At 41.1% G+C, this 288358-nt stretch overlaps 4 protein-coding genes across 4 annotated transcripts; 3 read left to right on the forward strand and 1 right to left on the reverse strand.

Annotated features, from left to right (window-relative positions):
* The first annotated feature begins 876 nt into the window (after positions 1-876).
* Positions 877-29282, forward strand: KBTBD12 (kelch repeat and BTB domain containing 12). The gene is made up of 6 exons (XM_035546574.1): positions 877-903; positions 2246-3380; positions 4323-4593; positions 7549-7699; positions 16186-16383; positions 28082-29282. Exons 2-6 carry the CDS (start codon positions 2311-2313, stop codon positions 28249-28251), a joined length of 1860 nt encoding a protein of 619 aa, XP_035402467.1. The 5' UTR covers positions 877-903; positions 2246-2310; the 3' UTR covers positions 28252-29282.
* A 14728-nt stretch (positions 29283-44010) lies between these two features.
* Positions 44011-55816, forward strand: SEC61A1 (SEC61 translocon subunit alpha 1). Its single transcript, XM_035546880.1, has 12 exons — positions 44011-44169; positions 45843-45910; positions 46548-46613; positions 46716-46794; positions 47650-47781; positions 48581-48690; positions 48784-48937; positions 49387-49547; positions 50184-50381; positions 50783-50974; positions 52567-52643; positions 53472-55816. The coding sequence occupies exons 1-12, from the start codon at positions 44163-44165 to the stop codon at positions 53656-53658; spliced, it is 1431 nt and encodes a 476-aa protein (XP_035402773.1). The 5' UTR covers positions 44011-44162; the 3' UTR covers positions 53659-55816.
* Positions 55817-75737: 19921 nt separating this feature from the next.
* RUVBL1 (RuvB like AAA ATPase 1) lies at positions 75738-92827 on the reverse strand. Its single transcript, XM_035546878.2, has 11 exons — positions 92613-92827; positions 91875-91961; positions 91136-91268; positions 87072-87223; positions 85672-85761; positions 84672-84821; positions 83347-83410; positions 81921-82119; positions 79881-79983; positions 76645-76736; positions 75738-76316 (listed from the first exon to the last, which is right to left on the reverse strand). The coding sequence occupies exons 1-11, from the start codon at positions 92751-92753 to the stop codon at positions 76157-76159; spliced, it is 1371 nt and encodes a 456-aa protein (XP_035402771.1). The 5' UTR covers positions 92754-92827; the 3' UTR covers positions 75738-76156.
* Positions 92828-98297: 5470 nt separating this feature from the next.
* On the forward strand, positions 98298-223093 carry EEFSEC (eukaryotic elongation factor, selenocysteine-tRNA specific). The gene is made up of 8 exons (XM_035546846.2): positions 98298-98325; positions 99044-99517; positions 132500-132707; positions 136531-136627; positions 139314-139478; positions 167926-168564; positions 181995-182151; positions 222254-223093. The coding sequence occupies exons 1-8, from the start codon at positions 98298-98300 to the stop codon at positions 222436-222438; spliced, it is 1953 nt and encodes a 650-aa protein (XP_035402739.2). The 3' UTR covers positions 222439-223093.
* Positions 223094-288358: the final 65265 nt, after the last annotated feature.

A 288358-nucleotide genomic window follows, 5' to 3' on the forward strand; every position in this document is an offset into this window, starting at 1 on the left:
ATGTGATCGGAGTCTTGTCTGTAGTTAACTCTTCCGTTGAGTTGTAGAATTAACAGCCTGGTTAAAACACTACAGCTCATCAGCTTGAGATATGTGTGCTCATGACATATGATATTTGAGATATGGTGTAGTTCCTTTATCAAAATACAGTGAAAATCAAACACTGCAAAATAATAAAACAGGAAGAGGGGAAAACAACAATTTGGTCATCTGATTACCACAAAGGATTAAAAATAGAACAGTTTCTGTTTCAAAAAAGGCTTCTATTGACTGTTTAAAGAAAAATAAATCTACGTTTTGGAGATACCATCACTCTATTTTTGTACTAAACTTACTGTCTTTGATTGATTTTAAAGAGTACCATAAGAAAAGCTCAGAGTTTGGCCCATATTCAAACTATAAAGTTAGTATTTTGTCTTCCAAAACCATTTTTTAAGTCTGGTAATAACCCAGATTCATTTCTCAGATGTGTTGCTTCTAGTTCCAGATTTGGAATATGGAAAGAAAAGATAAAATCAAGGAAATGCGAGTCGTCAAGCATGCTTGGCTTTTAATTTAACATTCAAAGTGAGGAATCTATTTAATTTGATAAAACGGAATGATCACTACTTCCAAAAACAACTGAACATCTAAAAGACTAGGTCTGAGATTGATAATATAGCTGCAGATTTCCTTTTCACCTGGGAAATAACTATAATATTTTAAAAAAATTCAGCCTACCTAGGTCTGTAGAAAAAAACGGGACTGCTTGAGAGGTAGATTTCAAAGAATTTTATATAATTACTTTTTTATGTTGATGCATGTATCTTTAATAAAACTAAGACTAATCTTTGTGCTTTCAGGATTTGAGAAAGCCAGTTCAACCTGTCGTATGCGATCCTGATCCTGCAAACATTTAAGCTGGTGAGGAATGTTACTTGTTTGAGTGGTCCCATTAAGCGATTCATACCATGTTACAAATGTGTTTCAAACATGGTTATACCATGGCTTTAGGATATGTCTGTTGGGCAGTGATTCATGACATGATTCCTTAATGCATTTCTGCCACAGAACTGTCTCATTACCACATTAGAGACAAAAACTGCTAAGGACTGCTATCCCTGAAGTGATGGGTAAGCATTATTCTCCCATTGACAGCTTTACCACTGTATTCTGCAGCCAGCTAATCTGAAACCTCATGAGGTTCACTAAAGGGCCCCAAATCCCCGACAGAAATGGGACTGTGAACTTCTTTCTGTTTTCCCCAGTAAATAAAAATAGAGCGAGTATGTAAATGATTACAGTTCAATTAAAATCCCATTTACAGTATGTGAAACACAAACTCAGTGAAAGCGCAGCACTTCAGCATCCCACTGAAAGGCAGGAGAACAGCTGGAAAGCTGGTCCCTGTTTTACTGATCCTTTATTTATCCCAAAGCAAGCCAGTAGCAACTCTGTAGAAACCAGTGACCTACACCTCGAGGTGAAAGAGTAACGAACCTGGCCACTTATTTAGACCAAATAGCTTCCTGCCTATTATTCTCCCATATTTCAGGTGTGGAAGCTCTCTGCCCACAACACCTTCTTGACCAAGATTCTTTCTTGCCTTTAAGCCTGGGGAGAAAGCTACCGGTAAAGCAGGGAGTGACAAGGCAGCTTTGCAAGGATGTAAGCGCAGGGCATTTGAATCAAAACCATTCTGCCCCTGTAAAATGCCACTGAACTGGGTTGCACTATAGTGGCTTTATTTCCCACCTGCTTTGCAGCAGTATAGACCACTGTAAAAAGTAGTGAGAAAAGTCTAAAGTTCTGGCTTCTTAGTCTTGTAAAAGCCTTTCTTAAAGTCTCAGTTCAGGCAAAACTCCTGATTTGAGAAGAGCTAAACAGAAAAAACACTGCTCCATTCTCCTGTTGAACCTGAAGGGGGATGTTGAAAATGTACGGTACTTTCAGCATCTAATCAGTGGGCTAATTTCTGTCAGGTGCATGTGAGAATACATGAAAACTTGAATATCCGAGAGAGTAAGGGGTGGGGGGCGGGGGGGAGAAGGGGTTGGAATACTGAATATTAAAGATAATTTGGAGTACTGATTTTTATTTTTTGTCTTGGAGATCTTGAGCATGAATTCTTACCATAATGTAACATGCTTTTTGTGTATTACTGATTTATGTCACACACTACAGAACAATTTATCTTTATATATGAACAGCAATATTCCTTTGCCCAAGAATTTGTTGAATAACAGTGTTATTCTTCTAACTCCAGAAACATTCCCAATGAAGGTCCTGGATTCCAAGGAGATTTAAAAAGGGAGAGTTTTGAGATCAACCATGGATCATAAAACTGAGGAGAAACGAAAGCAGCACCATAGCTTGACTTTGTTGGAACAAGTAAAGAGAATGAAGGAATCAACAGAGATAGTTGATGTTGTGCTAGTTGCAGAAGGTGAGAAATTCCCCTGCCATAAGGTGGTGCTGGCTGCCTTCAGTCCTTATTTCAAAGCCATGTTTACCTGTGGCTTGGCTGAGTGCACCCAAAGAGAAGTGGTGCTGTATGACATCTCGGCAGAGAGCGTGTCCGTAATACTCCACTACATGTACAGCGCGGATTTGCACCTCACTAACCAGAATGTGCAGACTGTTGCCCTGGCTGCGTATTTCATGCAGATGGAAGAGGTTTGCAGTGTGTGTCAGAAGTACATGACGGACCATATGGATGCTTCCAACTGCGTGGGCATTTACTACTTTGCAAATCACATTGGGGCGGAAGATTTATGTGATCAAGCGAAGAAATACCTGTATCAGCACTTTGCTGAGGTGAGCTTACAGGAAGAAATATTAGAGATTGAAGTCCAGCAGCTGTTGTCTCTCATAAAATCAGATGACCTGAATGTTTCCAGGGAGGAGAGCATTCTGGACCTTGTCATTAGATGGGTAAACCACAGCAGAAAGTCACGGGTAGAGTACCTTATTGAGCTCCTGAAGCAAGTGAGACTGGTGCTTGTCAGCCCATCCTTTCTCATGGAAGCCCGCAAAAGGAACACCATGATCCTGTGCAATTCAGAATGCAATGATATGTTTGAGGAAGCGTTGAAAACCATCAAGCTAGTCAGCCACCCTTCTCTCAGCCTGCGATATGGCATGGAGACGACTGATCTCTTACTCTGCATCGGCAACAATTCCCTTGGCATTAGGTCAAGGCATGGGAGCTATGCAGATGCCAGTTTTTGTTATGCTCCTGCAACAAAAAAGACTTACTTCATTTCCTCTCCAAAGTACGGAGAGGGCTTAGGAAGTGTTTGCACTGGTGTTGTCACTGAGAATAATGATATCATTGTGGCAGGAGAGGCCAGCGCTGCCAAAATGTCTAGACAAAAAAACAGGAACATCGAAATTTATAGGTGTGTACCCTCTGTCAAAAAATTTCCCTAAGATTTAAAAATTTTAAATCAAGTTGATGTTTCTGGGATCAAGGAAAGACCATTAGACAAAATGTTCATTACCTGAAAGTTTTCCCAGAGATTTTGGCTACTTTAAGCAATTTGTCACAATTGATCTTCACGGTACGAGGAATTATATGTATACAACCAAGTCTTCGTGCTTTTTCTCCTGGAAGTAGGAGGGTTTACTGTAATGGCATCTCTGTGTAAATAAGCTTGATTAGCTGCTTCTTCAATGTACATGGATTTTATATACTCCCAACTTAAATCTCAACATTTTCCTAGGATTTTCTTTTCATGGTCTTTAGTGGGGGTAAATGAGTCAAGCAAAAGTCCTGAGGAGTCCAGTAAGCCAGAGATAACACTCTTCTCTAAAAATGCCTTATCTATGAAAGCTCAGAGACAAAAAGATAATGATCAGTAATTTAAAGTTCATTCTATTTTACGTCTTTTTCAGGTGAGCCCATTTTAAAGAAAACCAGAGCTTTTCTGGATTAAAGACAAAACTAAAAAATAACATTTTTCAAACATAGGTATCTAAATTTAAGGAAATAAATCCCTACCAAGACAAAGTTGCCTTATTTTCAGCAGTGTTGAACTCTCACTCTTCCCATCAACTTCAGTAGAAATGGTGATTGAACAGCACATGCAGGAATAAGGGACTCCTTACCTTAATTAGGGTCAAATATCTTTCAAAATATGTGTAAAATTAGGATCCCTAATACTAAAGATGCTTGATCTTGCAAATATTGGGCTCAGTTCTACAACATGTCTGTGAAGGAGAAAGCTCCTCTTGTCATCATATCACTGAATAAACATTGGAGGTTGAAGGGGATGACATTTGAAACAAGCTGATGGGACATCGATGAGCCAGGGCATTTACAGCTTTGAATTTCCCTACAGATACCACCAGCGAGGAAACCAGTTTTGGCACAGCCTGTGCACCGCTCAGCTCCGTGAACTCTATGCATTGGGTACTGTCCATAATGATCTCTATGTAATCGGAGGGCAAATGAAAATGAAAAATCAATACCAGGTCACCAACTGTGTGGAGAAGTATTCCATGGAGCAAGGTACCTGGAGAAGCACAGCACCTCTGCCAGTACCACTAGCCTGCCATGTGGTGGTGACAATGAAGAATAAGCTGTACGTGCTGGGTGGCTGGACACCACAGGTTAAGAAAAGTGCCAGTTATGTTGCTTTCTTTATGTATTAACAAGCAGAACTATGTTTCCTTTATATGATGTGTAATTTTATGGTGCTTCTTGCATGGGAGAAGAAAAAAATTGCTTGCATTCTTTCCATATCTTTTGTAGGAAAACCAAACAGGTTAAAGGGGAACAATATCCATATTGAGCCATCCTCACTGTAAATAACCACTTCAGGAAGGGCAGTTCTTTCATGGAGGTGTGCACAGTGAGCAAGTTTAAAATATATCTTCTGTGTCAACATGAGTTCTAGTTTAAATAGCTAATGGGCTAAAAACACCTTATTTTTGTGAAAACTTAAAATAATTAGGATGATATTTATTTGGCATATTTTGTCATCACAGGCTTTGAAAAATGGATTAATTTCAGCCTTTCTTCTCCTTATATACTGTCCTCTAAATTTTAAAAGTATCAGTAAATAATGGTGTTTAAATAACACAGAGACTCTTAACTGAGTTCCATCTTTAAAAAACATATACGCAGGTAAATTTTGGAGCCAGATTTATATCTGAAATTTAAAGTTCACCTCAATCTCTCAGGAAACCTTCTTGATTAATGCTCATTCATTTAATTTTTATTACATTTTAAATGAAAAGGTGAAGCATTCTCTGGAAAAGAGATTCCTGTAATCAGTCCATTTTTTAGTTTCAGTTGTGTTGCTTGGCCATGTGAAATTTTAATGGAAATTTTCAACAAGACCACAACTACTATTTTCAGTAGTACAGTGAATATACAGAATTATGCCATGAGGCAGATGGATGTCAGAAACAGTGCTCACTCTCTCTACTTGCTCCCAGTGTGAAAAGATCTTTTTTAAGACTGTAGCCTATTCTTATTTACTGCTCAGTGCAGTTTAATTTTGGGTATTCAAGAAAGAGCCCCACATTTACTTGACAATGATGTAGAACAGCTGTAATCATTACTGCCAGCTACAATATTTTCAGTCTGTCATCACATCTCGTTAGTTTGTGATCCCTTGGAATACTTTGCTGGTAGAAGTACTTGAACAAGATGTATTCAGCAAAGAGAATTTCCACCTCTTTGGATAATATGAGTGCAGAAGTCCCCAAAGAAGGCAACAGAAAGATGAGAGAGCATTTCTGATGCTAAAAAAGCTGAGCAAGGATACCTTGCTATTTAAAGAAATGAATTGTGAGAACATACTTGATGTAGAAACAATCTGTCCATAGAAAACAAACAAACTAACTAAAAAATTGCAACTGTAAGATATAACAAAATAAATGTAGAAGCCAAACAACCAGCTTTGTCCTTCTTCAGTGCTGCAGAGGGTGCTCATCCCTATGGTATCCATCATCTTCTTGCTCTCACCTGCCAGGCGGGTGGTGGTGGATGGGACCGCCCCAGCTGCGCTGCGGGCAAGGAGCCGCCTTTGTGCTCGGGCAGCACTGAATGTTCTGTCAGTCCCTAACAAACACTAACCACACAGCACTGATAGAGTGCTGTAAATGCATGTGTCCGTTATGGGACACAGATAAATACATGTTCCCTTCCCACTCAGGCTTTGCAAGGGGAACAATGCAAGACAAAGTCAAGCCAGGACATGAAGGGAAAGCTTGGGAAGACAAGAGCTTGATTCGCTGCAGCATCGCTCCATTTCAACATGGGTCTGTCCTCACTGAAATGCAAGGGGATCAAGCTGGGGTAGCTGGGGGCCCTTAAATTGGAAGCAAGCACTGGTGGAAGTCTGAGAGGAAGGATTCAGTCCCATGGGACAGAGAGAAGGGGCACTGGATGTTATGTTTCCTGTGCATGAAGAGCACAGCATGTGCTCTGAGGTGGTTCATGTGCACACCACCACAAAAAAAAAAAAAAGAGGATGTGAATTTAGTGCATGTCAGATGGTGTCTGCTCTTAAGTGTATGCTTATTCTGTATTGCAAATACGCAGTTACCCCCTCTCTCAGTGAATAAATCAGTATTTCACACCTATCATGGAAAAAAAGCATTCTCCCGGGCACTTGAATGCAGTAACCAAGGGATTATATATCTGTCTACATTTAATTTGTTTTCTAATATTTTGTCCATTATATCAGTGCTGGAAAGGTCTTTTTGGAAAGTAAAATAGCAAGCAAAGCAAGAACACGTATACCAACTTTATAAGTAAGGAAAGTATCTCTCTCCTTCTCCTCTCCAAGTGAAACCTTTCATCCTGAAATATTTCAGAATCCTCTCCATACAGCCTACAGCTTACATTCAAAGTGCAGTACCCATAAAACATAATCTGAGCTTCCTGTGTTATACTAGAGAGGGAGAGAAGGGAGAAGAAGATTAGGAAGAACAAGATGAGTAGGAGTGAGTATAAAAAGAATATTGTGGCAGCAAAAGTATAGCAGGGTGTTAGGAGTTGTCATTAAAAGTATTGAAGGAGAAGTTACCACAGTTGAACAACTTTACTCTGGCTAGGCTGACTAAATAAATGTACGTATGACTTGAGGCTAAGCTATGTATATAAATAGGCCTGAGCACGGCCAGCTAAGTACCTCACTGGGACTCGTGGTATAGTCTGAATAACAGTGGAAGCAGAAATTCAACCTTTAGCAGGGAGGAAAAATATCTTATAGCAAGGCTTTCCTTTCTATTATCATTAGGACTTCACAGCAGCCCCGTAAAAGAGGTTCATTCTGCCAGAACTGGGCCCATGAATGTACTGTTATTACACAAATCCTCATCTTTACTGCTACAGAATATAAATGCACTCTTATTCATTTGCCTTCTACAACGCACTCCCAGCCGCAAGTCATGGATGCTGTTAAGCTGTAGTGTGTGTGCATCACTTCGCAGCTATAATTGATGTGTTTATGTTATTTATCTGCTCAGCTGTCTGCTGTGATTAATTGCATGCAGGCATGTGCGGAGGGCTCCAAATGTTGTATTATTATATGGCTGTCATATTTCATACAGATGGATCTGCCTGACGATGAGCCGGATCGATTAAGTAACAGAATGTTTCAGTACGACCCAGGCCAAGACAAATGGACAGAGCGTGCACCAATGAAGTACTCCAAATACCGCTTCAGCGCTGCCGTGGCCAACAGTGAGATTTATGTCCTGGGTAAGAGGAAACAGATTTTTAACAGATAGCACCATGACTTTGTCTTTTTTCCAGCAATTTGCTTCTGTGAAGTGAAATATCTCACCCTTTGCTAGGTACTGTAGGACAACGTATGTTGGACTGAATGGATAGTATTTTTCAGGGTCTATTTTTTCCCCACGTAATTTCTTCCTTCCTTAATTCATGTAGATTAAATTAAGTGAATGTTTAGTGCTCTGGATTAACTTAACAAAGATGCTTTGCTTTTTAAACTGTTTTTCTTTGGACTACTGGTGTGTGCGATAAATAATAATGAGTTTTAAAAGATGGGTAGAGAAACCTTGTTAGCATCATTTCACAGGTGACCAGTGGGATGCTAAGTAACATGCCCAGTGCCATGAAGGAAAGGCGAAGGGAGAAAGAGAATATGGATGTCCTGGACAAAACCAACATTATTTGTGGATTCTGATGAAATTCAGTAAATCAGGCTCTTCCACCGAACACAATGCAGTGCATTTTTTGGAAAGCCTGTATCTTTCACTTCGTCATTTTTTAAATTAAACTTTTAATTTTTTGCTTTCAAAACAGTAGTTTGACCAAAAGTTTTAAGAGCTGTGTGGAAGAGTTCAGTAATCTCCTCCCCCCGAATCTGTTGTCCCAAAACAATCCCTGTCCGTATCCCTAGTTCTGCAGTTCATGCATGGGACACTCAGTGAAGGGACAACTCAGAAGCGTGCTCCATAACAGTGCTTGGATTCCCACAAGCATCACCCACTTTTGATATAAAACTTGTTCCTTAAGTAGAGCATCATCTCCATGGGCTTCCTGTATTCTGCTCCCATCTGCTGAGGGCAGAGGAAGGAGGAGAAGGGAGGCAAGCTGGAAACAGGGAAATGCAAGATGCCACCTTGCAAGGACCAAGCCTTGCTTCCAAGAAGTAAAAAAAAAAAAAAAAAAAAGAAAGTAACAAAAAAAAAAAAGTAATATAACTTTAGCTGGGTAAATAAATATAACTTTAGCTGGGTAATGCTGCATGTAGATATGATTTATTTCAAGCAACTCTTGGCGCATATTTTTAAACTAAGTAAGTTTGTCAGCTCTTTCAGGCAGGATCTCTGTCTTCCTGTACAATTTGTACAGGTCTCAGCACATTCAGGATTAGGTGGGACTAGAGCATAAATGAAAAATCACTGCACAAAATGTAAATCCTCTCTAAAGTCTCTGATGTATGAATCCAATTTCTACCATAAATATGAAGCAAAAATCATAGATGGAACACTATCTTTGAATGACACACAGTGACAGCCTCCTTGGTATACGAGCATAATGCTAGCTCTCATCCATGTAGGTGTAAATCTGTAGTAAGTATTCTGCTGATTTCAATTGTGTTGTGTCAGACTCATTTTTTCCCAACCCAGATCAGATTGTGATGCTTAGCCTTTGAAGTGTTAATTTTTGGAAAGTCCTGTTGGCACAGAACATAGAGTACACAGTCACTGTCCAAAAACCCTTCCCAGCCTAATTGCCAGCTCCAGCATGTAAAACCCTAATGACTTAAATGGAATTATTCTAGAGCCACACTGATGGAAGGAAAATGAGAAATAGATTAGAGTTTTTTTGTCTGAGTAATAGCATTGTTCAGGAATCTGTATCACGTGTCTTAATCAGCAACCCTGCAATATAATTCTGTTTGTTGTGTAATGTTCCTAGAGAATCTTATGCTATTTATATCATGTACATAAACCTTAAAAGTAAATGAACAGCATCTCCTAAGGCTCAAAATCCTTTCTCCTATTCATCCCATTTGACTGGTCTTAGCTCTTTCTCTCCATATTTTCCCAGGAACATAACTATATTCATTGGGAAGCCCAAGAAAGAGCAGTATTGTGTTCTTAATGACAGAGGCAATTGAGATACTTTTGGAAGAAAACCAAATGGGAGGGCTCTATTTAAGGTCATGCATTTTAATCTCTTGCTTAAAAAAATATCCTTTGCTGCTAAGACTCTGAAAACTCATTGCAGCCAATGTATAAATTAGGAAGATTTATCCAAATTAATTCATTTGAATTCCATGTTCATTAGCTTATAATAAAATGTACTCAGTAGAACTACTGTCTCTGAAATACAGGTCACTGGTAAAAAAATATTGTATCACCATGACGGCTTTAACCATGTGTTGCTTTTATGTTATGTAATTCCTGCTTTATAAATAAGAAATATAGAAGGACTTAAATGAGAAATCCTATTAGCGAAGATTTAGGAATCAAAGAATTTTTGTTTATCTTCTGTAGCCTGGCACCCCATCTCCTTAAAACATTTTTTTTCTTTTAAGTTCTTGCCGAGAGCTTCTTTTAAATGTTTTAAGCAATTAAATGAGGTTCAATTAAATACTGTAGGTCTTAATCACAAAATACTGATTTGAATATGTACTTTGGGGTCTCCCTGGAAAGGAAAGCTTGTGTAGGAGTGACTGGGAGGAGATGTTTTAGCTTTCATGCTTGAGTATTAACCATGCACTTGAATAACACCTTCTTCTAAAATAAACATGTCTATTTATAAATATGCTTTGGACTTCTGACAAGCAGCAGATTATGGGCCTGATTCTGCTCTGTTGTACCTGTGCCACAATCTCTGAAGTGCCTGGAGGCAGGGAGGAAAGCAAAAAGCAAAATTTGTTCTGATGTATGAGACGAGAAATGCTCCCTACTCACTTAAGAATTATCAAAGGAAATGAGAATAAGGCATTAAAGGAGCTGAAACTGAAGTGTTGACCATGTTTAGGAAGACAATTGTCTGTTTTTTTTTTCAGCCCTGCTTCTAATCCATCTTCTTTCCTTGTGTCTTCTACAAACTGCATTACATCATCTGCTTTGCTCTGTGTTAGTACAGAATGACAGTGCTTCTCATCTTTGGAAGTGCCTGCCAGGGCTAGCTTTATTGCTCCCTTACTTCTCCACGAAACCAGCTATGCAGCCCTGCTTTTCAGAGTGAGAAAGCAGCATAAGTGCTAAGACTCTCAGCTTGAGTGCTGTTAAAGAGTAATGAAGGGAAATGTTACATAAGAGATTAGAGCTATTAAATCCATTGTGCTTTTCAGAGATCAATTTAATAGTGAATTATTTTACAGGAGGTAAAGGAGAGTGGGAGCTTAGATTTGATTTGCTTGTTGGAGAATTACTGCTTTTTTCACCCATTTCCCACGTTCCTTTGATAAAAATTCACAGAGATGCTAGTAAGAATAAATATTACTCAATATAGTCATCTGAGGACTTAATTGTATGGCAAAGAACTCCAGTGGCAGTGCCCTGAGGTCTTCATCACCCTGACCAGCCTCACCTGGGGCCTCCATCTCACCCTCTCTGCCCATAGGTCCACGAGCATCATTTAAGCCCAGAGATGGGGTTTTAGCCCCTTCTCATCATCTTCTCCTTGCCTGTTGACTGCTGGGCTGTTGGTGGGACCCTCTGCAACTGCCTGCTTCTGGGGTCGTGGAGCTGTTCCCTGCTGGTGAGCTTATTGTCTGGGACACCTTCCCCTTGGGAATAGCCCTGCTCTTGTTGCTCTGATAAGCTGATGTGGTTGAGGAATTGTAGGTTGTGTCTAATTTAAGCCCCCCCCTAAGTAGGGGAGCCAAATTAAATAGTGTGAACTCCAACATTCAGAGGTCCCCAGCTCCCTCTCAATGAATGTATGTAAGCTCTTTTCAGTCCTACCTAGACCACCAACCCCTGTGCAGGTGCCACTTAAGTAAGCTGTCCTGCCTGTGCACCGAACAATCTAGGTTTGGATCTGGGCAGCTATCCTGGGAAAGAAAACTTGTCTAGGTTGGAGTCAGGCAAATTCAGCTGCATAGGAGCTCAGTGGGGGTCCCTGCTCTTACATGTGCCAATTCTAGTGCCACAGGTGAAATCACTGGGTACTGTAGGCAGGAGTGTTCCCTCTTTCTGGGAACTTAACCACGTGTCAGTCCTGCTCTTATAGATATATGTAGATGTATATAAGGTATTTATTTCCTTTGCATCCACAGAGCTAATTATTACTAGTGACTCTGCACTATCTCACAGCCCTTACAGCCATTCCCCCTCATGCACTGGGAGGGTGTTCTGTTATTAGAAGTGATGTGATTCAAATTGCATGCAGCCATCTCAGATGAGAATGGGACAAGAGGGAGGCAGCTGACCTTAAGAGAGGCAAAATGCTTTGCCTTCAGCCAGCTACGAACAGTGTATGGGTACAGCAAGGCACAAAACTGCACCTCATTGAAATTCTAGGGATGTGCTAATCACATCACCTACCCCTGCTTTGCCTTCTTCATCAAAGGCTTGTCTTTTCTGTCATGATTTCTTAATAAAGATCATGTATTTTATTTGTATATTTATTTTACTAATGGTGCTTCATGTTAAATTTAAAGTCCATTATAACCACTGTTTACAGAGTGCCCTTGAAAGTATGTTTGATTGCAGAATCATCCAAGCGTGATATGGAAAGCTCTCAAGCATTAATGGGTTTGGGAACACAAAGGTGGCTTCACTGGCTTTTTTTAGTCCTTCAGTGGCATCTAAAATATCTCCTAGGGAAAGTGAATAATGTAAAAAGCCTAACATGTTGAAAGGGTGTAATTGTAAGGAGTGGGTGGGGGAGGACTGAGTTCTGGGATTAAATCCTCTTGTGTGATGAATGTGAAAATGACAGAAATGTTCAAATCTCCTGGTGAGATATCCATCTCTCCCTGCACAAAGGACGTGTAATTGGGCTTTATGCAGGGAACTAAGCCAGGTAGTGTTGAATTCACCTGCTCTGTGGTGAGAGGTGAGTATGGGTTACTGACCCACCCTCCCCGGCATCCATCCCAGTCCGCAGACATGGAAGTAGCACTTGCTGCCCTTTGGTACACCTGTTGGGACTTCTGGGAGGCTGTGACCACAGCATGGGCTGGTTTAAGGTACAATCACATGTACAGAATTCCAAATACACAGAAATGGCCCCCGCTGTCCCCACGCTGCTGCCAGTCCTCTTGTCACAAAACCTCCCCCAAGCGACTTACAGCCCTCTGCCCCTACTGCTGCTTGCCCTTACCCTCTTTAAGGGTACCTCCACCTCATGTAGAGGCCCCTGTAGGAACCAAACATAAACTCATTTGTTCAGTTCAGCCTTCCTGATCTTAACTGCAATTCCATATGTCTCCACTTGCGCTCCTAATAGTTTCATAAATCTGAATGAAGAAGGCAGCAGGATGGGACGATCTGGGGTTGAGTGACTGAGCATAAGGCAGCATGAATTGCCTGATGCAACAAATTTATCTTTTTCTGCCCATTTGAAGTCTTGCATGGAATACACATTGTAGGTGATGGATATCTTGGTTAACATGAGTTGCCTCCACTTGTTCGCAGATGTGGTTTGATTTCACTTTGAGGAATTTTCTTGCTGATTTGTGCGTTCAGTTATTTGGGAAGAGGCCTGAGACATCAGTGTCTGCAGAGGAAAGACTGCTGTCTCACAGGAGTATTGCTGAACTACCACATCTGGGAAAGGCAAAGCAGTGCTGGTGGAATCTAATATCCTCACATTCCTTTGTTAGCAATATTTCAGAATTAACATTGCTTCAAGAGAAGGTTGTAATTCTTCTGAGTTTGGTTTCTTGTTGTGTTGTGTTTTTTTTTTAAGCTTGAAAATTAAACTTTATTTTTCTCTGATTTTCCTTCTCATTTTCTATTTGCTGAGAACTTAGCTTTGTCATTGCTGTAAACTGAACGTGAAATTGGATCTAACTGAAATGGCTAAGGATGTAAATTGGAGATATCTTGTACCTTCAGGACTGTGTCGGGTTATGAGAGGATTAAAGAAGGTCAAATTTAAGTTGCCTAAATGGCCTAATGAAGGTTTTTTAAATGCTTAAAAATGTGGTACCTCTTAAAATTTTGAAAAGATGCTCTAATAGGCCACTAAATATTACCTCTCTAATAACTATACAGGGAAAATTCTTGGAGGCTGATGACCCGAGTTGGCAGCTGAATGTCTTCATTAACTGGTGGTGGTCATGACTTTTTGTGAAAGTCCCTGACTGTGCTATACCTCATTACTTCTGTTATTTCTAAAGTTACCATGCCCCACAGTTACTGAATTTGGTAGTGAAAATAACAATGCACTAAGAAATAAGCAAACAGCAATTATGTTTCTAGAAATGTTCTAGGGCACTTGGGGCACTGGCCCCCAAGAAATGTTGAGGCAATCAAAAATGCTATTCAGTTATTTGAGCCTGATATGCCACATGCATGACCTAACTGGTATCAGTCATTCCTCTGAACAAGATTCTCTTTCATTCCTCAGATGAAGACTTTTCCTGTGGGTTGAGTGTCCGTTCTTCAGTGTAGTACCAGTACCACCTGTGCAATTTTAAAACTAGCTTGGAAACCAGCAGCAGTCTTTGGCATCATGAAACTGCCTCTTGAACAGATCAGATTAGTCTGTGGGGACTTTTAATATTATTGGGTCCCAGTGAAAATTGCCTTGGGCATCTTTGTGTTACGTGCACTCCATAGACTGTACATATCCTGTTAGCAGATTGTCTTGCATGCTGTAGTCTGTGATTCTACCAAAGAATGCTATAGAGTCAGAAAGACTGGTAAGCTATCAACTGAATAGCCTTATGTGAAAACCTTGTCTGATTAGCCCTTGAAACTTTCCTTGATTAAATTTAGGGGAATGGTGTCCTGGCCTTACTGTGGAACATCTCTTAAAAGCCATTAAGGAGCAGTGAAGCATACTGCACAGATGAGGACAATGCTCCTGACATTAGGAACAATATGATAAGTGAACGTTTGAATTTTGAAACTTGTTTGAAACTCTCTTGTTTCCAGATAGTCCTTAGGAATAGCCCAAACTGAACTATGAGAGTGGCTCAGCATGATGATGTATACAAGTCCCTTTTTGGAACTGGTTAGCCAAATCACTCTCCTGCTCTCTTGGGTTCCTCCTCTGAGGCTTGATTCACTTAGACCTTAGTTGTTAGCTTTTCACTGATAGTTAAATAAAGCTGTCATCTTCCAAATGGAGTTGCTGACAGTGGATGTTGAAGTAAGCACAATATGTACACATCAGTGCCTGAAAATTTCAAATATTGGATTGAATCAAGCACTGCAAGTTCAGCTGGAGGGAAACTTGCAGCTGATAGTAAAGGATGCTGAATTTGATTCTCATTTTGTTGCTCTGATGCAGGCATAAATTATCTTGACTCTGAAATGCTGATCAGGAATATATCGGGTACAAATTTGGAGAATTATGGTCCCCACTTGTGTTCTCTTGGAAATATCTTTGGAGAGTGTTCAAAATGTTGGAAAATATAGCACAGTCCATATGAAGAGGTAGATGGAAAATCATATGCAAGTAAAACTTTGAGGACTAGGGGCTCATTTCTTCAACAGACAATCTTAGCACTGGCAGGGCAATACATTTCAAGGCAGCTTCACCAACCTTGCACAGGTTGTACTTGCAGTCATTCCCCTTTGCAATTATGCAAGGGCATAATTACATGCCATGCCATCCATTTTGGATGTGCACAATTAATCCTGTAAGAGTATCTGGAAAGCTAGCCCTTCATGTGGAAATTGCATGCATATTGCAGCCATTTTGTATTTAAAAGTGGTCACACACACCACATGCACAAAAGAACTGCTTTAGCATGCCATCAGTGCTCATTACAGGGTATTGTGTCCATTGGCACAGATGGAAAACCTGTGAGGGTACGTCAGCATATTAATACTGGAGAACCGAAGGCTGTGAATTCAAAATCTGGATTTGATCACTGGAAAAGATTTGAGAAGGCGGTGTTTACTCTGTGCATTCAGTGTACAGTGTTTGCGCTGTGCACCGAGATCTTGCGTGTCCCTGTAGCTTGTTGCAGTGTGTTCCAGCAAAAGAAAACTGGGATCTGTTTCAATCCCGCACACTGACTTCAGGCATCGTAATTAACCCCTCAACACTCAGGTTTGTCACAAATGACCCCATTAGTACCATTGGTACTCCTGCATATTGAATGGTTATGTTTTTTGAAGTTTACTTCCATTAAAAAATGAGTATAAACTTTCTCTTACTGAGAGACAAATCTAAATGATTGTTGATTATCAAGTGAGTGTCAAATACACTAAGAGAAAAATAATTTTTGATCCACTGTGATTTAATGATAGTGATTTGCCCAGCACACAAACCAAGTAATTATGACCATTTCTACTACATATGCAGAAAACAAAATACCTTTGCCTTTTGAAGACATGTTTCTTGTCCTTCTTTTGTTACCAGCACTCAGAAAGGATCTTGCTTGGATGTCCGTAGATGATGTGTGGTGGCTTCTGCCTTGAGTTTACTTTCTAATGAACTTTTGGAGCTGCAAAAGAGAAAGGAATAAAGAGAGGGATATGAGGACATGTAAACAAAAGATGATGCAACCAGCCATGTATTTTTCAGCAGAACCTGGGACTGCTATATTTGACCTATGTATTCTTTTTCTGCAGGAGGAATTGGATGCCTTGGTCGTGACAGGGGGCAGACACGGAACTGTCTTGATGCAGTGGAGATTTATAACCCTGATGGAGACTTCTGGAGGGATGGACCTCCTATGCCTTCTCCCCTCCTCTCCTTACGAACAAACTCTACCTGTGCAGGCTCAGTGGAAGGGAAGCTGTACCTCTGTGGAGGATTTCATGGAGCAGGTACTCAAATGAGTGTAAAATTCTTTGCGTATTTGAAATCGGTTTCGCTGTATGCAGCCTGACTTGACTGAATAACTCTGTGAGGTGGCACTGGCACGCTCTGGAACAACAGAGCTGATCCAGCCCTTTGGACTGCTGACTCCTAATGTCAATATGAATGGTGTTCTGTTTGTTCTTTTTTTTTTCCTTAAAGCATGAAAAATTAAGGATGTTTCTGATCTGCACTGAACTGGTCCAAACCTATGCAGAATTCTCCTTGATATACATAGAGAGCTACCGAGATCAGGATCTTAATGTATGTTATGTACATTAAAGAACTTGATTGTATTTGTTGAAGATTAAGGTGCTATTGATCCATCTGTAGCTGTGGCAGCTAGCTCTGTTTACTTACATGCTTTTCATTTTCAGTATTGAAAAACCTTGTGTATTTAATGAGTACTCTGGTTAGGGAGCTGAGGTGCAAAGACTAAAATTCCAGATCTCGTGATTTGAAATAATCCTAGTCCCATGGCCACCTTTCTCCTTTTAAGTCTTCCTTCTTCCAGCTGTACTTGACTATCTAAATCTCCAGTATTGCTACTCATTTTTAATTATAAATGCAGAGTCTCTCAAAACATGCACACTTCTCCTGCTATAGAGCAGCTGCTACCCCAATCTCTTTTCTAGGAGAAAGCAGCAGTACAGATGCACTACTCACTGCTACTAAATGTCATGTCGGGCTCACTGTTGCCCAGGAATGTCTGTGTGGTATCACTGGGTCATGTCCTTCATGTTACACTGATAATGGCTGCATTGGCTTTTACTTGTATAATGAACTCTAAACTTAGAGCTGCTCTGTTTTAGAATGATTTTCATCCTTTAGTTCACAACTCACCTTCCCTTCACTTGCTGCTGTCTGAAGAACCTGCTTCCTGAAAACTCTTGTATGGCAGCTCTAACAGGTGTGTTCTTGTGCCACACCTGATGGAAGCTGTGACTTCAGAATGATTTTGGTTATGATTCATCACTGTTTCCATACAGTTCCATACATATGTTTTCGATAGGAAACATTGTGCCATCATTTTTGTCCTCAGCAGTGTAAAGAAAGCCTAAAGTTAGTGGGTACAAGCCTCAAAAGGCTGATCATCTGCACTGGCACATGAAGCAGTTACATTCAAGATGGCCAACAGATTGGCATGAAACCTTCTGAATAAGGTAGCTAAAGAGCCATAAAAACTTTGTAGAATACCCCCGCATTCTGTCACTGAGTCACATTAGGAGTGGCAGCACTGGGAAAGGTTGAAAGTTCCCCTGTGGATTTCAAGCTGGCCATCTTTTGTATGCTTGTATAATGCCAGCTCAATGGGGTCCTGACTCCTGACTGTATTATTGCAATCTAGATAATTATGTATAGAATTCTCCTACGCTAAGTGTTGTTTAGATGGGGAAACAAGGAGTTGGAGTTAGAAAATGCCAGTATTGCAGTTACCTGTGCAACCTGGATTTTGATGCCCTCCATGTGTGCACTTTGTATACCAGAGAAATACTATGCGATTGTGTTGTTAGCGTAATGTCTATTAACAAGGGAGCCAAAATAAGATTCTCAGTCAACTTTAAATCTGATATATCCAAATGTCTGAGGAGTTGAGAGGAAGCTGTGTCTTAAGATAGACTTATTAATGACTTTAAAGCTATTAATGGGAAAGGGTTTTTTAAATCTTCATAATAACTTCCAGCTACCACCATCAAGGAATAGATGGCTTGAGTCCGTTTGCAGAACCTGGAGGTTATGTCATTGGTTTTTCTCCATGTCCCTGTCTTCTCTGCATGCTGGGAAGAGTGCTGCTCTTTGGGGTGAAGGCTGGAGTATGGGACAGAGGGTTATTACTGTCTTGTGGGAACTTGGAGAGAGTGGCTTGACTTTGCTCTTTCACAATTACAGCTGCTCAGCAGATTCAGGATATTCACAGAACAGCATGTGCTGCTGCTGCTTTAGTAGCAGATAGGGTTATTTTAGAATGTGCTTGTTTGGCTTTAGTCTTTTGGGTTTCTTGGCATGCCACTTCAGTTTTTGTGAGGGATGCAACCAAGAGAGGATATTCCAATTTTACAAAACATTGTAATTTAGTTTCAACTGAGTGGAGTTTTTGGAAAAAGCTGGAGGCACAGCTGTAGTCTCTGGGTTTTCTGCCTGCTGAACTCTAAAAGGCTGCTGTGAACACTCAAGTACAAGTGCTTCTCAAAAAAAAAAAAAAAGCCAAACTCATTGCTGCTCTGGAGAGCCTTAGCCAATGTATATAAGCAGCTGTATATAGGGACAAGTCTACAGTATATAGGGAGTCCCTGACTCCTAGTCTCAACTAGTCTTTGAATTCACTTAAATTCTTGATCCAGCAGTGGGAAAGCTGGCCTACTAAGGATATTTTTGCATCTTAATTTTACTTGTGTACGCACCATGCTCTGTGTGCCTTTCTATGCAAGCATAGACCTAAGTGGTTAATCAGAGGCCAGAGATGCTGTACACAAAGCTGAGAAACAGCTGTTAAGTGCCCAAACGGCCTTAATTTTGGATCAAAAGACATTGCCCTTTCAACTGCCATCACTTCTGCGTCCTTTATTACACTCCTTGAAATTTCCTGATAACAGGATTCCCATCTCATATGTACTGCCTCTAAACCTTTGCTTGGAGAAGGACAAGGGCAAGTGGAGTAGCACTTAACAGCATTCCCAGGAGCAGAGGAAGAGAAATTGCAGCAACTTGGTTTCCAGAAGGAAGTCCGCTTGGCCAGCTGGGAGTATCGCTTGAGCAAATTCGCTTGAGAGTAAAGCCTCTCTAAAGGATGAGCGTACTCCAAAGTGTCCAAACTTCATCAAGAGACAGCTTCTTCTGTACCGCAGGGAATGCTGTTTCATGTTGAGCTGTTGGTGTACACTGCTTGTAAGACTTTTCCTGCTGAGGCTTCCTCAAGTTAAAAGCTTGTTCAGCGACAGGCTATGAGAGGGGATTAATTCAGCAGAAGTTTAGACTTAGCTGAGGGGTCTACATTGAGACCTTAGTGACCCTAGACTCCATGCAGCACACAGAGGAGCACAGACTTCCAGGGAGACATTCAGGTCCTTGGTGCTTGAAATTTTCTCTGACAGACCAGAAGGCAATTCAGAACCCTGAGAACCTCTTGTCTGTTGATGCTCCGTGTTTCTATCAGGATATGAGCAATCCTAACTTGGCTTACTGAACGCAAGTCTGTCAGGAGCCTGGTGGTTAGATGGTAGAAACCACTCTGAGACCTCTTATCACTTGGCAACAAATGATGTATCTTATGATCATGAGTACCCAAAAAATTATTTCTACTTGCTTTGAATTCCAGTTCCCTGCTTTAGAATGACTTGACAGACTTCATCTGCTAGCCTATAGTTTATCCAAATTAGTTCATTTTCTGCTAAAACTATTATTGCAAATAAGAACCATTAATCTGCCCATCTGACACCCAGCTCCAGCTCTCATAGCCTAGTGCCATGAGTGTTGCCTGCCATTTGCCAGCAATGTTATAGCATTCGGCAAGATATTTAGAAATGTTTAAAATCCTTGGTTTTATCCATTATTTTGTAGTTCTGCACAGAGTGAAAATGCCAGTCATAGTATGAATATTCAGAAGGACCCGGTGTGCAGAAGCCAACCAGCTTTCTACTAACTGCTCGAATGTTGCCGCATTTAGTGCTGTAGCTACAGATACTAAAGCAGCCTTTGTGGATCAAGTGTACAATGTTCTTGTTGACACATCTTATTTCCTTTGCCTAGCACTAAAACCTGACACCTGTGCAGGTTGACAGCTATTAATGTTAGCCTGGGCATGGCAGGAGCAGGCTCATTAGGGCGCCTTGCTCAAGGAGGGGTGAGCAACCCTTCAGGTATGCAGCAGTACACAATTATGAATGCCTGCCAGACTGGGCTCCCTGTCTCATTTCCAGTGAAAATAATGCTATGAAGCAGTCAAAGATATTCTATAATAAAGGCAAGCGTGCATGCCTGTTTGCTGGGACTTCCCAGCCTCGTGGAGGCACAGATTCATTGACTGTGCTTAGTTGCTTCGAACAAATCTTGCAGCACGTCCCTGGGGGCTGGTGCTGTGGGAACAGTCAGTGGGGGACTGTTCTCCTGATCTGTAGCTGCATTTTTAGATTATAGGTGTTGGTCGAACTGTCTGCCTCAGATTTGAATTAATTCAAATTCAGATTTGATTTTTTTAACTTGATTATAATTAGAATGCCGTCATTATTGTACACCCATGTGACGTCAGCTGATGTGCAAAGTAATGGGACAACCACCTCAATTCAAATAAGATACTTAATAGGTCTCCTACTAGCAGCACATCACTTAAAATATTGTATGATTTTTATCAGCTATTGCACTTGATGTTGAACTGTCGTTCTCTGAATTGGCAGTTGTGCCATCTTTCTCCAGCACAGTTTACAGCAGAGAAGATAAATTTGCTGCTTTCCTACTAAATATATGAAAAAAATCTAATATTTAGCATCATGTATGATATCTGAGCTATTCAACCCAGATCTGCTTACTTATCATTGATATCAAATAGAAATTCATTTTTGCTCAAGGGGCACTACAGGCAGTGGGAGAGTCAGAGGAAGGAAGAAGGGAAGAAATGCCTCTGGACTTGGAGCAGGCAAATCTAAATTTTGTTTGTAGCTGTTAGCCAACATAGGTGATACAGTAACATTCAGTCCACTAACTGTGTAACTGCTTCTACAGGAAAAAAAAAATGCATACTTACCCCAGGTGCATTTTCTGGATGCTTCTTCCTCATTTACATAAATTGTAATCCATACATTGGAATAGCAGCAGCACTGCTTGCGGCAGTGCAGAGCCGTGTAGTAATTACTGTATTCCAACTGAGCTAATGAGTTTGTATCTCCACGCCACCCTCTCCTGACAGCGGACTAGCTTAATAGTTATTTATTTTGACTAATCTCCCATAAATGCTGTTCCCCTCAGCCTCATCCATTATGTGATTTAGATGGGGAATCGTTGTAATGCTTGTTTTTTATTATAGTGGTTATGGTACATTACTGGAATCAAATTAAATTTAGATGTATTAAGGAGTCTGGCACAGTAAATACTACACTTGTGAAGTTTGGGGGATGAGGGATCGGAACGAAAGCTGTTTCTCCAGCACCTTCCCATGTTCTCAGCTAAATAAAGCAGAGGGGCAAACCCCGGGCTGCCTATCTGCAGCACTGCTTGTTTCCCTTGGTTAGAATTTACCAGGCAGTGATGAATAATTGAAGTTCTCCTGCCCACAGTTGTTATCATTTGAATAAATATCCCCACCCATGAAATGGATTCAGGGTCCCTGTCTTGCTCAGCGTAGCAGTCTGCCCGTGGCTGCCTGATGTGCCACAGATGCTGCCACATCTCTCCAGCCTGCATGCCAGGTCCACCCCGAAAAATGCTGCTCGACTTTTTGCCTGTTCCCTGAGAAGCTGCTCTTGGAGACACCTCGCTGGTGTGCTCCCTTCCTAAGGAGAGCTGCCCACCTGCCCTGTGCTCATTAGCTAGAAACTCACTGCTGTAAATAAGGCCAATGTAGGTCAGGGAATCGCTGGTGAGCAGCACCTGCTTGTTTCAGATCTAAATTCAACCTGGTGTCTGACTGTATTAATAATCTGGTCATGCCTCTGACTAAGGTTCATTTATAGTTTATAAAGGGTTAATAAATGATTAATAGATATTTTAATGCATTTTAATTAATTGCTAAAGAGGTCAATAGGTTGTTTAGAACCATGGCTTAGAGCCATGTATGACATTTTCTATTGTGTTCATAACTGCCTGTCACACATACAGTCTAAACATGCTTTATATCATCTATTAATAATGTATTAACCCAGTGCAAAGCATTTAGAAACAGTATCTTAGCATGGTCTGAGACCAGTAATTCTCATCTTGCTCTTCCAGCTTTTATTCCCATGCATGGTGCATTGACTTCAAGAGCACTGATCCTGCTGCTGCTGCAATTTGTGATCCTGCTATCACCTGCAGCACAAGCAGGATCAGTGCTTGTAAGACTGAAAGAGGCCTTGCCTATAAACAATAGACAACTGGAAAGAGTTAAAATGCTGAAGCAGCTAGATCAATCCCAAGAAAATCAGTTGAAATAACTGAATCAGAAGTTCCTTCCTGTAGACCATTCTTCATATATATATATTTTTAATTTTAATACACATTGATCTGTGAGGGAATGGGTGGATCATAAAGTTATGGTTCTGAAGAATTACACAGCAGAGTGGGAGGATAGAAGTCTTGTCTATGAGAGCGAATAGCTTACCTTACTCCATGCAGGTGCTCTGAAAACAATAAGCTGCCACAGCTGTAAACTGAAGCCCCAACCTGTCTCCCAGCTTTCACTGCGTCTGGTGGGAAGCACTGCCTTGGTACTTAACATCCTGAAGGCTGGCCAGCATGTTAAGCAGCCAAGCCAAGTTCTGTCTCCTGTGTATTCTGCTTCTGCCCACAGGCACAGATGATGGATGTGATTGACCCCACAAGGGGTATTGGCTGCGTTGTCCTAGCAAGGCTGGTGGAGTTAGGGGCAGCTCACATATGCAAATGGGATTGAAGGCCAGAGACTTGATGAACTTATTCTGTTTCCTACTGCACATCAGGAACCAGTACATCTGGTGATAATGATCTAAATGCACTTCTATCCCATTGCAACACAAATGTGAATTCCCAAGTCACTGAACTCTACATCATGTAATTATGAAAGCAGCTATTAGTGGTGAGGAAGATAAGTAGCAGAGGCTAATCCCTTATGTTTAAAGTCATTGTCTGCTCTCCGGTGCGGATAATGGCATGCAAAACCAGTTACAAACTAGCACTGGAGGCTGAGCTGCCTCAAGACAGCTCTGAGGTGGCTGTTAGGTGACAAGAACGTGAGAAGCTTGAGAAAGAACCCCCCCTGTGTAATGAGTTTTGGGGACTGGCAAGCACCTTGTGATGTTTAAGCGCTTTTTCTGTGGAAAGAACAGGCAGTTAACAGTACAACCACTAGAGGTTTGGTGGCTTTTTTTTTTTTTTTTTATAAATTGATTAATGGCCAGAGAAGATGGAGCATGTTAGGGAACTGTGCCAACAGGAAAGAAAAAGGTGCTGTGACAACCTGAGAAGTGCCAGGGCTGGTATCAGCAGGAGCTTAGGAAAGTATGGGTGAGAATGTCCCAGGGCAGGTGTGACACTGAGGCCATTCCCCCCTACTGCTCAATGAGGTTCTGTGCTGAGGCACCTGGCCCTGCTCTGAATGAGCCTGCTTGGGTACTGCTGGCCATATAACAGTGTGCCGATGTGGCTGTGGCACAGATAAGATGCTGGTGAGCTTATCCAAAGCTACTTTGGAAATCTCTGCACTGATGTAGGCAGAGACATCACAGCTTATGGAGATACTGAGAGCACATACCATGATGCAGCTTTCTTCCTCCATAAGATGGAGGCAAACAAACTGGCTGATGTCAATGGGCTTCTGTAGGAAATTAAATTCTTGACCACATTTCAGCAAACTTCCATAGGTTTGACTCCAATGAGCTAAAATTCGGCTTTTTTTTTTTTTTGGGGGGGGTGGAGGGGGCGTCAGTGCTCTGGACTCCAAGCCATGGAGTGAATTTCTTGGTATCATCTTTAGCAACATAATAGCTGTATGGTTAGTAGTCCTGTATTGAGCTATAGATTTTTTACCTGTTAAGCATATTGCTCAATTCTTCTGTGTCTGCAACCCTTTAACACCTTCCCCCATCCCCCAAATAATAATGTGGGAATGCTCGGTTCCAAATAGGAAAGACAAAGCAAAACCAAAAAAGACCAAAAGTGCTATAAATACTACGCTTACAAGGGAAGGTGCTCTTCCTCCTAATCCCAAATTACAAGTGGAATGCAAGTTTTTTTATTTAAAAAAAAAAAAAAAAAAAAAAAAAGCAGATGAAATATTTATAATATTGCCTGTAGTCATACTGTGGGTCTTTCCAAGTATGGTCCGTCCTGATTTACGGTCTCTCCTCATTCAAGTGACATGAGAAAGCATACAATATAAAATGAAATCTGGCCATATATGGGGAGTGGAGCATATCTGAAAATAAGCCCATTGTAGAGAAAACATGATTGTGTCTATGGGGTGCAAGCAATCACTGAAAAACTAATATTTTTGTGGGTTTTATCTGCACATGTAAAGAAAAACTTCATTTCAAAATTTTGTGGACAGTTTGTTTACAGATGAATGCAAAAACTTATTTTGCTTTCAGCCTACTGTAATTGAAATATGATTCTAACAAACATTTTTGGGTATAAATCAAGTTCTTTATTACTGGAAAAATACACATTTGTAGGTTCAGTGTTAGCCTTCAGCCTGCATTTGAATGACAAAAAAAACCATAACTGTACCAAGAGTTCTGACTTTCTTCTGAAGTACTATAACTTCTAGTGTGGATAAACTTATGCTGGAGTGAATGTTCCTTATGCTGGTTTAGCCCTTTCCTAGATAAGACGAAAAACATACTGCAGTAAACACTGTACTGCTTTAAAAGTATCTGCATTAGGGTTAAGTTTATATTACCTGAATGGTTCTATTACAAAGGGGTTTAAGGCCCATGTACAAACATAAAAAGCAAGCTTCTTAAGTCGTCTTCTCATGGTTAAACAATGATGTGCAGAATAATACTGCCTCATTTTGTAGGGAAAAAAGCATTTAGAAGGGAGTGAAATCCTTTCATTAGGTGAGGTGGCTGTCTGGTAAATGATGCAGAATAATGCTATGTGCGACAGGGAATTCTGTGCATTGGCTTTTTAAAAGGATTATCTGGGTAATACAACCTATTTCTTTCTGTAGATGTCTTTATTCTATTTTAAGCAAAATTGGCTGCTAAGGTATTGCCTTAAAAAAAAAAAAAAAGAGAAACCAATGAAGTAGAATCTGGAATTATTTGCACCAAGGTAAATGGTAGGCTTTAAATGGTTTTTTGGGATTAAAGCCCAAATGAATATTAGAGTTTGGAATCAAAAGCGACAAATTTCCAGAATTTTTGACAAACGTTACCTTTTCTATTGTCCATACCAAGGGGTGGGTGTGTGTGTGTTTCTTCAGAGTTGAGGTGTTTTAACTCATTTCTCATTTCAAAACAAAGGGAATGTCATTTTTTGAAGCATAACTACATTGTGAGCAGTGCTTTTCCTCATATGAACTTTCTCATCCAAAGCGTGCTGCTTCCTTTCATATTAAATAAGACAAGACTGCAGAAGTGATTGCTTCCTTTATTCCAACAACAAACCTTTTTTTATCTCCCAAGGGTTAAGAGTTAACCAACAGTCCGCATGCTGGAAAGCAGAATTTGTGGAGTGGAACAAAACCAGCTACATCATCCCGCAAAAAGGGAAACAAGGGACACTGAAGGTTGTGAGTCACCAGGGTCAGGATAAAACACAGCAAGGCTGGCGAGAAAGGGTGGCTGAATCTGCCTTTGATGTTTTAATTATGATTTTTTCTGAAGTGTTGCAATCACCCACAGAACATTTCAGACAGTCCCAGTGTTTGATTTTTTCCTCTGATTGTCTCATTTTTGTCATGATCTATGCCAAAGAAAATCCAGGCATAAAAATTTATTGCATAAAAGAGATGATCTAATAATAAATCCAGGGACTGGAGCCTCCCATGTCACAGCTCAGGTCTGTTTGTCTTCATATTTGTATCTTAGGGAAAACCTGCTCGCTCTTGCAGGGTCATACAAAAGTGAACTCTTTGGTACTGGCATGTGCTACTTGTTCACAGGTTCAGTTGTGCCTTCTCTTCACAGGTCACTGGGTATTTTAGCAGTTTGCTGTCTTGTCTCATAGATGTCTGTTGCTTGCCTACCTATTATTCTCCTGTACTTAATGAACTACCTAAGTCCAATAAACAAGCCATCAAAACTATCGTTCCATTTTCCGAGAACAGAGGAAAGGAATAGAACAAGAACTATGCAGATGAGGCCAAATCCTGAAATCTTAATTTCGCTCATGCTTGCAGAGATGCGTGAAGCTCCCAGAATCCAGGGCTTGGACCAAGAAAAATGTTTCTGGTACAGCTGAGGGGAAAATGGCTGTGGGGTGGAAACATTGTGCTGTTCTCTGGTGAGAGAGGGGTCAGAGATGGTGAATAGTTGGTGAGCTGTTTTCTTAAGTAAATACTTGACAAAAACATGAAAATATTTCCATAAAGCTGAGACATCCACAATGTGCAGGACCTGCAGTAATGTAGAAGTGGCTCTAAATAGTGCAGTGAGGAAATTGATCCCAAGGGTGGAAGAAGTCTCTTTTCATGTGACCTCCTTGCATGCTGAAGCTATTTGTAGAGGAGCCCCAGGGACATTTAAATCCCATGGCACTACATCATTGTAACATGGACACCAACTTTCCTCAGTGCCTAAATGACAATAACACTGTCTGGAGGGTAGTAAAACCCCAAAGTTGCTGTTTTCTGGAGGAATTTGTGGTCTGTTTCCAATGCAAGAAAATATATGCCTCCAGATGCTCTTCTGTATTTCACTCTTTCCCTTTTTTTCAGTTCTTTGCTGTTGGTTGCACAGAAGGGCAGCGTCCAAACATGAGACGCAGTTGCTAGACATGAAGGATTGTTTCTGAGGTGACATTAAAAAATAAAATATTATAGAAGGGCTGAATGGGAACCTCAGTCCAGACCCTGTAAAGTTTATTGTGTCACAAGTCTTTCAAGACTCAGAATAGCTAAAAGTACTTGGTGTTTCTTGCTGTGATGGCTCTTACCTTCATACCTGTGAAGTGTCTGTGCTTGGCAGCTTTTGAGACCTGACTCTTAACAAATCTACCCGGAGATTCATCAGAAAGAAGGGAAGGAAGCTGACAGCAAAGCACATACACATCCTCATCTCAAAGTAAGAGTTTAGACTAAGGTTACTGTGGGAAAGCAACTTTAACATGAAAGAGTGAGCAAAAATGAAAGATACTTTTTATTTTTAGGAAATAGCTTGGCTTTAAGTAACAAAATTGCTGGAGAGTTCAGGCCTTTTGTTAGCAAAGAAAGGCTTTACCTTTTCACAAGAAGTTTAATTCAGCACTGCTGGTTGACAATTGCAGTTCTCTGCTGTGTGGTGATTCTTTCATTATTTTTTGTTAGTCTCAGTAAAAAGCTGTTTGTCTTCAGATTGGCTGTGATTTATTGGCTTTCTTCTGACCCGACTGTTCAAGACATTCCTCTGTATAAAGTATATTTCAAGCCCTGGAGGTTTCTCTATCTTTATTTGCTATAGAATTGGAGTGCTTCCAGGAGCCTAAGAACTACAGTTTAGTCGGGGGGGGAAAGAAAAGACAAGGCAGTGCATGTAGGCCTGCTCATTAGCTCTGTCTCAAAGTGAGCATTTGACATTTGATCGTGTGATGAAATGCCACCTGCATGCTTGTACCAAGGTGGAGTGCTTCATGCTTTTATCTCTGCTGTTCAGAGGGTGAGGACTGAATGTCCTGTATAGGTCTTCATCTGCACCAGTTAGTTGGCTGTATGTTGACAAACTTGCATGGTCCTCAACATAGCTGTTGGTACCACAGAAAGGAGCTTTTCATTGCTACATTACAGCAGATTAGTAACAATACCTTTGCATTTTGATCCTGTTTGGCTTCACTTCTGGTTCTTACGTTGCTTCTGTTTTTCAGCTCGTCATGAAGTCATCACCAAGGAGATCCTCGAGCTCGACACGTGGGAGAACCAGTGGAACGTGGTGGCCATCAATGTCCTTATGCATGACAGCTATGATGTCTGCCTTGTTGCGAGGCTGAACCCACGGGATCTTATCCCTCCTCCCCCTGATTTAGTGGACCAATAGAAGCTCAGTGACTCTCTGCTTCCAGATTCTGCAGAAATGGAAGAATTTGGAGAAATAAATTCTGTGTTGGCTCTGGATGACAGCTGAGCACCATGGAGAGAAGCCTGCAACACATGCTTAAGGACAGAGATGCCTTTGAACTGAGCTTCTTGGACAATGCTTAATTTGCTAGTACTGGTACTTTTTTGATCGAAAGCTGAGGTTGCCATCCTCTGTGTGTCGCTCAGGCACACTGTCTCTTGGTCTTCCATTTGGATGTGCAAGCTCCAGTGTTTGGTGCAGCCTGGGCTTCTGGGACCTCTGCCTCGCAGGCAAGGGGGCAGCCCAGGGCTCACGTCACAGCAGAGCACCCCATAGGAAGGAAAGCTCTAGCCAGGGAAAACCCTCTTTTGTTGTTCAGCCCACTGAGTTCTTCTAAGCTACCGAGGGGATTAAGAAATATCTGAAGTCAGCTGGTGAAAACCAGTCCAGCTGTACCACAGTGACAGGCTATTTGGCTGATGTAGGAGTGGGGGGGAAGACAGAGAAGGGCATTTGTTTATTTAAACAAAAAAGCATTAGTCAAGGTTTGTTAACCAAGTACATCAGCTACTGCAAACATTATCTAACCCACAGCCAGGACAGTCAAGTAATCCTTTCTTTGTCAGCAGAGCTGAGCCTGTGCTGGCAGAAAACTGGTCTTCTGGCAACAAGTCACAACTGAGTCTTCCAAAAGAGATGGCTACCTTCTGTACCAAAGAGAAGAAGAATCCTAAATTTTCGCATAGATTCTACCTGTCATGAGGCAGGACCACCTGGTCTTGTGTGACCAGAACCTTAAAGCTACAAAACCCTAGCTTTAGCAAATGCTAAAAGAGTGAATGATAAAATTACACAAGAATGATCACTGTCAGCAAGAAGTTGCTTTTAAGGTTGTAAAAGCAGTGACAAAACTGGATGGAAATAATTGGCAAAGAAATGAAGGAATCCATCAGGTACTTCATCTGTAGTTACTAGCCTGTTTTGCAATTCAGAGCACCTCCATTTTCTTTTTCAATCACTTATTAGGCTGGAAAAAAAAAAAACAAACATTTTTGGTGGTGGCTTTTTGGGTTTTGTTTTGTTTCATGTTTTGCTTGTAATGCATATGGCAGAGAGGGATGGAGAGGACAGCCCCAAAGCCCTTCCTCAGTTCTGACTTTTCTGATTCCTGACTTGTTCTCTAGAATATCCAGTGGGAATATTAAACTGCTGTATAAAAACAATTAGCAGGAAGGTCACTGAAGTTTACTTGATAACTGTAGTCCCTTGCTGAGGATCCCTCACACAATAAGGGAGGTGGTGGTGGGGGGACTAAGGAAAACATGCAGAAAAGGAGTAATCTGTGAGCTGAAAAACTGATCTCTTCTCTCCCTGTTTCACAGGCAAAATGAGTGTCACAGCCTAAATGCATACTCTTGTGTTCATATCAGTTCTGTATTGTCCAGGGATTTGGTTTTTTTCTTCCTTTGGTATGTGGGTTGTCATCTGTCTAGTGGAGAGTTGTGAAAGCAAGAACTCAGTGGTGCTCATCAGTGACCATTTCTTAATCTTAACCTCTCTGGTCACAAAACAGTATTGTAGGTGTAAGACTAAAGAAGTTACAAATTTCTGCTTTAATACGTTTTTAAACAAAACCAGTAGATTGTTTTCCAATTAACTGTGCAACATCAGAAACTTTTTTTAACTTTAGCTGTTACTGTGAACTAAAGGTAATCCTGTAATTTCTCTGCAGAGCTCTCAAATCAGCAGGAAGCAATGCTCTTGAGAGGCCGCTCTCAGCCAAACCACTGTTTCCTTCTGATTACTTCAAATTCTGCAATGTATCTACTGATTTTTCTATCACCGTTTTTGTTTTAAGGGAGAATGCTTTAAGGGGTGGGTGTTTTTTTGTCTTTGGTCTCTGCTCTGTGTCTATGCCTGATGATTCAAATCCTCTGTTGTGTAAAGCCTGAGTTAATCTGCTGGATTTCACACTCTTGGTGGTTCAAGTGGGGAAGGAGGCTTTTGCAGACTTTCATTTGACATATTTGAATGTGTATGTGGAACACAGCTGAGACTCCTCTGTTAAACTGTTATTCCAGTAGCGAGCTGGCTGTTTCCCTCATGCTTCGTATACTTTCTTTTTAGGGACAATTAGTGAGCAGAGTGAAAAGCATATTCCTTGAGGTCGTCTCTCTTGATCACCAAGGAAAGTAATTGCATATGTTTATATGTGGGCATTGCAATCAGATATCTTGAGCCATAGTGGACAATTAAGAGATTTTTCTTCACGTGCCACTGGAAAGCTATCTGCTCTCGCTTTCATGGAGCATTGCTTTTCTTCTGCCCATGTGGTCTGGCTCTTAGCAGGGACTCTGGTGTGTCCCTCTGTTTCTGTCCATGTCCAGTAGACAGCAGGGCATTGTTTTCTTCTGGATTAAACATCTAGAACAGGGGGCAAAGGCAAACTAATTTAGGTTCCAACTTTAAAATTTTGTGGGGGCCCCATTTAGTTCATCGTTTGTCCCTGGGGTGACTACAGTTTCTAAGCTAATACTTGGAAATGAAAGCTTGAGGAAAGGAAGGAAGAAGTAGAAAGCATGCTTATTGAGAGGTACAGATCTGAGCCAAAATCCTTCCAAGAGTATGTGAATGTGTCAGCATGTCTGATATGTTCATGGGTAATCTCACATAGCTGGGAAAGTCCTTAAGAGCTTTAATTTCTTCTATTACAAATCCTGATGCAAGTAAATTACAGAATATGCATTCTCCAAGCTTGTGAGCTTTACTGAAATAATAGTTTACTTCAGCCACTTTCTGACTGAGCCATAGTTAGCTGAGTGTTTAATCAAGGCTGCCTTGACATCGTCCATAATTCTAAAATGTGAACAAAGCAGCACTGGCAAGCTATGGACTATTTAAATGAATGGGGGGATTATTAAGCAAAGGCATGCACTTCAGTTTCACTTGAAACACTGAAGTACATCACTAGTTGCCAAATATGAAGAAAAATGTTGGAGAGGTAACTGGTCATGTGGCCCACAGGGAATAAAAAAAATGAAATGCTCTGAAAAGCTAATTGAGGCTCTCCGTTTTTATCCCCAGTTAGTGTTTTATTTTGAAATTGTCCATGCATAACTGATTTCACAATGATCCCTGTGGATATCTAATCTGTTTTCATCCATGTGGTCATAGGAACTGCTCACATGTATAAACCATCAGGCACTTGACTACCCATTCTACTCTACTACGGTGGCTTGTGGCTCAGTCCCTGCCCATGCCTGGCAAACACACACGCGATTTCCATGTGTGCAATACTGAAATGCATGGGGCAGGTGCTGGATTGTGTTCCAGCTGAATTCTGCCATTTGGGATGCCTTGACTTGCCAGCAGGAAATCTCCTTGGTGCATATAAAGCTGTCGGACAGCTTCCCCCACCAACACTCCCAGGTATGCTCCAGGCAAGAGGCTGAGGTAGCATCAAAACTGAGATACCGGCGACAAAGCTTAGAGCTGTTCCCAGAATGTTACAATGCACAGAGGAGTCTAGTGGAGCGGAAGGGAGTCTAGTGGAGCAGAATGATGCTCACATCTCTTCCTAGAGTAAGTTTAATATGTAAAAGGATAGCATCCTAGATGTTAATCTTAGTTTTCCTCTACTGCAAGGGTGTATTGATATCCTTGATCACCTGAAAAGCAACAAAAACAAATGCTAGTGTATATGTATATAATTTTAAAATATATTTATGAAGATCTGTATTGTTTTTTCTGCTGATCTGGAAAATGACATTAATTTAATATGGATTTACCTAGTGAATGCTATCTTAGCTATAGGGATGGTCTTTCTCATAGGCTGTTCTCCTAATGGATTATGTAGTACCTCTGAAAATTTGTTTCATGAATCTTAATGCTTTGAATCACCAGGTCAGAATTTCAGCTGCTCTATTGCACATTTCTGTGACTCTTCCTACAGCTTTTCAAGTGGACTCTAGCTGTAGCTTCAAAGCAATGCTATTTCACCCCCAGTTGTGCTCAGCTGGAACTAGTACATTTGCAATTTACAATCATTTGACATGTTGAGGTTGAAAGCAAAGGAAATATTGGAAAACGGAGAAAATATACACAGGGCCTACACAGAGTACACTTTCCTTCTTTTTCCCTGTGTTTAGTGCCAGGCTTGGGTGTCTAATGGAATGATTTAATAACAACCCATGATTGCAGCCATGGCAAAGGCCACGCTGCGACTACGTTTGTGCTGCTGGAGCAGAGAACCAGCACGGAGCAGAGATGTGGCTCCTGGCAGACTTGCCTGCCTCGCTAGGAGAAATTACCTTCAAACAAAAATGCATTTAAGTGTTCCAGGATGTATGGTTGTATGTGTTTTATATACATATGTATAACATTATTTTTAGAAGTTCTTTACTGACAGCAGCAGGATCCATTTTTAATACATACCTGGCAACTCTGTCTTCTGCATATCTCATCAAAGTATTTCAAATAAAGTGTTGTTCTTTAAATATATGGAACTGTTCCAGCCTTCAATTCAAAACTAAGCTTAAGTTCCTTGCTGAGCTAAGGAACAACTGGGGAAATCTTTTTGACCTGGCCTACGCCTCCTTCCTTCTCCAAGTCTTTCACTGGCTGTAGCTCTCCCCTCAGCAGCTCAGAGTCCTCTTGAAGTTTGCACAGGTTTGTTCTGTTTCTCTTTCCCTACTCCTGCCTCAGTCCACTTGTCTAATCAGCACGTTCACTCCTTCGTCTCCCCTTTGCCTCCCCAGAAGATGGGAACAGCTACTCGAGGTGTTCACCAGGCTCCAGACTGCTCAGGTGCCTGTTGCTCCAGGAAGGAATCGGCTTTGAAGGACAGAGGACAGCCATACCAGCTTCCTGGGTTTGAGGACGTCTTTGAGCAGGTTCAGGTCCCAGACCAAATTATGCCTTTTCTGCCGTGTCACTGGCCTCTTGGCTATGAGCGGGGAGGGAAGGCAAGTAACCTGTGCTCTTCTTACTCTTGCCGCTGTCTCGCTGCATGATGCTGTTAAGTTTGATGCTAAATGCCTTGCATACTGTGTGTGCCATAGCTGTAATGATTGCAGGCAGAAGCCATTATCATTATCTCTGACTCTTGAACACTAGTTGCTACAGAAGCTGTCTGAAACACAGAGGGAGGCATCTTCATTATTGCATTATAGATCACATCTTCAAGCTAGATTTTGTCCTGAAGTTTCACTCAGGGCCAGGTTTCCCTAGAGAACCTAGACTCTAATTTATCATATTGAGTATTGTTTTGTTGTGTTATTTTTCTTCTTCATTTTATCCTTTTCTAATCATTCTTTACAAGAATGCAAGTGACTTCACCAGCTTTTCTATGAAATGCATTATCCAAACCAGCCTCCTGAGGCTGCTGGCTTTTCATCACCAGGGTCGAAGTACAGTCACTGAAATGACAGTCATCTGCACTACTTTATTTTCTCATTCAGCAACTTCATAGTAGAGAAAATGTATTTCATCCATACATACGGTAATGTGAGAGGAAACCACTTCCCACATACACAAATCCCTGACTCATTCTTTTCAAACGTGGCTGAAACAACTGCAAAATCCTAACATAAAAAGCTATGATACCCATTCAGTAGGCTCTCAGGCTTTCCAGCATCAGGAGGAGGAGCACAGGGAGGCGTTGGTTTGTAACTAGAGCACAGATCTGAAATCTGAACCTCTGGGCTTTGTTTCTAGTTCAGTCATTAGACTTGGGCATCTGGTCTCTGTGCCTAGGCTCATCAATGTAAAATACTTACACCAATACATCCCTACGCATTTTGTGGGGCTGCTTTATTGTGTTTTTAGAGGGGGTGATGTCTGTAATGTTATGCTGAGATCCGGAGATCACAATGTTATACAGTGGTAGAATAATAGCGTTATTGCACCTCTGCCATCTCCCCGGTTTTGGTAACATGGTTGTACACACCAATCAAAGCCTTCCTGGGAAAGGAGAGGCTGGGTGTCTGCAGCTAATAATGGTATTTCATTTACTCCTTCCCAGGAAAACAAAGAGGGATGTTAAACAGTGTAATACATTTAGTAGCAGAAATCTAAGTCTGAGTGCATGTGCCTTCATAGCCAGTCGCACTTCTACATAGGCAGAACTAATCTCAGAAAATTAAGAGGTCACTAATTGAGGCTGGATTTGAACAGTAGTAATTAGAAGAATGAGTGAACTGTATGTTTCTTAAAGCAGACCTGATTTAATAAGTTATGCAGTTTAGATGGACACAATTGCTATCAAGCAAAAAAGGTGGTTTACAGAAGTGTATCAGATTTACTGGGTAACTGAGACCTGAATTACCTGAATTGATACGAAAGCAGCTGCCTTTAGTCCCCGGGGGTTTCCATAACGAATCTGTAATGCGTTTAACTGGCCACTAAAAGGTACTGTTGAATGTAAGAAATTGCCTACAGAATATGCACAAGAGGGTTTTAGGATATTGTGAATGTGTAAACAATGTGGCATCTACTTGCTGGCTTACAGAATTATTACTCGGGCTTATGCTGCCTTCCCCACCGGTGTGCACAAGTGAATAATCTTAGCTGAATTGACAGGTAATTTATAATACATGAGACCTAAGATTCCAAAAATCTTTCACGTTAAGACAAGTTCTGCAGGGTACAGAACATTTGTTACTAACATTGTTACTAACAAACCAGGAGATTCACTGGCATTTCCCTGTAGTTAAAAAGCCCCAACAAAGCAAATAGATAAATGCAGTTATTTTCTAGGACAAGACTGATCTGAAAGCTGCCTAACTGCTTTGTTTTCTTTTAATATGTCAGACTGGAAGCCCATGCATAATCTGGGTCTCAAATGTCATATCGGATATTTGTATCTGTCACTTGTCTGTATTTTTCCAAATTCCTCCAGAATGACAGGCTAGATGCTCAGACTGATATATCTGTAAGGTAAGCTCTCTCTGAGGTAAGATATTCGACTTCTACTCTTGATTACAATGATAGTCACCCACAACAGGACAGCACCTATCTAACCATGCCCCCCAGAATACATACCCTTTGCATTTCCTAGAAGGCAAACCAATGGAAGGACTGATTTTGCTATTATGTGCAGAGATGGCTACCACTATTCTAATATATACAAAAAGAATATCTCTAGTCCTCTTAAATAGCTGAGATTAAAATTGCAGCGGTGACTATTGTACTCTGTGACAGTTGGTGGCATGGCCTCTGTCTCCCTTTTCTTCTTTTAAGAAGGATCATAGTCAATGTCTCTACATGGATCATGTCCCAGGGAGTCATACTAAATGGTGTGCTGTTCATAGGATAGGTCTTTCCAGATCGCAGTTAAGTATTAAATTCCAGCTAATAGAATATACAAAGGTTTAAGGATTATTAACTTCCTTATTCCTTCCAGCATCCCTCAGTAACAATGCTTTAAGGACACATCTTCACCTACTGGAATCAATGGCAAAATTCCCATTGACCACAGTATAACTCATTTTTGTATTCGAGATGTCTGTAATGTTTGCGTAACAATTACCTTGAGCTGTGAGATGTGACTTTAAGCTTAAATAGATAATGCGCACAAGCCAGATGCAATGATTTGCAGTGAAGACTGAATGTCGACCCTAGCAGTTGTGTGACCTCGGGCTGGCTAGAGCAGCCCAGGCTGTGGCATGCTCACTGCTCTCATTGCTTAGCAGTCTCAACCAAAGCTAAGATATTTACTTGTGGTGCAATTAGAACTCCTAAACATGTATGAAAGAAGCTAAATCTGTAGTTCAGCTGCAGAACTTGAAAAAGTCTTTTGCAGCCAGATCATTTCATAGTCCATGTTGCCATGAAGCTACAAAATTGCCTATACTGGCACAGCACAAAGAGGCATAGAGACGGGAACAAGTGCCTGCTAATGGGTGTTTGGTATGGCAGCTGCTTGTGCCAGCACCACCGCCACTTGAAAATTCACTTATCAAACTGTGCCTTAATGCACCAGCATTCACCTCAGCCCTGGAGCTGGCCCTCTGTAAAGCCTGCTCTTCAGAGTGCTTTAAGGGGACAAATAGCCAAAGACCATACAAAGATTGATAATTGCTGCAGAGCCTTGTCATGACGCAGACATTAATAGCTTACTGCTTGATGCCTCATGCTCTTATACAAAGAGGCCAAACAGCATATGAACAAAACCAGGGGACAGGAGGCTCACTCCTTTTCAAGTATTTGTAGATGACAAAACCTTCCTAAAGGTTTTCGCTCAAGTACATTTCAAAACGAATTAAGAATCCACCCCTGCTCAGCACTGCAGCTTGGAGCAGCCATCTGATGCAGAATATAATAGTTATCTTGCCAGGAAATTTGCTGTACTGATGCTGCTGTCCTAAGCAGCTCAATCTTTAATCTGATTTATTTGTGCCTTGTTTCAGGTAAGCCACTGTAACAGCAAGGTTCAGTAAAAACTGCTAAGCCACTAGGCAAGTCTATAACACTGGCGTGTTAACTGTTCTCTTTTTCTTTGCAGTTGGCCAGGGTCCTGCTCACTTGCATTTAAGGAGGACTTTAATGTGCTTGTACTAACACTATTGCACCAATCAGCTTGTAGTTACTGCTTTATTTTCTTAGCTGAGCTAGATAAATCTTGATAAAGACTTATACGAGTTATTTTTATAAGGAAAGTAAATCTTTATAAGCACAAATTCAAAGTGAAGCTGCAGCTTGCTTTTTTTGGAACCATCTGTGCACTGTGTATTTAAATCATATTTCTGTTGTTATTGGATTTACTGGGTACATTTTATAAAGTGCATTAGGACATCCACAGGGATGTGATCCACTCAGAGGATGTGACCCAGCAGGATTTTTGGCCCGTGATTGTAATAGAGCAGGATCAAACCGACGCTGACATCCTGTTAACACTTACAAAAGGTTTCTCTGAGATCAAGAAAAACAGTAATCAAAAGGCAATTAGAAAAAGTGATATGGAATGAGTAATTTATATCGTTTGGTTCCAAACTGCAATGTTTTAAAAGGAAAGATAATATAAAGAAAACACTTTGTACAGCCAGTTACGAACCTGAAATTATCCAGCTGCTGAAAGTCACAGTTGTTCCACTGAAAATTAAAGGTGGCTCAATTCTAGAGGAGGAACCAGCTACTGGGAATGACATTAAATTCACTGTTGAATCATCCACAAAAAAAAAAAAAACAACACCTGTCTTATTTAAATTATAGTGGTTTTTGGAGGGGCATTTTTAACAAAAATCTTATAGCAAATTTGATGTCAATAAAGCAGTCGAGACAGAACTGAAGCCAAAGAACAGTGGAAATACAGTTGCCTGAAGAGTGCCTACAGTCAGAATGCAGAAGTGCTGGTCACTGGGTTAATGACAGTGAATCCCGTTTGTGGTACAGGGAAAGAAAGCCATTAGAAAAACCTACAGAGACATCTAGCTCTATTACCTAACATCTGCAGTTGCCTGCCATACAGTGGTATATTACGGAGATAAGCAAGCATGATAAAATTGTTATAATAACCTTTGAAAATGGAAGACTGGAGATAGAATGCTGGTTTTAATTGCAAAGTGTTTCTCGTGCAAGTGTCCCTGGGAGATGTTTTATAATAAAGTTTGAATGAAATACAATAAAAATCAAATCAAAGCTCATTCATTGTATACCAAATAAAAGAGCTCAGATTTCAGCTTTGGTTTTAAAGCCAGGAAGAGAACTCACTTGATAAATTTCTGCTGCTACTCAGAATTTCAAAAATAAAAAAATAAATCTGAAAAGGTAACTTACAGTTTGGATTTAAAAGCTGTTGTTATCAAGAGAGCAAAGCTGAAAGATTCAAAGAATTATTCAGCAAAATGCAAATATCCATAAAATAAAGAGAATTCAGTCCCGTTCTAGGATAAAAACTGTAATCTTAAATGTACAGAGTTTGCTTTTCACGTATGCATGTAGGAAATACTGCATGCAAAAATATTCACGTATTACGTTTCCTTTGCATGAAAAAGTTAGGAAATAGAAGCAAAGCACAGTTACCACTTTGATGCTCAATAACAGTACACATTCATGTACATATTAAGAGCATAGCTCTCATTGTGTGCATGAGGTTCTTCAAATTCAATGTGCAATCATTAATTTGAAAAACAACAGACCATGCAGATGCAGAAGGTCAATGTCCATGTTGTTAGATTTTTTTTTACTACTGTCAGAACATACAAGCTGGAGTAAAGGGAGGGATCTAGTATAGCTTAAGGTTTGACTTGAAAACCAGACAGCCTTCTCTTATGGGTATTCTTCAGTCCCAAATATAGGTCCAATGTGTTTTCAGCATGAAAGGTGTTTTTGCTCATGCCTCACAATATTCTAGGGAAAATTCATGCTCTGTGCCAAAAGTTGTATCTTGCAAAGGTGTAAAGGGTCTCTCAGAGGGTTAATTGTGATGATTTCTAGTCCTGGCCAACTTGCTTATGGTGACTGTTACAATCAAGCTGGCAGTGCTTTTATGTAAATGAGTCAATTATCAGAACTATATGTATCCGGTTATTAGGCTATAGGCACTTGGGGGAAATTGGCATCAATATTTGCAAGACAAGCACTTTTTTTCTTAATGTTCCAAACATTTCTTTTCTCTTTTTTTTTTTTTTTTCCCCTCTCTAAATAATGATTCTAGGTCAACAGTTTGATGATTAAAAAACAGGTCATATAAATGAAAGCTCATTCTTAATCCCTAGAAATATGAACATGTTTGGGGTGATCAGCTGTATTATAATTTTTACAGAATCCAGTTAGAGAAGCCACAGTAAAACCAGTAGAACATGAAAAATAACCTTACTCTGTGTGTGTGTTTTTTTTTAAACATTAAAAAATATGGTGGAGACTTCAAAAACCTTAGAAAAGACAGGAAAAGAAGATGTGGGAAGCACGTAGATGTTAAAAAGAGACTTTAACCTTGTATGAAGTAGCTCATTGAAATAATTGTGTTTGTACTATGCTGCGGGTCTTCCAATCTTGCTGAAATATCCACCTCCTGGTTCACCATCAACTGGCACAGTTTGGAGGCTGTCAGTGGAGAACCAGCCACTATCCGTCCAGTCTGGAGTTCTATGGCCAGCAATCCCAATGCATGTCCCAATGTCACATCCCTCAGTAAGGATGTTAAACTGCTTCTCGCATATGTGTAAACTGCCCTTGCTGCATGTACTGACAGTGGAAAGAATCTGCCTGACCTTGTTTGCTGATCTGCACATTTTTAGCATAATTTATCATAATTTGATTCCTTCGTGGCATGTTTTAGCAAATAGACAGTAGCTCTATTACAGAACTTTTTCTGAATTAATAGCACTGCTATCACTACAAAGCTGCATGTTATGTTTTGTATCTACTTGAAATATAGAGGCTTCACTTGGAGATGGGATGAAATGCTTGTCCCACTGAAGTTTTGTTATTGTTCTTTGACAAGATCAGGGTTTAGCCATTGTTTTTTTGTATTACACAAAGTGCATGTTATATAGAAGGTCTGGCTTGCCACAGCCAGAAATCAGGGTCCTGGTTATTGGGAAAGCATGGCTGTAATACTGCTAGCTAGGAGCGCAGGTGATTAAAGTTCCAGTATTATAAAGTATTTTAGATACCTGATTAAGTGTTGCCATAAAGGCAGGGAGTAAAGTGATGTTCTAAGAGTGCCTGGGTGAACAAATTGGAGAAATAAGGTTGTGAGTCATAACAGGAGTTGAGGCTTCAAAACATTTCAAGAAAGGAGTGCAAAGACATGCGAGTTAACCTCTCATGTCCTGATAATGATGTTGGAAATTATTTTGTGCATTGTGATATTGGACTTATGCCTGACGGGGAAGTATACTTGTACTTCTTTTGATGTATCTAGGGCAACTCTAAACAGTGGTTTGGGTATCATATTTTTGATATCTAAATTGGATTTTTTTTTTCTAATAACCACAATTCTATGATCTTCAGGATAGGATCAGATTTTGCATTTCTTATCTTTCTACATTCAGGAGAGAATCTGAATTTCATCCCTTATAGAAATGCAGGTTTTATCTTTTAGAATGCATTTCTTTAACTGGAAATCAGCTGGGCTAGAAGGAGTTTACATTTTTATAGCCTTTTTTTTAAGGAAGCAGAAGGTTTTATTGGATAGAAAAAAAATTAGTTTACTAATTTCTTTGCTTCAGTTAGGCAGAAAGATCTCCTCGCACAGCATCCTCCGTTGCCCTGTAACAAAGTGCAAGCTCGAATTTGTGTAAGAAAATACTACTCCACTATTCTTCAACCAGAAAAGTGGCTCTCAGCATCCAACCAAAGAAGATTCCTGTCCACCTTTTGGCATGCTGCTTCACAGGCAAGCTTGGGAAAAAAATCTGCTGAGTGAAGACTCCAAGGGAAACTGTTCTGTTGAAATGAATGGAGTTTGGCAGTTGGCCTTAAAGGAGCAAACAATTAACTCTCCTTTCAGTCAGTAGGATAGTAAACAATTTGTTTTAGAAGTGTTGTCTGCTCATGGTTCCCTGAAGGTCTCCCTTACATCCACACTCACCTGCCACTCAGACCACGAATGCCACGTATGACCTGAATTGTTTCATGCATGCTACAGCCTCTGCAACCTGTAATGTATCTATTAAATAATGATAATAAAACTTGCCTACAAAGTTGTATGTACTTCATGCAAGCTGAGGTGGCATCATAAGTAAAGCAGTTCTTCCACCTTGTGGTTAAATAGACTACTACTGGCAGCATTTGTACATCAAAAATCAGGGACTGCATATGTATATGGCTGTTAAGCAGACCCGTGCACAAAGCTCTACTATTATCACAGGATCCCTGTTGCAGGCTAACGCTACAGATGTTAACTAGCCCTATTTTGTAAGGTGCACGTCCATATACATGTGTGTGTATGCATATATATACATAAACACACACGAACAAATAGATTTGATTGCCCTCTAGTGATCTCAGCTCACAGACGTTCTGAAAGCTGGTGTAACAACAGATAGAGTGTCTCTTTTAGTTTGCTGGGTTAAAAAAATAAAAAATAAAGAGCATATTCAATGTAACATGCAAGCTTTGTCACATTGATAACAAGTACTGACATGGGAACAGAGGGCGAGCATGTCACAGATATAAAAAATTGGATCTCTTCAAATAGAGTTTGTGGCCAGTTTCTGTGAGCAATGTTGCTAGAACTAAAAGGAACTGTTTGGAGACAGTGGAAAATTCATCTATGCTTCTTTCCTTATTTCTGCTTTCCACACCTATTTTCTGCTTTTTACCTCTGCCTACTGAAGCAATCATGTAGTCTTTGTTGTTTGCATCAGGGTACAATTCAGCGTGATTGGGTCCAGCGTCCATAGTCAGTCAGCACAGAGTGCACACTGATTTCAAAAGCAGTAATTAAATGTCAATTTTGTACTAATGCAATAGAGATATATTGAGATATATAATTTTGCAGTAAATGCTGAAGATTTGCACTGTGTGAAACAGTGGAACACACTGGCTAACAAACTTCAAAGCCAGTAAGTGAATATTAATGTTTTTAATGGTCCTAAATCACACTATTTCCAAAGCAGGATTAGCTTGGTTATATAAGAGCGACTGATTTGGTTCAAAAAGGAATTGCAAGGCATGAAAAGAACAAACTGTTTAATATCTACGTCTGCTTCTCATATACTGCTGTTCTCTGAAGAGCTATTTATTAATTATATGCCATCCTCCTCCTCCTCGTTCCAGTTGTGCCAGCTGGCGCAATTCTAAACTGAGCTCTCTGTAGTAGTAGGTGCATTTCCAAAAGTGTAAAAATCAACCCTAGTGTACCAGATTTAAATTTTGTCACTCAGTCTGTGATTGGCTGCCAAAATAGTTACCAAGGTAAACTGTCAAAGTCATATCAGGCTGAAATTTGACCCAGTGTCCCACATGGCGTCACAGTAATCATTCTGCAACAACTGTATCTTCAGTTTCTTTGGTTCTTCTGTTCTGCAGAATGACAGCTGATTATACAAAGAAGCTGACCTTATGTTCTCTCTACACGTTTTTTGTTGTTATTTGTTTTTGCTTCAGTTGGCAAAAAAAGGGGCTTTTCACCGTAGATTTCTAAGAAAACTACTTTCCATAAACTATTATACCCAGAATTGAACTGCAGTGGCCAATTTCAGCTGTAGGACTGTATCCTCATATCCCCAATGTGAAGTTGTTCAGATACAGAATGGACAAAATACAGAGAGGTAAGCAAAAACTACTGAGTTTTCAGCTTCCACGTTCAAGTAGACAATTCTATATCTAATTACAAGGTTCATTTTCTTACAGTAGCAAACCAAATTACATTATTGACTAAAATTATTTTAAAAAATGTCAGGAAATCCAGATGCCTGACTGACGGCCCATGCAAATAATCACATCTTTAAAAAAAATAAAATAAAATAAAATAACTATTTTTATGTTACAGATTTAAAAAAAAAAAGGCATAAAGAAGAGGTGTGACTTTGTATCCTGAGAAGCCAATTTTTAAGTACAGACTTAACACCGTGGAGGGGAAATAGACTGAGACCCTAGAGTCTGACATTATCTATTTGTCAAAAGAGCAATTACAATAGAAGCAGTAGACTGACAAGCTTCCCCTCAGATTCTTTCAAAAATGCCCAAGCTTGATTCAGAGATAACACCTTTGAGAAGACATCTTACACAGATATGTAAGATAAGTGGAGTCAACATTTCTCCAAAAGTGCTCATCAGCATCTCTGTTGAGCATGGAGCCGAGACAACTACCCAGACACCTGACTTCTAAATGGCTAAAAGCAGATGAGCTGTTTAGATAAGGATAGAGCCATGTTATCCTTTCTAATTTAACAGTGATCTGGCATGGTGATGCTATCAGCACCTCTCACAAGTTACCCTTATTTTAATAAATTCGGCAAAACTCTGGCATTTCACTGCTTGCTTCTACCATCAATGCACTGGATCCCTCTTGCTGATTCATTGCTCAGACTTCCACAAAATTACTGCTAATTCTTCCTTCTCTTCCAGCAGACTTTGGCGAATCACGTCTCATTAAATCAACTCTACATAGAATCATACAATCATTTAGGTTGGAAAAGACCTCTAAGCTGATAGAGTCCAACCATTAACAGCAAAAACAATTGCTTTCTCATTAATTGGAAATTGGTGTGTTAACACTAGCTTTTCACTTGTTGGCAGTCCTGCATGGCATGAAGGTGTGCTAATGTGCCAGGACTTCTTGGACACATGGCATGGTGTTGCACATTTTTACCAGTGTTTTTATATTTTATTAGAGGCCCAGGTTGGCCTGGCTGTGTTAAATCCAACCTCATCCACCCAGCAACTGTGTGACACCACTGGCTGCCATTTTGTACGGGGGTGTGTGGGGAGTTTCTTAATGCAGAGAAAGGTCTAAAAAATTATTTTCTGAAGATGTAAAAGCACAGAATGCATGAAAAGAGTTTATTCATGTATTTATTTATCTCTTGGAATCCCTGAAACCAAAGCCAGGATTCCTGGCTGCTGAAACATGCTCTCTTCAACGCGACCTACAACCCCACCGCCTCGCCTCCTATGTGCCACTCTCACGCCTCATTAAGATGGCGGCCCGCAGACGCGAGACTACAACTCCCATCCAGCCGCGCGCCCCCCTCCACCACCCGATTGGTTGCATTGACTTGAAAGGACCCAATAAGCACCCGCGTTGGCTGGCGGGCGTGCTTCACCCCGTGAGCGGTGCAGGCTGGGACTTGTAGTCTGCTTGCCGCAGGGTGTGCGGCGGCGCCGTGGGACGCGGCGCGTGGCAGGAAGCGGAAGGGGCAGGGGGCGGCCGGGCTCAGTCCTGACGTGTCCCTGCCGGGTCGCCGCCGCCGCGCTCCTCGCTCCCGTCCGGGGCCGCCATGGGCAGTGAGTGCCGGGGGTGGGGGCTGAGGGGGTGGGGGCTGAGGGATGAGGGGATGGGGGCTCGGGGGATGGGGGCTGAGGGGGTGCAGCTCTGCCCCCGCCAGCCCCCGGGCCGCTGAGCCCAAAGCCAGGCCTCTTTGCCCCGCTCGGGGGGTGCCCTCCCTCTGGCTTGGCTGTTTTCCTCTCGGGGGGAAATCCCATTTTCCTCGTCCTCCGGAATGCCCTGTGCTGCCCAGCCCGGGCTGTGGCCGGCCCAAAGAGACAGGGATGGGCTGTCAGGTGGGGGGCTGGTCCTAGTGCTGCGGCCAAGGAGCGCTGCTGTTGTCAGTACGCAGTCTGGAAGTAACCCCAGTGAATTAATCTCTCCACCTCTCCTACGAAGAGAGGCTGAGAGATCTGGGGCTGTTCAGCCGATAGAAGGGAAGGCTCCAGGGGGACCTCGTTGTGGCCTTTCAGTACCTGAATGGGGCTCATAAAACAGATGGAGAGCGACTCTTTGCTTAATTGGATAATAACATGATGCAGGAGAATGGTTTTAAACTAAAAAAAGGGGAGATTTAGATTAGAGATAGGAGGAAATTCTTCACTCAGAGAGGAGTGAGGCGCTGGAACAGGTTGCTCAAGAGGTTGTGGATGCCCCATCCTTGGAGGTGTTCAAGACCAGGCTGGATGAGGCCCTGGGCAGCCTGATGTAGTGGGAGGTGTCCCTGCCTACGGTGGGGGTTGGAACTGGGTGATCTTTGAGGTGCCTTCCAACCCAGGCCATTCTATGAAAGTCTTTGCAGGTTTCCTGCCGTGAGAAGGAACATGCTAACCTCTTGAAAAGCATCTTAGGCAATCTGAATATTATCTGAGGTGTAGGAGAGGCTCACAGCATGGTTAAGGTTTAAAACCACAATCTGGTGTACGTTTTTCAGGCCAGTAATACTTTGAATTAAGAAATACTAAACTTGCCTTCCACAAAGAATTAGAAGGTTATTGGTAGTTTAGTTCTTCTGCGTTGTCTTAAGCATTTCAATTCAGTCCAAAATGTATGTGCAGTCTTAGGTTTGCCTTGAGAAGCTTAGCATTAACTCTGTTCCAAATCAGATCTGATTGCTTGAAGGTGAATTTGTGACACTGCAGATACTGTTCTTTTGTGGTTTTTTCCCAAGACTGAGACAGACAGCTTTGACTCTTCTGATACAGGAATACGTCCTTTTAACTAGGAGGAGGTCAGTGCATGAGAACTTCTGGAAAGTAACTTGAACTGTTGCACATGAACAGTATGTGGGAATTCTTCAGCTGTATGCCCCAAAAGTAACCCCTGATTTGTAACTATCGAGGGTATTGTATTTCTCAAATACCAGGGTAGTTGAGAAGCTAGTATGAAATGAAAGTTCAAGGGTATTGATAAACTTGTGCGAAATGGTAGCAGGTTTAATGTGCTGTCATGTCAGCCTACTCAACAAAAGGAGAAAACTTCTTTTTTCCTGTTTCCAATCCACATTGTACTTATACAGAGGCACAGCTAGTAAGGTATACATATAAAGAGATCACTTAAAAAAAAAAAAAAAAGCTTTGTCCTTAAGTGCAAGTTCTAACACGTAAAGAATCCAAATTCAATTTTATTTGAGCTTTTCCTGATGTTCTTTTATGTGTGTATTTATTTTGTCTTTTAACTAATTTCTTTACAGTAAAATTTCTGGAAGTAATCAAGCCCTTCTGTGTTATCCTCCCTGAAATCCAAAAGCCAGAACGGAAGGTAAGTTGGTAAAATTCTACTCATAGGTTTATATTTCTGTCATATGAAATGTTTACAGCTTAGTTTGCCTTTTTTTTTTTTTTTTTTTACCTGTAGGAAGAACAGCAATTGTGTAGGCACAGTTATTCTTAGTGGAGTGCTTGTGCTTGTCATCCTGTACCATGGACGCTTTTGCACAGATTTGGTTTTGTCATAGCAGTGAGATGTTGAAAGCAGTGTGTATTGGAGTGTAAGCTAAAGTCACTTAAAATAATAACCTGAAAATCTTTACTACTTAAGTTCTAATCTAAGATTATTTGTTAGGATAAGTTTCTCTATATTGATGTGTTCCCCACCCCAGCCCCTCACTAGAAGCTCTTTCTTGTGAAAATGTAAGACTTGTTTCTCTGGAAGTACTAGAATTACCTTTCATTTGTATAAGCTTGTTTATTTGGATTAAAGCTTTAGTGAAGCTTTGGCTCTCTGTAGCATTAAAGGGATGAAGAATGAGTTATTTTGTTCAGAATGCCCTATACTTTGTCCCTTCACAAGAAAATCAAATGCACTTGAGTATATTGGTATGAAAGTTTACCGATCAACTAGATCTTGTTATATCAACAGCTTTATCATCTTTGTTTTTTTCTTTTTTTTCCTTTAGATTCAATTTAAGGAAAAGGTACTATGGACAGCTATCACACTCTTCATCTTCTTAGTATGCTGTCAGGTATGCTTCTTTCCACTGTTTTTAAAAAAGAGCCGAAATGTTTAATGGATGTTATGAAGTCTCTAATTTAATCCTATTTTCTTCTGTTGGCTGGTTATTCAGATTCCTTTATTTGGCATCATGTCATCAGACTCAGCAGATCCCTTCTACTGGATGAGAGTGATTTTGGCTTCAAATAGAGGTATGGCCAGTCTTTCTGGAGGGCATTTTTGTAATGTGAACCAAAATGTTTTTGGACTTTTTCTTAATTTGTGGTCTGTTTTAATGAAGATGAAAAATGAAACAAAGAGGAAAAAGTTCTTCTGTGTATTATTATACAAGATTATAAATCACTGTGGCATTGCACAAAGTTGTGCCTTTCCACAAAATGGGTTTATGGCTGGCTATATGCAATCTATTAAGTGCAAAAACTAAGGACCATTTTGTGGGGAGAAGGGATTAGCAGAGAGACAGTTCCTAATTGCCTGCGTTGCTGCTGGTAATGTCTTCCATGTATCTTCCAAGCTTTTTGAATCATATTTCAACCTGTATTTGCTTGTGCTGTGGTTTTCTGGGTGACATCTTTGGGTCTGTCTCACAGAAGATTAAAATTCTTATCACTTCAGTTTATTGTAGAGGCCTTTTAATGTAGCTGTTAATGAAGCATCATAATGAAATGGGTGTATGAGTATGTAACTAGGAGCACTCCTGAAAAAAAAATCTTTTGTGTTTAAAGTTATAAATAATAAAGTGACGGATCGTCAAAGACAGAAAACAAATTCCTACCTTCTCCTATATACAGGAAAGCTGTTCCTGACAGCACAAGTCTTTTTCAGTGAATATAGTTCTTAAGGTACTGAGAAGGACTGCATTACTTACCAATCTGACATTTAACGTGGTTCTGTTATCATTGAAACCTCTTATATTTATGGAGATTTGGGGTTTTATATTATCTCCGTCATGATGCAAGGGGTGGAAAGTCAAACTTTAAAGGAAATATTGGGGTGCGCCATCTCCAGGCATCTCTGAAGTTCCTTGTGCTTCCTGTGTCTGGCAGGGACGTTGATGGAGCTGGGCATTTCACCTATTGTCACTTCTGGGCTCATCATGCAGCTCTTGGCAGGTGCCAAGATAATTGAAGTTGGTGACACTCCAAAGGACAGAGCTCTCTTCAACGGAGCACAGAAACGTAAGTAACAGCTGGTAGGCCAAGGCAGAACGTTTTAGAGTATCTAACCGTAACAACAGATACTGCAAACCTACCCTGTGGTGAGCGTTGGAGTCAGATGTATGGGCTGCTGTCATGCTGTGTGTTCACATTGTGCTACCAATTTCTTTATTTCAGCAGTCTCTTATTGGCTGCTGTCTGGCTCGCTAGCTGTTAAGCCTCAAATAGGTTTGTAAAGGAAATGTATCTGAGATTACAGTATCAATGTCAGTTGCACATCGGGTAAACTAAACAATATATAGACTGTGTGGACCTAAACTTTGAATCGTGTTGGTCAACATTAATAGATACCTAACTTTTTTAGATTAAGTTACTAGCTGTAGTTGTTGTTACCTTGCAGTTTCAAGCATGGCTCTTCTTTAACAATAAGAGAGAGATGGCTTTTAGATAAACATGAATATTCTCTAGCTATTTTGTGTGGCACCACATCTCCTACTGAGTGAGCTGTTTACTGGAAAAAAGAATCATACATAGCTACAGTAATGTCTTAACGTTCTCAGAGTTTTCGATATCTAAAGACACCTTCAGCAACCTAAAATATTTGCTTCTAAATGTATTTGCTTTTGAACTCTTTGCATATATGTGTTTTCAAATATATAGATTTCAGACAAGAAACTTAATTTGCCCTTGAATTTAAATATGTCCCATGACTTATGTATTCCTTCCCAACTTCCACTACTGATTGATTTTATATTTCTCTAATTGCCCAGGGACATAAATCTCCAGGACAAATGCATACTTTCTTTTTTGTGTTCTGCAGTGTTTGGAATGATCATTACCATCGGTCAGTCTATTGTCTATGTAATGACTGGAATGTATGGAGACCCATCTGAGATGGGTGCTGGTATCTGCTTGCTTATCACAATTCAGGTAATTTCTAGTCCTCTTCCTCTAGTTCTTAGTTTTTTAACAAACAAAAAGGGAATGTGAGTAATGCTGGTTTGTCGTTTTGTTTTACTGTAGCTTTTTGTTGCTGGATTGATAGTTCTGCTCTTGGATGAGCTCCTGCAGAAAGGATATGGTCTCGGTTCTGGCATTTCCCTCTTCATTGCTACCAATATCTGTGAGACTATTGTGTGGAAGGCATTCAGCCCCACCACAGTGAACACAGGACGAGGTAATATGGCATAGTCTTTTCTTTATTTGCATTAGATTTGAATTATTTTATTATATAAAACATAATAAACCAAGTTACCTGCCCCCTCTAGTCTTCTAAAATTCCAACTCTATACATTCTTACATAGAATAGTACAGTGAAAAAAAACTTTTTTTTGAAAGAACTTCATAAATGTCAATGTTTTTAGAGAGCTGTAAAGTTACCCCATTTGGTCTTTGGATAGCGATTAGTTTCTAGGCTGCTAGTGGGGGATTTCCAAAAATTCTTGGAAAGAATACAACTGATGTGAAGAATGACAGTTGCAAAACTCTGTGCCCTCAAGGTGAAAAAGCTTGGGGAAATCCCCGTATGAATCCTGTATTTTGGAAGGATGCCTAATGGGACAAAGCACCGAAGTCTGGAGATAAACGAAGCATGCTTAACTTGACTTACTTCTTTTTCTTTCCAAGGCATGGAATTTGAGGGTGCCATCATTGCTCTGTTCCATCTTCTGGCTACTCGTACAGACAAAGTCAGAGCTCTCCGCGAGGCCTTTTACCGTCAGAATCTCCCCAACCTTATGAATCTGATTGCCACCATCTTTGTGTTTGCTATTGTAATTTACTTCCAGGTCAGTTGGAATAAAGAGGACTGTAAAACTATTTGTATGGAAAAAGATCTGTAATCTGCTTCTTCTTACAAGAAGTTATATTTTCACTTTCAGAAGATTCATTTTTATGCCTGCAACATCTACATGTTTATTTAATAGTAGCTTATTTTAATCAGTTTCCATGATTACTGTAGTCATTCAAAAGATTTGAGAGCTGCTGGGGAGGGTGGTAAATGTGTGTGTGTAATGTAGCCTAACAAAAGTGCAGTTGCATTTTTGCTGGAAAATACTTTGAAGTCTTTAAGTCTGTGTATCACTTACTTGTTGGTTGCAGGGAGCTACTGGAGAACATCAGAAGTTTTGAGTAGTTATATGTTTATTTTCCTGGACACAATGTTCAGTCTTCTTGCAACTTTAGATGTCTTCTCACATCAAAGTGTTTCGTATCTTTTATGAATTGACAATCCTGCAGGCTTTCAGGCCCCTTGTAAAAGTGTTTTCACAGATAGTCCTGTGGATAGACTATGTGTACTTGCAAAAATTAATTGCATGTTGTTTTCTGTTGCTGTCAAAGCTTTGCACTTGCAATTCATCACCCGCGGAACAGGTTCATGTCATCAAGGTATAATGTGGGACTTTCCTTTGGAAACTTTTCAGGGCTTCAGAGTGGATCTTCCTATCAAATCTGCTCGCTACCGTGGCCAGTACAACACCTACCCTATCAAGTTGTTCTATACGTCCAACATTCCCATTATTCTTCAGTCTGCTCTGGTGTCAAACTTGTACGTCATCTCCCAGATGCTTTCTGCACGCTTCAGTGGCAACTTACTGGTTAGCATGCTGGGCACTTGGTCTGTGAGTATTATTCCTTTTAATCTTGCATACAGCTCTGTAAGAGTGCCGTTAACATGCGTAATTGAAGAGATGGTCTCTGTAAACATAAAGGCACGTTTCTACAGGTGGTCATGTACGCTGAAGCTCCTAGATTAGTAATTTGTTTAAATTGGTGGAGTATGAGACTTGCTGTGACGAGTGTAGATGTTAAGTCTCCATTTAACTAGGGCGGGTATTTTTACTGTTCCTTACTGTTTTCTGTTTCCACATTAGAAACTGCTTATGATAGTAAAGTTTTATCTTTGTGTGCTGCTGTAAAGACAGTGATATACAGTGACATAAAGGTGATATGTAACTCCAGTCTTAGCTTAATGGCTAAGAAATAGTGAGAAAATTGTTGACTGCTTGCTTCCTTCTTCTAGGACACGTCAGCTGGCGGCCCTGCTCGTGCTTATCCTGTTGGTGGACTTTGTTATTATTTGTCACCTCCAGAGTCCTTTTCTTCAGTGTTAGAAGACCCCGTCCATGCAGTTGTTTATATTGTATTTATGTTGGGCTCCTGTGCTTTCTTCTCCAAAACATGGATCGAAGTCTCTGGCTCCTCTGCCAAAGATGTAAGTTTAAAATGACAAATGATGTAAGCTTACGTGATGAAAACAGAGAGGCTGTTTTAAAATAAATGCTTTCTCCTGAAATAGTTGTTAGGCTGGTAATCACCTTAGTAATATTTGTCATTTATATATATAGTGATTTTGATTCTGGATCAGAAGGGACTTTTTTTTAAGTGGGGAGGATGAAGGTAGAATGCAGGTATTTTTTGCCCTGTTTTCTTTACTGATTTTTTTTTCAAAAGCAACAACAACAATAGACAAATAGTTGCTTTTATTGGCATTAGGAAACTTGTGACATTGCTACAAGAATCTGATCAGTGCGAGGGCAGGCCAGGTAACACACACACTGAAAACTCTTCAGTGCCAAATGACAGCTACGCTGTGTGCAAGGCAGCTGCCACTTACGGATATTTAAGTTTTACCTGCAAGATCCTTTCTGGCATAAAAAGTTTTTCGTTTGTGTTGGGGAAGGTTAACTACAAGTTGTTCTTTTTAACTAGAGAGACCTGATAACTGACAATGTAGTGCAGTGTAGTAATGTACCTGTGACTAGCTTTTTTAATTTCCATTTGCTACAAGATATTCGATACCCAGCAACTATATCATTCTGAAATTGAAATTGGAAAACAAGATGGGAATAGTTGTCATTGTGGTATGCTTGTATTACGTGGTTTGGGGTAGGAAATCAAGTTTGACAGCCAGATAGAACGGTTTAATCTGTTCTTTAATAAATATGTGATAGTTGAATAGTTAGCAGCACGAGCACTCTCTCAGCCTTGCATCCAGCTGCTTGTTATCAGATGTGCAGGGAGGCACTCACAGCTAAGTATAGCTAGATTTTCTTTCAGTTTAAACCAACATGCAGCTTGTAACACTTCAGTATACTTTCTGGATACTGGAGAAAAGTTATAAACAAGGTCAAAAATAAAAATAGATAAAATCATTACTTAAACGTTCACAATATAGTGGAAAACTGGTAGCTTAATGATCAGAAAGTGTTTTCCCAGTACGTTTGACCGAGTGACAGGCAACTTCCTCTGCTAGAGTTCCAGTTCCCCTCAGTTGTTAGTAGATGTTTGCAGGGCTCTATTGTAATACCATATAATTTCAGAAATCCATTTAAAGATTAATATGCCAAGAAGGGATTCTTTCTCAGTCACTTCATTTCTAATATGGTCCCACAAATAAGTAGTTAGCTCAACTGATTGTGGGAAACGGAACTGTAAGAATGGACACTTCATGGGATGTTCTTACTGACGTCCACTAAACCCTAATTAGGAGATGGTAGGTAGCAAAACATGAACTGAATTACATGTAGGATAGCCTACCAATTTCTGCATTTTCCTATTTTCACTGGGACTAGAATTATCCAAAAAGCTTTGCGTAATTGACATCGTAGAGAAGTGCCTGTGACTGCAGTCTATCCAAAGTTAAAATACTGGATACTTTTAAATCAGATGAACAATATACAATAAAACAACAACAAAAACACTGTTTACTTGAAATGTCTTGCTTCTGTTTTCTCATAGTATTAGGTTCTGTGACCTTGGCAGATGGCACTAAAATAACTCACTCTGTTCCTTGATTCAATACAGGTTGCCAAACAATTGAAAGAACAACAAATGGTAATGCGAGGCCACAGAGAAACTTCAATGGTACATGAACTAAACAGGTAAGCTACACATTTCGTTGGTTATTTATGCAGAGTGTTACAGGAAAGCACACTGCAAATTTTGCTTTGAGTTCCGTTTTCTGGACGCCAGAGTGTGGCTATTCCTGAAGCTTTGTTGCATGCATGAGATACAGAATGCAGCCTCATTAACAGCTGGATTTGCACAACACAGCCTTGCAGTTAGAAACTGTGCCTGAATAGTGAGAGTTTGTCTTTACTGCTTCAAACTGATGAATGGTATTTTTAATGTAATTGTTAATGTGTCTTAAGGGTACTCTTTTCAGAGTAATCATTTCTCAAGTTAGTAGCTACTTAAATACAGTAGGTGTAAAAGTAGGCAGCGGTTGATCCCTAGCTTTTCTGATTACATGGTGGAACCTGTGCAACCTTCATGTTACAGAAATGTTATTGCAACTTCATGTTTCACTCATCTCCAAGTGACTTGAAGATCTAGTAGCCATAAATTTGTGCTTAATTACATGGGAGATTGGAATACTTTCTTGTCTTAGCTTAGCATGTTTTTCCCTTCCAGTCAGGTTGAGTTTTTCTATTATACTATTGCATGTGCCTTATCTTGGATTGGTGGACCTATAACAGTAAAGAATATCCTGCCATTGTTTTTTTCCGTTCATTTAATTTGTCTTTTTTTAAGCACCTGATTTAGATTGTCTATGCAGTCATTTCTCTGTGGGATTGGTTCTCTATGGGAAAAACTAGCCTCTGATTTAGATACCTCCCATAGGATTAGCAGTATATGGAAACTATTACATTTGAAATATCCTGAGCAAGCTCTAAGGGTACCTTTTCTATTCCCACCTTGTTTTACAGGTACATCCCTACAGCTGCTGCATTTGGTGGTCTCTGTATTGGCGCCCTCTCTGTGTTGGCAGACTTCCTTGGGGCAATTGGGTCTGGAACTGGAATCTTGCTCGCTGTCACTATCATTTATCAGTACTTTGAAATTTTTGTAAAGGAACAGAGTGAAGTTGGCAGTATGGGAGCTCTTCTTTTCTAAACCTAGCTTCTCATGGACCCAAGGAAAGGGGAGAAACACTCTCAAAAGTGTCCAATCAGATGCAAAGAAGTAATGTAAACTTGATAATGTCATTCTATAGGAACATATTTTAATAATGTTTCCAAAGCGCATTCCCTTATGTTCAAACTTTTCTAGCATACTGTTTGCATTTTATAGATTGCTGGGGGAAAATGTGCAAAAATTTTTTTTAAGAAAATTGTTTTTTAATTATGTGTTAAGAGAATCAGCTTTCTGAATTGGATTTAGTTCAATGACTCTTGAATTTTTTCATCCCCTTTGAAAATTAGTATACCTGAAGCCTTTTCAGGTTTTAATAAAAAATTGTGGGGAGGGTTGAATGTTTGGAAGGGATTTTTTTTTTTTCCCCCCATTAAACATGTTTTTGTAGCTCCTTTGCAGTAGTGGTGAGAAATCTCTTCCCCTAATGCGTGAGTTCCATAGTTATGGTTGTAAGCACAAACAGTGTTTAATATGTTCAGTTTTGTGGGGTCTTTTTTTGTTCAAATATGGCAGATTTGGAAGGCAGTCCTTTCTTTTCACTAAACATTATCTCTAATTCCAAATGTCTTGTCTTGTAATTACTGAGCTAGACCTTGACCGATGTTGAATACTGGCTTGAAATTGTTGTCAAGTTTTGCTAAGAGATAGGAATGTCGTCTTTCCCATCACCCTTCCTCCATGAGCAGAAAACTCAGGTCAATTGAGATTCTGCCAGAGTCTGTGCCTAGGAGTTGCACCTTCTGAAACCTGGTAATACCGGCAGCTTTGTAAAAACCTTTTAATTAGTTCTCCTTGCCATTAACTGTAGTCCTAGTTCTGATGCTAGCTGAAAGAAATGGATGTTATGGCTGATTAGATGCATATCTGCTTGTACCCTTTGCTAAAGGTAGTTTTCATCGATTTAAAAAAAAAAAAAAATCTGGTCTTGTAGCAATCAGGACATTATCTGACTACGCATATCTAGTGAATTTTGAGTCTCACTCATATCACACAAAGGAGTGTGAAAGGATGTACATACTTGTCTCCTTTTTCTATAGTCATGTAGGAGGCTTTTCCATCTTATAATCTAATTGCCTTGAATGGTGCATAAAAAAATACTTTTTCAGAAGGTATTGGGACTCCTTTTCCAGCATCATGCCTTCAAAATGGAGAACTTGCTATAAAAGGCTTCAATGGACCAGAATAATCCTTAAGTTATCCATTTTTTTTAGATTGTTAATACTAATTAGGTGGCTAGGACCAAATGGAAATATTCATGTATGAGATGAGTGTTGTAAATATAATTTTTCTCTGTCAGTATTGGACAACACAGAAAGCAGAATGTTATAATGTTGGAATGTTTCTCAACACTGCATCAACATGCCTTCTGTGCATTTTTGCGTGTTGTGCTGACTGACAGTATATGAATTACTTTTTCTGCTCGGAGTGATGGGACTCGGCTGTGTACCCAAGGGACACAGATGACATCCAGAAACACTTGTTAATGCACTGAGCTCAGATACCAAATGCATGAGAATTCTGCAAATCCAGAATGAGATTCACTTTTATGGATGGGTGTAAGTCCTGGGGAAAAGATCACAATTGGAAAAGGAACAGAAGTATTGAGATAAAAATATCTGTGAAATGCTTACTACCAACTGTTCATTATTAATTCACACTACGTTCTGTAGATCTCCTGTATTTTATAAAATACTGGCATGCCACAGCACAATTTTGATGTGAAGTCAGGGACAGTTCAAAAGTGGCTTTAAAGGGAGAGGGAAGGAGTATGGTGTGGTTCTTTTTCTTTTTTTTTTGTTGTTGTTTTTTTTCAGGAAGCCCAATGTGATTTTTTTATTTGTAATAAAAAGGACTCCACTTCTGGGTATGCAGTTCTGGCTGGGCTGGAGCTGTACTTACATTTTTGGTCATATCATCTGTTTGAACTGGTTGCAGTTTAGACCATCAGCTCGAGTGTCTAAGCAGCACTTGTTCTGTGCATCTGTATTTTTGTTGTCTTGTGCTGGAGTCTTTGTCTATTATCAAGCAGCTATGTCCTCAAAGCAGGACCTGCTGATCATACAGTGGATGTTCACAAAAAGAAATAATGCCTAAACAATCTGCTTTATACTGAAATAAAGTACATCTTTGGAGCTAATGCTTGGCTTTTAGTGTTTTGAATACCGTTACAATTCTAGTAATTGTTGAATGCTGTTACCTGCCCAAAATACTGTGCAAGGGATCCCTCTCAAAACAGCTGTTTAGAGCGTCAGTGTAAAATAAAGTTTGTACTTGCTCCAAGACCTTCTCTTAACAATAGCTTGCCAAAATAACAAGGCCTTAGCCATTCCTCTGGGCTTTCCTGTTCCAGAAGAGAGACATTTCAAAAAAGTGCTTCACAAGTAAATAGCAGGAGAGCAAAAAATGGTACATCAGTTTAACAAACTTTTTTCGTATCAAATATAGTACCAGTCTTTCTTTTTTGTATGACATTAATACTAGGGTATTAATTGCAACAAAACGCGAGGGCTGGTGATACCCCAATATTGTTTTGCACACTGAGTTTTTAAACTGAAGTTGGAGTGAGTATTAAAAAACAATCGAAGAAACACAACAACTTCCTGAAGTAGATACCTAAGCTAATTTAAATACCATTTGCAAGAAATGCAGCCAAGATTTTGGTCACTTTTGAAGTCATTTTAAGCAGTACATGGATTTCTCCTCTTTTTTTCTATGAAATTTGCATTAATACCCTGCAGGAATATTATGTAATCACATCTATGATCACAGAAGTAAGTGAAGTTAGTGCAGAGGTGACAAATTATCCACAAGAGACCTATTTGAAATACTAACGCTAAGGCAGAGTTTGAGATCCTCTTTCTGCTGGTAGCGTTTTAAGTGAAATTCTTCGTGTAGCTTTTTGTTCTTCACAGCAGATTTCATGTGAAAGCTCAGAAAGCTTGTGCTGCTAGGTAAGTGATGGATGCTTGATTTCTGTCACCCGTTATTCAGGAAGCTTTAAATGTACTCTAGATTATTTAGGAGTTCACCTGTTCCTAAGGCCTTATGTCCATGTAGTTTTGAGGCAGGAAAAGGTCCCATTGTTTACCAAGCTCAACTATTTTGTTTGTTGTTGGATTTTTTTTTTTTAAATCCTTTTGGCTGCAACTGTAAAGGTTGTTGCTTTATTTTATGAAAGGTTTCATGACTGCATTCCCTAGATTTCTTCCAAGGAGAGCCTTGTCCATACACTGTATACCTGTGATCATGTGTGAAATAGATTTAGTAACAAACAAGCTTTCAGCAAAGGAGGAAGCAGAGAGGCTTAGTAGCTGTTTTTCCTAATTGTTCTTCGTTAGCAGCAAAGAATATCAAGCCTTAGGTTGCCTTGATTTTTTTATTCTGAGTTTGGGGAGCTTCACACAAGTTTCTGTAAAGCTGCTACTTGCTTACTGACACTGTGCGACGTAAGTGATGCATCCTCACTGCCCCGAATGCTAAAACTCACATATCCTTGTGTGCTGGCCGAGCTGCTGCGTCATTCCCGCAGCTCGTGCGCATCTTTCCAAATGCGTGCTGGCTGCTGAGTGTTCTCCCCAACAAAGAAGGGGCTTTCAGAAGAAGTGGACGGGGAGGGAGACCAATGACATTTCTGAAAGTTCTGTTCGGTACGTGGCTCAGGTGGCCTGCTGTCTCGGTTTCTCTCTCGCTGCTCCTTCTGCCAGCTTTCTGACATGAAACTCCAGCCTTCGCCTGCTTCCTGCCTGGAAAGGTCACGGTTTGAACCGCGGCCAGCAGCGAGCGGCGGTGCTGGCACCCTCCCAGCTGCACAGGGAGATGTGCAGGTGTTCAAACAATGCCTGCTTGTTAGGGGGGCTTGGGCCTGTGAAACCCAGGCCCTTCCAGCTTCATCAAGCCTCCCTGAAGGACGGGTGCTGGCACGCTGAAGGAGAGCGTTTGCCCGCCTGGTGGCAATGTTACACTGCACTTCAAGGCACCGGGTTCTGCAGTTTGGAAGAGAGCAGTAAAATAAGCATTAAATCTGTACTGAATGTGTGTTCTCCCTCTCTCTTTTTTTTTTCTTTTTTTTTTTCTTCACTTTGCTGCTATACTGATGGGTGTCATACAATGTAAAAAGTTTGGAAACAGAGTTCACCAATGTTTCTTTGTAGGTCCTAGAATCAGGGCCAAGCTTGAGGTGGTTTTAATCTGAGATGCTAAAAACGATCTCTTCCTTTTACAGCGTTTATAAATACTTAGAACATTGTCTAATATTTTTCAAGCCTTCTAAGTGTCAAAGAGGCAGTGTGTTACAGCTACTTAGTCTGCTCAATATTGCTATACAATTTAAGCCTAGATTGAGACAGTCAATGGGATTGGAAAGAAGGCAAGAAAAGAAGCATTTAAAAACAAAATCAATATTCTAAGCTGGGGACCTAATTAGTCAGCTAGACTTTAAGCTGCTGTTTTATAGCATACGACTGCATGGATCTGCTAAAATTGAAACTCTTCAGCGGGCCAGGTTCTAACAATCCTCTGGCTATTGCTAATGTGATGCTGGCCAAGCTGGCAGTGCTTGGCAGAAAGGAAATACCCTGACAATTGGCACCTCCTTTGTCAGTTGTATGAGAGGGGCTGGAGGCTGAATGAGCACAGACATGATATACTTTGTCATTGCAGAGCGGGCTGTCAGAGGTGGGATGCCTACTCAGATATTTCTTGTTGGAGAACGAGAAGACTGGGCCAGACAATCTTGCAGCAATGTGAATACCTGAGAGCTTAAAATAGGAGCAAATAAAAGAGAAGAACAGTTAGGATATAAATTTTTTAAAAGCTATGTTTCAGAGCTTTCTGCATTGCCTTAGAGAAAATCAGGATATGTGGCACATGTATCAGCCCAGATTGCCCTTCTCATAGATTAAGGCTAAAGTGGATGGTTCCAAAAACGGTGTGAGCACTGCTGCAGGAGTATTAGCCACCTGAGGCGGCTCTTACCCACTTCAGTCCTCAGCATGCCTTTAGCCAGTTGATGTTCTTTCAGCTTTGGTGTGTCTCTTCTGTATACCTGTGGTGTGAAGGTGTATAAAAAAAAGGCAGCTCCAGGCATTCAGGAGCAGAAAACTTAGTGAGAAGAATAGTTTGCATGATTAACATCATGATGTAAGTGGGAATTGTGTTTTTGTTTAAATTGCTATTATTTTTTTTTTTTGCTAGCAGAAGAACAAGGAATTGCAGCTGCTGCATTCCAAAGGGCTGCAGAACCATTCCTAATGCAGCCAGTGCAAAGGCTCACCCTGGCCACAAGTGTAGTCATTTATATGTTGATTTGGGACTGCAGAGCTCAGCTGTGGAGAGCAGGTGGTGGGAGTGGGGTGAGAAGTGATAGCAATGTGAAGGAGCTGTGGGGAAAAGTAATGCCTAAGGCAGTGAGGAGAGGAGACGTGAAGTTGATCTGCGTTGGTATGGTGTGCCCATGCCTAAGATGAGCACCTCTAAGAATGTTCCTGAGCTCCAGGATTTTGCTGACAACAAATGGTGAGTGTATTATGGTGATGGTAGTTAGCGTTACAAAGGGGTATCTGCCTACTGGATTTCCTCAGTAAGAGAAAGCCATGAATACCTGTGTGCTGTAGAAATTGATGTTTTGTTTATTGTTGGTATCCCAGATTGGCCTGGTGTTCCATTTTCCATGTACAAAGTCATCTTTGCTTTCTCTGGCTGTTGAACTTGTGAGGTATGGATATTTGTTTGTTAAAAATATTTGGAAAAGGAACTTAATTCTCGAAGGCTTCTTGAGGATGGAGTTTGAACTGGCAACTTTTTTTTTCTTAAAAAAAAAAAAAAAAAGGAACACAAATTTATCTTACAATTTGACCGGGCCCCTCTTGCTTTGCATAACCCTTGGCCAGAAGAGAGATTTAGAAAGGGAACATTTTAACTTTCTTATGTAGGTAGAAAAGATCTGTTTTATTAGCTCAGTTCCTCCTATTTCTTGAGTAGTATGGGCTGGTGGAAGCAAGCCAATGTTTGGGTGAAGTCTTACCTCATTTAATGATGATACCTTAGCCTAACACAACTTTCTGCAAGTGATGCGTTGCTGCTATTTTTATATAGCTTTGAACACTTGTATCTGTTCTTCTATAGTGGATAGTTGGAAGTTTGCATGATCCTTTAAGCTGTAATGGCGAAGGGTATCTCATTCCAGTTGCATGGCAAATATACCAAAGGGTTTCTGGTTTTATGAAGTGGATTCTCAGCTGTTGTTTGCATTGAGTTGCTTGTTTTGCATGGGAGCACCCATTTTGGTGTATGGTGTTTATAATTACAGCATGAGAGATATTTTGGCTCTGAAGATGTCAGTCTGAATCAAAAAAAAAAAAAAGAAAAAAAATTGGGTGGAAAATAAAGCGGTGGTGCAGAGAATGAAGACCTGGACTTGTCTCTGGTCAGCCAGCTGGTCTCTGCAAGAGTCCTGACTCAAATGTGTGTCTGTGCCGTGCCGTTCCTGTACTTGGCTTCCCTTTTCCACTGATGTTGTCTCTTCTTGAAGCATGTGGAAGAAATGCCAACTCTGTAGAAATTGAAACACAGATCCAAACTGCACACATGTATGCGTATAAAATAGGTGTCTTTTAACCATAACCATGAGCTTCTAATTAATGAAGTAGAAGTACTGCACTTCATTGTGTCCTTAAGCCTAAAATCAGTGTGTCAGCAGTGAGCTCAAGCCTGTAGTAAGAAGAGGGTCAGAGAATTGAGTGGTCCGTGTGCCAGCATGGTCGTGCTTTTCTTTCTTCGCGTGGAATTGCTGAGAGATCACAGCCTCGATATTATTTCATCCTTGTATAATATCTGTACTTCTCCAGGGAGCGTTTCCGTTATGCGTAGTTCATTAAGCAATGGTCAGAGCTTTGAGTACCTGCAATTCATCAAGTTTAACACTTTACGTTTACTATAAGAGAAGGCAAGACTGTTTCTCTGTGTTCTCAGTTCTTAAAAGTACTTGCTATAAAGTCAGCTCAAATCTGTGTCATCTGACTAAGCAGAGGTGACAGATTGATGCTGGTGGGGTTCTCGAAGGTGTCATCAAAGAAATAATGAAATTGCCTGTTTTTGACTCAATAAACACAAAGGCTGTCACGTTGCTGCAGCCCAGGGAGCTTTGTATGAGTATAATGAAGTAAAAATGTCCTGTAGAAACAAGCAGGAGTTACAATTATTTAGCCTGGGCTTCAGCCTTTAAATTGAAAAAGCCAGGTAAAAGCCTCTGTCCTACTTCAGGCTCTTTGTGTGACCACAGATGGATCTGTAGTGGGATATGCTTGTGTGAAAGGAATTTGTTTTGCATCTCTGCACTAACAGGAAGATGCTGTTGCGAGGGGATTGGCACAGGGGAACTGGCAAGGGTGCACTCTGTCTCTGCGTTACCCTGTGGCTGGCTATCAGTTAACCTCCCTCTGGCTGCCTGTTAGACTTTATTTTTCTCATAGTGGAATGTGGGGATTATGTTAATGCTCTGAAGCATTTGCATGGGGAGAAATCTTTACAGAAGAGCGGTGCAGTGTACAATGAATCAGTCCTATGGATTTTGCCCTTCCTTTCGCTGAGTGTTATTAATAACGCTCCTAAAGCTGTCTGCTACCTTGAGTGCTGGGCAGCTTTCTGCTGGCACATGGGTTTCCTGGGAAATGTTTCACAAATACAATGGGAAGACCCAACTGGATCCAAACTGCCTGTGCTGAGCACAGCCCTGGTGTGCTTATGGGAGGCTAAACTACAGCACGCAGCCTGCACCCTGCTTTCAAAATGCAACCTGCAGGCCTTTGAGAGTTGAGCACGAGGCTGCAAAAAGCTGGGGGCCTGCACAGAGCTGTCTCTTCGTGCTCTCCATCCACCAGTATGCAGTCGCAGGCAGGCACCCCAAGTCGGTAACGCCAGGCTCCAGGAGGATGCTGCCTCGTGCGTTTACCCTGCAGCTCTGACAGGGCAGCTTTGCCTTTCTCTTGTAAAATCCTCTGGCAGGAGACTGGTGTGGTTCTTGCCAAATGCCTCTGTGAGTGGGAGGAGGGTCCAAGGGATTTTGGGAGTAGGATGGGGTGGTTCTGCTCTGCTTGTAGGTGAGGCAGGGTGTCCAGTATCCCTAAAAACTAGTAATATGTCTGAATACTGCTGGAAAGACCTTGCTTTCTGGATTAGACAAAGTAAATTCATCCTCTGAAAAATCTATCCAGAAGGACAGGGCCCTTTAGGAATATACAGTTATCGGTCTCTCTAATCTTAGGTGCCTATCACCTGTATCCAAGTTAGTGCAATATAGATGTCCAGGCGGGCCGGAGCTGTTCAATAACGCTGCTGCTATGGTTCTTTACATTAATACTGAGCTTGAGCACATCACTCCTGCGGTCAGTGGTCGGAAACCCACGCAGAGCTCTCGGACTTGGCGAGCATTGGGGATGCTCAAAGAGAGAAGCTGAAGCAGGGCTCGGCGTTGCTGCTTGGGACCCACAGAAGGTGTCTCTGGTGCCGGGGGATCGTCCTGGGCCTCTGTGCAGTTAGCTTCGTAGGTCTCAATATCTACCTAAAAATATTTTGGGTTGTTGCCTGTCCTGTTCTTTGTGATAAAGAGTTGGGCAGAAGTCCATTGATCAGGCAGCGCTTGCTGTCTGTCTCTGTCTGCCCCGCAAGGCAGCCGGCTTGTGGCTGCAGCGACAGGGCAAAGCCGCTTCATACACCGCACTGGCGCTTGGTGGGAGGGAAAAAGGTGTGATAGCAGTGAGTGCGGGCCCTTTTTCAATTCTTGCCGCATGAATATGCGAATTGCTGTGCGGATGTGGAGAGATGTGTGACGGACTCGGCTGCCTCCCTCCGCTCATGGAGCGGCCCGGCAGGCTTGACAGCACATGGTGTTCAAGCCCAGCATGGGACGTGGTCACAAGGAAGGTGTTGAATTTAAAAATAAATATAATAATAATAATAAGGGGAAAAAAAAAGAAAAATAAGCCAGTGAAGAGTGCAGGGAATCTCGTTTTTAGAAGAAAGCTCCTGAGTTTCTCAGGAAAAGTGAAATATCTTCCAGAGCTTTTGCTTGAGCTAAACTGTCTTGGTTTTCTAATGATGAGAAACAGTGCTAGGTATAATTACAGAGCATAAGGAGAATTGTTATATTTATGAAATAATATTTCTTTTACTGTATCGTTTTAAAAATATGGACTACATTAGAAGTGAAATTGCATTTCATGTAAAGAATCTTGTGCTACAGGAGAAAAGAAATACATTTATCCAGGAGGGAGTAAGATACTGAAAATAAGAAACATAAATATTGCTAACATGTATACAGAGAAGGTTATATCTTATGGCTCTGAAATAGACTTTAAATATAGACCTAATAGTGCAGATACACACAACTTTGCTTTAGGAGAACTAGCTGTGAAGAAAAAAAGGCAGTGAGATTTCGATATAGACTTATTGTAATGTTGTTAGCAGTGCAGTATTAAAAACTAAGTAAAATTGGCTGGCAATAAGCAGGAATTATAGCTGCCTAGTGTTTTAATGTAAATAATGCAGATTGGAATGTTTTAGGGAAAGCTTTTCTCAAATAATGGAATACAGAAGTAATGTGACTGCTTCAAAATTTAACATGTGTAAAAGCATTTTATAGTGCTTTCCTGAGTACTATGTTTTAGTTTGGCTTTCCCAGCTTCTGGCACCACCATTCTCACTGCTGTGGGGTCTCCTGGCCAGGAGGAGCTGTGGCTGTGTTGGGTATGGGGAGCTCTGGGAAGAAGGGTGTGAGCAGTGCCCCAGGGCAGGGGCTGTGCCATGGGGATGGTCACAGGCAGGATGGGAGCAGGAGCCCAAGCCTGTGCCTCCCTGAGATCTCTGCAGGCTTTGGGCATGTCTGCCGCGCATATGCGAGACTCATCAGCCAGCCCGTTGCGTGTGGAAGTCATTAACTTCGCCCAGATGGAAAAGCTGCCTCGTGCTCCCGCTCCAAAGGGAGCCTCCGATGGCTTCCTCCTCATGACGAGCGCACGCGGCGGTGGCCCTACCTGCTGGTCTTCTGCCGCTTCCTCCCACGTCCGCTCGGCCCTGCCCCGCTGCTCCCCTCTGTCAGCTCCCATTTGCCATCCCTCACATCTGCGTGGGCCGGGCGCCAGCCCCGTCTGACGGCTCTCACCGTCGGGACGATCAAGGGGAGCTCCAACAATGGGGACGTTGTGGTGCCGAGGGCCCGGAGCCCTCTGGCCCTCCTCTCCATAGCAGGGGTCCCCGTCCCCACTGCCTGGTGGTCGTGTGGGCCGGGCGATGAGGGTCCGGTGCCGTGGCTGAGGTGTAGGGGAGTCTGTGGTGGGCTGGGTTATGACGGCTCTTGGTTAGTGAGGTAAAGGAGGGAAATGCAGCTGCTTGAGGATACGACGGGATAAAAGGAGTGCAGGGTTTGAGGTCCCGTGTGCGTGCTGGTTCAGAAAGCGTGTGGCTGTGGAGGTGTCTCTAATACAAACTGAATGCATGATTTAATTCACAACGTGAAGTAAAACCTCTGTCTGGGGTTTTGATGGATTTGTTTCTGTACTCGGAACACTTTTTTCTTTTCTTTTTCTTCTTTTGCTGGCATCAGCTTCCTAGGAAGAGCATTGCTGGGCAGCCTGCTGTGCCCTCTGGGAGTTGCTTGTCTGTCTGGTGCCTTTTCACCTTTCTTCTCTTCCTCTTCATCTCTCTCTGCCTCCTCTGTTCTCTCATAATACACAGCCTTCTGCTAAATGCCATGTCTCTCTTCTGGTTCTCCTCCTGCTTTCTTTGGGATTGCTTCCAGTATGCACAGGGATTATTCTCCCTCTCTGGTTGTGCTTTCTGCTGCCTTTTGTTAGACTATTTCTGCCTTTCACTTCCCTGTTCTCTAGATTTTCCTTCCTTAAATCTTTTTTTCTTTTTTTTTCTTTCTTTGGTGTGGATTTTCTATTCCCTTCTTCCTCCTCTACATGAGATGTCTCTCCTTTATTCATTTAAATAGCATCAGCCTTGCCTTTGTGTAAGGTAAGGCTTGGGCTGCTGTTGCCCTCTGAGATGCTGGGTGCTTGGACTCCAGGTATGAATCAAGGGATTTGGGTAATACCCAAAGCAGTCTGCGTGGGTGGTATCTCAACAGGCAGCTGGAGGTCCTGCCCAGCATGATGGGCAAATAGTGCAATGTCTGGCTTTGAGAGCTGGGCTGCTAACTTTGTATGCCCCAAAAGGCCAAATACAATACGTTGGTTTTTATGTCGCCCCGCCGAATGGACAGAATGAGTTATACGTGAGGTCATTGCAAACTAAGTCTGCTTTTCCAGCTCTCTCCTTGCACTGGTAGAGGTGGGATGGTATCTGCTGACAACCAATCTGCTGAACTGCCCTTCCAGTTCAGAAGAAGCAATGTTAAACTCTGATCATGCGGGTGTGGTGAAAGCAGAGGTGTGGTTTATTTTGCTGGGCAGTCTGGGGTATTTGCACCTTTTTCCATGACCCAGGCAGAGCTCAGCATGCAAGGAGTGCTGGTGTTCATCCGCCTGGAAGGAAAACTTGCTGCAGGTGCAGAGGTGCTATAGTGACTTGACTGAGAGCAGTCTTCCTTCTCGTAAGAAGTAGGAAATGCTCTGGTGTAGCAGTAAGTGTATTGCGTTGCAAGAGGTGTCATGGCTCTGCTGGATCCCAAACTGGGGCGCTCACAGCCCCGCACATCCTGGTGCTGCTCACTGCAGAGCGAGCCTCCTGAGGGAACACCGTTCTTGACCTTTCAAGCCCTGCACTGGTGGTTCAGGAAGATCTCCACTTTCTGTTCCAGGCTGTATTTTTTTCTGGCCTGTGGGGCATTGCTGTGCTCCACAGACAGCTGTGTGTCCCCCCGAGAGGTGGCAGTGTCCCGGTGACAGCCGGAGCAGAACAGTTGAAGCACTACGTGGCTGGGCCGCTGTAAAATACTCTTTATCAAAAACAAGCGCTGTGAAGAGTGCTGTAATTCTTCTGACCCCCTCCCTTTTTGTTTTTCCTTTCCCCCTGTAGGAATATATCCACTATTTAATTAATTTTTTTTAATATCTCTCTCTCCAGACTTTTTATTCCAGCCCCACTGCCTGTGATCCCCGTGGGGCGAGGGGGGGCTGAGTGACAGGCTAATAACCTGCTCCGGCTCCCGCTCCGAGCCCAGTGGCAGGTGTCCCGGCGCCCCTATTGAATGCCACCATCCAAAAAAAAATTATCAACAATCTTCCTTCAACAATGATTTATTATTGCCATAATTTGCCTTGGTACAATGAGCTGCGGAGCGTATTTCTGCACCCGGCTGACAGGGGTTTGATGGCTCCAGGTTCCTATTTTATTTAGTCTTGAGCCTAATATGATTTGGTTACCCTCACCCCCTCCCTCCCGTCCCTCTCCTCCCTTCCCACCCAACCTTTTCTCATTTTGTTTTTTCTCCGAGTGTGTGTTTCGCATAACCCTGGGCCGGCTGACAGCGCTTGTAAAAACCAGAAGTCGATCTCGCGGTGGCTTTTCACCATTAATCAAGCTGCCTGGAATTGGAAAGTAACACTGACAGGCTTTTATCTTGGCGAGAAGGAGGATGGCAGATGTATTTTATGGTGGATGAGCCTTCACGGCTTCTATTAGACGGGGACTTCAGCGGTACAAGGTGGTGCTTTGGGGGAGGAGGAGAGGCTGGGGGAAGGAGGGGAGCGAGGGGGAGGAGAAGGCGAGGAGCAGCCTATAGATAAATAGATCCGTCAGTCAGGCGATGTGGGGGTCTCCAGGCGGCCAGCCATTGTAGGTGACAGAAAAGGCAATCAAAGACAAAACAAATCAAAAGGTACATCTTATCAGCAGCAGGCCAGCTGGACTTCCACCGCACTCGGAGGCCCCGCGGAGGGCAGGAGAAATTAATCGTGCTGTCGAGGCCAGAGAAATTGTCGCCGCGGAAGGTCCAAGTTCAGGCGAGCGGAGGTGGCCGGCGTGAAAGGGAGAGGGAGAGCGGGGGGAGAGGAGCGAGGACGCGAGTGCTGCCGTCCTGCCGCGCTCTCCCGGCCGCCGCCGCGGCTCCTGACAAGCGCATTCATCGTGCGATGATAGCTCGGCACCTATGATTGGTACCTTTAATAATATAGCCCTCGCTCAGCTGTCACCCTGAAAGAACAATTTTTTTTTTCCCTCCCGCTCTCCCCGATGCAAAGATACATCTGTAATGAGAAGGGTGACGGAAAGTGGGAGCGTGGGGAGCTGGGGAAAGTTTGGAAGAACATTAATCACAAAGTGAAGCTGGAGGTGATGCTGGCTGTGCTGGCAGGAGAGGGGAGCGTGCTGCGGGTCTGGAGCTCCTTCGTGTTCCCCACCTTCTCCTGAGCGTCTCAGGGGATGGGGAGCCTCCTCCCAGCCTGGAGAGGAGCAGCCCTGGGAGCCCTCTCCTTCTGTGCAGCAGGGCAGGGGGCGAGGGGAGGCAGCCCCACACAGGAAATCCTTGGTGTAAAGCCAGCACAGCTCTTGCGTGAGATGGATTTGCATCAGAGTGAGCGCAGAGGAGCAGCCTTTCTGCCTCCTCAGCCCACAGAAGGAAATGTGGTTACAAGTCCTGAGAGTTTCCTTGCAGCAGAGATCCTGCTCTGGGCAGTGTGACTCTGGCCTTTGGATCCAGCCAGCCCCATCCCCTTCCTCAGCAGCTCTGTGCAGCCTCGTTCCCCCAAAGGAGTTTTGCCTTCCTGGGCATGATGCCCTCCTCTCCGGTGTGCGGTGCTGCACATCATGCACTTAAGGCTCCTTCTGTGTGGAATATGTGTGTGTGTTAGCCCAAAGCCCCAGGTACGGGCTCAGTGGCAGCATGGCGATGCTCCCGCGTGGGCACCTGCCCTGCATCAGGAGCAGATGTCCAGGGGCTGCTGTACACCCATCAAATCATCCCACTGTTGGTCTCTTCCCCTTCCTCTGCAGTCCCCAGTGTCATCACTCAGGAATCAGCCCCTCCAAGCACTCACATCCATGCTGGGTCAGCCAGGGAAATGCAGGGAATGCAGCATCTCCCACCCTAGTGTGCAGATGCCAGTGGCCCCGTGTCCATGAGCCGGGGAGAGCAGCAGGCATGAGATCTGGGGGAGGCATGGAGGGGGCTCTGCTCCATCACATTTAAGGAACACGTCTATTTTAATTGAAGGGATAAGCAGCGACGTCCTTGAGTGCAGTTTTCTCCTGTGGTTTCCAGCAGCTTTCCAGGCTGCCTGGCTCCGCGCTGCGGTTGTCTGTCCCTCCCTCAGACAAAGCCCTTGGGCTTGAATTCTTTAGCATTAGCGTTTGGCAGTTGGTTCTCTTATTCTGCATATTTGCTCCCTTGTACCTACAACTGATTTGCTAATCTGCATCTGTTTTTGTTTTTATCCTAATAAAAGCAGGGATTATGAGTAAATCTGGATCAAAGGGGTTTGTCTGTAAAAGCAGGGAGCGCCGGTCTCTGCGGCCCGTCATCCCAAGCCCCGTAAGATCAGGAGGAGAGCAGGGAGGGTTAGACAGTGTCTTGGTAAGAAGTATTTTGTTCTGGATGGCTTTCAAAAATTGAATGGTGATTGCTTTCTGCCTTCTCCATGAAAGCAGATAATTTCTGCAGACAGTAGTTGGCAGCAGCGCAAACCATGTAGCTGTGATAAGTGTTGATAATAAGTGGTGGTGAGACCGGTCCTTGAGGAACAGTCTCCTCGTCCTCCCAGAAAAGTTGAGCCCAGCATGGATAAGGATGGCTCGGCAGGGGGACAGAGCCCTGTCTCCGTGCAGATCTTAGCAAGAAGGCACAGAGGAAGAAATGAGGGCTGGACGGCTGGCTTGGACCCAGGACATCCAGAGCCATGCACTTAAAGGATGAACCTCTTGTGTATCCCCTGCAGGGATGGCACAGATGCAGTTTTCTGTGCTCAAATGATGAAACAAAGCCTTTGTCTTGTAGCACTCTCAGAAGTCTTCAGGCTGGTGTCTCCATGGCCTGGAGCTGTAGGAACAGGGACCTCTGGAACTCCAACGCCTGTGTCCATTTTGAAAGCTAAACAGCCCCAGCCGGGGCTTCGTTGAGGCTTGGGCTCCTTCTAGGCGCTGTCTTGCTTCGGGAAAGCACGTACCCAACATCTAAATTCCTTAATTTCTGCTAATCCTACCAACCTCAGCATGGGAATCTATACATCTGAGGCTTTGTTTTTGTAGTGGTATTGGATGCGTCTTCATTGTAAAGTGCCCATGATCTCTAAAACATAGTTTCCTAGAATCCATTATTTTGCACAACTTTAACTTAATAACTTAACAGAGTGATGTGAGGGAGACTGCAGCTCTCTTATGAATAAGCCTCAAAACTGAAGTTCTAGAACACGTGGTGGTGCTGATGTGCGATGTAATCTAAATGCAAGGAAGCCGGGGTTTAACACTGTAACACACTACTTGCAGCTTGGGCAGGTGTAGTGGTGGGGATGCCCAGTGATCTGAGTCAAAAATGGACAAACTGAAGTTACACCAAGTCTGTCCTTCAATCTATGTAGATCTGCAGCAGCCTCATGACAAGCCTGTGTTCACTTAGTAATGCAAATCTGGTCAGTTGTAAACCAAAACAGATTTCCAAGAGCTTTCTGGGACTGCGGCTGGTCTTTTGCTAATTCTGACTGAAGTACTGCACCGAGCAACTGGGCACGGCACCAAGTCCAAGCAGGGAGGTTGTCACCCTTGCCAAGACACTTTTAAACATGAGATGAGGTCATGTTTGCATCGTATTTATGGTTATGGCAGAGCACAGATATGTTGCAGTATTTTGATTGCTTTTGCAGATGGGATCAAATTGTCTCTTAATCGCATTAAAGAAATCAAGTTACGAGCTGGCTGCTGTAGCACCATTCCACTAAGATGATTATGAACAATTTGGTCCTGTCCGCAAACATCTTAATGAAATGGGGAAACTACTCAACACAGTTGATTTTTGCAACGTAGAAATGACTCAGTCTTTGCGCTTACCACCAGACAACACCAATCTTCCGGCTCTTACAGCTTCTCAGCGCACTGAGGGTCAGAGTACAGCAAACCCCTTCCACCCGTGCCGCGTGCTGATGCACACAGAGCTCTTCCTCTGCTCACAGCAGAGCCCTCGAGCCCTGTCCCAGCTCCTGGGCATCGGTGGGGCTGAAGGACGCCAAGCGATGGTCCCTGCGCCTCCCTGGCTCTTCGCGTGGCAGGAACAGAAAGGCACGCGGTGTTACTACCACTGCTGCAGGCACACTTGCCCCATGGGGTGTTTCCAATCCCACTCTCCCCGCTGGAGAGGGGCAGTAATTCCCTGTGACACAACAGGATATAATTTCACTGTGCTTGAGTTTTTCTTGGCCCAACCTGAAATACTTTGGGTGGCTAGAGCTCTCACCTGCCTTCCCTCTCCAGCACAGACCTGAGCTTTTGCTCTATGTATTTGACACCGATATACTGTCTTTGTTGTAAAGATTGGAAGCTTTCCAGGACAAAAACAATCTCTTGCAGCATTGGTGCAGAGATCCTAGTCTGTGGAGCCATGCGCCCACCTCGGACTTCCATCCATAACCATGAAACAAACCAAGGGAATGGCTGGGCTGGACACAAGGTTACTAGATGGCCTTTTTTTTTTTTTTTTCACATGCTTCATCTTTTCACAATGCTCTGAGGCTCAAATGAGTTTCCTAAATGTAGGTGATGAAGTTAGATATGTCACTGGGCCAAATAAAATCTGTTGTATGGTCTGAGATGACAACGTGTTTGATACCTGCTGGTTTCACCATTGCTTTCGAGGGGGAAAAACAGCACAGGACAGAAGTAGCATGACAGGCAGCCGGGGATAAATTACTGCCCCCAAGCGCAGCCGTAATGGTCAGGAGCCTGCAGCACCCTGTCAGGAGGAGCTGGTAGTGCCCAGGGGAGGTCAGCGTGCTGCAGAATTAGCAAGTGCAGGGACAGTGCCTGGGTCCAGGGATTGGGGACGGGCTGGGGACGCTGCTTTTGTCCCTGCTGGCACTGGCTAGACAGAGGTCCTCACCAGGCAAACGGCCTCGCCTTCAGGGAGCACGGGCCCCCCCCTTCTCGCTGCGTGCAGAACTGGGGCTAAAATCTTAGCTTGTGCTGTTTGCTGCTTTTCATTGCAGGCTTAGGAACGTGAGTTTTTGTTTCCTTAAAAAAGAGAAGGCATGCGTTAGCTGCAGATGTGGAGGCAGATGTGAGCGTGCTGTTTGCTTCCTTGCCTGAATCCGAAACGTGCTGCAGTCACTCCTCTTTCTCCTTGTTGGCCTGGTGTCACACCAGAAATCTGTTGCGCTCTGTGCTGGCTGCTGGAGCTGGGCTGGGGCTGCTGGGCAGAGAAGGGGCAGGTCAGGCGAGCAGTGTTAGGGCCTCTCCTCTTGGAAATCTTCAGTTGGCACCCTAAAAACAAACACTTGCAAATAGCATTTTAACAACCTACAAGGAAAATAAATTGGTTCTTAATTTTTGTTGATCAAAGGGGAAAAAAAAAAAAAAGCCTGCTTGTTCCCTAGCCTGCTCATTTGATCCATTTTTTTTTTCCAGTCAGTGAATTCTGCCATTGTAAACTTGTCTGCCCCCAGGTCTCTTTGCTGGGTGTTAGTGGCTTGTTTGGAAGTTAGAATACACACGGTGATGCACGGGCTGTGGAGCCATCAATCAGCAGACAAGATAGCGAACAGAGAGCCCAGTTGGTGTTTATACCCAACTTCCCTAAACTAACGCAGAGCTGAGCACTTGCATTTGTTCTTTTTAAATACGTGAAATGTTAGGCAGGAAAAGCTTGCATTTGCTTCTGGGCTGTGAGGCTGGACAAGAACAGTAAACCCAAAGTGGTCTTTACTGCCCCGATTCAGGAGCTGGCTGGGCACGGCAGTCCTTTGTGACTGCCTCGGTTTGCTCATGTGTGGACACCCGAGCAGCAAGCAGATCGCATCGGGGGAATCAGGACGTGGAAGGACTGATATCCGAATGTCCCCTTTGCTTCCTCCTCCCGTTGGGAGCACCTCCAGCTGCAGACAAGAGATGTGTGGTGCAGCTGGTTTGAAAGGGCGCATGTGGTCTGGGTGCTGGGTAGGTGACGCTGGGCTTTAGGGGTCATGCTCTCCCCTTCCTGCAAACCTGGGCTTTGTTCTGTGGTCACAAAAACAAGCAAACAATCCCCCTGTAACAAAACCAAAGGAAATGCAAATCTTAACTTAATTTTGAATTAAAATCTCAACTTTTCCATTGAGGCAGCTTGGACCAGTTTTTGAGATGGAAAGGTTTTAGGATAAAAGTTTTAGAATGTGGGGGGTCTTGTTTTGTCTTGACATCAGTGGTCTCCTAGCCAGGTCAGGCCTGCTCGCAGAGCATCTCCTGTTTTCTCATAAAGGTTAAGTGCCTTTGAGATGCTTTTAGCCACAGGGAAACTAAAGACACGACAGTGCCTGACCTCGATATATAACAGGGAGGGGGAATCAACTTCCAGTCGCCAACGCACCGTGGCATCTGCATAGGAGGCACGTATACTGGATTTATGGGTGTCCACGGTCTCAGAGCAGGATCTGAGCGTGGCACTACTCTATGGCTGAGAGGAAATCACAGCTTATAATATTCAACTGGTTACTATAACCCCCACCTAGCCCAGGTTTAATATTAGAACTATTTTTCACGTTGAAACTGAAATAGTACAAAATATGGGCTTGCTGTAATTGTTGTTAGATTATGTGTCACCCTGATAAGATGTAACAAATATTTTCCTACACAGCAAGGCCCGTTTCCCTGTGTGTAATGGATGGAGAAACTTCTCATAGTGTGCAGGCAATCGGTCGTAAAAACTTCGCTTAGAAGATTAATGCAAGAAGTGCAACCTTTGTGGAAAATAGGACAAAAAGAATTAAAATAATGGTTTGTCTTTTTGCATTTAATATTAATACCCAAACTTCTTTGGTGGGAATGTTTCTTGCCGTATGTGCCTTCCCACTTCAAGGGGCAGCTCTGTCAAATAAGTATTTCTATTTTTTCTCATGATCCTTCATCAGTAGCTGTTGTATATGGTGTAGTGATTCTTTCAGCAGAACTATTTTTATCAGTAATATGAAAGACTATTTTCATGGGCAAAGCTTTGACACCAATAAGTCAGCTGGACGTCACTTAATAGGCTAGATAAACATTCGCTCACCATTTAGGGTAGAAGGATTTTCCCTTTATATCACAGCTTTATGTCTTTGGTAGACACTTAATGGCTGTTAGAGAGATGGCACGCTCAGGAGAGTCCTCCAGAGCCGGTGCAGAGACGAGGTAGGGGCTTTCTTGCTGCCGTACAAACATTAACACAAGCAGAAATGAAAAATCAGGCCCTCGTCACAAGCTAATTTGCACCAAGTCCTTCAGTAGCAGTACTGAGGGTGTGAGGAGCACACCAGTGGGTTTGTACCCTTCCTGGGCACACCATTAGGAGGGCTCCTGCTCTGTTCTGTAGGTTATTTCATACCAGCCACTGCTCTGCCATGGAGCCGCAGCTCTAGCCAGCTCCACCTGTCTAAGGATGGTCTTATGTGATGAAGCCTTTTTTTTTTTTTTTTTTAAACAGCTGAAGGGTTGGGAAAAATGCCAATTTAGATTCATTGCTGCTGCTTTTTTCTTTATATTTTATCTTCCCTATGTGTATTTTAAGATATTGTTTTCTCGCAAAAGTACACTTCTGTTCCTGCAGCTGGTCTCAAGTGACAGGTACCATCAGTCATGGAAGTCAGCTATCAAATTAGGGTCGGATAGCAACTGCTAATTTTCAGTGTGTGGCGCAAGGTTCACTTCTTGGGTCTTTGCTTGATACCTGAGGTCTGGTAGGCTATCCAGCTTGAGTTTTACAGAGGCTTCCTTGTTCTACTGCTTGTGAGAACTGATGTTTCCTGCCAGCTTTACAGAGCTTGAATTTTTATAATGAACGTTTTGTGAGCAAAGATATAAGTGGTTTGCCAAAGGAGAAACAGTTTCTGCACTCTCCTGCTGCTGGTTGGCAGGGGCAACAGTGGTCTTAAGGTTTTGGTACTCTGGGAGGCACCACCCTTCGCTACCCCAAGATCTTCTGCTGCCGTGCAAGCAGAGCCCAGAATTTATCAGTGAAAGAACCAATGCCATCAAACTCCAATTGAGACTTTGAACAGCTCTGTCATTCAGTATTATTTAGGGCTCAGTCAAACCTCTTTCTAAATTTATCAGTTAGATACTTCAGAAAAAAAAATGAAAGAAAAATGGTGCTCATAACCTTAAATAACAACATTCATCACTGCCAAGAAGGACTTTCAAACTGTAAAAGAAAAAAGTTCACTTTTGACCACGCAGCAGCTTAATCCACTGGGTTTCCTCCGAATGTGCCATAGCACAAAAAAACAGAACACGTCATCCTGCTGCAATAGAAAGATATTGTAGAAACACTGGAAATTAGCGTGATGGTGTATTTGCAATCTTTATTCATTTGGACTCAGTAAGAGAGAGGTCTTTTTAGGTGTGAAAGCAGGATTGTTCCTTGGCCAAAAATATTTGCAGATAAACAAAAAAATAATTCATTAAATATCTCTGTCACTGCTGTTTAGTTGCAGATGTAGAGAAAAGAGTAGGTAAGATTATTTAAAGTGCAAAAGCTAATTAGGGTTGGCTGACAGAGTACTGAATTTCACTTTGAAGAATGGGACAGGTTTTTACATGACTGAGATAGCAGAATGTGATCAAAACATTATTAAATCCAAATCATCCAGCTTCCTTCCACTCTTTTTTTCCCCAGAAGTCTCTGCTGTCCAGTCCATTTTTTTTTGAACTGAAAAATCATTAGCCATTTCCACAAACTGCAATTCAGCAGAAGGAAGAGACAAGCTGCTAGAGCATATGGGAGTAAGGACAGAGGTTTTTAGCAGCTAGATTCCTTCCCTAAAAAGATGATGAGTTTATGCATTGGTTTTAAAAGGCAGAATTCTAAGACTTAACCAGGAAGCGTTGTTATATTTGATACGCAGGAATTAAGCTATGTAAATGAGAAGTATATAAACATGCATACCATGATTGTCATTTTAGCTTCCCTAACTGCCAGGAACTCTTAAACAAAAAACTCTGGAAAGCAAGAACAACAGAGGTGTTTTTTAATTGAAAAGAAAAATGCAATAGCCAGCGTCTGCCTAGTGCAATGCTACTGAGAGTCGACCAGTGTGAGAAACAAATGATTTTCTGTGAAGGATTTGTGGAAGGTTTAGTAGCCTTATGTTTGATTTTTGTCAGAGAGCTTCCTCATTTAGGAATGTGGCTTACATTTTTGATGAGCAAGAGGCATTAACAGAAAACTTATCTTCTCAACTTTGCAGTTGCTAAAGAGGAAAAACGTATTTAAAACTGGGCTCCTGTGGCAAGCTATTATTTCTTCCCTCCTCCCTCCTTACCCTAAGAACTACACTTACTTAAATAAGCATACGTAAAATGGTTTAAATCACTAAAGGTTCTAAAAAGAATGTGAGGTTAGTCACGTTACACACGTATTCCTGTTTTTAGGAAAGAAGGAAGCATGCTTTGTGAACAAGAAACTGAGGCTAAGTTCATAAAGAGTCTGTGCAGAACAGAATTTCAAACTTTAATTATTGGGTTATTCTTATATCTTTCTGCTAACTTTCATGTTTATATATGAATATTAATACATTTTTAGTTTGCAAATTTTTGATTGCACTTGATCAAGAAAGTGGAGAAAGGACATAATGCTTGTCATGTTTAGCTATATTTTTCCATTTTTATTTAATCTGCTTCAAGAAAACTCAAAGAAAGGATAAGGTACTCTAGAAGAAATGCTTTGAGTAAGGTAGTAATTATTCTATATTTATGCATTTTCCAAAACAGTCTTCAGAGAATAAAAAAAAAGACCTAGAAAAAAGTCCTTAAGAAGGATACCTTAAGAAAGGTTCTGTTAGTGTATCTTTCATCTGCTGTAAATCTGTTTTTGTTGCAGATCCACTTTACCCATATTTTGCTTTGTGAATTCTAACTTATTTCAACTGTTTCTTTAGGTAGGTGAGCACTCAGGACAAACATAAGCAAACTTCCACTATTCATGAAATATTTTATTATAAATCACTTCAGACAAACTTTTCAAAAAATTGTTTATCTGTAAAAGGAAACAATTTTAAAACAACGTTCTTAAAGAAAATAGACTGTTCTTAAGCATCAACCTCACTTAGAGCTCTTCTGTAATGAAATCTAACAAACAAAACCGATGGGTCAATAGCTATTCATTTCAGATGTACTCATAAAAGGGAGACTAAGATGTTACACACATCACAGAGAATCTTTTTGTTGACAATGAAATAGGAACACTTGCTAGTTAATGCTGGCCTGACAAAGCAGTCCAATATTTAAATATTTTCCAGTCCCAAAAGAGACAAACCATTAACATTTCTTATTAATTAAGCCAGTCCTGGGTAAGGGTTAAAGCCACTTCAAAGCATCTAACATAAGCTCTTCATTTCATGTATTTCTCTTGTTGATCAGCCAAGATTTTTGCTGAGGATTTGGCATCATAGAAAAGTTCATTTATTTCTTCAATATGCTCCTTCTCAATGCTGTCTTTCCCATTAATCTTGGCAAGCAGGTTAGCTGGGGTCAGTAGCTGCACAGCGTACCTGTGATCAAACAGAGATGGACGAATAATTACAATTCAGTTCATCCTAGTGAATTGAATGCACATACGGGTGGGAGATTTGTTAGGAAACACGCAGCTCCATCAGCAGTATTAAAAAAAAAATCTTTAAGATCCTCTAACATGTACACTCCTTAAACAAGGAAGCAGGAGGATTACCAATCTTTTGTAACATCAACACTGTTCTAAATAGACCGCATGTTACTGTATGGGAGAGGGCTGTCTCACTTCCAAGAGAGAATTATCCTACAGTGTTTTTAAAAGCAGTCATACTTAAGATGCAACAGAAAACTGCACTGTGTTCGTCTTACCTTAAGGTTGTCTTGGTACCAATTTCCCCTAAATGGTTTAGAGCTTCTTCACTAATATTAATTCCTTCTGTTTGAGCACGAAGTTTTATGATCTGTTGGGATGAATGAGTAAGTCAGGTAACGGCCCAAACTATTAGCATGCTATGCTACTTAGCTCAGCTTCTAAAAACCCTGTCAGCTTAGAGATGGGATGTGCTATAAAATGAGATGGTATGGAGTTATCCTTGTGTAATTTACCACTGAACTAGAACAGATTTGTGGAATTCTAAGTCTTTGAATAGGTAAATATAATGTTGAAAAACTGATCATCATAAAAGGCAGGTGAAGTAACATCTGGACTACTTCATGATAATTTTGTGTGGTTAGCGAGGTATATACTGTGCTTTTTGTTCGTAGATCAGAACTTAAACAAGGAAATTGGAAAAGCATGCAAGAAGTAGCAATGACAGCTGGAGTCTTGTGGACAGCTACATCAGTTCCCAAGTTTTGTAGTGTATTGCTGCTGTTACACAGCAGAGTTCTTCAGCAATCCCTACAAAAAATACACTCTTCCCTTAGGAACTCACAACACACTTTTTATTCAATTGACAATAAGATAGAAAGTAAATTTTTGATTTATTTCACCAAGATTCACCTATTCCTGCAAGAAGAAAAAAATCACTAAGAAGAATCTAATCTTTCAAGAACAGTCTCAGGCTCGTACCAGTTTGAAGATCTTTACAAAGTTGGAGAGCAAGATATCGCCAATAAGCCTGAGCATATAAAGCTGTAACAAAAGTGGCACAAGTCTCTCGGTAGTCCGTATTACCAGCTGAGTGATAAGGGGCAGACTGGATAATGATGTTGTGTTGTAGTGCTGAGATAACTCTGGAACTGCAAGCCTCATATAATACAGGTATTTTTCACTTTGGCAGCTTTGTAAACAAGATATCAAGAAGCACTCGTTTAAATTAAAGCCATAAAAATGCGCCAGGAGAGTCAGGGTAGGGAACAGAGTAAAAGAGTGGTTTGAAATGGTAGGAAGTTGTGCTAAGATATTAATACTGAATATCAGAAATGCTACTGCAAATTACAATTTCAAATTGAAGACTTTTTCCATCTTGTAGATCACCCAAATATCACTTTCTATTCATTGAAATACTGCTACTTTATTCTTCTGCTAGAAACAAGACACCTTAAATGCCACATCTCTAAGAACAACTATTTAAAAAAAACTTTTTATCTAGCAACTCTGTAGAACCTTACTGAAGGATCAGGGTCTAAGGCATTAACCCAGCAAATACATATATAAACAAGCTCCTGTGAAACAGGAAAAGTGTTTACCAGGTGAAATACATTATGAACAGAATGTGTCAGTTATTACCTCTTCTATCTGATACAAAGGCAAAAAAAATTACCACAATATCTGACTAGAATATTCTTATAACAGTGAATTTTCCTAGGACCATTTTCTCCCTGTTTTGGTTGCACTAAGGTAACTGTGGGTCTTGCTCTCTCAGAGCAGAGCTATACAATGGGATTTCTGCTGGTTAGGAACAAACTTTTCAGTACAAGGACAATTCTTGCACTGATAAGCACATCAGTTGTGATAAGGCAAGGAGTCTCACACAGAAACATAACCAGGGGAAACTTCTTCCTAGCATGAAAGAAAAATGGGAGCAAAAATAGAGAAATAAATGGACCTCTTACTATCCTCCCTTGCCCCCTCCTCCTCTCAACTGTATTTAGTTACATTCAAGGGTAATAAACAGCTCCTCCTCCTCTCCCAAGACAAGTCATTCAAAAGCCTTAATTTAAGGGAAAATGAGATTATCTGACTATGGGAATATGATTTATGATAAAAGGCTGTATCTATTTTTAGCTTTAGGAAAAGCTACTGTAAACACTTTTTCCCTCATCCCTGGGGAGGGTGGAAACCACAGCGCTTAGCCAGCTCTTCTGAAAAATCAGCAGTTCAGAAACTAGCTCTTTAACAGTGTATTATCTGCATGATAATACAGCACACTAGATAAGTATTACTTATAGCATGTTTAACAAAAAGTAATACGTATATATAGCTCAGAGTGCATATTCCTGCTACCCTTATTGCACAAAATTCACATACAATACAGGGAAGTCTAGACAACAGTCTTTAACATCTCCAGACTAAGCAGAAATCATACTTTAATACCTGTTTTGTATGCAGAAAATACATAATTGTGTTATTAAAATCACTGGGCTGCTTCTACTACTATCTGTACTTTGAAGCATTAAAGTATCCTTTTAGGTACAAAAAAATCATCCCGAGCATGGTTCACAACAGCTGTATGCAAAAAGCTCCTCAAACCAAATGAAGTGAAGCTTTGTCTCTACGTTTATATTCGATAAATGCCTCAGCTTCACCTTGGCACTTATCCAGCAGCAGGAGACTATTATCTCGTGACAACGCTCTCCTCCATTGACACTATCTCTTAAATAATACAAAGAATTGACATGATAAACTGTAATGTCTTCTGCATTGTGTCACTTCACAGCATTGAGACGCTAATGAGGGGGATCTTTGACACAGTGCATCATAATGGAACCCAAGCATTATAATCGATACACAATACGTTGTGATGGTCCCACAGGAAAGGTTCCAGGCATTCAGAAGCGTATCTCTGCAACATTTACTGTGCTTACATTTCCAAACTTGACTAGAAGCACAAAACTCCTTCCAGTTTCAGGAAACTACTCGATAAGGTTAAAGCTATAGTACAGAGCATGCAGGCAAAAATGCAGCGCGTGAAGTTGCATTCTGTAGTCTCTCTCGTCTCTCATGTGGAGGAACAGCCTGAGGAGTGGGACCGTTGGTCCTAAAATCTAACACTTCACCTCGTAACAACAGAAAAAGAACTATCTCCTGGAACCTGCAAACTCTATGGAAAGCACAGCGGTGCAAGAGAGGTGGTCAGCTAACAATTCATGGCATTTCATGCAAGTGAGATGTCACTTTCAGCTCTAGAGGTGTTTACCAATATAACTCATCAGTGGATGGCAATCCAACAAAAAAGTGCATGCAAAGTCTTAACCAGCTTATTCTCAATGGTTACTGAAGTAGCATGTATTTAGGAAGTGGCGTAAGTTTTCTGGCACAAATCCTGCTGACCATACAGATTCAAATAGCTCTATAGCAGCAGAATATACAGAAACGTAGCAGTTATCCCAAGAGACTAGAATTCCAGGGACTTTTTAGAAGCTCTTTAAAATGTTTATACCTGCTTCATTTCTTGGGGTGTATACAGCATGGTTCGGATAATCATCACTCTGTCCAGCAGGTCCAATGGTATTCCATGAGGAGACACTACATCCTCTGTGCCTCTAAAGGAGAAACCAAACAGAAATGGATCAACTACTGCTCTGAGTTCAGTACCTTGATTTGACTCAAATCAGTAATAGTGGACTACACATCCACTAGTTTCCAATTCTTATGTCTTCCCATACAGGCATGTTCTGCAGGTACAGACAGGAAACAGTCTAGTTTATACTGGACAGCCTGAAGGAAACAAATACTATTTCTGGAACTCTTAAAATGTCACTCAGAAATAGTCTGAGGTGGTGCTTTTCTTCATGCTTCTCTTCATTACATCTTATACAATACAGTCTTAGCTAATGTTCCAAAGTATCTTCCAGAGAGGAACAACTCATTAAGTTGTTCACCAATATCAACAGAAATTATATCCACTATCACTAATTGGGAGAACATTCTCTCTTGCAGAACAAGCCATTACTTCGTTCAGTATTTCCCTCACCCGTCCAGCCACTGCAGTGGTTTTACATTACATGCTTGCAATCCACCAAATTAAGAGGTGGAGATCTGTGCATGAAGGATAGAGAAGGATCTAGACCCTCAACCATTTTGTTTGGCATAAAACAGGCAACAGCAAAGTCACAGGCACATCTACTCTGCTCTTCCAAGAGAACCATGAATTGCTGTGAAGTCAAGAATGAAAGACAGCCACATTTCATGAGACCTATGGAGATCACAGGTGAAAATGGTAAAGTGCTGGTAAGACAACTACAGTTCTAAATTCAGTGCCAACCTTTAAGCATTTCATCTTTTGTTGCAGTTTTCTATGGGACACAAATCAAAATGCCCTGCAATCATCTCCTGCTGTACTCTTGAGTAGATGGTGTTGTTCTGAATCAATTAATTCTCTTATGAGTTTAAAACTCAGCTACAATTAATTCTTTCCTTTTAAGAGCCACCAATAGGTGAATCAGAGCTTCACCAGCTATGTGAGATAGTTGATACAGTGAAGACCTTCCTTTTAAGGGATTTAGTTTACCAATACTTGATACAACTATTATATGGAAAACTTCCTTTCTTAAATGACATGTTCCTGTCAGAGCTGTTTGTTCTATTTTTACGAGGCAGCCTTTTCATGCCTTTGTAAAAAGAGCACAGCAACATCCACCTCAAACATTTCTGAAGAGCTTATCACCTTAACTTCTAAGCAATGCAAACAAAGAAAGATTAATACCAGATGAGCCAGTAAGAGTGAAAGGAATAGCTGGTTACACAGCTGAATTAAATCAATTTAAAGAGTTGCAATCATTGCTAATGACAGCTTGTTTAGACATCATTTGACCTAGACCACAAATTAGCAGTAAAACTTCAGGAAGAATCTGAAAGAGGAGAGCACTTTTACTGAAAATGCAAAGAATGCATTGTGTGGGTGCAAAATACTGAAGCAGAGGCACGAATTGGAGTGGAGATGAAAAATAAGTTAGTTGGCAAAGCTGGAGAAACAAAAATCCAGACAAATATAGTAGGAAAGAATGGAGAGTGGGGAGAGGCTGAACTGTGATATGCTTTAACAGTAAGAACAGGAAGCTGAAGTCTGATGCAACAAGGATAGCAAACAGTGAAGTTATCCAGAAGCAGGAAACAATATTAGAGATTTGTAGCTCTGGTGCTTTTGATGTCCCTAATGCACAAGCAAGAGATGTGTTGAGGTATCCAAAGAGAAAGGTAAGTGTAACAGAACAACCAGGAAACAGACAATTCAGAGGCTGTTAGAGAAAAGGAAGGATTCCATTCTGCTTTATTTAAGTCAGTCTGGCGTGAAGTGCTTTTCCCCTCATGAAGCTCATGAGCAGTTCTGGAGCACTAATGCAGCTTGCAACCCATGCAGGATGTTACCACAAATGTCAGTATCTGAGACAAAAGCCTTCAACGATCATAAACTCTGCTCACATAGCTCACTCCATGGTTTATGGACTGATGATACTGGAAAATTCAACTTTAGACATACCTGATAACACAGTTTCCTCGATTGGAAGCAAAGATGACAATGGGGGAAATAGAAGATTCCAGTGCTCGGTGCAGGTACGTGAAACATTCAATATCCAACATGTGAACCTCATCTACAAACAGTACACCTGGGACCAGCTCTGCAATGCCTTGATCAATGTATTTATTTACCACTTTATTTATTTCTCCTCGAAGTTTATCTGCAAGAACCAAAAGAAATTGTTAGTTATTCTGCTAGTGAGCTATAGGTCTCTGAAAGACTTAGAGTAACATTCTCCTTGAAATTTTAACGGATTGGTTTTTTTACTGCCACAGAGTAAATCTCTGTGATACCAAAATGATGTGGCATTTAAGACTAAACTAAGATTCGTGATTTCACTCCTGTATTGTAGAGACATCTGTGCATCAAACTATTCCTAAACTGAACTTATAGCACTTAACTGGAGCAGTCTGTTCTCTCTCTCTATTACCTTGTGAAACACTACGTCAGAGGAAGAAAAGAAAAAGTCAGCCAAACCTCAGTTTAAAACATGAAGCTTAACCAAGTTTCCAAGCATGGGTGAAGAGAACATTACTGAAAGAATAAAATATTCCTACTGTATTTCAGCAAGACAGTTCTTTTAAACAATTATATGTGCATGTGCATTATATATATATAGGGCTATATAAAAAATCTGTCAACATTTGGATCTCAAAGTCCTGCAAGATGTTATGTGGATAAATCTGACCAGAATAAGCAAAGTGACCTCTGGAACAGAAGAAAAACTTCAAAAGAGCACCATTCCAGTTAAATATTGAAGAAGACTTTAATCTAAATTTATATAGTCACTTACTGAAACATTTCTTTCAAAGCAAAAAAGAGAATAGATCTTTCTGCAGATCTTTTTTCCTTCCATGACCTGTAGGTAGGAAAACAGCAGTGCACTTAGAACATCAAGTCAAAATGCAGCTGCTATAGAGGAGTCCAAACGAAACCAAGGTCTTTAGAAGCCTTTTCTTCTGCTCCACAGAAACACTGCATAGTTGCTTCACATACAAATGCACGCTAAGTTTTTTAGATTTGGGGGGGGGATCTGTTTGGATCTCAGTGTGGCTATAGAAAAATATGAACTATGCACCCTCTGGGAGCAATGTTTTGAGAAGGGGGATGGCACTACCTTTCTGACCTCCTTCTCTCCAAGAAGATGGGTGCAGAGTACAGTATGTAGTTTGAAACTATGTATGTGAACCAATAACATGTTGGTACTCTTTCCAGCTATTGCAATTGTGGCAGTTTTATCACTGCTCTCTGAAATCTGAATATTTTTGAATAAATATTATGAAGGCTTTCATCATTAGAGATGTCATGTGAATAACATGATTTTTAATTCTTTTTGAACTAGCGAACATATAGGTTATGTTGGTCTGGAAATATGATGGATTCATACCGGTAATTTCAGTTTTCTTAGGCTTCATCAATTGTCCCATCATAGAAAGGATGTCTTGCCCGCCCTAGGAAAAGAAAGTTACAGGTCAACTATGAAGTCTTCTAGTGAACACAAACAATAAGAATTTAAAAAACTGGGAACTGGTTAAAGAAGTTGTTTCTTACACTTAACCTGATACTTTATTTCATCAGTGGTTGATAACTTGCCAAAGGGTAGGTAACTTTATCACAGTGGTATTCTAACAGATTAATTATCCATCTCCTCACTCTTTCTTTAGCCTTGCTTATTTGGAGTGCATAAAAAATCAAAATGAGATATCCTCTTTTAAAAATTGTAACAGAAGCTCATTAAAAACTGAAAACATCATCAGGGAACACAGAGACTTGGGATGGCCTGTGTGCACTGTAACTGTTCAAACTATCAACACAATTATGCTGAGTTTTAACACTTTTTAATTCTTCAATTTTATCAGGTAAATGATTTTGTTGAAAAAAGTGGAGTAGGTTAAGGGATTGTAGAATCACAATACAGGAGTGTAAGCCTTTAAACACAGTGGCTTTTATGACAGATGGAGTTTCCTCAATACCGAGTCTATGTTAAGATACAGTAAAGAGTAGTTCCGTTTTTTTTTTTTTTGCTGAAACGCATTCAGAACTCTAGTGAAAAATCACAAGAAAGTTTAATGAGAGGTTATGAAATATTTCTGAAGGAAGCAGGGACATTAACAGAATCTACAGCAAAGTCAAAAATACTTTGTGATCATTTATCATAGCACTTGCAATTTCTATTTCATGGCCACAAAGCCATAGCTACAGAGAAGAAATTAATCTGTGTTCATGGCTTTCAATAAATAAAATTATGCAGATCTGTCTGCTGCTACCTCACATCTCTCCTTATAGAGAGAAAGATGTAATCTTTTTCTCTGGTCAAGAGGAGCAACCCATTCAGCTTTTTTTGCAGTGGATGGGGCACAGTGGTATGTGGAAGGAGAGAGACAGGTCTAGATTATGCTTTAACTGTGAAGGTAGCAGATCCCAAATATCTATGTGGAAGTTCCTCTGACAAATATTCCTAGGTGAATCCTAACCTAGCAACCGCCTCTTTGACCTGGACAGAAGGGCCAAAGAGACAGCCAACTGTAGTAGGACCTCTCTGCAAACAGAGAGGAGAGGTAGAGTGGCCTTCAAGATAACACCTACTGCTCTTCCTACTGAAGGTAATTTAGGATATCTCAAAGCTTTCTGCATCCCCTTGATTATTTTCAAAGCCATCAAATCTATGTAAAATATTTTTCCTGTAAAAACTTCATTTGTGGAATCAGGTACCTGAGGTCGAGCGTTGGCCACATCCAAGTCATGCAGGGTGACATCCTGAATAATTTCCTTTTTCTTGTGCACATCACCCTTTGGCAAGGGAACATACTCTTCAGCTTCAAGGTCGAATTCCGTAGCATACGTATCACACCTGCCTTGCCTCTGGAGAAAAGCAAAGAAGAAAAACCCAGGTATAGAATTGGTTTCAGTGCCAAAACTTGAGTGACATAAACTTGATAAAGGGCTTGGTTCACAGTTCCAGTACTGAAAAGCGTCAGTCTGACAATTCAGACATCCCACTCCCTGCTTTAGCAACAAGCATACACTGTATCTACTGATCAAAGCTCAAAAACTCTGGTGAAATGCACCTGATATTTTAGCAGCAAGAATATTCCACTCCTCTCTCTCTCCTCTTCTTTTAACTGTATGCAATTCTTGCTAAAGGACAAATCCAGCAGATTAGCTAGAGATTGGGAGAACTGTTCAAGACTCCTTTGTAGATGGGTGATTTATTATATGATACAAAATATTATGCTCATCCATTAAACAGCAAGTATCGCTGTACACTACTTTCTAAATCAGATATGAAAAGAATGCTAACTAATGCAGTATTCCCTTCTACATGTATATATCTTGTGGAGAAAATACCAGAGCGATAAAAGAAAGATTAAATACACTGCACATGTCAGCCTGAAAATGACTAAAGTTGCTTGGTTTTTTCCCCCCTTCCCTTAAAGATGTTTTGATCTTACAGAAAAGAAAACTCATCCAGGCAGCATCAGTGATAGCTTCCTTGCCAGATGACCTCAATTGTGAACCAGATGACCACGCCCTTTCAGTGCAACAGATATTTTTCTTTATAGATAAGGAAAACACTGGGCTCTTATTAAAACATTCACGTAACCATTTCACGTCAATTAAGCTTAACAAATTGGAGAGCTTTTTAACAAAGGCAGAGAAAGACCTGCAAGAATACATCCACCTGCATAAAAATGCAGAACTTTTATCTTACCTTGACGGCTCCGCTGTTTGCTTCAATATAAATAACATCGCCAGTTTCCACTCGTTCCTTCTGCAAGCTTTCAAAGATGCTTGGGTCCAGCTGGAGACAAACATCAGGATTGGTCAAAACAGTTGCATATTGTTATGGTAATGGAGGAAAAGAAGCTTAGACTAAAGCTCACTCCTATCAGGCAAAATTAAACTGCAACTCCACCCCCCCTGAAATACCTCATAGGATTTTATAAAGCTGTAAGACCTGGAGTACTGGTAGAGTACAACTTAGTCTCTATTGTAAAATCTGAAAGAAGATGCACAAAACTTTCTTACATAAAAATACCTGTCTAAAGAAAGTGACATTAAGAGCCAAAAACATAATGATAATGATTGCAGTAACAAAGTATGCCTTTGTGTAATGTGACAATATGTTTATACCTAGGATGTGGTGCTTCACTTGCTTTCTAGCAAAACTTTTACCAAAAACTGGCTATTGCACTGGCTTATGCTACTTGATCTCTTGAGTCTGCATCCTCTGTGGAGCTGGGTGAAGGGGAGCGGATATGGAATACGTTAGATGCTATTGTTTCTCTTAGTACATATTTATTCATTTTTGCTCTACGTTTTCTTGTTTTCAGAGTGAACAAATGGAAGATGATGCTTAACAACAGAGACAGCATTCAGTTCTCTCACACTCTAACTGACAGGGAAATTAAACAATATGGACAGAGACTTGTACAAGAAAACAAAGGGAAAGTGGGTCTGAGCTGGCAACGTACCAGCTCAATTTCTAGTTCTCTATCACATATTCACTAGAGCATATCTCCACACATAGAAAGAAGGGATGCGACAGAAAGAACAATCCATACTGAAGCAGGCAAAATTTCCCAAAACCATCCTCAGAAATTCAATTGTGTATCAGGAAAACAAAAAACAAATGAATTTTCTTGTACATTCGCTGTCATGAACACAAAGTTACAACTACAGTGTGAGCACATCGTAGACTGAGGCAGGTCACAGCTCAGATTCTCAGCTACGCCTATTTTTTCTGTGACGCAAGTAATGCTGCAAAACTGCATCAGAATCTGTTCCTGCTAAGCTCTCCTTTAGCGCACTTGAACATGTATGAGTGGGTGTTGACAAACAGAAAAATAACAGGAACTGTTGATTGAGTGATGGGATTACCCCTCATTTCAATGGGTAGGAGAAAAGACTAACAACTAAATAATCTCTACAAAGAGCAGATAAACATACATCCTCCCGAGTAGGATAAAGTTGTCTAGCAAAACAGTCTCCTGGCATCATTATTCTACACAAATGGGGATCAAGAGCTTAAAATACAAATAAGAACTGCTAAAAACAGAAAACACAGGTATGAAATTCTTAAGGAAATTGTTGAGACTCTACTGTACATACCTTCAACTGTTTGGTTCCCTTTGCAGTTTTGAGTCCTATAATTACATGGCTGATGGTTTTGCCGTAACCCCCCATAGGATTTTCAGTCTCACATGGAGTCAGTTCTGTAACTTCTCCCTCATAAACCTCCTTGGTCTCTTTAATCCTCAATCCTGCAAGAAATTGTTTGGAACAGACAAATCAATGGCCGTAAACACTCAAGAGTCTGCTGCGCTAATGCCAACAAATTTTAACATATCATTAGGGTCCATTACATTTAATGGGATTTTTTTTTTATTTTCAGAAGTTGAAAGATCAGTCATAATTCTCTTCTTCAACGGAAAATGAGAATACTCATCCTGGGTAATGAGAGGGAAAGCTCAGCCCAAGTTCTGTCTTGAAAAGCAGTTTAATAAACTCTAAAATTGTTTTCTTTTTGCCCCTTATTACTAGTTCTTGAAGCAAATGTCAGTATCCTCTCTCTTTTCCCTCCCCTCACAGAGATTTGCTGCCCTACATTAAAGATAAAAAAAAATCATAAAAATTCTGAAACTAAAGATCAGTGACACTAATGTAACTAGGAGTTTTACGTAATTTTCATACTATCAGAAAAGTTCTGCTAAGTCAGGAAAGAGAAGAAAAGTAACTTTATAAAAAAAATTTAAATTTTAGCAACTAAGTTAAAAATAACAAATTGATTAACAGGTATGTTAGAACCTCATAAAATTAAGAAAAGCTTAACACATCCTGTAAAATATTTGTCAAGTTAATAGCAGAAGGTGAGCTAGGTAAAGTTTAACAGGATTTGTTATAATGCAAATTTAAAACTATTTCAAAAGAGGTGACGTTGACATTGTTACTTTGCTGTTTTTCAGATAGTTAAGAAATCATCACAGTATCTGAGTATCTTGTATTCTCGTCACAACTATTGTAATGGACTAACAGTTGTTTTAAACTGATAAATAATACGGATCGGTTAGACTGTCCCAAAGAAAAAGCATTGTCATCACCACCACTACAATTATGCAGATGTTCTAACTACATAAAAGTTCAAAGAACCCACATCTGAAGAGACTCTATAAAGTATTTTATGAGGCACATATGCCATACCAAAAATAATGAATGGGCTGTAACAAGATATAAGGAAGTCATCCTGCCCAGTCTGAGGCTATTAGGACTTTATAAAACTTTCCTTGTTCCTCAACTTTTCATTTTACTTTGAAATAGATCAGACACTTCACCAGTAATCTTGAGTTGCTGATAGGGAAATAGAAAGAACTGACAAATATGAGTCTGTCTCCCTCTACTGGACCCAAATCAAGAATAGGATTTGAAATGTGAGAAATAGGTTATTTGTGGATGTGATAATTTCTTGGTATGAAGTATTTGCTTTCTCTTATTTAGCACTATATAAGAAGTTCTATACAAAGTTAATTTTTAACATGTTTTTCTGGTATGTCAAACCATCGCACAAAAAAATAATGAACCTTTGAGTTATAAAACTGTCCTAGACAAGGCTGTATCCCATAGGTTACATATCCAAGGAATGTGAAGTAATATGGGAAACTGTATCGCAAAACCATTGGTGGTGAGAAATGGACATTCACAGGCTTGTTCTTCCTTTTTGCTTTGTTTTTAAACTTTCAGCACAAGCACTATTCTGCTCCCACAAATTGCAAGCCATTCATGCTTGTGGCAAGTTTTGTATGTTCCTAAAGTACATCTTCCAGTTTCACTTTGTCTGAAAAGAAGCAGATTCACATGCTCAGAGTCTGCTCCACAACACAAACCAGAGCTGAGCCAGCAAAGATAACCCAGAGACTTGTTTCAAAAGCATGCCTCTAATTTAAACTGATGTGTTCACATAGATGTGTCCATAGAAAATATTTACAGTTTAACATGATCTAAGTAAAGGTAATCGTGTTCTGAATTTGCTGATTATCTTTTGTTTTCACATCAATTTGCATTTATCAACTATAAATTTCACTCTTAAATGAGCTCTAACTTAAACAGAGACATCTACTTACAAATCTGAAGCATGAATCTAAGAAGAAAGTTGTAGAATGGTTCATGTCTGGGCTCAGTAGCACTCTATGTATGAACTTAAACAATGCTTGTTTGATTTACTGGCAGCTACAATTTGGAGATACAGGGAATGGACATGCTGTTCAACGGGCTATTCCAGTAGTTATTTGCTACTGTGACTGAGCTTGTAACATTAGCTACTGTCATCATCCTTGCCAGCTGCTAATAAGCTCTACATGATATTAATCCCTCTCAGCTGAAGTGGTTTTTGTTTTTAAAACCTGTACAATTCCATGTTCTCATTTCCCACTCTATATTTTTATGTTTCTTACATACAATAATCTATCTGCTATACATTAAACAGTGCTTGGCCGTTAGAGAATGTCAAGTCTGTTATTAAATGACTCACAACAAAAATTCTGAAAACTCTGAATTGCCCTTTTCCTCATACAGTGATGTGTTGAAACATGTCAGATTCTCTTGTTTCCAGGGAAAAAAAAAAAAAAGAAACTAATGCTAACATCCCTGATAATTTTTATAAATTGAGGTGTCCAAACGTACTGAAAGTAAAATGCATAATAGGAGCAACAGACGATATATATAGAACCTGCTAGTAAGGTATCATATAAAAAAAAATCAGGTATTGATTGACATGAATTGATTTTTTTTTCTTGCACATAGTCACAGCTAACAGTGCATTGTGCATACAAAATCCTTTTTTAGAACATGCATCCTTTTAAAGTATTTATTTACCAGGCAGGGGATCTAAAACCTAACTGAGATTTAAACATGACTGGAAAGCGTTCCATTTTGAAAAACAATGGATACTAGTCCTTTAAAATATTCTTTTTACACTGATAAAAACATTCAATAAAGGTTGTGTTATGAAAATGTGACAGAGAATTCAACACAAAGGAATAAAAGAAGTTCCATCTTTCATTAACACCAATATTTGTTTAGAAGTGTCTCTCTACTGACATTCAGGGAATGCAGGGGACTGACAACGTATCTGGCTGTTAACCTGAGAGAGTTAAAATACTGCTATCTCTACAAATGACAACATGGATGGCAGAAGTTTCATCTGTTGGTTCAAGTTTCCAAATCTCTGACAGGGAACTTCATCACATCAAGGAAATATTGCAGACTACTCAGCCTCTGGCTTCCCTCCCCCAGGCCCTGCCAGACGCACGGTAACTAGAAGACCAGAGACTACTGCAAGTTGCTTTCTTATAAGAGTCAATGGACTACTTTTGTTTGGTTGCAGAGCTGAGAGACATCTTCACTGCCATCAAATACTCGGATGAAGTCAGAGGGGAAACATGGTACAGAAACCAGGAAAATTAACTGTTAATATGTGCAGTGTTTTGGTTAGGCTATCTTCAGGCAATCCTCATACAAACAAGGGCCACTTTAACTGCATTTATCAGCTGTCAGCAAAGATCACCTAAGAGATTTTAGGTACTTAGTAAGGTTGTGTTGTAAATTGGTTAAATTTGCATTGAGCTTGTACAAGCACTCTAGAATTGAGGAAGATAACTGAGGAAGATATTAAGTTAAGGTATTTATTTTGCTGGCACGGAATTTCCTCTGGGCTCGCTGTTACACTAAGTCAGGCTAACACTGCCATTTGGGAGTCCCTGAAGAAGGCTGTTTGCTTAATAGCATAAAATCACTAAAATAAAAAAGGAGAGACCATTCTGCTGTCTACAAGTATTTCTGCTAACGTAAGAAACTAAAAATAAGTTTTCTTTCATATTTATGCAGCCAAAGGCAAAAGGCGATGGACCTGGAGGATGAGAAGAGACTCTGGGGAAGCAGAGTAAACCAAAATAACTGTGGGACACAACCATTAAATTGTGGTTTATATCCAGAGAGCCTTACCAACTCCACTAAGTGTGGGAAGAGATTCAGCAAATTAAGATCAACACTGAAAAAAAGAATATACGCCATGATCTGGAAACCACCGTGACCACTGAGAAAATCTTCCTTTTCAGATGACTGGAAAAAAAACAACCAAGTATCATGCAAATATTTAATTATTCTGCTTTTCTGAAACTTACCAATTGCCCGTCGGAAGTTTTCCATTAGAACTTCTGTTTTCTTGATCTCAGTGGAATAGACTTCACTTCCAACCATAGGACAAAAGGGAACTTTACTGCCTAGTTCCTGAGCAATAGCTAAAGCCAAAGCAGTCTTAAATAGAAAAATAAATTATGCATTTAATTTGTGTAAGGATGAACACAGAATTCCTTCTGCACAGAGTTAACTTTCCATCTATCAACTACCAATGTTAGATCTGTTCTGTCTGTCAGATATTTCTCATACATAACAAGCCCCCTCCTCCACAAAACAAATTAGACAGACATTAAGTGACATTTACCAAAGATATATAAAACACCTTAATGGAACAATACTGGACATTTGAATTTAACATCTGATACAAATGCCTGGAGCCTGAAATAGCACAAGGGAAAAAAATAAAGCAAAAACTATCTAGGCTGTTATACTAAAATTAATTCTGAAGCCTCTTCTTAAGAAACCACACCACCTATGTGTTTATAACCTACACAGGGTGTCTTCATGCTAATGATGCCTGAACACACCAGTCGATACAGCCATCGTTAATGACATGGCAAAAATCAAAACATGAAGTGGGGAAACACATCAGTACTTTAATGCAAAAGAAAATCCAGTAGATGAAAACAATATGTAACCACTACCCCAAAATGGTTTGGACAAGAAATAAAATTAAAATAGATTTTGGAATACTTTATTCTGTATAAATAAGGAAAATAATACCTTGCCAGTTCCAGGAGGTCCTGCCAACAATACAGCTCTACCAGCCATTTTCTTGCTTTTGATTAATTCCACTATAACCCCGCAAGCCTATAGGTTAAATAAGTATTTACACTGTTAATAACAATATTGCTGTAATATTTTTCATTCCAGTAACAGTAGAAGCGTTAAGAAAAATTAGGTCATGTGAACCTATTAAAATAAAGAGGATTTCAATGTTATGTATTCAAAATGAAGGCAAGATCAGAAAAAAATACTTCCCACAGTTATTTCATCTAGCACGCTGAAAAAATAATAACCAAAGACAGCAAAACTCAAACTTCAGAGCACAGCATCCTTTCCCCCTCTCCGCGCTGCAGGCATATATCAGGGTATAAGAACAGGCATGTATCAAAGTATATAAAAATAAAGCAAGAAACGCGGTTTGGGCCTTCGGAACAATTCGCTAAAGCACTCCCCGAGGGCCGGATGCAGAGCTGAAAACGAAGCCCCAAACCCCACCTGCAGCGCTTCTCTGGCTGTTGGCGCGTTTTTACTGCCTCTGGCACCTTAATTCTTAGACTTAAGGCGCACAAGACCGCAGCCACCGCAGGGCGATCAAGGAGGAGCCCGGAGCGCCCCGGAGCCAAAAGCCCAGAGCCACAGGGCGACAAAACCCAGAGGCCGGCCGGGGGCTGCCGCCCGGCCTCCCCTCAGCTCAGGAGGAGCCAGGATCGGGGCCTCCCCCCCCCCCCCGCTCACCTCCCTCGCGTTCTCCTGCCCCACCAGCCCGGCCCCCGCCGGCTTGGCGGTGCCGCTCTCGTCCAGCCCCAGCCCCTTGACATGGCTGTGGGCGGCGATGCGCTGCGTCTTGGACGTGCTCTTCACCTCCTCGATCTTCATGGCGGCCCCGCTCCCCTCCGCGCCTCAGCGCCGCACGCGGCCCGCCCGTTGCCAGGGCGGCCGGCCGCCTCGGCCCGCCCCGCCGCCGCCATTGGCCCGCCTGCCGCCGCTCTCGGTGGTGATTGGCTGAGGTGACTGCCCGTCGCAGTCAGGGGGGTGCGTAGGGGTTTAGCGTCCGCCTCGGCGCTTCCCGGTGCGCCGCTGTGAGGGGCCGGCGGCGCGCGGGGGCCGGGGGGAGGTGGGCCGGGGAGAGGGGGTGAGGCGGCTTCTCCTCGCCCGGGGGTCGTGGCCCGGGTCTGGGTGAGGGCTGGGGGCGCTGCTTTTCTCCTCGCCACAGGGAGCTCCGGTTTGCTCCCGGTGGTCTTCTGCCCCCGCTGAGGGCGCGGGCTGCCCCAGCCAGCAGCGAGTGCAGCTCACAGAGCTGAGGTGAGGCTTCCCGTGAGGGGTTTCTAGGTACTGGTCCGCGAAGTAGTAAGGGCAGGTTTTTACCCCCGAGTGTATTTTGCCAGATTCTTCCAGTTACCTGTGTAACGGCTAGATAACTCCATTTTGTATGTCTAAGGTACTTATGTTAACATCTGAGGCTTTAATTTGACTTCTAGTACCCTATATGTATGCTGTACATATGATCTAATAGCTTCCTCCTGAGCTTGGCACTACTGATTTGAGGAATAAACTTCATCTCCTCAGCAGTCAGCTTTGTGCCCTCACAGAACTCCCCCACGGCTCTCACACCTGTGCCATCCCATGGCCTGTGGTTCACCTGTTGCGCCTTCTGTATGATGCTTAAATGCTTGAGATGGAGAACACTTGTGTGAAATTTCAGAGGACTTCAGAGCTGGCTGTTCTACTGATTTGTCCTTGTAGATACAGGGATTATTCCCCGAAAAGACGGGACTCTTCCCACCAATGTATCATGTATGATGATAAAGCTGTGGCCGCATCTGTGATGCCCAGGGTTAATAGACTAACAGAGCACAATGCAGGCCTGTTTGTGCAAGGGGATGCTGCTGTCTCAGCTCTGCTGCCAGCTGCCAGGCAGAATTACAAAGGTAGTTGTGCAATGATACAAAATAGAGGGGGGCTTTTGGGAAGGGTGGGTGTAGTGGCTGAGGCTGCAGAAGCTTGGTGAGTGCTATATGTGCTGTTCGTTCCCTTTTTGTCCAACAGCTTCCGTTAGTTTTGATATGTGTCATTCAGCAAAGACTTTGCTATTTGTTTTTTTCTTTTTTCTGCTAACTTGTTCTGTCAGTTTATATTTACATAATCTAGTTTAAAATTGTAATTACAATATAATTGTGCACACATGTAGTTCAACACCTTTGTAAGGGTATCCACTTAGACAACTATTTTAGCTAGGAATTTTTGAATCCAATAAATACAAGCTATCCTTTAAATAATTAAAAAAGCATGTATACTTTTGGATTCTATACGTCCTTTCAGGGTCATATTAGTCACAGAATACAAATGCCTAATATGTACTGAACTGTAGACATTTTTTTGTAAAAGAGCAAATATACAACTTTGATTTCTCTAGTGTATTGGGCTGCTGCAAGTGTTGTGGGTATGTCTGGTCAGAGTTCAAGTTTCTGCCAGTTCTGAAGGAATAATTAGCAAGTCTTCGAAGAGCTCTGGAGGCAGCGATATTGTTAGCAGTAAGTTCAGGCCAGCTATGGTACTCCTTTAATAAGAGCTAGCAATGGGTGAAATTTGTAGTCTTTTGTTAACTTTACTGAAATCTGACCATATGCTCCATGTTATCTTGTTTGAAATTGCAGCCAGGCCTTTTTTTTTTTTTGGGAGACCATGGCATTTCAAAGTCTATTTATTAATATTTCCTTATTTTCTTTGTGAAGGTCGGGGTATAGGAATATACACTGAGACAAAAAAATAGAGAATTGCTGTTAATATTCATTATAACTTAGAAGAAATGTAAAGATCAGCAACACTACATAAGAAATACTAATTTAATTAGAGATTTTCTGATAAAAATGGGTAGCACGTATTTAACAAGAGGAAACAAAACCAGAAGGTTTTTAACTTTTTTTTTGTCTACAACAGTATGTCTCAAAAATAGAATTGGACTAGAACTTAAAACCTCAGGCTGCTAGGAGCCATCTCTAGTCAGTAAATAAAATCCACTGCTGTGATGAAGGTACAATTTTAGTACTAACCTACAGAATTCATTACGAAAATGCCTTGGATTTGTATTTGCAGTAGAAGAGGGTATTTCAATATTAAAACAAAATCCACTAAACAATTGTTTACTTGATGGATGTGAGACTGGCTTCTCCCTCTTACTTGCTCAAGTTACTATCACTTGAAGAGGTTTATTGTCATCCTTAAGCTTTGAAAGGTTTGGCACATCTCATTGTACTGATTGTTTTACTCATTCCATATGCTTGTAGAGCATCGTACTGAAATTGCAGTTAGAGGGGGAAAAAGTACATTTGGGTGAAGGAAAATAAACAATAATCCTTTAGACCACACAGGATTAATTGTTTATTTGTCAGAAAGAGAGGAGTACAAGAAGAACTACCATAAAGTTTATGACTGAACTCAAATAGCTTAGATCTATAATAATTGATGTCCGATGTGTTATGATCCATCATTTTGAGGAAATATTGAACCTCAACCTTAACATGATTTTTGTGAGCTCGGATAGTTAACACATCTATTAAAGAGGGAGGGTAAAATAATTTTGTTGCAAAGCTTGAGTCTCCTTTCTCCTTTGTCCATTCCATGAGATATAAGTCAGTGTTAGGCCATTCTGCCCACCTCATGTTATAGGTGCTCCGAGTATAATTTAATATTTCACTAGCCAGTTAACCAGAAAAAATAATACCTGTCACTAACGGTCTGAACTGTTATTCCCCAGGTTTAATCAACTCATTTTACCAACATTTCTTTTGCCCCCCTGTTTGAGGTCTCCTGTTTGGCACAGACGTCATGTGATACCCGATGTGGGAGCTGGAGACTTGAGAGCTGTTTTCCTAGACTAAATGTTTGAGGTTACAGGACGTGGCCTAGTTTCACATAAGCTTTCAAATTTCAGTGGGACATGCTGAATCCTGAAACTGTCAAATAGTGTATTATTTTTGGAGTGAGAGAGAGTACGTGTGTGTGAGTGCGTGAATGACCTTTACATTTTTACTCTATCCTGAAAGTCTGACTTCCTGCCCTTTCTCCCATGAGTCCATAAACTTTAGCAATTAAACTGAACACTTTTTAAGGAAGAAATTCAGTACAGAAGAGAAGAACTGGAAAGGGGAATGGTGTATCAAGGACAAAACAAGGAAAACAGCTAAATGCTATAAACTGGTTGCGTTGTGATGGATATAGGAAAATATGGCGAAGCTGGGATTCTTTCATTTTGCCATGTTCACCTCTCCATCTTAGTAAGGTCAAGATCTGTTTGTGTTTTTTGCTTTCTTTCCTGCAAAAGAAGCTGAAAGGTTTTTCCTACTTATCACTCCTACTGCTTTGATGATGACTCATAACAAATGCCATCCCTTTATTCCCAAATCTGCAAAACTGAAAAAATCTGCAAAAATTCTGCAAACTTTGTGAGCAACTGCCTCTCTTAGTGCTGAATAAAATTGTCCACATGTTTATCAAATATCTCCTCCTTGCTATCGGTGACAGAAGTGTATTCATGTTACTGGTACAACATGTCCCCCAGTCTTGCAAAAAGCTGTGCGTTCAGGTGATATATAGCAAAATCTGATCCACAAACTATAAATTCTTGTATACAGAGGTATGTGCTGAGTGGTAACAACAAAACTGTGGACGCTGTGGCAAACTTGTATTTTTTTTCCCACTGAAGTGCAAGTTGTTTACAAATAATTTCCCTTCTATACAAGGATAAATGCCTTCTCTGTCTAGAGAGTTGGAAGTCTTTTCTGTGTCTAAAGAAAGAAAAATAAGAATAAGCCCAAGTTCCTACCTAATATCCCTCCTTCTTGTGGGTCATTTAAAAGTATAGTGCTATAAAGGAAATGCCACCATTTGTATGGGATCAGTAGGATTAAATCCATTTTGCTATAGATTTTTATCTTCCTCATTACATCACCTTAGCAAAACCAATTCTTCCCCCCCCGAGTTCTGTGCAGTATCTCTCTAGTTACGATCACAGCTTTTTGTTTCATTGGTAAGTTGGCAGTCCAAGCAAAACGGCTCACACCTGAGCTCTTGCTGTAGCCTGTTAGGCTGTGTAGGCCATTGAAATGGGCATTTCCTTTATCTCATTGCCAATTTTTAGAAGAATTGTAGGAACTTTAAGACCTCTATACTCTGTCAAAGCTTGCTGACAGTGGTGGGTATTTTAGGTGTCTGGAGTACTGTTGGATAATGCCTCTTCTGGATGGGAATCAGACCTTTTTTCACCTTTCCTTCTGAAGCTATCTAGTAATTAATGTTAAAAGAATTAAATGGTATGTAATATGATGCAGGGATATCTGTGTGGATTATGATATTGTAGGGCCTTTTCTTGTGGGAATAGAAGTATACTTTCCATTAACTTTGCAAGTATGTATTGATATAACAGATTGAGACATTCAGGGCAGTGAAATGCACATGAGCTATGAAGCCTTATGATTTCACAGGAAACTATTCAAAGCCTGGGAACTTGGTCTGAAAAGTGACATTATGCTTAATTCAGCTCCCATGACGGAGCTCCCATCAAGCTGAACTATTCTGCTAAAGAAACCTATTAACCAGGCTAGCTCAGTGCATTGGCAGTACTCCTTGTGAGTTTCTTTCTTTCCTTTAGGGAGATAGTTTTCTTTCAAATAGCACTGCATGCTAGGAATGTCTGCTTTTTTTTTTTTTTTTCCTGTGCCACTGACTCATTGACTCTGTCATCTTGACTTCTGCATTTTTGGCTAGGAGGGAGGGGTAATTTGTACCCAGATTTAAAGCTCTGTAAATCCTTTCATATTGAAAAGATATGAAGCAACCTTCTTTGTAAGAAAGCCTGGTGTTTAGAGTCAAAACCTAAAATAAATCCATGATGCTGAAAATAACCTCAGGCAAGTCATCTTGCCCTTCTGGCCCAATTTTATAATTAGTTTCTGATCTGTGAATGCTAAATGCTATTAGCAATACATATTATTGCATAAGGTGAGCAAAAACTGTTCTCAAAAAAAAATCTGTATAGTGCAGGTCTAGTCTATTTGGACACCTGTGTATGGCCTATAACAGTTCCATTATTGTTTTCTTGGCTTGTAAACAGCTGTTATCATTTGAAATAGTATTTAGGACTACTTAGTAGTTGTTACTGAAAATGCAGAGCACATGTCTTAATGCTTGTGTTAAGTGTTGTGACCAGCATTTGGCCCTGCATGCCTCATGGGCTATCAATAAAGGGATATCAGTAAAGCCAGGTGACTTAAACTAGTGAAATGTGCTCCTGCCCTTATCCTATTACATGCTCCCAGGCCTCAGATGGTTGTCTACCTGGTTGGTGGTGGTTGGTTTTGTTGGTTTGCTGGAGAGCTGTTCAGTATTGCTATTGATCTTGATTGTTCTTAATTCCTTCAAGGTATGATTTTTAGGAAGTATCCTACGCAAAGTAGGTATATTTGCAGGAGAAGGAATTATGTAAACCCAGAAATCAGTGAATAAAAGTAAAAAGAATGAATTATCTAAATATTTTGTGTGTGTGTGTGTGTTAATTTGCAATGTCTGTCCAACTTCAAAACCAAATTTCAGCCCTGTACTTCCATCGGCACCCACATATCCTTGCAGGCAGGACAAAGGTGTGCTGTGACAGCGAGTGGGCCAAGCTGAGTGGCCCTACAGTGACTAATTAGCGTGGGCAAGACAGCGGGCAGGGACAATTAGGGAAATCCATTCCCAAGGCCTTCAGCAGGTGCTCATGGCTCCCTCTAGCTCTGGTTAGGCCTGGCCCTGACTAGCCCCAGGCCACCTGAAGAGGGGCCATCAGCTGTTTGGTGTATGAAGTTATTGGGTTTAATTGCTGCTCCTAGATAAGGAGGCACTGGAAGGGATTGTGGGGTAGCTCTGTGTGGGGTGCCGTGAGGTGAGTTGGGGGCTTTTGTCAGGATTTGGGTGTTTTTTGTTGCTGCAGGTGTGGCTGTGAGGTGAGTTGGGGTTTTTTATTGGGACTTGGGTGGGTTTTGCCACTGTGGATGTGGTTGTGACCCATCACAACACATGTGGCTGCTTTGTTGCCTCTCTGGGCCGCCCTTTGGCGTATGTACCACAACCACGACGCCCTCGCTGCTCTTTTACACCACTTTTACTTCACGGCGGAGGAAGGCTCCCAGCCCACGCAGGGCAGACCCGCTCGGCGCCGGGGGGCGGCTGCGCCTCTCCCCGCTCCGTGCCCGCCTCGGCCACCGTGGGGCCGGGCCCGGCTCCGGCTGCGGCTCTGCCCGGGCCCGAGGCCGCGGAACGGCGGCGGCGGTGCCGGCGTTGCTGCAGGGGCGCTGTTGGGACGGACCCGGCCGGCTGCGGCGCCGCCATGGCCGCCGTGCCCCGCGTCCTCAACGTTAACGTGGGCGTCCTGGGCCACATCGACAGCGGCAAGACGGCGCTGGCCAGGGCGCTCAGCACCACCGGCTCCACCGCCGCCTTCGACCGGGCTCCGCAGAGCCGGGCGCGGGGCATCACGCTGGACCTGGGCTTCTCTTGCCTCCGCACCGCCCTGCCGCCGCAGCTCGGCCCGGGGCCCGGCGAGCTCCAGTTCACCCTGGTCGACTGCCCGGGGCACGCCTCCCTCATCCGCACCATCATCGGCGGTAAGGGGCAGCGGGGGCGGCCGCCCCTCCCCGGCCTGGTGCGGCGGGGCTCGGGCTCGGGTCGGGGCTGGCACAGGTTTGGTGGCCTTGTCACCCATCCCCGGGGCCCCTCCAGCACAAGCCCTGCACTCCGAGGAAGGCTGGCTGGAGAGGGGAGTGCTCCGGTGGTCTTGGCGCAGGCCTGCCCGGTTTGCTTGCAAGCCCTTGGAGAAAAGTTTTGTAGCATACAGACTCTGTGGTATGGAAGTGTAATATTAGCTTCGTTTCCCTCCCCGGTTGAAGCTGCCAGGTTGGTATCCCCTGTGCTGAGAGCTGTGGTGCACTTGGTGGGTGTGCTCGTGTGTCAGACCCTGGTGGTGCAGAGGCCGAGGGCTTCTCATGAAAATTGTATGGTTAGAAAGCATCAAGTGGGTTTTAGTCATCTTCCGTTTTAGTCTTCATTGAGAATACACGGAGACTTATCTGGCTTGCTTTAGAGGTTGTTTTAGGTTAGCTCACCTTGTTCTGTGAGGAATAGCACCTCCCACCTCTATCTCTTCCAGAAAGTTGAGAGGCTGTTGGTGCGTGACAGGGATTGTGGCTGCAGGCAATGCAAAGTAGTCCCAGGCTGATAACCTGAAGCTACAGGGGCTTCAGAAAATTCAGTTCCCGTGCATTTGCTGTGCTAGTGCCTCCTTAGTGTCTAGGAGGCAGTAGTTTTGTAATGCGATGTACGCGTCTTGGCAGCTACACTGAGGTTCAGGCCAAGTTACTCTTCACGATGTATGAGTTACCCCATTTTGAGCAGTCATAATACATGTAAGTGGTGTTAGCAGTAATAACATTGTACTGCTTGCATTTCTTTTGGGTAGAATAATAAATACTTCACTTCTTGATTTCTGCAGCGCTGTCAGTGTGCGCTCCATAGCTGGAAGAGAGGAGTGGCTGTGTGCCGAATCCCTGAAATCTGTGGTCTTTGAGTCTTTTGTATTTTACAGTCTGTTACTGGGCTTAAGTAATTGTAAGCACCTGATTATCTTCTGAAGAGCAAAGTTTATTTTGGCAAATGGTAGCTTTTCTTGGACACGCTGGTAGAGTGACTTGTAGATAGACACTCCTTTCTTTAGGAAACAACTAATCTGAGCGGGGTGAACTTTTTCTGAAGAGGACTCAGGAAGCCCTGGAAAAATAGCTTTTGTTATCGCTTATTTTGGAGTGGTTATTTGATACATAGACTTCTTATTGCTTCCTATTTATTGTTTTTTATGAAGAACTTTACAGCATTTAGTCACAGCTGTCTAAGTTGGTTGAATAAGTTAATCAAAAAACATTATTGATGGGCCGTGCTGGGAGAAGAAAGGATGTAGATTAGACTGGTTGAATGATAATTTTCTTTGCAGCAAGCATGATTCTGTACAGGTAGCAATTCATAAGCTTGTCAAACTTGCTTAGTTCCAATTATACCACATTATGTATTTTAATGAAAATATTTGATTCGTATGACTTACTGCAATCCTATATATTAAACAGAATTGCAAAGAAAATGCAGTATTGTGTTAATACTGAGAGCTAGAAACTTCAGCTGCATGCTTGATAGCATACACATAAATCTTGATGTTTGATGCTTATTTGTTTTTACTACCAGGTTTAAAAAGTGAGACCTTGTTGTTAAAACCTGATCTATGCTGCTGGGACTATTCAGGGCACTCTCAGTTTTAGCATGTTTTGGTGAAACTGAAGTATATCATATGTAATAGGATACATCCTTCAGTATTTTGATATTGCCACCCTTTCCAGCTTTTCAGAAGTGGAAAGCCAGGCCTCCCAGATCACGGTACTTTAAAATTTAGATTTTCATCTTCTTCCTCAGCATAAGTGTTCAGGGTTTGCCATTCCAAGCATTTTCACTACAACTAAGAAGGCTACTGCTCTCTTTTAGATGCTATGATTTTCCTCTTATGTTTCTGTTTCTAAGGCTGTTAAATAAAATATCAGAGCAAAATGTTTTATCTTCTGTGTTAATTCTGCATGTCAGAGTTCCCACAGATGTTGAAAATGCTGCTCTTCTGAAATTAAGTCCTGAGATTTCTGTAGCTTGAGTTAACCTACAGAAAAATGGGAGGTAGAGGGTCTGCAATAAAGGGAGCAGGATGTGAGGAACTGGAAGGGGGATGAGAAGAGGGCAGCTTTCTCCTATGTATTATCCTCATCCGTGTGCAGCTTTTGCTGTTGGGGCTACAGGTGTGAAAATATGCTGCTGCATGCTCTTGTTTGAAGCTCTTTCTTTCATTGAAGGTTCTGTAAACTGGTTGGATCCCCTTTGAATCCCCCGTCATGGGGGGTTGCTGTCTGCTGTGGCTGGGTAGCAGTGGCTTTATTCAGTTTGCTAAATCTGCCACTGGGGCAACTAGCTCAAGAGGCTCCTTCTCAGGAGCTTTTTACTGGCTTCACAAGAGCGACCAGCAGCCTGTCATACTCTACCCAGCATCTTTTCTGTGCTCCCAAAATGCTCTAAGGGTTAATTCCTCTCCTGTGTGAGGCTGATAAACCCACTTACAGATCAGCTGAAACTATTTACTGTTCTTTAACATATTTTTGAATCTGGCTAGTTCTTGAAGGGCATTTTTCATGGCTGAATGTAGTATTGCATTTTTGTCATGCTACGCTAGGTAGCACTTGACCTTGCAAATACTTTTCACAGTCACTCACAGGATGCTTATTTAGAGACAATACCTTAGGATTATGTGAATGCAGAATATTTGAGCAGTAACCAAATGGAATGGAAAATGGAAGTCATATTTCATTCTCTGTGGCTGCATTTTTCTTACGAAGCTTGTCCTTGAAATGAAAACCTATTGAATGCTAAATCAAGTGTTTTGTTTTTTTCTAACCTGCATGCTAGGAATTGGAAATGTTGTGGACAGTTCCACCCAAGTTACTTTCTTAAAGTTTTATCTGGAAGGTGATAGTCAAGCCTGGAATGGAATAAGCGATGGGCACTTGCCTTAGTACATAGTGTTTTTTGCTTGTATTTAAACCATGCTGGTTTATTCTTCTACCACAGACTTTTGTGTGTCTGATGTCGCAAGGAGGTATTAAGTTACTTGGGATAGTTTCATGGTTTGGACTCTGCTGTGTACTTCATTTAGTTGCACTGTTCTTCTGAACAAAAGGAACAGAACTTTTGAAATTAGTATAAAATACTAGGAAAAAGACTTCCCTTGCTGTAGCAGGAGGTAGTCTTCCAGATAACGAGCAGTACAACAAGTGCTGTTTGTATTTATGGCTGTTTGTAGTCAAATTGCTAAACAGAACGCAGACCTGAATAACTGAATTTTAATGGTCAATTCCTTAGCTTGTCGCAAGCAGCAAGAGGCACTTGTATCAGCCGTGCTTGCCTTTTGCACTGAACGAATGACTGCAAAGTGTAACGCTGTTTTCCTCCATTGCTAGGGAGAGTTAAGAGGTGTCTTGTCAAAATTTCATGCTCACTGAGGTGAAGTAGTCTCTGTCAGTGCTGTTTTTTTTTTTTAACTTCCATTCTTGTGTTAGATCTCGGCTCTCCAGTCTTCGGCAAAACCGATGTTAACCAAACCGAAGTAAAACAAGACTTGCTTTTAGGTTTGTGTGTCACAGACCTGTGCATCCAGAACGGTGTCTCAGATGAGTTCAGCAGCAGGGGATGCCCGCAGAGAGGTTGTACGAGTTAATCTTCCAGAAGAAATTCAATCCCCATATTTCATTTTAGGACCAGTTTGCGTAGCAAAGTAGTCTAACCAGTAGCAGATTTTTTACTTGCTGATGGTTAATTTCATGCCCTACAAAGGGTCAGCACACTAATACAGAAGAACATGATTACCTCACCCGAGCTTTCCCCACACACATGCACTGAGGGGATCCTGCGGGGTTTGTTTTAGGTGAGCTGTTGTCAGATGCGTTCTGTTCAGCTCTGAGATGGGTTCTCAAAAGAACTCCTACAGAAGAAAGTTATCTTTTTTTTACCCCGTGAAGTTCAAAGGACGGAGTAGCCTTATAGGGTTTTAATTGGAAAGCTACTGCTTGACCCTGGTTGTCTAAACCTGTGGGGGAATTCTGGCGAACTTGTAGTTTTGTAATCCTCGTGCCTTGCTGAACCTTTGACCTCTTTACTTTATAACCAGAGCTTCATTGTCACCATTTGTCCCTGCAGTTCCTTTCAAAGAAAACTGCCTTGCAAGTGTCTGTTTCCACTTTGCTGCTGTGTTCCGTTAAGGAAGGGTATTAATTCATACCTGATACATCGGAGGGGCCAAGACTTTTGAACTTGCACAAGAGCTTGGGGAGGGGGAAATGAGCATAGCGAAAGCATGTCTTGCTGATGCAAATGAGTACAATGAAAACAGTCTTGGGAGATCAAGGGGAATGTGGGCTTGCTACCAGCATCCAAAGGCGGTCAGATGCAGATTATTTGTAAGATTAACAGAGCGCCAAAAGAAGGTACTTTTATCGCAGACGTGTTGTTTTGATGAAGTTGTTGTAAGCTTTTAAGAGGATTTGTAAACTCAGGGTTACCTTTACATTGATGGCAGCATATTTTCTTGACAGTAGTGCCAACTTTTGCTTGTTGACACCTTTGTGAAGATACAACCGTTCTTGTTGTGTTTTTTTTTTTTTTTTCCATCCCAGGTGAGAGAGAGCTCTGTGTATGGTTTTAGAGTGGTATATACATCTTACATTATATGTATGGGTTACTGTGAATTTTCATGGAGGCTTCTTGATGTTGGTTGTTGAGGGGAAGCCTGTTTTCTGGAGGACAGAGAGCTTTGTGGTGGTCAGCAGCTACTCGTCTGGTCAGGAAGGTCACTGGAGGGATTTGAGGACTTGCCTGTCAGCCTGAAGTGAGAATAACACAACAGGCAACCTCGTTTTGTTGAAAATATTAAAGTACGAGTCCCATGTAATGTAGCTTTTCTTCTTGAGGTTTGATGCAGTGGAAATGGTCACGAGTCAAGAGTTCACCATTTCTAGCTAGCACTCTCTAAACCCTAGTAAACTTGTTGGGTTCACGGTCCTTCTAAATTGCTGACATTGCTTTGTGTTAAAAATGCAAATAAACTTTATTTCTGTGAATGAAAAGCCTTTCTCTTGAAATTGAGTGCTGTTTTTTAATTCACTTCGAGGAATTTGGTTGGAGCCTGCTACTTGTCAGACAAATTAAAGGACTATTTTTATTGAAATTTTTAAATTAAAACCCTTTTTTTCTATTAAGTAACTATATCTAAAGAAGAGGCAGCTGGTATAAAAACAGCAATGCTCTAAAAAGCCCTCTCCTCAACCCCCTGAAATGCAGCTGTGTCTACAGGATATTTCGGCGCACAAGAGGGCAGTGTTTGCTTGCGATGTAGGATCTTAATGATAAGTATGTAGGGTAACAGGTCAGCATGGATGGGGTGACCTTACTTGGAAATGAAACAAAATCAAGTAGAAGATTTAGAACTCAACTGGTGCTTAACTTTCTCCTTCCTAAAGAAAACGACCCCTGTCTTTTAAGGAAGGTTAGTCTTACTTCATTTACAATTTGAATAGCGTTTTTATACCTAAAGCAGTAAAAATGCATAGGGTGTCGTCTTCTATATTTCATGACAGGCAGGTAACCCAGATGAGATGGAACAACTGGTTTTCATTGAAGTTGCATGTGAGGGGGATGACACTTCATCCACATAAAGGGCCAGTCTTTTTTATTTTACAACTATGGAAGATTAGCTAATTTAACCTGTAAAGCAATTGGAAATGTGGGAACCATGAAACTTAGTATGCAACTCCTTTATTTTCTTCCCTGTTTTCCCATGTCATTTAACCCTGTAAAAGCAAGGTAGTTGTATTAAATCTATTCTGAATTGTTTCTGTGCTGTAGAGGGCTGCTTGTATATTAGGAGTAGAATGAAACTTGTTTTTAGGTGTGTGCACCAGATACTTTAAAACAGAATGGTGGTCTTTGTGGAATTTTAATCTACCTGTATTATAACCTGAATTGTTCTATCCTTCCATTACTTTTCCCTTCCTTCTTGTTTTTGTGCATATTAATGCTTTTTTGAGTGCAGTAACAGTGAGGCTAGTTTACTTGCCGGTTATGACTTCTATTTTATGTTCTTCTCTGCTTTTTTGACTTGAAGCTGACTTCCACGTTAGTTGCACAGGTTCAATGTGCTCCTAAAGTACACATCAACTGTTCAGTAATATCAGAGAAAATCAGGAAGAGCCTTCCTTTTTTGGTCTATGGGCTTAAAAGAAAGCCCTCATCTTCTGATCTCAAAAGTTATATTCAATAATTGCCTCCTCTTTTACTCTCTTTAGAGTTCTGTCATGTTTCATGTAGTGTTTCTAGGATTTAGCTTTTTAAAAAGAGCATATTGTCTGAAGATGTGATCTATAATTTAATTCTCCATCTTAAATGTAGACTGTAAATGAGTGGCTTTATTGAACCATGTTTGAATGTTAAATTCTCTTGCTAATATGGGATAATTTTTCTGCAAAGCTTGTGAATGGTTGTGTGTGCATACTTACATACAACAAAATTGTGCTAATTCACACTTCATTCTTTGACACAAAAACTTGACAGCTTCTCAGGAAAACATAATAACCAAGCGCTGTAATGGTGCTGAGTAAGTCTGTTTGATCGCTCTCCCTATTGATGTAAAAACAGAATTTCTTTGTTCCATCATACTGTGTGCTAGCATTCATCAAATAACTGCATGCCTTTTCATTTCACTTTTGCATCATGTTTCTTCTTGCTTGAGATTTTGTAAGCTCTCTGGGAGAGTGGTCGAGCTTTATTAATCTTTTTTTAGGAGTTTTTAAATATCAGCTAATATGAAGTCTTAGAATAGATTTTACTCAGGTATTTATAACATTGTAAAATATGAAGCACCCTTATAATTTAGTTTGACAACAGTAATTTTTAAAGCCTGTTTTTTAAAGTAGTATTTTTACTGATGATGGATCTGTTTGCTTGCTAAATAGTCCAATTTAGCAATTCACAGTGGTCTACTTACTAAAGCAGTTTGATTAGGTTCTACTGTATTTGTTCTACAGCTTGCTTTAGAAGCTGTCTTCAATTACTAGATGCTAGATACAAATTGAATGATATATTGCTTATGTATAGAACCCACCTTTAATAACTAGTTCAGCTTGATGGAGCCATGAACTTTGCTTCCTTAATAGGTCTGGGGGTTTTGTGTGTTTTTTACTAGTAATAATAGTGTATGTTCCTGGATGGCTGTAGTAGCGTTTTTCAAAGCCCTTAGAAAAACAAAATGCAGATGGAAAAATCTAGGGTACGATGCTAAAGCAGACGTGCAGCAGATCTTCCAGCTAAGAAAGCAAGCCAGATCTGCACATTGTCATTGTTAACGTCCGTAAGTGGAATAAATAGTTGTTCCTGCGGTGTGGCAGCTAGTTGTTTTCTGTCTGGGAACCCTAAGGTTGGCCTGGCAAGCAGAAGAGCAAGGACAGATGTTGAGTGGTGGTGATTTCCAGCTGGATTCTTGAACGCGTTGTGTTCTGTGGGTCACTGCTCATAACAGAGCAAAACTGAGCGAGAGCTCCAGCAAAGAAAGACTCGAACAGCTTGTACGATAGCTATGATTGCAAAGATACTGTGCATTCTGTGAGAACATATTCCCAGTGCTATCTGTAAAATTCAGATTAAATAGCCATTCTGAAGTGCTTCCTTTAAACTGTTTGCTTCCAAAAGCATTGCAGGCTAAGTAAATACCAATAATTCTTATTTCCCATCTCCTTATCAGTTATTCTACCAAAATGTTCTTGCACAGCCTATCTAATCACTTCCAAGTGAACATGAAATGGTTAGTGTTGGCTTCCAATTTGAATTATGATCTCTGTTTCAAACTTGAGCTGATTAATTTTACGTTAGATCGTAATTATCAGCTTTACCAGCACTAGGGGTGGTTGCAGGCAGACTCCATATATGAGGAATATGACAGCGGAACAAGTTGGTGAGTAGTGGAAGAAAAGGAAATAAGAGAGTTTAAACAAAAATGAGCTAGTTGTGTTCAGCAGCACTGCAAGGGTAAAGGATGACATGGGAGAGTTGAAAATTTTTTTTTAATCCAAGTTTGGGTTTAGAGATTTATAGAATTTGACCTAGGTGAGAAACCAGGCCTCTCACCCCAGCCTGGAGAGAAGAGATGATTCATTGGGACTTAATGTTTTGTTTGCTTAAAAACTTCTTATTTCCTTTCAATTCTTGCCATAAAAGGATCATGAATGTTGTTTTGTTGACTGTAGATCTGCTTTTTCTGCAGTGCCAGAAAAGTGAATTTAATCCAATCCCTTGTAGCGTTTTTTTGTCTTCTGTGCCAAAGTTTTCCTTTGTTTTGTGTCGTCTTTGGGATGCAACATGTGGTTGGCACGTAGCAGTAGTTGGTGCTCTCAGATCTTGGGCACTCTTCTTCATTGTGGAACTTCACCTCAATTTGTTGTACAAAGTTTCAACTGTCTTTTATCTCCATTAAATGTATCGTAGAGCAGGTGGGCATATTTTAGAGATGTTGCCTGCATCTGTAAAATTTGAAATGGTCTTTGAGAACCTGTTGGCTAAGGAAAGCTATAGAAATACTAGAGAACTGTTGATGGTACTGTCCAATTATATTAACCAGGGTAGGCAAGGGAAAAAGTCTTTTGTTGCAGGCGTTTATTCATACTTAAACCTACTTTGGTTATATTAAACACTTCCCTTCCAGCAGTATTGCTTTGGAGAAGAAAGTTTCCAAAGTATACAAAAGCTGCATTTGGAGAAAGAAACAAAATTATTGTATTTTCTCTTTTTTGGGATCAAGAGGGGGAGGGAAAATGGTTTCCTTGTATTTAACCGTGCCGTTGGATGGAAGACAAAGCTCAGTCTCTCTTGCTGACTAATGTCATCATCGAGGCATTTTTTTCTCCCACGGAGCAATTTTGTCTCCATTGAGACCCCCACAGCCATTGGCAAGACCGTGGCCCGAGATTAAATCTCATGCTTGGGTGAAATTCTAATGACTGTAATTGTTTCCTCTTTTCAAGTCTGTGGTCCCTTCATCAAAGAGTGGTGCGGAAATTATGCATTTACGTTGTAAAAGGGGAGGTCATGATTACCTGAACCTGTGGTTGACTTTGGGGGATTCTGTGTCGTGTTCTGGCAGTGGTTATCCACGCTGACATTCCAGTATGCGAAATGATTTAAAGCGTGGCTTAGACTACGCGTGTAAATGAACGGGGGCAGGTCTCAGCCCTCCCTGGGTTTGGGATGCTCTTGTTTGCTGCCATGTACTATCGGCGGGTTGTAACCACTCCGTCGGCAGCGGTGGCAGCTCTGGTGTCTTCGTGTATCTCAACAGGAGTGAAGGAAAAGTAGTCAGTGTGGCTTGGGGGAGCTTTCTGCACCTGATCCGCTGCAATTCCCAGCATATTGTAGCCATGAAATTGTGCAGGGCCTGTCTCCCCCAAACAGGAGGGCTCAGAACTTACCAGCTGGGTGGGTCACTGTTAACCCTCGTGCTTTGGCAGTTAGTGGTGGCGTCTGAACCCTTCAGCTTCTGAAAGGGTTGCACCAGCGTGGTAGGGCTGCGCGTGGAGGCTCAGCAGGTGAACGCGGGGGAGTGGGGATCATTCCGTGCAGTTTTATAGAGGTGGGTTCCTCAGTCCTACAGGACTGGAATGCGCACACGTCCGTGTCACAGTATGATGGAAGGGTTCAGAGAAGTGTTTGTGTTGTCTGACCTTACCATGCAGTTCTACGTGTATGCAGTTTTGGAACCAGAGCATCCTCGAGCTTCTCTGGAGATTTATGGAAAAAAAATTCCTATATTGTGCATTAAGCACAAACTTTGGAGTTTGCACTTAAATAGTTTATGAAGCAGCCTTTAAAGTTTTTAGAATAACTGACCAAGAGATCCTTTGTTAGAGAATAAAGAAAATAGTTCAAATGCCATTTAATTTTTTCTAGGCTGCTCTCAGAGACTAAAGAAACCCCGAAACATAAAGTCACTTTAAAAAGCATTCAGCATCAGAATATCTTCCTGATCTCAGTGAGATGAGTATTCAAAAACACAACGATAAATCCCACGTGCCACCAGTGCTGGTCACCTAAGTGACCAGCTTCAGGCACATGACATGGAAACTTTGGCCTGTGTCTGGTGATACAAGTAAAAAAAAAAAAAAAAAAAAAATCTTATCACCTTTTCTCTCTCTCATATATATTAAAAAAACTCCTTAATGCCTGAAAAAAAATTTTAGACCAAAATGGTGTGTAAATGCACATATGTATACACATAAAATGCATTAAAAAAATGAAGTTTTGCTGATCACGTTTGTCCTTGAATATGGCATACTTGATATTTCTAAATATTCAAAAGCCATGAATTAGGCATCCCTAAAGAAATTTAGTTCTTTTAGTTTGCTTACTTTATAAATTTTTCACCTTATGCTGAGGGACCACCATTGCTTACCCTGAGTGGGCTTTTCACCTACAGCTGAGATCCGCCCACGTTTTCAGTCCTGCCGATGAAGTTACGATGATCGGTGATGTTTACCCATGTATCTTATTGAGCTTGCCCTTTAGTCTGTGCTGTGTATTAGGATATCCAGTAGTGCTATATTCTGTCCAAAGCTTTTTTTTTTTTAACTGGAATCTCTTGTGGAAGAGATTCTCTTGTCTGTTTGGGGTGCTGTGTGTTACATCTAGGGGCAATGCAAAAAATGCATTTTGATTAAACTGACCTATACCAAACTTTGCATAGAGAAAGAGGAGGTGAAGGGCAGGAAAGACTTTTGAACTGAAACATATATATTGGTTGGTGGCTGAAAGTCCAGGTTTTACTGAAATTTCATCTTCAGATGCATGTTTTTGTTACCAAACCGTATTCACTAGCAAGTATTTTTTTATTTTCTAAATGTTTTTAAGTTTTATCTGCTGTATGAAGGACTTGATTATTCTCGTAATAGCCAGCACTGAGTTGAGGTGTTGATGGCTTCTTCATTTGTTGTTACTTAAAAGCCAAACAAAGCAAATGTGAAGATAGGTTTAACTTTTATTTCTAAACATAAGCGCTGTTGTCCTTTTCCTAACCTACCCATGCACCAAGAAACCAGCATGTTTATATTAAAAGAATGGTTTTTAGAAATATATTCAAATTGATGCAGTGGTTGAATGTGAGCTTAATGTGCTCACTTCTTTTCCCTTTGAATTTTAAAGTTTTTTTTATATTTGTCCTTTTTAAAAGGACTGTAGACCTTAGCTAGGAAAACTGTAGATCATGTTTAAAGTGATGTCAGGTGTATGGAATTTTTTTCCTGTTTTCTTGCATATAATTGAGTCAATCCGAGGTAAATACAGAACTGACTAATGTGAAATTTAAATTAGTTGAAAAAAATTAAATTGGTTAAAAAAAAGTTAAATTGGTATCCTTTCAAAGCCTGCACGTACTGTTTTAAGCCTTCTTGCAATAGCGTATGGGCTCATATAAGAACAGTTGGAACAAAAAGGGCTATGGGAATGTTTGAGGTTAAGCTGTATATTTATTCTAGCAGTGTATAATAGTATTTCAGCAGCATTTTTGCTTTGTACTGGAGAGCTAACAACTTTGTAGCATCTGAAATGCAGCAATTTTTACAGTGTTTATTGGACTCTGAAAACTTCCAGGAAACCGAACTGAAATCATCATAATCTCAAGATGCACGCGGTTTGGGGACAGCAGTATTGTGTTTGTGCTGCTGTGCTTTCTGTGAAAGACTTATATTTTTGTCCCAGTCTGTGCAAGCTCCCCTCGATGTGTTGTCTGTTCAGAAGTGGGTTAAATATGTTCCGTGAGGGAGAAATGTGGGTTTCTGTTAAGAGAATGCTGAAGCAGGGTCAGATATTTTCCCCCTTCCACCCATTTTATTTAGGGGTCAGATGCATAGTACAGCATAGACACGACAAAAGTAGCCAAGATCAGCTCAGCTGAAGTACTGCGTTTATGCGAACTTGTCGTAAGAAGCAGAGCACTGTGTAGCACCAGTCACGACTGAAATACAGGATGCTTGAGCCATAGTCTAAAGGTGGCAAACATGACTTTGTACGAGGTCAGCAAAACAGCCCATCACACTAGTTTTCCGAAATTACGTATATTCTTGTCTGCTGCTAAGTGGTAACGATTGTTACAAAATATTCTAAATGCCTGAGTTGTGCTCTCTCTACTTCTGTTAGTTCTGAGGAGCCAAAAAAAATCAGGTTTTAATCACCAAGGTTGTACTCTTTCTTGTGCTTTCAGCATTTCATTAAGCAGTGATTAGTACTCTTTAATTATGCATTACTTTATCTTAGTGATGCATTGTTGGTTTATTGAATCTGGCTGATGCCTGGCAATTCCAGCAGATTTTTTTCTCGCTGTGCAAGAACATCTAAGTAAGCAGTAGAGGTGTTTATAGCCTAGGCTCTGTTTTTAATGATAATGTTACCTGGTTTTTTGAAGGAAAGTGGTAAACATGAGATTTCTTTTTCCCTTTTCCCCATCTGAGAGAGGCTAATAAACCATGTAGCGGGCTGATCTTGAAGCTTGTAGTTGGAATGGATTTTTCTTTTATGTTTATGAGCTGGGCACTTCCATGAGATAATAAAAAAAAAAAAAAATTAAAAAATTAAATGGTGCTGGAGGAGAGAGGAGGGTGAATGTAGTGGACAATAGTTGAAAAGCAATTTCTTTATACTAGTGTCCTTTCCTATAAGAGGAGGAAATGAGAAAAGGATCTCAATACTGTTAAAAGCTGGCCTTGTTTGTTTTTGTCATGACTTGGATAAGAATTTTAGGTGGGCGCTGGTGGGCTGTCAGGTAGAATGGTTTTTGATAGGGGGTAGGGTTGCTGATATCCCACCCTTACTATACTTACATTTGTTTTATGTTGTCTGTATGTTTAAAAATTATTACATATTCAGTTTGCTTCCAGGTTTAACAGCATACAAGCCTGAGTTTTAGTTCAGCAATGCTACTGAAAAGAAGTAGGCTTCTTCGCCTGCCCAGTGCTGCTGCAGAGAGAACAGATTGTTGCTGCTATCTCTCGGTACTGAAAATTTCAAAGCTTTCATTTTGCTGGTAAAATCCCTTCCCACAATGTGTGTACTCCAAGATGTCGTGGTTTATTTTTTTTCTTGGACAAACAGAACTTTAACTCTTCAGTAAAGAGCAAATCTTCTCGTTGTATATTTAACTCCTATTTTTTTTTTCTAAGCTATGGAGAACATTGCTTGTTTAAAACATGGTGACTACCAAATGAGCAAATATTTTTATTTTTTTTCCAACTTGTGTCTGACAGTTTGTTTCCCCCATAAAGTGCATCTTGCTTAACAAGTATACTAGCGTTACTTTATTAAGGGAGAAAAAATGTAAATACCTATTTGTGATGCTTATCTAAATTTTAATTCCACGTGGACCAGTCATTAAAAACAATTTCATTTTCTTTACCTAGATCACTTCTTTTCCTCTTCATACACTATTTCAACTTTGTTTTTACAATATAGCAAGGTAATTTTTCCTCAAAAGTAGACAAAATGTGGCATTTAAAATACAATGAAAAAAATTTATTGGGAAAGCTTTCATGAACTCTTTGAACAAAAATTAATTTTGAAATCTACAGTAAGTTGTCAGTGAGAATATACTTAGTAAAGTTTCCTTGTATTTCTCTTCCTTTATTATTATATAGTTCTTCAACAGCACTTGTCTCCATCATTTGATAGGAATGCCAAAGGGATTAGATAATAAAAGAAGCATATTTACTTAAGCTAATTTGCAGTGCAGCTCGCATGCTGAGTCCTTCATCCCTTGTTCTGTCAATCTAGTTTCTGTTGTCAGAATTGAATTTGGAATCTGTTGTTCTAGAAGACTTGCATGTGAAACAAGACAAGACCTAACAGGTTGTAGAAAGTAGCAATAACGTACAAAAACTTGTACAAGGCAGAAGCACCTAAGCATGCCTTTCTGCAAGAGGGAGGAGTGTGTAGTCTTTGGGAATTCTTGTTCTGCTTCTGACACTGGTTGGTACCAATTTCTGCTTAGAAGTTGCTTTTCTTAATCACCTGAAGACTTGTATCGTGGAGGTGAACTTCTTGAGTGCAGGTGGTTTAGCTGGAGTTCTGGGCACTTTATTTCTAGAATCCAGTCCAAGATAGATTATGATGGCTCAGTGCCTGCGGTTGCTGCTCTTTGGGTTGTTGGTGTGACCAGTGGTGTCTTGAAATGTGCTGGTTACCTTGGTCCATTTAAAAACAACTCAAATGTAAATTTACAGGTACAGCATGCTCTGGAGTGGAAGCATTACTGCTTTGCAGTCCGTGTTATTTTCTTGTTTATCTAGGGTTGTTAGTCCGTTGGGTATTTGCATTAAATACCTCGAGCAGTGCCAGCATTCCAGGGAGGCGGTCACATGAGCCTGGCAGAGCACTGTGTATTCTGTGCAGACTTTGTTTTCTGTAACCTTTCTTCCCACTTCCCTGGGGATGTTTCCAGCCTCTGTTCTAGCTTTAAAAATTAGTTTGGGGAGAGAAGTCCCTAATTATCAAGTGAGACATAGGAGGGAGAGTGCTTGTGGGGATGAGGAGCTGGGAGACCTGCTGTACTGTTCTGCTGATGGCTGTTCTTGGTCTCAGAAATACAACTGTGGCCTTTGGAAGTTCTGATCTTGATTAGTTTTTTACTTAACCAACAGACGTTACTGCTTACAGATGTCACTTAAACAAACTGCCACTACTACTTGTAAAGTGCCTATACCCCGAGTAAATAATTCGGTTTTATTCAATTCACTCATCCCAGAGAAAATGCTGGAGAGCTTGTGCTGAATTATTCTCAAGTATCTATGATATCTTGGTGTGTTGTGTTTTGTATAGTATTTGAATTGGACTGTAAAATTACTGTGCAGGACTGTGTTGAACCATAGAACCCTTCAAGATTATTCAAAATACCTGAAATAAAACCTCTTTAATCATGAATTTCTGAGAGATGAAAGGACCTTTTTTGTAAGTCGATGGTTTTTGTACGTTCACCTAACAAGGTACGTGCTTTTTTAGGTATAAAACTTGGAGCAATACAATTCTGAATGTGGTAAGTGATGTCTAGTTTTATTTATTAATTAAACTCTCCACCACTTTCCTCCTTCACAGTGACTATCAATCACCTCCATTATTACAGTGGATTTTTATTAATTATATGGACGATGTGCGCTATTTGTTTCACATTAAAACAACTTGCAGTATCTGGATTGCTTTGTAGTATTGGCAGTTCAGACAGCATATCCAGCATGAGATTGTACTTGGGACAAAACAAACTGGGATGTGAGATTTATGTGACCTTTGGTCACTTGGGACTATTCTGAAGGGAGATGTAGATTTTGTGCAGTCCTCGTCAGCGAGAGTTCAAGTAAAAATAGATATGCTGTCAAAAACATTTCTAATGCCATGGCAGAAAGTGTGAAATAGTACCATATACTTGATAATGGCTTTTTTGTGAGAAGATTCTCTGGTGCAATCTGATGTGATTTCATGGAATGGCAAGCTATATAGGTCGCTTGTGTTCATGATTTGGTACTGAACTGTCAGGCAGGCCCTAATGTCTACCGTGGACCAAAGGCCAGAGAGCTGAGTATGGAATAAATCTCTTCTAGGATTTGAGTGCTGAGTCAAAGCTGTGTTTTGAAACAAACAGGAGTTAGGGCTTTTGTGAATGTTGAAAACCTTGTTAAATGAACACTCTAATAGACCGCTGCTTTGAGTTTGGCTTCAAGTGGTAAATTTTGAGGTAGTTTTGAATATAAAAACTTACTTGATAATGCAGTGCTCACTCTTAAAACATTAGCAAGAGCAATATCAACTCTTCAACTGCTAGTCTCATCTGAATTTTGCAGTTTGTAAGTGAACAAAGCACCTAATATCCAGCATTGCAGCAGGGCAGGTTAACTGACTGCTTGCTAGACTATCCAGAAAAATTTAGGTCTTCCAAAATATTTTGTTCACTCTGGCTCTGATTATCTGCACAGTGCAGAGAAGGAAATCCTCCTTTTTCCTAAGAATTGGTATCCTTAATTTCTTTGGGACTGATTTGTTTTAGAGACTTATTTCTTCCCATGTGCAGTATTGCTATGGCTGTGTAGTAATGCAGGTGCTCGAAATAAAACTTAAGAGTGTGTCTTTCTTGAGGATCACCCTTTCCATATGAATTTATTGCTGTTTCTTGATACAGCTCTGCTGTTCTTGAAAGGCATGTGATTTTGTTGGTATTTGGAGATGGTGAAGGTTTGGAAATGAGTGTTAGCATTAGAAGTCTTATATAATTGTATATCATGAAAATGAATGAATTTCCCAGTTCATGTATGCATGGGGCTGTATGTTGAAGTATGACATAAAGGGTAATATTCTTTTTTTTTATTTGTCCTGTTTGCTAAATAACCAGCTGTAGAAGGGATTCTGAGACATCAGTTTTGTGTTACTGTTAGAGAAATCAGCATTAAAATAGGGGATTCACCATGTTCCAAGGTACAGAAGAATCTGAAGACTAAATGAAATACAGTCCTGGTAACTTGAGGTAGCCTTCTTTCTTTCTGTTCTAATTTCCCATTAGATGTTGGTAGTTCTTATAGTAATTCTAGATTGAACTGCTTGACAGAGAAGTGAAGCTGTGCTTAAATGTGAGATGACTGTGTAGGGGATTTAAACTGGAACAGGCACACTTCATTACGAGGAATTGTAGAGGGTCTTTTCTTTGTTCCTAGTTTCCCTTCTAAATTTAATTCTTAATCATAACGAGATTTGCCCTTCCTCGACTGACATGTTCACATCGTGTCTGCCCGTAGCGTGCTGTTAGAGCCGATGATGACTGTTCTTAGCCCTGTGGCCTTGCTGTTGTTCCCCTGTGGTGAGCGTGCGGCTCGCTCTGTCGGCTGGGCACAGCATATGGCTCCTGGTCAAGGCTGGGGTTCCCTTCGAGAAGAACTTCTTGACCCTTTGTATTTCTTTGTACGGTATCCGCCTTGCAGGCGGACTCGAGCCATTGTTTGGAATGCGTATCTAATGCGTTCCACTTGGACCCTCCGTTCCATTCCATAATGTTAGCTTTAATTGGCTGTTTTTAAACTTTCATGTACAATTTGGTTGTACACGGTAAATTACCACCCTCTTCGCCTTTTCCTAAGAGCAAGAAACTAGAATCCAGACTGTGCTTTCCCTTGCTGTCTTTTACTGTTGCCCTTGAGCTCTTTTAGAGGCAGCCCTGGTGGGTAGTGTTTCTGTCAGAGGACAGACCTCTTTTGCTAGTGTTTTTCCGCTCATCTCCCAAAGGCTCTATTTTTAAATGTTATCTTGTGGTTTTGGACCAACTTCTAGATTTGAAAACTTAAAGAATTGCAACTTTTGTCCAAAGAAGCATCTTCAGTTTAGTAACTCTTCCCAACTCTGCTGAGTGTGGCCAGGTATCTAACGTGTCCTCCAAGTGATTTTTTTTAAATATGTATTTTAATTTGCCTGTTTCAGGACGGTATGAGTCACATTTCCAAGGCTTGTGCTTACTATACAGAAATGGCTTATGTGCTTCCAAAGTGTCAAAACATCTGTCAGTGGCAGAATGATGATCTATTACATGGGTTTTCATCTGTGCTTAAATACTTGATATGAGCATCAGCCAAAGCTATTTCTGAGAAAGAGGGATAATTTAGTTATCTGAGGGGGGGAAGTTGGTAGTACTGCATACAAAACAATTCTTGCAGTTGAAGCTCAAAACAGTGATGAGTCTCTTGCTCGTACTTGGTTTGAGCGGAGTAAAACAAAGCCTGCCTTTATCCTCCATAGCTGGCTTATGAGCTCATGTTTCGGCTTTTCTTTTCCCCTCCCTTTCTGACATGGGCTCCCTGTTTTTGTCTTTGCTAAACAGACAGTAGCTCTCCACAATATTTTTAATCTCAACAAGACGTCCAGTGGCTGATGATGCTGAGGTGTTGCCTCAACAAAGGAGGGATGGTAGCTGGAGCATTCCAGGTCTGACGCCTTTGGCCAGAGAGCCGTGCAGCGTGGCCACCGATTCCTCCCTGCACAGCATGCTTGCTTTGGGCAGGCGGCTGCGTTTCATTGACTCCTGTTGTGTGCCTCCCTGTGCCTTATTTTAGGCTTCCCCCAAAAGTTATGACTGGGAGTCTTATGGTTTTAGATGAAAGAGCCTGTTGTCTTGTTGAATTATCTCCTTTCTCCCTGTATGTAAAGCAAAGCTGGCAGGTAAAAAATGATATAATAGAACAAAAGCTCCGTTATAGTAACAACTAAAGCTAGATTAGAATAAAACTGAAAGGATGATCTACTGTGGTGTGTTTTTCTTCTTTAAAGACTAGTGGCTTACCTGTTGTCCATTGCCCACCTAGCAGTGGAACTGAACTCAGATGGGCTCCTGAGCATTCCTGCACTGAAATCTGTTCACGGAAATAAATCATAAGACATATTTTCCCCTCTTAGATACTAAGAATGTCCTTATACAAAACATACTATGAATTTTAAATAATCTGTATGCAATCATGGATATTGAGGTAGCCATCAGGATCTTGTACTCATAGGTTTTGAGAGGGGAAAAAAAAAATCCTTAAAACAGGAACATACTCATTTTTTTTAGTATTCTAGAGCAATGCGTTAAGCTACTGATTTTGTGTAGTGACTGAAGTGAATGCAACTCATGAACTTGTTTGCTAAAAGTATAGCTGCTAGACACTTTTTTCAGAGGGGTTTAAAAAACTTTCCCCATGACAGCTGAACTTCTTGAATCAATACAGAAATCTGCTTAGATCACATACTTTAGTCTTGCAGCGTTGGTTTTATTGTGCAAATAAACTATCAGATACTGATTTATAGGCTAGTTGTGTTTCATAGACGTGCCTATTTATTATGTACGACTGTTCTTGTAGCAGTCTGTATCCCTTCACAGCATAAAGCCATCAGATCTCCTCAGTCGTGTCCGTTCGGCTGTTACAACCAGGTACTTCTTTCCGTCGTGAAATTTCCCAATTTAATAAAGGGAAGGTGGGGTAACTTGTTGATTTCTACCTGAATGCATCATTAAATGCTACAAGAGGGGAAATTAGGGCATGGGGGTGGTGTCTTTTTTCCCTTCTTTTGGTAAATCTTATTTTTGATGCAAAGGCAGTTCTGTCGCCAGCCAGTCCAGCGTGCGTAGCCTCTCCCCCCTGCCGTAAAACAATGAGCACATTCAGGCAGAACTCGTGTTTTCAGTTATTAAAAAACGGAGCCGTCTGTCTCTGCCTGTGACTTTAATCTTTAAGCCTTTATTCCCTGTACCCCACCCCCTCTTTCTTTCCCCAACCTTTTGTTTGTGAAGTGCAAGGCTACAGGATATGTGGGCCTGGAGTTTCTGAGTGTATTGTACATTCCCTTGGCAATTACAGATGTTTATAACCCTGACTGATGTTATTTCAGTATTGTGGAGGGTGAAGAGAAAATTAAAGAATGCTTTTTTTCTTTGCCCCTAGCAGTCTTTAATTTTTTTTCTGGAAAAAAAAAAAGGGGGAAGAGAAAATGTAAACTCTCTAATTTCTTTTCTTTAAAAAATCTTGTTCAGCAGCCTCGGATGAAAAATGCCTGAGAGCTGTGCATGAATCTTCCAGTAGCCTACCATAACTCTTCTGTGGGTACAGCGTGTTTCGTGCAGTGTTGTTGTAAGTAGATGGTACTGGATTTTAGTACAAAACAAGCTCCTTGGTGTGGGGTCCGTGACCTCTGGGGTACTTTATTTCAAAGACGGAGACAAGGCAGCTTAGGACTTGAAATACTTTGAGTTAAAATCACATTAATTTATTCCTAGCTTTACTGGAAAGCAGTTTTTTGTTTGTTTTTAATAGAATGATTTAAAATCTTCTGAGTTAATGGTTGTCTCTTGGATTGGTGACTTGCAGAATTGTTCAAGAAAACTAATTTTTTATTAGTCTCATAGAAATATGCTCTTGATCTGCAAGAGGTCTAAAATCCATTTCTTATTGGTGTTTTTTAAACTACCTAAAGCTGCAGGTGCATTGTAAGATAGATGTCCTTGAATTGGCAGAGGTGGAGAGAGAGAACCCAGTAACGAGTTTCTGACCAAAGTGTTAGAATTGCACGTTTCTTGGGGATCCCTGTGCATTTCATGACTTTGAGGGTAGTTGGGCTTGAATTTTTAGGAGGGAACAGTTTAATGGAATTGTAAATTTTTGAGATAAAACTTTCATATCTGTATATCTGTTTTCCCAGTGAATGCAAACTACTATTTATACTTAGTACAAGCGCACAGTTGCACATAAAAATGTTTACTTGGGTCAGTCTGTGTAGCTCCAGGTGGTGTGTGATGGTAATTCTTAACTTTGTGACTGCTGCACAAAGCTGCTGGTTAGATTGAGCTTTCAAAGGTGTGGCGGAAGGATGAAGAAATCACAGTGAGGATATTTGGGACTTTAAGAAGTTAGCACTAAAGATAAAGGGAAAAAAGTCTTACTGTCACCTAATACTGAGAGTAAGACTTTAGATAAAGTGACTAAAATACATTTAAAAATTCCAAGAGACATTTGTAGATGTTCATAATTCAGTAATACTCTTAAGTGCCCAGAGGGAGGCAATAGATGCTCTGTGGTAATTCTCCAGTCCTTTGGGGGGAAAATACAGTTGGTAATTAACCATAATACACTCTCTTTATCCTAAGATAATCAAGTACTTAAGTTGTGTATTGCTTGTGTAAGGAGTTCTGAAATGTGCTATTTCTTTTTGCATTGAAACACAGGCACGGATGTGATTGAGTCCTAGATATGCTAATGTAACAGTATCGTCTTGTAAGAATTCTAAAAGAACTTGAAAAAGATGAAGGGCTGAGTATAAAACATTACTGATATGGAATATCACGTACAGAAAATGTATAGGTACTGTGCAGGTATCTGGTTTTCCCCTCAGTTCAGTGGTGGGCATGTGTATAATAGTATATTCAAATGCCTATAGAGAGATGAATAGTTAAAAAAAAAAATTTACTTGTGCTGCTCATGGAGAAGTGTTAAATTTAAAAATAAAGTAAAATCATTGCCAGAAGCAGCTAACAGGTTTGAAAGAAAATGGGTGCACATGAGCAGTGTTTGCCACCTCTCTTCTCCCTTCTGTACAAACTCAGGTTTGTGTGGCTGTCGTAACTCACAAATGACGATGCCGTACCTTGGTGTAGGCTGAAGCCTTAGGATCCTGTGGTATCCAGGAGGTAGCAGGTGAACCACGACCTGGAGGTTTCCAGGACTGTAGGTGCTGCCAAGGCTTTCACACATCGCATCTTCCCACTCCAGCATTTGTCGGGTTAGTGAAGCATCTCAGAATCCTCAGTGCAACATTCCTGAAGCTGGGGATGGACCTGTGGCCTTGTTCTGGCGGCTTCAGTGATTCCGTAACTCTTCTGGATGTATAATACCTTTCCTACTCTTTAGCCACTGTTCCCTCTTTTTGATCTTAGAAATAACCTCAAAGACTGTCTCCTCTCTTGGAGGGAGGGATTGTGTAGAATGGTCACACCTTTCGGTAATCCCTCCCCATGATACCTTTATGGTATTCAAATACGTTTACCTCTTTTTTTCTTTGAAACTTGGTCGTAGAGAGCATGCATTAAAGCTGGTATGAGTCAAGACTATAAAAATGCTATTTTTCATCTCATCTCTTCCCTCCTGTTTGCTTTTCAGCTTTTACTTTAAAGACTTTATGGCCTATCAGGGGCCATTTATGATCAGCTGTGTAAGGCCCAAGTGTAATGTTACATTAAGTTTAATTCACAGAGCAGTCTGAAACCAAGCCTTGATACCAAAACAAAATATCTCTAAATAAGAAGTTTGAAACCTGAACTAATCACTTATAAAGTCACAGGAAAGCTGAATGGGACCTTGAGCACTCAGTATCTCCTGAGGAGGTTGAAGTGGTGTTTTGAATATATTTTTCCCCACACCTTCCTTTTTCTCCAAATTATGAATATAGCATTTGCTGTGCAACTTATTGTCACAGTGTTTTAGAAACCTTGTTTCAGGAATTCAGTAACCCTGCAGAATACACTGCACTTCCTTGCAAACCTCTATGTTTGAGCCTGTGATGTGAATCAGTGGAATTACAGGTGCCATTTTCTTATGCCATTGGGGGACCCAGAAATCTGACACGACTTTTTCTTCTAGAGATGTTTTATAGTCTGGATGCCAAATTAAAGAACTGAACCTTTTTGCACTCTGTAATACAAATTCGTAGCACCAAAAAAAGTTGCAACGCAAATGGTAACAACCCAATTGTTTTCTTCTCCTGTGCTTTGTTTTGCTTTCAAATGTACGCAATAGCCTTTTTTCCTGGTATATGTCATGGATTGTACTCCAGGAACGATGAGCTGTATCATAGCGTCTAGTCTGAAATTTTAGCTAACTTTTACTCTAGTTTTATGCAGTATCATGAATATTTAACTTTCCAGCTTTATTGGTATCTGCATTTGCATATATGTATATGTGAATGACACTTTAAAAAGTTAATGTTTGCTAACTAATTCACAATTTATGCACTTCCTTCTTCAAGTCAAGAAAAATTAATGCAGCTGAAATACCACGGTGTTGTGTAATTCAGCAAATGCTAACTTTTTTTTTGTAGTGGTCATTTGTGTCTACTCAGAATGATTTGTTGGGTTTTTAAGGTAGGTAGGCCCTTTTTTTTTTTTTTTTTTTTTTAAAACTCCCTCCACAGTTAATGTTTTCAACCTTAAAGTAATAGAGGTCCTTTCTGGTTTCTGTCCGGGTTGTGACTTGCTTGTCAATACAGAAAATATCTGTTAATATGTGGTATTACAGAAAAGGACTTTGATACGTATGGAAGAAGGATGATATTTTCTCTCAGATAGCTATTTACCTCTGTTTTAACATGGGCTGCATATTATGGTATCTTTCATTATAATGCAGTATTATTTACTTTCTTAAAGACAGTGGGGGGAGAACATTCATTTATGATGATTTTGTATTTTTTTCAGTCACTGAAATTTTGAACAGGAATTGAAATGTCAGACCCTAGTAGTTACTCATCTAATTTACTACATTTTCTTTGGATATGGTCAACGTGAAAGTTTCAGGGGGTCAAAGCAAACATGTCAATGGTAGAATGAAGCGTCCTTTGCTTTAAACTTCATCCTGATGCCTTTTACACGAGATAAAATCAAGCTGTACGTAGCTTAAATCTTAGCTGTGTAAATATCAAATCCATCTCTTCGTTTGTCTGAGGCCAAGTGGTACCTACCAGCGCTGAGTCCGAGACTTCCCCATTGTATAACCGCTTGTGCTTTTTCAGAGGGGTTTTACTTTCCTCCTCTTACTCAACTTTGTGTGCTTTTGTCATTGTATGCTGTTAATGCGGATTTTTCTTTGTAAAAAGTTGAAGTACTTACTGCATTTGTCTTGTTTCCTGTTTTTGTTGCCACTTTTATCTTTCAGATTCCTTTTTCAGAAAGGGGCTAGATCTGAGTGTAGTATTCAATATTACATTCCTCATGTAGTCTAATGCTTCACCATTTTCCACTGCATCTAAAAATAAAAACAATTTTGCATTGTACAGCATGCAATGTGCCTCAGCAGCTTTCTAAAATAACAGCACTTGTTTTCTGTAAATACATGCATATTCGGTGATGAGTTTCTCCAACGCTTCCGTACAACACACTGAGCTGCCAGTTTCCCTCAAGCTCCCCAAGCTTCGGTGCTGCAGGCCAAGCCGTTCACAACACAATCCCATCCCTAGTGGCAGGCGGCTTGCCTTTCCTGCTGCTTCTGGCTGCCTGGTCCTGCTGCCTCCAGCTCTCCTCGGACCCCTGCCCTTAAGCTGAGTCTCTGCTGTTGATCCGCCCCTGGATAAGCAAAGCGCTGGGGAGGTGTAGCTGGAAGCAGGAACTTCTCAGCTCACGGAACCGCAGCTGCTGTGGTCGGGATGTGCTGGAGCGAGTGGATGGATGGACGGATGCCTTTTGGTGTGCCCTGCATCACTGATGGCTGCGTCTGGGTAGCTGACTGTATGCGGATGGAGCAGTGTATTAATGCAATAACTAAGTAATGTGTGTGCTTGTCCTGGCTTGAAACTGCGTGTGTAGAAATGCCTTTTGGATTTGTATGTTTTATCTTTTCAATATGAGTAAAGGGAAAAAAATCCTCTTGTGTTTCTAAAGTATGCTTAAAGTCGAGAGGAGCCCTCGCTTGTCTGTAGAATGGTGTATCCTCAGCTGCAGCTGTTCACTGCTTTTACGTGCAGCCTGGGAAAAGGTTAGGTGTGCTTGGCTTCTGTTGTGTTGCAGAAGGGAGGAAAAGTGTAGGAAATGATTCCACGTAACCCAAATTAAAAAGATCCCCAGCGATCTCTTTTCTGGTAGTGATTTCTGTTTGGGAGCCTGTGGAGGAAAAACTAAATGTCTCTGTGTGTATGGTGTTCATTGTTGTGTGTGTGTTGTATGGCTTTTTTTTTTTTTAAACTACATCAAATTTTAACGTTTGGTCAATGAATTTATTTGGATCATAATGAGAGCTTCCTGTACTTGCCTTGCTTTGGAATTGTCCCTCTTCTATTATAAGCAGTCCTTTTTACAGAAAACTTTTTTCCCTTATCAGGAGACTTAAAAAAAAAAAAAAAAAAAAAAAAAAAAACCATTTCAAAATAGCAATTAAAGAAATCTTTCCTTTCTTGAAAGGCTGTTCGCATTTTATTTTTTTTTGACCTTGAATGTTTTTCTTCATTTTGTGCTGCCCTTGACCTCTGTAGCACAGGTCGCAGAAAAGGAATGCGGCGTTCAGGAGGTACTCCAGTGCTCTGGTGTTCAGACACTTTTCAGACTGATGCTTTTGATCTCCCTCAGCCAAAGAAAGAGCAAAGATCTCTGAATCCATCTTCTCTGTAACCACCACTGCTGGCTGCACAGTGCGAGTCTGTACTGTTTTCTGAATAATTGAGTCACTGAAAGTAATACAGAGAGAGATGTCAAGTCAGCAGCTCAATGCTGTTTCTGTCTGTGTCACGGGGTCAAGTGTACCTTTATCTCTGTTCGCTTTCCAAGTACCTTGCTTCAGCTCCTGAGCCTCCTGTACTTGCCTGTTGGGGGTTGAACGCCCTGATGCTGCCCTTGCCCTGTGGCTCCCAGCTGAAGTCTGGCAGAGTTCAGATGCCCTGTGTGGGACCAGAGGGGTGCAGTGAGAAAGCTTGTTCAAATTTTTTAGCAAGCATTACAACATCCAGAGAGGAGCATAATGGTCTTTAAAATAATCAGCTTGTAAGCTTCAGGCAGAACAAGTGAGTATATCTTCTTGTAATAATGAATTACTTAGGGCTGGGATCTCCAAATGTTCCTAAAAAATGCATCTGAGCACATCTCTTGTTCTACACTTTTTTCTTTTTTCCTCCTGTTTTCTACTTATAGAGTTGTTTCCTACTAGAAATGTAATTCAGATGGGAAGGGACCTCCTGAGGTCCTCTGGTTCTGCCTGTGCTCAAAGTCGAGCCAGCTGCCTTCAAGTTGTATCATCTTGGGAAGCAGGGTCTGGGGCTACCGGGGTGGCCCAGTCTTGAACACTTCTCCAAAGAGGCTGAAGGCAACGTGGGACTCCTTACTTTCCATGGAAAGTCTTGCAAAAGATCTCTTGACCTTCTTTCTGCCTGTATTGTAATGCCTCTTTGAGGCTGCCTTCACTTGCAATTGTTGTTTCTCAACACAAGTAATCTGTTTAAAATAAGATTCATATGCACAGTGTTGCAACAGCAGGGCCTGCATGTAATCATAAATGGTTAGATGATGTCCCTCAATCCTTCTCATAATTTTCATGGAGATGTTACTGCTTGTGTTCATACTTCCCCAGCATGGTCTATCAAGCCTATTGACTTGTTCCAATTATGTTACTTCCTCCCTTTGGAGAACAGAGACGTGTTTCTGACGTGTCAGAATATTCAAGCAAGAAAGATCCTTGGCTGACTTGACGAAGAAAAGATTAAGGCCCATATATCTTCTAACATCTTCAGGACAGTGTTGCACACTGGTTCATCCGGGAGATGAAATATAAAGTATATTCTGAGTGTATTCTTGTGCTACTTTTTAGCAAAAGAATCCTTTTATTCTTTAGTGGTAATTCTCGTTCTATCACTTACTGTTTATAGTTGAGTTGAATTTGGGATTACAAATAAATAACTAAAAGGTTATTTGGCATATCAGAAATGGCCTTCTCAGGAATATGTTCTTGTGGTCATCCTGCCTTCTCTTTGTAGCTCTCAGTTTAGGAAAGAGCTTAGTGGCTGGTTTTCATTTAAGGGGAATTTGCGCAACCAGCGGTTTCTTTATTGTTCAAAAAAAAAATCAAATACGCGTATAATTCTAAGCTTTACTGTGCATTCAGAGAGAAGGCTTGTGGGTTGCTGGTCTGACCCTTGCTATCGGAGATACTCCAAGCTATCCAGAGTTTGAAGCTGCGCAGCTCCCTGTTTGTGTTTCCAGCTGCTGAAACATTTAGGAATGACGTGCCTGGGAAGTGGTGGTGGGACACTTGAACTCCATGAGTTCCTGTTCTTTTCAAAGTGTTTCCTAACAAACGTTATGGTATCGGTTTTGATCCATGATTTGCATTGCTTTACAGAGGGTTTCTTCATGTGTAATTCATGCGCTCCAGTTGCGTGCATGTCTCTCTCCCCCTCAAACCTCCTTTTTCTGTTTAAATTTTGGAAGATTTCATATCCTGCACAACATCTTCCTTATTCATCACAATGCCTCCCCCAAGGTAACTGGCGAGATCCCGTACAACTTGTAGCATCTCCCAAGGTGTTACTGTATATGAAAGGAGAGAATAATTTAGTAGTTTCTGAATAAGATTCTTAACAAAAAGGGGGGGCTGGGAAGGGGGAAGTTTAATGCTCACTGCATGATATAGACAATATTTCCTGAGACAGGAGATACTAACCTCAAAGAATTTAAAATAAAACATTGATTTTTTTTTTCTTCTTTTTAAAGGAGAGTAGGGGAGGCAAAAATGGTAGAATAGTCAGTCTTTTTATCCTATGTGCAGATGAAATTGATTAAACCTTAAAAACTCGCCTCAGTCCACCCGGTTTATTAATTGAAGAATTTCCTCTTCCCCAGAATGGGAAGTGCACATTAAAACAGAGCTTTGCCCCTGAGTAGCAATGATACTTGAGAACAGCACATTTTCTACAATCCTATTTTCTCTTCAGCACTAGAGGAAATCCTAACATGGTAAAAAGCATATTTAAGAAAAAAAAAGTATGTTTAAGGAAGTCCTCTTTCATTTCCTTGTAAAGCATGAAATCAAATTACAGCCCATGGCCCACAATTATTTTATTTTTACATTTGAAATTCCATTTTCTGCTTCCTTTCGGTGCCTGTGAACAGGAGTTGTACTGTTTGTGTAAATTCAGCTAAAAAGATTACCTCAAACGAGGACACAGTAGCTTAAAGAAGCCCCCAGCCAGTCTGTTTTCATGCTGGGGTGGATGTGGAACCTTGCACGATTCACACGGGGACCCCACCTCCTGTTCTTCGTCCTTCCACTCGCCCAGGTCTTGCTGTGGAGCCACGTCAGCTTTATGTGGCTGGGTTAGGGAACGTAATGCAATACTGAGCTTATGCTTGCCAAACTAGTAGTAGTAGTTAAAAGTGCTCTGATATTCTTAATCTGCATTTGTGGAACAGAAAACCATTCAGAGATTCTGTATGTTCATTGAAAATGTCCTTTGGTGGTTCTTTTCAGTGATGCTGAAATTGCCGGGTAGTTTAGTGCTTGCAGTTTATAACCTTATTGTTCTGAAAATGTGTACTGTGTGTACGTATAATAGTGATAAGAAGCTAGCGGAGCCGATAGAAGAAAATGAGAGGCTAAAATTGTTTTTTGGGGGGATGGAGAGGTGATGTGTGTTATTTTTTTCCCCCTAGGCCTAGTAATGCCTGTTTTAACTTGCAGTGGATGTGCTTTGCTGTATGGCTCCCTCTCTGCACAGCTCGATGTGGGAGTTTGTGTGTAATTTACAGGTATGCAGCAGGTTGCACAAACAGAAGGGGGTTGAGTTCATGGACTTGCGGAGCTGCCCCTGCTTCTGTGATGGAGGTTAACGGCGATTTGCCGTAAGATGTAATGTCCCAAAGTAAACACAACAGTGACAGGCTGTATTTTTCAAAACTGCAGAGCATTAGGGATTTGGCACTGCTGTGGTGTTTCCCTGTGAATACTGGTATAACAGATCTAGTTTTATTCCTTGTATTCTTTTGTGTAAAGATAAGAGAGCAACATGTAGAAATTGTAGAATACTTCAGTCTCTACTTTAGCTTCAGTGAGCAAAATTAAGTGTGCTTTATTTATATAAGCTGTGTGGAAATCAAAGTGGATGCGTTTCTAAGCGTGTATGAGGAACGTATGTATAAGGCAGGGCACAAAGGTCTGCAGCCTTGCTGCCTGGAAATGTGTTTAGGCCTTTCTTCCTATTTCGGTAAAAGAGTGAAGTTGTAATATACTAAATAACATAAAAGCAGAGAGAATGAAATGAATTTTCTACTAAAGATTAGAAGTTTGTCAATGCATACTTTTTTAATACATGATATTCTTCTGGGCCATCTGTCTTTTTGGGTGTCCTCAGCAGCTGGTGAGTCTGTTCCAGGACGAAGAGTGAGAGCTTGCTATGAATCACATGCAGCAGGTGGTATGGTTTTGCTCTTGCCTTGGGGAAGTGGAGCCCATGTCCAGTTTAAGGAAGCAAATTGCTGGTAACTGCTGTCTTATGCACATTTAAAACTTGGTGTAATCTAAATCTCTGATTCATCTAGTGTAGTCGATAGACTACTTGGAAAACATTCATGTTTTGGCTTTCAGAACCAGTAAGCAATTCAAATTGTGCAAACCTACTTAGGAGTCCACTATGCTTGGCCACACAAGAATGCAGCCTAATATGGGGTGTGTGCCTGCAGTCCTCACAGTGTGGATCCTATTTGATTTGCAAGTGGTGGCAGTAAGTTACTTCCCTGATGACTGGCCACAGTCAGATATGCCCAGAATTCAGTAGCAAGAGTGGATTGGTCTTGAATATTCAAAGCAGGGGTAGACATTTTCTTTGTCTTGTCTGAAAATATTTTGTTAATGTCTGAGTTCTGTGATCCTTGTCACTTTTGTGGGCTGGATGAGTGCTGCAGTCCCCAGGTTCAGCTGGCACACTTGCTTGCAGTCTTCTCTTGGATGCCGTGCTGCCTGTCTTGTTGCCTTTCTCCCATATCTGGCTGTCATCCAGATTCTCACTGTTCATGTGTTATCTTTTGTTTGTTTTTCCTCACTCAGTAGACTGTCTACTTCTTTACTTTGTTTTTCACTGCGGTTTAGCTTCTTATCGTGCAATATAATTCCTCTCTCTTCCCTCCCTACCACCTTCCTTGTGTTTTTGGATGACGACTAGTTTGTTTCATTTGCTTTTTACAGGGCTATAACAGAGCTGTATGCCATTACATGAAGGATACTTTGATTGTTGGTCATTTTCAGGCTAAGTGAGAAATCCCACTTCAGGAGGACTCTTTCTCAGTGTTTTTGAACACCTCTTTCATAGATGAAACAGCAGTAAGAAGATTACGCTGTCTTTTATTGTGTAGGGGAAATAATTTGAATACCTTAGTTTAGCTTAATTTCTTGATTGCTGTGCTTCCGTATTCAAAGGACAGGTCTGCATATGTGTCTGCTTCATTCAAGTTTGTTTCAAGCTTTGCTGGCCTGCTTTGAGAGCTTGAGGAACGTGGAAGAGATGAGTGTTCCTTATCTTGACTGTGTAGGACAATATTCTGTCCTGTTCTGAGACAAAAAAAAAAAAAAAGTGTTTTGTTTCCTTTGTTCCATGTCTCGCAAGAGTCTGTGGTGGGCCTTCTCTGGTCAAATAGTGCGGGTTTATAGTGTGGTTTATTGTTGTTCTTGGAGTTTCTGCTTATATAATCCGTCCTTACTTCAGCTTTCCTTAGTTAAATCTTGTTCTGCTGTAGAAAATTCTTCAGGAACATTGTTCTTTTTGGTGACTGAAATCTAACAAGGTAGTGAGTTGACTAATAGCCTGATAAAGGTGATTTAAATTTCAAATATGAAGCTAAACACATTGTAGCTCTCTTATATTTACATGCTAAAGGGAAAAACTGCTGGGAAGGAGATGCTCTATGCTCTGGAGAGGGTACGTGTGTGGGGGGAGGCTATGGTTTAGTCACCTTCTTACAGGTAACTTGCTCACTGTCCTGATTAGGAGCTTTTCCCTTGGAATCCCTGTATGCTTGGCTTTGGTCTCCCTGGGTAACTTCACTGTGGTGTTAAGGAACTGTTTGTTATGTGTGGGTGAAGGGCAACTAAGAAAATGGGTTATGAAATAAAATCTAAATTTTGGTAGGAGAAGACATAGGGATTTGGAAGATGGTAAGTTGTCAAAGAAGTCTTGTTTAAATGTCTCAGAAAACTGAGGAACTAAATCTGTGGTTTTTTGCCTTGTTGCTTGAGGGACCTGTAAACTTGAGCACTCACCTCTTGCTATGTGTGAGTAGGCAAGTACAAAACATCCTCATGCCCTGAGCAGAACACAGTTAAAGTATTTCCATCAACAGTGCCCTGATCTCTCTCTCTCTTTGTTTCACAATTTTGTTGAAGTTCAGCAGCTTCCTACCCTGTGCAGGTGCCTGCTCTCCCCTCATGGGTGACGATGCCACAGTGCCCTCTGTGTCATCCACAGCATCTCTGTGGCCAGTTAGCTCGTGAAGGATTTGGAGGAGGCCCAACAGCTGTCCTAAACCACATTCATTAACATGAGTGTGTTGTGTTTTCCTTGGCTGTAATATATTTTTATCTGGAGTGTCTCGATACATTTTCTGGTGTTTTTGGAGTTTTTCCATGGACTGTACAGTTTTTCTTATGTTCATCTTTTCTTTGCTACGAAATGCCCCAAGGTAGGCATTCTTAACCTTCTAGCAACTGGGCTGATGAGTTTTATGGCTCTTTAAAGTGTTCCTAATAGATTTATAAATACAGCAGTTAAAAGTGTTTGCTTTATAACAAATGTGTTCAAAGCAGTTAATTTAGCATTTCAAGATAAAGTGGCCCTTGTACTGAAACTTCACATAACTGCTTCGCTGCAGATTTTGTCTCCTGTTGGAGGGAGGAGATGGATACATAAGGCATCAGATCAGCCACCCTTTTCAAGTCCTGGTTCATCAGATCTGGTTACTTGGGCTTGATTACGGAGCACAGCGATTGCCATAACAGACTTAGCTAAAACTTAAGCTGCAAAGTCACTGAACGTTTGACCCGTCGTTTTATGGTATTAATGATCATATTTAACTTCATGGTTTGGTTTTAATTATTATTTCCCATTCATTTTAAGGGTGTCATTTGTGTAGTAAGAATTAGTCTGTGGTGTAGTTTAATGCAAAACCTGGGTGTTAAGTTTTATTTTAAAACAAGACAAACCCTGCTGTATACATTCACAAAAGTACATGAGTTTTGATTGTTCAGTGTGTTGTCCTAGAACAATTTCATGCTGTTCACTTGTTGCTGTTCGTGCTTCCCACTCTTTATATATGCGCTATTGTGTGGTGTCTGAGTCTTTTATTCAGTCCTGGTGTTGCTTATGCTCTAAGCAAGTTCTAAATTAACACAATTCTTGAAACTATAAAAATTAAAAATACTTTTGGGGACAGAGCCTATCTCTAATTTATCTTGGAGCATTTTTTGAAATGGCTGGAGAAAAGTCTGCAGGAGCTTTGCAAATGTCATAATTACCCAGCTAGCTTTCTGAAGCATTCATTATTTACATTTAGCATTCATTATTACAAGATGAAAGCATTGGTAGGTTGAAAATAGTCATTTGTAACCATAATTTTTTCTTGTTGTAGTTCCCACCCACTCATTCACCCATGCACTTCAGCCTCAGAATGATTTCCTATCCTGAGAGTTCATGGGAACTATGAACAAGGGTAGCTGTTGTGATAGCAATTATACAGACTGAAAAAAAAAGTGGGTTGGAGAGAGCAAAAGAACAAGGAACAGTTGCATCGATTTCATATTCTTCTAATCAAAAGCTTGAGACAGATATTAAAAACTCTTAAATCTGGAGTGCTGCAATTTTGCATGTTTTCTTACATTTCTTCTACATTTCTTAAAATGTGTTTTTCCAATGTAATTTTCTGCTAGTTCAGCTTTAGATTGGTTTTTCGTATTCATATTTAAGCTCTCTTTTTTTTAACAGTAAACTTTGTTGTGCTCTGCCTTTTTGGTATTCAGAGTATTTCGGTTACCTGGAATGAGGCAGGAAAATTCTGAATGTAATTAGTGGAAGGCCCAACATTCATGAAAAGCTTCCTGGAAAATTAAGTTAAATCCATGGAATTAAAGTTGCTTCAGTCAGAGGATTAAGAGCTCATCGCAACAATGCTTCAAAAAATAAAAATAATTTTTAAAAGTTACATCATGAGCACAATAAGTAGCCTAAAATTTAGAAGCTTTTTTTATAAAGCGCAGTTCTAAATCTGATCTATTTATGGCTGTGATATGAAGTATATGTTTGAGTTACGTAGATCTGAATTGGAAATGAGCATTGCAGGGTTTAAATCAGCTTTTGCTCCTGTAGAGTGACTATAAGGATTTCTTCAGATATGTGGTAGACCTGACTCTTATTTTCAAAGGTAGTGATAATGTCCTTACACTGTTAATGTGGAGGAATGTGTAAACAATCATAGGTTTGCATATTTTGTATGAACTGATGGACATATATAATAGCTTAAACTCCTTAAATCTTATTTTTCAAAAATTGCCAGGCATTCATTTGGTGCCTGTGTTGGTTTGTGCTTTGTTCATATTTCTGGACATGTGTGCATATACATGCAGTTTTTATGGAAGCTATTTGAGAAAATGTTCCTTAATCTCTTTAAGCTGCTACAATACTGACTGTGAATTCTTTTCCAGGTGCCCAGATTATTGATTTGATGATGCTTGTAATCGATGTGACAAAAGGGATGCAGACACAGTCAGCAGAGTGCTTGGTAATTGGGCAAATCGCCTGCCAGAAGATGGTGGTAGTTCTGAACAAAATAGATCTCCTTCCAGAGGGGAAGAGACAAAGTGCCATTGAGAAGATGACGAAGAAAATGCAGAAGACCTTGGAAAATACAAAGTAAGTTAACAGTAATGTTAACAGCTAGTGTGTAACAAAAATACTTTACCCACATTTCACTTTCAACGTACTTCTAAATGCAGCTAATCTTGTCCCTGCTGGATGAGATATTCATATAGATATAGCTTGCCACGATGATGAGAAAAGAGTGGAAAGATTACCAGAAATTCAAATTCAGTCCTGCATTTGCATCTGCAAGTATCATGTATGGAGAAATATTTGAGTGTAATGAAACTTTTCAGTTTAAAGGGCTGCCTTGAATTCAGATTGAATAAAACAAAGCAAGAAGGGCTGGGTGAAGAACCTTTTTTGTAACTTTTCTTGTGATCCAGATGTGTTCTATTTCTCTTTTTTAACTAAAGAAGAAAGAGGGCTTTTCTGTAACCGAGTGTGGAAGATGTGATTGCCCTAACTAGGGTGATAAAGCTGCCTTGTAGTTATCTTTGTATGGGACTGATCAGTAGTGCCAAGAATCTAATTGATGTTCCTGAAGTTTCTGTAATGCAATGTGACTCTGTCTGGGCTGGTTTTTGTCAGTTGTGTTCTGCTTTAACTAGTTGAGGAAAATAATGGGTGAATGAAAATGTGGCTGTTAGGAGATGGGAAGGTACAATATAGACACAGTACTCCCTCAGTGGTTACAGAAATTGACACACAGCTGATGTTGCGTAGGGTTTTAAGGGGATGCTGACTGCCATGTTTACAGCTGTTGGGTCACATTTTGATTTTGAGAGTGAAAGGAATAGGATTCAGCATAAAGAGGACAGAACTTCACCAGGGACAAAAGAGCAAAGCGTGGCTGGATACGGCTGTTCTTGCTTAGCTTATTTGTGATGGTAGGGCAATGTCCCTCTTCAACTATGCAACTGCTACCACAGTGACTTTGAAGATCTGTCTTTCCAGCTCATCAGTAACGTGGGTCTGTTTGTTTTGCTTGGAATAGTACATAGGTTACCAAGAATGTCACATTTCCTCTTGTGAACCTAGTCAGGATTCTACAGCTCTCAATTCTCTCTAGCAGCTTTTGATTTGAGGGCAAAGAGATACAGGTGGATTGTTTTTCCTCTGTAGGTTGTTGCATCTTATTTCAGGGGAGGTAGAGGAAGGAGGTACCTGCAATATGAAAAACAAAAGGGCATTTTGGAACAACAGTCTTTTATAGGTGTTTAATCAAGTTCACAGGTAATCCCAGGGGAGAGAGCATTGAGATAATTATCTCTGAAGTTTTCTTAACTGTGTTACCAAATAAACTTATTATGCCTTTATATGGAATGTGAATTAAGTAGCATTGCAATTAATAGTTATTTTGTTTTTCTCATCTAAAATATCCACAGTCTATGCCAAGAAGTTAAAGATTTTGTAATAACTGAGCTTATCTTCATATTCTACTCATTTATTTTGTCCTCCTTTTAAAATTTATATTTGCATGGCAGTAATTACTGCTGGAGGTGATACTTCAGTCTTGATTTAGTCCAATACTGTATTGCAAATGATAGAGGAAAACACTGCTTTTCTAGTTGCATGTTCATAAAAGGAATACTAATCTTTGTAAGGAAACTGGTATTCAGAAATACTTTTGTACGCTGCCTGAATTACACCTTCTCTTTATATCCTGGAGTACAGGTGGGTCTTACAAGTATGTCTTAAAAATTAGCATACCCCCTCAAAACTGAGGGGGAAGTGCGTTTTTGAAACACTGGCCATGTTAACTGTGAGGTCCTTTCCTCCAGCCCCTTTTTAAAACAAGGATGTGCATCAACTGATCACAACAGCTGTGAGACCACATGGAGAGAAGTGGTCTGTCATAATGTTTTAATTATTCATTTGAACTCTGGATCCTAGAAATGCTCTTTCATCAGATGTCTGTGTATTGTTCCCATAACAAAAATTCCTTTTTTTTTTTTTTTTTTTGCAAGTGTAGTCTGTGCTTTATGATGCTTTGAAAGCTTTGCTGGCCTGGGCTGATTGTAAAGTGCATGTCCCGTTGTATGTCGGGCAAGCGTTTTTTCTTGACAGTCTTTTCCCACTTGACTTGGAATTTCCAAATGCATGCTTTTTAACTGTTTTTATGTTTCTAAGCTACTTTTATTAAACTGCTTTTATTAGCAGAGCACGTGCTGAGACCATCTGACAGCTGCCTCAGACACTTCTCAGTGAGGTGTTTTCCAAGACTAGTTTACTCGCTGAGTGTTTCTCTACACACGCATGCGTGGACAATACCCTAATATTACGAAAAAGTGAAGTCTGTTGCATCTATAAGAGTAGGTGTTACCAGTTTTCAGAGGGAATTCTTGTTGTGTTTTCAGGATATTGCATGGAGGGTGAAAAAAAAAAGGCAGAGAAAAGCAACTGTCTTATTTGCACCTGTAAATTTGACCTAATCAAAACTTGCTTGTTCCATAGATAGATACTGCAAGTAAAAGCAAACTGTCTCTATGAACGGAATTTCTACTGTCGTAATTTTTTGCACATGCCAGCTTTTATCTTTGCCCAGCAGGGGTCTAAATTCTGACATTTAGCGTGGTGGAGTAACAGTTCTAGTAGGGCCAAATCATGTTTGGAAGTGCCTCCAGTAGCATTATATGATTACTCCAGTTAGTTCTGGCAAATGGGAAAAGGAGTAAGGCATTTGGTTCAGCATAAACTTAAATTTATTTTAATACGTTGCCCTAAAGGGCTTGTGTGAAAATAAACTTCCAAGAGTTTCATGGTTAATCACAGAAATTGTCAGTGCACGTTTTTATTACCCTTTGTTCCTAGATGCCTCAGACTTATGGCATATAAACAGAAAAAATACCTTATGTACCAAATTACAGTTTCATCACTAAATGAGCTCCCTCTGCAGAATCTAGCATATTTTTCTTTATCATGGTACTGTCCCTTTTCCTCCAGTTCATTCCCTTTTTGAGATAAAAATCTATGATTTTGTTGTGGGGAGTCACAAGGATGGCAGCGGTCAAGACTTTGCCTGAATCAATTGTGTAAGAATCAAGGATCTGTGAGAACCAACCACTTATTAGTTTTACTGCTGATTATTATTCCATTGCTTCACATATATGAATTGACATGGTTAATCCTGAATTTTGCAAAAATGCAGTAATAACTTGACTTATCTAATTTCCCTTTCCAAAATGTAGGCAAAGCAAGCTATCAGATGAGGTGAACAATAGGTTGTGTTTTAGGGAGCAAATGGTACAAATTCAATCAAGAGGCTTAAAAAAAGCTGCTGAATAATAAGGGCTTGGAGAATAAAATTTATTGAAAGAGAAAAACTAAGCTGGGGTTGGCTGTGGAAGTACTGCTGTTCTCAAAAGCTTTACATGTTTGAGATTTGTTTCATAAATTTTGATTTTAGTCGAATTAGATCTTTCTGCTGTCTGCAGATCTTACAGGCTGTCTGCAGACTCGGACAGATATCGTGTGCCATCGTCCATTTGGCTTCTGTTTTGAAGATTATGACTACAGCTAGGATTGTAATTGTTTTAATGAAAGTTAAAACCTGTATTAGTCTCCAGGTAAAATAGCTTGAATGCGAAGTCACTGCGATAAGCCTGAGTAATGGTCCTTGTTTCTGAAATGAAGTCTTACTTATGACTGCCACTGAAAGTTGAATCTGGCTAATGCTGAAAGTCTTAAAAATTTCATAGGGAAGCCTAATAGTACAGATGAGAGTAACTCCAGAAAAAAATTGTCAGTTATTCACCATGGGGGAAGAACAGAAATCAGAATCTGAGGCAGTTTCCCTGCCTTCATTGTCAGGTGAGTCTAATTTACGTGTGTAGGAGATCTGTGGCCTAATGGTGGGAGTTTTTCTCTCTTTCAGGTTCTGTGGGTGTCCTATTGTTGCTGTTGCAGCAAAGCCTGGCGGACCAGAAGCCCCAGAGTCTGAGAATCCACTGGGTGTTTCTGAATTAATTGAGGTACCTGCTGAACAAACAATAATCATGTAAAATGAGCTTGAGCATCTTTAAATCTTTTGGATTGTAGTGTTAATATCTAGAGATGAGGATCTCCTGCCTTACTGTCAGCTTTATGGAACCTAATTCTTTGGGGATTTATTCCAGTGAATGGGGAAGTTGAGGATGTGTGTCCCCAAAAGTGGGTCTCCTTTTTCAACTGCTAGGCTTCAAAGCCTTTGAATAGCTGTCTTAATAAACAATTATCACACGTGGTAAACTTTGTTTTAAAGTTGTGAGGAATTAGAAAGCATAACAAATAAAAATAACTTTAAAATTCTGCCAAATCATTGGTAGGTGTTAATTACACTGCAGTTAAGAAAACAGTGAAGCTGTGAAGTCAGGCGCTCAGATTATGCATATGTGAATGTCTCCTTCCTTCATTATGATACAGTGCTTAAATGCATGATTCTTTATTCTAAATAACCCTTGCCTCATTCTATGCGCAGGATGCACAAAGCTCAATTACTGAGCAGGCAGTCAGTATTTTGTTTTAATTCTCATTATTCCGTGTGGCCTCATGACTCCATTCAAATACTGCTCTCTGTTCAGAATGATTAATTTCCTCCTGGACTTTTCTTTGGCACTCATCACTGGACTTTTGAACACTTGGCAAACAATTAATTTACTTCGAAAAGACCTATAGGAAGTGTAGAGGTGACTTATCCCATATTTAGGTTGGGAAGCTGTGGCACAAAGGAGTTAAGTCCAATGAGTTTACTAATTTTGGATGCCAAGTTTAAGGAAACTAGGAACTCTTCTGGGACACACTTGTGTTCAAATCAGAGTACCTGCCAATTTTGATTGCAATTGTGAGTGCTTAGCACTCTGTTTATCAAGCTTTGCGGTTTCTGTTTGGACACTCCGAAGTATACGATCAGTGATTACCTGTGGAAAGTTCCATGCATCATCATTCTCTTAAAAAAAAAAAAAAAGTTATTGCATAAAGTGTATAATCTGTTCTTTAGAGCAGCACCAACCTGCCTTCAGAACCATGTTTCTCTGATAGTCTGCCTTGTTTACTGCATGTCTTGCACTTCTGCTAAAGGTAAAATGCTTAGCTTGGATTTATCCTGCACCCTGAATTAGGTCAGGTTTGGAAAAAGCTATATGATGGTATATTGGATAATTACATCAAACACGTATGAACAAGAGAAGTGTTAAAGCAAACTAATGCTTCAGAGGTATCCTTAGTTTTAGCTATGTTCAATTTTTATTTTTTGAGAATAAACTGAGTTTGAAGAAAATAAGTTATATGGTGAAAGAAAATGAGTTACGTGATAAGTTATATGGTATGATGCTTAAACGGTGAAGGGTAGGGCACTTAGGATAGCCGTTTGAGATAGATGGCATGTACCAGATTTGTCACCCCTGTGAGTAAACATTAGGGAAGAGTAGCATGTCTTTGCCCTGGAGGGGTGCTGCGGCAATTTGCAGGCAGCAGAAAGTGTCCTAAAACAGGCGGCATCTTGCCAACGTCTGATATGGATCTGTTGGATGCTGCCACCTTTAAAATAAGGGTAAATCCCTGGAAGCACAAGTCACCAGAAACTTAGGGTTGTCTTGCCTCTGTAGCAGGCTGTCTGAAAACAGACTCTGCAATATCTAGAGAGCTGGAGATAGGCAAGTCTTTAGTTTTGCCTTCATTAGGTCCAGGTAGATTTACAGGGCCATTCCCCAGGTTTAAAACCTTTGGAGGAAATACCCAAGTTGCAGCTATTTGTCAACTCAGAGACCTAGTGTTTAGCAGAGCTGGCAAATGCTGAGAGAGCCCTGCCCCTGAGCATTACCCTCTCTCTCCTTGATAAGAGGCTCCTTCTCCATTGTTCGGCCATCATGACTTAGGCTTAACTTCCAGTTTTTGACCTTAAAAGCAGATGCTAAAGGTATTGGCAAGTTTATATGCTGATGATATAACAAAGATCAAAAGTGATTTGAGATGGGTGAACCAGTTCCTGTGAACCACTGCTGGGTATGTGACTGCAATTTTATAATTAGTCTTCTGCCTCTGATGATGTAGTTTAAGAAGCATAGTTATTTGTCAGCAAAACAGAAGTCCTAAACTTTGATATTTTCTCTAGAAAGTGATGCTTACATAGCTGTTTTTCTTAGTGGCTTGATCCTCCAAGAAGTGTTAACGTAAATCTGAAGGGGAAGTTGACTTTGAAACTTATCCCAGTGTAATAGTTTTTCTGGGAGGGAGGCAGGGATGGGGCTAATATCTTTATGTAAGTTAATTTGCACTAAATCAAAAAGAGCTGAAGTAGCAAAATACACTGTAAGACTGTACTTTGAGGGTGGGGAGGAGGGGGAGACGGGTGCAGGTTTTTTTTCATTTGCTTTGCTACAGTGTTTATATTGAGTTTGGCAGCAACTTTATTGCCAGTGCAGTTCTGCTAACCAAGCTAAATGTGCAGCACCAAATCTTTCTAAGGCAGAAAATCGAAGTGTTCCTGCTGCTAAGTGTGCATCTCCTCTATGGCACGCACAGTTAATTTGACATTGGTGCGTTCTAAGCTCGCTGGGAGATGCCTGAAATCAGTAAAACTGCAAGCCTGTTCAATCAATCATCCGCTTGCCTTCCTTTTGCTGTATGGCTGTCATGACTTTTCACCCAGGCATGGTTCTGCTTTTATCTTTCTTTTCTCAGGTCCTGAAGTCTCAGGCTTACCTGCCATCGAGAGACCCCTCGGGAAACTTCCTTATGGCAGTCGACCACTGTTTCTCTATCAAGGGTCAAGGCACGGTGATGACAGGGACTATTCTTTCTGGCTCTGTTAGCCTTGGTGACAATGTGGAGATTCCTGCCCTGAAGGTGAGTCTCTCATTTTCACTCCCCCCAGTTTTCCTGATAGAAAGAGACATTCAACAAAGAAGAGTGTGTTCGGCAGTCTGAAATTATTTCATTATTTTCAGTGTCATTACTTTTCTGATACTCTAATATAAGCTATGTTTATAATAGGGAGAAAGAGATTAAGTAACGCAGCCAGTAAGGTTACCTCCATAATTTTAGTTGAATGAAGAAGAGGGAAGGCTGACCTAGATGAGTGTGTTTAGATTTTCAACTTCAGAAAAGCAAGGTGGGCATGCTTCCAAGACAGGACATGCCTAAAAAAAAAGAATCTGACCAGGTAGGCTTCCTGAGATGTCTGGAAGTGATAGAAGTGTCAAGAAGAGTGCATGGAAATGGCAAGAAGAAGGCAGGGAAATGCTTGAAGCACATTATCGTTGTTTGCCAGGGGTTTAATTGATGTCAGCATGTTCTGGAAGAGCTGCTGGAATGCGGTGTGTGGCTTGCTGCGGTTGGGATTTTTAGAGAGCCTGTAGAAAGTCAAGAGGACATTCAGTGGACTTTGAACTGCTTATCTGGTGTTCCTATTTTATTTACAGAGAAGTGAAAGACCAAGCTAGCAGATAAACAGACATTGACAAAGAGAAGCCAGATCACTTGGCTTTTATGGCATTAACAATTTCCCTCAAAGTTTGTTATTTTCAGTTGCTGTTAATGAACTAGTCCTTCCACTGCCTTCTGTGAGACAGCAGATGTGCCATAGCTCGGAGTGGTAGTAGTCGTGAGCAGCATTTTGCTCTTTGCCACGAGCAGCCTGTGAATGTGACTGCTCATAGTGTACAGGTAACCACGGCACAGTTAAAAGGAAGCAACTTTTGTAAGTTTGAATTGTGTGTTGTCCTTACCCCTGCTAGCATCATGCAGAGTTGGGTTAGGATACCTATAAAAGGTCAAACCTTTCTCAGGCCTACAAGGTAATGGAGGAAGCACATTTCACAACACATTGTGGTTTATGACTCTCTCTGACCTTTTTTTGCCCTGACCCTATGGTAACTGAGATTGACAGCTGGTGCCCACTGGGCATTTAGGGACATTACAAACCAGCTGCTTTTTAAATTTGAGGAACCCTCTCACCAAATGAAGTGGCATCACCGTCCAGTTCTACTAATGGACTTCGACATCTTTGACCGCTTGAACCTGCACAAAGGAGGGACACAGCAATTAAAAATAAACAGTGACATTCTCAAACGCCCATGCTTGCTCTGATTGGGGCTGAGAGCACCAGCAGTGCATGGATTCCTTTATGCTGTTGCCTATGTAAATTGCCATCTGGGGTTGATTATCCATACAGCAAAAAGAAAAATTATATATATGTTTTTGGCAAAAAGCTTTGACACAGCAAACAGTTCACTATCCGATTGAGTTAGTACTATTTGCTCACTAGCACTTGAAATCCACCTTGAAGAGCATGAACGTAGGATTTCTGCAGCAAAAACATAGTGTTGGCAGAATTCTGAATGTCCATGAAGATTACTTCAGTGGTCTTTCAATCTCTACAGTCTTCCAGTTTATAAACTGTAACAACTTGTGACATTTTTATTTCTGCTTTATAAAAGTTCCTGGAGTGAAATAGTAAGGATTTTTTTTCCCAGCATAGATTCACTTTACTTTACTGATAAGTTTGGCCCTAATCATTTCAAAATATTGGTCTAAGTACATTATGTTTAGTGACTTTAGTTTGTGAGCATGTGAGATTGTAGAGCTGTTTTTTATAGCATTCTTTAATTGAAAAAGGTAAATTTTTTCAGTGGGGGAGAAGTATCTTTGCCTTCCTTACACAGGTGAAAAGAAAAATAATAGCTTAAGAACAGCATCTGCTTACGAGGCCAATGCAAAATAGGCAAGAACCGCGACTTTTTTTCTTACTGATTGTCTTAACACAAACAAAGTCCTGTGTGAGAAGTAATGTTAAATGCAGTGTGGGATGTCGTCTTCCTTCTGCCCAGGGTTAGTGATTCTGGCTTTGGATTGCACAGTTGCAGACACACTAGAAGTACAGGAAGATTGTATAAAACAGTGATATGTTAGTATTCCTTTAAAGAGAAGATGTTTTCAGGCACAAAAAGTGTTCCAGGTTAGCTAATAAGAATCACTCTTAAGACAGAGTTGTGAGAGTTCATGGAAGAGGTCATGTTGAACCGAGTAAGGGGGTGGAGACAGATGTTCACTGTAAATGGATATTAAGCCAGGGAGGTAGTCTGAAGTCACTTTGTAGGTATGCTTGTTTCAAAGCAAAGCAGTTGCACCTTGATCTGTCAGTAACATATCTGGTCATCCTGAAAGTGTTAATCCAGCACTGCCTTAGCTGTGAGCAACTCCTGCAGGCATACAGCAGCCACAAAGCATGTTTGTGGCAGCAGGTACAAACACCACTCTTCTTTCAGAATTTCTAAGCAGAAGAAACTTAACTTGTGCTTTATATTCACGATCCTAGCTGTTTTGTTTAATGTAGTTATTGATGAATATTAGAGCAAGTTGATGCAAGCTGATTGCCTGGTGGGTTTTTTCAGCTGATTTTTGCTGTGTGCGGGGGCGGACTAATGCAGTGCCGTAATATAATACAAAGTTTTCTTGTGTAATAAACAAATTCTGGACACCCAATGATTGGACTGCCCTAGGGAGGTGCCTCTTAGATGTCAGATTTTTTATCTGCAAGGAGCAATTGAGCAGTTATCGTCAAAGGGGAAGAGGAATGTTCATACTGAGTCCAGCCCTTGTTGTCACTGTTGTTTGTGCAATTTCTGTTACTAATTCCAAATACATCAGTCTCAGAAGTTGCAAGAAGGTTTATGAACTGCTTCTGTTGTAGCTAGAGGACGGTCATCCAGGTGCTTTTGTACTTTGATATACTTTTAAGAGGTCACCTGAGACATCAAGTATGGAGGAGAAAAATGAGAAACTTTCTTTTATCTAGTCAAGTCTCTTAGAAAATGAATATCAGTTTAAACCAGTAGTAGTTTTTGTCTTGGCAAGGGCCTATTTGATGTCAAACTACATTGCCTTTATGGACTTGTAAGAAGTATCTCTTTGTAAGTGTAACACTTAAATAGCTTCATGGCTTCATATGCTTTGGCTATATGGAAAGAGATCTTTTTTAGCTACCTTGTTGGCTAAATAACCTTGGTCTGTTTTCTGGACGACATTCTGTAGCTTTTAAGATTCATTGAACAAAGAACTTCTCCAGTGTCTGATAAAATGGCCTTACAGATACTATTCGGGTTATTACCTTCAAACCACTGTAGCTATTTGAACTCTACATAGTTCTGCTTTTTCCTGTGTGACTGCTTCAGTCTATTTGACATTCCAAGACCTCTGATCAGTGAGCTTTAGTATGTAAGTCTAATAACTAATTTCAATGTATTTCAGAACTTTATGCAAGATCATATAGAGTTGCACTATTGAAGAGGACATAAATTATGTCAGAGGACATAAATTTCTGTATTTAAATCTCAGAAAACAAAGTTGGTTAAAAAATCCACTGAGTCATATCACAGAGAAACTTGTATGTGGAATTTCATGGTGAAATTTTAAACGTTTACCACTTCCATTTTCCATTCCTTGTTCCTCAAAGTATACCTCTTCCAAAATTCAGGATATCTTGATTGTATTTTGCTTTGCACTGCAAGTAGAGCCAATGCTAAATTTTCTGAAAGGATACCTGACTGCTGTTTCTATACCTGGTTTTTCAAGGCTTCTTGGATGTTCCTTAACCAATGGTGCTAAAGCAGCCGTTCAAATGCTACAGTTCATCTGCTGGGGAAGAAGCCTAGCTCATGTAGAAGGTGGCTTGTTTGTGAAATCTTTTGTTCCCCTTCCTAGGGGTATGTGAGAGAAGGATACCTTGTCACTGAGTACAACTTGCTGTGTTAGCAGTTATGTCAAATAACATTACAGAAAGTTACTAAGATTCATTTAAAACTAACCATTTTGTCCCACTGTTCTTCTTGGGAGCCTATTCCAGAACCTAAATTCTGTGATGGCTAGAAATGTCTCAATTTCCACCTTGCTTTTCCCTTTGAAGCCTGGCTTTAACTTACTGTATCAGTACTTTCTTGTTATGATAAACTTTTCAGCCAACTTTCCTTTTCATTGATATGCTGTGAAGAAGGGCAGTTCAAGAAGTGTGTGTGTGGGGGGAATGAATTAAATGTAACTGACAAAATTGTTTCCCGGTGAGAAGACGGTTCATAATACATATTAAAATATGTGGGTAATAAAATACGAGTGTTAAATTCTAAATCAATAAATTAAACGTCTGCATAATGTTATACATGCAGTTTAATTCTGAACAAGTATTGAACTGTTTCTTTGTCTGCCACTTCTAAAGCATGGGTTGTATTTTTTGGAGATTTTCTCCTTTCCTAGAAAACATCAGAGTGAATCCTACTGGTTTTGTATCTGCTGTGGCATTTACTTAAAAGCAAAACATGCAGGATTTGGCTTACTGGAAAGCATTTTTTCAACATTTGGGGATATTATCAGTTGTTTTGGAAGAATTAAACTCCTCAGCACAGTTCTTTGTGGTTAAGTAAAGGATTAAAGACCTGATCCAGTGCCCATGGAATAAAATTTAGATCTGGCAATAAAAACTTCTCAAATCTTTTTGGCTTGATCTCTTAAGAGACTAGGAATAGCAGATGCTGAGCTCTTTTAAAGATCAGTTCCCTCATTTTCAGTGTATACTTCTGTAACTTTTTACCATTTATGACTCCTTAAAGAAAAAGACCACAAAGGAAAGGAATCCATTTTAATTTTGGAAGAAAAAAATCTAATTAAATTCAGACTTTAAAAAGACTCATGAGTTTTGTACGCTGCTATTTTTTAGCCACCCACTACTGATGTACAGTAGCTAGGTTTGTATCGCTTGCCATTTTTATTAAGCCTCATGCAGGTATAGTAAAAAGAGGGAGCAAGATCAGGACTTGCTGTATTAAGCCATATTCTATTCAGGACCAGGGATAAGACATAACAGAGGGAGCAGGATGCTTATCATGGGGTTTTAAGTTTTTCTTCTTGGTCAGAGCAGAAGGGAAGAAAGCCAGGGGGAGAGCAGCCAACCTGAGCAGTGCTAATCCAAACCATGCGCTGTATTTTTGGAACTTGTGTGTCTAATGTGATGTCGCAGGCAGAAAAGTGGCCTGGTCAGTGCTGGCTAATTAACTCTTCAAATACTAAGTAAATTGATAAGCAGCTTTCTTGAGGATCTAGGTTGTACCCTGTGCTCCCTGACAGCTAGCTACGGTTTGGATACAGATTGCCTTCTAATGGATGAGGAAGAATTATTCAAGAAGTTGTACGTGTTTATTCCTACAATAGATCAGAAAAGTAAGGGATTTGTGTTGCATCTATCCACTTAAGACATCTTTAAATGACTGATGCATGAGAAAGTGCAGCATTGTTGGTAACTATAATGTTCTCCAAGATAGACTTTAACTTCTACGGTATGTCTGTGGTGCTGATTGTTCAGGTTTATCTGCAGCTTTGGCTGGTTGTGGTTAATACATGAGATGACTTAAAATACGTTTTTTGTGCTACTGCCACAGATAATTTTGTCTTGATAGTTAGAAAGTGCGGAGAGCTATTGGTACTCTGTTCAGTGGGGTTCAAAATGAAAAAGAAATTGGGGATCATCTTGACTGTGTCCAAGTAGATGAAATTACATTGAGAGTTGAACTTTGTGTTTTTTCTTCAATGTAATGACTGATTTTCTTAGATAAGTGAAATTATATTTCTTCTGTTCAGGTTTTAGTAGATGATCTGTCTCATGAGAATTGTTTAAAAAAAGCTGAAGAAGGTTGTTACAGAAATACAAGGCAGAAATACAGGAAGGAAACTGAGCTGAAGAAGAGGAAACCCATGGACTGTCAGGAAAATGATACGTGTGGGGCTTTTCTGAGATTGGTCTTGGCACTGAAGTGTAATAGTTTCATTAGTGATTGTTATGGATGCAGCTGGCTGCTGTGTTGTCTGTGTTGCTCAGTATTCTGTATCTCCCTGGGGATATCAATGTACTGGGTTGCTGGATCTGCGGCAAAAGCTCAGTGTCCAAATACAAAAGTGCCACTACTGCAGAAATGGAATATGTGCATGTACACTGGTAGTGAGAGAGCTAGCTTCAGTACAACTAGATGTGTAACTAACGTGCAGGTTTGTGACAACAGAACAAAGTTGAAAACCGAACGTCTAAGCTTTTAAGATGATACCTGACATTTAGATTTATATTTATTGCTTTAGCCTCCCTCATGTGCTCATTCCCTTCGTCTTCTATTTCCATCTCACTCTGTCTCTAGCTGCTTTTCCAGGCTCAAAGTTTGCTCTTCAAGGTGACTGATCTTTTCCACTTTCACCATAGCTTGAAGAAACTTTTTTTTCTCTGTCTTTTTTGTCAGCTGCTGTTGTTGCAGTCTTGGCTTGAAACCTCTGTTTGAAGCCAAGTACCAATCAAGGTCAGATGAGAAACCTTGGGATGGCATTTTTTAACTCCTTTCCATCGGCTGAAGCTAGAGCAAGTCTGATGAGACAAAGGGGAGAGAAAGAAAAAAGACATGATAAACGCTGAATGGTGGTGTCCTCCAAAGGGCAGTTTCTGATGATGATGGATAAGCAGGTTCCGATACCACCTCTAAAGGATATGCCAGCTATTGATTTCCTAGGGCTGAATGTCTTGCATTTACTGTTAAAAAGGAGCCATGCAGCTATCCAAAATGGGTACTCTAAGCAATGCATACAAGTTCTGTACAGGAGGAGAAAAGTCTTAAGATGACTTGAGGCATTGCTTAGATGCAACTCAACAAAACCTGCCTGTTATCCTGGGACTTACTAGATAATGTTTCCTGTAGAACAGTTGCTGGTCCGGTAATCAAGTGTTTCATCTTTGTGATTTACACTGGGGTTCGAGATGAGTTTGAAACTAAGTCAGTGGACATTGATATAGTAATCACCGACTTCCATACGAATGCCTTTTTGTTTAAACTTTGGTAACTTTGTAAAGCAGAGGATGACTGTTTTGTGTTTGCATAACTTGTTTGCTTAAGCATCGCTGCTGCCAGGTCATTAACTTCATTTTTATTTATTTTAATTTACCAGGTAGAATTGTTATCAATCCAATTCAATTGAAAACAGACCCACATGCACGTACACATATTGTTCGAGCAGGAATCTTATTGGAATGCTTGAATAGTAATTGGAAAGGTAACCTCCTATATGGTAAACATAGCTTTCACATTGCATTCCTGCTGTGAATGTAACTTTAGTATGAGTAGGCTTAGTTAGGTCAGTGAGTAACTATCATGTTTTAAATATTTAAGTTCAAGTGCTGGAGGCTTTGGCAAAATGTCAGTAACCAGAATGAAGGAAGGGAATGTTGCTTTTTGTTCTTCCTTGGTCATCCATATACAGTACAATTCCTCATTTGATCAGGCTGTTAAGAAGTAGAACTATTCAGCAAGCACAGTGTTAACTAAGCCATGTTCTGTAAACTGTAAAGTTCTGATCAGATCCATGCAGTGGGAAAAAAATGGGTTTGTGCTTTGGAAATATTACTTAACCAAGGCTTTTGAAGGTGACCTTCTAGATTTGACCAAAAGATAGACCAGTATGGGCTAGTGCATAAGTACCTAGGAATCTAAAATCGCTCTTACCGTAGTGCTTTCTTGATGAAGTGCTGAGGTTTAACTTGGCAGGCAACTCAGTACCACGCAGCCTCTCGCTTACTCCCCAGGTGGGATGGGAGAGAGAATAGTAAAGGTGAAAGTGTGAGAACTCACGGGTTAAGATAAAGACGGTTACTAGGTAGAGCAAAAGCCTTGCACGCAAGCAAAGCAAGGAATTCGTTCAGTACTTCTTATCAGCAGGCGGGTGTTCAGCCGCTTCCAGGAAAGCAGGACTCATCATGCGTAACAGTTTCTTGGGAAGATGAAAGCCATCAGCTCGAATATCCGTCCTCCCACCCCCACTTTTCTTCTTTCCACTGTCTTCTGTTGCTGAACATGTCATGTGCTATGGGACATCCCTTTGGACAGGCTGGGCCAGCTGTCCTGGCTGTGTCCCCTACCCAGCTCCTCGTGCACCCCCAGCCTGCTCGCTGGAAGAGCAATAGAAGCTGAACAGTCCTTGGCTCTGCGTAAGCACCACTCTGCAACAGCTAAAACGTCGGTGTGTTATTACTGCTGTTTTCATCAGAAACCCAAAACAGCGTCATATTAGCCTCCCCAAAGAAAATTAACTCTGTTGCAGCCAAAACCATGAAATGAAGTGTTCTAACACCATAGAAAGTCCTGTGGATTTCATGCCTTTTCCTGTGTCTTCCTGAGACACCATCCCCCCTCTTCATAAACTTTATGCTGTTATTGCTGTGAAAGTTGCAGGAGAATTGACTTTGCTATTTAAACTTATTCAGCTCATCACCTGAATCTCTTGTTGTATGCCTGTGACAATAACAGGTATTGTTTAAAGTAAATTTAAGACACATCTATTCAGCATTCCCATAATACTATATTATAATAGTTGGTGCACTTTGAAATGAAAGAAAAAGTAATACTGGAGAAAGACAATATTTACAATATCTGCTGGAATGATATAATTATGGAAGCTGCACAGATAGTACTGTGATGAACAAGATACAAATGCCTAGATACAGATTTTCATTTGCAGCTGGCTAAAATGAAAACTATAAACTCCCAGGCTCTTTGTGGTTTTAAATATTAACTTGAAAGCATATGGTATAAACTAGCTTCTTTTTTTCTTATAAATAATCAAGAATAAATGTTTCACACTTTGTGAATCATAATGAAAAGGTCAGCCTTTTTAATGAGTCGCTAATACATCTTTAAATGCTCAACTATAGACTGAAGTTTTCACAAAAGTCTTATAGTTTAGATCTAGTAGTTGACCTGTTTTCTATCTAGACAACCTGTTTTTTTTTTTAACATTCTATAAATAGGGCATGTAATAGATTCTGAAAAAAAAAAAGGCAGAGATGACTACTGCTTGTTCAGTTCAGGTAGCAGAAATCAGCAATGAAAACAGATTAACTCATTGGAAACAAGGATCTTGTTATGTGGAGACATGGACATTTTTTTTTCTTCAGCGGAAAAGAGAGGTACTGAAAAAGATGCTGAAGTTTACTTGTTCAATGTAAGGCTTCAGAACCTCTTGAAGTTCTGCTCTTTTCTCAGTCTTCATCTGACCACTTTGTTTTTCAGTTCAGTTGGTATTTGCCTTTTCTTAATGTATTTACTGTATAAGGAATTTGAATAGACTTCTGTGGTAACCATTTCTAGCAGAGTTTTTTTTGTCTGATGTGCAGTGCCTGGTATATTGAACTGCAATAAGTTAAATTGTGGTTTTGGGGAAAAATGCTATTATAAATTGGTTTAGTTTTGAGACATAGGTGTTGTTCACATGATATTTGCTTTGTCTACTAGAAGACACAGATCATGCTTGTGGAGATCAACTGACAATACTTTGAAGTCTTTAGGGAATGAGGAATATGCAGGTATACCACAAACACACAAAATGTTTTCTGTGGTTTCCACAGAAAAGAGGATTGTAAGGGGAAACTTGAAAATACGTATTTTTATGAAAGGACTGAAATAAATGCCTAATAAGACTAAAACGTCCAGTTTGTCCTTGAATCAGCACAAACCAAAGCCAGTTAGTTTAGTCTAAATGCAAAATAGTATACAAATCTTTGTAAAACAATAAAACACAAAATCCTACCCTGGATCATTGTGTGCTGGGTTTTAGGAGAGAATTGGAGGCAGGTGGTGATTGACTAGGAATGATGTTTTGCACAGTGTAATAGTGTTGCTATTTCACATATTTCTTCTGTTGTTGACATGATGTATCCATTTTACTAAATGTATCCAATTGGTAAGGACCTGCAAATTAATGCTTCATTCCAGTCTTGTCGAATGCCACTTGATTGTTTAGGCTGTAGAGGAACCTATTAAGTGTGCATATGCCCTGTGTAGCATCCTTGTCTTTAATCTGCTATGGGTAGAGGAAGGTCTCTGATGTGGTGGGCTCCTAGCTTGCTCTGAGCCCTTCTGGGAGGTTTACTGTGAGCCTGAGATGCTACATAGGAAGAAAGTTTAATTTATTCTGATGTATTAATATTTATTAATATTTTTTTAGGCATGCAGTTTGCTAAATAGGGGGAAAATGATGGAAATGTTCAAATTGGTAGAAGTCATATCTGTTCTTCCTTCCTGCAGTAAATGCTAACAGATCAGTGAAGAGTTCTAAGATAATGAACATTATTATTCCTAACAGTACAAAAAAATTCAGATTTCTTTCAAGACGTTCCTACAATTTGTGTCCCTGCTTTGTTTTCCTCTTTGCTTACACCACCCACCCATCCTTTCTTCCTGGGTTGTTAAACTTGTGTTTTTCAAATCCACTTTACAGATGTGTGATACATTCAGATTGCAGATAAATAATTGTCTTCTGTGAGATCACAGGCTTTCCCCACTTTTAGAGAAGCTGTCAAATATTTCAGAATCTCTGAAAATATATTTGATGCAAGCTTCAGGTTGACTGTTTAGAACAGTAGAAACAGAGGTAATAGGAATAATAAGAAGGAAAGGGAAGTCAACTGTGGCTTCAGTTGTCTCTGTTAATCTATAATCTTTAAAACAGATATAGACTTAATACTTTTCACTTGGGGTATTACCGGAAGCATTAAGCATATTTCCATCAATGTGGTACTCCATGGCTTCGTGTACTTTTTTCTTTAAAAGGGGGATATTACTGGGAGGAAGCTAAATGTTTTTTTAACAATGCTCACTCTTTAGTAACAACACACAAACAGGAATGTGAAGGTAAGGGTTCTGTTCACAGGAGTTGCTGTTTGAGTTTGTGTGGCTTTAGAACATAAGCTTCCTGTGTTAATTTCAATTAGAAGAAGCAAAAGCATGATCAATTTCTGTATTTTTCTGAAGGTCAATTCCAGTTCTCATCCATCAGGTTGCGCATATTTAAACTAATTAATATTGTTGATGTTTTGAACATTATTTTATATGAAAAGATGGGCAAAGCAATTCATTTTTATGTCAGGCTTAAATGGGGGGGGAAGCATAAAGAAAAGTTAACACGCCTGGCTTTGTGGTTATGGTGTGGCTTGCAGGAGAGACCTAGGCCATCTGACGCATACATTGCAGATAGTTGTAAAAATATGTGGTAGTTATTCACAATATGTAGTGGGCTGAGTTAATGTTTGTTTGAATCCATAATGTTCACGTTATGTGGCACAGTGAGTGTAACTCTGTGAATCGTTATTGCTTTTTGATTTTCCATTTTATTGTTTCCCTGGTGGACAAGGTGCTTCCGGTCAGCTCAGCAGCAAAGTTTTAGTCCTGCCTTTCCGTTGTTCACTTTCATCCAGCTACAGTGTCTCCAAGCAGTGCTTTTTCCTTGAGCCAGGATTTAGCTAGATTTCATCAGAGAATACAGTGATGTGATTCAAATATTTATAATTATGCACAGTACTTTAATGTATGCATACTTGTTTTCTTGCTGTTTTCCTGTACACAGAAAATTAAAGGAAGATAGATGTGTTAAAATGTGATTTATATTTTAAAGTTTTCCCTGACGTGTCTAAATCTCAAATTGTGTCGTGGTAATTTTCCGTAAGTGAGCCTTTTTTGAATAGATATTTTTTTTGAATCTGTTGGAACTATGCCTGTATTTGAGCATGGCTATGTAAAAATGACTCTTGTATCTTCTTAATGTTTCGTGTACTATTAAAGTTTTTTGAGAGCTGTTATTCAGAATTTTAGTTCATCTGATTTGTTTTCACATTTTAAAAATAATGGCACTTGTAATGGATACCATAGCTTCAGTCTTAGTCCTGGTGGGAAAACTGCAAACTTTAAATAGCTTTAAAAGGAGCTTGTTGGAAGCTACGGTACCTGTGGTATGTATGCTATGTGAAAAGTGGCTTTTTATATTTTAATTTCAGAAACAATATACATTAAACATGAATATATATACATTATTATAAATATATAAAAATGAGTATGTGTGTATATATTGAAAAAAGCTATAAAGATGGGCTTTCTTCACTCCTTTGTGTTGAAGAGTGAGCTTTAGGGTCTGGTTCAGATTGAGTTCAAGCAGTTAATTTCATTTTGTGTTAAAACCCCCACCCCTCCTTCTAGCAAAGATAATGGATTCCACCTAGTGTTTTTAACCTGTCTGTAAATGAAATGTTAAGTTCTTGGTTGCCCGATACAGAAGCTATGAATGACATATTCAAAAATCTTTCCTCTACCATTTTTAAAAAGTGGGATTTATAATGAGAAGCTGACCATGTCTCCCTCATTAATAATAATTACTTTTCAGAGAGCACAGGAAGTATTGAATGTTGGGAGTGTGGCGTTATTGGTTGCTTTGTTGTTGTCAGGTTTTCTTTTCTAATATGGGTGCTTAGAGTTAGGGTTATAAAGGAAAAACAGATTTTTGGAAATACAGGTACCACTCAAATCATTTGCCGTGAGGAGAGCTCGGTTCCTCTAAATCAGGCTGCTTTTGCTTAATGATGAATTTAGTTTAACTGTTAAAAATAGTTTAACTGTTAAAAATGTCTATGAAGTACTGAAACTGTTTTTATATTTATGCCATTTAAATGGTTCTGTATTTGATACTTTTTGAAGCACTCCCTACCCCCTGAGTTAAAATTGAATCTGACTTATAGGATCTGACTTCTACCTTCTATATTTACAGAGCACATTCAATCTATTTCTTGTACTCTTTTTTTTTTGTGTGGAAATTCTATCTAGTTTGAGTCTGTAACATGCTGATAATGATCAGAATTCTGCAATAATGAAAAATACATCAGTGCTGCAACAGGCAAGTATTGGGGCTTTCGAAGCTTCAGAGCAATTTTTTATCATATTTTTATTCGTAAATACAACAGGCTTTAGTTTCTGTGAAGTGGGCGGCTCAAAGAAAATAGGAGAAGCTGAAATCAGCACAGGCAGGTGTTGAGCAAGTGTTTCCAGTGAGCCCTCACAAGGGTAGTGGTATGGATCTTTATTCGTTTTATTAGTCTGCTCGGAATCTCACTTCTCAGATTTGGACTCGGTTGCTGGGTGATTCTGTCACAAACATCCAGATACATACCTGTTGCTTAAAACCAATTGCAGCCAGTCTTCCAAAGAACATTTGTTTACCTCTTGTGCATCCCAGGCTCACTCAGTACCTTCTCAGAGATGGTTCATTGTTGCTTCTAGATCTTTAACAGATAAAAATACCAGACCAAACACTTGGATTGTCTAGTTACACCTTTAGAACCAGACTTAGGAGAATGTGGAAGACGTAAATATTTTGAAAATATGAACGTTTTCAGACTCATCAATTATTTTTAATATTAAAAGTCAGCAGATGGAGCCAAAGGCTTGTAGAAAAATTACTTGTTCTGATATATATTAAACCACAAAGCCCACGAAGTTTAATAATGCTTCTGCTTAAACTGTAACAGCAAAAATATTTGCTGCTAAACTTCATCATAGTAGTATCCCTTTTTCATAGCCTTGTCTCTGTGCAGAGTGGGAGACATCTCACCCCTTCAAATACTAGGGAATGTGATGAGACTGAAGAGAGTCAAGTTTCGGAACCTGATTTTCTTTGTAGAGTTACGTCTGTGTAAGGTTTTCTGCAGCATTGTTCGCCAGTTAATCAGAAAAATGATATTATATTTTGTCAATATTTTTACTTCTCCTCTGAGCACAGTAATTGGAATCCACTATTGAGGGTTAGACTGGAATTCATTACAACCTCGTTTTCATTATTGCGCAGTTGGTAAGGTACTGAGGTTTCATGTTTTTCCTCTGAAGCAACTGAAATAAGCCTTTGCCTTTAGATAACATGTCAGACTTGATATTCTAATAGGCTAACCCTATGCTTTTGGTAAATGTTAACATCCTTTTGGGGTTTTAAATAGTATCTTTAGAAAAATAAGGGGTTGAAATATTTTCCAAACAGTGTGTAATTTATCCCACTTCAATAAAATAAAAAGCCAAAGGCAGTAAGTGGTACCTACCTTTTTCAAGAAAAGGGCAGAAAAAACTGATGCAGTTATGAAAGGATATCCAAAGGGGTGCAAGAAACAATGACGCTGACTGAACAGAATATTCCAGTGGCTCAGTGTTGTTTCACTTTTTAGTAAAAATGGAAAAATGATAATTTTTAGTGACTAATGGCAGCAGTTTCATCAACCTATTAAATTTCATTTCTAAAATTCTTTGTATCCCCAATCTGTTCTTTTGAAAGATTATGAAGTGTACAAATGCTATGCAGAATATAGAGTAAATGGCAATGTAAAAGTATGCTTAAGTATTCTATGTACTTTTTTTTTTTTATTATCTTCATTTGCTGATCCTTGAAGCTAGGTCTCTAGTTTGGAGTAAGCAGTGACTTTGGAATCTTGGCTTATTCATAGCATCATAAAATATTGGCCAAGATAACAAAGCTCACCTGTGCTTAAATTATGCTTCTCCTACTCCTCCTGTTGAGACAGAGGCATGAAACTTAAACTGGTTGTACCCACTTGCTGACTTAATTGTCAAATCAATGTTGGCTATAATAGCAGGAGTTCCTAGCATTGACGTTTTTCTTTTGAATGATGTGATCAGTTCTTAGTTTCAGATTTGATCCTGCCTGTCCGTTTTTTTTCAGAGATGTCGACGTATGTAGTGTGTGTATGGGGTTGTTCTTGGGCATTCCTCAAACATTTTAAATTGAAATAGTGCATGCAATTACGACGTATGTAATATGTCAAGAGGAAAAGCAACGATGCAGTTTTGCAGTACTTAGGAATTATAATTCCAAAGTTTTGGATGATGTGAGCTGTGAGAGCTAGTAACTACAGTGGGGGAAAAACTGCAGATGAGATGTGATTATGGAGGAATAATTGTAAATACCTGGAATTTTTAAAACTACACTGGCAAAAAAAAAAATATAGTGAATAAGGAATAAAATTGAACTAGTGGATGGGCCAGATAAGCTTTCTTTGGACTGGATCCAGTTGTCTCAAAGAATTTCTTGTGGCCTGCACATTTTGGATCATACATAATTTCAGCTTTAATTTAAAAAGAAAAGGTTCGTGCTTTCAAGACCCAGGGAGTGACAGTTGCAGCCTTACAGCCCTAGCTCTACAGACGGACGTGCGAAATCTTCTATCTTGGAATGTTCGTTTTGAAGCCTGGTTGTGGAGCTTTGAAATGTCATCGGCCATTTCACTTAAGGTTGTCTTAGCAGGGCGTGGAACAGATGTGAAACCCAAAGGAGAGGAAGAGAGGTTTTGCAAGGGAAGAAGTCTAGCAAGAAGAGGTGTGCATAGATAGAAAACAGAAACAAAACGCAATAAAAGCTGGTTTTGGTGTGCCACAATACTGTATAAAGTGCTAAAAGGTTTTCTTTCATCTGTGAAATACCTCTACATGCCACTATTAACGGTTCCCTCTTTCATAGGCTTTGATTTGCCCTCTTTGCTCTTACCAAACTTCTTTGACAATCTGCCCTCAGGTATTTCTGCGTGATGTCTATGGGGCCATCTTCTCTGGTACCTGTGCATGTTGCCGCCTCAGGGAGCCTATTTTTCAGGTCGCTTTGTGGTCCGCATTTAGCTTCTTTTTGAAAGACCCATAATGGATTAAAATAACGTATAAATTTGCAGCTGTTTTCTTTCTCCTGACTGATGACTATTTCCTTATCACTGATATGTAAGCTTCCAGAGTAGATATTTTCTTTTTTTTTTTTTTTTTAACTATTCTGACAGGGTGAACCTATGAAACAAATTAATAAAAGCAACAACAACAAAAAAATCCTTTTTTGTTCATAGTTAATGCTGAGTGTTTGAGTGTTTTGGTAAACACGACATTATCCAGGAGAATCCTGTTTTATGATACCTCTGTGCCTCGGTGGTATCGCACATCTCTGCGCCAAGTGCTTGTTTCCCCTCTGGGTCACAGCATGTTTCCTGTGCCCAGGTTTGTTACAGGCACTGGCCAGCGTTGTTTTCCACTACCAAGTATGCTTGCTTTTGAAAAAAGAAAGTAATTTGCACAGGTATTCAGAAACAGCAAAATACTTTGGTGTTAGTTTTGACTTGTTTGTATCTTGAAGGTTTAAAAATCATGTCAGTAGGGCTGCAGCTGCAAAAATGGCTGTGTGTGTGTAAAACGTAGACGTATTTGTTCACCTGAAAACAGCTGAAAGGCTTATGTAAGTAGAAAGTGTGTTTAAAAGATAATAGTTTGGAGTTCTATTATTTGAATACAGCTCCAGGCTGTTGTTGTCAGAATATACTAAGTATGCTTTACAGTACGTATCAGGACTTCTTTTATACTCCAACCGAGGTTTTTTCAAGTTGGACAGCTCTCCTACAGGAAGTTAACAAATCCTTGCGAGGCAAAGAAGTCACAACTCTACGTCTATTGTAAATGCTTGTCGTATCAGAGGTGAGGGACCCTTTTCAGGAGTTAATCAAAAAGATCTATGCAAACAAGCAAAAGGATTTTTGTCCTCAGTTACAGAGCCTGACATTGTTCGGTGAACCTTCGTGATCTCATAGGCTACTGCGTGCTCTTGTGTGCCAGACCCCTCTTAATAAAAACGTGGGGCACTGGCTACGCAAATTCATAGCAGCTGTCACAGCTGGGCTGTGGTGAAGTTTGGTCAAGACCCTTTGAACTTTTTATTTCAAGCTAATCCCATTTAGTGTGATCAATATACAGACCTCCAGCTCCTAGGTCTGTTAATTAGGTGTCAAGTGTTGGGTTGGCTGGTGTCAGGCTGTAAAATACAAACACAGAAGAGACGATCAGTAGGGAAGTGAAGTGTTTATTGTCTAAGAGCCATTGGTCCTGAAAAGTTGCCTTCCTAGTCTGAGATGTCTTTAGGGATCTTTAGAGTCTTTTGCTTTTCTCAGATAAATGGATAATTAAGCATTTTACCAAAAATATAGTGGTGTTGGGTGTTATTTAAAAAAATAAATAAAAATCCAATTCTAATAATTGTGCAGTAAAAAGATCCAATTCTAATAAAGTGGGTGTTAGGATAGGAAAAATGAAAGGGGAGGCAAAGGACTTCTTTTTTTTGCCTGCTAATAAAAATACTTAATTGCTCTGGTAACTATTTGCTTTGAGTTGTTTAAGGTGGGAGTCCTTTCTTCTTTTGCGTAGGTACATCTAAAATGAAGCTTCTCTCAAGACTTTACCAATACTTATTTTAACTCGTGCTTTGTGGCATTCAGGGAATAAACAGGATAACTTAGATCTTCATTTCCCCACCTCAAAGCGTCTTGGGAGTTTTTTGAACTCCCCCATCTTTTGCTCTCCTTCGTTCAGGGAAGGGTAAATATGTAGAATGATATTTCAGCTTTTGTACATTTTTGGGTTCCTTTATTTCTGTCTTCCAGTGACAGAAAGTACTGGGGAGTTGTGAGCAGTTTGTTTCATCTCCTTTGAAGAAAAACTTAAATTTATATTCCCAGATCAGACCTTACCTATAACTCATGCAACTCATCCTGTTAACTGTTTTAATATATAGCACCACTATTTCATTAAACAACATCCAGGAATAATTAGTTCAGCAACGATGCCTCGGAACAAAAGCCCTTGATTTCGTTTAACTTTATAAGTTGGTCTCTTTTGATCTGCAAGAACACATCTGGGGCCTTTAAGAAGGCAGAAAGAAAAATATTAAATGTTTAGTAAGGACATTGGTAAAGGTTTCAAAGCACAGTAACCCTTTGGTACCAGGATGTAGCTCAGAGGTTAAAAAAAAAAGTGTGAATTTCTTATTTCTAAAGATATCACGTGGAACATCTACGTGGTAGATGCTGGCTTGGCTAGAAAATGACCAATATATTTTGACTTTATTTCCAATGTCATAAGATAATCTCTTCATTCCTTTCCTCCCCCTGCCACCTTTTTACCCCTCCATTTTTCTGCCCTTCTGTCCTCTTTTTTTCCCTTAACTGCATATGAATGGATTCATCAGAACCACTACTGTAAACCCGACTTCTTATACCTTTTATCTGTGTGTTAGGATTTGGTTTTGCTATATCAAACTTTGCACTGTACTACTTTGTTCCTTTAATACTTTAGTATTATTTGCCGAGATGGTAAGGATAAAATCTGTTTGTTCTTTACTTGACTCAACTGCTCAGATTTTGAAAATATACAATAGAGAGGATATAAATTTACTTGTCTAATTTTAATCACTATTACTGACTGACTTGGATTAAAAATTGCTTTCCAGTCCAACTCTTTAAAATTTACCACCAAAAATTCCTATCTCAAGGAAAAACTATAAAGATTTTGTTTACCAATCATTTTTAATTTCATAAACTAAAAAGGATTATTTGCAAAAGACACGTGTATGAATAACAATTAATCCTTTTTTCCTCTCATAGCAGAGGTAGCCTTTGTTTCGTTTGTAACTAGTACAAGGAATTCACTAGCAATAGGACCATGTCATTTGATTTGTACTGATGTATGTGCTTGTGTTGCTTGTTGCTGCATTGCACTAGAGTGCTGTTGTGTTTATGTTCCAAGTATTTCACAGAAAATGTACAAATCATCACAGTTAATGTTAACATTTGCCACAGCTAATGAAGCCTACTGGATCTCTTAGTAATTACTCATCACTTTTGTTACGTTTTGTGTAGATCACATCTTCTATTAATGAGCTTATGTTAGAGGAGGGACAGGAGAATTTTGTTCACGAGAAAGGACTTTGCTCTGTTTTTTCTCACTTGACCTGTCAAAATAGAAGTGAAAAGACCTGAAAATATTATTTTTCATTACAGGTTTTATTTTTAAATGCAGCTTTATGTTCACTCTGTGTTTATTTTCTTTAGTGAGCCTTTAACTCCAAGGTTATGACCTAATAATGACCTCCTCTTTCCACTCGCAATTGCTTTTGACCTACTCCATTAAGTAAAAAGAAATAACCTAACAGAAGGGTAACCAGATCACTGCTACCACACCAAGGAAACAGGCAGGCTTTGGGATGCTCTTCTTTAATCTCTCTATCCACAGAGCCTTCATTTTAATTTGCAAAATTGAACCCAGATCGAGAGCAGTAAAGCCTGAATACGGTAAATATTCATGCCTCAGTGATCTAGAGTGGCTCCATTACATTTCAGAGATTGGGAGAATTACCTTTTGGATTATGTATATTCATGGGCTGATTTTTATTTGAGATATAATATTACTCACATTGGGCTACATGTCGCACATTCTACCAAAACCAGCCTTCTCACAAAGCTCCAAATGTTCCTTACATGTAAAAGTTTTACTTGTTTAGCCTATAGTTTCCCCCTTTTATGCTTTTCAAAGACTGGTAGTAAACAAATTTCTTTTAAAGAAGAAGGGAAAAAATCCCAGTAGAAGTTCTTCTATAAAACCTTCAACCCTGTGTTTACTGTGATATATTCTTTTGCATGTGACTTTGAAGTCTTCAGATAAAAGTATTATTATTGTTCTAAACCTAAATCTATTTGGAGGGGAAAAAAAAATTCAGTTCATTTTGTTGCAAGAAAATTCCAGAGTCTTTCTTTAACCTATCATTTTGCTCTGGTTTTGAGTTTTTCTTGGATTTTTTTCTTTGAAAAATATTTATTGAAATATATTTTGATAAGTTGCAGAAATTTTAATTGGTATGTAAATTTTAAGCTTATTCCATGCCATAGTTTTATGGTGGCTCTGATGTTCTCTGTCTAGATACTTAATGGCTAAATTCATTAGCATTATGTATGCTTTTAAAATGCATACTTTGCTGTTTGAGTGACAGACAGCACGAGCAGTACCCCTTGCACTTAAGGTTACTTGACATCTTAAGACTTCATTTTTGGATACAAGAAAACTTGGAGAGGTCTTATATCCTTTTATCTCAAAATGACTATTAGGTGTCTGGCTTCTGCTACTTACAGCCCTGTGTGTTCAATGTGAATGGCTGTTAGGCTCTTTGGGCCCAAGGAATAAAAGGGGTCTGCCTTTCCTTCTTCCCTTTCCTCTCTGGTGGAGTGAACGGGGTACAGCAATAGATTGACCCAGATCTAGAGGAAGCAATACAGAGAGAAAATAAAGGCACCGTGGGTCTTGGTGCCCCAGAGCAGAGCGAGTACCGAGGTCAGGCTGCCTGCGATTTGCTGTTACCTCTGCAAAGTTGTACATGGCATCATCGTTGCTTAACGAAACTTCTGGTGTTTCCCTTCTGTGAATCCCAGATAAAGGAGCAGATCTAAGGGATGAACTGAGAAGAACATGAAAGTGCTGAGAAATTCTGCAAGGGCTGATCGTGCTTGACCAGCCTGATTTTTTTTCTGCGACAAAGTTTAGACATGGGAAGAGGCGTGACTTTGGGAGGGCTTTTGATACGGAAGCTGTGGAGCTATGGGTTGGGTTTGGGGGTTTTAGCTGAAGTGCTTGGGGTGATTGCGAGCTTTGCTCCCACTGAGTAAAATTGCAATGAAATGATTAAACACTCCGAAAAATCAGTGTTTCACTTTCAAAAAACAGACACTGAGGTATTTCTTGAAGTTGGATCTTACCAAATTATACAGCCAAACTTCCTATCTGTGGCAGTGAGGAGTAATACCATGTTACATCACAAGGGTGACAAATTCACTGAACTTTGCCAAATAACTAAAAATTCCAAAAAATTAGTATACATGCACTACGGTGTGGATTTGATGGTTTACAGTAAAGAACAAATTCCCCAGTTCAGTCAGAGGACAAGAAGTAGAAGATAGTTTTTTTTTTTTTTTTTTTTTTGTTCAGTGAGGTTTGTTCAGCCTGTGCGTTGGATGGATCAGGCTCTGCTAAAAAAGTTTGAGATTATGTACTTAAAGATTACAGGAGAGTGTCTAGGCACAAAAGGTCACTTAACATTATGTGCCAAACCTTAATCTTAACACTTGCTAATTTTTGATTTGTGGTTGTATGCATGAATATAACATGCATGTAATTTAAATTAAAATTAAAACATTAAAGCAGAGCAGCATGAGAGTAAGATCATTGACCTGCTTCTTTAGTTACTGGGTGCATAGACATATTGTAGATGCTGTGAAAGGAATTAAGCTAAGGGGATTTTCATATCCTCTTTTATATTGCTTTATTCCAATGCTGCAGCGCAGGCTACTCAGGCTGTGGTGTTATTTTAACAGGAGGAGGAGGAGTAGATTAAATAAAATCTGATAGCATGTGTGTGGCATTACATAAGTACCAGAGCGGTCATATAGTGATGCACTTAAAAGCTTCAGTTAAAAATTTAGGTAAAGGAACCATTCTATGTGAAATATATAGCATGTGGAAGAAAATATATTCCTTTTCTGTCTGGAAACAAAGTGAGGCTGTGGTCAAATAGCAGATTCTAGAAATGTTCAAGATATTTTAGAAACCTGTCACAGCATCTTGGTGACATAAGCAAACTTCTAACTATTTCTCTTTGAGGCTTTTCCTGTTTGTTGTTGGTCCTAGCTGCCCTTGGGATGTTGACTCAGAAGAGATGACTTTCCACACCTTAAGCATTGGGCAAAGTTTCTGTTGTGCAGTTTCTGTTCAATGATGTGTTGTTATTCCTACTTCGTGCTTTTCTGAAGTCCTGGTTGAAGATTTGTGGAACTCCTGTTGTGAGATGTAGCATCACAGAATCATAGAATGGCTTAGGTTGGAAGGGACCTTAAAGACCATCTCGTTCCAACCCTCTGCTGTGGGCAGGGATGTCTCACACTAGATCCAGGGCCTTGTCCAACGTGGTCCTGAACACCTCCAGGGATGGGGCAGCCACAGCTTCAATGGGCAACCTGTTCCAGGCTCAGAATGTTAAGATATTCCATATTGTAGCTTTTCAAATAAACGTTTTTGTGGTGGAGGGTATAGATGGAGTAGGGCAAGAGCCTTGACTGATGATTTCTGAATTCTCATTGTTGTTGTCTTGTATGTTCACAGCCTACATGTCCTTTTGAAGCTTCTTGAGCAGAGTGGTTTGTCTTCACTAAAACACTGCTTACTCTTCTATAGGACTTTGCTTGTGAATGGTCTTCCTTATTTTATGTAGTAATAAATTTAGTATGCTTCATACTTACAATAATAAAATAGTCTTTTAAAAACTGAGAACAATCCTATGTCTGAATTAGAGTTTTTCTTAGTTTCAGTACACGGGCTTAGACAGGGATTGGCTGAAAACAAAGTTCTGGTAGCCTTTAGGACAGGTGGGCTGTGTTTTTGACAGTGCAGGGTGATGTCCTGTGACCACAAAGAGATGACTCTGGGAGCAGAAAGGTGAGTGTCTTATTCTTTAGTTGGAGTTGCAGTAGGGAGGAAGGCAGTCCTTGCTTTCAAAAGCAGCAAATATAGGATGCATTGTGGTGGTGCAGCTGGGCTTTGGGTTCACTGCTTCTCTTCAGGTGCAAGCAGGCACTTCTACTGGATGATATGAAGGTGTTGTCTCTTGTTTTTAGCACCTTATTCAGATGCAAGGTCTCTTTATACCTCTTGAGGTATTACTTTATTTTCTTCACTCTGATTTGAGGCAGCCTTACTCTTGGATTTCTGATTCTGAACCTCAGGACTGAATCTGTTCATCATTTGAGTTCCTTTCCCCTTTCAGCCATAAGTTTCAAGATGCAGATCTTAGCAGTTAGACTCTTAGACGTGACCTTTATTTTAAACTGGTTGGAGTTGTCTGCTTTTGAAGTGGGTCCGTTTTTGTAATACATGTGTAATACTCCTATACATGCTGGATTTATAATCCAGTCTTTTTCTCTATTAGATTATCAATGCTAATTATTGTAACTTTGCACTTTCTCATCAGTATTATGTGGTAGTACAGTTGCTGTATCTTTCATATCAGAAAGATGCACTTTGCAGCATTGGGAGAGGCAGCAGGATGGCTAGGTTCTTATCTAAAGAAGCTATGAGCAATGGCATATGGCTGATAACTTAATGGAACTTGGATAAATAACGGAAAAGAAGCTCTGACATATCAGGGGAAAAAAGTCACTAATGATCTTTTTCTGTATCCTGTTTTCTATTAGTCTATACTAAACTGCTTTGAAAATCTTGGTGAGCTTTTGCTTTGGTCTTCAAATAACAGGTTCTCTTATACTGAACACATTTGTTTATCTCAAGGGCTGAACTGTTTGGGTACTTTCGATTTCTGTTTTGCATGGTTTTTTTTGGTATTCATTTCAAGACAAACTTTCTTCTCACCATTTTTACAGACCTTTACATAATGCTTTAGGAACATTATTGTGATTATACAAATTTAAAAACAACAACAACAAAACCAAACCAGTAGACTAAATCCTGTTGCACATGTAAGATTTCAACACTTGGTTCTTGATTTATATGATGATATAATCGATTCCTTCATTCCATTATTAGCAAGCAAAAGGAATGGATTTATTTGCAAAGTTGGTAGCATGTTTTACAATGGTATCCAAATTTTCCATGTTTACCTGCATGTAAAACATCTGGCATTTTAAAGTTACACTCAACATCGTTTACTTTCTTCTTGTTTCTAAATGCCTGACTCCCAGAAAGAGTAAAATAAGTCTCTATTGAGTGGACTGTTAGAATGGTCCTTGCTCTATTTTCGTAGATGAGGTGGTTGTTTTACAGAGAATGTTTTGAGAACAGTAATTGAGTGCTTGAAATAAATGCAAAGAAAAGCTGGAGATATTGGTCAGAATTGATTTCAGTTATGAGTTCCTATTGCTCAGGCCAGAATGCTCCCGAGTAAGTATTTAACTTCAGTCTGTTGGTAGGTGGGTGCATTGAGCGATCTAGCCCTAACTCCCTACTTGCAGTTTCTCTTGCTGTAAAGCAAGAGAAAATGTGGAAGTTTAGGATTTTGTTATAACTTGTGGATGTACCTTACATAGAGAAACTAGATATGCGTAAGAGAAATAAATCTAATCCTCAGGGCCAGTTGCATCCTTCTCAGTGTTTCCACGTTTGTATTTTAAAGGCCAGACAAAACAAAGATGAACTTTGGTTGTATACTTCAGTGTCTTGAAAGAAAAAAAGTACTCTAAGCTATGGACGAATGTCTTTGTCAGTTATGTTCAGAGAGGAATCGAGTAAAATACTGTAGTGATGTTTGTGGTCTGCTCAGAAAACAGGAAGTTAGTGATTTAGAGCTACTTTGGCTCATGTTATTTGATCCAGTGGGTGCTTATCAGCTCACTGATTCACTTTTCTGCTGGTCCTGTCTGACCTTTTGAAGATGCAATTCCAACTCAGCTCTTCTGTGATCTAATTCCCCTCTCCCCAGTCACCTAGGCATTGCATAGCATTGTTTTGCCTAGATTCTAATTCCTCCATGCATTATACTCTTGGAACAGAGGTTATGGTCAGTTAAGATACTGTGCTGTATGGTCCTTTTACAGTAGATTCTAGTACTGAGAATGTGTAGGAAATAAAGGAGTTGAATGTGTTCTTACAATTCTCTTTTCCTTCTGACCTCTGATGTGTCTATAGGAACTTCAGACACAAGAGCAGATACCATTGAATATAAGGGGAAAGACTGTTTGCATTTAACAACGAATATAGATGGGATGATTAAATAGTATACAAGGTACTAGATACAGGTCATTACGAAGTGCTGATTTTCAGTAGGTTGAGTAATGCAGTACCTTTCCCTTTGCATGTCAGAGGACAGCCAGAGCTGTCTGAAAACCAGACCCAGCTACAAAGAAACAAGGTGGGGGTGAAAGTTCTGGGTGAGCCCAGCAAAGGTGGGGAAGCTTGCTTCCCATGTTGAGGGCAGCACGGATAATCTGTTTGGGATGAGGCAGGAAAGCTTTGCTTTATGTTCTTCTGCAAATTCTCAGTGATTTTTAACTAGGATGCTGTTCTCTGAAAGAGATCCTGAAAGAGAATTGCTCAGGATTCATGACTTTTTTCCTGAACTTGTGTTGAAGACTTGTGACAGGGCTGTCAGCAAATGTATTAAGGGGAACCATACTGTTAAGTCTCATACAACACTGGAAAATACTCCTGTGTTGGTAGTCCACTGCAAAGGTTCTTCTACATGTAGGAATTGCAGCAAATGTTTGTCATGGAAAATGTTATTCAATAAATATATCTTCCTTTTAATGTAGTTCAACGCTGCGAAATATCAAAGAAGGCAGCCCATATTCTGATACAAGCCAGCATTCTATGCCATAGTTGAGAACTGTGAATGTTATTGAAAAGGTTTAATCACGTGAAATGAATATTCTAGAAGTACTTATTAATTCTTTCTGATCGTTATTTATAAGCTGCATGTCAAATACATCTATCCTAATCATTTGAGTTAATTTAGGGAGAATATTTTAACTAGCTAAGTGTTAAAATGTTTCTAAAAAAAAATACTATAAACCCAGAAGATTCATAATAAAATAAAAGCCTTTGTGTCTGCATAGATCACTTGTGCATGTTTCAGTTCCTTTAAGAGGTATAGAAGATCTTGTAGTTCTTGTCGGTTTATGGTTGACTCTGTGCATGGTTGTAGAAGGCTTAATTATCATGTATTACATCATAGTCTTTCAAAATAATCTGATACTTTTCATATGGCGATTTCAATTCTGTAGTACTTGCTCCTTTCTGTGAAACATATTTACAAAAGCTTTTTTTAAACAAGTCCTTAACCATTTTTTGTAGTATCACCAGTGCTGCAACTGTTGCAGTGATTGAAACTGGAGAGGGAGAGGCAGGTTACAGTGAAAGAAAGGTGAAAGGGTTTGATTCAATTTCTGATACTTCCAGACTTCAAAACTACAAGCTTGTAGGTGAACAGAACAGTAGAGGTGAAAACTATGAAGTTGTTTCTTTCCTGCCCATCTAGAGAGGTAGTACTCTCTCAGGTGTTTTTCCAGAGGAATAATGAATATATATTTGAATATAAAAATGTCGAACTAAAATTCTAATAAATATTTAAAATGGCCTCTAAATTATGTTTTGACATTAGTTAAGATCACACCAAAGTATTTTGGTCCAGGGTTTCTTCTTGTACATACACCTACCTCATGATCTCTCCATTCTCATAATGTCTTTTGGATACCTGGAGAATACACAGGCATCAATGTGATGCTTGATCTGAAAAGTGCTACAATAATTAGCTTGTCATAGTTTGGAAAAGGGTGGATGTATCTTTTGATTGTGGTTAGCAGCTAGAGATGCAGGGAGCCCAAACAGTCTTTGTAGGAGCCATTGTTATCTGTATAATTACACTTTCAAGAAAAAATGTAGAATTTTTGTTCTTTTCCAGAAGATGTGTATCTGCTAGATTTTTTTTTCCTTTTTCAAAGGACCTTTTTGTATATTTCCTGTAATTTTGTCCTGGCTTATTTGGAGAGCTTTTATATTTCAGCTAATAAAGGTTTTTGTTCAGCTAAAAAAGCTTTTCACCTAATTTATTTTGATCTAAGTTCCTACAATTTGTTCTCCTATGAGTCCTTCTCTGTCTTCTTTTCTACAGTATTCTCTTAGTATTGCTTATGTTGGTGGTGTTGAGAAGACACACAAAGACTTGTATGGGGTCAAGTATTACGCCCTTCAAATAGAGTTGGCAGGCTTTGTAGAAAAGGAAAAGGTGAATAAACACTTTATTTCCACTTACACATTGCATCCAAGATGCAGGAGAAAAAGCAGAGATTTTCAATGCTATCCTGCAAGTAGATAATTCTGGGATTAATAAAGTTAACTTCTCTAGACTGCTCTGAGTAGTCTAACCTAAATGATGTGCTCTAAGTTGTGTGACATACTGAGAATGAACCCCAGATCTGCCGAGTCTGATTGTAACGCGCTTGATTTGGGATTCTCTTCATCACTGCTTGTGCATTTTGAGTTCTTCCAGGAATAGAAGATATGATAGGCAAGGATTAGAAGATGGGTTGCTAAAGTATATGCAGTGGTGGAGGATTAATTTGAGAATAGTTGCAGCTGAGTAAGACATAATAATGGCATGAATGCTGAAAATTGCACAGTAGCATTTGGCATGAACCTTTTCTTAGTACCAATTCCACAGCTATCAAAAAGCGAAGAGAGCAGAAAAGAAAATGATACAGAGAGTGGAGGTCTGCTACTGATTTTGTTCTGTGCACATTCCACAGTATAATCCATTGTATGTTGATAAAAACATACTCAAGAAATGATCTCTAGAAAAGCGCTTTCCCATGGAGCATTTGGTTCTTGGATCTGAATTTTGAGGTTTCAGCCTTTCAAAAACGTTGTATGTAAGTTTTCTGTACTGAGGACTCTTGTCCAAGTACTTAATATTTATTTAGGAGAGGTATTTTTTATTGCCAAAGATATCATTTCAGTATTAAAATCTTGGTATCTAATGTAAGGATTTCAGGCAGAGTGGTCAACTCTCCAATGCCCATTAGTATCAATGCAACAGGTGGTAACATAAACATATTATCAGAAAAAACTTTTGGTTACACGCAAACCTGAAAAATCTTATTGAAAGATGGTTTACAGAACTGAAAGAAAAGCCAAAATGAAACCTTGTTAAACTAAATTGGCTTGGTCTGATCAAGCAGAGCCAAGACTGATCTTTAAAAGCTTATTTCACTCTTCTGCTGAAGAACTCCTTCGAATAAGTAATAGAATGGCAACCTTATTAGATTTTAATATAGACATATTTTAATAGATTTTAATTTGTGACCAGTGCTCTACTTTTCATGTGATAATCATAACAGGTGGAACCCCCAGATTTTAATGGTGGTGATGCTAGCCTTGTTTATAAGCATACAAATATTTGCAGTAAAAGACTTTGAAGATTTTTTTTTTCTTTTGTAATATGTAGAATGGAATAGGCTATGCAATCTTAGTTTTTTGTATTATCAATTAATTTGATGTGATAGTTTACAAGATTGCATTGTGCTTGGTGTTGTACAAATGCACTATAAGGAAAGCAATTTTGTTCTGAGCACTTCACAGTTGAGTTTAACCAAGTCAAAAAAGTGAATGAAAAAAATAATGGAAGTGGGTAGAAAAGCAGTGAGGCAGGTGCATGGATGGATGTTGTACTACTACATTTCTGCTGGTACAGGTGCTTGGGGGAGAGTACATTGAATAAGCTATTCCATGGTGTGGGTATATCTGATATCTGATTTGTAGACAGTAGGAAGTTATTGCAGTAGAGATGGAGCAAATATCGACATAATTCTGGCCATTGTAATGCTACAGTTTCGTGAACAGAAATAGAACAAGGTAAGATGCAAACCTGTGCTAATTTTAAATGATAGCATCACGTTCTTAGCCTCTTCACTTTCTGATTTCTGAATTGTGCACCCTTCTAGTAGAACATCAGCCTCCTTAGAAGTGAGAAGGGTGTGACATGGCTTTATGCTTGTGATGTGCTTGTGTGCAATTAATTTTTTTCTTTCTTGCTCTTTCATCAATAGGTGACAAAGAAAGTCAAGTCTATGCAGATGTTCCACAGTCCTGTGACTTACGCTATGCAGGGTGACAGAGTAGGCATCTGTGTGACCCAGTTTGATCCCAAACTACTGGAACGAGGGCTGATTTGCACCCCAGAATCACTTCACACCATCCATGCTGCAATAATTTCGCTGAAGAAAATCCAGTATTTTCGAGGAGCTCTTCAGACCAAGGCTAAATTCCATATCACCGTTGGTCATGAAACAGTCATGGGAAGAGTGATGTTTTTCAGTCCAGCTCCTGCTGACTTCAATGAAGAAGTTCAAGAGAATGTTTTTGATTTTGAAAAAGATTATCTTTATCAAGAGGAATATTTGTCCAAGGACTCGAAATCTTCAGAGGAGAACAAAGAAAATGACCAATCAGAAGTCCAGCTACCAAGACAACAGTGGGCTTTGCTAGAGTTTGAAAAACCCGTCACCTGCCCTAAACTGTGCCTTGTGATCGGCTCCAAGCTGGATACAGATATTCACGCAAACACCTGCAGATTGGCATTCCATGGGATACTGCTCCAAGGCATGGAAGACAAGAACTACGTAGAGACTTTCCTTCCAAAGCTGAAAGTGTACAAGCTGAAGCACAAAGAAGGACAAGTGGAAAGGGTAAGCTGTTCTTTTGATGCTATACATGGGAGAGGGGAAATCTTTGTTCTGTTTGAGTTACATATATTGGTGTGCAACAGAATTTCACTGCTGTATTCCAGAGTCTTTATATATGTTTTCTTATGTTTGTATACTTAATGTATTATATGTTTCCTGTTTGCAAAGAGTCAGAGATGATTGCTTAAGAGTGACAAGTTTATTTAGGTCAATACAGTGTTAAGTAACTCGATACTGTTTTTTCATTGATCCTTTTGATGGTCTAGCCATTGTGTTCCTGCAAACTTGCCTTGTTTGTGTGCCTTCCTAAGTGGGTCATCTGTTCTTTTCAATATAACACGTATAACAGTTGACAAAACTTCCAGCTTTCTACTGATGTGTTTAACAGTCTGCAGTACATTAAAATCTAAAGATGTATGTCTTTAGATAGAGATGTGTAATATATAAATTTAATTGCTTACCCCTAAATGTGCATAGTTGAAAATTTTAGCAAGTGTTTACTTGATAAGTTGGTGTGCTAGGTGCTTTATGAACATCTGGGTAAAGAACTATTAATTTTTATTTTCCTAATCCAAAAGTTGGTTTATTTGAACAAAACATTTAGCATTCTTGCTGCTGCTTCTCAGAATTCCATTGAAGCTGTTTTGAGTACTGAATAAGGTCTCTCCTTACTTTATGACAGGAGACTAAACACTCATCAACATAGCTCACTATGTTTGCAATTTATAGTGTAGGCTTCTTGAATACTTAGATGTTTGTTTTACTAACTTAATAGTAAAAAATAAATGAAGTTCCTTCCAAGGGCATGATTTTGCATTAGTGAGATTCCTTTTCTAAATGCCTCACTATATTAATGAAATAGGCAATTCATATTTCTGCCCCGTTCTCTCAGAGGCTTCTGTGTTGGTTTTGCTTTTCCAGAGTTTCTCCTTTGTGTTTCCACTAATGACTTTAGAGGCTATTCTTTGCAAAGGAGCTAGAGAACTTTGTGGTGTTGTTTGGTGGTTGGTTTTATGCCAATTTTGTCAGTAGGAAGGTAGTTAACAAGAGGGTATCTAACTTTCTGAAAAACTTACCTTTAAGATGGGTCAGCAGTCACTTTTCAAAACTGTTAGAAGGTATCTCGTGATTTTCCTTTGTTAGAAATGGTCAGCTACCTTTCTTTTTGCCTGATGGTGATGTTGAACGAAAATATGGAGTCCAAAGTAGTCTGTGTTCTAAGCTGCAGAGAAGGTTAGACCAAAAGTGAATGTCTGGATACCAATTCTGCTCATTTTCATTTTTTTACATTGTATTCTTCTGATGCTCTAATACTATCTGAACTCATGAAACGTTTGCCATTACCTCCACTAAAAATTTACTTGCTTGTGCATGGCCCATGCTGTTAAAATCCAGAGATGCCTGGCTTACTAAGTCCTTTTGTTTCTCTGTGGCTGTTAGGAATATGAATGAGAACAAAAGGTTTTGTGACCCCCAGAGATGTGTGGTGTTTGATTTTTTTTGTTTAACTGAAATGAACTGGTCTCAGCTTCTCTCTTTATTTTTGCTCCAATGCATGGCACTTGCATATGGGTGTTGAAAACTTGCAGAGTGCCAAGTGTGAGAATGTAAATGAGAATGACTGAAGTAACTGACTGCAGAGAGCCTTGGCCATATTTTTTTTAATTTTTTAGTTCTATTTTTAAGTGCTTTGCCGGTTTACTTGTTCTGCTATTGATTTTACTGTGTAAATAACAGAATAACATTAATCATATTATTCATATTTGAATTTCTTGTACAGAAAATCACCAATGAATGTAGGTTATTTAATATCTGGCCAGTGCACTAATTTACTAGGCTTATACGTCAGTGAACTGTTCAGATATAAACTCCAAGCTGGAGAGTTTGTTATCCCTCCTTCAAATGTCACAGTGTGACCTGTATATGGGCCTTGATCACAGTCTGTATGAATAGTAATTGGCCCTGTAAATGAACAGTTGCCACTGAACCATCAGCCTATCTACGGATTAGGCTTGTCCTCAGGTTCTGGCTCCTGTAGTACTGCAGATGCTCAGAGTTGGTGTTTTCCCTGATGCCTGCCAGAAGGACAGCGGAGCAAACGCTGCCGTAGCAAAAGCTCCTGCTGTGAAGTCAGAGGGGCATGCAGGGACTCGGGAGGGCTGGTGGGAAGAGGACTGGTGCCAGTTAGAGGCCTGCTGGGGAAGTACTTAAGGCATTTGTTGAGGTAGCTACTACCAAGCCTGTGCTTTCGCAGAGCAGAGAGCAGTAGGAACAATTGGGTGGTACGGCGACTTTTTTTAGTACACAAAGTCACTAGCTAATAGAAAATCTGAATCAGCTGGACCCACCCTGCTGTTGATGGATGGCTGGAGATTAGGATCGCGGAATTTAGGGTGTCTATTCTTGGCACCGGTACAGGAAAATTTCATTCTCTCTGTTGAGCAAGGAAGCTCCCCCCACCTCACCTTCCCTGGGGAGGCATTAAAAATAAATAAAAAATCTGAATTACCTTCATGAGAAGTGAACTTTTCTTCCAGAGAATACTGCTGGGGAAAATCGGCTTCAGAGCTTCCTGAGAGGCTGGGAGAGAGGAGGCCGGGTGCGTAACGTCTGCCTGTCCTGCTGCGGCAGAGTTGGGCCATAGCCGGCTAAAGTGCTGCAGCCCATCAGCTGGGGGCTCTCCCAAGCCCCCGCTTGCCACTAGAATTAAAATAAATTCCCTGCAGTTTAACCACTGGTTTGCCCAGGAGAAATCAGGCATTTATGGTTTGGCTTTTTGTTTCTGTTGGGATTTATTTCAGAGCACTGAGGGAACAGTAAGAATTGTGAATTCATCAGTTTCAGCATCACGGTGCTTTTTGTGTCTCCTGTGCACAGCACCCCCCTGGATTTTAAGGTTTATTTTCTTAATAAAAGATGGATATTTATTTCCAAAGGTGTTTTTTTTGGCTCTCTAAGAGCAACGTTGACACTTCTGTTGTTTCAAATGGAAATCAAATCCGTGAACTAGATAAACACCATATTTTTTAAAAGTCCAAATCATACATAAACTAGCCAATGGCCTTGAATTAGTACATTTTATTGGAAACTTATGCATAAGCTCCCTGGATTTTCTTATCTGCTCCACTGATGGCAAATGTTCTACAAAAATTAAAGTGCCCTTCCACTTCTTTTGCGCTGCTCCCTTTCCTTTTGGTATCTTGCCTCTCTAACACTGAGACTGAGTGGAGCGCTGGGAAAGAAAGTGTGACAGCCCACAGGGATCTTGAAATTTACCTCTTTGCAGTGTATCCTTGAGCCCCTCTCTCGTGTTCTTGTTCATTTATGCACTAGCTGAAGGGTTTTTTTTTTTTTTTTAGGTATTTTACTGTAGTATCTCAGAAATTTGGCTTCAAAATATTTATTGTCTTAGCGTTGTCTGAGGCCCTGCATGGTGTAGAAACCATGCTCTAACCAAGATGGTAAATTTTTGGGGTCTGCACCCATGCTGGAATTGCATTTTGGTTATGAAGAAGTCATGCAATTCAAACTAGGGTTATGATTGTGCTTGATGCAATTAAACTGTTGCAGAAATGTGTGGATGGTTGTGTTTTGCTTTAATACAGATTTGTTTTGGGGTCAGAGTAAATCTTTAGGGATTAGCATTAAGGAAAATCAGAAGAGGGCCTTTGCAAAGGTTCGTATTTGTTTAACTTGATTTTAAAATTATATGAAACACTAGTCCAGTTTGCTCATGCAGAGAGGACTTGAGAGGGAAGAAGTACAGTGGAAGGAAGTTTCTGTCAAGAGTGCTTTCTTGCGTGGTTATGTGGAGGCAGGCTGTGGCCCTCTGGGTACTTTCTTTTGCAAAACCTTGGCTGCCTGACAAATGTACTTTAAATAGGAAAAAGTGCTAGGCTGGCAACAAGTGGCTTGTACTGATTTAAAAAAAAAAAAAAAAGTAAAAGCAGAGCTGGGAGCGCTATTGTGAACACCAGCGTCGCTTTAAGGATAGTGATGTGGGAGTCTTGGTGGAAAAAAAGCAGCAAATGAGATTCTGTGAAGAACATTTGTCCCTTGGAATGGTGGTCATGAGGGTGGGTTTGCAAAGCTGTAGCAGGTCAGCAGCCCCTGGAGTCAGACAAGCAAATTATGAAGATAAACAGTGTCTGTTGTCCTTGGTCGTGTGCCTCTGGAGACAGGCTGCTCACATACCAGCCCTGCTCGGTTCTGCGGGGGAAAGAGACTTGTGTTAATCCTAACCATCTCTGAAATATCTTCCTCTGATTTCTTTTTTCCTACCTCGAAGCAGCATCACAGCTTAATTCCAGTGTGACTCACGAAGCAGTTACTCAGTTCCTGGGATAAATCCTTTGTTTTATCATATTATTTGCTCTCTGACTTCCATGGACATGCAGGTTGAATGCAGTGAATTTCAACTGAAAGGTGAACTGTGCAAGTGCATCATGCTTTCCTGCATGACTCAGATATTCTGCCTGTTTTGAGAAGTGTTTGCACAAGCAGGATTTATCTTAGAATGGTTGTCGCAGGGTCCCATTGTTAAGGATGCTCGTAAATCAGTAGTTCTTGGGGAGAGACAAAAAGAGAAGGAAAACTGTCTTGTTTGCAGAGCACAAGCTGCACCTTACGCACTTTCAAGCTTGTTAAGTGAAAATAAATGCAGACCTCAATTGTGATTTTTTTCCCATTTTAAGCATAACAATGTTTTTTTTCTACGAGAATGGGCTTGTCCTTCCTAAAGATAATTTTTTTCTATATTCATCTGACATTAAGAAGAATGAATTCTCTGTGTACTTCAGTGTTTTCATGTATTTTCTTCACTATTTGCCTTGCTTTTAGGCTGTGCTTACTTGACGGTAATCAAGTTGCACTTTGTTTCTTCAGCAGTTTCCTTTCATGTGTCATGGCCATGGGGCTGTCCTAGTTCTTATTCACAGCCACACTGTTCCTGAGTTCTGTGGGTTGCTGGACAGTGAATTTTCTCATTTTCTTCTCATGGGGACTGGGGCCATCGTGTAGCTAGCATGCTCAATTTCCAGAGGATCACTTATTGCCTAATAACAAGGTGTTACTGATTGTTTGAATATTGGTGTGATCTGAGTGTCCCCAAGGAGAAAAGTATTGTTGCAGGAGCGAGATGTGAAAGCAGGGTAAGTTATCAAGATTTTTATCAGAGAGGCAGAGCATCTGAGTGGAAGATAAAAAGCTTATCTTTCAGCATCTTTTAAGTGTTGTTTTTTTTCCTCTCACAGTAGGATAACCAGAGTTGTGTCAGAGCAAATGCATTTCTTGAGTGGTCAAATGTAAGATCTTTGTCACCACCACTTAACAGATCCTTCTGGCCTTCCTGAAGAGGGGATGAGATGGTGGAGATGAGTAATAGTAAGCAGCTGCAGGAAATCTGTGAGGAAAATATTATTTAAATATGTTGACTACAAGCCTATGGTATACCCAAACTATGCTTTAGCGAGTTGGTGTTTCGGAGCAGGCATTTTGAAGTGAAGTGGTTGCGAAAATGGCATATAAAAACTTTAATAGTTATCAGCCATATTTTCTTACAGCTCCGTATGGCTTTTTTATGACTGAGAATACCAACATATAATTTACAGAGTGCATGTCAAGTTCATAATAGCTCAACCGCACACTAAACCAAACTGCTGAAGGAGGAAAAATGGACTTGGCCATGAATGAAGGGGGTACATCCAACATGGTTCACGTGAGGCATGAGGCCTAGCTTTAGGGAAGGTCGCTTTTGCTTGGGGATAGAGAAGATTTCTGAGGAGAGGGTCACGTGAGAGCAATTTTGGTATATTTTTCACTGAATTCTTTCCAGATATTAGTAATACCAGAATTTGTTTCATAGAGTTGTGCCCATGCACTGTATGTAAACTATTTGTCGTGGAAATGCTGTTCCTTGCATTTTCTGTTGCATGGTTGTGGTGCTGCTACGAACAGGAAGTAAATTTTATCTGCTTAGGTAGTTGGATTCTTCCATCCAGCTTCTGGATAGGGGACATTTCGTTGGCTTACTGGGGCTAAAGCTTTGCTATTTACTTATAGCTGCACTGTAGCTCCAGCAGGATAGTAAGTAAAATACTGCATCAGTCAGGCAACGACAGACACTTTGTGCCACAAGATCTGGGTGACTGACATGGTGTGCAGAGTCATGTAGGCACAGGCAGGCAGGGCCTAAGACCAGGCCGATCAGTGAAAACTAAAGGAGTGCTGCCTGCAGGCACTGGCAGTGACCTGGGCTGTCCACAGAACCTCTGTGACTGTGGCTGGGAGAAGTGGTGGATGTCACTCCATCTACTGTAAACATGCAGACGCCACAATTAATATTTTTCCTGCTTTGAAGTCTGAACATGAGTTTGTTTGGTTCTGCTTGGCTGCTGATGGTATGCTAAATACAGTAATAATACAGAGATGAAGGCAATCAGGTGAATAAAAGCGCACAGCACATTCACTAGTTAAAATGCACTGTAAAATAGGAATATAAAAGATGCATTTATTTATTGGCTCTTGTTCTGTTTCTGAGTAAAAGGTTTTGTGAAGGAAGCTTAGTGGGGGAAGGGAGGGCTGTATGCTCATTAAACAGAAATACCATTTTTGTTAAACAGCACTAAGAAGAGTGCTGATTTTTACTGACTGACACAACACATGGATTAACAGAGTTTAATAAATTTGTCAAAAAAGTGTGCCAGCTAAGTCACAGAATGTGCTTACTCATATGAAAAGTGTGATATTTTGTTCACTCACCAGCAAAAGAATGGCATGTTCCACATGACTGGGTAGTAGAATTTTGCAAGGTTTGAGTAACACCTATGGTTATTATTTATATTATTAAATTTAAAATGCAGACATGCTTTTGGGTCTTACAAGTGTATGGACAGCTGGTCTTGATTTTTCTGAGGTTGTGTAAGAGTCACCTGTGGGGGAATCGGTTTGTCAGTAAGGCAACCAATACACCATTTTATTTATTGGATACAAAAATAAATTAAGAATGTTACTTAGGTTGCAAAATCAAGTACTTGAAAGTTAGGAAATACCAGATTTACAGTTGCCTATGCAACATTAATTCTGTTCCCCTGTGCCTCTGCTCTGTGCACTTAATAAGGCAGGGTTCCTGTGAAATTTTTTTGGATGTGGTCATGTAAAGACTATATCATGGGGCATATCAAAGAGGGACAGGAATAAGGTTGTATGGACATCTGGCATTTCTTAACTTCTTAAGTGCTCAATTCTGCAACTTAAATAACTTAGGTTTTATATAAATGTAATTTCCTAGGCATTTTTAAAGTACAAAGGTAAAGTGAAACTAAAAACACATATTACTGAACCGTAACCATCCCTCTACTGTATGCCTTCACTAGGATTTGAATTACAAATGTTCACCAGCGTAGCACAGATTTGTGTGGCTGGATATCGTGAGCTGTGTTAACCAGGCATCGGAAGGAAGCTGCTGTCCAAGAGAGATGACGGGCTGCTGGACTTGGGGCAGAGGGTCCAGAGGGTGGAGCTGCAGAACATCAGGGGAGGGGACAGACTTGGGGGGTTTGTATGTCCGTTTGGAGTCTTCAGAGCAGGATATGAGTCCGTTGAGTTGGCCCTCTCCTCTCTATCACTGTTAATTGCTCTGGGCGACCCTTTGCTGGCCTGTCTTCATTCCCTGATTAATTTTCTGTGAGGATTTTGTAAGCCTCTGTTCTTTGTTTTTCTCTGACCTCCCCAAGTTACATCTGGGCAGTTTCCTGTAGAAACAAATTACTATCACTGTGCTTGTTAACTTACTGCTACGCACCCATTAGGCACTGTCCAAAATGAACTTTGTCTTGTCTCACTGATGTTTCCTTATGACTGTTTAAAACCTCAGAGCCTGAGGTTGCCATATTAAAATACTTCAAAGCGGTTGAAGAAAATGTTTGAGTGTTCTTCAGTTGTGGAGATACGACCAGAGTCTTTGTGGTTGATCAGAACCATGGCCTGGGAGCCCTCTCCAATTTGGCAGTCTTCTCTGCATCCTTCCATCACGGCCAGGTTGAATTTTAAAAGCTATGCGGCAGCTGGTGTTGATGTCTCCAGGCATGCATGGGGTACAAACAGAGTAGTAACATCCTCATATACCTTTACAGTGCATGTTTCCTTCACCTCTTTTTAAATTCAGTCAGGTCTGGTATGCAGCTGTTACTCCCTTATGGGCAGACTCAATAATAAAGACTCCTCTTCCACTACTGTACTGGTTTTAACCAGGTTGTAGTGATGGCAGAATGCTCAGGGAAGGGAAGGGTGTTTATGGCCACCTGTCAGAAATTCCCAGATGCAATTGCACCTTTACAGGGAAAGAAGGCAAAAGGCAAAGAAAGGAAGAGGTTTCTTTGATGCAAGAAATGTGGCTGGGGAGAGATGTGGCCATCTGAAAGCCAAAGTCAGTGGATATGTGGAGGTGTCCTTGTGCTGGGTTCTTGCTCTATTAGAAAAGCAGTAATGAGACATGAAGTACAGAAGGAGATGAACTTTTCTTCTCATCTGTCCTCGATGGATCTTCGAAGGCAGAAATTTCGTCTGTTTGCTTGGAAGATGATGAGAAGGTCTTTAGAGCCCAGCACGCAACTAAAAGCTTCTAGTGCTGGAGGGAATTCCAGGAAGAAAAGCCTCTAATACTTTTACGTTGATGTAGGCTCTTAAGGAAAAGATGTAGCTGACCAAATTTTTCTTTGTACCAAGTCCTTCACCTGTAGGTCTTGGTAATAAACCAAAAACTAGAACAGTCTTTGGAGAATCAAACTGCAAACCCCATTGTCAATGAAATCCTGTCAGTTTCTTTCTATTTTGCCCTTCCGTGGCCTCATGTACAGTCATTTCCTAAATGCACAAACCCTTTTTAAAAAAAGAGTAGGAATTTGCGGCCTCCAAAATATTCCCATTTCTGACAGAAATGGAAACTGTTCTGAAACTTTTTCTGGAAACAAATGAGCTGTTACTGATCATGATGAAGATGTCTCAAGTGTGCTTTGTCTAAAGTATAGTAAGACAATAAAAATACTTGGTATTTTCAGATTTAGTCTTATATTCTTTTTGTTCCTTCCCCCCTCCTGTTTTCTGCTTTGATTTCAATGGATAATTTTGTTTACTGAAGATACTCCTCAGACATGTTTATCACTTTTAAAAATCTTTTTTGCTAATTGAAAACCATCCATAAGTTGAATCAGAAAAGGTTGCTCTTTTCTGTCTTTCTAGCATTCAATATTTATATTTTATTACCTTTTAATATAAGTTAATATTCTACTTTCTCTGAAATCTTATTTCCTGTCTCACTGTAGCACTGGTTTGTTTGATCTGCAGTTGCGTGCTTCAGTTCTGATCCTCATATTTCTTTCCAAAGTAGCGTTAAGATATGAAGTTATCTGCCCTCAGAATGCATGTGACAGATTGTTTGAGGGTGTTCAGATGACAGTATTTTCTAAGCTTTCTTAAAAATGAGGGTGGTTTAACAGGGTAGGTGGCATAGCTTGTTATTCCTGCTCAAAGGGAAATCCCATAGTTCTTCCTTGGCGTTACACTATGGTTTGCACTGGGTGCCAGTGCATATAACCGCGGTTTTGCGAGCAATGTGCTGTAGCAATATGCTGTATACTAAGCACTGCTGAGTTGGAGAGTGTGAGGAGCTTTATATTCTTCTGTGAACTTTTTGGTATTAGCACAAGGGTTATTTGCCAGAGATGTACGTACTTCACCTATGGTTATAAAGCGCTATTTACTTTTTTCCCTGCAAACACAAAAGCCAAGTGGGAAGGGATATTTCATAAACTCAGTGCTATTGTGTCCTCTGGTCTAAGCCATAAAACAAGAGTAACAGAGACGTTCCCTTTGAACTTGAAATCCCTTTCTAAGCTGCTGATCTAACCCAAGTGAGAGGGGGAGACTATACCAGCCAGAAATTTCTCTTCTGAGTATTTCTCCCCCTCCTGCCCCCTTTTCTTTTTTAAAGTCCTTAAGTGAGTTTGATGCTGCACCTCTGCCCATAAATTTAAAAAAAATATTATCGTAATGTAGGTCAGTGAACTGAAACGCCACTGTACACCATGGGGGATTAAAGTCAGAGAGGCAGCCCTCTCCCACTCCCACTAGGTCATATGACAATATAAACAAGAAATGCAAGGAGCCTTCAGCTTTTTCTTGCCCTAATCCTTTGTTTATGCAGCACTTAAACTGACTTTTGGGGTCGTCTCTGTCTGGCATTAAAGCCCTAAAGCTTTTTGAAGTTTCCCTGAAGTTAATAAAATTAGTCTGCCCTCATTGCTAGGCCCCTTGCTGCTGCTTCAGAACAGACTGTGCGTATCCCTTACTGTCTTTGCGGCATTTGGCTTTTTAAGTTAATAATATTTTATAACAAAAAAAGTGTTTGAGAGAAAAGCAGAAAGATCTCCCAAAAGGCTATTCAGCTAATAGGCAAAGTGATTGCCATTGTAGATGTTCTGAGAACTCAGAGGGGATTAACTTAAAATCCAGCGATTGGAGGTAAATTACCGGTAAAGTAATTGGAAGTGTTGAGTTTCAATCGGCAAGAACAACACATGTTTCTGTGGCTTTTTACAAACAAAGACTAAAAAGTCTATTTTTTCTGTTATTTTTTATGAAATTGTCTTAAAGTCGAGAAAATGAGCTTTCCTTTGTAACAATTATCTCCAAGCTCTACCTCTTCGATTTATTTTCCTGCAGAGAGCGATCAGTTACCTTAGTTCTTGTTCCAGCAGCCATCTCTTATTATTTAGTCGTCTTCAGGGGTAAATTGGTCATAGGCCGATTTGGGGTGAATAGATATTATTAAACACATAATAATATCTAGTGTAGGGGACTGAGACCTCAGGATATAATGGTTTTATTCCCAGTAGGCATGCAGGCAAGTTGCTGAGTGCTTTCTATCTCAGCGCTGCTAAAGCTGTTATTTTTCTAATGGCGTATACAAACGGAAGGAATAATGGAGGTATGGGCACAATAGTAACGATTGGCTAAAGGAGGTGTTTTTTTTCATATTGACCAGCCAGGTGAAAGAAGCGGTGCAGCTGGAGTCCTCAGTTACCTTGCTGGACCCATGTGTACAAGGGCAAAGCCATAAAAAGCACATTTAAAAAAAAAAAGTTTTTTGAAAAACTAAAAGGGTATTGAGTATGGCAAGCCTAACTGGTGATGGATTTTGTTTTTGTTATATAATCATGTGCATATATTAACTGTAGTTGTCACTACCGGTTTACTCAGAAGTGCCTGTTGCCTGTAGCATCCATAGAAATTGTTCAGGGGTGGATTTTTTTCTGACAGTCTTGCTGGGGAGGCTAAACTGAACTGTGCTGGCAGAGTACAGTTGTTCACCCTGGAATGCACTTTTTAATTAAGTCAAATTTAACTTTGAAGCACTCTCGGAAAAATAAAAGATGTTTATATTGTCTAAAGTTGGCCTCCTGAGCCATTTTGGAGGATAACTACGGAAAGCAAATCTATGGAGGAGCCTCACTGGAGTGTAAGAGACTGTGTTCCACACACAAGGGAAGGAGCGCGTAGCCTGCAGTGGAGGGGGGGCGTGTTCAGGTCTGAAATTCTTGTTTTAGGAATAAAAGATTTACAGGAAGAAGTAATATTTTTATTTGACCACCTCATACAATTGGAAAAATGATGAATGTTTTGAGAACGTAAGTGCAGCTTCAGGTTGGAATTAACAGCTTCTTTTTTCTGATAGTCTGCTACTTCAGACCCAAAGAAAGGCAAGTGTGCCTGAAAGCTTATCTACCCCACACCTGTGTCAGGCGCTTCAGTAAAAGACATTATTCGGTTTTAAATTTAAGCCAGAGGTTGCCAAGCAGTGATACTACCATTATGGGTTCACAAGCTGCTTGGAAGCAGTTTGGTGGTGTGGGGAGAAAAGGGGGAAAAAACAAAGGGAAAAAAAATCCTGAACCTTTTGGTAAAAAAAAAAAAAAAAAAAAAAAAAACCTTCTGGTAAAAAAAAGTCTGGGAGCGGATATTCAGGCAATGAATGTTGTTGAGGCATCTGGATGCTTCTGCCTACAGCTTTGACTCCTCTGCAAGTGGAGCTAGTGGGGCTGCCGTTATCTCCAAGCGAAGGACGGGCTGCAGGCATCTCTGTCCTGTGTGCACGCAGGGCCTGGGGCAGGGCGAGGTGCTGCCATGCTGCTCTGGGGTGAGGCTGTGCTCACTGCACAGCCATTTCGGGGCTGGTTATGGCTGAGCAAGTAAACCCCATTTCAAACAAAAGGGAACAGATTTAATTTTAGATTTAGGGCAGTATGATGAGCTGAGATTGTTTGGCATTAATATAAAGGCATACGTATTTAACAACAATAATAATCAAGAATGCTAGGGGTTTGAATCTGTGTGCGCGCTCCTGTTTGAGGAAGAGAATAAGCTTCCAGGGAAGGAGAGCAGCTTAATAAACCTGCAACACTTCAAGTTGCCATTTAAATGGAATAAAGAGACTGTTCAAAGTCAGGTACAAATTTTGACCATTCTAAGTTACTGTAAATTTTTCTGTGTTTAACTAAAAATTGCTCTTGAGATAGGAGGAGCAGCAACTTCTGCCACCAAAAAAAAAAATCACAGGAAGGTTTAAGTAATACCTGCTTATTTCTTTTGATAAGTAAATAAATGCTCTTGCTGTGGCTATGAGGTAGAGTAACTGCAGACATTAGGTACACAAGGATATTCACACCTACCGGATTAGGCTCACTTGACTGCACCTTATACTTTGTAATGCCAGAGGGAGGGTTGTTTATCTTGCCTTACCCGCCAACCTTGCTGCTTCATGTTCCTGATAGCTTAATTAAGAATCCAGACTTGGAATGGTTCTTCCCACTGGGTTACAAACCTTGAAATTAAAATTGGATACAATGGTCACAAGGCTTTTAGTTTAACAAATCAATGTGTATGTAAAGGTGAATATTTAAAAGGCTGTATTTAGAAACTCTGAGTAATTGTCATTTCTTTTAAAGTGTAGCTATTGGAGTGCAGTTCTGGAGTTACGAGACAGAAATGTTTATGTTGGAGATAATGTACTTAGCTGTAGGACAAGTAATGGAATAAACTTTGTGAGCATAGGTACTTAAGTGACTTTCATGGAAAGGTTTCAAAGCCGAAAAGAGATCTTTATTAACTGATCTTTGCAGTGTGTTCAGATGCAGGGTTTAGTCTTCCTGTATTAAAAGAAAGGAGGTGAAAGAAGAAATTTATTAATTCGTAGTCTTCTATAGTTTTGGACACTAACTGCCTTAAGCTCAGCAGTTTAGATGACTAATCTGGAGTTTTTTTTGTTCATTTGGGGATAAATGGTTTTCCAAGGGCGGGGTGATAGAAGTCACCAGTGTATCTCAGGTATAATTTTTCTTGTAAGGTTGTAGATTCATAATGCCCTATTTCTTTTGCAGGTCATGGATGATTACAGCGTGATTGGTCGTTCATTGTTTAAAAAGGAAACGAACATCCAGATTTTTGTGGGCCTAAAAATCAAACTATCTACAGGAGAAGATGGTGTAATAGACGGTGGTTTTGGACAAAGTGGCAAATTTAAAATCCGGATTCCAGGTGGGTGCTCAACAGCTGACATACTCTAATCTGTGTTAAGTATAGGAGATCTTTCTATATTGCAAGCCTGAATGTTTCCAATAATTTCCTGAAGTTTGTAGCACCAGATCCAAACCAGTTGGACCAATTTGGTGGATTTTACTTCTGATTAAATGATGGTGATTGACTTGCATTATGAGACTTAATGGCCTGAAGCCATATCCCCTGTGTGTGAGTAGACTGAAGTCTCAAAACTTCTTTTTTAACTGTCAGTACCATAGAAATCATGCACTGCCCAGAAAGGTTTGTGGAAATCTCTCCTCTCAATATATGTATGGTTTTCTCCAGAACCCTTCTGATTGGAAGAAAACAAACCTGCAATCATTTTTACCTGTAGCTACTTATTAAATAGCAAATACTGGATGCAAGTTCCTTAACTTGTCTCTGTTCTGCATATTACAACCTATCTTGCCTTCAAGCAAAAACTGTACGCGCTTTGATAAATGAGTTTTTAGAGATATTGAGAGGGTTTTTTATAGCTTCTCTTCTGGTTTTATGGTATTATATAGTACTGTATTTTTCATCCTTGGTGAGTTACAGCAAGGATTTATGCCTCCTTAGCTTAGAGCATGGGGAATGATGGGTACTAGAGTTTATAAGTGTCATTACTATTGCTTTTTTTAAAGTAGAAAAGTTGTTCAGAGCCTTTTCAACAGACAATAATAGGTGCTGCATTTAGCTCAAATCCATGGGATAAGATTTTAAAGATACTAGTAGTACTTTCTCTAGTGTTTTCAGCCCATTCGTCACTAGTTAATCCTCCACCCTTTTTAGGGAGACGAGCAAGATGATTCTATTGTACAAGTGGAAAAAAAATTGTGATGTTTTATGACATGAAAAAGTCACATAAGAAGTGATCTGCAGAGTAAACTGAAACTTCGTGATTTCTTGCCAAAGATTGACTATTTTTTGACTATTTTCAGTTTAGCATGATGCACATGAGCTAATCTTGACCCCCAGCAAATATCCTTTCTTTTGCCTTGGAACACTACTGATTAGGCAAAAAAGACTCCCATTTTCTATCCTATCTCTAATTCCAATTTTCCAATTCCAATTTTGTCACCAAATGCTAGACTTTGCAAATAGCAATCATGGTGCATGTTTAAAGATGTTACACGTGGCATATATATGCCTTGAGTTTTCTATTCTAGAAAAGCTTTTATGCATTCACTGAAATGGATGCTTTCAAGTAGATGGTGAAATGATGTGTAGATGACCTTAACACTGAAAAGGGTTCAAGTTGAAAACCGAGATGAAAGCTTGCTTAAAAATGTAGTGATCTTGGTAGCTTTTCCCCCTAAAGGCATAAATATGATGAAAGGGAAGAATAACGGGAGGATGCCATTTACATTGGCATTTCTACATATTGGATGGAGGAAACTGTTCTTCATGAGACAAGAGAAGCCTGAGTCTGTCATCTTTCTGGATGGTAAGCAGGAGCTATAGTTGTGAATCAACATTCATGTTAAGAAAATCATACGCAGATTTAGAAAGTTACCTTTTGCTGTGCATACTGAGTTAATGTAGGAAGATATGATACCTTTCACCAAGGTGTTCATAATCTAATCTTGGTTATACTTTTCTGATGTTTAACAGTAGACCATGAAACAGAGGGCTCTTTATTGTTCTTTCAATAAGAATATGTAAGCAAAGTACATTTAACACCTCTGTAAACAAGCAGAATAATACAATTTAGTTTGCTTTTCTTTAGCCTGGGTCAAATATAGATTCTGTTTATATATGGAAAGAGGAGGCAATAAACTAAATCAGCTCAAGCTAAGAGTATCTCACGAAAAGTATATCATGAAGTGTGGCTACCACAGGAGAAAACACAGAATTTGGAGGGGTCTAAACTGTTTCTTTAAGAGTTGCAGAGATGTGTGTGTAGGGGGAGGGCTATTGCTGTGATGCTGTTTAAGTCAACTGCAGTTCACATTCCATTGTTAGGTCAGTGTTGCTTTTTTAATGTGTCTGCATCCTGTTTGTGGGTTTTCTAGTCTTTTATTAAATTTAAATGGTCCAATTCTTCTCTCCCTTCTCCCCCATTCTTCAGCCTTGCCTCCACTCATATAGTCTGTAACAGTTATATTTTTCAAAGAGCTCCTTTTAATTTTTCTGAAGTTATTTCTCCATGATTCCTTCACAAATGCATCAGGGAGTGGGAGGGAAGGGAAGGAAACGTGCAAGTTGGAAACTGCCTTGAATTGCCTCAGCCTGGCAGTCGGTCAGTCTTGTCTTTAAAACCAGCCTTAACCTCTGGAATTGAATAACTTGTTCAAGGAGTTAACCTTGTGATAGCTGAGGGCTGCCTTTAGAAACAAACCTCCACAAAGCAATAAAAATCGAGTAGATGTACCAGAAACCTATATCCTGATGGCTTGAGGTGAAAGCAAAGCATGGCACCTTGCAGTGCGTTGCATGGGCTGCTCTGGTCCTGCTGGTGCCCACGGCCACTAGCACTGTGCCTGCTCACGTGGGGAAGTGTTGGGCTCTCCGAGCGTTGTTTCTTGTCACTTGGAAATGGCTTGTGTTCACCTATAGATCACAGCTTGGGAACGTTGTGTTACGTCGTCCGTGGGCTGAAACTTGGCAGACCTCGTAGCTGGGAATGGCAGAATGTGGATCTGTTTCTTATTCTGGCACCACTTGTGCGCAGCAATAATTAAGATACTTCTATCCCCTTTTCTGTAAAATGGGTATAATTACTATCTGTTCTATTAAAAAAAAAAAATCTGATGTAGATTTATTTCAGAATTGAAGCATTAATATTTCTTGAAAAGGCTTAATTATCTTTCTCTAGAGCACAAAAAGCACATCTAGAGTACAGCATGCAGTTGGAAGTTCCTCAGTCGCTGAAAGATGTCAGCAGTTTGGAAGAAATTCAAGGAAGATCATCAAGAATGCTGAAGAGGTTGAAGGAATTGATTTATGAGGGAAAGAAGATGAAAAGAAATGCATGAAACTTGGCTAAATGATGTCTAAGTGGGAGATATGATTATCTGCAAGTATTTGAAGAACTTAATGAAGAAGAATCCCTTAGGGTGGTCCAAGGAGGCAGAAGTAAAGCTAATAACATGAAATAAAGCAAAGCAAGGAGTAACTTGACTATTGAGAGATGTTACTTGGCAGATATTTCGTGTACTGCCAAATCATCTTTGTAGGAGAAGGTGATGTAGTTCCATTTGGAGAATACACACGTGTAAATAAGCCTAGCTGTTTGCTAGTGCCTGTTCCAGGTTAAAACAGACAAACAACAAGATAGTGGGAAGTAGAAGGACAAAGTATTTTTCATCTAGTTTCTGTTTTTGTCTTCGAGCACACCACTATTGCCTGAATGACAAGATATAACCTACTTTCTAGACTGTAGTGGCATCTAGTTGTTTGAGTTGTGGGTGTGTTAGTGCTTGTGGGTGTTTTGAGGTGTGGTTTGTTTCTTGTTTTTTATCGTCCCCCCCCATTTGATGGCAGACCCCCCTATTCTGTAGGGGTTGCTTGTAGAGCTATTTGTGTTTTAACTGTAAAAAGTTTTAAGGTGTGTTAATCGATAGGGTGACGATCACACAACCAGTCTGGAAAGTAATCAAGTACCTAAAGAGGGGGGGACATAATTTTTAATCTCGTGAGAGAGTTTTCTTTCATTTAACAAGCTGCTTAAAAAGAGGAATTTAAAAGCAAGTTTAAAGTACTGTGCTTTGTAAGTAAAGCAAGAAAGTGTGTGTGTGTGAATGTATGAGTGAGCTATTGATGAGGTGCTTCTTGCTGAGGTGGGTGATATGTGGCAGCTGTTTTATTTGTAAGTGGGAACACTTATATAGTCAGGGTAAATGAGTGAAAAGTATTGGTCGCTTTTGAAATCGAGAACAAGTTTGGGGAGGCAGGAACTGTGTGTTTAAATGCCTTATTCTAAGGAATACAAAAAGCTAACAATGACAGTCTTTGGAAAATGCGTATTTCAATGTACTTTGCACCTAGGAATGTCATGCGAGTTGGTAAGAAATTCAGAGGAAAGTTCAGTGAATCGTTTGAATAACTTATTGCTAATTGTGGATTTTGTTTAACTGTCTCTCACCCAGGAACTGACCCTGTAAAACTCTACTTGGTTTGCAAAATCATAATGTGGTTTGATAAGTCTCATGACACCTTTTAAGAGATTGCCTCTAGATATGCCCATTTTGTTGGTTCTGACACGTTGTGTTTGTCTTGTTTAATTATTGTGAAATATAGTGACTTCTTAAATCTAATTGGAACATGTGATATCTGTGGCATAGTTCACTTTCCTTTCTGTCTTTCTTTACTGTCTAGTTGCTACAAAAGCATTCATCTTCTCTGACGCACTGCGGTGTGTTTGACTACAGTTCTTCTCTTTTTGACTCAATACAGTAAAAAGGGCTCTACATGAGATGAATTCAAAGCTACGTTATTTCTTAATGCAAGAGAAGCAGTGCATATCTAAGAATTTCCTAACAGCTGAACACACTTCTGAATTGAGCAAATTTTAATACAATAAAATGCATACTTTTTGTAAGAAGAGATACAAATGAGAAAATGAGAATACAAGTTTTTTTTTTACTTTGCTGTTCTTTGTAGCTGTACCTGATAACAGTAGTTTTAAGCTTCTTATAACAGGTAAAGACAAACTTGTTTGTGACTATGCCTTTTGTTGCCAGTAACTTTTTCTACCTTTCGTTTTTAAGTGTTATTGTATATGAGAGAGCAAGTCTGTTTTCAGTGTTTCTGCTACTTGCCTTGATAGAAGAGTAGAATGTACCTGAAAGTCCTCTCTGAAGTAATAGTATGGATGTGCTCCTTGGTTCAGGAGACACCATGGCTCTAGGATCCTGCAGTGTTGGTATAAGATGACAAAAAGTGGTAAGAACTAACCAGTGCACTTTATTCTTGAGAATCACTCATACTCTTATATGTGAAAGTAAGGGTAGAAATGCTAAATATGTTTCCCCCTTAGCGTATTGTGGAGAATGGTATGCCTTTGTAGTTTGGTGTTTTTATATTTTGCTGCATACTTTGTCTGTTGGATAAGATCCCGCTCTGGCTTACCACGTAGTTAAAGCCAACGGGAAAGTCTTGATATAAGAACAGTAGGTGAACAGCAGCACTTCTCTGCATAATTTCAATTCCTGTTAAAAAGCGTGGGTTTAGAAGTTGGACTCAAGTCAGTTATTTTTTCATATTCCACTTAAGCAAGGCAATCAGGTAGAGGCTAAATAATATTGGGGAAATTGGAATTATGCAAAGATGGAAAAAATACCATAGGAAAACGTGTAGCACGTGATTTCCCATAATTTTCCTTTTAGAAATATCTAGATTTTGTTGTGCTTTTATTTTTTATTGAGGTGACGTCTTGCTTTCTTCAGGTGGCTCTCAGCACATCAATGCAGCTGGCACTTGTGGAGTATTAGTTCCAGTTTCTTTTAAACAACTGTTGGGGAGGAGTATTAAATAGTCAACTGTAAATAAATGTCATATTCCCAGCTTTGTAATTTGGAAGGCAGCCCTTACTGACATCAGGGGGAACGGGGCAGGCTAAACCTTTTCATTGCACTGAAAATAATTAAACATCCTGTCACTAAGCAGCATACTTCTTGTGGGAGATCTTGACATTTGGAATTCTTTGCTTGTGTTGCATTAAAATAGGATAATCTTCTCTCAGGCCAAATGAAATTTAGGCACATTTAATGTCCATGTTTGCCCAGCCTGGCTCCTCTTTTAATAAAAGAAAATAAAAAATTGTTGGCTGCAAGGGTCTGATGGGTTGCCATCCCTGTCAGTATCAGGTGAGGCTGAGCAGGATTTCAGTCAAGAGGAAAAACAAAAGCCCAAGGGCAAGGAAATCTGTGTAGCTGTGTTTTATTTAAAAGCTGGAGATTAGCTCTGCTTGTTCTTTCACAGTCTCTCTTCCCCTACCCTCTAAAACAAACAAAACCTAAAATCCTTGAGGGGTACTTCAAGCATAAATCTCCTTCTTTCCTTTCTGTGGAAGTTGGCTAGTGCAGCATGGACAGAGGCTGCGAGAGGCTTGCTGCCAGGGAAGCATCACTTCCCTCTATGATCCTCTCTTGAGCGGATTAAACTGTAGCAATGTAAAAGTCCTGGTGACCACATAGGAACTGGGAGTTTGTGTTGTGTTTATATAAAAAAAGGTTGGCCTGAAGGAATGAAACCTACCTTTTAAGTGGTGACATCCTGCAAAGCCTGTATTGACCTTTGGAACTGAATATCCAGATTTATTGACCTTAGAGTGTTTTGTGCAGAATCAAAGTCAAGATTTACACGCATTCCTTCTGAATGAAAATAGAAGTCAAGGAAGTGTTAATTTATTAACTGGCTGCCTGCCTCATTGATGGTAATATCAGGAGATCTTGGTCTTGGCTGTAATGACTGAATTTTAGGGCCACGTCTCTCATCGTAGAGCTTTAAAAGGTGATGTGTTGACTGTAATATCGGTTTGCAGCGTAGTTGGTAATGTATACTAGTATAGATAGGGCACCCAGGGATAATTAAGACTCATCTTTGAATATCAAATTGCCATCGGAGCGTTTATTTGTCAGGTTGCTCTTCTGGGATCATGCAGACGCTGGTGATGGAGGTATCAGGTACCAGGTGAAATAGTGTGAGTGCTTCTGGGGGAGAAAAAGGTCCAACTCCTGTGTAAGCCCTTGTGTTGGGTACGGTATAAGCTACACAACTGTAATATATTTTCCTATCAAATATTTCTGCCAGCAGTTTCAGGCAGTGGTGTGCAGGGTAGAGGGGGGATTAGTTTCTGATTTGTGGATGCTCTAGTGCTGTTACTGGAAAAATCCAGTCTGTCTATGTGCTCAAGGTTGCCCTCTGCAGATGGAGGCTGTAGAAATTTAGCTGCCAAAAATCTTTTCCAAGGGCATGCTGACTGACATTTTCCTGTGTGTTTTTTTCCGCCTTAAGAGTAGCATAGACTGTTCTTATATCCTAAAATGAAATTTCAGGTCCCTGTTGCAAAGTAGAAAGATGCTGTAGTTAGAATTTGTTTATCTTAATTTGAGGATAAAATGTAGATCAGATAATGTGGTCAGAGCTTGGGAGACAATTGTGGGTTTTTACAAGTATTTTGAAACTGAGCAGTTGTTATTTCAGTTGGCAATGACATTGGTAGTCAGCTGTCCAAAGTACTCATAATGGTAAGCCCCCAAAGAATGACTTAAAAAAAAAAAAAATTAGGTAAAGATTGTTTCTTTTCTTAGATAAACTTGGGTCATATATATAAGATTCTCCTAAGCCACAATAGCTAGATACATAACTTAAACTGAGATTTGCACTCAGTCGCATGTTTTTTAGGATCTGGGATTTCAAAAGAAGTCCACTTATCTGGAGATTTGTGGTAAAACTGAGAGCTGGTAATGCTGCTGCTTATAATAACCTTACTTCTGTGTAAGGTCTCCTGTGATCACAAGTCTACCCGCTTAATCCAGGCTTTGTTATTTTGGGGGAATGTAGCTATTGTGAAAAGTTGCACTCCCTAAGAGAAAAGAAGTGCCTTGCATATTTAGGCCTGCTGCTTTGCTATCTTTGAATAATTACAACTACTACTACAAGCTCCTTGGACCCTGTTGCATAGTCTAGATCGTTGACAGGCTGCATCCGTGACTGATGTAGCTGGGCAGGCTGCTGAGCTCATGTTTGCCATCACATCACCACTAACCTATCCGATGACCTTTCCCAGATTATCTAATATCTTTATGCTTCGTATTGCTGCTGTATAAACTACAAATATCAGGCTATCATGAGCCTTGCCTAGAGTGCTGAGGAAATTCTCTATTAAATGGAGGGGTTTGTTTGTTTATTTATTTATTTTGTGGTGGGTTACCTTTTTCAATGAAAAAAGGGGTGGAAAAAAAAGCTTGTTTGGTGGCAAACCAAAAAAAAAAAAAAAAAAAAAAGCTTGTTTTGGTGGCAAAATTAAATATTCAAAATGAGGAAATGAACAAGTTTATTTCCCCTGTAAAAGTAATCCTGTCCTATATTGTTTGTGTAATAGTTGCGAAGTTCCATAAATGGACAACTACAAAATAAAACTACATTCAAGTTTGAAAACTTTTGCTGCATTGCTATTTAGGATACGGTATGCTTTAAGTGGAGAAGCCTTGCTAAAGTAACTACAGACCAAATATCCTGTTCTTATAGATCAAATTCTGCACTTAATTTTGACCTGGCTGCGTTTACGCTGCTGAAATTGCAAACAGTTTGTATTAGAACATGGCGTGGAACGTGATCACTCTCTTTCATGAAATACTACAGACGTTTGGTTGTGTACTAGACGCATGAGCAAGATGCATGTGCTACCTTCTGTTTGTGTTTTTGTTGTCATTTCTAGGTGTTTCATTTTGCAAATTCAATACTCTTTTACTATAAGCTCCAGTGCAAAAGTATTTTTTTCTTTAGGAATATAGCTAACTTTTTTATTACGTGTCTGTATAGCTTAGCTAGGCAACCTTGGAGCACCTAAAAATTAAAAGCAATCCCGTAATATCTTATCTCCTATAGCAAATGAGAAGATCAATTTTTTTTGTTTAATTCTCATCTAGTTCAACATAAGGACCCTAATACTTTCCACAACAAGTTTGGAATGCTTCAGTGTGTACCTTGGAAAAAATACTGAAGGGACCAGGCACAGTTTCTTCAGAAGTATAACTAAACATGTATATCTGTTAGAAGTGAAATAGACATTTCTATTAATTTTGGTGGAAGTTCACTGCCACTCAGTTGTTAGGTGCTGTCCTTTTGGGAGAGAAAACCCCCTTTTAGTGCTAAGGACTCAATGGATGTCAGTACATCTAAATGTGAGGGATTCAGAGAATCACCCTGGATTCAGTTACAAGACTAGTGTCCATACAAAGGACTGGCAAAAAAAAAAAAAAAGCAGTTGTTAAATGTATCAGATAACATGCGTGGGACTTGCATGTTTTGCAATTGCTGCCTCTATTCCTTTAGATGTCTAACATGGAGTTTTATTTTGAAGGGTTATGCATTCTAGTGAGAGATGACTGTGCAGCACTCCGTGCCTAGGCAGAACATGGGATTTGTGGCGAGCTGTTCATGAGGAACTCATTCTGTTCTACCTCAAGTGGCCGAGTTTCCCTGAGTGCCCTCCTATTTGCTTACTTAAAGTAAGGAAGTGGAATCCATGACATCTAGATTGCGATCCCAGGTCTGCAGTTTGTTTATACGTGACCAAAGAGGGAATTGTTTCTCTCATCTTTTGCTTTCTTGTGTGCGAGATGGGATGCTACCATGTCTGGGCGTTACAGTCCTCACTCGTGGCTTTGCAGTATTTGGGTGGAAAATACTTATATTCCCAACGTTTACATAATTTACCTTTGATCCTGTTAAATATCTCCACAAGGATAGATCATGCATTCAGATTGCTGTCTTACAATGAAATTTCTCTCCTGTTCTGTAAAGTGTTTGTGCTTATTTACTTGATTTTGATCGTTCATCCCTTGGGCCTTTCACCTTCCCTTTCCACCAGTGTTTGTTCTGATATCTTTTTGAAGTCTGAGTAAAAACATGCACCATGAGGGCTTCCTGGAGGCACAGAGCTTTGTGGTTTGCAGATTGCAGGCTATTTGAAGTATTGACTTGGAACAGTGGCCAGTGCTTAGTGGATTTGAGAACTGGCATGTGACAAGGATGCTAACCTTGAGAGGCTGATCTGTGTTTTGAGTTTGGGGACAAGAAATAGCTTTTCTTAATAGCGTGCATTGATTTCAAGGAAGTCTGTGTAAAGCAGTCTTTGGTTTATGTTTTCACAAAGGGTTTTCAGTGTTTAATAAAGAGTAGGAAATAACTGGAGCTTCAATAGACCTGCTTTGATAGGGGGTCTGTTGTAACATGATTTTGTGTAATATTGTGCATAAGCGACAAAAGCATTTCCTGCTTCCAGCTACAGTATTATTCCATTTTTAAAAAAGCTGAAGAAAGTCCTTAATAGCTGGAATAAAAGGTATGTGTAAAGTAGAAAAAACATCATCCTGCCTAGAAAAGATTTTCTCCTAATATCTGAGGTTGTAACTTCAATCACAAAAATTCCATGTTGCATATGTTTGAGCTTGGGGCTTTATCACTTTTTTTTAAACCTCTGAGCCTTCAAATCACTCCACCCCTCTCCCGCTTGTCTTCCCACCTCTTCCAGGTTAGAAAATCAAGACAGTTTGCTAATTCAAAGAACCTTTTCTTCCCTGTTATAACTGATTAGCTTCCCAGCTTCATTTTTCTGATGTTACCCTAACCTCTGTACTTGCTCTCTCTTCCACTCAGTTCCTTCTGTGTTTGGCCACTTACCTCTTCTTACTCCTGCAGTCCCTTCCTGTGCCAACCATCCTTGTCCACACAATGCAGAGCAGCCTCAGCTGCTCTTTGTTGTTATGAAGTAAATATATTAACAACTACAGAACCCCGAACCAAGAAAATGGACCTGTGCCATCCCTTCAATTACTTTGCTGTTTCATCTGAAATTGTCTGTCTTTGTATATAAATGAAGAACGTTCTTTGTATGGTACAGTTTCCTGCTTGCACCTAAGGATTTCTAATTTAATACTTGGCTTTGCTGCCAGTTATATATTTACTTCTGAATGCATTTGTTTACTTTCTCAGTTTTCAGTCTGAAATAAGAATAACATTCCTTTTTTCTCTTTTGACCAGTAACTGTATGGATATGTTAGGCTAGGGACTGTTTGTCTGTATAATCCTAAAGTATCAGCTCATCAGGATTGGTATTATAATATGAATGCAGTGTGAAGAATATACATTTGTTTTTCTGATTGCTATGAATTATCTTTTCAAGCGAGCATAATGGTAACATGGGCTACGCCAAGTGGTGTGTGCCAGGTAGCACTACTAGCACGAGAGAAAGAAGACATTTTCAAGGACTGAAAATGTGCTAAAGAATGAAAGTTCCTGCTGACAGAAGCAGGCTGTATATCACGAACTGGGGATTTTCTTTTCATGGCTCATTACAATTGACTGTTCTCACAAGTACCTCCTGAGAAGATGTACAGAGATTATAGTCCCCGTGGAGTTTGTGTGGAAACTGATGCCTGGTTCCCCGGTCCCTGACTTTTTTCGGTGGTTTTTCTTGATGTTTTCCTTGTTATGCTCTAAGTAAATATTATGAGGACACAATGTAATTGGTTTTAGTTGTGTGGTGTTTTTTCTTTTTCTGTCTTGGAAGTTGTGCACGTTCAGAGCAGGATTGAAGTTTTGCTTGATGGAAAGAAAGGTATTAACAACTATTACTCCAGGACTGTTCAGAGAGACAAAAGTTTATAAATCAAGCAAAACAAACACACACAAGCCAACCCCCCACCAGAAAGGCAAGTGCATTTCTTTTCCAATTGTCAACAAACTCACATTAATTAAATAAGGCGTTTCTAAGGGGTGTGCATAAGGGGACACTGCCTTTATGGCAAAGACCAATTTTTAAATAGACTCAGCTCTTCTCAGCTGTGCTTTCTGTCCTTCAGCACACGTATTCCACACTCTGGATCTTGGCTGGTTGCACTTCTGAGACTGAAAACAGAGTTATGAGACCTGTTTTTGAACAAGACATTGAGCAACCACAGTACGCCAGTGCAGCGTTATTGTAAAAGGGAAGTTTTAGGAGTGTTTTAGCTGCATCTTTGGATTTTGCCTGGGTAAAGCTGTTGTACAGATGGTGCATTTGCAAAGGCTGATGGAGAAGATGCAGCATGGCCTTGGAAAAACCAAACTCCTTCAGTAAATTATTGGTGTTTTTATTTGTTACTTTAAGTGAAACTTAAGCTTGGGTTTAATGACTCAGCCTGTCTTTCTGATTCTCTTTTCCTTTTAAAAAAAAAATGGACTATTTTAGGAACCTTTTCCATTGACTCAGCCATGACGAAGGCCAGATAGAAATAAGTTTTTGGAGAGAATACTAAGATATTTATATCTTTTAATACTTGCCAGTTCATTCCTTTGAAAAATCAAATGAATTTCTCACACCTGTGAAAATAGAATACCTTGACTATTTCTGTTCACTTGATCATTATGAATTTCACTACTACTTGCTCTTAAATATATGATTAGGTTTCAGAGTAAACATGTAGGAACAAAAAGCAAGAGTGATTCTCATTTAGAACTTGTTTCTTAAAAGTTCAGGGGGAAAAATCCATTTTATTTGACATTTGGAAAAAATTTTCAGGTAGATTAACAACAGATTTTAAGTGTCTTTAATAAAGCTCAAAAATCTTAAATAATATTGGTATTCATAAGGAGTTTATGCTATAGACTTTTCTGTTTTGCAAATGAATTTGGTTGAATAACTTTCTCTAATTTTCATGAGGAAAGGAGGAATGTGTAGCATACACAAATGATAACTTTTAGGATGTGGGTAAGGAGACAAATTTGTAAGCTTGTGAGGGGGAAGGGTCTGCGTTCAGAATCTGAAATTTCCTGGTTTTGCTTGCTGATGGTTGGGAATCTCCTGTTCGAGACGCATTTGACTCTGTATTTTAAGCTTTTATTCATATATTATGTAGTTGTGATTTTGATTTTGGGACACACATACATATGGATTACACATATAGTAAGTGGAAGCATGTTATGTATTCCCTACTACTTTCACTGAAAGAGGTAGTTAAAAGCGTTTTGAGATGGAAAAGGAGAAGATCAGCTGTAAGCAAATTGAAGTAGGGTATTTCAGTCCACCCCTGTTGATTATTTCTAATTGAAATTGTCTGAGCCAGTCTTAATACAATTTAGTTATCGCCAGCCAGAAGGATTTTATTTATGGAAAGGAGCCTGTTGGAACTTCCTCCGACCCCAGCGAAGCTGTGAACGGGAGAGGGCTGATCAAGCAGGCATGCCTGGCTAGCGTATGCATTTCTTTAATAAGGCAGGGATTGATGTCTTTTGCAGTTCAGGGGTTAGGTAAACAGCAGTCCCTCAGTTCAAGGCTCTCCATGTTCGGTTGTTTGTTTATACGGATCTCAGAAGGTTAGGTTAGCCTTCTTGATGTCTCAGGGGAGCTTTCTTGACCATGGTATAACCTCATCTGCTCCAGAGTTGTTCAGGAGGTGTTGCATCCCTTTTTAGGAAAGGTATGGGCTGAATGGAGCATCTGTAACTGGTACCTGGTTTCTGGGAAAGGTGGACGTAATCAGAGGGGATGGAACACTGTGAGTCTGTCTTCAGTGATTCATAAATACTTTGCACATGTAGTATATGTAACTAATTAATGTGCTTACATACTCAGACTTGACATTTGCACGCAGAGATGAGTGGTACATGTAACTCAGGTTCTTACTGAATTGCAGTTTTTGAAAATCAGTACATAACTAATTTCACCAGAACTTTGAGGTGAATTCTAACTAATTTGTGCCACTTTTGACTTGGCAGTGATACTCCATTAAATCAAATAGGATAAATCCTGAATAAATAATTAGCCATGTTGTTATTTTTTATTTAAAAATTAGTGATTATTACATGTTGAACAATGCTGTGAGTTAGTGTTTGTCTCATGGAATTCATTTCAGTGGCTATTGCATCTCAGCCTTCCTCTTCCACAGCTACTGGTAATAGTTGTAGGAGAAGTGAGAAGGAACAGTGCAAACTGATCTGGGTTCTGATGTGTAGAGCTGTCCTGGAATTTGAGAATGACTTTGCTCAGGGTCAGAGGTATGCTTTATCATGTACGTGACTTGCTGCTTTTAAAATGTGACATGTTATGAAATTGTCTTAAATCCCTGAATTTGTTGAATTGTTTTTGCTGATTTGGTGTCTGGCAATTTGTACTTCATTTTTCTGCAGTGTTTCCAGTCTGTAGCCATGAAGGACCCAAAGGGATGCTAATAAACTAGCCTCATTGCTTTTGAATGATTCTTGCATACAGATTGGGGAAACTGAGGCACAAACATGTGCTGTGAGTTGCCACTGAATGTTCCTGAGATTTGTACTGGCCATTCCCATCTTGTAATCCCGAGTCGTGCTGGTTGACCTGCACTGTCACTTTCCTTGGGAGAGGTTTGTACCAGTCCTAGAGCTTCTCGGGAAACTTGAACTTTGTCAAGTGATCTCAAATAGGAAGGCACCACTACAGTATCCTGTCATGTAAAAATCCATATGGGTGGCATTCTGGCTTAAAGGTGATGTGTTTAGAGTGGGAGCGGGAGGCCATTTCCACACTGGCTGAGGTTTTCAAAGCGCCAAAATATGAATGTCTTGTCACTTTTAAATAATGCGTGGGGTCTGACTTAAACGTTGGGTTTCGTATTTAATCAGTATTAATATGATAACAGGAATGTGACAACTGAAGCGAACACAAAGAGATTATCTTCTTAGCCAAATGCATCCATTAGCTAGGAAATATAGGTTTCTATTAAATGAAGCAGACAGATGGGCGATTGGAGGTGACTGAGAACAGGAGGGGGTGGGGGCTAAGAGGTGAAAGTTGAGGTTTAGAAAATCTCTATAAAAATAAAAACAAACCATCCGTCTTGAGGGTTGGCGTTTTACCCTCCCGTTGCACTTTAGGGATGGTGCTCCGATTCCTATCAAGAACATTATGCTGAAACTTAATCTAACAGAGCACTTACTCCTGCCAAACTCTGGCTCAGCAACTGCTCCGCTCCCCCAGAAAGCAGTGGCCAGCAAGGCTTCAAGTACAGGACGGTGCTGTGCCATCATGAGGAAAACTGCTGCTTTGAGATCCCAGGGGAAGGCAGATTGCATCTTCTCGGTCTGGTCTTTTTTTTTCCTTTTTGGTAGAGAAGTAATTTGGGAAAACAAAATTGTGTTACAGTATTTCAAAGCAGTTTTAAAGTAAATTGTGTCTGTGTGCATATATGGATGTGTATGTTATGTATATGAATCCCCATCTAATAACTGTTGCAACAATGTTTATAACTGATGTTTGAAACCCAGATGATAATACTATAAATAATTTTAGATAATGCAGATAACAAGAAGCATAATTAAAAGAATTTTACAAGATGGGCAGTTCACTAAGATGGATGGAGTTACACAATACATAAAAATCTAACGTAATGCAAACATGACACTGGTGACAGGAAACATCTGTCTTGCCAACCATCCCCTGGACTGTCCACAGCCACATGTCTCCACTGCCGGCCCAGGGTTGCGTGTGCTCCATTGCCTACGTGAACGTCAGACCTCCGCCTTCAGGGTGGCTGGCTCTGTTCTGCCACAAGGTTGGCATGATTTTGTTTGTTTGGTTTATTTTTGTTTGCTTTTTTTTTGGTTTTGTTTTTGTTTCAAGTCTGCATACATTTTACTTGAGAAAGAAATGAAAGGATACGTGTAGGATGTCTGTGCCTAAGAAACATAGAATAACTGGAGAAATTGAAGTTGATTTTTCTGGAAGTTGTTACTAATAAAAGGACCTGGTTATCATGGAAGCAATTTTGAACGTGTGTGGTGAGGTTCTGGCTGGCTGGAAACAGCCTTTTGTTGGTCACTGGCTCTTATCTTGCATCCTATTTTGATTTAGCTGCCTATGATCGGTCTCCCTTGGATTTTTGAGGATTTTTGCCAAGCTGCTTCTGGCCTAGCTTTGTGCAGGATTTTAGATTTGGTGATGGTGAGGAGATTGGAAAGGAAAAAATGTGTGGCAGGAGGGAGAAACAGCATCCCTCTTCTGTCTGGAATTGCCAGGCTTCATGCAGAGTTTAACAAATGAATTATGTTCTTAAACAAATTCAGTGTCTTTATCTGCATTACCTCAGCTTAATTTTTTTCCTTCTTCAGTGTACAGTCTAAGCATTAACAAACAATGGGATGCGTGGAAGTCCAAAGTGCTCTTTCCTTGTTCCTTCACCCTTGTCCTGTTGACCATCTCCCTAGGGCCACCTGAGGGGTGCAAGCCCTCTGTTCTTACCGCCTCTGGACACCAGGTGTGCTTAGAAATGCTAATTTTGAAAGCAGATTTCCTTCATATTTCCCCATGTCCCTTATTTATGTATACCAACTTCCCCCGCCACTTCCCCAGCAGGTGATAGTTAGAGGGGAGGAGAAAAAGGTCTCTGAGAGAACCAGGAGACGGCTCCCAGAGAATCCCACTCCCTGCGGAGGCCGTGGCAGGGCCCCGCTCCCCGTGCCGGAGGCAGCGAGGCCTGGATGGCCTGCGTGCCCCGCGAGCCTCTCTGAGGGGGCGTGGGAGGCCCAGGGCCATTTTTCAGGCTGCCCTGTCATCCCTGCTCGGGAACCTGACACACGGGCCCGCTTTCTTGCATGTGTTGTTTTTTAGGAGGGAGGGAGGTGACTGAGCGGCTAGCCCCTTGACAGGGCAGTTTTAAAACATTCATAAAACTTTTATTGGGCTGCCACCCTTCCAGATAAATATTTTCTGAGTTTATGGGCTTATTTTAAGGATTGAAGCTTAATAGCAGCTTTGTAGCCCTATCTGTCTCCAAAATAGCCTTTTGGCAAACCATCTCAGGAGGCTGCCATGCTTTTCTAGGTCTTTGGAGTTTCTTCATCGCTAAATTATTGCCCTTTTGCCTCCTTCCAGCTCTGTATAACTAAATGGGACCAACTGTTAAATGGGTCTTTTCCCTTCCCCCAGCCTTGCACAGAGCTGAAAGCTGATCTGGTGCACCGTTTGGTCATTGCGAAAGGAGAGGGATTGCAGTAGTTATAATTTTATTTCCTTTATTAAATTGGGTTCGTTAGACCTGTTTTATTTCTGTCTTAATTATCAATCTTTCCTTAATGTGGCATGTGATTTTAAGATGGTATGGGCTGGTGGCATTTCAGACATGTGCTGGCACTTTTCAGGCAGTTTCTCAATGTGCTTCCACAATTATAAAAGCTTTACAGTGCGTCTCTGCATTCAGTGGTGAAACCAGTGGGCTTGCAGCCAAGGTTATACAAAGGAATGCTGTATGTAGTGCTCAGAGGAAGATGGAGCTGCAATTCGAACATCCGTGCTTTTTGATTTCACTGCTTTGTGTCCAAAGAGGTTTCATGAATTTCAGTGTGGGCTTATGTTAAATACTGACCCAAGACTGTGTGTGCGCATTTTGGCTGCTCTTGGGAGAGCTACGTATGATCCTCATATTTTCCAGATACTGAAAAGTGGTTTTGTTGTTTTTTTGTTTGTTTAGCACCTGACACAGTATTCTATGTTCCTGGCTCTTTTCATCCCAGTACAGTTGCTCGTTTCCCCTGTTTTCTTACCAGGCATGCTTATAATACCTAGAAGGAAAGTGTAGTGTGTTTTTTATTTGCCCAGCTGTGCATTATGACATTACTTTTGACCATGCATTTCCCAAACAGCAGACTTCTGTCATACGGGTTTGTACATGGCAACTTTTGTCTTACCCAGGTTTTTCAGGGCCTGAGGCTCTTTCTGAGCAGTGCACAGTGCAGGAACGACTTTCCCAATATGTGTGAGTGCTGGCCTCATGCATATACTTGGAAGAAAATATGGTAGGAAATAAAGGTTGGCTTTGGAGATTCTTGGGAAGAGTAAACTGTAGAAGTGACTAAGATGAAACAGATCTTCAGTAAAACATAAGAGAGTAGAATAAGCTAACTCCTTTAACAGGGTCACTTGGTCCTAACAGATTTTAAAAACAACCAACCCTGTTTTTCTTTATTTTGGGTGAGGTTCACAAGTCTTTCATAGTCTGGGAACTCCCTTTTCCAGACCAGTCACAGTTCAGCAATACATATGCTGGTTTGTTTTTATTCCTAAAAATAGAAATATCTATTTTGGTACAAAACAATGCCCTGAGACTTTTGTTTCTCTATTTCCATGACTTCTGTCATTTTTGTCAGCATGTTTTGGGGCTTGTGCTAAAAATGGAGCTGACATAATCATCATGGCTCTCTAGACATTTAGATCCTCACTCCTCATAACCATCTTATTTTTTGTTTAGATGAGGAAAGGAATTCTGTGGGACTTCTTCTGCAAATGTTATATTGATTTAGAAAAACAAACAACGGGGGTGGCAAAACTGATAATTCTAAGCTGTTTGAATTCATTCTTACATTGATGCTTAAAAAGCTTACCAAGGTCTGTGACTATTCCAGTACGAGGCAAAGAGGGTGAGGCATGGCTTTTTGCAGAAGACTGGCAAGCTCTGGAATTGCATGTAGAGTTCTTGTTTGGCATGATTCTGGGCAGAGCTGGACAGGTTGAAATTTTGCATTTTCATATGTGAATTGTATTACTCTATATTCATTATGAAACAGTTGCTATCCATTATATTAATATTTACAAGTTCTTTTTCCAGATATTTTATAGTGCTCATCTTCCTGCTAGTGCCTGAATGTTTCACAAGCAGATGAAGTTTATCCTCTCCTTTTTACCCCAGTGAAGGAAGATATTACCTGTGTTCCAAGGAGGTAGAGCAGAGAGGGATTAAGTAAAGTTGCCAGCGGGTTTATTGCAGTGCAGTGAAGAGCAATGTGGTGTTCTGTTTCACCACTGGTACAAGCTAAGCTCCTGGAGCTTTTGCAGTTGGTTTGATTTTAGGTTAGTTATCAGGTCAGCCAGTAAGATGATGGGCCTGTTGTCATTGACTGTTGATAAATAGTTTGTCACAGTAGTGTGTTTTGATCCACTGCATTTAATGTTGGTTGGGGATTAATCTTCAGAAGAAAACTGGTGGTCACATAATTTGTAAGACTTGGGAAATAGTCTGATAGTGTAACTGGAAATGGACTTTCAGGAAATATTCCGTAATATATTGAGAAGTTCTCCAAATGACCTAATTCTCCTTAATTTCTGGCAACTCCCAATTGTAGGGGCATGGAAAGAACAAAGTTTTAGCAAACTTAGATTTTCTTTTCACTATCTTTCTGGTACCTTTTAAGCATGATGTCACAGGACTTTTCCTATTTCAAAGAACTTGATACACATCAGTGTTCTTGCCACAGCAAGGTAACACAATTGGCAAAGTTCCACGAGCTATTCTTCATTGCCATTAGTGAGGTTTAGTCTTTGACTGTATAAAGTAGGAGTATCTTATAGGATTGTACGAAGGAAGATGTTCTGTAGAATGTCCTATCATTAATATGTCTATGCATAGCTTGTGCTTGCTTTTCAGGTATCCTGATAGGAAACTTGCATACTGTCCTGCACTGTATGCTGCCTCCATTTCTCAGGTGCTTCCTAACAGTAGAGGTTGCTCCAGGCATCGGAGGTGCTGTAAAGGTCCACAGCTTCATGGCAGCAAGGTGTAATGCTGAGGGGCTTTCTGCTCTGATCTGGCTGCTTCATCACTTGCTCCTGCTGTGGTGCGAGTGAAGGTTGTGTGGAGATAGTTGGCTTTGGTTTTGTTGTTTTTGGTTAAAAGCCTAAAAGATCAATTCTAACATTTAATGCAGTGGAAGTGGCAGTGGTTGGCTCATGTCTCAGGTCATTTTATATTGATACTTCTTCCAAAACTAGACACAATAAGAATGTGGGTACATAAATTGGTTCTAGACATTACTCTTATTTTTTGAAAATATGAAGAATTTAGAGTTGTTTTTTAACCAATGACCTTGCAAGAACCACAGTCTAGTAAAGTTGAGAGACGTTTCTGATTCTCTTTGAACTCATCTATGTTTTCTTTCATTGTGGTTTAAATTTGGCATTGATCATAAGTTAGTGCTGAAGGTAAGTTACATGCTTGACTCTTGATGGTGTACGGATGGATTAAGCACTGTGGTTCTGATGGGAAAACTTGAACTGCAGACATGAATTCATACTCTGAGAGCAGAGAACTTTTTGAAACAATGAACAAATGCGGCTCTAGGGGAGAAAATACACTTCTCGAGTTTTGTTGTAAAATAATTAGCCTTCTGTGGTAGGCATGGAGGCTGTAGAAAACGGACAGGAGTTGTGTAGTTGCCTGTGATTTGACTTAGTTTATGACCTTGAGTAATGTGCCTGTTCAACAGCACTTAACAAAAGCATATTTGATGAAACATTAAACTCATGAATTACATCTCCAAGAGAAGTCTTTTTTTGCAAATTTGAAAAATTGAAAATAAATCATGATCTTCAGACCTCAGTGGAGTTGTTTAAACATGAAATTAAAAGGAACAGGCTGTTTCATCAACAATGCTGCTTTGTAAACTTAATATATAGCTCTTCTTTACATTAAAAGGGTTGTATATTTCAAGGCATTGTTTAAAGGATTGTAGTTTTCGTTATCTCATAAGTGGGGAAACTGAGACAGATGGAATAATACTGTGAACTAAGTCAAACAAAACTTGCTAGGCCTGTATTTCTTAATTCCCAACCCAAGCATCTATCCCTTAGGCTATAATATCCCAAGAGCAATTTGTCTTTCAGTTTTTGGGCATCAGTAAGGCGGTATTTGTTCTTCAGTTTTCATTGAAATAAGCAACAGTTACTAGTTCAATTGTATTCTTATTTCAATCATTGAATGTCTAGTGTCCCTCCAGACTTATACATAAAAACAAGTAGGATCCAGTTTACTTATGAGAGAATAAATGTGCTGTCCATGCCACGCGCAGCAGCAAACGGTGGCATCTCTTGTATAGAGCTGTCAGCCCCAGGGCTATGTGCAGTGTTGGAGAGCCGCCACTTCCCTCATTGTCCTTTTGTTGCTCAATGAACTTTATTTCATTTCTCTGCTTTGGTAAAACATTAAAATTGTTATTTTTTTGTTTAAAAAAGTAATTGTTACTCTATGCTAAAACTATAATAATTCACAAGCATTTCTTTTGCACTAGATGTGACTACTGTATAACAAGAGAAGTACAATTTTTGTCATCTTGGAGGGTTTTTGCCATTATTTTTCACCTTTGGGGGAATCAGATATGAAGTTAATGCAATGGATAAAACATTTTTGTTGAAAACCGGAAATTTCCCTGGAAAGCTGTACAGGTTTTTGGGTCATAAGAAAGTTTGACATGCACAATGGCTCTGATCGTTAACTTTTCACTTTTTGTCCCTGGGACTTTTGAAGAGAGACTTGCATTTTTTTGGCATTGGTCAAGTAGTCTGGTCTTCATAGACTTGCTGTCTGTAGTGTCTTTGTGCTAAGTGTTCCCCCTGGGGCACCTTCTTATGTTTTAATTTGCAGTTTCAGTTGCTGATGTATGGGCTCTTCTGTTAAGTAACTTTTATTTTCTGTGTCATTATGCCTACAGACTTTATTTGATTTGTGTTGCACACCAAGTGTTTTTTCCGTGTTGTATTTGGAGCTGGTTTGTCATAGAGAGTTACTGTTGTGTAATTCCGACTGAAAATTACAACTTTATCAACAAACACAAAGTGCTTGTTTCATTTGAAAATCTGTTTTCCCCTCATGAACTATTTATCCATTGCGTGTGGTGTTTTTATCTTTTAAATAAAACAAACCACTACTTCATACATGCTGCACATTATGACTTATTAGAGATTCAGTGGTATGTAGAGCACTTACTGCTATCAACACAAGTGAAGAGCTTCTGTAAACAATTGATTCAAGATTTCAGAATAACGCAAGTGCTGAGGAAACTATTGCTCTCAATTATACTGTCACATTTCCATGGATTAATGAGTTGCTGTTTGTTATCTCATTGATAGTCAGTATCTGAATGCTCAAACCTCATCACAAATGAACTATACGTTCATAATCTCAGATCTCTCTTAAAATCCCAGTGAATTCTGTTGTGCGTATGATGTGCTGAGGAGCGTATTCAGTTACCGAAGCTCAGCTGTTATGCACTAACTTGCTTCTGTGGCTGAGCTCTGAAATGACAAATGGCTGAAAAATATATCCTTTGTGGCAAGATCAGGGATTTCTGCCTCCAATTGTAGAGTGCTTTAGAGCAATTCAAGAAAATATTCAGATGTCACCTGGAGAATACATTAAAACTTCTGACATCTGACTATTCTACCAGTCTGTGACTGTACCTTTGTCACTAATACTAACAAACTTAGTGTTTTCAGACTTTTATAGATTCCCTGTGCTTTCTAGTTTCCCAGCCTCTCTTACTTCAATCCAGCTTCACTTACATCTTTAGTTTGGAGTGGCTGTGATGTACAACAATATGAAGATAATTCTTGGGCTATTGTATCCATTACTCAGGTGTACCTGTGGCAGGCATGTAAGTGACGTTAATCTGGCTGGGCTTGCAAATTTGGTTGTTGTATTTTCTATGAAGCATGTTGAAACTAAGTAGGTAGTATTGCATTAGCAAATTCTTTTATTAATGTATTCTTTTGAAAATAAGCCAATCAATTCCGGAACCCTACTGAATTTTAAAATGCAAGTTGTCCATGTTTGGCTTGGTAAGGTTGAATGCTCCTTCAGTGCAATGAATCCAATGTATGCTAGATAATGTTACGATATTTAAAAATATGTAATGTGCTTTGCTTGCAAAACCGTACACATCAGCACTCGCACACTGTATATTGTGGCTGCACATCTTCAGCTTGTGTGGTATGATGTACACACTTGCACACGCCCACACACTAAACCTTTGCAGGTCAAAAAGTGAGGATAAACTTTTGAACCCAGCTGCTTCCAAATTAAGTACATGTGCAGGGACCACCAGAGCTGGGGTTACCGTATTCCAGAAAAGTGCCGGACACTGACACCCACATATTGTACTGCAGGAGACTTCTTGTTCTTCCTTTAGAGCCTGAAGGATGATGCCTTGAAAACACTCTGTCCTCTTTGCCCTTTCCTCCTCACCGGAAAGGACAGGCAGCAGTTTGGTGACTTCTCCCTTCGTTATGGAAATGGGACTGATACAGTAATCAGGATGCTACATATGGAGCTTTTTAAATTACTGCTCTTCAGTCTTTTGTTAGCCTTCATTATTCCTGAAGATTTTTTTTTCAAGGCACAAAAATGACATTTTTAATATGCAGAATTAAAAAAAGGCAATATGAAGAATACGTTTTTGTCAATAAGCTTTTACCTTTTAAACCAGTTATCTAAGTTTCTGCTCTAGGTATTTTAATTGAAGATTAACTACTGTTAAAGAGTATACAAATTTAGGTAGTATATATTTGGAGTAGTAAAATAGGACTGAATAAAAGGTGGGAATGGAGTGGTCTGTCCATTATAATTTTAGATTGCAGAGCACAAACTAACTTCCATTAGAAGTCAGCACAGCCGAGTGCGAGGTTCTTCTCATGTTATGGCAATTTTTTATTTTTTTATTTTTTGTTCCAATGACATTAACTGAAAGTATACTTTGGAGCTGGAAGTTGAGCAGGTCTCATTTGGATATTTCTGATCTCTGGTGTCTTTTTTAGTGAAACACTGTTAGCAGGTCTAAGATGATGCATGTATATGTGAAACATAATCCTAAAAGTATAGTTGCTCTGTACTTACCACTCACTGCAGAAATGATATTAGTGTGCTTTTTGCTCAGTATGTTTTTTTGCCCAATACAGGAGATAAGACTGATTCACTCCTGTTTGCAAACTGAAGATTTTATTGCACATAGAGCAGAACGTGGGTACCACACTGGCTGTCTTAAATATGTTCGTTTAAGACAAGAGGGCTGATTTTTTATTTATTTATTTTTTTTATTCTTGAGATGGAGTTAAGATGCTGCCTTGATTCTAACCACTTTCATGAGTCTCAGGCAAGGTATCCACTTTCCTTCCAAGAGTCAGACTTGTCTTTCCCTGGGTCTCCCATATAGTATTTCTTCAGAGGGAAAAAGGATAACTGTCCTGAGGAAAATCTTGCTAAGACGTATGGTTTAAACCTATTTGGAAGGGAATGCATCTGTTTTATTTTGTAAAGATTCAGCTTTTCGCTTAAGCTTTTCCTTTCATCACATAATTTTTAACCAGAGCTTGAATTTTAGCAGTTTAAGTGTTAATGTAAACTTACTGTAGATCTGTAGCCATGATGAACTGCATGTAAAACACACATTCTCATGTTGTCAATATGCAGGATGAGGAAATGCTGCTGCTGCTTCTGTTTTCATCTGTGAAAGCTGAACTAGCCCAACAAAGTGTGTGCACAGGGATTGACATGTTAACCCTCACAGAGATGTGCTTCCTCGTGGGACCGCTTCCTTGGGCATTACCTGAGGTAGCTCTACCCCTCAGGTGCTGCTGTCTGCAGGGAACGTAGGTCTTTAAAAGGAGAATGTGACGATGTTGTAGTGCACTGTAGAGTTTCTTGTCCTCCAATATCTGTTGATAAGGAAGGAACCTGAGTAAGGTAGGACCTCAGGCTTGGCGTACTGTGCTATAGTAGTTCCTATGCTGCTAGTGTTTTGTGAAGGCAAAACGATTATCTCATCAGGCTGTGTCCTCTATCCATGTGACTTTCCCAGTCTTTCCCGTTTCTTTTTCTTTTTGTTTGTTCTTGTTGTTTTCCTCCTCCTCATGAGGAGGGAGAGTCTAAACCACAGATTTGCCATGATTGTGCTGCAAAATCAGTAACAGCTGTTGGAATTGTAAATGGCTTCTTGGTTGCAGTCACAGAACCTGCAGTTGATCAGCTCTGCCCTGAACAATAAGTGGAGACATCAGGACCACTGAGGCTAACTAGACAGTAAAGGAGGATGGAATTAAAACCCTGAGGCAGGGGTCTAAATAGAGAACACAGTCACAGATGGGTATTTGAAGGGACACTGTTTCCTTTTGTTGGATGTCTTTGTAGATGTTGTGAAGTGCAGAGTTGACTGGAGCAGTATCATAATGTGAGCAAGGGGAGCTAGTTGGAAAATGGAGAATAAATTTCAGATAAAATGTGACTTGAATGTGAATGTTTTATTTCCTCTCTGTTCCCCTTCAAGAAGTCCAATATTCTAGCAACTCTTTGTCAGGGCAAGCAGGCAAAAGATATTCCATACTTTGGTAGGGTCATTTGCAGGTTATTTAGGTTGATAGGCTAAACTACATTCCTGTGTTGTCTTTGAGTAGGTTAGGATATCACAAATGTTAATATGTTAGCACAAGGAAAATGTTTAACAGCTATTTGTCAAGAAAAATAAATCTTGAAATGTGGGAAGTCCTGCTCCTGAAATGGACTGTACTGGAACCCAAACGTAATGAAATGAGCAGTCATCACACAAGATGCTGCCTTTGTGGTTTTGGTAATGGGGCTAATTTATTTTTAACTTGTTTGTGTGTTTTGGCTGGTTATGTTACGTCTTTTATAATCTAATTTTCCTCTCCTTCAGTGCTGCCTTTTACTGTGCTCCCTGGAAACACTAATTTTTGGGGGAGGAGTGGGTATGGGTTTTGCAATGCAAGTCAAGACAAGTTGGGGTTTTTGGAAATGTGCAGTGACTCTTCAGATAGGAGGTCAGTATTCCGTAGGGCTGACCTGACTGTCATTAACATCCTTGAAATACTATAGTTGTGAACCTTTCTCCCTCTCACTGCTGGATTTGGATTCAGGCACTGAAGCAGATTGGCACTGGTAGTGGAAGTCTTCAAAGTTAGGCTTCTGGAACTTGTTCTCTTCCAGCCAGTCACCTGGCATTAGTATGCTTGTTACTGCTTTCTGCTTCTGAGCCTTGTGAATTGCCTACATCGTATTCCCAAACATCTGTGGCTGGAAATTTCAGAAAGAAGAGGGGAGTCTTTTGAGGGAGTGGCTTAGGAAAGCTAATCTGCTTCAAGCTTAAAATCAACTTCCCGTGGACTTGGACAGAAGGTGTACCTGCATTTTCTGATATTTTACTTGACTAGCTTTTAGAACAGCCTGTGCCCTGGGAAGAGTGTGATGAGGAAGGAAACCCAGCCCTTGGGTGCTTGCCTAGAAAAATGGAAGTATCGCTGTGGCATGGATAGATGTATTAAGTTCTTTGTATGTGCTCAATCTGTCACTGTCTTGTTGGTACTGCACCTTGGGCAATCTTGATTAAAGTCTTAGTATGTCTGCCCCTTTGTAAATGTATCACCATATGGCTGCGTTAGTCTTTGCTGTTTATTTGGAGCCCAAGTATTGTAAAATAGCTATTAGAAAACATCAACTTTGGATTCAAAGGTTTATTTCCAGGCTTTGTGATTTATGGAGAAAAAGCATTAAAATGCTGAACTGAAAGTCTTGATTTTGAAGAGGTAAATATGAATAATAATTATGCTTTTAAAAAAAATACCCATTTTAAATGTATGAATTTGGAGGGCAGAGTGACTTCTAACATTTTTAAGATTTTGTTAGCTGCTTCAGCATCATTAGAGTTCCTGTTCTACAAATCTTTTCCACCTGTCCTAATTTCCAGCATCTTTGGCTGATTCATTTGTGTAAGAACACTTTAAAATAGTAGTAGGTAAATAACACAAAGAGAATCAGTTAAGGCTCTGGTGCTCAACCAGCATGTTCTGAATAGGGAGAAGCATAGTGTCTTAATTAGAACAAATGCAGCAGACGTAGTTATTGCAAAGTGTTTTTCACTGCTAGAGGATTTGTGGGTAACTAAGAAATGTATAGACTTGAGTTTTCTATTTCTTAAATAAAAAACAGATACATGTCTTCATCCTTTGCTGGCTTGTTGACTCAATTTACTTGGGTGGAATCTTTCAACATTTAAAACAAATTAAAATTCATGAATCATTTCTGCTTAAAGGCACAAACTTTCATAGATACAACAGTTAAGGCTTCTAACTAGTTGCATACTGCTTTGCACATGCAAATTACGTGCTTGCTTACAAAAATGCAAAGGAAAGTTTTTAAGTGGAATACAGTAGGCATTACTGGATAAAAGGTTAATATTGTGCTTCAATTCTTTTCCATTTTAGCATTGCTTTGTCTCTCAGCACCGTTTGCTGCAAAATCAGTGATTTGCTGTAGGACAGATGTGAAGATGACACAGTACCGTGGTAGAGGGTGACGACTCACAGCTTTCTGGTTTATGAAGCTATTCTGCGTTGCCTTGGATGGTCTGCAGTTTCTCAGTACTTGTTGGGAAAGCTCCCTCAGTTTTGTTGTAGTGATCCATATACGCTCTTAAGCTGTGTTAGTTAGGTTGTGATGCTTCTGTGCTTGTATGGTGTGACCCTGTTCAGGAGGGGGAGGTGTCGTTTCACCCGGGGTGCACCCAGATTAAGATCGGCATTGTTTTACTTTATAGTAAAGGCAGCACAGTGTGTTTTTTAAATTGTTTTAATTATTGTGGCCAGTTGGTTGCTGGTACAGCTAAGTGAGCTTTTTTCATGAGCATTTTGTAAATGTGGCAGGCGTTCTCATGAGGCTTTAATTTGAACTTTCTGGAAGTTTGCTTAAAAAGGAAGAGAGGTGAGCAGTTGGTGGAAGTTAACAGAAAATAACAGTAATTTCAGATGAAAATATATCCTTTTTTTTCAAATCTGCTCTTTCAAGGTGATTTGTTAGGTGATTTGATGTAGTTCAAGACTGGCTTAGGATGCTCATGTCTCCACTGCCATGATATCCATGTCCCCAGCCTCTAGCGCAGCTCTAGGCACTGCACCAGGGGTTTGCTGGCTCATTTCTCCTCCAGACTTGGTGGAAGAAAACACGGAGCAAAATGAGGTATTTGTAGCTATATGTATGTGCACATGTATGTGAAGAACTAAAGTTCCATTAGATCATCAAATTAAAAAGTAGACAAACTGGGATGGAAAGCAAGAATATGCTTGTCTGGATGTTCCCTGCTGAGGGTGATTAATACAGTAGTGGACTTTCACTGAAAGCTGCATTCATTTGCTGCAGAAGGTATTTTTAAGAATATTGGAGTATTTGAGAGTAGATTTAATTCCATGGGCCAAATATTTTGTGTTTGAAGTTTAACCAGGCTGAGCATCCTGTAACAATAACTGGAAAACATAGTGCCTGCAAAAACAAACCCATCCAGTCATGTCCCTTGGGTGGCCTCTCCTGTACTTTTTATTACACGCCCCTTGCCTTTCTCATGCATCCTGCCTCCCATTTAACTGAGATCCCACCTGTGTATGGCATTTCAGTATGGGAACCTCACCCAGGGACCGCACACCCCGCGAAGCTGCTACAGCTGGGGGTGTTGGAGCGCTCTGTTACTGCGTTCACCGATTTCGGTGCGTGCTGTTGGTCTTGGCAGGCTGTGAAAGAAGGTTGGAGGGAAATACACTGTAGAGCTGTGAACCTGGAGAGCCATGTTAGGGGAGAAGTCTGTGAATAATAGAAAAACTGGCGAACATTTGGATTGGACTTGGTAAAATAAAATTACACGAATTTCCAGAGTCCTTTTTTTGTAGGAAGTCATAGAGATGGAATTTATAGGTTATTAAAAGACTGAAAACTTCATAGTAACCCAAGATTCTCATACTGTTTCTTCTGCTCCACCTCCCACAACATTATATTTCCCTTGTAGTAATTAGTTTGAACTTTCATCTGTTTCTGTGGATCAAGTAATTTTTGTACAACTTCAGGATTTTTCTCTATACTTTAAATCTTTCTTCTAAATGATGTTTTTTCATAACAAAAAAAAAGCCATGAATACATTATAATTTCAATTTTCATGGTGTGTGAAAGATTTCTGCACTAGGTCTTTATTGTTTTTGAAGAATTCATCACCCTAGTTAAGAAGCTTAATACAAATTAAAGAAGGTATTAAGGAACATTAAGACATCAAAATGTGGAGCGTTCTTTTCCTTTCGATTGCTCCAAATGCAAACAAGTTGAATAAAATGCAATCAAAGGGCCTGTTTGGAGAACATTGAGTGGCTTTACAGCTGTGCTGTAGAGAACCTCTGGTAAGAGCATAATTCAAATAAAAAGGCCTTTCTTTTCTCGTCCTAATTCTCTTTGTTGTGGTGACAACAGAGTACAAGCCCGATAAAAATTTAATCACCTTATCTTTTTAAAGCAAATTGCATATTTGTTTACACACAATATACATAACATAAAAAAGAAAAAGCTGCTATCCAATCCCCCTCCCCCTTCTAATCGCATTAAAGGCCCTTGCCTAGAAGTTAATTTTTTTTAAAATGTTTTATTCTTTATTCTGAAGTCCCATTGTTCGGGATTTCTGTATAAAGGCAGCCCAGGGGAAGATGAATATCGCCAAACTTAAACTCTGGACCAGCGCTGAGCAGTAGATGCCTGGGATAAGTCAGCGGTGTTGGTCCAGCTTAACTGGCTTCTATGGTGCCTACTCCACATCAAGAGTTGCAAGCAAGATGGGAGGATTACAGACAGGCCTGTGGATCCAGCACTTTGATTTGAAGCTGCTTTGTAATGAATTGCCTTTGATTCTGTGGCAGATCTGCGAACCTGAACTTTTTCCGCATTGTGTGCATTTTTGAAAGGCTGCTGTAGGAGAGATTGTACATTGGTACTGTTTGTTGTTGTTGCTGCCTTTTTACTAGGCTGGAGAAATTTTAGTCCCTTTTGTTGAAATCAAAACATTTTTAGTTGTTTCAGAGCATAAGCATTGTTCGTTTCATTTACGTAGTATTTTATAGGTACTGACAATAAATCAGTATCTTCAGTGCACTGCTGTATGGCTCTGACCTGACAACTCCCATGCCCAAGTTAAATTTAGTCCCGCCTTGATATTCTATGGGGCTCAGAATTATGAAAGTTCCTTTACTCAGTGGTTCCTTGAACTATTTCTAGATAACATAGCTAAATTCTCTGGGACATTTTGGTGATTTTCTCCCTCTTGATTTGAGGATTTAATTAGCAAGGACCGTGACTATAGTAAAATTTGTGAAAGTGCCTAGGACAGCAGCTGTCTTAGACTATTCAAGATTTCACTTACGTTGATGTCTGCATGTTTCTTTCCTTCTCTTGCATCCTGGAAGAGTACTTGTTAGAGGTGCAGTAGCACAGATGTGCCTGGTTCCCCAGACCAGTAGTAGAAGCCATGTGATGAGAACGAACAGTGCTGGTGAGTTTGTATGTATCCAGGCTCTTGCAAGTGCAACTGGTTAGAGGGCCTGATGAAAGAGGGGCTTTTGTCAAGCTGGCTATGTAAAAGTGTTATGAGAAGTCATGGTTTTATACTATTTTATACTGAGTTCTCCTGCCAAGACTCCTGCAAGGGAACGCTGAGTTGTGTGTGAGTACAGAAATCCATTGTGCTGAGTAGTAAGCAGTGAAGGTCAAGTTTTGGCTCTGTATAGCCATTTAGCTGTCAATATTTATTGTGCTAATGAAATCCTGTAGGACTGTGATTCTGCAAAAGAGAGGGTGGATTTCTTTAAAAGAGAATCTGTCAAAAGATCAGCTTCACTTTAGCAGAGTCCTGATCCCCAGGCAACCTGCGGAGCAGCAAATGTCTGTCATTGCTAGAGATGATGATCAGTTCTAAAAATAAACAACCATCCTCCCCTCCCGGTCCAAATAACTATGATTTTAAGACACTATTCTGTCTTTGAGTGTTCTGAATAGTCTTGGATGTTACATGCTGATCTGCCTGTAATTTTTCTACTGTTGAATTGTAATGAGCTACAATTGTCTACGCTCCCAGGCTTCCAACTACGTTTTGTATATTTGTATTAATTTGATGCCCTTATTAGTTCCATTTTTTTCACAATTGCTTCTGCTGTGTGCTGGGCATTTTCCATGCACTTTAGAAGGCTAGGTTATTTGTTTTGCTTCGTGGTGTTTGAAGAACACTGAAGCACATCATCAGCAGACTTAGCACAACCAGCTCCGTCTTTTGTATTCCTTCCTTCTGGGGGAGCTCTTCCTGCTGGTGTACTGAGAGAATCGAGCATAGCACTTGAGTGTGATCTCAGTGACTGCAGGCACTTTGAGTGACCATCAAGAGAAAACAGTTTATGAATAATTGCTGGTATAATAATTCAGCTGGCATAATTGCAGCTGTTAAAGCTCTGAAAACATATACATAGCCAGTGCAAAAATTATTCTGAAAATCCTTTCCTTGAGACTAATGGGACGGTGTTGGACTAGAAAACAAAGATTACCTTAGTTGCTGTCTTGTAGCTCTGTGAGTTGGTTTATTGTATTGTGTATGCGTGTAATTTGCATAGCCAAGACCTTGTAATCACTGTGCCCTGGAGTCTCTGATGTAACCTGTGTTAGTGCTTGGCATCAGAAACAAAACTGTGTGAAGCCTACAAGCCAGAGCTGTGTTCCAGGAGTGCAAAGTATAAAGACTTCTTCAAGAGAGGTGCCCTAGAAGGGCTTAGCCAACAGATGGTTGTGGCACGCAACGTAACGGCAGCTGAGATGCAGATTGGCCTCTAAGACAAGGTCAGGTTTGGTACTTTCAACCAATGAGTATTGCAGTATGGCCAACTAGCCAAGAAATTAAGACCTTAAGTGTCACTTCATTTCAGTGTTACTTCATTTCAGAGCTGTTATTTGGGGCTGATGGGTATGTTGGGTTAGGATATGTTTTGGAAAACCCATAGTGGAAACTGCAAATAACATAAAGTGTGTGGGGGTTTGTGTAGGCTACTTAATGAAGTGGTTACAGGGCAGTGGCACCTGGCAGGGGAGAAGGGTCAGGTGCAGAAGCTGTTCTGCTACATGGCATCAGATGATAGTGGTCCATTTGTATCTGGTGTTGGGTTTTAATCATAACAAAAAGCAGGTTAAAATGTGGTTACATAATGTAGATCTTGGAAATCGGGTAATGTATCCTGAGCATTTTGCTGGAAATAAAGTATAAAGCTAAAGGCACACGCTCAATGCAATGTGGTATGCTGAGTGCCATCCACCTAGATGGCAAGTTTTAGGACTATGGAGAGGGTGGGACAGGCAAGGCATGTATAGGGACGTATGGTATTGATAACCATTCAGCTGCTAATAGATCTCAGGTGATACTGGAGCCTGAGCTCCACTTAGCAATATGAAAAATATCAGACTGAAAATAAAGACGCTGACTTCATGCAGAGGGTATGGCAGACTAATTAAAGAAAAAAATCTGTACCAATTGAGCCTATAAAACTCTTCCTGACCTTGAGAAAAGTCCCAGAGAGCTGTGGGAAACTCCAAACCGTCCCCTCTGAACTTTTTTGTGTTGTTGTTTAAATATAGTAACTGCTTTTTTAATTAAAAAGAAAAATTAGATGGCATTTCAAATTGTGTCCATGGTGCCTTGGGGACCTATTACAGTACAAATTACCCTACACTATTTAGTGAGGGCTTGTTTACTATTGTGTGAAGCAAGGGTTACCAGCGTAAGGATGTAGGACAAGAAGGGCCCTTCTTTGAAAGTCTGGCTCTGCACATGAAAGTGACGCCAGCAATTGGAAGCAATTTGTGGAATTGTTTGATTATATTAATTATGGCACCAGCAAACAGTGCTTGGGAAACAGTTTTGTTTTCTTGCATTCTTTCTTGATTGCTTGCAGCAAAAGCCAAGATACAAAATGTGCCTTTAAGGGCTGCCGGAGAGTGCAGTTCAAGCCATTGTGTAGAGTTGGCACTGAGCTTGAAAGGGTTGTGTCCAGCTTGACGTGAGAGCTTTCCAAATACAGCTTTGGCCCCGACTTCACCTAGGTCAGCCTCTTGAATTAAAACGGCTTCTGTCTTCCTCATCAAGGAAGATTAGCTCTTTCTCTGCTAAGTGGGAGCCCATAATGAAATCCATGTTATTTCCAGCATTACCACCTCTTGTAATAATGCCTTTCAGTCTGGAAGCCTGTATAAACTTAACAAATTGATACACAAGACTCAGTTCAGTTCACCACTGAACTGTGGCCCTCTGTGATGTGGTGCGGGGCAGCTGTTCCCCAATTTATGGGAAAATGTTTTAGTAGTTAAGGATTTCCAACCAGAGCCTACCAAGCTGGAGCTGCAGGAGCAGCTCTGCAGGCTGGCTGTCACGGCAGCGTTTGGTCAGGGCATGCGGCAGTCTACTTCTGCTCCAAGTGGCTGTAAGACTTTTTTTTTTTTTCTGGTCTTTGTCATCAAACAATGAATTATGGATATTTTGAGTAGATCCCAAGTGCCATGCTGAGGCATTAGGGTAATTCTCATTTGGAAGGAAGGAGTCCACTTCCCGGTCTCCTTGGAGGCTGATTGCTCTCACTGGCCAACTTCATGCTGTACTTCTGTTAATATTCATGAGCCAGGCAAGGTGATAATAGCAGATCTTGTACCAGCCAAAAGAGAAAAATGAATCTACTCTGGAATTTGAAAATCAGCAGAATATTTCTGAAGAGAGCTGACAAGAGATGCAGGAAAAGGTGGTGTGAATTCAAAATAGAATTAGTGGAGAATTGTGAAGGGATTTACATAAGTAAAGTTCATTGCCTGATCTGTGAAAGTAATTGAAGCTCAAATCCTGAGCTCCTGGGGGTGGCAGCAGCAGGAGTATCCCTTGTTTCTTGAGTGAATCTCTGGTCAACTATTACATTGAAATTGTCTAGGTAATTACATTAGGCTTGTTATCGTGGTGATGAATGCCTAGGAGTAGAGTAGATCGGCTCCAGTAGGAGCACTGCGCTTAAGTCTTTTGGCTAGAAAGGCTGGTGGGTGTTGACCCTGATGTCGGGTAGGGTATTTCTAACTGATCCCAGACTCTAGCTCAAGACCCAATTTTCATCTCTGTTTTTTTTTCTGATGCATGATATATTAATGACAGGCAGATGGGACACCAAATTAGACAGGGTCAGCAGTCTATACCTGACCAGCCATCCAGTCTACTAGTTGTGATGTGGAATATCTGATGTTCTCAATATAGAATTTATGGGCAGAGTAATACAGTACTGTTGTTCTTGGAAGGCTTTAGAAAGAGAGCCTTTTGCTGATCAGCTCAAGTTTTCTTTGCTGGGTGTTGGAGGAGAGAAATGACCACCTCAGCTGCAATAAAATCAAAAGTTAAAATTCTGGATATATCTTTAGCAGAGAAGCAGAATTGCTACCCAATAGCATAATATAAAGAATTCAGGCAACAGGATATTACGTTTTCTGTTCTTTCTTGTGTTATGCTGAACTACAGGATTCTGAAGTCCTGCAGTACCAGCAAGTGCCAGTCATTGCAGTAAGCTTTATTAGAGTGCAGTCTTCCCCCTCTGACACAGCCTCCCTGCATCGGACTGGGGTGGATGTCTTCATGTGGGCCTCTAGTCACTTCTGGTTTTTAGGTCAGCTGGGTTTTGTACTCTGTTAGCAGGAGAGTTGATGCAGGCACACACTCCTTAACTGTGTAATGAGGGTTCAGGCTCGCAGGGTTCAATTTAAGGAAATCCTGAAACTGTGAAAAACAGCTGTTACGAATAATCCATTGTGAGTAAGGATTATCCCCAAACCTTTGCCTCTTTTAAGTTTTGCTCTTTTCTTTCCTTGCCTCAGGAAGAAAGAAAAATGTCTGTCATACTAAAAGGTTACGTTTACGTAGGATAAAAATTACTTCTGACATCAAATGTGCTATGTTAACTTGTTCTCTGATGTTCCATCAATTTTTAACATTTAAATGTTGACAGGTAACAAGAAATTGCAGGTTGTTGAGTCTTTTATCTGCAGTAGTCAAAGGAAGTAAATAGAACATTTAGAGAAGGGAGAACAGTTCAGTTTCCCATTGAATCTCTGTTCACAATTTCCTGGATGGAATGGCAGGTTTGGAAACAGTATCAGCAGGTCAAGAATAGTCTAGGAATCTCTGAACTGCGAATGCAAAAAGGAGTATTTTCTATTCCACTGACTGCTACTGGTGTAGCCTCAATCTTTTTTCCTAAAAGTGTGACCAGAGTTGTGAGCCTTCTCTGGGCCAACACTTTCTCAGCAAACTGCTGGCACTTGCTGAAGTACATTTACTGACTTTTTTCTGTTGCTGCTGATAGGATGGATTTGTAATTTTGTTCTGGAAGTCAAGTTCTCATGAACCAAGAAACTTGAAATCTTGTAATTTAATTTTCATACCATTACAATTCTAAATGCCATAAGGAAAATCTGTAATGATCTATGCTAGCTAGTACCTTCATGTTCACCAGTGCTAGCTAGCATGCTTAGCATTTTTTTCTACGTGTGTGCATTATGAGAAAGGAAGTTGTTGAAGTTCAGCAAAATAAATGATTCTCCTTGGCTGTGCTGGAGAGCATGCCCGGGACCTATATTATTACACCTGTTTTCACTGACGTGTTTATCAGTTGCTTAAAAATTACTCCCATCTCTGGCTGGGCTACAAGGAGATATTTTATTATCTAGCTTCTCATCTGCAATGCGTCTAGCATTCAGTCTTTAAAATCTTCCATTTAAATGTTTAATTATCTTCAAAGGAGACAAGACTATCCTTCAGTATTTAAGAGAAGATGATCTGGGGAAGTAGGAAATAATTTGGAGATGGGAAATCTGAAAATTAAAGTTGGAAAAGGAAAGAGTCAACTGCTGAAATGCAGAATAGCAAGTGGAATTGGGAGTCAGGGAAGAAGAAGGAGCTGGATTTTAGGAGAAATAGCAGAGGCCACCCTTGGCAATCCTTTCAAGGAGCAGAAGCAGCAAAAGAAAAGCCAACGAAGATGACACTAATAAGGAATGACAACATTCACTGAAGAAGGATGTGAAGTAGGGAGATAGTGTAAAATGTAAAGTAGTATTAAACTTACATTTTTATTTCAGCTGCTACCTGTATGTAGGTGGGGGGAAAGCACAGCAATAGTCTGTCATCCTGCAGTTGGACTAGAAAAAGGAATTAGAAGAAAAGATACTGCACTGGCTTTCTTCCTCTTTCCAGCTGACGTAGTAGTCGTAAAAACAAAACACAAGCAAACCCTGCTGGTTACGGACATTTATGTGCTGTATGTGCGTGTTGTGATTTATGTGCTGGCTGCCACTTGCCAGCAGTCTGGTATGGAGATGATCCCCTGGGCCGGACGTGGAGACCTCAGCGGTCAGCAGGGGAATGTGTAACACCAGGCTCTGCTGAGTCCCTGCTACAGGGACCTCTGATTAAGTTTATCATAAGAAGAACATGTAGCATTAGAGAAACCTTAGAACTTGCATAGATTCTCATATCTTCATTTAAGAGAAAAGGGGAAAAAAAGTAAAATTAAAATTGTTTTCCTGTATTTAGACATAAGAACTCCACAATGTGCGATTTCCATACTAAGCTGCTGGAACGTGAATGTTTCCATGCAAACTGAACTGGACTTCTTTTATGAGTAATTGTAAAACTGCTGGACACAATGCTTTCAAATCTGAGATACTGCAAATCACTAAGAAGCTTGATTTATTTGTAAAAACTGTATAAAATGTTGCACTTATCCTGTATTTTGTGCATATGAAACTGTTCTTAGACTTGGAAAATATTTTTTCCTGATGATGTATTTCTTTTCATTTGAGTTTGCAAATTGGCAGGTTTTATTTTTGCATTTGTTAATGGCTCAGTTTGGATTAATCCTTGAGACTGTGATGAGACCAAGAATAAGAGCCTATATTCTTATTTGGTAATTAGTAGTAGTAATTGAAACTAAAAGAACAAAGTAGATTGAACTGTTTTACTACTAGATTTCCATATCTAATACAGGTTAGTATATACAAGTATATTTTACACAAGACCTGGGTGTTTCTTGTTACAGACATGGTTATGATGGTGGGAATGAATTTGCTAAGCTTTCAGATCTCTTCTATGCCTCTGAGGACTGCCCATTAATAATATTAATATATAGGTATTTCTCACTGTTGTATGCGAGGCATTTCTGAGAACTTTGAAGCTAAAGTCTTTCTTAACACACGGACCTTTTCAATTTAATCCATTAGCAACTTGGAAAAATAAAGTAATTGTCCAACAGAGGAAGAAAAAAAAATCTATTAACATTTGCTACAAATCCGAGTAGTACAGGCAGCACTTAATTAATGGAACAGATTTCTCACTATGTATTCAAGCTAACATAGCTATTGTTCAGGAGAGATTAGACCCTTAATGTAAGTAAGTTAAACTAGACCTCCATCTAAAAATATCCGTCATTTCAGCTATTAAAGGTCTGATGTCTTCTTTGGTGACAGATATATTTCCCTTCATTTCCTTGGTTTTGTAAAATGCAAAGCATGCATTGTGTGTAACGCGAGAAATCCGTGGAGGTAGATGAAACCCCGATTATGCCTCCCGCCTGCCTCTCCCTGCCTGGTCCTTTGTGCCGCTCCGTATCGCAGAGCCTCTTCAGCCCTTAGACCTCCTGGCACCAGAGCAGAAAAACAGAAAATGCCATTTGTTAGGGTATGATGCCAGCCACCTAATCTGTTTGCAGAATGAGGGCCGTGGGATCTGATTAGGTAATTTAGATACCTTGTGAATTTAATAATACCTGGGCTGCCTTTGGCTCTCAGCCCATAATTTCACATGTAGGAGCCATCACATTCTTCCATTTCTGTAAACTTCTTACCAGGGATGCCTTATTTGAATCCAAATAGGTGTTAACAGCTGCAGGTGAGGCATTTTTACTTCCACATGTTTGGAAGTGGAACTGATAGGTTGGAGGAGGTGAGATTTGCTTGGTTTTAAGTGTTTTCCTCTGTACATGTGCAGTATATGCTATTTTTCTTGAAAAAGACATTTTTCAAGCACGGGGCTCTTTGTTTAGACACCTAAGAGGATATACTGAGCGTTGGGGTGTAATGTTCACGTCGGGCAGTCCGAGTGCTCCTTGGCTTTACTGGAAGCTTTTGAAGCTCAGTTTTATCAGAGGTGATTTCATCCTTGTGGCTAGGACTTCGCCCCCATACTGACGCAGCCCTGGTGCGGAGGCATCAGTGCCCGGCAGCCCTACAGCCTGCATGGGAGGATCGCACGGCAGCAGCCGCCTGCCGAGCGCCAGAGACCCGCAAGGGAAAACTCTGGCTGCAGTTTTAATGTCACACCTCCTCCCTTCCTCCCTCCTTTCCGTCAATTAGCATTTTTTGAAATTAGTCTCGCGAAGCCTGCTAACGTAAATAGAAGTGTTTTAGGATTTGTTTGCTTTAATTAATTTAAAGTGTGTCTTTCTGAGAGGATTTGGAGTTAAACATCTTTCTTAAACAGCAATGTGCCAGTAACAGCAACGTAGCAATAGTGATAAGACCAAGAAAGGGAAACCAACTAGAGAGCAAAATAAAATGTTTCTTTGTCCAGAGAAGTAAATGGTCTTCCCAGGAAAGTGGAGGAAACACTGTTCAGGGACACTTACAATTAGGTTGGTCAAAACAGTAGAAAGCATACAATAGGAAATAAATCCTGCGAAGGTAGAGAGCAGGGCTGCATGAGGTCACTCTTTTTTGCAGTTTTTATTTTGGTTTCCTCACTTTTGTGTGTTGCTCTTTTTTCTAGCAGCACCCAGGATGATCTTGGAGCTTTCCAAATAGGAAATAAGTTGCTTTTCATGTAATGGTAAATTATTTTGCATAATGAAGATGGAGTGATTGTAACACTAATGATATTAATGGGAGTTGTATGAAAGTGTCCAATAAAAAAAAGAAATAGCTGCATCAAACATGACTATACCATATAATAAAACCATATAATAAGTATGTGGTCAGGCCACACCATATCATCTAGTTTGATTAATTGAACCTTACATGTGCAAAGATAGTCATTATCAGACTTCTCAGCCATCGAGGAAAAACGCTCTCAATTATTTCCACAATGAAATAGTCATTGCTTTCTTGTATTCGATCTGAAAAGAGAAATCTGCTGCTGCCGTGACTGCGAAACACGAGATCTGCAGAACTCTGTGAATTTGATTCTGCCTTAGGCTGGACTTCTGCAACCTTAGTGTGAGGTGTAGTTTGTTTCGTTATGTACGTTGTGTTGTTTTCCTCTCGTGCTCTTGCATGTCTTGGAAGAAGCAAGACCCCTCTGCCTGTGAAAGTCCCCGCGCTGCTGTGCTGCAGGGCAAGGCACGAGAGCAGCTTCAGAACCTCTGGTTATGAAATGGCAGATGGGCAGTTTCCAAGTCTTGCTTCAACACTTCCCTGTTTCTGCCTTCCCTTCGTGTGGGGCTTGGAACAATTTGCTACTTGACACAGCAGGACAAGCAGGTGGGCTCTGGTGCCATGTCCCCGTGCAATCAGCTGAAAGTGCTCTCTGGAGGTGTCTGGAACAGAGCAAATCACCTGCGCTTGTAGACCTCCTGTCTCCAGTAAATCATAAGCATCTCAATCTTTTTGTCAGGCTGTGATATGAGAATCCACAGCTGAATTTCAATATGAGGGGGGAGAAGCTGATTAAGTATTTGAGATAAGGTTATGTGACACCACAGGTTAAAAATACCTGAACTGAATTTGGCCAAGTGCCTGAGAACCACGTTTTAGTGTATTCAGGTGGTGCTGAATGAGCTTCCAAGGAGTTTGCTCTCTTCTGCTTTAAGAAAGCAATTCTTCAGGAGTGGTCTTTTAGGAGCTGCATCTTTCCTGTTTTATGGTATTTCTTTGGACTTTGCTATCTTGCATTTCTTCTCTAAAATGTCACCAATGTGTCAAGTCAAAATAAAATAGGAAAGTTTAAGTGAGCCGTATCCATTTAGGAAGAAAAGGGCTAACTTTTATGTCTGGACACAAATATCTGGAGAAAAAATTCAGGTTGGTTTAGATCCCCAGAGTCATACATAGGTTAATTCTGGTTCTCTTAAGAAGTGAGTTGTAACCTTTAGCTGTGTTTTAGCCCAAAATTAAAAAAGGGCTGTATCATTTGCTAAAACTAAGCAGTGTGTTTATGGCAAGCCTAGGAGATAGACTAAAGACATTCAAGAACCTTCCCTTTGTATAGGGCTCTATACAATTTCAGTATTTTAGCACTTGTTATTTTTCATTCACGACCTATGTTTTTATAAATGCTCTCACTGATGCGAGGAAACTGGGAAACGTGTGTAAATAATGGGAAAGGTCTGCTGAGTAAAAGACCTAGACCAGGCAAGTTGGCCTGGCTTGTTTAAATTTTTTGTCTGCATTTAATACTTTAAAAGCTGTAGAAAGATACAGCTTAAAGAAGTCTGTTGCAGGGTGTGCAGTGGAATGGGTCTGGGAATGATCATGTAGGAAACTGCACTGGATTTGGGGTTTTGCTGTTGTGAACTATGTCTGAAGGCTTGTCTGTCTTTTCATGTAATTTACCATAGTCCAGAAGTGATACAGAAATGTAACTTTCCTAACGTACCTGATGTACTTTCTTATTTCCTTTGGTTGGTTTCAGAAGTAAAGTTGCCTATTCATTTTTTCCAGACACACCAAAATGTGATGTTGAACCGTTTTGTCATGCGTGTTCTTGGTTTTTACAGATGGGCTGAAGCCAGAAACCAAGATGCTTCTCACTGCTGCCTCCAAGAAAAAATCTAAGGCAGGGAAGGGAGATGCAAACAAAGAGGATGAAAGCAGCAAGAATGATTCAGCCCAACCTGTTACCATCGCTCTTCTCTTTAAAAGATACGTCTTTGACACGCAGAAGAAAATGATTCAATCTTGAGAAAGCAAAGAGGCCCCTGATCACACTGGAAAGACCAGACTGTGAATGAATTCAGGTGGAATGTGTTTCTTGCCTGAATGCATTAGACCTGTTCCTTTGTTGCAGGCTGAGCCTGGAAGCTCCTGCTGACTACGTGCCACCTTCTGAAATCTCTGCAGTCTGGTTTTATTCTGTTCGAATGTGCTTACTTTGTCATCTTTGCAATGTGAATCTTTATGGCCTCTTGGAGAATGTCACGTGCTGAATGGGTGCGTTTGGGTGTGCGTTCTGATTGTGGTGTTCTACTGGAGAATTGTTTCATGTAATTTAAGTTTGCCACCAATATTGATTTAAATGCAGTCAAGATGTGAATTTCACGTGATCTACAAAGTGAAGCTGATTTGTTTAGGTTTATTTCCCAAGCAAAGTGTGGGACAAAAAGCACACAATATAATAGGTGAAACCTAAAATGAATATTTCACATTCCTTCAGCTGTGACTATGTAAGATGCTATCTAAGAGGTGGTATGGATCTTTGTTATAAATGATTTCTATCTAGAAATGTTTTTCATATTAAACATAATGATGCGTGTAACTGAGAGTCTTAATTGTTCTATTTGCTGTTCCAAAGTTTAAGAACCTATCTTTGGTAACATTTAATATAGCTTTTCTGAATTTCCTGCTGGTTCTGTGTTGAATCCTATTCCAGAATTGTTTTCCTTTTTTTTTTTTTGTAACCGAAATGCCTTTTGCGTTTGAAAGAAAAAGTTGCCTCTGGAAATAGAGGCTTTATTTCATTAAAATAATGATAGAAGATTGCAGCATAAGCCTTGTAAAATGAATATCTCCAAGATGCTTTAGAAACCATTAGTTGTTTAATGGGGATTTCATGGCTGCTTTAGTTCTTCCTCTCAATTTCATGTTCTAGGCTCATAAAAAGGAGGGCATTGGCAGTATCCCTTTTTTGTTATTTACAAAGCATAGAACACCATAACATAAAAGCTAACACTAATTCCGCAGGTACGGAAGCTGCAGTCTTGAAGAGAAATCAGGACTGATAACATGAAAAGTGTTAGTTCCTGCCTTTTGAATAAAATATTTACTTCTACTTACTGACGTTAAATTGCAGCCTGCGACACATTTGCTGGAGCCAGCCATGGGAAATAACGTAAGTGTGTTAGTTGCACGTAGAAGTAAGTGCAATAGATCACTATACTCATTTATCAAAGTGTTATTCAGATGCCCATCAATAGGTGTGAATCCATCGTGTTAACATAATCCTGTTTTTTTCCCATTTTTTTTGTTTCCTTTTAATTTCCAGGTAACCAAAGTGGACACGAATGGCAAAAATATCAGCTATTGAGAAGATGTTTACAGCTGGACAGTCTTGAGACAGGGCGTCTTGTGTCTAAACTAGGTTGATGGTGTCCCTTTAAATCAGAACGGAATTAGTGCTGTGTGGAATAATCCCAAACAGTTTCTGCTGAGTGAGTCCCAGCAAAGCTTTAACACATCCCATAAGATTATGGGGTATGTTTTCAGTGTGATCCCAGAGGAATTAGGCAGGCAACTTCAGCTGTGGCTTAATGTGACTTGTGCTGCCAGCCTTACTGGAAAACGTATCCTTCTATAATGAAAAAAGATGCATTTCACACCTCTGTCACTTCTCCTTCCCTATTTCTCTTCTCTTCCCAGACACCCCTAAAGGCAGTCTTTGGAAAGAATATTTATTATGTTATCTTTCTTTTAAGCCTTTATCAAATCCAGTTTTTTATCCTGCACTGTTACCTCTGCTTAAGATACTGCAGTGATGGAAGCTAGAGAAACAGATGACATAGAAGGAATGCCATTATTACCACACCAGGTTAGTCTAAGAATTACTGGTATAAAAAAATCTCTCATTAAACGAAAAATCAAAAGTGAATTATTAAGGATCTAACATTTTTTTTTATCTCTATGGCTCTAATGTCCTTGCCAAATTTTAAATGGGTGACTAAATTCTGCCAACTCTGCTTAGAGTTTTGGAACGAAAAGGGCCCTAATGCTGAAGGGTATCATGCTGTAGGATGTTGCTGGCTGCTCCACAGTTGCGAGCCTTGCACTTGCAGGTCTTGGTCTTTCTCGTTTGTAAGGCATTTTCGAATAGTTCTGGAGAGGAGTCGCTATGTCCTATAAATGTAAATAGTGGTAGCTATTTTTACAAAGCATTATCTGATTAATATTTTTCCTCTCCACTGCTGCCTGCCTGTAGCAGCCTCAGTGACTCAGTTGTTATGGAACTTGATCCATTTGGAAACTCTTTAGTGCTGAACTCTAATTGCTCTGCAGGCCTGTGCTTGGCTGAAAAGTCATCTGGTGTGGAGGGTCCCACAGTTTGTTTGCTTGGGGTACTCCAAGGGAGGGAGCAACAACAGCTTCCAGAGTTGTACCTCCATCCCTTTCTCTTCCAGTCTCCTGTAATACCCTTTTTAATCTTTCCCCCCATTTTCTGTATCTTCTTTAGCCTAGAACATGAACTCACCATTGTTCTTCCATCCCCCCAGTCCAAGACCTAGCTTCCTCCTCAGTGCTCCCATTTCCCACCTTTGCTTTCTGCTTGTCTGTGTTGTGGCTCTGCTCCTGCCTCTGGAGAAGGAGATGTAAACGTGGGTGCTGTCAGGGCTGCCCCAGCAGGCGTTGTGAGCCCAGCCTGGTGAGGAAGGTTCTTATCCTACAGTTTATCCCGCTTCTGTGTGGGGTGAGTAACTGTTCAGGCACTTGGGCTTGGGGCAGAAGTCTTGTGGGCAGTTATTGCTGACCCAGGAGCAGCAGGCTGTGCGGAGGCACACGTGCCGTATCTCTTGTGAGTGCCTTCACCTGCCACCATTTTCTGCCCCAGTGCTTTGTTGTCCTCTGTGTAAAGCCCCTGTTGCAAAGCCCCATCCTTTCATTTTGCTCCCCTACCAGAGATTTGTGTAGGATAGACAGCTGGAGAGGTATCTGTTGAAGGCTGTTTTGGTTTTTTTTTTTTTTTTTTCCCCCCAATTTTAATTCCAAAAGGAGAACTTAAGTGTGCCCAAGAACTTTGATTATAATGTGCTATTACTGCAGATCTCTGGCTGCTGTCCTGAGGCTGTTGGATACACACTCGAAAAAGGGTGAAATGGTGGAACAAAATGATTATGGGAAAATCAAAGCTTTTAAAGACATTTGTAGGATGAACAGATGTTCAAACATTCTTTTATTTGGTTTCCAGACAGACGTGGAGACTTTCCTTTCATCCTTGTAATCAGTGCATTATGCTGTAATTTGTAAAAATGGCATTAAAAAAATACTAACAGGGTCATATTGTGATCTACTGACTCTGTGTCATTAAGCCGTGAAGTTAAGAACAGCAACTGGGAACAGGGGTTAAATGTTGCAGAATGTAATGTACTAGCAGATATTGTCAGGCTGTGTTATAATGAATCCAAAATGGAATAAAGATGTAAGGAGTTTTTTTAATACTACTAAGGTTGTCAGTGTTGCAAAATTAGAAATTATTATGGTTGTGCAGATGTTCAGTGAGTAATACATCTTTGGATTGTGGGGAGAGTAGCAGTGAGAAAAGCTTTGTTTTTCCAAGCCTGTTTTCTGCTTTTCCTTGGAGCTTATTTTGGTACTGCAGTCTGGCTTGCGATCCTGCCAGAGGTCTTGAGCTGCGAGGGTCAAGGCATGCAATCATGGTAGCAAGGATTCAGTAGGTGGCATCCTTTGCTTGGAATCAAAGCTAAATCTCCCCACCTAAAAACGGGGTATGTGCTGGCATTGATAATGAAGACTTCAGATGAAACTTGCAACCCACCTTTGAAAGAAGAGTTTCTATGAAGAGCTGCAGGACATTTAATGGCTGGGGTAGAGCCATTAACTCTGGGCTGTGGACCAAATCCTGAAGCAGAAGTGTCCTCTCCTGGTGTTTGTTGGTGACCTTCAGTTGAAAGTAGCTCTCTTCCTCGCTTTCTGCCACTTGTATTAATTCATTGCAAGTACTTCACTACACAAAAAAAGTGAGCTAGCTGCTCTGGCAGAGTTCTTGGAGTGTGTAAGGCATCTCTCTGTGGGCATCTCTGCTTGAGCTGTGCAGTCGAACAGCCACAGGGTGGCAGAGCACAAGTGAGAGCCCAGCATGACGAGATAGAAGTTGGAGTGATGCAGTCATGTCCTAGAGCAGCCATGTTTCATCCCAGGACTGTCTGCATTTCACTGCTGGGAGAGCAGGCTGTATATTTACATTTGTAAAGAGCCCAGGGATCTTGTGAAATGAAGGATGAAAGGCAGCAGAGGAATGATAGTTATTAGCAGTTTTTAAAACTGTGTGTTTTCCTTCTAGTTTAATATCCACAGTGAGCTGAAAAGCTCTTTATTTACAAACATATGAGTTTTTAACAAACTCACTAACTGAATATATAAACAGAATAATTTTAAAATAAAGCCTAGCGCATAGGGAGCTAACCTGCTGAGAGAAGGGGAAGAATTGTAGGATTACATTCTGCAGCGAAGTCAGTCTTGCTAGATGATGGGCATCCAGAAGAAATTCAAGGGTTTGAGGAGGTTGTGATTTAAAAAAGAGATTGGAGAAAGGGGAGTAGCCTTCTGGGATTCAAACTCTTCTGTTCTGTACAAAAATAGGTTACAAGCATTGTTTGAGTAGGGTTGTGTAGCTCCACCATAGGTACTAGATAGGAGGACAGGGTATGGTGGGTCTGCTAATTTCTTGATACCAGTACCAGAATAGGGACTGTCCCATATCTGCAGTGCATGTAGTGCTGTTTATAGTTCCAGTTGTTAGTGGATTTAGAGTTGTGGATAGTATGGGTTTTCCATGTCTCAGTAAGCATTACAGTTTTTATTTTTATGCCTGAATGAATCTCTTTCCAGTATCAAGAATCGAATCTTGTTTTCCCCCCATCAAATGACTGTTGCTTGTCAAAGATGAAAGCTAGAAGGGACTTCTGTTTCAGAGAACTATGTCTTTCTAACACATTTGTTATCCTTTCCTAATAAAGGAGAAGAGAGGGACTCCCATCTCATTCTTTTTGGAGCTCGTGCTCAGGATCTGTTGTAAGAGGAACTCATCAAACAGAATCAGAAAAAAACAACAGCAGTATCACTGGTAAACCTCAGTCTGTCCTTCACTCCAAGGCTGACTCTTAAGGATCTCGCTCTTTTGATTATTGAGTTTTTGCTCGGTCCTGTCAGGTATTGATACTGTTTATTAACCAGAAGATAATTTGAGGTCCGGATTGAGAGCTGCTGAACAACCCTTGTAGTGACTGAGGTGCCTGCTAGCACCATAATGTTGGCATTTTGGCTAAACCATTCTGACTATTGATGATCTTTTAAGAAATCTAGGCTGTTCATTAGTTCTAGAAAGTTCTGTTTAGGTCAATTTCTTCTTGTTTTCTTTGACTGAAAGTCATGCAGTCATTTTTTTGTGTTTTGGTTGTTCATTCTTAGGTTTCTCAAGGGCCTCATTCATGTCAATCAGAGATTCCATCCTCCTTGGACTGCAAAAATTGCATGGCCCCCAATTCAGACGTGTAGGAACCAGTTCTTTTATACTACTTGTCAGTGAAAACTGATATTTTAGTGCCTATAACTTCAGCCTGACTATTAGGAGCACTCCATGCCCTTATGGTGAATTCATTCCCAAAATAGCATTCTATAAGGACAAGCTGAAACTTAGACCCCACATGGTGCTTTTTGCCTAAATGTCTTCATTTTAACTAAAACAAGCAATTAATCACATAGTTTTTCTTAGCTTTGGTTAAAGTTAAGCTTAAGTTAGATTCTGCACCTTCTAGGTGAGAATACTGTCTTATTGCCTGGAAAGACCAAAGTCTTCTAGAAGCTCTTCCAGACAGCATCAAGTTACTCAAAGATTATCTGTGTGTGCCCATCTGCTTCTTCTAGCAAATGTTACTTCAAACGTTACTTTTCTTAGTTTGCTAAAATGGGCACATGGTAGCTTTGTTCAGAATCATTTGCTTAAAATACTGACATTCATATGATCTACAGAAGAGCAACAGAGACCATCTTCAATTTGTACATAAGGCTTGCTAATTTACAATGTTAGTTTTGCTAGTTAGTGTATTTTTTCCCCCCTTAATTAGAAATTTTAATTACTGCATGCTGTGTATTAAGATGTTAAAGCTTTGACTGGCAGTTTGAAATTGCAGAAGGATCAGCTGTCTCTGTAGGGCTGTAGCACAACAGGGATTAGCTTGCACCCTTCTGCCTGCAGGTGTATTTTGCTTCTTGAGTCAGATCATCAGAAAATGTTCTTTGAGGTAGCATTCATCTTCCTGATCAGACCTTGTATGTTCCAAGGGACCTGAGTTTAGAGGAGATTTACAGATTCACTGGCTGTGCATAGGGTGATCAAAACTGAATGGCAAATACGGGAATTGCTGGACTGTTTCATCGGATCAGCCTTGCCTGTTTGTTTACTCCGTGTGTGATGCTGCCAATGTAGGGAGGGTTCTCTGTACCTGTCTTTGGAGATCAGTTACTATGTCTGGGGTTCTGCAGCTCTCGGTTTCAGTCCCATCCAGTAACGTAAAAGGGAGATGCCTAGAGAGTTTTCTCCATCTTTGATTTGCAAATGTCAGCTGTCTAACACGTCATGTACAACGTATTGCTGAACATGAAGGAACCTTGAGGGCAGATGTGCTTTGTGTTCCTCAAGCTCCCTTACCTCTTTTTTCTTCCCTCTTGCTTTAAAGAAGATTCATGGGAAGATAGGGATAGATTCTAAAACGTATTCCCAGCATCACACTCCTGGAAAGTACAAAAACTTCTGCTGTGGATAATTATGGAATAACCTACTTGTAAGGGAACTGTTTTCCCAGACTCCTCACGCTTGGTGGATATCTTATGTCCTTTAAGCCTGAAGATTTGTATTTTTATTCTGTCTAGTTTAAGTGTGTTTTTTTCTGTTATCCAGACAAATACTCGATCATTTAAAAAATTGCTGAAACACGTTTTCCAAGATATCTTGTGGCACTATAATCCACAAACTAATTATGAACCTGCAATTTTAATTTATTTTCAGTTAATTTTGTATTCTGCTGGAACAGAAGTATGTGATTTTTCTTTCCTTCCTTACTGCTAGCATGTTTGCCTTTTTCAGATCTCATCTTACTCATCTGTCTGCAGAAGTGTAAATCTTTGGAGCCTCTGTTGGTATAGAAAGTTATCCATGCTTCAAATGGCGTTATCAAATCAATGTGCTCTTCAAAATGAAGATTGATCACTGGCATTTTAATAATTTCAGTAATACCTGTCTCTTTTCTAAAGCATCTTAATTCCTGCATCCTCCAGAGCCCCTGCTGTGCAGGGTTCATGTTATATTAAGCTGGTCACAGATGCCCAGATCTTTTATCTTGGATGTTTCTGTTAACGTATCAGTGTAGTTCAATTTATTCTTTCTTTGTGGTTTACTTTTCACTTGTCAATACTCAATTTCAGCCCAGCTTTTGGTGGTACTTAAGTTCTCCCTCCTCTTCCTACCTGCTAAATTCACTTTGGGCTGTTTGTAAATCTCACCAAAGTATTGTTCTTCTCTTTTTGGAAGTCATTAAAGTTAAGCAACACTGAGGTTAGCATGGAGACTTTTTTTTTAGCACCCTGTTAATCTTTCATTTAGTTAAAGCCAGACTTTTAGCTCTCTTTTTTTTGCATCTGTTTCTGGTTTATGACATGGTTTTACCTTCTCTTCCTGAGCTACAAGGTTTCCTCCTTAACATCTTGTGGAGGATTCATACGCTTCAAGACAGATGGTCCTTGGTAAGCCAGTGGTTTGTGAATGTGTGTGGATAATTCCAGTAGAGTGGAGATGCAGGATTTTTCTTTGCTTTTTCGGGGCTTAACGTATCTTACCAGGATGATTACCCAGCCTGGTTTTGAGTGATGCCTCACCAGTTTACTCGATGTTGAACTAAGTTCATTGGTCTGTAATCCCAGGAGAATTTTTTTGGTATTTTTTTGCTATAGCGAAGACATGTATTTCTGTTAGCATGCCACTCTTAATAATATTGTCAATATTGCAGCTAAGCATTGTAACAGTTGTCTTATGATTGTCCAGTTGTTTAGTGGACTTGACCATTTTTATACTAATTGATAGAAGTCAGTAAAGATACCCTGCCTGCCTACTTTTAAAACAAACAAAAACTGCTAAAGAGGAAAAAGAATCTTAATATAGTTCAGAAGCATGTTCCTTGTTACTTGCCATAGAGTACTAGATTAACTTGAAACAGCAGTTGGTAATTAGTGGATGTCATCAAGGTTCTCCCCTTTGAGCAGAGCAGTGCTAGTCCAAGGCTGCTCAGGGAGTTGGCACAGGCATCAGCACAAATTCTTGTGTTTTTCACCTGGTTGTGAAAGCAGCTTCTGTTTTACATTTGGAAAACTGAAGGTTTCATTATTTGTTTGAACTTTAAGCTAGTGCTTTCAGACAGCACTGTGGAATGAGTTTTTGCTGGAAGGACTTTTTGCAAGTATCACGCAGCTTGAGCCAGGCAACCTTTGAGGAGCAGTTGAGCAAACCCAGCATACCATTCTGCACTAGGCTACTCTAAGCTTCTTCTGTCCATTGCAGTAACATCTGAGTCCAGCATTTCAATGTTTTGAAAAAGGAACACTGGGAGAGGCTTTGCAGCAAGTAGAAAATGAGCAGTGATGTAGAAAACAGGCCATGATTGAAAAAAGACTGATTTAATTAAATGTTTATGGCTGGGACAGTGATGTAAACAGCCTGTGGCTCCTGGCTTGCAAATTAGGTGTCTTTCTTTATGGCTAATGTAGCTGTTTGCGCTTGCAGTACCAGAGTTTCTAATCGCTCTGAACTCAGAATATCGAATCCAGGTAAGCAACTGTGCACTGTGATGTTGGAGAATCTCTTTGCTTCACCCACAGGTGTGCAGCCCCTTAGAGGGATGGCCAGCACCAGCACACCAAGTTGCAGAGCAGCATTGCCTCAACCATCCTAGCTTGTGGCATTTGTGTGTTAAGAGGAGGAGCTCTGTTTCATGCGTGATTTGGAAGACAATACGTTAGTGTCTCATTCTAAGATTGCACCACATCAGATGGCAAGGTTTGAGCGTCTAGTTTGTTTCTGAGAGTGCCACTTTTTCCCTTGAAATCTTATAGTTTTGTCACGTCATCTTAGCAGCAATGCTCAAAAGATGAACAGTTACTTTAAAACCCAAAACTTCTCAGTGAGTTTTGGGGGGTTGTGTCCAATTAGGATCACCATAAAAATATTAAGAAACCATATCCTCTTGTTTTATCTGCTGGTAAGATCTCTACTGAGTCTGTCATTGATAAGTATCTGTTTGTGCCTTCACAGTAAAAAGTTGTCACATGTTAGATTTATGTAGAATGATGGGGCTAGCACTGCTTGATGGGAAACCAAAAGTCATCTTGTCCCTGTCTCCACCAAAAAAAGGATCAGTTATATGTATGTTGTTATTCTCAGTGTCCAGCTAAGTTTTCCTGGAGATTTTGTCGCTGTTACAGTGCTTTACTGTTGCTAGGATTGTAAATTTGTGGGAGAAAGAGGATAGGTTCATTTCTTCCGGTATGTTTCTTGAATCTTTCAAGTTGCAATGTAAGCCTTTTATTTATTTATTATCCCTATCCACTGTGACACAGAAAAGACTGCCAGTTTTCTCTTTGCAGTGCTCTTTTATGTATCTGAAGACTGATCACATCCATGCTTATCCTCTTTCCTCTGGACTGAATGTTCTTAAGTCTGCTAAGTCTCTCCCCTTTGGGGTTGTGTTTCGTAGAACTGGAGCCGTGCCTGTCTTCCTGAGTTTCTCCAAATGGTCCATGTCTCTCCTGAAGTACATTTCTTTCAGCTAGGTAGTTCCCTAGCTAAGGCCTCCTGAGTACTGAATGGAAGAAGTAGGATTTTAACTTTGGTTTTGTCTCATGCCATCTTCCTATTTATGCTTCCCTGTCTGCTGGTTTTGCAGAATCAGGAGTTTGTTAACTGTAATGCATGACTCAAGTGTCACGATGCCTCTCTGCAGGTCTGTTATACGAGCTTTTGTTTTTCCATTCTGCACTTACACATTTCTGTGTAGTATATTACTGCGTCCCCTCTTAAATAACTTCCTATTGTTTTCAGACTACTTGCATACTAATTTGTCAGGATGACTTAAATTCCAGTCCTTTGCTCCAGCATACTTATTTACACCTGATCTAGCCAGTCATCAAGACCATTAATGAAAATATCGAACAGTGTTAGCTTGTAGAAAGACTTCTGTGAACCATGGTCTTAATATATCCGCCCAAACCGTGGACCATTGATAACAACTCTCTTAATGTTCTCTGAACAGTGTCATGTTCTGACTGTAATAAGTTTCTCTAGGTGTTTTGTTTTTTTTTTTTTTTTTTTCCCCTAGCTAGCTTACGTGAATGTCTTGTGAAAAATGTCAGAAGTTGCTTTGGTACAAAATATCCTATAAATGGGCATTACATAAGTTTTCCTGCTTTTGTAGATGCCTCTCAGTCTTGACTTGGAAGACTGACTTCACAGCATTGAATTCCTAATTAAAGGATACTGTAGTCAAAACTCTAAAGCAGACTTGTCGTCAAACACTCAGGTGCCTAGCATCTAAACCCAGATTGGAGTGCAGCTTTTCTCTCATGTCTAAATTGAACAAACTTGTGCATATCTTTTGGTGCTAAGAAACAGCAAATTTTGCAGGTGAATTAAACAATAGCTTGGTGACAAGGATGAATATGAATCCAGAAAGAGTCTGAGGGATACTTCAAAGTTGTTTTCATGTAGGAATTGGGAATTTGACTTGCAGGTGAGTATACTGTCCTGTTTCAATAACATGATGTTTCCAGGTGTGATTAAAACATTTGTTAATATTTAATAATCAAAGAAGACCGTTGGCAATAAATCTTCCTCCTTCACTGGTCTTGTAATAAGCATATAATAAATTCAGCAGCTAATGTCATGAGGAGCTGTTGGATTCAAGCCCATCTGAGCATGTAGATATTAGGACACCTTCTGCACTTTTGTTTGTAACAAATGAATCTCATTTTATAAAGTGCAGCACAGCTTCACCCATGTGCGGTGTTAGACAAACAATCCCCAGCGAAAAATGTTTGCTATTGCCTAAGTCCTGGGAAGTGCTCTTTTACTCCATTAGCCTTGCTGCACTTGCTCATTTTTTTCCCCTGCTAACTGAAAAGAGGAGGGAAATGTATCTTTGCAACCACGCAAGCAAGAATTAGCCCGACTGTATTTTACAGGTAAACTAACAAATAAGAGGAGAATCTGAGCAGCCCTCAGGGACCTGAATTTGTTTGCCACTGGGCTGTTCTATCTGCAGCTGGCATCGGCGGAAACCTGAGTGCTCCATTAAAAGTCGACAACCTCTGTTTGCTGGGGCATGGGGCAAACAGAGCCAGCCTGTTCTGCAGACAGACTGACGGCCTTTATCTCCCCTTCCACCCAGCTCACGATGGGAAATGATGAGACACTGAAACAAAAAGCTTGAAACTAGGACTCTGTGCTCTTACCCTGCAGCTGTTGTACCAAGGAGCAACGACAGTTGTTTTTCAGGGGCAATGCGGGAAACACACTGAATATAGCACACCAAGTGAGGACTGGGGCTCAGCTGCGGGTACTAGGAGGAATGGAGAATACATAGTACTGGTGTGCACCCTGTGTAGTAACCAGGGACGTGCACATCTGAAAATCTTTGTTTTGAAATGTCAAGGATTGTATGAGTAAGAGTCGAGACCATTCTCAAAGGTAATGGGGGCTATCTTTTATAGCATCCATTCTTTTCACTATGTCCACAGATTAAGGACCTAAGCAACTGCTTACTACTTTCTCACCTGTCTCAGGGGGCCCAAGACAGTGCTGTCCTATGGCATTGCCTTGTAGTAAACATGACTGCTAAAATAATGCACTGATGCTATGGCTGCTCAGAAAGCAGTATGTGTTTGTGTCTCCATGGTGCAACAAGATTAAATTGTACCTGGAACACTTTGGATAATTGATGTGAAAATATATAGAATTAGATGTTTTTGTCTTTTGAAAAGACAACACAACAGCCAAGGGACAGTTTAGCGCACAGGAAGTACACTGAGCTTGATGGTATCATAGCCTGAAGGGAAATTGATGATAGTACTCCAAATGCAAGGGAAGTGGTCTTTCCACTTCGAGTTTGCAGATATTTGAATGGTAGATTCATCAGTTCTCCTGTGCGAGAAAATAGACCCTCCCACTGTCCTTGCTGCTGTCTGTCCCTCTGTTCCATCTACTGGTTTCATCAGTAGTGCTCTTTGGTGCAGCCAGTCTGTTGCTCTTTCTCATAGGCTTGAAGGCTGTTTTGTTATTAAATGTTGTCGTTTTGTTACTTGCTGTTTTCTTTTGGAGTCTGGGTATGTGAACCATTCAAAAGTAACACTGGTGTTTTGGGGTTGTTGAGGGTTTGTGCATAATCCTGCTATCCTTTTACATTTTATAATACTGTCTGATTGAAGTAGCTCGTGTAAAGGTAGAGTTCCCCTAGCCAGCTGCCTTTTGTTCATCTTGATCTCTAGTCAGTGTGTGACCTCTTGATAACAATCAAGATAGTAGTTTGTGCTCTAAAGGCTTGAACATAGAAACGAACACCACAAATATCCTTTTGCTCTTAGCTTTTTACCTTGTGCTAGGTCCATAGGTTGAACCATTTCTCTAATTACATTTTGAAGGTATAGGTGGTATCCCGTGAATGGGATTTTTAACAGCAGTAGCCCCAACCCTACTCTTGTAAAAGTCAAAGTGAGTTTTATGGCTGACTTCAGTAGAATGGGCATGCCCACAATATCCCACTACGCTGTATGGCTGCATGAGTGACCTTGGTGACCTCCAAAAGAGTTCTTTACTGCGCCTCATGGATGTGCCTAGAATTAGGGCATTTTTCCCTGGACTACAGGGATTTAACCTATTTCTTGGGCATAGTCTAATGCCAGTATAATTATCCCTAAACCTATCCTCACGTACACAGTAAGGAAGAAAAAAGGAAGGGAAAATGGCTGGCGTGGGTAGCACGTGAGCACGGACCGTTAAATGCGTTTGGATATTGTGTTTTGGTTGTTATAGTGTGTGAAACGTAAGGAAGGATAATCCACTGCAAAAACATGGCAAGGATGACTCCACAGAAAAACAAAACAAAAACCTCCTGGCTCAGAGCTTGTGACCCTGTTTTATGTCAATTTGGCCATGGTGTTGCACTGTATCAAAGAATAATCCAAAGCAGTTGTGCGTTGAATGAAGCAGTACAAGATCTTGCTAGAAGGGATTTGTGGATGTGCTTTACTGGTATGCATCAGTTAATGCAGAAGTCCTAAAATTTTCCGTGTCCTCCCTAGGCTTTCTGGCTAGCCTGTGGTACAAGGGTATGCTTGAGGTCCTACCTTTTTCACAGATGTTTGCAGAATCTGCGTGAAGAATACAGGTGAAGGTTCGTGGTAGTGGAGTGTTTAGTTGGAATGGGGTACAGCAAAACCATGCAGGTGCTTTTGGTTGATTTGTGATTAGCTTTTAAGGCCCTCTCCCTGCATCATACGTAGGTCTGAGTCTACTGCATGGCTTCTGAGATTTCAGAGGTGTTGGAGTGGGGAAGAAGCCCAACGATCTGAATGTTACCAAGGATTTGGCAGGTCTGCAGTCCCCTTAGCAAGTCTTTCAGGCATTCGTGTTGAATGTTGTCTGTCAGGTAAGTGGATCTTTCTTTTTGGTCTTAGCTTCAGCGACATTGTGACTCATTTTCAGACCAGAAAAATTGCACTGGGTGCCTCCTACATCAAGAGAGGCAGCTGGACTTGCCGTTGGACTTTATCTTTGTAGGTCCCTTCCAATTGAACTATTCTGTTCTAAGAGTGCCTAAGTATTTTGGGACATGCATTTGGTTTGCACTGTCCTTTGCCTCGTGATTCATGACCAATTCACTTTCTCCCTTCGCTGTTTTCTCTGACATTCCTAATGGTCAAGAGGTTTTGTTTCTTATAGCGCATGAAGAGCAGAGTTAAAGGCGGAAGCAATGCAAAGCTCAGATATGTCCCCATCTCTCTTCAATCTGTTTATCTTCCGCAAAGGCCAGATAGTGAATGACATTCATATAAACAGTGGGTAAAAGACCTGATGTGCACAGTTCAAACATCCTGTCATGATCTGGGCACATGTATTTGATTGAAAAATAAACACCTAACATGCATAAACATCTGATGCGTTTTCCTGGTTAAATTTCATGTCCCTGTGCTGCATTTTTGTTTTAAGACCTACAGTTTATTCGTCCATTTTCCCACCATCCATAAAATATAACCTGCTTTTAATTCTACTTTGAGATGCTGGCTGCGACTTGGTTTCTTCTGTAGACAGGTTTACCTGAATGCAAGTTTGTGATATAATAAATAGTATGCCAGGGAAATACTTAGATGCTTTTCTCTTTCCAGCAGTGACCCATTAAAACATTTTACACAATTTAACCTTGTACAGCCTCCCTCCACCCCAGCACACTTGAGGGAAAAGACAGTATTTTTATTTAGAAAGCTATGTAGGTAGGACCAGGCTATTATTTGAATTATAGAAGCTCCATTCTTGGAAACTTTCCAAGACTCAACTGGACAAAGCCCTGAGCAACCTGGTCTGAAATAACTGTTGACCCTGGTTTCAGCAAAGGTTGGTGCTAGATGGTCTCCTGAGGACTTTTCCAACCTGAGTCAATGAATCTGTGTTAGATATTGTGCAGCCATAGTTGAGATCAGATGTTTTCATGCTGGAATTAGTGTAGCCTGAAAGAAAAGCAGCAGCTGTCGGTGTGTCTGCCCCCTGGGAGCTCTTCAGCTTTGTAGCTGGTTTCTTACGCTGTCAGAACAGCTGAAGCATAAGGGCCTTCCCAACACATCACACTTCTTAGAGGTGTTTGAAAGCAGACCCAGTGGTGGGAATCCATCTATGCAACTCTCAGTCTCTGGAAAAGAAAGGACTGGAAGGTCCTGTTTGCTTTGGAAAAGATGTGGGCCTAAATAACAGGTGTGCGTGCACAGGAACAGTGTATTGGCCAAGGGTGTGGGAAACCAAGAGGGTGCTCCAGCATGAGATATCCTTTCCATTGCTGTCTTGTCTGTGGTAGGCTACAGCAGTAAGATTTTTGCCCTGAAGACCAGGTTCTTTTCAGAAACAGAGGGAAAACTCTATCAAGAAGGTGCGGTGAAACTACTTTAGAGGCAGCATTTCAAGTAAACCTGGTCTGAGTCCAGGCCCTGCTCTGGTCTTTGCTGGACTGTCCTGAGCACCTCTGGTGCTGCTCTGGCTGGGGTGACTGGTGGGGTCTCTGTGCCAGGCCTGTGAAGATAAAAACTGATCAATGTGCATGGCTGGGAAATCACTGACCGCGTCTGATGGCTTCACTGTGCTCACCTTATCTCAGTGGAGTGACATGACAACATCCCAAAGCCGTGTTTCCAGAAAGGAGAACTCCCTTTGGTGTTCCCATGCCAAGGGAAAATGTGCTTGCCCAAGTTACTCAGGGCACAGTCCTTGTGGCAAAGGCCTTGAAACCTTTTGCTTTTGCTTACAGCTGGGAAAGCTGATGGCAAACCCAGTTCAGAAGGTGCTGATGTTAGAGGAGATCAGGCTTTTTGAGCCTGAATATCCTTAGTGTGGCAACCATTTTAGCTTGTAGAAAAGCCTGGTAAAATCCCTACTAGAGGTTTACATGTACAGTTGATAGTTCTGTCCATGAGAATAGTTTGTTTTTGCTACGAGACGTATTGTGCGTGTTGTTGATCCCTCGCTGTCTCTTTGCCCTCCCGCTATCCTCAGCTCTTTTCAGAAACCTTAGATTTATCACTCTTGGATCGTCTGCCTTGTTCTGGCTTTTAAAAATAAAAGCTTTTCAAAGGGCCTTTGGAACAGACTGTGTTATTTTTGGCTCGGGCTCTTAGTGACACTCACTGCAGAATTAAAACTTCTAATTAGAAAGCAAAAAAAAAAAACACACAAGGGAAGGAGAACACACTGCTGCAGAATTAAGGTGGATATTTCAGTTGCTCCAAAGATGTGGAATTCAGGTCCATTGCAAGGTTTGCTATGTCCCAGAAGATCAGTAGAGAAAACGATCGCTGCTTTCCATATGTAATCTAGAACCTTTTAATTTAAAAACCTCCAGCTAGCATTTCTGCCAAGACACTTGGATGCTGCCTCAGTTGATGCAAACATTCTAATAAGAACCATTTAAAACTTACACAGATGAAACTTACACAGATGATGTGGAGAGGACCAGATACCTAGAGAAAGTGATAGTTAAGGATGGCAAGGGCAAGGTTATAATGAAATAGGTGCAATGGAATTAGGAACGCAGGTGTCCTCCCCGACCTTGGGTTAGATGTTCTCCATGGGCCCTGGATTTTTTGAGTGGTTTGTTTCCCCCATGCAACCTTACTGAAAATTGCTTTGAGATCATCTGCAAAAGGGGTCTGTGCTGTAGAAGAAGATGATTTGTGTCTGTAGAAATTCATATGGACTCCTTACTGATTGGAGCGAGTGCTGCTTGACACTGCTCTTTCCCTTAATGTAGGCGCGTACTTGGCCCTGGCTGAACCCTCAGAGCCAGCGCTCATCTTTCTGTGGTACCCCTCACCAGAGAGGGAGGAGGAGGCTTTCTTGTGCTTGTTTGCACGTGTTTAGTTCTTCCTGAACCCCTCTGAGATCCCAGCCGTGCTCTCTGCAAAGCTGCTTTGAGAAGAGGGGTGAAAGAAACAGAGAAAAGGAGATGATTGACAGCGGCCCTTTAGATTTCTGTTCTTAATGCACCAGTAATAAGATAAGCCTTATCTTTAAATGTTCATGGAATCAAGACTTTGATGGAAACAGGCTTTTGGGTTAATATATTTCTGATAGACAAAGCAGAATAAAGTGGGAAGACCAGGGGAGCCTACAGTATGTGGAGACAGACATACTTTTCTTTTTCTAAATCTTTCTCCTCACATGCTGCCTGTGAGTGCACATATAAATGGTGTGTTTGTAAACACAATCTGTGTGTGTGGTTTTGGGGGGATGCAGGGACCTAGAAGGGACACTCTTTGTGTAAGAGGCAGCTGAGGGAGACTGCAGGCAGCAGCAGACTTCAGTCGAAATGGGGAATCTTTCCCTTCCTCCTCATACTTCCATCCAAGCCCAGCTGACTTTGTCAGGTGGGCAAATGGGGGCAGGTAAGAGACTGTAGTGTGGCATGGATTTTGCTGTCCTCCTTCTGCCGTGGAAAAGGAGTTGCGTGCCAGCTCCTCGGAGGAGTTTGGGCAGCAGAGTTCTGTTGGTTGAGCTGCACAGAAGGGATGGGGGGGGGATGTTACAGTCATGCAATGGGCTTGAACTGAAATGCATTAATGATCTGTTTTGCATATTTACACATTTGGATAAAATTATCTCGCAACTGTGTGTAGTACAGTGTCTGGGAAGGCCGTGCCGACGGGGTACAGTCTCCTTGTAGTGAAGAGCTGGAGACCTGGATCACAGACTTTGGTTGCTGGCTTTTCAGTTGCATATCTAAATGACAGTTGCTGAATTTCATCTATCCAGCCTCCCCCTGTCTTTTGTACCCCTTCCATAAGGAGTTGTCATTCCCTGCTCTTATCTCCCTGCCCAGGAACCCCTGTGCTGCAGCTCCGGCCACCTGAGCTATGGAAGCGGATACGACAGGGAGGCGGAGAAAGGCAGATGGAGTCTTGCTGCAGGGCTAATCTAGAGAAGAAAACAGAGGGGAAACTTCTAATACTGCAGTAAGGATCTGTGCTGACATACAAAGTTCACCTTAGCTTCCAGGCAGGGAGTGAACTGTGCCACAGTAGCTGTAAGGGAAGGAATAAGGGAAAGACAGGTGACTCCAAATGGTCTCTCCCTCTCAGGGATGCACTTGAATACCCCAGCATCTTGCCTTATCTAACAAAAAATTGCCAGAAATCGTTGCTAGTGTGTTGTGCTGGTAAATGCTGCTTGGCAAGTGAAGGGCACTGCTAGGGGAGGGCTCTGGGGTCTTTGGAGGCAGGCAAAAGAATCAGTGGGCCTGAAAATCTCTGATTCTGGTCAACCTGGGAGAGCAAGAGAAACAAGTTCTCATTTGATTTCACCAAATGAGTGACAATGCCAAATTAGGGTTTTGACTTACTGTAGCAAGATTTCTTGAGGTTGGTTTGGGTTTTTGTCTGTTTTTGAGAGGTTATAAAGTCAGTCTCTGAAAATGAAATGAATGGGGCAAATGCTTTGGCTCTTTTCAGAATTGGTGACAGGAGCCTGACTTAACGCAGCTAGGGCTAGAATCAGAGTCAGGCAAATAACATTTCAAGGAATAATTTAGTTCTGTTCACGGAACAGGCTACAGATGTAGTAGAGTACAAATTCCTTATGTATTTATCACTTATTTCACTCTTTCACTGACTGTTAGGGTCTCGGTTCTGACTTCTTGAGCTTGCTTATCCCTGGCTGCAGTAACACCAGTGAAGTTTCTGCTCTTCAGTGGGTACGTCAGTGCTCATGAGCACCAGTCACAGATGCCAGTATTTGCACCATCCTGAAATTAGCTTCCTTTGAACAAATTTCACTGGTAAAGCTGGCCATTAGGAACCTAATGCATTTTAGATGCCTGCATGTACGTTGTTGGAATGTATTTGTGTAACTCATGGACCTCTATATTTAATTAACGTAAAACAACTGTCTTGAACCTAAGAAGTTATCTAGTTGCAATTAGTTCTTGTTTGCTAATTAATTACCAATGAATGATTAAAGACTTGTTTACTGAGGTTTAGTAGCTATCAGAGACACTCATCTAGTACTCAGGGGATTTACTGTGCAGTAACTGGATTGTTGAATTAAATTCTTATTGGACACCTTTAAACTGTGACCAAAGAACACTGCTCTCCAGCTGGTGGGGTTTCCTCTAGCAACTTGCCCATGTCCTCCTGGATCACCCGCTGCAATGGGTAGCGTTGCTTCTAATAGGAGAGGCTGTGTGGATTCTCCTAGCTTATTACAACGAGTAACTTGTTCCCCCCTGCAAATTCAAGGTAAGGAAAAACAGGTTCTCAGATTTTAGCTGTGTTGGTAGATCAGCTTTGCTCACATGCACTCTCCAGTACTGTCTGTCTAACCTGACAGTTGTTTCATCTCTGTCTCTTCGCTGATGCTCATCGCTTGTCTAACTCCAAATAGACTGCCATGAGTGGGGTCTTTCTTCCTTTTTCTGTTGGGATTCGTTTGCAAACTGGCTCTTGCTTCTGTATGTAGGTTTCTTTTTTTTTTTCTTTTTAACAATTTGCTGGGTGGTTTTGTTGAATCGTTTTCAGTCTGTGGGTTTGTTTGCAGATTTAGTCTCTGTGTTTATGGTCTCCTTGGTCACCAAAACCCAAGTTTCTGCTTACCACTTGATGAATGAGAACAAGATTTATAGTGGTAATTAGTGGTTTTTACAGGTAACCAGCTTAAAGAGGCTTGAGAAAGTGGTGCGTTAGCTGCTTGCTCAAAGCCAAGCTCTTTAGGTGTCTGGAGATGTGCAACCAGCATTGCTTGCTGCTTTTGTCAGCCTTGCCCTGCACGTTGTGGACAGACAGGAAAGTTAAACACGTGTATTCACGTACGAGCTCTTGGTTTACCAGCAGAGAGTTGTTTCCTATAGACTGGTGTGAACAAAAGCCATTCGTGCAGATGTTGGTGAATAATAAGGGACAGAAATGTGGTTTATGAGAGTAGTTTAGAGTTTTAAGGGATGTTTTTAAAAGCTGTCTTGCAGGATCTTTTGGCCTCTGATTTATCTGTCAAGGACTGCTCTGCATTTTGTTTTTTAGTGTATGGGTCACAAAGGGGCAGGAGACCAGGAAGGGTGCTGGGAATTACTGCACGGAGAGAAGTCTGGTAGGATTTCATGGAAAGATTTCACCCGTTCTTTCATTTTCTCTTCTGCTTTCCTTATTTATAAGCCTGAGGTTTGGATTGCTTTTCTACCGGCCTCTCTCACTAAGCAGAGCTGGCAGGAAAAAAAAAAAAAAAAAAGAATGAGCAACTGCAGCAGAAAAGTGATTAAAAAGAATAATTAGCATTTGCCCCCGATAAATGAGCAAAGCCATTAATTAGACTGATCTACTCCTGGCTTTTTTTTTCCTTCTCCCTTTCCTCTCTGTATTTTTTTTCTCTTTATCAAATGGCAGTGCTGTGACTGCCCCTTTGGTACGTTTTCATCAGCTTTTCACCAGTTGTCAGAGCTAACACCCTCCTTTCCTGGAGCCCAAGCAGCCTCTTGTAGCTAATGGATATGGAATGCAGCCAGAGCTGATAGCTGCTAGATCTCCGCTGGCTTACAGGTGTTTCCATCATTACTGGCGTATTATCTGCCACTGGGTCTCCTTCCTCCTCCTCCTCCTCCTCCTCCTCTTCTCTTTTCTGTTTTCCCCCCTTCTTTGCAGTGTTCTAGAAGTAATTACAGTTAAAAAAAAAAAAAAAAAAAGGCAGATTTTTAAGAATTTTATTTAATGCAACATGATGTCCCGGTGATCAAATCAATTTATTTTTTTGGCATGGTGACAAGCAGCAATGCTGCTGCTGTCGCCTGTTTGAATGTAATTACCAGGATGAAAGGGAGAATTTTAATTAAGACAATTTCCCCCACGCACCTTCTTCCCTCCCCCTTATTCAAATCATGAGCTGGGGGCTGTGTTGTGTTTTTTTTATTTTATTTTATTAAGAAATATTAGTAATCATCAGGCTGTTGCTTATTATATCATGTGTGTCCTCCCCTCTGCTCCCACCCTGCTGAGAGCTGGCAAAAGGCATGGGTCTGTGCAGAATGGGGGAATGATATGTATGTTGTCTCCAGTGGGGGCTTGGCAGTTTACAAGCAAATACAAGCATAAAAGTCCTTGTTTCAATTCCGAATGGTGCAAATGTGTTCACTGGCATATATGGTGCTTGGAGCCTTTTGTGATTAATTACTACGTGCATTCCTGTAATGCCCAGAGGCCAAATATTTCATGCAATTTAGGGCATTTGAAGCAGAGACAGACCCAAATCACTGCCTTGGAGCCAAAAACCACTGAAACATTGTAAAATCTGGATTTAACCTTCACTCCTCAGGCCTACCTCTAATTTCAGGTAAGCATTTGTATTGTGTGCTCCGAGAGAGGTAAGAGAAGGTGCTTTGGAGGTAGAATGGAGAAGAAAATTGCTGGCAAAAGGGAAACGTGAAGTCAAATGGGAGAGGAATATGCTGGGGTTGGGTGGAAGGAGCTGGTAGGAAGCTGAGTAAAAAGAAATGGGAGCTTGGAAATTGAGGCTTTTTGTGGAATGAGCTTTACTTTTAAGGCTTAAGCAAATACAAATGGATATTTCTTATGAATCTCTGGCACCGAGATGCGTTGGCTAGAGATTTTAAAAGTAAAGACTGAATTAGGGTTTTGCAGAGAGGATGTGAGGTGCTGAGCTAAAGATTTTGGGGGTTTTAACCAAATTCTCCAGCTGTTCAGGCCAGTGTTTCGATTTTTATCTTGAAGTGCTTGCATGCTGGAGATCATTTTAACTGGCTGTGGTCTGGGAGGAGCATGTTATCCCGCACTTCTGCCATCTCTCTGCTCCAATCCCACCACCGTTGGCAACACCCATAGAAGGGTCAAGCTCCTTGCCTCTGGGAGTACTGCGACACAAAGGGGGCATCTAGGGAAGGAGCACAGAGAGGAGTTTTCCTCATTCCTTTTGGAAAAGGCAGGGGACACCTTCCCAGTCCTGCCGAGATTTGCCAATACCTGCTTTTATCCCATACCCTGCATCACAAAACCCCTGTGCTCCCAGGCATGGGAAGGGCACGCTCCGCAGCCTGGCCATGCAGGTCTGTTAACAATCCAAAGAGGCTGGCGCAGGGTAATTCCAGCAGCCTCTTCCCCCCAGGGCTGCCTCCAAAATACGCTTTTTAACCTGCAGTTTTGGGACCAGGGCAGAACCCTTATTTGGGATTGAAATTAGGTCTTCAAAGGGTCGGTGTTGGAGGGGGTACGCTCATTTCCCAGCTGTGTTTTTGAAGCATGTCTCATGTCAGCAGATGGCAATTTAGACCAATGTGGGTGCTCGGTTTCCCAGAACAACTGCAAGGTGATGTGCAAGAGCCCTAACTGTGCACCTTGTGGTGAGTTCCTAAGCAGGGTTAGTCCCCAGGCTCCCCACGTTTCACCCTGCTTGCATGGGATTCGCTTCCAGCAGGGCTTGGTAATTGCTGGACAAATGGAAGAACCTAAGGAGCAAGGTAGGTGGCTGCTGAAAAGGGGAAAGCAACCTCTGGTTTAGTCTTTTCGCTTGTGTGGTGATATTCAGAGGGGTTAAACCTCTGCCTCCTGCCTTGCCTGGCACGCTGGCTGCTGTGGAGCAGCAGGGCTGGTGGAAACAGCCAAAACAAGGGAGCTGGTGGAACTGGAACCTCAGCTGAGTGCCTGTCCTTGACCTACACAGAGAAACTGTTCCTGCTGATTAAAAAATCCATGTATTTACACCTGTCCTTTTGTGTCCAAAGTGGAAAACATCTTCCTCTAAGTCATTCCTGAGTGAGTAGGGTGGAAGGTGAGCTGTGTTGGGCTGTGCCTGCCAAGGTCACTGGGTAGAGGAGGCCTGAGGGGTCGAGGTGAGGGACAAAGCCAAAGACAAGTTGCTAAAATTGGAGGAGAGGCTGCAGCATTGTGCTTTCAAAGGCCTTGGGCTCTGCTGGATCCTCAACCTGACAGAGCCCTTTGCAGGCTGGCTGCGACCACCACAATGGGCAGTTGTGTTGGAAGAGACATTTTCCTTTGGATGCCAGTCCTCGAGGGTTTGGCAGAGCTTGGATGCCCTGGGTGAGGGAGCAGGGATTGGTATGCACATCCCAGCCACACACAAACAGATGCAAGTAATCCGAATTATTCGTGTGCAACCCAGGTCCCTGGCTTGCTCAATCCCTGAGTGGAAATTGCGCCTGAGGTTAATGCACTGCAAAGAATGTACGGGAAATGTTTTGCATTTTAAACAAATAAAAATCAGTGCGTATTTTTTTAACGCTTGCTGACCAGCTCTTCACATCCTGTTAAGCTAAATATTTGCACGGTAGTAGTGCAAAGAGGGCCGAGCAAGGAGCCCGTGTGTTTCGTTTGGGTGGCTGTATATTGCGATCAGCTGCTCTTTCCTCTTCTGTCTGTTTTTCTTAGCAGGGTCAGGACGAGTTTCACAGTCCGAATGGTTCACTGCAATTCTCTACAGGATATCCTCATTTTACTTTAATGGGGAGGAAATTAATGAAACATACAGGCCCTGGGGCTTCGAATACTATACATTAATATTATCCCAACGCATTGTGGTATGTGCGCGCTCTCAGACTAAACTTTACACTGGACAGAGGAAGTTGTGATCAGATTCAGGTGCCTGTGAAATTTAAGTGGTGGGGGGTAGAGGGAAAAAAAAATAAAGGCAAAGAGAAGCTTGAAGCAGTTTCCTTCCGTTTCGGCCCCTGATCAGTGTGAGAACAGGGATGTTCAAATGGGATCAGGTCAGTACAAACCAAACAATCCCAGCTCCTAGAACAGGACTGTTTGGCTGTGTTTGTGTATCTGGGAAGTTTGTTCTGATTTGTCAATTACTTTCTTTGGAGACTGAAGTCCTCTCATCTTCTGTGGGTAGAGCAGTGGTGGTCTTTGCAGAAGGTGTGCTGCAGGAGGCTTGCAAATCTTCCTCTTCTCCAAATGAAAAACACTGTAAATGCTTTCCAATGTGTGCATGCAGGCAGGCAATTAAATAGGAGAATATCAAAGTAGTCAAGGAAAATTAAGGTCAGCTTCAGGTTTTCTTGTTGGTAGCTGAGAACAATGAGAAAATGGGGCTGAGAATGAAGCCATTACCCCTTGTGCAAACCACCTTACAGGGCAGCAATTTTCATGTGCCCTGTGCGTGCTGGCTGCATCCTAGCCCCTGACCTAAGGGCCAACAGTGCTTTGGCCCAGCAGTGGCCCTACAGGCTAGGAAGCCTCTCAAGAAGACCAAAAATCTTTGGCCTTTGGTTGGAACAGTTGCTCCTAGCTGCTTCAATCTAGCCCTTGTCCTGGTAGCTGCTCCCGTGGCTGGAAGGGGTCACGAACGCTGGGCTGGGTCAGGCCCACTACTCAGAAAGCTGCTGACAGTGTATTGTGGTTTTCCTTCTGGGATTTTTGTTTTGTTTTCTTTCCCCTCGTGGTGCGATTTCCTCATGTTACAGCAACTGGCACTGTCTTTGCATCAAAAGCAACAGTCCTTCGCATTTTTGGTGGAAGAATGTGGAGGAGGGGACCTTATTTGGGGAAATTGGCTGCATCAAGGAAAAATAAGAAGTTAAAAGGTCATCATGGTTTTGGGCTCTCGAGGGGTACCGAGGCATTTTTGCTTTCTTTCTTAAAAATACGCTAAAATGCCAGAAATTTTCTATGGGCTGAAGAAGGAAGTGACCCCCCCTATTCCCAAACTCTACATCGCCAACTCTGTCCATTTGATTTTAAATGTTGCTGAACCGCTTGCCTGGTGGAGAAAACCACAACTTGAATATTACCACATTTTGCAAACTGAAGGCTCTGCCTTGGGATACAGGGACAATTTATTAGTGGAAATATCTTTAATTAATTTGTGCACAAGTTCGTGTTTTTCTTTAATTCTTCTCCCCAGGCACTTGACCCATAGTAATGAAATCCGAGAGCCTTTTTCAGAAAAAGACTTTCTCAGCATTTTTGTTCCTTTTAAAGTTAAGTGTATCGCATAATGACCATGAAATGTTATCCTTTATTAGGAACACACTTTTCACTGAGAGTCTTCAAATAGACTTTATTACCAAGAACTCTGTGGTAAGCTGCCATCCACTGCCTTCCAGTCAGACAGGCCTGGCTTTGAACTCTGCATGCGGGTATCTTCGAGGACAAGTGCTCTGCTCTGACGGCTCCGTCAGGACTGACCGTCGATGGAAGTAGGTGGGTCCTTGGTTGGGTTCCAGCCTCGAAGGATGGAAATGTAAATTTTGAAAATGTAATTTTGACCATGAGAAGCCAAAAGCCAGCTGAGGGGCACCTGCAAACCAGTCCTGTGTGACTCCAGAATGGATGTCACGAATGGACGCTGGTGTTTGGGGGCCTCCTGTGTGACTTGATCCCCCTTAGGCAGGGTTGGGTTCCTCCAAATGTTGCAGCTGGAAATGCAGACTTTTTTTTACTAGGTCTGAGTGGGGACTGTGGTAGGGATGGCTTGTGCTGTCCCAGTCCCTGCCAATGTAATTTTGGGGTGGCAATATCCCAAAGGCTTTCTCTTCTCTGGTTGCCCTCAGGGAAGGTTTTCCAGCTCAGAAAATTAGGACATGCCTCTAGAGTAGCTTTGGTGTCTTAAATACACTTTGCTTCTCACTGCAGACAGTCCTTACGGACTGAACAGTTTCCTTTTGCACAAAGATGGATCAACAGTCCCCTGTGGTTTGGCGTGTGGGAACGTTAGCACTGACACAACGGACACGCTGGTGATTGAGGGCTTGTTTGGAGGTAATGCTGCCAAAGCAGAATGGGATTTTTCAGTTTTTTTTGCAACTGAGAAAGATGGGAGGGGGGTGCTTAACAACAACAGGCGATGAGCAGTTCTGATTTATAACCCATCTGAAATGTGTTATCTCCCCACCCCACCTCCTGCCCCTTAACTGCCACTCTGAAAGCCTGGCACCTTCTGATGCAACATTTAGGGTGCTGATTCAGTATGGATTCAGAGGACACGGTGTCATTGTTGAATGTTTCTTAGAAAATCTCTCATTCAGATACTAACTGGGCTTTTAACCTGCTGGGCATGTGCTAGGGGAAGCCACCGTGCTGTAACATGACCCCATTGTCCTGGAATGGGACAGAGCTACGCAGAGTCATCTACACACCTTCAGCCGCAGGTCTGAATCCCTTTTTCTGGGGCAGTAACACAGGGCATTTGCTTCTCCCTTCTCTGTTTCATGCCCAGTCCAAGTAGATTCAAACCCCAGGGGTCGGGGTCAGCTCCCTGATCCCAATTCACATCATGCCTCAGCGATTTGTCATATTGCAAAGATATTATTAGCGTTTAGAAACCCCGCCACCAGCAACAGAAAGGGCTGTTTCACAAAGGGTCTGTCCCTATTGTTTTGAGGTCATCCATCTCCCTGTCCTGGTCCCGTTTTCACTCTAATTTGTTTAGACCGCAGAATGGGCGCGTGAACAACTCACTTTGTTTTTGTTTTTGACAGGCGACCACAAGAACATTGGCTGCATGTGCTTTTCGTTTGGTTGCAGTTGAACAGCTGTTCCCTTTGAAATAACCCTGTTTCTGCTGGCTTTATTTCTTAGTTGCTCTTACCCAACTTTTCCGACCAGTAAGCTCGCTCCCTCCTCCCCACCCACCTGGCCCTGTTCCCTGCCCTCCTCTCCGCTACCCTAGGAACCCTTTTGGTTATTTCAACCTCTGTGATTAAACTGGCCCCCAATTGTTATCAAGAAGATTCAGGAAGGAGGATGAAAAAAGGAAACATAATCTTATCTGAGAATAGAAAATATGATAAGGGCCCCCTATCTGGAGGCTGCAGTGTCCCTCGTGGTGGGGCTGCAGCAGTTCCTTTGAAAATAATCACCGACACCATCTCTGCTAAATCACCTTTCACACAGCTCAGGCCTTTTATACAAAGGCCTCTGGCAAAATTAGAGCAGGATTGTGTAGACCCCAGAGCAAACGCATTAAATGCTCAAGAGATCAGAATTAGGGGGCACCCAGCTCTAATTGCATAGGAGGAGCTGTTGCGGGCGGAGGATGGCGTGCCTGTTTGTGTACATGTGTGTGTGCATTTCTGCGCCCTTCCGGTTGCTACCAGGCAATGAACACAGGTTATAAGGTGTGACGCGTCGTGCTAATTAAGCGGCCTTTGTACCTTTTCATCATCTGCATAGGAGAGGAATTAAGGCTGGACCAAATGCAATGTATGATTGCGAGTGCTCCGCTCCTACAAAGCACTGACAGAGCAGTCCTGTGCGTGTTTGTGAGCAGCGAGACCAAGCAAGGCTTTCTGGTTCAGTTTTTCCTTTTTTCTCCCCTTTTTCCCTCCACTGTCCTCCCCCCCTTTTTTTTCCCCTGCCTGTTTTACTGTCAGAAGCCTCAGGGTTAAACTTCTCTTGTTTAATTTCAGCTGAAATGAATTTCATAGTCTTGTATGCTAATAGACCCTACTGGGCACATTGCTGGGGGGGAAGGGCAGAATGGGACAGGACAAAACCCAACAGCAGTGCATCCCAAGAATTTGGCAGATGCTTGCGTTGAATATACCTGACCTGAAAGAGTTCTGGTGTAGTGAGAGTGGGCTGTTGGGGCTGGGAGAGTGAAACGGGACTGAGGTGCTTTGGGTGAATGTGTAGAGTTGCAGGAAACACAGATATATGGCCCATAAATAGCATTATTTTAAAAAGTAAAACAATCTTTCCTGTAATCTTTCTGTAAAGACTGGCTTTCTAAGCAGTGCCTAGTGGTTTGGGGTACTGGGTCTTTGGCATGAGGTGCCTTTCGGAGAACGTTATAAAATGGCCCTTTCTAAAAAATGAGGTTCTTCTAAAAAGTCTGAAATTAGTCACGTAAAACCAGGAGGTTTCCCAGATCCCAGCTTTCTTCTGATGATTGTACATTGCTAATTGGCTTCATGCATCTGTGGTGGCCATGTCTTACATCTTTTAGGAGCTTAACCTGAAACTGGAAAAAAATCTCACAGGAACAACCCTGTTTTGCAGGTGTTTGCCATCAGCCAGATTACTCATTTCCAAGATACTTTGAGACAAAACTAAAAGTATGTTGGGGGTATGTGTATTAAAAAGACTCCACTCTCTTGTGAATTTTGTGAATATCGGGTTCGGAAGTTTTGCTTAGGGCATAGAAAGTGCTGAAATTGTCACATCTTGTGAAATAATTTCAGTAAAGAATCCAAGCTGAATTTGGCAAAGCTCAAACTGTAACATAGCTCCTTTGCAACATACTCATCTGAAATTAAATCCCTTTTTCCTGTAGACAGAAATATATTTTTTCCCATATTTTTGTGATGGGTTGCTGCAACAAAAGGGAAGGACCTTACAGCGTTGTCACCTGGTGTCTCGAGGCAAGGTGCAGACCCCAGGACTACGTTGCTATTTTAAGGTAAAAAGTTTGAAGTAACAAAATGTTAAATGTTGGCTTGGAAGCAAACTGCAGTGGTGGGAAATTGGCACGAGGAGTGACAGATAAGCTCAGAAACCCTTGTCTTTCTGCTGATCTGGTTTTCAGGGGCTGGCACTTGTGAATGCAGCGCATTGAAAATGAGTGCTATAGCGGGTTGGTCTGTAACAGAGAAGTGGTCCGTGTGGGATAGGGTTGGGGATGACTGGCAGAAACTTGTGTCCAATTTTTTCCAGATACACAAAATATGCCCTTTAGGTCTTTTCCTCCTATTCTTTCCTCTCGACAGTGAGAGTTATGGATGGAGGTGCCAGCCTCAACTTTAAATTTCCTGTCGCATGTTGATTTGTGGGATATTCGTGCAAGTGAAAAACACATTGATTTGTGGAGCCTTCACAGAAGGCTGAGCAGTGACTTTGAGCATAAATCCATGTTACCTTTCATAGATGGGTGGAATCCTTTCCTTTACTTCTATAGCTATGAACTGCACCTTTTTCAAACCCTAAGATCCCTTGACACTTGTGGGAAGCTCAACTCTGAGATGTCCCAGAAGGAGCTAAGCTAAAAACATAGGTTCATCAAGATGGCTATTTTAAGTGTTTTTTTTTGTTGTTGTTTTTTACAATTGGACTTAATTGCTGACTTGGAGATGCTATGCTCTGATTTGCTTGCAGGGAATGAAGCGAGGTGTGGGCCAGCTGAGGCAAGCTGTCACTTCAACTGCAAAACTGCTCATTGGAGTCATGGTCTGGAGGTATTTGTGTCCCGCAGCACCCCTCTCGTTTTGGTGACCCTGCAGGTTTGTAAGGTGATGCAATGAAATGTCTCAGGGAACTGATCCGGCTGCAGAAGAGAGAAATCCTGCTGTACGGTCGTGCATGTTTCTTGTGAAAGTGGATCAATTCGCATGCCAGGCTGATGTCACACATGGCTGCAGCAGCACCGTAAAGGAGATCATGTGCTGCGGGGCAGAGACAGTCAGGAGGGAATCCCTTAAACACTTACAGCTTGCAAACTTGTAATGTGAAACCATAACCCCAGCAAAAGAGGAGAGTACAAGTGTGTCAACAGTTAAAAAGAAAGAAAAAAGCAGGGAAGACTGCTTGAGTGCTAATTTAAAACTTTTTTTTCCTCTTAAGAAATAACTCAGAAGTTGTTTCTGATCCCAAAGTGTTGAGGGGGCTGTTCCAGGAAGCTTGCAATGCAGAAAGGGGAGAGTGGAGAGAAAAGAAGCAGCACCAACAAGTAAGTGCACAGTCAGTGAGATTCAAAACTCCTCGTCTGAGTTTTCACAGCAGAAGGAGATGTCAGCCACTGTAAGGGGAGAGTTTTCCCATGCCGTGTCTGACCCCGGCATCCTCCTCTGTGCCGCTAGAAGGGGCTGCGTGCAGGGCTGGCGTCCCACTCCGGTTTGCAGGCCCTTTTAATGGTTGCACCTTTTAAAGAGGGGTTCCCAGGCATTGCTCAATCTGTAACCTTTGTGCACTTCCTGCGGAGTGCACTCTTAAATTATTTTTTATCAAAAAGGCCCAGAAATTTGATAGGGGAGATGAGAAGATGGGCACAACCAGGGAGGATAATAAAGAAGAACTGTCACTTCCCCGGCTGTAGCTTTGTTGGCCCTCCTGCTTTCTGAGATAAAGACACAGCGGCTGGTCTGGGTTCTATATCAAAAGGCTGATTTGGCTGCTTGATTATATATGAAATATAGATTTAAAGCTTAACTTATGTTACCAAAAGCCAATCAATCGCAGAGTAAAGCCTGACACATTTGTTATGATCACTAAAGAGCTTTGCTGGGTTTGTTCATGCTCATAGTGGCTGGAGGGGCTTTAAAAAGCTGTTTGGATCCAGTTTACTGAGATCTTACCTGTTCAGAATACATTATTTATTAATTACAGCTTGGGGTGGGAATATTTTTCTTGGCTATCCTTCTGCCCTGAGTTTCAGGAACCACCTCAGAAGGAGGAGTTAAACATCCTTTCACCAGGCAGAAAGGGAAAGAAAGGCAAACTTCCAGAGCCATGGTGCAGAATGGCTGTGATCTGGCCAAGTGCTTAAGTTCTGAAGATGACCTTGCACAACCCCCTGGACAAATGCTTCGCTGGATCTGCTGCTTTAGGCTTTGTTCCTGGAAAGCAGAGTGTGTTGGACACAGGGAAAAGCCATCCTAATGTGACTAAATGGCTTGTGGTACCCATGCGAGCTCTCCCAGAACAACCCAGCGCATATCTGTGGGTACTGGAGGAAGAAACACCTCTCGGGGGCCGTGGCTCGCTGCCAGGCTCACCTCCCTCCCACCGCTGACAAGTGCACAGCCAGAAGGTCAGGGCTGCAGCGGGGATTTGCCAGAAGCCGTGGTTGGAGCCTCCCTGCCTTGGCTGACAGGCCTCTGGGGCTTGTCTTGTCACAAATGACACACACATGCATGCACAAATAAAACCCTGGCAATCTCTTTCTGCAAGAGCCTTGCTGCTTCCAGGGGGAAGGAGTGCAAAGTAATTTGATGCCTTCATTATCTTCATAACACGAAGCAATTTGTCAGCAAACTACTGTGCGGCCTGATTCCTGATTGCAGAGAAAACCAGGCTGGGAGAGAGCACTGTTATTTGCAACTAGTTTAAGCATTGTTCTTTTCAGAGGAATATAAATATACTGTGTAGAGCTGGCTCATTAGACACTTATCCATTTGTATTTATGGTTTAATTAAATAACTGCACAGGAGGACCTTGGTTTCTAATCATAATAACAATAACAGTTTTGTCCTCCTTATGACAGTTTCTTTCTGGGGAAGGCTTTGTAGGCATGAGTGCATTTAATCTGTCAGCTCCCATCCCTTGAAGGAAAGAAGGAAGAAAAATATTTTATCTCCCATTGTACAGGTGGGGTACTGAAGGGTGAGGAGCCTCAGTGACCAGCCGCAGGATGCCCTGGCTTCTGGCTCCTGATGGGAATGCTGACTTCTGCCTGAAACACAGGGTAAGGATGTTCGTTTGGGTAGCTGATTGTTCTTTTCACCTTAAGAGATGGGGGCCCCATGGAGCTTCATTCACCTCCCTTCTTGTTTTCTCACATATTGCAGGCTGAGGCCAGCTTTCCGGTCGTCCCAAGTTTTGCTTTTGGATGAGTTCTGTTTGAGCTGCAGATCTGGAAAAAAATGTGCTTGTTGTGCCTCTAATTGTAACCCAGAGCAGGAAGGATCTCAGGTACTGGATATGATCCCTGTGCGGGGGGACCTGAGCTGCTCCCCATCCTGGAGGGGAGCCCCTTAGGGCCAGAGTACACGTGAGGGACAGGGGCAGGAGCTACCTGCTGCTGTGGGCATAGCACAGATGTAAAATGGATTACAAACCACCAGAAAAACTGCAGCCAAGTTAAGCAGCCCTCTGCCTGTCTCTGAAGGTGGCTCCTAGCCGGGTATTACTTTTTGTTCTAGTGTACGTGTGCACTGTTGCCTTCAGACCTACCAAACACTATCGGTTTCATGTCATCCCATATTTCCTACAAAAACAAATCCATGGAAGATTTGCCTTGAGTTTTTGATGTGAGAGACTGTTACAGCTCTGGCATGGGGGCTGAGTGAATGTAAAACTGCTTCTAGGTAAAGGCAGACTTTCTGCATTCACCTACCTCTTTACTTCTTGCTCTAGCTCCCCTATGTGATCTCGAGCTGGGACAGAGGACAGAAAGGTCATGAGACCTGAGCAGGCATGCATCTTCAGGCAGTGCTTTGACTTTGAGGCTGAATTTTCTCTCTGAAAAGTCAGGGGAAATCTAAAGGAGCTGCCTGTTGCTTAGAGAATAGAGAGGAAGAAAGCTTTGACATCATATTTTGTTGTTCCTAATCCCTGTGGTAGCTGATGTTTTGAGGTTTTTTTTTTTTTTTTTTTTTTTTGCTCTTCTGTGTTTAATATTGTCCCTTAAATTGCTTAAATTTCTTTTTCATTTCTTCAGCTCGGTTAAATCAGATTCCCTGGTACCCTGAAATATAAAATACATGGAGGTTTTCTCTAAAGCACAGTTTATGCAAATAATTCCCTCTCTGCATTCCTGTGCTAGAGTCAAGCACTGCATATCTGATTGGGCTCTTAATGACTTTTGGGAATCATTTAAATATCTAGCTGACTAGCCCAGTTAATAATCAAAGCTGCAGCTCCTTGAAGCAGGAGTGACTCACGGAAGAAGAAGAAAGCTTCTGGTTATTTCTAAGCCGTGCTCCTGCCCCTTCACCGACATGCAGACTCTGAAGGGCATGGCGTTATCAGATGTTTCCAGGCAATGTGCATCCTCTCTGTCTTGCTCCCAATCACACGTTCAGGTGATACAAACTGCCAACTCGGTTTCTGAACATCTGTTGCCTGTGCATCCCGTTGCAGAGAGATCACTGAAGCTTGCAGATTAAGCAGTTCAGGGGCAAATTTAGTGTTTGAATTGCAGATTTTTCTAGGGGGGAAACCCTTAGAAGTTGCAGAGGGGATAATGGTTGGGAGGTGACTGCCTTTTACTCTTGTGTGCTTAAGTGTGCCCTGATGCTGCTACTACCAGCTGTGAATGAATCAGAAAACAGGGAACATTGGGATTTTACTTTGGAATTACTAATCTAATTCAGGATGTCCTTTTCCAGTTAAGTGTTACTGTATTCTGATGTTTGTCCCAATTTTTAAAGTATTTTCAGGCTATCTCACTTAATGGCTTGTGACGTTTATGAATAGAATCTCTGTTTTTATTTTCTGTTCTAGCGTGTCATGGATCATTGTCACGTGCTGTTACTGCTGGTGGCATGGCAGCCGGACAAAACTACGCTTTGGAGATGGAAATGTTTTAATGGAAAAACAATAATCACTGTAAGTTTCCCCTTCTCCTGCCCCCCCGAAATATCCTTCCAAGCTCTAATGTGATGTTAGGACTACCTTTTGGCATCTCTGTATCTTCTTTTGTGTCCTGGATTGTAGTATTCACTGGGACGTGCTGCTTCTCTGATTTATGAATTAAGATATATTCCACCAGAGAGAATGAGTGCCTGGGGGAGGAGAGCAGGGCTTTGATCTCACTGTGCATTTGAAATATGACTGTAAAATCTGAATTAGATTGTAATCTCTTTGGGGCAGGGACATCTTTGTTTGCCTTGTACAGTGCCTAATATGCTTTGGGTGCTACATTATCAAAAACAGAGGGTGAGAAATGAGCAAGGAGCTGTTCTATTCTTGTCCTATAACTATCGGTATGTTTTCTTTTCCCCTGCTCCCTGTCTCCATAGTAGCCTGACTGTGCTGAGCTGTGTTGGGATGGATCCACAGCCCAGCCGTCACACAGGGTTTGGGGCTTTGCTGTGCAATTCTGGCCTTGCAGGTAGTGGGGAAGAAAAAGAGGGCAGGGAATGACTGGTGCTGAGCACTGCCTCTTGTGTGCATTGTGTGGTGCTACACTAAAAAAAATAGCTGGTAAAGTGCTTTGGGATCACTTCTGGGAATGTGTTTTCCCAGGCATTGCAGGAAGCAGCCATGGTGCTGACTCTCCACCTGCCCCCAGCCCTGCACTGCAAGCAGTGCAATGGCAATGTGCAGTGAGATCCTGTGGCTGATCTGCGATGCCCAACTATCCATGGTTGGCCTCAAGCTACCCTCTGTGGCTTCAGGAAATCTTGAAACGGTGAAGAAAATCATGGGGTATGTTTGCATCTGAGAGGAGGCCAGCAGCCTGTTGGCCCAGGCTTTTCATTGCTCGCAGGCTGCCCTTGCCAAGAGCTCAATTCCTGGGCATGCTGCTTTTTCTGGTTTGATATAAAGGGTTGCAAAAAGTGACCTGAGCATTTGTTGTTCTAGATGTTTTCTTACAAAGAAGAGAAGTTCTCAAAAGCCACTGAGAGCCCCTTTGTTGCCCTTTGTAGCAAAGCCCCAGTTTTTAAAAGGGGTCTGTGACTTTACTTGTCAACTACATGAGCAACTGAGTATGGCAGTGCCCATCTTTCCTTCTGGAAAGCAGAATCCCCTGATGAGAATCCCAGAGACACACCTGCAATGGGCTTCTGGGGCCATTCACAGACTTTTCCCTCCACCAGTGTGAGCACAGAGGTGCAATTCATCCAGGGCTGATAGACACGGCTTTCTCTTGATTTGAAGTTTTGGAGTAGGTGTACAAAGGCTGGGGGATTTAGTCACCAGGATGAATTGCCCTAAACCCACAAAAGTCTCTCTTCAAGCGTCCTCTCCTTCCCTGTCTTCTTGGATTTTGATGTCGAAAAAGTTGTCTATGCCATCCTAAACTGTATGCGGCTCTGCTTTTTAGGCAAAAAATTGTTTTTTTTGTCCTCTCTGCTCCTGTTGGCTGGGATGTGGGGACAGTAGCTCCCACAGTCTTCTCAGTTCTTGGAGTTGCACGGCTTTGGGATAGAAGGCTGCCCCTCTCCAGGATGCCCTTTTGCAGTAGGGAGGGTGTTCACCTGATGGCAACCGCTTTTTGCAGAGGAGAGAGCAGTATGGGCTCTAAGATTCTTAGGACTGAGCTGATTGAGGGAGTAGATTGTGGTTCAGAAAGAGACAGAAAAGATGCCTTTCTTGAGACCCACCAAACTGCCAGACTTAAAGCTGGTACAGGTAGATGATGTCTCCAGATGCCCATAGGTACTTTATTCTAAAATGGCACGTATTGTACCTCATTTTACATGGGCTAGTGACCTGTGTCCTTAAACGCTCATCTAATTGTCTTAGTTCTTCAGCTACAAAGATTCATTAACAGAGACTGAAATGTCTTGCATCCCCAGCCAGGAACAAAAAGGCAAAGGACCTGTGAAAGGGAGGGGGAAGAGCTCAGGAGGAGACGTTGCTGGCAGATGACTACAGCGAATCTCACAGCCCCTTTTAGTGCATCAGTCTCTCCAGAGTAGTTGAAGGCATATGCAAAATGCAGCGAGTCCTTGGGCTATTGTGTAACGTGGGGGATGCATGCAGCCTCTGTTCATAATTAATCATTTAAGCAGCAGTAAAATCAAGTGACTTTACTGACAGTATCCAAACTGCTGACCTCAATGCATTTTAAAAGTTCGCTGGATACTGAACCTCGAATGACCCATGGATGGATCTGGAATAATAATTTTCATAATCCTCAAGTCATTATCTTAAGAGGGAACGTATTGTTCTCCTAATTAAGTCCATCCACACGCTGTGCATCTTCCCATGCAAATGCACTGTGCATAAACTAATTAAAAGAAATATACAGCCACAAGGACTTAAACTGTATTTTATGCAGTCTCTTTAAATTATAAGGAGCCTCCCTCCTCCCCCTTCGCACACAGTCTAACAAGGGATTCAGCACCATATTCAGCAGGGAAAACCACTGAGTAGTTTTGGATCAGAATGTGGAATTCCCCCAAATTTATTAGAAAGCCTTTGTTTTATGACATTTTTGTGAGTCCCCTGGATGTGTAGAAGACCTTAATTAAGAGAGAGTTATGATAACTTAATAAGAGACAGTCCCTGCCCTGAAGAGCTTACAGTCTAAACAGACAAGACAGCCAAAAGCTGAACGAGCTTCATTTTGCAGTTAAACAGTTCAGCCATTGAAAATTTGAATGACTTTTTCAAGGTCATACATACAGAGCTGGAAACAGGAGCTAGTCTTTCTCCAGCATGGCAAATACACGATTCTTTCACCTTTAGCAGTAGACCCAAAGACATGATGCATAAAAACCTATTTGATGCAACAGCACCAGAGTGATTTCCCAGAAACTTGCTGGTGCTGGGTTAGCTGAGAAATGGCTGCAAGCCTGCTTGTCTGTTTTCAGTAGCTGCTTCAAGTTCTCTGGTGGGGTGGAGGCTGTCCCCCAGGAAAGCAATGTGTTAAAGGCAGGTGATCATCTTAAAACGTTTCTTGTAATCTCTCCCCACTTATGCCTCAGCAGCACTGCGCGGATGTAGCAGAAGTCCTCCATGCCAGCAGTGTGTGTGCTCGTGTTGTCTGCGTGCCTCACACGTAGGTCCATGATCTTGATGAACCCCAGGCTGGCATCTGCGTTTGGTTGTGGCAAGGACATGAATGAGGCAGGCTGAAGCATTGTCAGGGTCAGCCTTTTTGCTGTAATCTCCTTTGGGGACTGCTGCTGACATTGCCTTTGGATTCTGCTTCACAGCAGGAGCAGAGCAGAAGCTCTGGCTGTGTCCTGCTTGCTATTTTCACTCCTTTTGTAGGATGTGTCAGTATCTGGTGTCTGCGCATCTGCCAGAGCACTGTGACACTACTGCTTGCTCTCCTCCTGTAAGAAATCAAGAGCAATTAAGTACTTCGTCCAATATGCCATCATGGTCTCCATGGGTGCAGGAAGGGGTGTCTGTGCATACTGATGTGCTAAATTGTGGGTAGCTTAAACCACTCGCTATGACAGCAAGATAATTTGGATTTTGTCTTGCTCATTTTCTCCCACAAACTTTTCTTAGCTTCTGGGGTTATGGGATAGCACAGATTAAATCTGGGGCCTCTGGGCTGCAGAACTATACTGTAAATCGAGTCTGAGTGTAATAAGAGCATCTGTGTTTTCACTGGTCTGAATGGTCTTCAGTGGGTTTGGTGACAGAGACTTCAGCATTTGCAAATATCACATGGATGACTGTGGACCAGCTCTGCGCAAAGGCAATAAGTGACAGGTCATGGTAAGTGGGACAGTCAGCAAAGGAATGGTTCGTAGGAATACAAAAGCAGTCTTTGTGTAACTCAGTTGCGCTGAGCCAGGTGGAAGAGCATCAAGCAGCAGATGAAGATAGGCTGCATAGTCTGCAGTGCTGCACAAGTCCTTCTGAGTTCTGCCAAATGGCCGTTAGTTGGTGCATGCAGCTTCTGAACAAGTGATATCTGCAAAGCTTGAGACAATGGAGGTGCAAATTTCAGGAGCAGCCCATCAGCATGCATGAATGCCTTTCACAACAGGACTAGCTTGGGAAACTGTCAGTCGAGCCTTCAAGAGCCCAGGCATGGTTGCTAGCTGGGGAGTGACGTATTCCCTCTTCCAGAGGGAGTCTGTCATTGCAGAAATGGGTATGGGCTGGATTTGTATCATCTTCTGAGATACACAGCTTTGAGTTCCGTCAGAGACAGGATATCAGGTAGACCTTTGACTTGTTTTGGATAGCAATTTGCACATAGATTTTGAGGGGGTTTCCTTGCTCTTTTTTTATACTGGGTGTTTAGAAATGCAAAGTGAAAGATCTAATTTCCTTAGGCTGTTCTTGATCGCTGCCTCATTCTTTGCAAGTGACAGGTTTCCTGACAGCATCCCTACCAATGCAGCAGTCACTGAAGCAGGCAGCTGGAGAAGGAGTGAGGAAGAGCCTTGCTCTGTGGCTGGGAGGCCCCAACGGCGCAGCATCAGAACCGGAGCGAGCAGGCAGTTCTCTTATCTGATGCAGCCTGGAGACCAGACAGATAGGACTGCAGCAATCAGTATGATGGGAATGTGGTGGGTGGACTCTACCAAGAGAAAAGAAACCCTCCCCTCTATGGATGAGCCTTCATCTCTCTGAGATGTTCCCCCCTCTCGAGTCCTCATTCCGGTAAGAGGGAGGATCTTTTCCCCATCCAGCAATGAGATGAAAGAGTGCCCCCCATTTGACACTTCATGAGTTGGCTGAACCCTACAAAATGATCTTCATAAAATCCTGATTCCAAAGCATCAAAGCCTTTTTCTGACTGGTAAAAACCCTAAAAATTCCTGTAAGAACTGCCAAAGGGCAACGGGGCTGATTCTGTCAACTGCCTTTGGTTAGAGCTGGGTTTGGTTATTTATGGGGGCCGGGGGAGGCAAGAACTTTCCAGATGGGCGGCTGAACCAAATATAACAATGATAAAAATCAATGCAGTTATGTGAAGGGAAAAGAATGCCTGCACCGAAGGCCTGCATGAGGCACACTTCTCTGTGCTGAAACATCCCTCAGCACGGTGCTGCTCTTGGCATCTCACCCCACGCTGTTTCATCCCCATGCATTGCACAGACACCTCCTGTGTGTCTGCTGAAATGTGGCTTTAGCTGTGGGTATCCTAGCTAAATTTAATGGTACCTAACAAGACTATGCACTGATTGAGGTGTAAATACCAGTTTCTGCTAAAAACACGTCCAGGGGAGTGATCAGCCAAGTGCTGTGATTCCCACCCCAGTGAGCTGATAGCAGGGCTGCTCTCAGCCCCTGCAAGAAGCCAACAACTGATTAGCAGCATGATTTTTGCCTCCTCTGAAAGGTAACAGTGATTTGGTGTTCAGGTCATGCTGGGACTCCAAGGAAAGGTGCTTCTTGCTGAAACCCTGTGACGTTCCCTGGGGCAGATGCATCTTCTGTCGAGTGGTAGCTCACGCAGAACTGGTGCATGAGGGGTTGAGGTTGGTACATAGAGTATCAAGTGGGTTGCGTGGAAGCCTTGGATGAAAGGCAAGGTGTAAATATGAATGTTTCCTGTCTGAAACACCTGGAGAAAGTTCCTGTTGTGGTATGACGGTGTACGGGAACTGAGCAAGCAGGGGGACAGCCTTCAAACTTCTGTGTTCTTCAGTCACCTTGAAATATTAATTCTGATTGCTTAGAGTGCTGTTCATCTGCGTGGCGCTCACTGCATGCTTCCAGGTCAGGCAAAATACTGTCTCTTCTCCAAAGGCTATGCAGTCTAGGAGCGCAAGGGAAGAGAAAACATAAGAAAAGGCAGAACATGTGGGACTGGGACTGATTGTTATATCTTTGTATGCATCCCAAAATAGAGGATGAAGATTTATTAATTCAGTCAAGAAGAAGCTTGCTTGCCATCTACTTTGGGAGGAAGCATGCTGAGGATCTGGTATAAGTGGGAAGATGGCTAGGAGTCAGGACTGAGAGGGAGAAATGAAATATCTGGTGAGAAGGGAAGCTTGTTGGAGAGACTGCAGACTGCCTTTGGCTGAGTGTAGCCTTGGTTTTCCTGCATGAGTGCGGGTTTGGATGCCTTGCATGGGTGTTTAATAGCCATACCATTATCTGGTTCAATATCAGCATCGTCCTAGCATTAGTCTTTATTTTTGGAGGTATCCTTTGGTGGAAAGCCTTCAGTACTGTCATGGAAAGTATATGCAAACTCTACATTCTCCCTTGAGCAATTACATTTTTCCAGAGTACTCTTGTACTTGTTTTGGTCTGGTATTTGCACTTCTTGGCCTCATCTGTTGAGCAACTTGTGTTTACACTGTTGAAGAGGTGGTGAGGCTCAGCCTGCTAAGGTTGCTGTTCATCACTGTGCAGTGAGTTCCAGCTCTAGGTAAGTCAAATGAAACGGGGAACAACTTACCCAACGGGCAGCCTCATACAGTTGTTTTGTTGGTGGTTGGTTTTTTGTTTGTTTTGTGTTTTCGTTGTTGATTTTTGTTTGGTTTTTGTTCTTATTTTGGTTTTGTTTAGGTCAAGCTCTCCGTCTGTGCTCACAGTCCTGCCATCAGGTTTCACCATACTGCTGTCTTGTGGAAGCCCAGCCCTGGTCACAGCCATCAGTCAGCTGAGGTACTTGTTCCTCTCTCTGCTCCTCACTCACGGGCGGACCGTGCTTGCAGCACTTGAGCAATTTGGCAAGGAGAGAGCCAGGATGAGGTGTGTGATTTGTTCACCAGCGCGATGGCAGGACCCCTGGTTCTTGTTAAAGGCACAAGAGATAAGAGATACTGTTGATGTTTTAAGGTGTTCTTATCATAGACTTGAGCCACAAATAGCACTTCATCCACACTTTCTCTCCAGCTTGTTGATGAAAATGGAGCACTTTCTCCTGCTGTCTCCAGTCTCTGGAAGACCCCTAGACAAAAGAATAATTTTTCAGACACATCATTTCCTTTCGTGAATCAAACTCTAACCCCTTAATGTTCAGCAAATAATTTGTTCCAAAGGGACTGTGTTGTATGTGATCGTAATTACATTTGGTTTTTAATAATCATAAACACTCTTATTTTCTAAGAACCAGCAAAACTGATTTCCAAATCATTTAATTTGAATGGCATGTTTTGTGTTTGTGTAGCATCTTCTCCCCCCAAACACACTTCTAAAGAAAAACAAACAATGTATTAAAAAAAAAAAAAGGCAAGTGTGGGGGGGAAAAACCTTGGAGAACTTTAAAAGACTCTAAACCTGAAAAGGGAGGGTGGGATCAGCTAATTTGTCCCTCTTTTGTGTCGTTTATTAAGGCTTTTGTTCTGGAACGCATGGGTTCAGTGGGAAAGCGGTTTTTGATATATAATGTATTTACTTTTGCTAATTAATTAAAGCAGTATTCATATGAAAATGCCGACTGATAATGGCTTTCACAGCAACAACTGTGTTTTTTAAAGTAGCAACTTTTAATTACAAATTGACTGGCAGAAATATATAAACCCAAATATTGTTTCACTGATTTCCTTTTAACTGTGTTACTCTTGCTTGATTTATCGGATTAGGGCTTTTCACACATAGTGCGTACAAGATATTGTTTTTAATGAGAAATTAAAAGATTACCAACAATACCCATAAACCATTAAAAACACAAACTCTAGATGAATGGTAATTAGACAGAATGATTTGAGGCTGATAAATTGAAAGCAATTAATGTATTTGTTTGGGATTCTGAAGATAGCTGTGTTCCAGAAAGCACTGAAGGGTTCAGATTTGGTGCCGGATTGCGTGCGGAGATACATGCACAGCTTCAGGTGTCCAGGGTACAAGTAAAGCACCAGTGGAGAAGATGCTGAGGGGGCTTCTCTGGCCTTTGAGAAGGGGGAGAGGTGAGAAGGGGCTTTGTGGGGAGGGCTGAAGGGGTACATCAGAGCAGGGCTGCCTTGGATCAAGCCTTTTCTGTGTTTTCGTGTTATCTGAGACATAATGTAAGGGAAAGCTTGAGGAGGTAGGAAGGGGAAAAGTCCTGAGGAGAAGAGTAAGGGTTTCTCATCTGTGCCATGGTTTATCAGTATTGAGTCTTCTGCTTAACTCGAGCAGTCCTGAGTCAATGAGCCTGTGTGAGGAGCTTGCATTTGGAAATGGTGGATCATAACCCCAGCAAGATCATCCTGTTTCTCTTCCTGCTCATGCTCTTGGCAAAGCAAATGTTTCAGGATGCTATTTCAGCAAAAGGGAGAGCTGTTGGGTGGTGATGCTTTTGGATTTTGTGTTCCCTGTACTTGGGTCTAGAACAGAGCTTACCAAGATTTCCCTCCTTAGGAGAAATTTTTTGGACATAAAAAATGGCAAAAATCAAGTAACCTCCTAAATCAGGATTGAAATGTCTCTTCTCAGAAATATTAAAATAGTCCTTCATCCCAAAACAGAAAGCCCCATGGGGCCATAATGATCTGAACAATTGAAACATCTCATTTAATTTTTACTTTTTTTCTTTAGTTTTCAAGTCTTTTGCAAATGTAAATTAAACATTGAAAAGAAGAGTCATGGCAAACAAAAACTTGAAAGGTTTTTCTCATTTTCCCCGAGTGAGGAATATTCATCAGAATCAGCCCTTTCTTACATACAATGTTTTGCTCGTGGTAATTTGGCATTTCTGATTTGGGGGGGGGGAGGGGGTCATAAAGAAAATTCTTGACATGGAACTGTGCAAGTGGGAACTCCCTTCTTCTCCACCATCGGCTTATCTCTCTATTCCAATCCTCCTTTAGATGTATTTCTTCCATGAGGCTTTTCAGTGCTTATCCGCTGTAGAAGGAAATGCATTATTTAACAAGGCAAGAGCAAGAGAACAGTGCCTGCCCTTCACGTTTAACCATCAGCTGCTGGTATCTTGTTCGGGGAACCAGGTTTTCAAAGGAGCTCAAGCTCTTGAAAGCCCTTAGCAGAATGGATGCTGGGGGGAGCTCAGTTCTTTTGACAACCTGACCATCAGGTTCCTAGTGGGAACTGTTGGACTGAACCAGATCTATTTATTTTTTTTTTAGATTTTGCCCTGAAAAAATAATGTTCTCTGGAAACTGGCTGGAGCAGGAGCCCTGTCCTCTGTCCCTCTCATGCTTTCTGCTATGTCTCCATCCCTTCACAAAACAAGGATGTTGGCTCTCCTCCATCCTGCTGGAGTCATGGTTGGCTGCAGAGGAAGGCAGGTGTGTTAGCAAAAGGTTTCTTGCTTCCAGGGATGAACTGGACAAGGTACGGCTTAACCCACAGGGCTTACTCTAGGGAACATTTGCTGGGTTGTTGCCACTGCTGTAAAGTAGCATCTCGGGCATTTCATTAACTATTTTTCATTCCTCGTACACCAATTCAGCCATCAAATTAACAAACAGGGTTCCTGGAGGAGCCACCTGGGAGCTATTGCAAAAGCTGGATGCCAGTAAAATCCAGTTGCATGTTGCAAAAGGGAAAAGACCAATAAGGAAACAATAACAGAAAAGCTCTATTAAAAAGGCATATGGATACAATGTTGCTGGCCCAGTTAATGAACCTGTTATATTCAGTAGTGCAATAAAATCCGAAGTAATTGCAAATGAAACTTAATGCCTTGTAAAAGAGTTCAGCTCCTTTCTTCCATGGCTACAGCTTTTTGAAATAAAGGCCTGATCCAGCAGGAGGTGTATGTGTGCTGCACAGCTTAAACGGTGTTTTAGGAAACATCTGATTAGCTGAGGACAATGCTGAGGTTGTTTCTAAAGTTCCTGTTTTTTAGGCCAGCCCAGCCTTCTGCAGGAGAATGTGGAACAGGGCAGCACGTGGAGAATGTGACCTCGACCCTGTGCATGTGGGATCCTGCGTGTTCTGGTCTTCCCTGCAGTCTCAGGCGTTGCTTCAGACTGGTGCAACCAGGAAGCTATTGAGGTGATGGTTACTTTTTCCCCATTTCTCAAATTCCTGTGTTTAGCCATTGTTCTGACTACACTGGTAGGCTCAAAAGCCCTGCAAAAAGCAAGGCAGAGGAGTCCTCCTAGCCTTCCCTGTATGCATACTTGTTCTGGGCTTCGGCCCAGACTTCTTCCTGACATTTTCATGACCCGTGATTCCTACCTGCTTCAAACTCCTTTCATTTAGGGAAAATAGACTGAGCCTCATGATTTTTCTTTTATAGACTTTGGACAGTAATGGTTTCTGTATGTCATAAGGCTAAATCCTGATAGTCTTCACTTGGTTCTCAACTCAAGCTTCCTTCATGTCAATAATAAATATATAGAAGGGAGAGGATGTGCAGCACCACCATTTTCTGGTGAGGCTATTGATTTTTTTTTGGTGATTTAGTACCTGGTCTCTGGAGATTAAATAGCTGCTTGATAGTTTTAGCTTCATTTTAAGAGCATATTTCCAGTCCTTATGTTTGTGTAAACTCCATCCCCCCCACATAATTTGAAAATGTGACTTGGTTATGCCTGAAAGACTAAGGATCCAGAAAGACAGAGAAAAATAACCCAAAGCTGACTGTTATTAAAAACAAACACCACCACCCCCTCCCCGAACTGATGGTATTTGAATTCCTGGGTTTGCATTGCTGATTTGGGGCCAGGAGAACTGAAGGCAGGTAGGAGCCTGACTTGCATTAGATTAGAAACTGGGACCTGGCAGTTTGCTTGAAAATGGCCTGAGCCTGTTGAACAACTACCTCAAAATGGGGTGCGCAAGGACAGAATGAGTGCCACAGAGGGAAATATGAGCCCTCAGAGAAATTCCTAATTCCACCTATAAAACCTAGTTTTTCAGGAGAGATGTATCAGTCCTACAAAGGGTGCTGTACCTTCCTTCTTCTCCTTACTAATCAGTTTTTTGTTTAATTTGCAATGCTTCATTTTCCCACACAAATTGACTATAGCTGGTAGATAAAGCTGTGAACGTCCCTTTTAAGTTCAAATGATTGTTCTAGTTGCACATTCCTCAGTTAAAAATGTGCAGTGTCCTTCTTTCCTGGTATGTGTTAGCAGAAGTCATGGGGTGCAGTCTGAGAAATAGCCCGTGCTTTCTTTATTGTTGTTCTTTCCTTCCTCTGATGGCATGAGTCAGGGATACTGTTAGTCTCTGAAATGACAGTGTCTCCATTTCAGCAGTTACTCTGTCCATTTCATTGTTTTACTGAGCTCTGGCAGGCTATAAAGTTTATCTCAAGTCTGTGTAGTTGACAATAAAGGGGCAAATTTCTGAAACTCTAGTGGGATTTCTAGAGAAAGCTCCTTCCCGCTTTCCCCCTTGAAAGGAAGCGACCTCCTGCAACCTCACCAGCCCAGTCCTTTCCTTACTGGGCTGGGGCTGGACTCCTTTATTGGTTTCCTATGTAAATGTGGGTTTGACTTGGCTTCTGTCAAGGTTCTTGCTGAAATGGGTCTAATGCTTTATCCTCATGGCCACCCACACACGTGAATTCCTTGGTATTGTAAATTGGTTAAGATCCATGCAAGTCATGGCACCTCTCCCTCCTCACCCCTTTGTCCACCCCTGTGGAATTGTGCAGCATAAGTGGGGGCAAATGCAAATAGATTTAAGGTGGGGAGCTTTCGTTCCCTGGAAGTAAGAGATGGCAGCAGCAAAGATGTAGTCTGTGGAAGGGCATAAGGACTTTTTGATAATTAAAAACAAGGCTGTCCTTTAAAGCTGGATGTGAAGTCTGCTGAAGTCAATGGAGAGATTTCTATTGATGTCAGTGAACTCTGGATCAGTCCCTTCCAAAGCAGCAAGGAATATGGTCCTAATCAGATGATGCAATTGTGGCTAATTACTCATATATTGGCAGCTGGATACTATAGAGGCTAAAAATAGGCTTAGTATCTATGCAGGACCCTAAATAAGACTTCACATCTTTCAGGAGTGCTCATTAGGAAAAGGGACAGATCCTGTACTCAGGAGGGTATTACAGCAGCGGCCAGTGGGTATTGTGTCCTTTGGCAACTCAGCTTCTTTGTTTGGTTAAATGAGAACACCACGTATTTTTGGATTTGGCTCCAGTTGAAGGTGTTGAAAGCTTCAAAGCCTATATCTGAACAAATTTTAAAGACTGCCTCCCCTTCCATTTCAAAACTGCATTTTGCAAGGTGTTATGTTCCTTCAGCTGCTTTTGATAGCACTGAAACAGCACGATACCTTTTAGGGCTATGTGTATAGATAGTCAAAGACTTTAGGAAGAGCACGGTTGGATTTGGTTATTTAGATCAAGGATATGAACATTTGAGATCACTTCAGAAACAGCAGGCCAGTCAGCAATTTCACGTGTAGATCTTGATTTGAACTTTGAAACCCCAGCAAAGCTGGGGTATGTGATCCCAAGACTGGGCTTGTCTAAACACAGAAATCGCACAGAACTCCAGTCAGAAAAAAGCAAACATAAAAACACTGAACAAATGCAGTGGTCGTGGGTAGCTAATCGTCCCACCCAGGAGCCCTTGTATTCTCAGGACACAACCGTTATCACCTAAAATACTACCTGTCCCATTGCAGCCTGGGTTTGGTCTCCTTGCCTGTGGATTAGACATAAGGAATACAAAACAAAATACATGCACAAAACCCTTGTGTTTCCTGTGCAAAATCAGGCTGTGCACATAGCTAATTCTTTTCATGTTAATCTACACTTACAACCCGATAACAAGCTAGAGCTTTCTTCTAACCAGGCTTGATTAAATTTGGAAGATTCCTTCCCAACAGGAGAACCCTTTCTGCTTTCATGCAGTAAACATGATTTTGTGCTTTCTGTATTTCCCTTATTTATTTTTATTTCAGGAATTCTTTTATTATTAGTATTATTATTATGAATAAGCTAGTTTTAAATCAATTTCAACAGCTGGAATTAATTTTCCTGTTACTGACTCTTCACTTGGGCCTGTCACAGAGCGGGAGGCTTTCTATTAGCATAAACATAACTGAAAGCTCTGGAATTTGCATTAATGTACTTTTAACAAGTTGACAGTCTTTTGGCACACGCTCCTGAGATCTGAGAAGCAAGGGGGAAAAAGACTGTATTATACCTTACACTGGCTGGATTGTAAGAAGCTGTCAGGTAAAACCTCAGGTTTCTTTTCCTACTGCAAAAATATGGTACAAAATACCCACTCATAAGCAGGTGCATATATCTGACAATTTTGCAAAGTCCTTATGGCTTGCTCCTGGCCTCTGACAGAGCACGCTCACGACTCTGGAGTGAGCTGTTTTATTGTTATTTAATGGATGGGGAACTCAAACGAGGTCTGGAGGTGCTGAGGTGCAAAATATTTTACAAAGTTTTTAAAGGGTCACAGGAAATGTATAGTTTAGTGAAAAGGGCTATGGACCCTTTGGAAAGCGATCCAAACCCTGCTAAATAAATTGGAAAGTGTCAAATAAGGAGATGGGCCCACAAGCCCCTTTTTACCTTGAGGCAGGGAATTTAAGAGGGCTCAGCATGGCAGTTTTGCCAGCAGGTGACAAAATCATAAGTTAAGACCCAAAGGCTGAGATGATGGTTTTATACAACTCTGGATAAACCCCGTAATTACAGTGAGGGTCTTTCCATCTCTTTCCACCTCCGAAGTGGCAAGTGAACATTGTTTTGAACCTTGCCTACATTAGCCACAGGCCCAGAATCCAATTTCTGGATAAACAGAAGCTGGCAAACAACACGGCAAGGCCTTGAAGGGGGATGCAGAGGTGTCTGTGCATGGGCGCTGTTGTGGCTGGAAGCCAACAGTTAATTGAGCCCCTGCACCGTGGGCATCAGCTGTACAGATAGCAAGCTTTGGGGTGCTCTGGATCCCTCAGCTATGTAGATGATTTGCCTGCATATCAGTGGGGTTTGATACGTGTAATTAAAGGAAAAAATACCTTTTTGACTACTAGTTGGGATAATGGTGTTAGAGTACTTGTAAAAAATGTTCAAGCCTACATCAAATTGGTGTGTGTGTGTGTATTTCTAGTAACACTAGAAAAATAGGCAGGAAAAATATTTGGACTGCAGATCAGACTTGTATCAATTGCCACGGGAATAAAAGCAATACAGAGAATTGAGGGAATCCTTTAAACTACAGGATTTCTTAAATTGAATTCTTATTTGACTGTTTATTTAGGCCCTACATTAAGACAAAAATGTGTGCTTAGCCAGCTCCTCCTGCTGGATCCAGAGCAACTATTAGAGCTTATTTCCGCAAAGATATTGCTGATGCTGGCTCCAGAACAGAGAGGAGAGGGAGGCCTGGGAGAGCCTCTTGGTGCGCTGGTGCTCAGCTCGCCCTGCAGCCAGGGCCTTGTGTGGCTCCCCCCGGCTCGGCACGCGGGGGCTGTCGTTTTACTCGCATAGTGAAGCTGCTGCCAGTGGTTTGGAAGGGCTGCGGTATTTATCTGCTTCAGGCTTTGTTCCTGGGTTTGCCTCTTTGAGTTTGGACAGACCAAAATGGTACCCGCTTGGGCTGGAAACTATGAGTCGATCTTCTGGCCAGTGCTAGAGCAATGTGACGCTGCTTACAGTCAGCCGTGTGGCAGTGGACTCACTGCTGGGAAGTGTCACCGAAAGGTCTGCTAGTTAACAGCAAAGGAATTGTAAATAGCTGAAACCTGACTGAATTCCTCTGTCAGCTCATGACAGGATCCTTCTGCCACTCCTCTTCCTGCCTCTTTGCTCTTGAACCACAATCAGTTATTTGGGAGAGAACGTCTGCTCTCGTGTGCTGTTCCAGTTGCTATCATCACACTCACTGGGGCTGTTATTTGTCACCTCTAACAGGGGGAGAGCAACCCGGTGCTGTGGAAGAGCAGTATCCTACCAGTGCCCTCCACGTCCTTTGTAGTTTTTCCCTTTCCCAGGCGATACAAGGCCCCAGAGGCACTAGCAGGGAGCAGAGGCAGCCTGTCCAGCGCTGCTTGGCTCAGGGGCTGCTGTCCTCCGTTGTTTGGACTGATGAAAAGCACTCGAGGTGCGTCTGCCAGCTGTGACAGTCACACCAGTTTTCCTGAGCTAACTTTAAACCTAGGTCTGGCACATCTGCTGGTGTACTTCTGGCTGCAATGAACTCCGTGCAGGTTTCTCATCCAGCCAACGACCACACGTAAGTGCACAGCCCGTGTGGGGCTGGCTGGCTTAGAGCTACCTTGGGAAGACTCAAATTGCAGTGTATGAGGCAGAGAATGGGCTGCAAATGCACAGGAGCTTCACTCATCTGACAGCTGCATGTCCTCCTTTGATAAAAGGGAGTTGTTTTTCCTTCTCAAAAGATGAGATTTTTCCCTAGCTGCCAGCCCATCCCCTTTGAACCACATGAGCCCAGAAATCATCCCAAATGCCTAGTGGGGAAAGGATGACTGTAGTGCTAGAAGCAGGGGCCAGCAACAGCTCTTGTGGCAAGCGAAGTGATCCAAAGCTGAGGGCCTGGCTGCCTATGCCAGCGTTGACTTCAGCAGCGCCAACAGTGGGTGTTGCGTGAGCCAATGCTGACAGCACCGGGCCCCTGGCCAGGGGACGTGTGTGAGCGGTGGACAGAGGAGCCGCGGGCCGCCAGAGCCTCGCAGCGATGGGAAGAGGAGTGTGGGAGAGGAAGGGGGAAGAGGAGGTTGGTTTAGAGATACTGTCCGCAGCGCTGATTCACTGGGCTAATCGGATCTCAGTGGCCTTTTTCCTCCAGTATCTGCTCTGGGCGTCTGTCACTGTTTTTGAGAATTTATCTTTCTCATCAGAGCTCGGTATTTATTTTTTTTAGTGTTTTTTTCCTCTTCATTCAATGCATGCAAGAGGAAAACATCTGAAAACAAAATGTCCTTTTCTCAGAGTTCTGCTCAGTAGGCCTGTGATGAAGTTTCTCCTTGTGCCAAGGAACGGGGGTGCCCTGCGGCAGTGGGCAGTCAGGGCTACCTATGGCCTCTGCTGAATTTTTCCTTTTTTTTTTGGTGAGAGTTCTCAGTTAACCTCCATTCTCAAAACAGTACATCAGGGCCAGTAGTTCCTTTCTTCTGCAGAAAAGGTTGCTTATAGAGTCGTCGAAACATTCACTACAGTATAGATCCTGTGGGTGAGGGTCTGGTGCCTTTCTTTAGGTCACCTTATTTCACCCAAGCTTTAGAAATGCCAGACCGATTTAAAATGGCAATCTTAATGTGCAATTGTCTTGCCTAGTGGAAAGCTTTTGGTATAGCTCAAGTTGTGGTACTGTTACCAGAGGGATTTGAGCAACCTGTGGAGCTCCGTTCTGGCCTGTGTGGTCTGACTCGCTTGGTGTGAGGTGAAGCCATGACCTAGGCGGAGCTCGTGATGATCAGCACGCCAAACCTCCAGCCTCTGCAACATGGAAAGAGGGGTTCAAGTATTGCTTATCTGTCGGCTGAAACCTCTGCCCTGACCCTGCCTTATCTGTTAAGCTGAACACAGCACGAGAAGGGGGCTATTTGGGGAGCATCTGATAAAGGAACGTTAGCTGTACAAAGCTACTTTGGTGAGACCTCTCTGTAAACATCATCTGTTGCTGATTTAGCCTTGCATGTTTACAGGCAGATGTTTGTTGATTATTTCTGCTTTCTGGAGGAAATATTTTTAAATGTGGAAATCCATAGAGATATTTGAATAACCAGTTAGCATCTATTTCGTATTACATAGAGACCTTTTATTTCATATTGCCTAGAGACCTTCACTGGGCTTCACTGAACAAGGCACAAAATATGCCTAGGGGAGATGCACCTTGCTGTGAGTAGGTCAAGGCAGCCCTAGCCAGGGCAGACAGCTGGGGAAGGGGAGACCAAGCACAAGGGGCAAGGTGCTCGCTCAGGGCTGTGTGCAGGAAGGTTGGGAATGGAGCTGGGCAAGGCTGCAGGTCTTCTGGCTCTGCCCAGTCCTTAAATAAACTGCTGTCACCCCAAGCTTAGGTGGGTAAGTGATAAATTAGATTAACTGTGTGAAGGCAAGTGATAATATTGCAGTCCCTGCAGTGTTTTTGCCTTCTCATGATGTCTGGCCTGAGATCTTGAGCTTTTATTGGGAGAGGTGCTGGTTTTCTTGAGAATAAAGCATGATGCTAATTTTGCTCTTTTTCTGCGTGCGAAGTGTCAGAGACAGGAAAAGAAGTTCCTGCCATTTAAATGATATCAACATTCAAAGAGTGTACTTGAGTGTGTCTATTGGTTTACAGGTCTGTATAAATCAGTATATTTGCAATTATAAGTGGAGACAGACTTTGTGACCTGTTTTAAACTACTTCGGTTCAGAACTTGCGTGACTGAGAGTCAGAGTCTTCCTTTGATGGAGTTTATGTTCTGTGCATTTCAATTTCTCCCATCCTGAACATGAGAATCTCAGGAGATCAGCTGAAGGTTATACCATCACAACTGCAACCCAAACAGGGCTGCTGTTGGATCCTACACCAGCCTATTTCCTGCAGACAAGTTCTGACCTAGAGATCTAAGCTATTTCCACATACCAAAAATGTAGAAATGACAGTTGGCAGGTGTGTTCCACTGTCACGGAGTGACTTGTGATACCTCTGTTATGGCTGAATGGACACCGTAATGTAATAAGTCTCGTATGGGCTTCCAGAGGCTATTCTCTGAGTAAAGCATGGTTTGCTTTGAGTGTCTTGTCCTGTCTAAGTTATTGCTCTTGCTCACTGGTTGCTTTGACCTGATCCTTACATTCCAGAGCTGAGTATTTCCATGCTTGTTCAATTTGTACTTTAGTCAACGATTTTCAGAAGCATTCGGGGTTGACCAAACTCTGTTCCTACTGAACCCACAAGGTGTTTTCCCTCTGTCTTCAGTGGGAGCTGTCAGAGCAGGGCTTGGTGCTGTTGGAAATCCCATTCCAACTGACTGTGCAGGTGGAGCAGATGCTGTGGGCTCGAAGAATCACGTTTCATGGCAGAAGCAGTGTTTTGGAAGACTGTTGAGGAAACTGACATAAAAGGCAATTTTTCTGTGGCATGGCAGGTTGCCTTGTCTAGGAGTGTTGTGCAAGGTGTAGGAAAGACAGCCCAATGCAATTAGAAGAAGTGGAGGTGTCAGTGGGTATAGATTGAAGCATTTGTTCCTGAAAGGAACTTGTGTGTTTCCTTCTGCTCAGTCTATAACATGTCTAATTCCTCTAATTAACTTTTTTTTATCCCTGCAGACTATACTGAATCTCCTCTTCATGCTACAACGTCCCTACTCTTGAACGTGTTGTCCTTAACTCATTCCCACAAGTGCACCAGCCATGAGGGGACAGGAAATGCACTGCAATGCTCAGGGCCATGTGCCAAGTCCATGTTTTCTGGGATCGGCGGTAGGCCACCACCAAGAGCCCTCTCCCATCAGAAGGTACGTGCCTCTTGTTGATGCAGCCAGCATACTAGTGGGGCAAGAGCTCAAACTGAGCTTGTAGTGCATGGGGAGGCTGTAGAGAGGAAGCCCAGGTTAGTGGGACTTCAAGGAAACCTGTCCACAGCCTCTGTTTCATTGTCATCACCCAACACTTGAGAACCTTCCTGTGATACCAGGATGGCCATTTGTTACAGTTATCACAACGGTAAAATTGTCATGGGTAAAAACATCCCATTGTCCAGAAATACAAGACAATAGTGTCGGCAAAGAGGGCCCATCCTCCACACCCCCTTCCCCTCGCAACTCCTCCACACTCAGGAAGTGGCAAGGCTGTACTGTGTGGCCAAAAACAAGGCAGCAAAACTCTAGTGAAAAAGGGGAGTTAGAGCTGATCGGTAAGCCAGGCATGGGCACTGAACATCTCTCAAGAGATAAGTCTCTGATGCTTGATTCTTTTCAGTCCTTTTGGAGACCGTGATAAGGAGGCGGCAGTTGCTTTGTCAGGGTTGCTCACGCTTTTTTGTGCAGTGTTCATTCACTGAACTTGCTCAGATAAGACAAACATCTAAACTCCATTTCCGGAGACACATACCAGTCTTTGCACTCAGGCAATGGTTATACCAGTGGTGGGCTACTAGAGGCAAAACTGGTCTCGAAAGTCTGTGAGAAGGATTCTTCATAGCAGCTGGTGCTTCTGCATCTCTTGTGCTCCAAAAATTGGAATCCAAACTTTCCAAGGGACCCAAAACACTGGGGTATTTGACAAAGGTAGCCACTGGCATCCCACTGGGAGCAGCGGTGGGGTGAAGTACTTCTGAATAACAGATCCAAATTCTGGATGCTCTGGGCTTAGCAAAGCTGGGCTCTCACAGAGTCTAGTCCCAGGCATGTATCCTCCTCACAGGATCTGTGAGACCTCAGTTGTCAGAAGCAAACTTGTTGTAGGTAGCAAGAGCTTCAGTTGCTGCTGAAACGCAGCCGCAAGGGAATAGAAATGTGATTGGTTAAAGCAAACCAAGTCTGGACACAGTTGTTTAGGACAGACAGCAAAGGAAAATAATACAGGGAAATGTAAATCTGCAGAGAATTTTGTAAGGTGTCAAGAGGTAATAAATGGCTGAGTTAGAAACTGGTCGGCGTGCTGCTTAGTGCCCTTGCTGCGTGAAGGGCTGGGGCAGCCCTTGTACCTGTGCTTGGCTAGAGTTTCTGGCTAAAATCTCACATAAAGAGATGTGTTCTGGGGACCGTTCCCAACTGGAAGGAAGCAGCTCTCCCTGTTCAGTTGTCCTAATTTCTTCATCTTCAAGGCTTTCTGTAGAGGGATTCTAAGTAACTTGATTTAACCTGTGAGCTCAGAGAAGTCTTTGCCTGAGTTGGTATGGGCAGATATATGTCAAATGGCTACACCTTTACCTACTTCAGTAGAAGAAGCACACCTGTGGGTTTCAGAGGTTTTGTAATATATCTGAATACATTTTTCTTGAATGATTTCTGGCACCTACCAGCCTGGCCATGAGCACTCAAACTTTTGCCTTCTGGCTGGGTAGGGAAGTAAATAAATCTAACAAACCTTTGCACCCCAAAAAATACTCAGTTCCTCAGCAACAGGACAATTCCCCAAACTGAACAGTAGTAACTTGCAAAATGCTTGCTTTGTTCTCCTAGACCTGGGATGAAGCATGTCCTCACTGTGTGCAACCAACTGTGAGTGACCTTCTGAGGTCTCCGGTCCACATAAAAATTCCATTTTTGGAGTCATGGTTTTAGCGTGTAGCTTTGTGCTTAGCCTAATGGGAAGCTGACCCAGTTAGCGTTAGAGGACATGGGAAAATACGTCAGTAGTGGAAGGAAGGGACTTCTGGGACAAAGCATTGTTTGAATTTTGTGTGAGGGAGTTCTTATTTATTTATTTTTTTCCAGGATGAAAATAGTGGGATTAATTTTAATTTACATGATGGTGTAGGTCCCTGCCCATTAACTCAGGGCTGGCCTTTTGCAGTCTTGAGACCTGGCCTAGGTGGAGCTGAGCATGCAGCCACTTGGTCCTCAGGATGTACTGCGAGTGTTGTCACCACCATGTCCCTGGGAGATGCTCCTCCTGGTGACCCTGCACAGTGCTCATTTTAACCCTCTGCTGAGCAGCAGTTGCATCACTTAGGCACCTAATCCCATTTATAACCCAAGATACCAATTATAAGATGTCAATAAATTTTCAAAACCCTACAGTGGAAAGGCCTATTATTAGGTCATCTAGGATATAGTTCTGTCAGTGCAGGGTTATTCAGTTAACTGGGATACAAGTCATTAGTATGGGCTTTTCTTTTTTCTTTTTTAATTGCTACTACCAGAGCAATGATTTAAGGCATTTCTGAATTTCATTGGCACTTCCTTTCACTGCCCACAGTCAAATACTGGGCCTGAGGCATGTGATGGTGTCCTCCTGTTATCTGCAGCAGCATCAAATCCTGTCCTGGTAGCCTGTCTCTGGGAGGAATAGAAACACACAGACCTCCTCTCCTTTCTTGTGCCGTGTTGCATTGTTACAGGTAGCTCGGAAGTGCTGTGTAACGGTGTGGGTTTCCCAGCTTTTCCACCGTGGCTTTCTCCACTGCATGGGAGCTGTTTTGGAAAGCAGCGACCTAGTCACGGTGCCAGGGCCTCAGTGAATTCACAACCTTGTGCCTCACAGTTTTTTCCTGCGTTCTGCTGTGGAATTGATGTGCTGTGGAAATTGGAATAATGTGTTCTGCCTGCAGGCAAAACCTTCCAGCCCTGCTGTCTTACAGCGGTGTTTCCTAGATGGAAACGTTTCTCCTACTTTATCTGAATATACTTGCCAGCCTCTGAGGTGGGATGTGCCTGGTGTGTTATGTGCCTGATGTGTGAATACTCACCCCATGTGCCCATCTGTTCTGGTGCCTTCTGCTTCCCCCAGGCTTTCATTTCACTCCTGCTCTTCCCATTCCCCTTCCCCAGACCAGCTGCCTGCCCTTTGGGAGTGGCTGCATGTCCCTTGGTGTGGCAGGCAGCTCGCTGCATCTGGGGAGCTCCAAGAGCTGCCCGAGTCCTGAGCAGTGAAACTTTGTTGTTTCAAAGTCACATTGACCTGAGTGCTGCAGCAAATGTGTATGGTGTCTGCTGCCGTTGTTTCGCATGAGGGAGCTGCAGTCAAATATTAAAAAGGCAGCAAGAGCATTAAATTATTCGGCAATGGAACATTGTCATTCCTCCATAAAACTATTTTGACCTGTAGTTTTCTATGGAGTCCATTGCTCTTAAATGTGCAATGAGAAAGGAAATTAAAAATTAATCTTTATTTCCATCTCAGAAGAAAACCTTAATTCTCTGCATTGAAATTATACTCGTAATCCAGGGTAATAAATTATAGTTTTTAATTGCAGCTAGTCACAGCCAATCAAACGGAGACGTCTCTCTTTCTCTCGCTTGCTTTAACTTTGCTATGCAGAAGATTTCTTGGAGTGCTGGGAAAAAAAATCATGTACATTGACCCAGGCTCTTAACATCATGCAGAATAAGCCCTGGACATGCTACAGCAATAAGGCTCTGCTCTTTTCTGGCACCCTTGAGCCAATGACCTGAAAGTACCGTATGGGCAGTGATTGTGCCATACAGCAAGGCACAGGGAAATGGGTAAGTTCTGCCATGTTCCCATGGAGAAGGTGGTGTAGCATCTTGTTCAAGGTTACGTACTGTGAGTCAGGGTTGAGCTAGGAACAAAATTTAGATCCTGGTTCAACTGTTTTTGACTATCAGACACCACTCCTCTTCTGAGCAAGGGCTAGGAGCCAGGATGCCCTGTTCTGGCCCACTGCCCAAGTACCTGAGCTCTGCTATCTCTTCTGACAAAAAGGACAGGTGGGTAAAGCGGATGTTTATGCTTGGTGTCTCCTGCAGGTAACCTCTGTGTTCTTTCACATTACAGTATGTTGTAGGCAAATGAAATGTTTCTTGGTGTTTGACATTGCCGTATTGTGAATGACGAAAGCTACCATGGAAATGGGTTTGCTACGGTATGGCATGCTTTTAGCACAGCAAAGGACGTGTGTCTGTTCCCAAATAACTAATGCTTTGCATGTGCCATGTTCTTCTATTGCTATCCTTCAATGTTTGTCTGAGTACTTGCATACCTTCCATTCTTGCTAGATCATCCTGGCTGTCATCTCACCACTGGTATGGTGGCATTTAGCCAGGGGTTGTTGTCTCTAAGAGCAGCCCATAAAGTGTTCGAATACCTATGCAGTGTACCTGAATTCTTTTGTAGCACCTTTGTCCAAGCAATCCGGCCTTGGCATATTTTTTTAGCCACGTCATATCCAAACAATGAGCTAGACTTGTATATAGCAAGGAGGATTTTAAAGGTGTCTTTATATTTCCAGGCTCAGCTAGGAAAAGAGAGTCAACAGGACTGGAATCTAGTTGGAGGGAGAAATAGTGGCAGTAAGAATCTACAGTTTTAATAACAGCTCCTAAGTCTTTTTCCTAGCTTTTTCTTGATTGCATCAGTATGTGGAATAGCATACAAGAGAAAAAGGACAGCAAAGTGGCAAAAAAAAATCATACAGCTGTAGGAACGTGGTCCACCTGACATAAAAAAGCCTTCTACAGTTGCATAGTATTATCAATATATTCACAGCGAAGGTGTTTGTTACTAATCAGGATTAGTCTGGCACATCTGTAGTCTTTGATTTGGAAAAGACTGTAAAATCTCTGCCGTCAGGGTCTCCAGGCTGTGACCACTCCTCCTCATGAGCTCAGTATGACTATTAGTGATGAGAAGTATGGTGAAATCCTTACTCCAGGATGCATAAAAAAGTGTAGACAATAAATCTAGCAACGTTTTTGACTTAGAGCACTTGTATTCTTGATGATTAGTACCAAGATTCCAGATATGATGTTTATGGGCTCTTATTCTCCACTGGTTGTTTAATAGAGAGCTTTAGCTGGACAAAAGAAAACATCCCTTTGTCATAAGTGATGCTCAGGCCTGCATGAATTCTGCTGCCCACCCTACATCACTGATGGTGAGCTGTCATGCTCACCAGCCAGGGCTGCTGTCTGTGGAGGATCTCTGAACCCCGCACTAGCTGGGAAATCCCATGTGTGTGTCCCACAAAGGACCCTCGTGCAATTAGAGAACCCAAACCACGCAAGCCCTTTACCAGGTGACTGTCTTTCCTGGTCAGAGGATCTGGAGGACAGCAGCTCCACATTAGCAGGACATAAAGCGTACTGCAGCAGAAGTATGAAAAGGCTGTGTTGCTGATGTGGGATTTCACAAGGGAACCCAAGCGGTCTGGGCAGGAGTGACTGGCCTCCTGCCTGCCCTGGGGAGCATCTGTGCACGGGCTCTGCTGCCCAGTCCTCGGGCAGGCTTGGAAGTGAATTAGAAGATTGCAAGGAGATAAATTTTGGTATCCTGAAGTTCTTCTGCCACCTTTGGGCATCTCAGCTTTTTTCATGTTTCATTACAGAGACGGTGGCATGTGGATCAGCAAGGGCTGCTTCTGGCTGAAGTCACGGGGATGTAGCTGAGCAGCTTGCCCTGATGTATTTGTCTACATTTTGCTGCTAACAGCGTGCAAGTTTTAGCCTAGATTAAAGGTACCTTATATACACTTACATATGCTGATTGTATCTGAATTGTTTTGTCTGAGCTGCTTTAAACATGAATTCTACCCCTTTTCTAGGCAGGATTCACCATGCCACAGCAAGTTGTATTGCTTGGAGACTTTTCCTGGTGGTCTAGTTGAATTTTGCAGTTAACTTCCTTCCTTTTCCTTTCATTCTGCTTCTGCTAATTGGATTTACCTGTAAATAATTTTTAGTCTTTTTGGGGAGCATTTAAGGATGAGTCAAAGCTGTTTAGCTTTTCCCCTCCTTTACTGTTCCACCCCCTCCCCTCCCCCCCCCCCCCCCCAAATCAGTTGAATCAGTTTTTGGTCACTTTTACTATCTTTTTATTCCCTACTTTCTCTTTTAGGTATCTACTCATAATGCAGTGTAAAATAATTGCTGAGCCTGTTGATACTGCAGAACAGCATATTTAGCATGCTGCTGAGGTAAGTAACAAACATATCCTCTTCTGGATCACAAAAAAGATTCTTAAATTTTGAATGAGGCATCTTTGTGGTGCAGCAAGCAGAGACTGCCAGTAACACACTCACCCAAAACCTCTGCTTCCCAACTGGGAGCAATCAGTGAGAACAGAGAGCACCCAGTGGACAATAACTTGTGTCTACATACAAACAAGGCTCCTTCTGGAAATTAAATGGTTTATCTAAAGTTATCAGACTGCTGACTGCTCTTTGAGAGGTACTCCAGGGCTGGGGAAATAACTGCAGTCCTGCTTGTCAAATCCAAAGGAAGAATGATCCTGGAATTTATTGTCCTGTATGCATAATTTTTGTATCTAGCAAAAGAAGGATTTATGAACTAAACAAACATGTTTCCGGAAGATGATGGCAGCTGTATGCCTTTAGCAGTATTGGCGGCATGGTGAATGTATCTCATCAGAAAATCTTTATATTTTATAGGACAATAAAATTAGTGAATGAAAGCAAAAGGGGAGGTATAATGGATCTGGATTTTAACAGGCATATGAATCAATATCTCATGAGATCTTGCCTGAAAAAAATGTAATTGTGCTGCAGTGAGCAAGGACATGCAAAGAATAAGGGAAGAGAAGAAGCAGGGTAGTCTTGTGACCATGGCTGGAGATCTGACCAGGACAGGATGGCCTGGCTTTCAGAGCCTCAGCCAGTAGGTTTAATTCCTTGCTCTGCCAAGAACTTCGCAAGGGCACATCGCTACTTTTCTCTGTTTTGGTTTGCCATTGTTAAATGAAGGCAGTTCCATTGCCCTGCTGGCTTGTGAGAAAGGTGGCATTTCAAATCGAGACGTGCCCTGAACCGTGGCAGTGGAGACTGTGCAACAATGTCAGATTTTCCACCCCATCGTATGAGCAATTATAAGAAATTATCAATTTCTCATCATTTCATGCTTCATGCACAAAGGGAGAGATTCTGGTTCCTGTTGGAATAGTAGCATTTCATACACGTTTTCCATCAGTGTGGTTATTGATGCAAGCTGCGGAAATGAGGAGAAATCAGGCAAAAGGCCTTTGTGACTTCTGGGCTAAGCCCCTCTCCCCAAATAACTGTTATTCACCTCTTATAGGCTACTGATTTTTTTTTTCTTTGACTTAGGGTTGTGTGGGAAGAGGAAAAAGATTTATCTGGCATTTGGAAACTTCCTGTAGTGAAAGCAGGAGAGAAGAAATCTCTGCTTTTCCTCTGTCCTGGCAAAACGTAAGAAGAGGTCTTTGAGGCTGCACAGTGATCCTTCAGGCTTACAGCCACGTCACTTGGTGTTAGCTTGGCTTCCTGGTGCTTGGGAAGGAAGAGCATTGGCTGTTGCCCACCCCACGAACACGTGCGCTATCCGGAGAGATTGTCTCCGGCGAATGCTGAGCGGCTCTTCTGTATCAAACACTTCCCACCTTGAAAACTTCCTTGGTTAACTGCTCATTTCAAAATAATTATTAATGTATTTGCACAGGGATTTTAGAATTTAATTAGCCTCTTTTGAACTGCTCTTAGTGTGTTTGTCTAGAGAAACAGAAAATCCCTCCATGACTTGTTTGCTTTCTTCCTTCGTTGGTTTTCACTGGAAGGGAAAGATACCGACGGGCTTTGCGGGGCTGCATCCTCCTGGTGCGACTGGTGCTGCATCTGGGGAGGAGCTGTGGGGCTCTGCAAAAGGTGCTGCTGCTTCTGCAGTGCATCAAGGCCCCCCCGTGCCATCGAGGGTGTGTGAGCATCAGCACAGGCTGGGCTGCTGAGCTCAAGAGGGCTTGGTCCAGTGGTGACAAGGATCTGTGCAATGCCTGCTCGTCCTTACCCCTGACCTGGGCACGTTTGTACCATGGCAGCTGTGGTGGCTGAACTTGACTCCCATTTGCCTCTTCATTAGTTTCTGTTGGGAAATTGAAATCCCTGGCTGCGATCTGGATGTATCCTGCTTCCAGCGGCCAACTGGCATAAAAATGTTCTCGTCTCACTTCTTGAAAAGTGCGTGCTAGGGGCAGCAGTTCTGCTGCGCTGAATCGAGTCCATGTTCACGCAGAGCATGTTGCAGGCTGCGTGTGCATGCGTGCCTGTCTGCAGGCACCCTGTTTCCATTTGGAGGCATGCTTCAAGTTTTATCCTTTTGTCCCATCCTGCCTTGAAAAACGAGGCTGGGCAGAGCAGTGGGTTTCTGGCGTTCCCTGCCTGCGCGGGAGCACACGCATGCGCGCTCTTTCTCTCTAGCAAACCACAGTGGTTATGACCACTGCCTCTGGTACTGCTGTATTGGTCCCAAATTGAGGAAGGATGACTAACTTAATCGCTTGATAGTTTTGATTTCTAAAATTAAACAGCCTGCCATATGTGCAGCACTGTTACTATATTTATGCCAGCAGTTAGCAGACAGCGTTGGCCAAGTGAGAGGGGCTTCACAGCTGCAGCTTGTGCCTGCACTGCTCTTGTATGCACACAGATGTTTCTCCTCGCTTCTCCTAACTGCAGCGCTGTAGACATTTCTCCAGGAGCAACAGCACTCGTGCTCATAGAGCTTTCTGGACAAACTCTCAGCCATCACTTCGTAAAAGCGTCCTGATGCACCTTGGTGTGTCTCGGCTCCAAAGAAAGGGTGGAAGAGCCCAGGAGGCTCCAGCCCCAGCACAGAAGCAGCTGCTCCCTGGCATATTAGGGAGAGCAAGCGAGCTGCAGAAAGGCTTCCCTGGGGAAACGGTTGGTGCTGTCCCCAGCAAGTCCCTCGGAGGGCTGTGCGTGGCCCCGGGGGACGCGTGGCAGCATTCTGTCCCGAGCTGTCTGAGCCGTTGGGTGAATGAGGGGCTGAGATGCCTTTCTCTCACCTTCGGCTTTGTAGGACTCAGTTAGCGCCATGAGGATTTATTTAGATTCTAGGGGAGAGGAAACAAGAGGAATAAGCACTGGATAAAAGCCAAGGTGAAATGTACAGGGGTGGAAGGAGCAGGGCATCGTTCTTTGGAGGAGGACAGACTGAGGGATGAGATGTTAGTTATTATTTTGGTTTGGGCACCATTCATCTGATCTTAGACATGTTACTCAGCTTTGTTTTCTAGCAGGAAATCTGGCTCGCTTGGCAGGAGGATTAAGAGATGGAACTAATATTTAGCACTAACCAGCTAAGAGTGTTTGGATGAAACTGAAATATTTTGACAGATTAGATTTGATTTTACTGACTGACTTGGTGACTCATGGGTGCTTTTATTTGGTTTTAAGCAGGTGTTGCTGCAAAGCATCGGCAGCAGCGTGCTTTGGTAGGGTTGTGTGCGCTTGTTGAGGAGGTGGCGGGAGAGGGTTTGGTTTTCATTTGCTTAGGCTTCTTACTTGAAACAATTGTTACCCCTGGGGATTTCTTCCTTGTGGAATGGAGCTGTATGGATCTGGCAAGTGTATTTAATGGGAGCAGAGAGCATCCCAGTCCCTTTGGACTGTGTCAAATTAAGAAACCCATCTATGTTACATCAGAAAAAAAAAATTATAGACAAGTTTCTGTCAGCAATGCAATGCTGCATGCTCTCCTCTAAGGATGCATGAACGATCCTGGGGTACGGGGACACCTCAGAGCACCAGGGGTTACCAACACTTCGCAGCCCTGTGCACCCACCTTTCACTTGTCCCTGCAGCTTCCAGAGGTCTTCTTCAGCACCTTCAGTCCAGCTATAGATTAACACTCGAACAAGAACTGCCTATAGACAAAGTTGTGTGAGATTTACGTATAACATACAATCTCGCTACAAACTGCAAATTATTTCCAATTTCATTGACACGTAGGGATAAATTTAAGTACTGAAAAGTGGTGGTTTTTTTTTTTTTTTTTTTTGCTTTTAATAAAATCTTCCCTCTGGTATTTGGGGGATTTGTTTTGTGTGTGATTGTTTTCCTTCTGCTCCTCGTTTATTGGGAGTCAAGGAGGTGGTAGGCTGGGCTGTTTGCAGTTGTTTATTAAGTTTCCTTTAGGAAGGTTTTGAAGCCTGCTGTGGCCAAGGTGTTGAAGTACCTTCATGTGCACCACCACCTCTCAGAGGGCAAGAATCTGGCACACAAAAAACAACCCTGGGAATAACCCTTCTTTAAAAAGAGAGAGATCTCTCGCAGCATTTGAATTTTTCAGCTGAAACCAGGGATTGGCATTTCCACAGACTCACACAATTGCATTTGTTCCTTAAAACAGCACTTGCCTTTGCAGACAAAAGGAGTCTTTATGATACCTGTATCTACCACGTGCAAAATAGTAACTTTTTTTTACATTTCTCAGATGTCTGGAAAGCAGGGAGCACTGGGAGGGAAGGAGGGATGCTTCTGTGTCCACAGTAGCATGGGCAGCAGCAGGTGAGCCAGCTCCTCAGCCTCCCTCTGCTCAATTTCTGCATCTGAACAGTCCTGTTTACCTGCATTGTTAGTAATGATACATGGTGATTTATTAGCATTTGGAAAAGGCTTGAATTTATGTGCAGAGAACTGCTCTGGGAACACAAGGTTGACTAGTAAATTTTTTTTCAGTTAGTTTACTAAGTCTGAGTCCATATTTGGACTCGTATTTTAAATGGTAAAATTGCAGCATAAAGGAACTTGCTGTTTATGCCAGCAGGGTATTTGGCTCTCTCCTTCTTGCTGTGCTCTCTCTGCCTCCCATCTGAAAGGGAACGCACGATATATTGATCCTAGCTTTTAGGACTCGTTCTATTTATGAACCCAAATTGCAGTATGAAGGTACAAAGAGCAATTGAAAAGGGAAGATCTATATTAGGATGACAAAGAGAATAAATTAAGGCAGTCTCCCCTCTCTAATGGCCTGCCAGGCTGCTGGTAGTGGAGGGAATGCCTCTGTGCTGTCTACCTGAGTGATGCTCCAGCATCAGGGGATTTTCTTGAGCACAGTATTGATTTTTGTTACTACATTAAGCTTTTAACTTTGCAAATGGTTTTCTTTGAAGTCATTAGTGTTGATGCGTAGCATGAGGGGTGAAATAGCTGCGCTGCTGCTGTGTGGGTAGTCTGTGATCACTTCCTTCTTCCCTTTCTTGTTGAAGCCCCATTCAGCTGATGTACCTCGAGGAGAGCAAGGAGAAAAGGAAGTAAACCTGCAAGCCAGGATGGCCTCTGAACTGGGTGAGGAAGACCAATTTTTCAACAAATTGAAGGCAATGGTTTAAGCTTGCCTAGCGGTTGTGAGGCGGGGGGGGGGGGGTTAGAGCACAGCCTAGGGCTGGTGGTGGGGGTCCTCAGGAGGGGTGTGCGGTGTCTTAGTGGGGGCTGAGAGCTGCATTCAGCATTATTTATTCCTGCTTGAACGATGAATCGGAAATGAGCTCAGCTATCAGGTGAACTCGGAGTACCCTCCCTCAGAACTGAAGACAGTTAAATGTAGATGGTGACAGGGCAGGTGTGAAAGGCTGCTATTGTGGAGGTTTAGCCTGGGTCCCAGGTTTGTTCCCTTTAAGCAGAGATTAACACAGGCGGTACACAGATCAGTACATCCGAAATGGTTGTGGTTGTTTCAAATCTATCCAGCTTCCCCTGTCAGACTGGAACTGCTCGCAGACAGGAGCGTGTTACAGTAGACTCAGCTTTGCTGTTTGCAGCAATTCCCCCGAGCCCCTGTCTCCTCCCTCTAACACTCCCTTCCCAACAGTCAGCCTCGGATCAGCCTGGCTCCCTGGTCCTCAGGGTCTGCGTGCATGAGCCCAGCGACCTGGGTCCTTCAAATCTAATAATATTGTTTCGTTTCAGGACAGGGTAAGGAGCTTTCTGCCCTTAAAAGTCCTGACTTCACTGCTCTGGTGAGCTCCTGGGAGACGTGAAGGTCTTAGAGGCGAGAATACCCTGTTATGGAAAGGAGAGATGCGATGTGATGTGGTCACGGAAATGACAAATGACAAATGCCCAAGTCATAGTGGCTCCTGTGTCATCTGGCCTCCACAGCTATTTTGAGGTCAGTCCTTCATGGGAAGGAGAGATGGAAGGAACCAGGAGAAATTGTCTAGTCCCTTCCACTGCCCCAGGACAGAGTCAACTGACTTAAAGATTTGTTTTGCTGCAGCAAATAGCACAGTAAGGGCTCTGCTCTCTGCTTGCCTGACCAGCTCTGCCTGTCCCGCTCCAACCTTTGGGCAACCCTTTGCAATGAAGGTGGATGCTGCTCAGGTAGGAAACTGCAGTGCCTCTTCACTGCATGGTTGTTTCAGACAACACTACTCAGCCAATGCCGTTTCTTTGCAGTGGCAATTAAAGGCATCCTTTCTCATTCCCTGGGAGGCACGGTGTTTATTCTTGTGTTGCCACCCTTTACCTAAAACTGTAGTTTATGTACACGAATGGTGTATGTAATGCTGGAGGATTAGTAACATCTCTATTTGTATGGTGGTTTAATTGTTAATGTTCTGTTCTCTATCACGTCTCCATGCAGACAGCGCAAAGAAGAGGTGGTCCATCTCATGGCTGGAAAGCATTTTCTAGTTCTGCTGATAGCACGTGTGCTTGGGGAAGTGACAAGCCTCCCACCTCAGCAAGCAGCAGAGAGAATCCTTCTCTTCTGCAATCTTCCCCCCTCCTCCAGTCCACTACTGTGTCAAAACCTTGAGTTTTGTGTAAAGTTGTTAAATAAGCTTCTAGGCAAAATAAAAGATCAAAAGGGGTCTAATTAGCTGCAGTCTGCTTAGGAATTGTGGATGTTCACCTAGTTTTATAAATTGACACTTTTAGCGTTAAAACTCAAAGCAAAAAACGATGTAATTATTCCCCTTTTTTTTGAAGCTTAGGTTTAATGTCTTTATTGAAAATTGGGTACTTCTATGGCATCTCAAGATGCTTTATTCTATCAAATCTGGAGCAAGTCATTTTTCATTTTGGATTGTAATGTGGTATAAATGATAAGGGCCTGATTCAGAAAGCCTTTTTTTTTCCTCCCCACTGGCAGCCTGACGAGAAAGCTTCATAGTCACATCACAATAACCCTGAAGATAATCTATGGTTTGAGTCTTTGTGAAACTGCTTGCTTTAATACAAGGGGAAAAGTGAGATTTTGAGCTCTTAGTTAGGGTTCCTGAACTTCACTTGTCATCACAGGATTTTTAGTTCTTCTTATTTTTATATCTTTTATCAGATGTAGGATGCCAAGGGACAAGTAGATATCTATGACCTTTCTGTGCTGTGATCGTGGCTCTGGGAGTACTTTGAGTCTCGTTTAAACTCAGAGAAGGTAACAGGTAGTTGAATGGAGTGGTTAAAGAAATGGAGGAATGACAGTTATAACCTTTTGGAGTTTGTTTCCATATGACCTGATCATGTGGCTTGTTTCCCAGTCTCTGGTCATTTGGACATACCATGTATGATTCGCTTTCACATGTCAAATCTCACTGAATTTGATCTCAGTAACCTGGAGTAGTGTGGACAGATGAGGGGAGGGTTGTCATGAAGTCGTGTGTTAGGGCTGGATAGGTTACAATTAATATTTACACTGTGGCAGGGGACACACTCTCCATTTAGAACCAGAGGCTGATGGTGCTGGTCTCTTACTAATGCATAGGAAGTCCTGGTGCCTGCCCCAAAGACCTCACCACCCATAAAGACAAATGGCAAAAGGATTTGCGTGAGGGTGGCTGCAGAAAAGGGTCAGTCCCGTAGTGAACTTTAAACTTTCTTTGGATGTTTATCTAAAAGTTCATACAAATGGAGGTGGGTTTCTTTGATCTGGGATTCTTAGGAGAACTGTCTTTTGTAATTTCAACTGCTCCCTGGCTTGTGTCAGAAGTGCTGTGAGTGGGCTCTCCCCTGGGATTTGGCACAGCCCAGGTTTTAACTGGGCTGGAAGGAAAGTGGGGCAAGATTTATGCATCAGAGCAGGGCTTGCAGAAAAGAATTTTTTTATTGGCATCTTTTATATTGTCCCTAATTCAAAAGTTTCAATTCTTGATGATCATTCTGGGCACAGGTTCAAGGTTTCATTTGCGCTTGGCTCAGCTTAGATGCTGGAGGAAGGTCCCATGATGGGAGACAGATCCTTTTCCTCCAAAAACAGAGCTTCTCATTTGATGGTAACATTCGGATTAGAGCCTACTTTAAGAATCCAGTGGGGATTTGCTTGAATTCTTCCAACTCTGCTACTCTGATCCAGTGTGGTGATTAGAGGAGAACTTTGGAGGTGTTGCTGCGAGAGTCTGAGAGCAGTCTGGCTACTTGCTCCTGTGGATTTTTCAGTAATTAGAGGTCTCTGAATAAAATGCTGGGTACATCCACATGTTAGTGATTCATAAAGGTTTTCCCGAGAAAATGGGTGTTCATTCTTTATTACTTCTAAATTGTCTTATTGCCTAACTAGTGAACAGACGTTGCTTTCAAACACCTTTCAACTGCTTTCTGGAAAAGATTAAATTATTCTTTCTTTGCACATACTCTATATGGACTTAGATAACATAA

The sequence above is a fragment of the Cygnus atratus genome, chromosome 10 (assembly GCF_013377495.2).
Source record: "Cygnus atratus isolate AKBS03 ecotype Queensland, Australia chromosome 10, CAtr_DNAZoo_HiC_assembly, whole genome shotgun sequence".
NCBI lineage: Eukaryota > Metazoa > Chordata > Aves > Anseriformes > Anatidae > Cygnus > Cygnus atratus.

Excerpts from the sequence above, each read along its gene's own strand:
- KBTBD12 (XM_035546574.1), top strand. The coding sequence starts at position 2,311 with ATGGATCATAAAACTGAGGAGAAACGAAAGCAGCACCATAGCTTGACT. Across the intron at positions 3,381-4,322 it reads AGGAACATCGAAATTTATAG|ATACCACCAGCGAGGAAACC; the intron begins GTGTGTACCCTC and ends ATTTCCCTACAG. Across the intron at positions 16,384-28,081 it reads TGGAGGATTTCATGGAGCAG|CTCGTCATGAAGTCATCACC; the intron begins GTACTCAAATGA and ends TCTGTTTTTCAG.
- SEC61A1 (XM_035546880.1), top strand. Across the intron at positions 46,614-46,715 it reads TCTTCTTAGTATGCTGTCAG|ATTCCTTTATTTGGCATCAT; the intron begins GTATGCTTCTTT and ends CTGGTTATTCAG. Across the intron at positions 48,691-48,783 it reads GCTTGCTTATCACAATTCAG|CTTTTTGTTGCTGGATTGAT; the intron begins GTAATTTCTAGT and ends GTTTTACTGTAG.
- RUVBL1 (XM_035546878.2), bottom strand. The coding sequence starts at position 92,753 with ATGAAGATCGAGGAGGTGAAGAGCACGTCCAAGACGCAGCGCATCGCC. Across the intron at positions 91,269-91,874 it reads GACCTCCTGGAACTGGCAAG|ACTGCTTTGGCTTTAGCTAT; the intron begins GTATTATTTTCC and ends TTTCTATTTAAG. Across the intron at positions 79,984-81,920 it reads CGAGGAAACTGTGTTATCAG|AGGCACAGAGGATGTAGTGT; the intron begins GTATGTCTAAAG and ends TTTCTCCTTTAG.
- EEFSEC (XM_035546846.2), top strand. The coding sequence starts at position 98,298 with ATGATTTTTAGGAAGTATCCTACGCAAA. Across the intron at positions 99,518-132,499 it reads CATCCGCACCATCATCGGCG|GTGCCCAGATTATTGATTTG; the intron begins GTAAGGGGCAGC and ends ATTCTTTTCCAG. Across the intron at positions 139,479-167,925 it reads TGGAGATTCCTGCCCTGAAG|GTGACAAAGAAAGTCAAGTC; the intron begins GTGAGTCTCTCA and ends TTTCATCAATAG.